Raw genomic sequence first — 273,015 nt, 5'->3', positions numbered from 1 at the left:
AAGTTATAACTCTTCTCTTCAGATGTTAATGTCCACAAATCATGGACAGAAAGAATATTTTGGTACAAATATTGATGTTTAAAAATGAATTGTATGGGACCTGCCAAAGACCAGCCAACATTAAAGAAAGTGGGGATATTTTGAGTGGCTGTTACTGTGTGTCTTGGCATGTGTGTTTAAGAATGGAATATAAATTCAACAAATGTCAATGCCAAGACAAAACCAAGACACTTTCTGAAAAAAATCCACAAACTTGCTTAAAATCAAAACCCAGGATTTGTCCAGGAGTTCTATCCAGGACCACTCACAACAAGGCCGTGAAACACAACTATCAAAACAAGCCCCAGGAAGCAACAAAAGTTTGAATTGCCTAAAAGTAGCAGTCATTGCTTGAAGGCTGTAGGCAAGATCAGTTTCTATTAAAGCTGTTGGGCTAGAGAGCGCCACTTAGCTTAGTGTTGACCGAGGGCTTGTTGGTCTAGGCGTATGATTCTCGCTTCGGGTGCGATAGGTCCCGGGTTTAAATCCCGGACAAGCCCCTCCTTTCTCTTTGACCATGCAGACAGGACAGAATAACTCATAAACAGAAGAACTATAGTTGGTTTTACAAATTTCAGCAACTTAATAAAGTTTTATCTAAGTCACTTCAAGAAGCAATCTCAAACCTTGGTGTTAATATAACAGATCTCAGTCACTTTGCTTTTACAGCCTTTACAGTAGCAGCAATTCATAATGGCCCTTCCCAGTCAAATGCTGGCTGAATAGCAGCCCACTTCTCTCCAACTTCAAGACAATGGAGACACCCCCTCCTGCATATTTTTTTACTCTGACTCCACTCTTTCACTGAATTACAGGGTATGACCAGGTGTTGATTCTTCAGATGTTAATGTCTACAAATCATGGACAGAAAGAATATATTGGTACAAATATTAATGTTTAAAAATGAATTGTAGGGGACCATCGAAGGACCAGCCAAGCGTCCATTAAGAGCCCAAATGCATACGGCCACCATACTTTTCAGACTTTGCATATAGAATTGGTTTTTAAAAGTTGGTTTATTTCACCCATCAATAACAGAAGTAATCACAACTGAAATTCTTTGCTTAAGTCTTTGCAGATTGTATGCATGGATGGATGGATGATGTGCCATTATGTAACTGAAAGCAACTAATCTGCAGGGAATTGGTTCACCAACAATACGCTTTTTACATTGTTTATTGATCTTAATTGCTTGAACACAACCTTCTTCAAAACTGAGTCAAACTACACAGTAAAAAAATAGTTTTACTTCAGATCTTATTATAGTTAAAATGGCTCTGTTTCAGATTACATTTGGTCCCACTCCATATTAGTGCAAAATTTACTCTATAGCCTTTCAGTTTTTCAGAGTTAATTTTATTCATATTAGTGTCAAAATCAAGAATACCTCTCAGAGACTTTCGGGTAATCTTCATCGTATAGAGTAAAAGTTACACTGCACTCTAAATTGTCTTTAGTTAACTACTACTTAATTTTTTTCTGATTGAAAAAATAACAAATTTTGAATTTAATTGTCGTGATAAACTATGGAAAAACATGCAGTGACATAATACATATATTGTTTAAAGCAAAAAACAACAAATCAATCTGATAGAGTAGACGGGGCATGATGTGGTGGCACGGGACTAATACAAATAAAATGCTCCACTGTCAATTACAGCTAAATTGAAGGAAATGTTCAATCAAAGAGCAATAAAAAGGAAAGGAAACTACTGTTCTAAGTTTCTGCAGCACGTTTCCTTCTAGCCCAAAGGTTTGACAGTTTTCTTCATTGTTGGGGAGCTCAGGGTTGGCACAGAAGTCAATTGTCCTGCATGAAACAGCTCCCTATTTTCCTGCTGATTCCCTGTTTTGCTGACACAAAGTAAGATCCTGTCGTGTAAATTGTTTTCTGTCCATCTGGGCTCTGGTGTTCACAGCCCAACATTTCCAATCCCAATGTGCACCGACCGCCAAGATGTTCTTTTATTCAAAGAGTGTTCGGCTTTTTCCCCCACCACAGATTTACGTACTGCAGCCAAACTGTTCAATTTTATTGTCATCCGTCCACATCACTCATTCCCTGAACTAATCCCTCTCATCCAGCTGCTCTGCTCACTTCAAACAGCGACTGCTGTGAAGAAGTTTCAAATGAGGTTTTTGTTGTGAAGACTGCCATCAGGACCATATGCATTCTCACTGCATCACAAGTCTTGCGTTACCGTCTTCCAGCAGCTTCTTTGTATTTTCTAAATTTTTTCCTTAAACATGCAGAAGGGAACCTCATAAGAAAATTCATTCATTGATACATTTCCATACACTTTCTATTTAGTTATTTTTTCTTTATGTCAGTTACTTTTAATTAGCTTTACTGTATCAAAGATCCATCACCCCTCTGAGGACACTTACCAGCCAAACATCTGCTTCAGCTACATAATGTGCGTTATTAATGGCCTGACTTGCATTATTTGCTAAAGTGGTAACAGACTTCTGCACATAACATGAAATACAGCGTAATTATTAATTATACTAAAAGCGCAATATCAGCAGATAGATAGATAGATAGATAGATAGATAGATAGATAGATAGATAGATAGATAGATAGATAGATAGATAGATAGATAGATAGATAGATAGATAGATAGATAGATAGATAGATAGATAGATAGATAGATAGATAGATAGATAGATAGATGGAGGTTCTGATTTTTATATAAAATTTATTTTAACAACCTCAAAAAAAAATTGAAAGTGACATTAGGACAGTAGTATTTTTAAAACTGCTTACAGGTAAATATACAGGTTTAATAACAGGGATGAAAGTAATTTGATACATCTCCATATAAGAATAAAGTTAAGTAAAGTTGTGTTAAATCTCTTAGACTTTAAACTTCTCATGGAGCCCAGACCAATCCATCATCTGATAATAGAAAAAGAGCGAAAGACACGACCAACCTTGTAAGTGACAGAAAAGTAAGAAGAGAAACCAATTAGAGATGCAGCCACGAAGTTTCTAGTACCTCTGAAGGAGGTGAAAAAACAATATGTAACCCCATTCCAGTAGAACACAAACTCTTTAATCTTTTTGACTGGTTTCATGTAGTATTAAAACTCTAAGGTATCAGGATTTGGGTTTTCTAATACTGTTAAAGATAGGGCTCTGTGTCGGCACCTTGAGTCTCTACCTCTTCGGTTATTTTTCCTGAAAAGAGATCAATCGGGACAAACTCTTTAAATAACACTTCAAAACTTATATGTATTAAATAACCAGGAGACATGACAATAAACTCTGATAGAAATTGTAATCTTACTCAGATCAGAGAAGTTGCTTAGAGTTTACAGAAGGCAGCTGCATACCAACCGGGCTAACTAACTAACCATTAAAAAGGCATTTTATACAGCCACATCATCATACACGGTAGCAGATGAGTAGACATGAGTAGACACAATATTATACTTTGTTCTTAGCTAAAGGACACCGCTCTCATTTCATTCCCAAATATTTGCCACGTACAGAATGAAGATTACAACTGTATATCTGGACAGAGTAACTGTCTTAATTAGATAAATAATTGTAGAAAACATCAGTTTTGACACACAACAGTCAGCTAATATTAAGATGTAACAAACTCCCACATCAATGAAAATTATCCTAACAATACCTGTACTCTATAGCAAACATTTAATCACTGTAGTTTGATGCACGCATGGTACAGTATGTACCTCCTTCTTACTGTAGGATATCTGTTCACACATTTCTCTGTTAAGAGCAAATAAGTTACATTCACAGTGTGAAAATGGTATGCTGAATATTTTATTTGTGCTACCTTGTTGTCCTATGTTACCTTTGTATTTGTGAGTTATCAGCATTGTTAAACTACATTTTTTTTATATATTTCCTAAAGCGATATAATCAGTATTTGCATCCCATAGACATATTAAAAAAGTGAGGCAGACTTCTTAACTACTAACCAAATACAACCTTAAGAATCAATCATTTTTATCACATCCTCTTAACTATGTAACCTTTGGATTTTCTCTCTTTGCAGAAAAGGCAATTTAGTGAAGATGATTTCCGTCATTCATCTTCCCCTAACCAATATGTTGAATTATGGATTGGGGGAAAAATGAACTCCTTTAGACTGAATAAACTGGTATATCTGCTCATCCTTTCTTTCACTGTCAGCATCGCATATTCGGTGCTCTTCTTTTCCACAAATGTATACAACATGGAAAACAGTATTTGTGTGCTTGCAAACTGTTATGTAAGGGTGCAATTGATTTGTTTTTGGTAGATTGGGATAATGTACAAAGAGGTGCATTTTATCCAACCAGCGAGATAAAAACCTACTGTAAGCAAGACTTGAAATACTTTAGAAACAAACCAACATGTTTAATTTCTGACTCTCATCAGGAGATTACAAACCACCAGAGGCTGGAAAGAGTGACCAAAGGTTTTACTCAAGTAAGAGTGACAGTAGTTCAACACTTTTCACTCAAGTGGAAAGTAGTCATCTAAGAATTAAATCTAGTTAGAGTAAACAACGTACGTTATCTGAAAGCAATCATGTGCAATTTCTTGTTTATTTTAAATGTATACTATAAATATTATGTTAAAAAGATAAATTAGAGCAGAATAAAGTTTCTAATTCATACTCTCCTACATAAACTTAGACAATCAATCTTTCCAGGTAATAATGTGTATATGAAGGGAAAGAATAATAAAGACTTTTAGCTACAGTTTCTAATGTGTTCTTTATTTTTAGCTGATCTTTACCTCAAATTATTCATGCTGGGTAAAGTAGCCAAATATGTTACTCAAGAAATAGTAGTTATACTCTAACAAGAATATTACTTTAGTAAAAGGAATATTTAGTAGAAGTTTGGTAAAGTAAAACTGCTCCTAAAAGTAATTTTCTTTTCATAAAGTTACTACAGTAAATCTAACTAGTTACTACCAACCTATGTGATGTTAACACAAGTTGTGTTAACAAAAAAATTATAATACTGACAAATTGAAATGACACATATACCAACTGAGCAATCGGCACACAGTACGATGGCTGACTGCTTAAGGCAAAAAGCCAAAAATATGTGTTCAAAATGTGTTGCTGAAGTTTTCACCAATTCCATCAGCTTCTTCATGCAGCTTAGAAGTCAGAAAAGTTGAGCCAGAAACTTCTACATCTTTGTTTTATCTAACCAGGCATACATTGTGAGCAGTGCAATCATAGCATCACTTGGGATGAGGTCAATCTCCAATAGTTTGTTGTTTTTTTCAAATCACTCTCTATATCTTGTTTACTGGCACTTACATAGTTTTTTTTTCCTCTTTAAGGACTAATGCAGTCAAATGAAGAAAAATGAACATCCTGATGCTTATTGAGTGAATATATCAAAGGCAAAGCCTTTTTCACTTGAGTTCCATTTATATATTGTTGGCTCTTCATGTGAAGTCAAACAAAGTTAATAAATAAAATGAGTGAGGATGCCATTGGTGTATGTCAGTGGCTGAGATCAACTCAAAAACACATTGTTCTTTTTTGATTTGAACATTTTAAAGTATAAATCCTTAAAAGATTCTGCTTTAAACAGCGACTGTTGTTACACCCTGTGTGTCAGAGCAACTGTTTATTGACAGAGGAAAGTATTTATTCCTTCTTTGAAGTAGCTGTCTCCCCAGTAATGCAATGCTGCCCTGAGATGTCACAGGAGTTTAGTCTGCAGTCTGACCGCTAAATGTCGCTAAAAGTTACACACTGTAGCTTTAATAAAATGCTGAATTTTGTTATAGGGAAACATGCAATTCAGACATAAAGTATTTAGAGGGAGAAACACTGTTAATGCTATTTCCAAAACTGAAAAAGGAGTCTCAGAAAATATAAAAAAAAAAACAGAAGAAAGCCTGCTGAAAACCTCATGAGATGCTGAACACAGCAGTTACAAATTCATTTGTACAAAACCAAAAAACAAACCTTCAATTTATTTTCAAAGTTAAAATGTTTTCTTATGCTTGGTTAGGAAAATGCATGCATTGCTTATTTAGTTAGAAACCCTTGTGTTAATGAATTGTATGCAAGGCAATGTGGTGCAAAAACTACTGAGAAATAAGTAAAAGCTTCCTAAATCCCCTAAAATAAGATAATTAGAATATATGCACTTGAAATAAAACAATGCCATTTTTTTTCTTATTTTAAATGTAAATTGCCTTGTTCCATTGGCTCACTCACAGTATCTCCTCATTTCAAGACACATTTATTTTAACAAAAAATAACCTATTTAGATTTCAATTTTTTGCAGAGCATAAGCTACAAATATTCAAACACAACCTGATTATATGTGTCATAAAAACAATCATCAGGTTTTCACCTTCTTGCTCATGTTCTCTATTCTCTCACCTGCCCTTGTAACTGTAAAAGTCCTCTGACAAAACTTCACTCACAGCCAACTCACAGCTTATTATTCCTCCTCTGTCTGTGAACAGCAGGGGCTTTAACATTGATTTGTCTATTACTGACTTGATGTGGTAAAAACATTCCCTGATGTCTTTGCCTTAATGTTTGCTGATCAGGCAAAATGCCTCATTAATTGCTTCAGATAACGTTATGCTTCACTGCGTCAACGTTGTCTGAGCTTTGAACACTGGCTTGCATTTCTACGTAGGTGAAGCGGTTTGGATCTTCCAGTTGGCGTCATATCAATTGTTTCTATGAACTCACCCCTCACACCGAGTAGCATCAAACTCACTTTGCCAACAATTCCCCTAAAGGTTACGTCGATACCACAACAAATATACATAAAAAAAGGAGCAACTTCTGTGATCCGTGCAGAGAATTTGTCCACTCATTTGCATGTGTGGTCTTTCATTTGTCAATGCCACTGCATTTTAATCAGTGTGTTTGTCCCAAGCTGCCAATGTTGATTCAGGACATGTTTGATCAGTCTGCCTCTTGTAGCATCCAATATGTCAGCGGATGATAACACTCTCCCACTGTGTGAAGCCTCTGAAGGGCAGCTCTCCCTGCAAGACAATCAATTTCTGTCCCAGTCTAAGATATTATTAAGATAGGAGATGAGAGATTCAGAGCTGGTGTAGCTCAGCACCGACATGCTGATCGACTGGTTAAACCTCTGCATCTCACAGTGTGAACATTTCCTGTCTGGAAAAGACTGATCTGTCTTTGAATGTGTTTCACATAGTTCCTTCGACCATTTGCAGCACCAGCAGCATTTACATTTACAGCTTTTTCCTAACTTTTAAGGTTAATCTTACTTTAGTTGTAATAACTGGTTTCATTTGCACTTTTTGAAAATTGATGTAGATACAACACATCTTTCTGCATTCATTTGGTTTGAACTGATTTTTATATACAGCTACTCTACCCAGATCTGTATATATGTCCTTAATTATACACAATGTTTGCATGTATTCATTTAGTTTGTCCTGGTTTGTCAAAAAAAAAAGTTATTCATTTATTAATTTACATTCATTATTGCACGATTGTGCTGATCTGCTATTGTATGTTTGTTTTCACTAAACATGATGCTCTACATAATTCCTGATCGGCTCTGTTTGCTCTTTCTTTTTCTTTTCAATAATCACAAAAACACACATCAGCACATTCCTTTGCAATTAAGCTCTCACACGGCAACTCTTCAAAAGCAACTTAACTTTTTTTTTTTTTTTTTTTTTTTACTAATTTTAGCGCTTGAATCCTAGACTTACCAACAATTTTAGGTCTTTCGTCTCTTTGATCTTTCTTTTTATAAGATAATAAACTATAACAATAATAAAATTATTCATTTTCTAAGGTCACTTCTTATTTTAGAAGAAGCAAATGGGTAGTTTTTGAAATAAAAGGTTATTTGTTGTTATCCATTATATATTATTTAAAATAATATCTGAGCAAGCATTTTTGTACAAGAGGTATTTTGTTCATGTTTAGACTAGTTTTCTATGAGTTAGGGCATATTACTAAGTTATCAACAGAGTACTGTAAGAAATGCTTTTAATAAAAGTCCCTTTGTATTTGCTATCAAATCAATTTGTTAAATTTTTCCAGATTGTTACCATGTTTATAGTCTTTTTTTTTATAGCAATTGCACTAAGTGTACTGGGTCTCATTTTGAAATCATATTAGAAATGTTACTTGGTGTTTGTGCATTTAGCAACAATCATTATGTAAAACTTGTCGAACCTCGGCTGCAGGAGGAGCAGTGTGGTTTTCGTCCTGGCCGTGGAACAGTGGACCAGCTCTACACCCTCTGCAGGGTGCTTGAGGGTTCTTGGGAGTTTGCCCAACCAGTCCACATGTGTTTTGTGGACTTGGAGAAGGCATTCGACCGTGTCCCTCGTGCTGCCCTGTGGGGGGTGCTCCAGGAGTATGGAGTCGGGGGCCCTTTATTAGGGGCCATCCGTTCTCTGTACAATCGGAGCAGGAGTCTGGTTCGCATTGCCGGCATTAAGTCGGACCTGTTCCCGGTGCATGTTGGACTCCGACAGGGCTGCCCTCTGTCACCGGTCCTGTTCATAACTTTTATGGACAGGATTTCTAGGCGCAGCCAAAGACCGGAGGGGGTCTGGTTCGGGGACCAGCGGATCTCATCCCTGCTTTTTGCGGATGATGTAGTTCTGCTGGCTCCCTCCTGCCAAGACCTACAGCGTGCGCTGGGGCGGTTCGCAGCCGAGTGTGAAGCGGCCGGGATGAGAATCAGCTCCTCCAAGTCCGAGGCCATGGTTCTCGACCGGAAAAAGGTGGCTTGTCCCCTTCAGGTTGGAGGAGAGTCCCTGCCTCAAGTGGAGGAGTTCAAGTATCTTGGGGTCCTGTTCACGAGTGAGGGAAGAATGGAGCGGGAGATCGATAGATGGATCGGTGCGGCTGCTGCAATAATGCGGACGCTGCACCGGTCTGTCGTGGTGAAGAGAGAGCTGAGCGAAAAGGCAAAGCTCTCAATTTACCGTTCGGTCTACGTTCCTACCCTCACCTATGGTCATGAAATTTGGATCATGACCGAAAGAACGAGATCCCGGATATAAGCGGCTGAAATGAGCTTCCTCCGCAGGGTGGCTGGGCTCTCCCTTAGAGATAGGGTGAGGAGCTCGGTCATTCGGGAGAGGCTCAGTGTAGAGCCGGTTCTCCTCCACATCGAGAGGAGTCAGTTGAGGTGGCTCGGACATCTTCTTCGGATGCCCCCTGGACGCCTCCCTCGGGAGGTGTTCCAGGCACGTCCCACTGGGAGTTGGCCCAGGGGACGACCCAGGACACGCTGGAGAGACTACGTCTCTCGGCTGGCCTGGGAGCGCCTAGGGCTTCCCCCAGCAGAGCTGGAGGAGGTGTCTGCGGAGTGGGAAGTCTGGGAGTCTCTGCTTAGTCTGCTGCCCCCGCGACCCGGTTCCGGATAAAGCGGGAGACGACGAGTACGAGTACATTATGTAAAACTTTTACATTTGTGGTACTTTTTAATGTTCCATGCTTTCATAACTTTGCACTGTTTATTTATAAGAACAAACAAACAACTAATAAGTCAAAGCCACAGTTGAGAGTTTTAATGCCCATTTTGGTCAGCGTTTCATGGAGAGTGCAGATATTAGTCATTTGCATTAAGAACTAAAACATATTCTGATATATTTAATGTTTAACACTTAACTAAATGCATTAAATGTTCAATATGTGGAGCAGGGAAGATTTTCGATTTAGGGAAATCCTTTGTGGGACCAACCTTAAAAATGGCTTCTGAATTTATTCTCAGTATTATCTTTGAGGTATTCATTTTTCATTTTATATAAAGTAGTGTTATTAGAAAGAAATGTGTGTTTCTTCACTCTCTCGCTTTAAAAAAGTTGAATCCATTCTGCAGTTTTCCTTGGAGCATTTAAAGTGGAGTTTGGAGGCTCAAAGACTGTAATTGCTGACGTGAGAAGTATTATTTTTTTCCACATCAAAACACTCAATGAGCTTTTGTGGATGAGATTAGAAAAACGATTACTTACATGGATTTATATTACATTCACACAACGAGTTGCTTATTTCTACACAATCAATTACTGTGCACAAAGAAACATCCACAAGGCCATAATGAAAATGAATTGTAGACTTTCTCCAGCTCTGTGCTGAAAAAAAAAACACTTAAAATAAATTAAAGCTTTAGAAACCCAGGTGCATTGAAACTAGAAGACAAATAGTTTAACAAATTATTTTAAAAAAACAACTTTTCTAACACCGGAGAAAACATGTCGTTGGTGAAAAGGAGGTATCCACATTGCCATAGGAGAGGTGGCCTGAACATGCTACTAAATAAATCATGCTAGCACACACTGCAATTCTCTGAGAGGATAGCTATAAACCTGCAGTGGACGCCTGAATTTATCTCTCCGCTGTCATCTATATTCTCCACACACCTCCTTACTTCACTGTTTTAGGAGTTTCTCAACACAGTTGCCTCTCAATCTTTGCAGATGCAGCCTATTTTTTTTTTTCTAATACCACATAGCTATTAGTTGGACATACTCCCAACATTTCCCAGAAGTTCATAAGCTAGATCTTTCACGTCATTTCAGTTAACACGCTTAATTCAATTAAGACTTGCATGCAAAATAGTCAAATGATAATGGGCTGGAGATAATATTTCTCACAAAATAAAACAAAAAACAAAAATGAAATCTCTTTTGTTTTACAATTGAGAAAGTATTTCCAATTGCCCATGTGGTTTTATGGGCAAAACTTATATGAGGTAATTTTTTTTTCCATTATTATAGCAAGCAAAGAACACCTTTTATAAACAGAAATAAAAAAAAAACCCAACATATTTTCGTAATTGATATTTGAATAGAAAAATATAGTCCAGATAGGAAACTTTAAAAAAAACACACATTTGAATCATTTTTTTCACACATTTATTTTTTATTTATATATTTTATATTTATGTAATTTTTAAATATTTTTTATTATATATATATATATATATCTTTTTCAAATTGAGTTTTACAAATTGCTTTACACTCTTTCATAACATTTTAAAGTCACAAAATGCAGAAAAAAGCAAAACAAACTGTAGGAAAGGCAGTAGAAAGCATCCAAAGAAAGCCCTGGCAGAGATACATGCAGGCAGAAAAACATCACTTTTGTTTCTGCAACTATGAATTTTCCAAATTTTCTAAGCCTTTACTGACTAATTCCACGGTAAAACTAACTACTGTACATCATCACTTTACCAATGCATTCAATTTCTTTTATTCTTTTTACAAAGTTGTCTCTGCTAAGGTGCAAAAAGTGGATGTTCCATGTGTGCTATCTAACACAATCCTAGGATTAGTTGTAGAGGAGTATGACTTATGTTATTATCTTAGATGCAGTTCATGATACATAAAGAGATATACGTTTTCCAATCTCAAATATACAATATGTTCATCATTTGATAAACTTTCTCCCTGGGCTGTAACATAAAGATAAAACTCCCTATTATTAAGTGTGGCAAGTGCAGGAAGGAAGAAAAACATCTTGAAAAGACAAATGAGAAAGAGCTGACATTTTATCACTATCACTTTTCTTATTTGGACATCAGAATTATTGTGTCTGATGCTATCATCCAGAAAGTGTTCATAACCAAGTTTCTATAACAGAAAGCAGTCAAAAAGGGGTCAGACAGAGGCAGAAGTAATAAAAGTTTGGACCAGAAGAGGATGCAATAAAAATAATCTGTCAATCAAGAGTTTGTGCTGGAAGATAAAGGGAAGGAGGAGAAGCTGTAGCTGAGGAACTTCTTCAGGAAGTATGAAGACCTGTTGCTTTTCTCCGTAGGATTTGCTCACTCAGACTGTCAAACGCTGCATGTGTCACACATTGAAATGATATTAGATGTTGTTTGTTCTATTTTAACAAATTTCCACCAAAAGTATAGGTATATTGTAAAAACTGAATGGATAGATACTCTAAAAAAGACTGCAATATTTAACATTTTGACATTTAAAATAGTGTTTCTTTCACTCACCTGTCTAATTCTTCCCAGTTTCCAATTATCACTAATCTCATCCACCTGCTCTTGCCACTTTAGATTGTTTGTGTCCTGTCTGTTTGTTAGATTTATTTCCAAGCTTTATCTCCATATTCCAGTAGGAGATTAGTTTTATTCCCTTGGAAGTGGTGAGAGCATTTTAGCGATTCCTAGTTTTTCTGATTTCCTGATTCTGTTCCTTCTCAACCACTGGTCCGGTCTGTCCCCCTCCGATCTGTTCCCCTGAACCTTCTTTGGAATTCTGCTGGATTCTGCCTGTCTTCATTGTTGCGTTTCTGTTTCAGCTGGTTGCTCAAAGCACAAGACTCTGAACCTGCCTTCATGCTCTGAGGATTCCTAGAAGCCTGGATCCCTCTGTTCCTGTTTGGATCGGAACCTCTGATCGAGCCGAGAACCCCTGGATCCCTGAACTGTTCCTGCCTGATCTGTTTTCCCCTGACCTGGATCGGCTTCCTGCATGTTCTCCGGGGCTACAGCATCAGGGACACTCTGGGTGGCTCAGGGCTGCATCTTGTTGGCAGTGCATCGGCTGATCCTGCCTATAATTGAGAGGATCGACTGAATTGTTAAACTAGAATGTCAGTGATTGGGCAGTGCCCCGCCCCCCCTTCTTCAGCCACTGCGGTCAACGGCTCTGGGCTTCTGTTCTGCTTCTGTCTATTTGTTTTAATAAACGTTTTGAACTATCCAACTGACTGTCTCACTTTGAATACTGGGTCCATCTGTCCCGTTTCTGACAATAGGGTACCTTTATTTTGATTTTTGAAGCTATTAGGATGCAGTTGTTTTGGTGAAAATCCCACACCTGCTCCTAATCCTTCAAAATGTTTTTGTTGATTGCAAAACTCCGGCTTTCATTACTGCAAGTCATGTCCTCTACTAGCAAAACAGAAAGCTCCACTGCCACCAATGCAGGCATCTTAGAGTCTGGTTTGTGCATGATCAAGTTGATCTTATAGCTCACAGCATGCTCTGTCCTGGTTCAGATCTGGCATGAGCAAGTCTAAGAAATGTGGGGTTTATGTTAGGATTGGGATCCTACTTCTGCATTGTGCCTAAAATGGATATAGATTTCACACATTTTATTATACCTACAGTAAATGGACTGCATTCTTGGTTCACACTGATACTCATGTCTAAGCATATACATGCATTTTGGATGAGAAATTACTCTAGAAATTACACTTTAAAACTTAATTTTTCAGTCTTCCATCTTGAAATCACAGAAAGATCTAAAAAATACATGAACAATAAAAACTTGGTGATCTTTACCTCATTGTGACAAACTGATTAACTGCTTTTCAGATCTTGCTACTGTAGATGTAAAAACAATATCAATAGAGAATACGTATCTGCCTCTCAAAGCAGGTGCATGTGTACCAAATGCAGGGAAAACATGGCTTGGTTTATTAGAGCTTTCCAGTAGGTTAAAAAAAATAATAAATTATCTTTAAATCTATATATTGGGCACAGCTGTATTTAAAATTCAAGCATTAGAGAAAGACAGGCAATGCATTTTAATTCTGAATTCTCCAGCAAGAAATTGCTTCATTTGTGTTTTTTAAGACTTCTTTAGGACGGCTAGCTTCCAACCTGAAGTAGTTTTAATCATTTCCAGAAAATGTATTGAGGACATATGTAAATGACACATATTTTGCTACATGTTATTATATAATTCAGTTTCTTGCATCTGCCCAAGCTTTGTAAATAAAAATGTTGTCTGTAAAAAATCTCCAGGATATATATGCTGTGCCTTCTGAAAACATATCACAAGGTTGAAACACACAAAGAAAGAGGTACCTTCAACAATTCTTTTTTTTCACCGTTTCTGTAGATTGTCAAGATCCATGGCCCCTTTATAAGCTCTCTTCTCTTCATTTCACCTTAAAGGTTTCAGATACCTGAGGGGGACTGAATGACAATGGGAGTAGATTGCTTTTTTTTCTGGCAAACCAATCATGCATGGCTCTGAACATGCATATTTGATCATTGCCCTCTTAAGAACAAGGTGATTAGCCTGTTTCAGTTATTTAACAGGGGCCAACATTCAGCTTTTCCTTTTTCAGTCACTACATTTGATCACAAAATATCCTTTTTCTTCTTAATTTATTCTCACTTGCTTGTGACTTTTACCAAGTTGTCATTTTTTTATGTTCTCTCTACTGTACCAACAAAAGGAGGAAATGAAGGAATATAACAATTTTCTGTGTCTAGAAATATAGTTTTTACATTTTCTTGTATTATTTAATAAAAACACTTTGTTTTAGTTTTTTGCTGCAGTACAATGTTGAACCTGCCCCCTTTCCCTTCTACTTAAGCAAATGGCACCAGTAGGTACCTTTACTTTGACTAGAGTCAAAGACTAAAATTGGGTTTTATACTATTATATAAACAACCCAAATCAACACAGCTCAATTTAAAACACCAACTAATCAGTCATTTTATCAGTTTTCTGACCAAAGTACTAAACCCATGATAATTTCTTGCTTAATGTGCAGCAATTTGCCAGGTATATCAGGCTTTTAATACCAGCAGCAGGTTTTCTTTATGTTTGAATGGACGTTATTCCTGTGATGCAGTTTTCTTTGAATGCATCTTCTGAGGATCTAAGACAGTTTCGCTATTTAACACCATATCTGTGTGGTGGTGAGGAACGGGTCTAATGGCTTTTAGCTACTGCATTGATGGGCTGGATCAAAACCCCAGTGCAATCAGTTTTTAATTTCCCTGAAATCAAATTACATGGAAGGGCAATAACTGGAGCACTGGATTGTGGGAGAGTCATCTTGAAGATTATAAATCGACCCTAGGGCCCATGAGTGTGAGTTCTCCAAGTCGGTGTGTGTTTCAGCTTGCAAGTCTTTATGCCTATATCATAGATCCAGCAATTTACCATTATGGAGCAGTTCCTTAGCGACACACAGTGAATGTTGGTTTGTGAAAACAGATTTTATTTTTGATTATGTAAAATTCTTTAAGGCATTGTATGCAACAGATCCTTAATATCCAGTCTATGATTTTTATTGATGGCATTAAAAACATGGAAGAAAATGACATGGTTTATTATATCTCTATTAATACTTTCTCTGCTATTTTATTGCTTTCGTTGTCATGTAGATCATTTGTGGTCCTACAAACAATTCAGAGTAATTTCAAAGTAGTGATAACCACTTACATTTCACTTTATGTTATGTGTCAAACACAAACTGTGTCATTCGGATTTTATGAGAGACCAACAAAAAAAACCAAACATCATAACTGTACAGTGGAGCCAAAGGGAGACAAGTGAGAAGTTTGTTGAAAGTTTTTCTGGAAAAGATATGTGCAAAATACAATATATTTAATAAAAAAAAAAAAGTTACCTTTCTCAGAAGAATATTGCATCCAAGGAAGAGAGGAACAAACGTCATCAGCTGAATCAGTGTATCTACTGCGGAAGAGGGGGACAGACTCTCTGCCTCCCCAGGTCTCCTATTACCCAGACCTCAAGTAATTAATGCCAGACCTAATGACCCTCCACTATGGCCCCAGCACCCATGGAATCAGATCCGGTCTGTGTTTTTAGAATAGAATACCATAGAATAGAATTTAACCTGATGCTGATGGCTGGCTTAAATGCTCATTTCATTCACCTGTCTAGCTCTGCCCTGTTTCTCATTACTGCTCATCTTAGCCATCTGCTTCTACTTCTATTTAAACTCCTTGTTCCCAGCCTTCAGTGCCAGATTGTTCTCTTGCCTGACCTGTCTTTGGACTCCTGTTGGATTCTTCTGTGGACTAAACCTGGATCTGCCTCTTGACTTCACTCTGTGGATTATCCTGCCTTCCGTTGTCTGCTTGGATCTGAACTCCTGCCAGTTCTGCAGCCTTCCTGGCTTCAGCATCTGGAACTCTCTGGCAGCGTCCATTTAATCTTGTTTTGTCTGTTCTGAGTCATTTCAAAAATAAACATTAAGAACAAGGCATTACAAAATGAAGCTGTGCAATAGTTTGTCATGACTACCTGAAACACAAAAATGTAATGATATAGAACAAGTAAACAAGAAAAACCCTAACACAACTTTTGTTTGCCAAATATTTAAAGGCCAAAATACTTTTTTTTATTGTATATAGGTACTTGCAGGGACATGCAAAGATAGCACTAGGTGGTGCTAGAGCACCTTTCCTTTTTCTTTTCTGGACAAAAAAGTGTCCCCCTGAATTATTATTTTTTTTCTTAATTTAGTCTTTGGTCAAAAATAAAATCTATGAATATAAAAGCCTGCCAAACCAAAAGTCTAAATTTTTTTTTGATTTTGCTGGTTTAGCACCAACTCACCAACTGAAGGGCCAACTAACCGTCCAGGTAACTAAGCAAGCATATTTACTTCCTTCCCTAACCAGTTATTTCATAGCATGACATATTTAATGACCTCTACAAGGCTACAACGGTTTAAAATGCAACTCTTTGATTAAATTAGAAAAAATGTAACGGTAAGACTTTCTTTAAGAATAACATCAATAACCATGGTGTTGGGATATATTGCCAAAATGGAGCTAAACCAGTGGGGTGAGCCATCTGAAACCATCCCCCTTTTCCTCTCCACAAACAAGAACAATGGATTCCCGCCACAAAGAAGACCACCGTACCTGCCCACTGTGGGAGGCGGCCACCTCAAACAGACCAATCAGCCGATACTCCAACAGGAAGTGCCCCCCCGTCACTCATGGTTTAAAACTCTGCGCGGACATTTTTCTTCCTCTTTCCGTGGGCTTTTCAAAGCCCGTAAGGAGAGGCTCGTTTCACGTGGAATACCAGAAGAAAGCTGACTGGAAGTAGCTTTCGTTTTCCTGCATCAAAAGTCACGGATTGCAGTGTTCCATCATGCATAGCGGCTGCGCCAACTGGGGAGAAGTAAGCCTTTGAAGCTGACCGCAGAGTGCGTGCATTTTTCCCCCCTTTTGGACGGATCGGCCGGGAGGACGCTCCTCGCTGATCACTTCCGCAAAATTCATCCTCCTCGACTCGGGAGCACATCGAGCCCTCTGTTGTAGCACCGAACTGACTGAACTTTCCTGAGGGCGGACCCGGTGCCGGGAAAAACATCTGCATGGCCGAAACCAGGCCACCGTTGCCTCAGAAACACCAATCCTTCACGGACCGAAAGCAGCTCACAGTAAATCAATTTCCTTTCCTTTTAGATGCATTAATGAGGTGCTGCGCTCGGTGAGAGAGACAGGTAGATTCAGGAATTTGAATTAATGCTGATTTTTAATCTGTGCTGGTTATAAGAGTTGGTTCATTTGGTTGAAGTAAGTGTGCTGTGAGACTGCAAGTGAGATTTCTTTCCCCTTTTTCTTTCCTTTTCTACCTTATTTTGTTTCTAACTTAAGACCATTATAGAATTGCCACATTCAATAGATAATGAAATCTATTTGACTCTTTTGTAACAAATACGTAACACATGTTACCTTTTGTCTGTTAAACCATTCATAAAACAGCAAAGATAAGGCCAAACATTAGGCCATAATTCGAAAAAATACCTTTAATAAAGAGTGTTTAACCTTAAAATGTGAATATTAGATAATATACACTGGAAATAAGATAATAGAGTTGTGTTTTTTTTTCATATTTTAAATGTGAATTTTAGTCATCTGCAAATTGTCATATATACCAGCTCAATTCAAGAGGAAATAAACTAAGGGATATTCTGGAATCCTGGGCTTCGCATTAGAATTCTCCTCTATTTCTATGTACGTTGGAAAACTGCCTGACAAACTTTGAGCGAGTGACACACATTTATGGAAGATATTTATGACTACAAGCAATAATGCAATTATGACAAAGGCCACCCACGCTTAGTTAATCACATAAACTTCATCCAGGGGATTGAGACATCGACATTTCACTGAATCTCCAGAAGAAGAAAGACTGCTGAAGAAATGGGATCATCATACATTTAAAGACTAATGATGGCAATTACATGCAAACTAGAAGCAAATGTGTTGTACAGCATAATCTGTTGCCTGCACCTGATAACTCTGAGCAATAAGTTAAAGTAAATCATGTTTCTTTTTATCTTTTTTTGTGCTCTAGCTTTCGATTGTGTTCTTTTTTTTCATGTGAATGAAAAATAAAGTGAAGCAAATATCTAGTCTAGTTTTTTAGGTTTGTTTATATATTAGTGGATCTGTAATTGTTATTTATTTATTTGACACAAATGAGGCTTTTCTACCAATGGACTGTGGAAGATCGTTAAACGTCAGCATCAGGTGGTGTTTTGGCTGTTGGCGGCTCCATGCCACGTATAAGGTGCCCTTTTTCCTAGCTGAGTACCTGCCCCCAAAAATGTCTGTGCACACTAGTGTTAATTTTAGCAGCCATTTTTAAATTTAGTTTTAGTCTTAGTCCAGTTTCAGCATCGTTTGTTAGTTTTTAATCACATTTAGTCGACATCATCGCATTTTTATTTAGTCTAGTTTTAGTCGACTTAAGTCAGAGCATTTTAGTCTTTATTTTAGTCCAAGAAAACATAATTTTATTAGTTTAGTTTTAGTCAACAAAAACTGTCAACATTTTAGTCTAGTTTTAGTCAGGACATAATTTTAACCTTTTACTTTTTTGTCAGCAGATAACGTTTAAGATTTCCTAAAATTATTTCAACATTTTCTCTCATCTTTTTGATAAAAAACACAATTTTAAGGAACACATGCAGACATGGAAGATGTTCTGACAATATTTGCATATTTATTTTGAACATTGTTAAGGTTTAAAGACACAAACACAAATGCTTGCATTAAAACAAATAAAACACACCTGGCAAAGGAAACAAATAAAATAAAGTGTCTTATGAACCTTACACAAGTGCTGGCTGTTTAAAGCTAGTTCATATAGAATAATAAAATAAATAGATTTGAGGTCAATGTTGTTAAAAAAAAAAAAAAAAAAACTCCACCTGATACAACAAAAGTGCTTTCCTTCCAGCTTTAGCTGGCCTGTCATTGTTTCTGGGTGGCTGGTAGGTTGTTGTTGTTGGTGGTGGTGGTGTATCTTTAATCTGGAACAGAAATTAATACAATGTCAGGATAGATGCACAGCATAACAGGAATTCCAAGTGTATAAGTAGCATATATGTCTCTTTTTTTCCTTAACAAAAACTAAGTCTCTATAAAAACTACATTTGACCATCCATTTCAAACTCATACAAACAACCTAACTATCATTTTATGCAGGAATAAATTGCAGACATTTTTAGGTGTGCATGCATTTTGGTTGTATTAATATTGATGCCAATTCAAATCAAATGTCCTTGTAATAGTATTATGCAGATAAACAGAGCAGCATTTTATGTCACCAAATAAAGACATCCCTGCAGTGGTTCCCCTAGCAATGGGTATTTTGTGTATGAAAATCTAGGTTAAAGTTGCTCTGAATTATGTGTGGCATATTATTTTAATTTTGTCTTATCCTTATAAATAGTTTCAGTTCTTTTTAGCATTTAGCATACATGTGTAGCTGCCGAGTTGTTCTGTGTTAGCTATAGTTCACTTGCAGCTCCTAGATTAACTAAAGCGTCTGTCTGCTTTAATCAAACTTGCAATTTAACAGAAACTATAGTTGCCAGTATAACATATCTAAGTTAGCATAAATTTAACTTTACATACAATTCTATCAACAAGTGGCTACGGTCGCTACGTGCTAACAAGCTAACGTAACATAGCCAGCCTGGATACTAAATGCTATGAAAGTAAGCCAACATTAGTTAGTTTATCATTGGGACATTATAGCCGTTGATTTAATGTTACATTATAAACAACCACCACCAATCTTTCTGTTAACTTACCGTAATGTCTTTTTGGTGAACTGCGACGTGTCTCTTCAGGTTTGTTGTGTTTTTTCCAGCTATCATGTGGCCATATTCCTTCCCTTCCACTAAAATCAAGCATTTGGGTTTGTTCTCCACTTAAATGAAGCGAAAATGTGTCCATATAGCACGTCTCCTCTTTCTCCCGAGCCCCTGAGTAGGCTACTCTGTGCCGCCCGCTCCAGGTTTGAAAGTGGGTGTGTGGAGCTGACGAGGAGGAGGCGGAGGAGGAGACGAGACAGGATTTGAAAAAACCATAAAATAATAATATGTAATTTTCGTCTCGTCTTTGTTCGTGAACTAAAATGTCCATAGATTTTAGTCCAGTCTTTATTTACCGAACTGCATTTTCGTCTCGTCTTTATTAGTCCACGAAAATTATTTCTGATTTAGTCCCAGTTATTGTTTATTAGTGGGGATTTTCGTCTCGTCTCGTCTAGTTTTCGTTCGGTGAAAAATGTGCGTTGACGAAAATATTTTCGTTTAGTTTTCGTTAACGAAATTAACACTAGTGCACACCACTGTATACTCTCATATTCTGGCTTCAAGGGGTTGAATTAACTATCTTTAGAAACGTGTGTATACGTTTACAGAACTACATCATTAGAGATCTTTTTTTTCTCTTTTCATTTGGTTGAACAGGGATTTTGATGGGCTTTTGAAACGCCAGCGACTCAGCTGTAGAAAGAGGCAGCCGGAGGCAACCAAAGAGGACTCAAATGCAGGGAAATTAAGTTAAAAAAAATAGCTAATGCACTTGTGCACAATGATTTGTAGCAACTTGCAAGTGGTTGTTAGCCTCAAACTTAAGGTTGTTGTGCACTCTCTCCAGGTGTTTCCTGAGGTTACTTCCCTCACCTGCCTGCCAGCACACAATGTGCATCTCACTGTGATGTTCTGGGAGTATAGCCACTTGGAAACATTGAAGCGGTTGTAGCCATATTGCCGCCACCTTTGCTTCTTTGCTAGTGAACTGTCTTGTTCTTCTGTTTTAAAACCATCTTCTGATATAAAAAACACCCCTCCAAAAACAGTCTTTTTCTCCTTTTTAAAGCTGGTGGATGTGGGGTGTTCATCTCAAATTGTAACATGTTACCCACCATAATAGCTGTAATAATACTACAGAAATTTTGTTTGTAATGCGTTATATTACTCTGTTGCTGCTTAATGTAATGTATTATGTAATATATAATACTCATTACCAGTTTGTTGTTTTCTGAAGACATACAGTATAATGTAATCATGTTGGGATCCTGAGGCTTGCCCACCAGAGGGCGCCGAGGATCCCTTCCTGGGGGTTGGTGTTACTGTTGGGATCTGGGGTTCTGTCTACGCCCTCCACCAGAGGGCGTATTGGATCTCCTGAAGCTGGAGCTGACTTCACCGAAGTGTGGTCCTCAGCCCACTTAAAGGAATAGTACACCCAAAACATGATTAGCCTTCATTTTCTACTCACCCCCATGCTGAACAACACTCTGGAGTACTTTTTTGATATCTCAAATGCATCTGGAGATCTGGGAGGCTTCTTGCTGTCTGCTGACATTCAAATAATGGAGGTCTGTGGCGCCCGAAGCAGAAAGGTCCATAAAAGTCCACAAAAAACGTGTCAATATTCCTCCACTCGAAACGAAGTCATTTAGAATGTTTTTAGAGCATAAACAGTAGTGTATAGGATTTCCTGAAAGCGCGCACCTGCGAGTTCACGACGCTACGGAAACCGCGGCAGACCAAACCAGATGAAAGTGCGCATTCAGCTCGGCAAAGAACTCATGCTCTTCCTCAACACTGAAGTCCTCAGACATTTTTCTTTAGTTGTTTCTTTCTTTGCACAGGTAAACAGCACATTTCTTCTTCTACGCTTGCATTATCGGCAGAGCAGACGCTGAATGCGCACTTTAGTCTGGTTTGGTCTGCCGCGGTTTCGGTAGGCTCGTGAACTCGCAGGCGCGCGCTTTTAGGAAATCCTATACACTACTGTTTATGCTCTAAAAACATTCTAAATGACTTTGTTTCGAGTAAATTCTGGACGCTACCCACTCAGGACACTTGGAATACATTGGACGAGCAGTATGGAGGAATATTGACACGTTTTTTGTGGACTTTTATGGACCTTTCTGCCTCGGGCGCCATAGACCTCCATTATTTGAATGTCAGCAGACAGCAAGAAGCCTCCCAGATCTCCAGATGCATTTGAGATATCAAAAAAGTACTCCAGAGTGTTGTTCAGCATGGGGGTGAGTAGAAAATGAAGGCTAATCATGTTTTGGGTGTACTATTCCTTTAAGTACTGGTCTCCTGATGAGCAGATGAGGAACAGCTGGTGAAGTCAGCTCCAGCTTCAGGAGATCCAATACGCCTTCTGGTGGAGAAAAGGTAGACAGAACCCCAGATCCCAACAGTAACACCAACCCCCAGGAAGGGATCCTCGGCGCCCTCTGGTGGGCAAGCCTCAGGATCCCAACAAATCAGTGGTATTAGGGTTAAGGGGCAGAGGATAAACACGTCATATTTTAAGATCAGGTTAATTCCCAGGTAAGTATTGAAAAGTGCAAGTTGTCTTTCTACTCTACATTGGTGAACTAGATATATCAGATGATATCGCCCCAAAATACATTAATGGTTACAGCGGTGACATGATGAGAAGCAAAATAAATAAATCTAAGGTGTATAAATAGTTTTGCTGGTTAGTGTGTATAACTCAATTTAACAGCTGAGATTAGTTTTATTTTTGATTAAACTATGCTTCTGCAGGAATATTTGTGACTTTCTCCTAATTGTTGGACAAAACTTTATCACTGTGGAAACCAATTTGTTCTAAATTACTTTAACCTCATGGGGGAGACGATCAATTGCTAATGGAAACTGTCTTTTTAGGCTGCTGCTTTCTGCAACTCTAATTAATGTGAAGTGGTTTTAAAGTGCAACCGGTAGAGCATTGTTAGGAGCTAAAACGATATGATAAAATGAAGAAACACATACAAAGGATGGAGGATAAATGGGCGAGTGCGATAAGAAAGCAGAAACAAAGATATCAAGTAATTCATTTTAAAAAACATCTGTGAAGCGAAATACAGTATTTTGAACCGTGAGATTAACCGATATGTAAAATGAGACAGGTATAAGTGTTCAGTCAAGTGGTCTATAATCTGGAGAGGTGGATCTACTTAATGTGTCAAAGAGAAGAGAAATGTCAGTCAGATGACATGACGTCGGAGAGTAGAAGGGAAGGAGAAGATTGGGGAGCGAAATGTACTGCATCTGAAAAATGAAACTTTAAAAGGTGGTAGTTTTAGGACCCCTTCTTGGTTGATAAGTGTGATGATTAACGGCCAGTATATTCTCAATTGTTCAAAGTGAAGCATTTATCATTGTTATAATTTATTTAGTAATGCTTACATGGTAGAACTCCATCTTTTCCTTACATCCACTCCCAAACTGCCTGCAATTTACCAAATTTAAAGGAAATTTCTGGTCAGCAAGGAATAACCAATGGGGTATTATTTATACCTTAAACTAATATGTTTGTGGTGATTTAATGGAATTAGCATTAATCAGTAAAAAAATAAAAACTATTTTTTTCGTTGCGATCACTGAGTCCAAGACCATCCATTCTCCCCGCTATACAACAAAAAAAATCAATGGGAACTACTAGACACATCTGCAATCAACAACAATTATTTAAGATTTCCAGAGGACTTCACCATTGAAATTCGCAAGAGCTACAGTTAAACTGACAATGCCCACGTGCATGGCAGTTGAATGTTGAAATACTTTGGGTAAAGGTGGAAAAAAAATAAATTAGTTATTTCACCTTTCCGATTCATGATCCTCCACAGGTTCGTCGTTGGATTGCCAACTTAAAGAGGGAGGATTTGCCATTGAACTTCTAGCCAGAGAAAAAAACGTCATTAAACTGTTACTCTCTGCTTCGCATAGTGCACTAGTCATTGCTATCTTGGATAATAGCGCGTTTTGACAAACACCAGATACAGCACTGGGACTTGCTCAACAGCCGATATCGCACTATGACGTCACAAACCAGTAGGTGGCAATAGTGTTCTTTGACAAATATGGAGGCCTCCAGTAAAGCACATTCAAATGAAAATTACTCTTAATTAAAAGCACTTATCATTTATTGAAAATTGTGTAATGATATAATACTTAAAGTACCTTTAGAAGATTGTATTCTGAATGTAACCAGACTTTTCCTTTAAAGGACGGTGTGTAAGAATCCATCTAGTGGTGCACAAGATGAATTATAAATGACAGACATCGCATATCTCAAGCATATAAGGTCAATATAAGGTCATAGGTCAAGCATATAAGGACTTCTATGGCAGCTGTGGATGGACTTGCTGCTGTCTGAATGGAGGGCACACATCAACCTCCATCACTTTTGTGAAATCTGCTCAAATAAATTATGAAACACAAGGAACATTTCTCTGAAAACAAGACTGCTTAGAAGCTAGTATGACTTCTGTGAGAAATAAGCAGCTGATAACTATTGAATCCGATATCATACAGTGTACAATGACAGGCAAACTAGTCGTCTTTACCAAGAGGGCGAAGCCAACTTAATCTGCTAAAGTGAAACACATGAAAAATCTCTCTGAAAAATGAGCTAAAAGAAGCTTACGCCAGGCTCACACTAAATACATTGCAGCTGAAGGCGTGCTCCAGAAAGTCTTGCAGACCGAATGCTGCAACCAGGCTGTCCAGCTGCAGAAACGGTGCTCAAGAGGAAAGAGGATTACATGCAGTTCAGTCGCTTTCAGTCCAAACTCAAAAAGATGCACAAATACAGACTCATTTTCCACCGGTTATTATTTCTTTTTCTCTTTTTGAATTGTTTTCCTTTCCTCTCACTAAATAAGGAGTACAGATGGCCCTCAAATGAAACAGAAAGTGGAAGGTACAATGTTCTGTGGTTGTTTTTGCTTGTTTTAAACTACAAGTCAAAAATGGCGATGCAACATGGCGCTTCCCACTGGGTGCACCACCCTAATATATTTATAATCTACTGATTCTAAGCCATGGGAAAGCTGTCATTTTGTTGTGTTGTTATTAGACTCTCACTGAATATGTATCTATAAAAGTGATACCTGATTTTTGCTAATAAAAACCAGAATTTCTTACATACAGTCCCCTTAAACACATGTATTTTTGCATAGCCGTTTCCCAACACAATTTAGCATTAATAGTTTGAAAGGCGCCATGGTTATGCTTATAGACTTAGACTTGGACAGCTTTTATTGTCATTTTGTATACACAGAGTGTATCCAAAACAAAATTTCATTTGTGCAGCTTTCAGAGAGTGAATGAGCAGCAGCTTAGCAGCAAAATGAACATTTTCATTTCATAAAGATATTAATATTAAAAAGATATAAAGATCTTTCAGGTTACTAAATTTTTAATTTTATTTTTCCAAGGCAATGTATAATCCTCCTTAATAAAATAGGAGATTTTACATATTGAAATATACCGTAACACAGGAGAATAGATGAAACTGTCAGAGAGAAGGAAAACAGGAAGAGGTCAAATTCTCGCAAAGACTAATGAGCCTTGACATTTTCATCCTAAGATAACTTTCCAGTATTTTTAGAAATCATTTATAGTCATATAAACTGTCATGAAAAATGTCACGTGGGGAAAAAAATGACTATAGCCTGAAATCTCAAACAGATGAGGTCTTAACATTAAACTTTAACATTTAGGAGTAATTTACTTAAGCAAAAGTTACAGTAGGTAAAATAATGATCTGTGAGAAAAGAAATCCAATAATAATCTTTCCTGAGGGGTATATGGCTAAAAGGAGTAAACTATGAAAACATAATCAGGACTTAAACTCTTCCATTGTCTCTCATTTGTAAGGTTGAATAGAATTCAGAATTAAGGTACATCAAATAAAATGCTTGGGTTAGAGAAAAAGGAGCTCTCTTTTTTTTACCAGTGATCAAATTGTGGCATAACAGTAATATGTAAATACTATGCTTTGATTTCTGTGATTTTGGTGAGAGGATCAACAATACTTATAATAAAGCAGTGCAAATGTGAGGTTTGGCAGCTGAGGGGCTTCAGATTTAAATAAAACAAGATGTCCTCTGCCAAAAAAAGTCCAAACCAGAGCCAACTGATGAGCTTTAAAAAACACAAACATCTTCTACCTGTGATATACTGAGACAATCACACTGGAATGTTTTTTACATTCAGTCTCCTTTTTTTGAGAATCCCACATAGAACTGTGTTTTTTCTCTTATCCTCCATCTTGCATGCAGCCAAAAAGAATTGGATTAACCATTAAGACTTTGAGCTGTTTTGAATTGAAAGAATTTTCCTGCTATTGATCCTCGGCTTAGAGAAAAGCTCTAAAACAACAAAACAAAAAAGAAAACATCTCATGGAGGCTTTTGTGTGACTCTGAGGAAGTTAGTTTAGTGCTTGTTTTCCTCAAATTCAAACTTTTCAAGAAGCTTTGTTACTTTACAGATATAAACTTACCACCTGCCTTTAAGATGTTTAATAACTGTAATTAATCATGTTTTAATTGATTGTTTTTAATCTGTTGTCTCACAACCATCAATCCATATTCTACCACAGCGGTGTGAGAGAGGAAGAAAAAACTGTCACTTTCAATTTATTGCATGCAATCGATCAAGAGTAGAGTTATTGTTCACAGAGCATGACAAACATATTGCATGTCCATCTGTGCTGCATTCTGAATCTTTGTAAATCAATGGCTAATTGTTTGTGCACATTTGTTTAACGTTGTAAACCTGCCACCCTGATGAAAGGCTGCTTGTGATGAATCAGCTGTTAATTTGAATGTAAAGATAAAACTGATGGTGCATGAGGCCGGTGGCAGCTGGTCGCTTTAATTAGGCCGCTGAGAGTAAGATAACTAGGGAATGACAGGGACATAAACCAGCCCTGAAGCTTGGTCCACTCCAAGCAACAAAACCAGCTTGTGGACAAAAATGATCTCATGATAGTAAAGCAGAGATGACTTTACTTCTGAATTTGTTCTTTATAGACCCATTGCGATGTGAATCAATGAACCCCTGGAATAGACTCAGTTTTGCTTTGGTTATAATTGTTCTGCTAGCATACAGATACACTGTGTTTTATTAAAAGTGGTGGTGGTAGCTTTGTGAGTTTTACAAAGGATAGCTGCCATATTTGCACTAGCAAAGTATTCTCTGATATCAAAAGGTGGGTTACCACTGAGCTATAAAAAAGAAAAAAGGTGTCACTTGCCTAACGTTGGCAGAAATACGTTTGCTGGCAACAACAGTTCACACAGCAGGTTCCATTCGTCAACTAATCTGTGCTTCGTGGTTTCACCAGGATGAGCAACATGGAGTTTAGAGAAGGACGGCATTGTTATATACTTTTGGCACATCATTATTTTGTTAATTTTTCTTGCTGGGTGGTTAATTAGTGGCTGTTGGACCGCCTATAAATAGGCTGGGTTTTTGATCTGGGTGTTGCTCCGCCCTTATGCTCGCTCATTCATCTCCACCACTGAGGAGGCGTACCTGTCTCCAGATGCTGTAGGCCGCAGCCGACACCTCCGACCTGCCATGTGGTATTTTTGTTAGCCGTTGTTTGGATGCTATTTTTCATAGTGATTTTGTCCTGGTGGGACCGGTTCTGCTGTTTTTTTTATTCTTTATTTCTTTTAGATTATTTTTGCTGTAGTCCGGTACCAGTAGGGCCTTCGATGGCCCTGTATAGGGTTGACCCCCTGCTGTACCGTGTTGTTATTTTTGATCGGCTCACCAGGTCCAACTTTCTGTTAATACTTTGTGTTTTTTTCTTTTTTTTTCCTTCTTGGACATGGAAGCTGAGGATATTTCATTCTGTTTTTTTTTTTCTCTACAAAACATCCCCACACTTGTCCTGAGAAAATTTTTTTTTTTTTAAGAGATAAATAAAAATAAATTATTTTGTACCCTCAGTTTTGTCTGAGTCCTCAAATATATTGTGCCCTTGTGGAAATAACAGGCATAGATCAGAGCGATGACCCAGTCAGAGAGCAGTAGAGCTGGGAGGGTCTGCACTGGAGCTTTAGCAGCAGAATGATTTAACAGTCCTTCTAGGGCTACAGTAAAAAGGTCTTTCCTAAAAGCCTCTTAAAGGAATAGTACACCCAAAACATGATTAGCCTTCATTTTCTACTCACCCCCATGCTGAACAACACTCTGGAGTACTGCGGCAGACCAAACCAGATGAAAGTGCGCATTCAGCTCGGCAAAGAACTCATGCTCTTCACAACACTGAAGTCCTCAGACATTTTTCTTTCGTTGTTTCTATCTTTGCACAGGTAAACAGCACATTTCTTCTTCTACGCTTGCATTATCGGCAGAGCAGACGCTGAATGCGCGCTTTCATCTGGTTTGGTCTGCCGCAGTTTCCGTAGACTCATGAACTTGCAGGCGCGCGCTTTTAGGAAATCCTATACACTACTGTTTATGCTCTAAAAACATTCTAAATGACTTCGTTTCGAGTAAATTATGGACGCTACCCACTCAGGACACTTGGAATACATTGGACGAGCAGTATGGAGGAATATTGACACGTTTTTTGTGGACTTTTATGGACCTTTCTGTCTCGGTCACCATAGACCTCCATTATTTGAATGTCAGCAGACAGCAAGAAGCCTCCCGGATCTCCAGATGCATTTGAGATATCAAAAAAGTACTCCAGAGTGTTGTTCAGCATGGGGGTGAGTAGAAAATGAAGGCTAATCATGTTTTGGGTGTACTATTCCTTTAAGAGAATTTCTCACTTCATCTTGTTAACATTATTTTCTCTATTTTCCATTTTGATTGAACAAGACCCTTGTCTCTGTTGCTCTTTATTTTACATCACAGCCACATCTAGTCCTTGACCTGCTGTTGCAACACAATATTTCACAAAGGTTCAGATTTTTCAACTCCTGTGATTTTCACTTGACGTCCTTCACAGGTGTGGCCTCGCTGTGCTTGCCAATAATGTGTTTTTTGCCTCATCACAATCACATCTTTCACCACTCTTCGTATCCCACTGCTCCTGAGTCACCCTTGTGGTCGGATGCCCTCTGGGCTCAGTGAAGGAGGCGGGAAACAAAAGGACCCTAACTAAGATAACATCTCTGGATAATGTTTTCCCACCCCATGCATGAAGCTCTTGCTGACCTGGAGAGCTCCTTCAGTGACAGACTGCTGCACCCTAAATGCACCAAGGAGCCTTATCACAGATCCTTCCTCCCAGCAGATGTTATATAAGATTTTATAACCATCACTGTTCCCAACAACCTTAATAACTTGTTACATTCATGTCAATATTTGCAAAGTTTCTCTCTTAGTCACTTAAATAACACGGTGCTGTCATTTTTGCACACATCTGGTGTTGCAGCAATTTTTTTTTATCATATCCAGTACTGTAAAAATGTCCACAGCTGTATAATTATTCTACAGATGCAACATATTTATATTGTAAAAAAAATATTGTAAATTACAATATTTTCTTAGTTCATTTTTTATATTTTTTTAAACTATGTCACTTATTCTCTTATTTTCATGCTTTTTACGGTCCACATTTGTGTGACCACACAAATGTTTGGAACAATAAAGGGATTTTCTATTCATTTCTATTCTATTCATTTCTATTCTATTCTATTCTATTCTATAACGCACCATAACAGTTTGGAAATGAGAGGAGGCCTAATGACCACACATGAAGGGAGGGTAATGTCTTGCATCTTCATCCTAAATACTCTTTTGATTACGTAGGTGCACATGTGCTGCCAAACCTGCTGGGCTCCACCCTGAGAAGAAATGAGAGACAACACAGGCAGGCATCTGCATCAACGGTAACAGTCATAAACATTTGTGCTTAACATTTGATAAATAAAAAATAATTGTTCTTGTGGCCCCCCTAGTTTGACCTGACCTGAGCAGTCACTTGGTTTACTTGTATTCTTTCCGCCATGACTTGGAGTGATTTTAACAGGAGCTGTTTGCTTCAGTTGGGATGTGAGGATCTGTATATTGATGTGTTATGCTGTGGGACAATTTCTGTATTCGATCCCAACAAAAACTACAACCTTCTGATTTTTTAAATTCAACAGAAAAATCTTTCAGCTGAGAAGAGTGCACCAGAAATAAAACAGGGTTTTTAGGGAGGAATCCCTGAAGCTGCCTCTCTCTGTATGATGTGATCAAATGAAATCTTTATTTGCTCTAACAAACATTTTGAACTTTTTAGCATATCCAAACACTATGCTATCCTTTACAGTGTTGGAGGAATACTCTTTTATCTCCCTGCTGCTGTTTTTGTTTTTTACTCATTAATGTGCTGTTTACCTCTTCAGCAGCTTGTACACCAAGGATGCCAGAGCCTCAAAAGAAAGGTCCTGATCATTCCAGGCACAAAAACACACTTTTGCTGCATCAGCTCTCTGGGATACTATAAAAATGATTTTGAACAAAGTGGAGCACAGAGATACTCATTCATAATGGATAATGAACCCACCCATTTATCTCTCTTTCACTGTCCTTGCATCTGCTGCCTTTCTTTCTCTATTTTTCTCTAATGGATAAGATATGATAGTAGATGAATGTTTGCATTGTTATTCTTGTTTTATTGAGCAGAAAAAGCCAGCTGAGCAGGAATTGTGCTGCCTCAGCATTTGTACGTATGGCGGGTAAATCAGTGCTTACAACAGAAGGAGCCTGTTAATGGGGACGAAGCAGGACAGCCTCACAACATGAGGCCTGTGTGTGTCTGGAGGCAAAAGCAAAGCAGCGTAACTGAAGCTGTAAGTTTTGATGAAAAGGCAAAGATGTGACCTGAGAGACGATATAAAACTGTTTGTAGGAGCCATATATAGTTTTAAAAGTGACAAGAAACTCAAAATTGCTCAGCTAAAAGTTTACTGGCTACCAGGGTGGAGCTAAAGGGGCAGAAATTACTTTTCTATCTAAAGAAAACCACCTGATTGCATTGACTCACTGACCCGAACACAATCCCTCACACAAAGCATCCTTGTAGCAACAGTGGAGAGAAAAACTCCCTTTTAACAGGAAGAAACCTCCAGCAGAACCAGACTCAATGTGAGCGGCCATCTGCTGAGGCCCACTGGGGTTCAAGGAGACAGAAGCAGAGACACAAAAGGTAACTGTCAATCTGCTCCACAGGCGGCCCCATCCAGTAAGGAAACAACCAGGCACATGAGCTCTGAGCCAGCTCCCATGTCAGAGGATGAAAGAGAGCACGTACAGTTAGTCACAGTCAGAGAAACAGGACTACACTGAAAAACAGGCCAAACTCCAAGGCTTGATGCAAATAGTAAAAAAAGCTACAAACTTGCTGGCTTCAAGTCCGCTGGACCACTAGGGGGAGTTGAACGAAGAACAAACTATATCGGATCAGAATGCTACTTATAGGGTGACCATATTTTCCTTTCGGAAAACCAGTACACCTTGGAGCGTGGTGGGGGGTTCTATCTACAGTTTATTTATTAAAAATGCTTTTCTGTAAAAGTCAACAGCAATAACAGCAACAACAATAACTCCAATAACAAAAGATAATTTTATTCAAAATGTATATATTAAAAATGCTTAACAATCCTGTAATGAATGAATAGCACAATGAAAGAAATAATGTCTCATCTAAACATCCCTCACTTAACAATAAAAGTTAACAATAACTCTCAACTCCCAATAACACATGATACTCAGCCTCAGCAATGAACGAAATAATGTCTGTTCTGTAGGCTATTGGAAAAAATAAATATAATAAACAAATGAGCTAATTAACAAAAAATACCTCTTGTGTAGCAAAAATAATTCAAAATGTACCAAAAACGAACAAACATATCAATAGACTATCTTCACTTTCGGTGTCCAGGTGGCTTTTCAGATCCCTTGCACCTCCATTGGACACCGAAACATATGTGCCTGCTTTGCACGCTGTGCACAAGGCATCCAATGTGTCTCGACCCGGTCTGAAAGCGGGGAAACTCTTTTGTATATCGTCGGTAAACATACATTTGCGCTTTTGCATGTTGTTGGCGTACTGACAGCCACGCAATGTATATTCTGATTTAGAACAGGGCTGCCCGCACTGACGCGGCTCAGGGATTACGTCACACGCAGCGTCGTGCGCAGTGCCCTAGCGCCTGTAAATTTAATGGTCCAATTAAGGTTATTTAAAAAATCAGGACATTTCCTCACTTTCTGAAAAAAACCCGGGACGCCCGGGACAGGACGTGAAATACGGATATGTCCCGGGAAATACGGACGTTTGGTCACCCTAACTTATACTATACATAACTATGCTGTATTCTGTAATACTTTAAGACTATGTGTTTAACAATGAATTAAGAACATCAAACCTCTCCTTTCTTCTTTCAAATTTTTCTTCCTTTCTGTACTGAAGGTCTGGTCCAATATGAGCCAGATTGGCTCTCTTCATAGCAAAAGCTATGGGCAAAAAGATCCTAGGGTGAGGCTTGAATCTATGGTCAGTGAACAGAAGTGGGGTTAGAGCCATGGAGGCTGATTCAGACGAACAGGTCGGGGCAGAGAATTAAGGATATACCCAGTGATCAGTATGGGCAAGGGAGGTGTGGAAAGATTGTTAGATATTCTACTCACATACCTGTAAGGTTTTCAAAAAAATCTGGCAATGACTGGATATCCAGTAGAGGCTAACAAAGCCAGGAGACAAGGTCAGCTAAGTTGCACTGATCGGAAATGAGCGTGGTTGGCACAGGTGGAAAGATTGAGTACTAAGCTTGGCAGTGAAGAACAGGGCAGAATGAAAACACTGGTGTTCTACAACTATTGTTTATTTTCTGCTTCAACACACCTGAGTTAAATAACTGGGTCGTTTGCAGGCTCTAAAGAAGAAGTTGGCTGTATACCAAGAGATAACAGGGCCATTTGATTCATAGTTGTCAGACCAAGGACACTTCTGAGGCTTCGGATTTGAGGGATTTAAGGTAAATTATAGTCTCCCCCCTTTTACTTAAAATATCTTTTTGTTTATCCCTTTAGGCGTTTTCCTACATTATCAGCCCTGGCCACAGATCTGTCGGATATTATATATATATATATATATATACAGTGGGGCAAAAAAGTATTTAGTCAGCCACCAATAGTGCAAGTTCTCCCACTCAAAAAGATGAGAGAGGCCAGTAATTTTCATCATAGATATACCTTAACTATGAGATACAAAATGAGAAAAATAAATCCAGAAAATCACATTGTCTGATTTTTAAAGAATTTATTTGCAAAATATGGTGGAAAATAAGTATTTGGTCAGTTACAAACAAGCAAGATTTCTGGCTCTCATAGACCTGTAACTTCTTCTGTAAGAGGCTCCTCTGTCCTCCACTCGTTACCTTCATTAATGGCTCCTGTTTGAACCCGTTATCAGTATAAAAGACACCTGTCCACAACCTCAAAGAGTCACACTCTAAACTCCACCATGGCCAAAACTAGAGAGCTGTCAAAGGACACCCGAAACAAAATGATAGACCTGCACCAGGCTGGGAAGTCTGAATCTGCAATAGGTAAACAGGTTGGTGTGAAGAAATCAACTGTGGGATCAATTATTAGAAAATGGAAAACATACAAGACCACTGATAATCTTCCTCGATCTGGGGCTCCACGCAAGATCTCACCCCGTGGGGTCAAAATGATCACAAGAACGGTGAGTAAAAATCCCAGAACCACACGGGGGGACCTAGTGAATGACCTGCAGAGAGCTGGGACCAAAGTAACAAAGGCTATCATCAGTAACACACTACGCCGCCAGGGACTCAAATCCTGCAGTGCCAGACGTGTCCCCCTGCTTGAGCCAGTACATGTCAAGGCCCGTCTCAAGTTTGCTAGAGAGCATTTGGATGATCCAGACGATGACTGGGAGAATATCATATTGTCAGATGAAACCAAAATATAACTTTTTGGTAAAAACTCTACTTGTCGTGTTTGGAGGAGAAAGAATGCTGAGTTGCATCCAAAGAACACCATATCTACAGTGAAGCATGGGGGTGGAAACATCATGCTTTGGGGCTGTTTTTCTGCTAAGGGACCAGGACGACTGATCCGTGTGAAGGAAAGAATGAATGGGGCCATGTATCGTCAAATTCTGAGTGAAAACCTCCTTCCATCAGCAAGGGCATTGAAGATGAAACGTGGCTGGGTCTTTCAGCATGACAATGATCCCAAACACACTGCCCGGGTAACGAAGGAGTGGCTTCGTAAGAAGCATTTCAAGGTCCTGGAGTGGCCTAGCCAGTCTCCAGATCTCAACCCCATAGAAAATCTTTGGAGGGAGTTGAAAGTCCGTGTTGCCCAGCGACAGCCCCAGAACATCACTGCTCTAGAGGAGATCTGCATGAAGGAATGGGCCAAAATACCAGCAACAGTGTGTGAAAACCTTGTGAAGACTTACAGAAAACGTTTGATCTCTGTCATTGCCAACAAAGGGTATATAACAGGGTAATAACAAAGTATTGAGATGAACTTTTGTTATTGACCAAATACTTATTTTCCACCATATTTTGCAAATAAATTCTTTAAAAATCAGACAATGTGATTTTCTGGATTTATTTTTCTCATTTTGTCTCCTATAGTTGAGGTATATCTATGATGAAAATTACCGGCCTCTCTCATCTTTTTAAGTGGGAAAACTTGCACTATTGGTGGCTGACTAAATACTTTTTTGCCCCACTGTATATATATATATATATATATATATATATATATATATATATATATATATATATATATATATATATATATATATATATCTCAGTGGCGGATGGTGAAAAATATTTTTGGTGGGGCTGATATAGCCTATTGTATGTCTCCAACTAATCCGGAATAAGAATTCAAATAAACAATTGGACAATACATACAATTTAACAGTAATGATTTACTTTACTATATAATAACAGTAACAGTGATGATTTGGGTCACTGTGACGGGGTTCTTTGGCCTCCAAGAATCCAGGCTCAGTCGGGTTACCGGTGTTGGTGATTTATTGAGCTCAAAAACTCAAAACAGGGTGCAAAAGAAACTAAACATATACAAGATACTCTGGGCCTCAGCCTCCCTCCAGTTACCAGCAATGTAACAAAGAAACAGAAAACAAAAATTGCCGCTTTTCTTCCCACAGCCCTCATTAAATAGTTTAAGCCCCTACCCTCAGGCTCTCTTATTTCTGATTTCTTCTCATTAATCAGTTTTCTCCATATATTACCTCCACAAACAATTGATGTACAAAAACAAATAATTTTCACAACTTAATTCTTTTACACAGATTCATTGACTTATTCAATTACACCAAACTGGGTTTGAACCCAGCAAAGACGCAGCCAGACTGAAGATGACAAGTCCCCGTAGCATACACACGTACACACACACGCACACACACACACCCACACACACACACACACACACACACGGCTAACCCCACTGAAATATTAAGTGTGCACCCTCAATATGCTAGCAGGTAACCAGGACAGCTTGTGTGTTTTAAGTTCATGGAGCTACTGGGCTCAGCGCGAGTGTATTGGTCCTCACAAACACAGTATAACAGGAATGTGTGTGTGGCGCGCAAAGTTAGAGAGGTTGTTTTAAGCGACGAGGTGGATTCGTCACAGTCACAATAACCATGACATGAAATGTTCATATCCTACAACAGGGATGTTCTTCTGGCAAACGGGTAGATAAATAAGGATCTCACCGAATTTGGTGGAAGCTGCATCTCGGTCGTTACATTCGCCATCTTCCCTTTAATCGTCTGCACCTGCGCTTGGGTTCAGAAGCCTGTTAAAGCGCAGTATTTTCAGCGCCCCAAGACCATAAAGTTCCGAGACGCTGATTGGCCATTAAATTATTAAATTCACCTAGCAATAGTACATGATTGACAGATTCTCTGCAAATGTGGGTCTGTCTGATCAGCGCCCCCAGAACAGAGACGGTAGGAGTCTGTCTGTGGAAATCCACAAATTAATGACAGTAGGTAGGGAAATGTAGTTTATATAATTTGTTTTGCTTATAGGTACACAGTCTAGAGAGTAAAACTGACATTTATGAGTTAATTTCTAAAAATATATTTTACGTTTCTCTCTTCTCATCAGGGAGGGCGGTGCCCCAGCGCCCCCTATGGGCCGGCCGCCACTGATATATATATATATATACATACACACACATAGTATTATTGTTGGGAGCTGGAGAAGTACCACTTTCCTCCAGCAGAGTCCGCCGTGGATCCTCCTGAGCTGAGCCTCCTGCACAGCTGAGGCTCATTCCATCATCAGAGGATCCACAGTATTTAAGCTGTCTTCAGACCTTGCCTCAACGCCGCAGTGTTTAATCCAGTTGGTTAGCACCTAAGCCTAGTTTCTCTGAGAACCTTTGTTGACTTTTGAATCCAGACTGGATTCTAACCTTTGTCTCGGTTTTCCAGAAAACCTGTCTTTCTCCTGTGAAGCTCAGGAGGAGCTTAACCTGCCGAGCCTGCCCTCTGAGCCAAACCTGAAGTCTCTCTCTGGATCTCCATGCAGCTCTGGACCAAGAGCTGGAAACTCAAAGCCAAGGTCAGCTCACTCTCAAGAAGTAAGACGCTGAAGCAGTTAACGGACTCAGCTGAACAATCTATCTCCGGACCCAACAGTTCCCCTCTCAAGGCTTTAACCAAGAACCCTCAAGGTACAAATCTGAAACGGTCCGAACCAAACTTCTCTGAGCAAACGCTAACTGAACTGTCTCCCACGCAGACTCCAGTGAACCAGTTCCCCAGGCCTGAACCAGAACCAGTGGTTTATTCTGTGCTTGTGACAATAAACATTGTTAAACCTTTTATTTCTGTTCCCGTCTCCGTGGTGTTCTGCATAACTGGGTCTCACTAGTGAACCCATCATGACAATTATATATATAAAGGAAAACTGAAACAAAGTGCTAAGATTTAAGGTGCTAAGCAGTTCTTTTAGGGCAGATGTTAATTTACTTATGCACTTTAACGCACATTTACCACATGCAAATGGCATCAGTAACTTGCCTTAGTCTCCCCAGCAGCTTGGGTTTATACTAAAAACTGTCTGCTTGAGACGTTTGCATTTTTCTCCTGCTTCTGGTCCAGCTGTGAATGGACTTCCCTCATTTTTATTAACGAATATCATTAACATGTACATTTTAGTGATAGTAGAAGACAGGATCTATTTTTAAATTGTACACTCCTGGCTTTTTACAACAGTTTTCTCTATTTAAACATTGGACATTTTGCAGGGATATTGTAATTGCAGTTGAATGTATTTGCTGCATATGGTTCCTGAATAGACTGAAACGTAAAAACCTTGTCAGGTTGTCAGAGTAAGTGATTTTGGAGCTGGACAGAGGCAGAGATCTTGAGGGTGGCATAGTTGATTAAAAGACTTAATAATATCATCAAAAGACAAAATTTGAAACAAAACACAGGCAGAACGAACAGGAACAGACACCAAGATGAGAACTAACAGAGATGCTAAATGAATGCAGAGCAAAACAAAAGGGGTATCCAGCAGGGAGCAAAGGATCATATAAAAGAACATACTGAGGGACCAGTGGAAATGTGTAATTGAAAACAGGTCATTAAGGTAAACTGTGTCAGAAATTTTCTAATTTTTAGAGCACTTTTTAGAGGAAACAAATGTATGTCAGTGTTCGCTATGATAAGTTTGTTCTGAGTAGTGCTGACAGTAAGAAACCAGGTAGTAAAAAGAGCCTGTATGTTTCCTATCCTAGCTCATTTAGCATAGGAAGTTTGCGACGTCACTCAATGGCACTAAGAGAGGAATCCCACAATCCTTTGTTCAAACCTCATTGAAATGAACAAAAACAAGTACTAGATTAATTTACACTGACTTCATTACATGGGAAGTAGTTAAAATGTGCACACCATTATATGTTTTGGTGGGTTTTAAAATGGAAACCTTCAGCCATTCAAAAAATATAAATAACTTCGTAAACATATCTGTCAGGTAGTGACGTCTGGAAAGCTAAAGACTACCATGGACTGGCACAGAAGTGCTGAACTGTGTTTCTACCAACGGTGGAGTTTTTACTGTTGACCTCATATAAAGTGAAAGAACAGAAGCTAGGGGCTATAATTAGACAATGTCAGATGCAGACTAAATCAGCACATAATGTGAAGCAGCTTGGGCTGGAGCGCACGGAGACTGAGGAATGGAAACTATTTAACATAGTTAAAGAGTTGGGCTAGAAAACACAGAAAATATCAAACTGAAAAAAAAAACAGAAATGAAGTAGAAATTATATCCAAAGAACTGAACGCAAGAAACTAAACACTAAATTATAAAAAGACTAAGATTACCATAAATGAGCAAGGAAACAGTAAAAAAAATAAACACATGCAAATGAACATATAATCATAAGATTATGACATGGATCTGAAAACTGTGCCATGATGGAGTACTCAGGGGATTATAGAGGCCTCTAAAAATGCTCTACTCATTCGTCTATTTGAATATTTAGACATCCCATTCCTGTATATATACTCCTGTCCATAACACTTCTTAACAACAAACATGTCAAAAGATTACAAATGAGAGGTCTAGATGTTCATTTCCAGCACTGTGTAGGGTCGGGTCAGCCACAAAGACATGCTCACTCATTCCTCCCCTGCATGTTACTCCCACTCTCTGCATTGGTTTCAGATTATGGACAATGTCTGTTTTGTTGCAGATTGAGATAGGAGGAGCAAAGCAAAAAAAAAACAAAAAAACATGTGTTTTGCTGAGACAGCAGTTCTTTTCAGAACAGACAGCCGGACAGGTAGGAAACTCTGCTCTCTGACCCCTTTTGATCAAACGTGTTCAGTGGCCTTCTTCCAGTTCCAGTCCATGCCTCTCAATGTAATGTCACGTACAAGTGAAGATTGCTACCAAGAGTGAGAATGTCTTCAGGGATGACCACGTGCAAACACGTTAGTGTCTGTGAGAACTGTGGCTTCATATTTTGGGATTCATAAATTGCATATGTTACCTTTGGGGCAACTGTGGCTCAGTCTTTGAGAAATGGTTCACCTGTAGTTGAAAGGTTATAGATAGCTACAGTCTTCCTCTGTCATGATGCTGTGTCTATGATGCTTGCCTATTGTGATATGCCTCTAGGCAAGGCCTTAAACCTATTCCTGTGTATGCTACTGAGTATGACTGGGGAAATATATAGTGGTGGAGCAAGAACATTTTCATAGAGGTGGCTAGGCTGGGACCAATGCGCACAGAGGGGTGGCCAAAAAGTGTTATGCACCAAAATCGGTTTAGTGTCAGTCTACACTCTACAAGCAGGAAATCAACAGGATAATGAACCAGCAAAACATCTTTATTTTCCAAATAAATCAGTTTAGAGTGACTAGAGTTTTAATGAAGCCATTGTAAAAAAATCTACACACATTTTTTTTCCAAATCTGTTATGTATTTGCATAAGATATACATTGAATGAATTGAGGAGTAGGTCCATTACTATAAGTTAACACCAGACTTCCTGATGATGGCAAAGACTTACAGTCATTTTTTTTGTAATGTATGGTTAACCCTTGAATACCAACAGAAGTGCTGGTGCTCTTATTGGTATTTAAGGTGATGATGATGTATGTATCTTTAAGAGCAACAAATCACCTTGTAGGTGTGATCAAAGGGGGCACAATGATTGGCTTTGCATGGTCATGACCACTCTTGAAGCTCCGTCCCTGGACATGTGTTTACAGTTTAAAGTGCTTTGAGTGGTCAGCATGATTAAAAAAAAATTATATACATTTATTCAATTTACCTTTCCCATTTCAAAGTACACAGCGAGTGCTGAGTCAGGGTCCAGGTTATTAATAGCGATAACTGACTCAAAAGCTTGCTGGACAAGATTTTGCCAAAATAACTCTTGGTAATGATTACCTTATGCATCGTTTTTAAACCTGTATAGATTTGTCCTACTGTTCTTTGAAATATTTTTGCTTTATTTTACCAAATTTGCAAACATTTAATGCTGCCCCCTAAAAAGATTTGTCAGTTTAAAGGTCTGGCATCAGACTGTACCTCTGCAACATGTTGCTTCTGATGTTTGAACATTAACCTAGCTAAAAGTGCCTAGTAAATCCTGATTGTTGCTTATTCTATGAAGAACTCTTAGTAAAGTTATGTTACTGTTAAGATTACAACATTCATTTACATATATTTCTCCCAGTTTTGGTTCTGTCATCATTTAGTGTTAATAAATATCACTCATGTTTTTTTATATACAGGTGCTGGTCATAAAATTAGAATATCATGAAAAAGTAGATTGATTTCAGTAATTCCATTTAAAAAGTGAAACTTGTATATTATATTCATACATTACATACAAACTCATATATTTCAGATGTTTATTTTGTTTAATTTTGATGATTACAAATGACAACAAATGAAAATCTCAAATTCATCATATCAGAAAATTAGAATATTACTGAAGACCAATAAAAACAAAGGATTTATAGAAATGTTGGCCAACTGAAAAGTATGAACATGAAAAGTATGAGCATGTACAGCACTCAGTATTTAGTTGGGCCTCCTTTGGCCTGTATTACTGCAGCAATGCGGCGTGGCATGGAGTCGATCAGTCTGTGGCACTGCTCAGGTGTTATGATAGCCCAGGTTGCTCTAATAGTGGCTTTTAGCTCTTCTGAATTGTTGGGTCTGGTGTATTGCATCTTCTTCTTCACAATACCCCATAGATTTTCTATGGGGTTAAGGTCAGGAGAGTTTGCTGGCCAATTAAGAACAGGGATACCATGGTCCTTCAACCAGGTACTGGTAGCTTTGGCACTGTGTGCAGGTGCCAAGTCCTGTTGGAAAATGAAATCTGCATCTCCAAAAAGTTGGTCAGCTGCAGGAAGCATGAAGTGCTCTAAAACTTCCTGGTATGTGGCTGCGTTGACCCTGGACCTCAGAAAACACAATGGACCAACACCAGCAGATGACATGGCACCCCAAACCATCACTGACTGTGGAAACTTTACACTGGACTTCAAGCAACGTGGATGAAGTGCCTCTCTTCTTTTCCTCCAGACTCTGGGACCTTGATTTCCAAAGGAAATGCAAAATTTACTTTCATCAGAGAACATGACATTGGACCACTCACCAGCAGTCCAGTCCTGTTTCTCTTTAGCCCAGGCAAGACGCTTCTGACGCTGTCTGTGGTTCAAGAGTGGCTTGACACAAGGAATGCGACAGCAGAAACCCATGTCTTTCATACGTCTGTGTGTGGTGGTTCTTGAAGCACTCACTCCAGCTGCAGTCCACTCTTTGTGAATCTCCCCAACATTTTTGAATGGGTTTTGTTTCACAATCCTCTCCAGGGTGCGGTTATCTCTCTTGCTTGTACACTTTTTTCGACCACATCTTTTCCTTCCCTTCGCCTCTCTATTAATGTGCTTGGACACTGAGCTCTGTGAACAGCCAGCCTCTTTAGCGATGACCTTTTGTGTCTTGCCCTCCTTGTGCAAGGTGTCGATGGTCGTCTTTTGGACAACTGTCAAGTCAGCAGTCTTCCCCATGATTGTGTAGCCTATAGAACTAGACTGAAAGACCATTTAAAGGCTTTTGCAGGTGGTTTGAGTTAATTAGCTGATTAGAGTGTGGCACCAGGGGCCATCAATTTTGAACCTTTTCACAATATTCTAATTTTCTGATATGATGAATTTGAGATTTTCATTTGTTGTCATTTGTAATCATCAAAATTAAACAAAATAAACATCTGAAATATATGAGTTTGTATGTAATGTATGAATATAATATACAAGTTTCACTTTTTAAATGGAATTACTGAAATTAATCTACTTTTTCATGATATTCTAATTTTATGACCAGCACCTGTATATATATATATTTAAGAGGTTTGTGTTTCATAGACCCTATTAATTATGCCTGTCAACATTGAGATAAAGTAAACAAATTTCACCATCTGCTCTAACTATTAGCTCATCACCTTTTTAAAATGTGTCCTTAATAAGCCATCTATTCAGAATGAAGGACGCCTAATCAATGGCTTCATTAGACAAGTTCCACTCACAAGAGGTGACAGCTGCTGTAACACGTAAATGTTGCCCTTCTCTGCTTACATATTTTTTATTGAAATTAAAAGAAAAAGAGAATTAATATCCTCTGTTTATTTATATTATGTACTGATGAAAATTTAAGAAAAATATTTGGAGAATAACTACCTGAATTAATAAAATTGATAAAGACCAAAGCTATCATGAATGAATTACACTTTGGTTTTCAGAAATCAGACACCATGGAAACAGCTATATCAATGTCTTGAGATCTGTTGTTTGTAGAGCGAAAGAAATATTTTTCTCATGTTTTGTTTTAAAATGTTTGTATTGTATCTTGTTAAGATACTTTTGAATTGTTTCTATAAATTAGCTGTTTACAGACACAGCTGTTCTGTCTTGTTGCCTACCTCGGGGATATGTTATTGGCCCCTTCCTTCTTAAAGAAACCTTTAAATGCTTTAAACACGTGTCTAAATAAATGAATGCTGACTACATTCGGTTGTGCTGCCCCTGTATATAGCCTGAACAGTAAAAATTACATGGACTTGTTTGTATGTTTGTAGTAAATTGAAATGTGACTTTAAGAGAACCATCTACCCGTATTTTCACGACCATAAGGCGCACCGGACTAAAAGGCGCACTCTCAGTTATGTGTCTCATTTCTGTATTTAACACACACATAAGGCGCACCGGACTATAGGGCGCGTTTTTTATATACAGGTACATGTCCTCTACTACCTTTAAATACCTCTACTGCGTATTTAAAAATACAGCGGGGGCAAAACTGAGTATGACTGTGCTTTATTCATGTATTTATTACAAAGTATTAATCAAACCTGGCAGCTGGCCGTGAGACAGACACATCGCAGATGACACAGCGCTGTGATCACTCCTAAATTAACTTAAAATCCTGAAACCTGCTGACGGAATATGTTCGCTTTTATTGCCGGTATCCTGGTGCCTGCAGCTAAAATTATTTAGATGAAAAACACCTGCCAGCAGCCGCGGTGAACCCCAGGCTGCCCAGCCTACAGGCTGCTGATGAAGAGATTTCTGCTGTCAGCGCACCGCTGGTATGTGGGGGTCTGAGCGCCTCCGACAGAAATAGATAATCTGGATGAACTGACTGCAATTATTAAGTTTTCAGGTGGACTTTCTCACTTAAAAACATATTAAAACTACTTTATTCCCACTGATCACAGCAAATATAGCTGCAAGATTTAGATTATTTAGATGAAAAAACACCTGCCAGCCACCGCGATGAAGAGGAGGAGACGCGCCGGGGATGCTGTTGAATTAAGTTTTCAGGGAGAAAAATACAGCGGGAGCAAAACTGAGTATGATTGTGCTTTATTCATGTATTTATTACAGAGTATTAATCAAACCCATCAAAGTCATCATCCTCTGTTTCTGAATAAAACAGCTGCGCTAAATCAGACATGCCAGTTTCCCCTTCTTCGCTGTCAGTCACTTTCCGTGCAGCGCGGCTCCTCAGAAATAATGCCGGCTTTTGCGAAAGCTTGAACAACAGAGCCAGCAGACACGTTAGTCCAAGCATCTACAATCCATCCTCAAACGGTGGCGTAATCTGCCCGGCGCTGCCTTCTTATCCTGAAACTGTGGTCTCCGTCGGTCATCCATCGCTCCCACGCCGCTTGCAGCCTTACTTTGAACGGCCGCTTCACACTGAGTGTCGAGCGGTTGAAGCTCCTTTGTCAGACCCCCGGGATAACGGCGAGCACAGCGTTCATTTGATTCACCTTTTTTTCACATCGGCTGTGAGATGGGCACGCAGCGATGGTGATGCGTGGAAAAAACCACCTAGTCTTCTCACATACACCTGCCTCAGCCACGCATCCATCCAGCCTTTTCCATTTGCGTTAATATCATATGTCATCAGAGCGCTGTCTGTCTCGCTGGCAGCTCCCAGATCAGCTTCTCTGATTGGTTGATGCGGCGCGTCCAGCAGCAAAACTTCCATTTTTCCATCTCGAGCAGCAGCAGCGCGGCGCTTCAGATGCTTAAACGCTCCCGACCTGCTGCACCAAAATGCGCTGCGGGACCTTTTGCTGCACCTATATGCGCGTCAACCATTGACTTTGCATGTAAACTCGCTGCTTCTGCTGCACCTGCTGGGTCCGGTTCACACCGATGTTGAGCAGCGTTAATTTGTTTCCCCATGTTTTTCACATCAGCTGTGAGATGGGCACGCATGGAGTTACATATTAACAGCGATGGTGAGGGGTGGAAAAAAAACACCTGGTCTCCTTACATTCAGCCACTCTTTCATCATCTCCTCAATGAGGTGGTCTCAAAAGTCGCAGTTACAACACACATAAGGCGCACCGCACCATAGGGCGCACCGCACATTTTGAGGAGAAAAAAAAGACGTTTAAGTGCGCCTTATAGTCGTGAAAATACGGTACATATTAATATAAAAAGGTAGAAACACTGATCGTTGCTCCCAATGATAAATCCCAGTTATCAGGCAGCATGTGACAATTTTATCTACTACTGTAATAGATTATGTCAAAAAGCAGTACTTTCTTTGACAATATTCATTTTATGAAACTCCATATAGGCATGTTGCTAGAAACTGGTTCTAGCACAAACAATTTAAATCCTGTTGATCAAACACAGATTTAGAAGGATTATCCATGTTTTTATTCCATCTAAATTAGACTACTGTAACAGTCTTTTTACTCTAACTCTTTAAACAAGGCATACCTGAACAAAGATTTCAAAAGCTCTTTAGAAAAACATCAGAATTTCACATTGTTGCCTGGCTGTATCCCCTTTTGTCTGTGATAAGCACTTGCACTCCTCATGTTTTCAGTGGCTAATGCAACATTTTAAGGTCTTTAAGATCTGCAACTCTACTTTTTGATCACATTTTCAGCCAGGGTGAATAATATTTTCATAATTTCCATTCTTGTAACATAAACTATATTTCAATCATTAATTTCACCTATGATTAAATTTATTTTTAGCAGAATTTATGAAATTCATGTGGCTGAACTGTTATATAAGTATATAATCTTACAGCTCGCCTTACTTTTCAAGAATCTGTCTGAAATTTTTTTGTCTTCCAAAACTCAGAGCTATTCTTTTACTCACCTTTCTGCAGCTTCTCCACTTTTACCCATCAATTACCCCACTGAGACTGTGTTTTGCCCATTTTTAAAATCAATAATTCACAAAATAATCTAAAAGGAGTAAATAATTTGCATTATTATGACACAAATTGAGGAGAAAAAAATTTCAAACAGGAGTTACATGGTGTATATTGAACATATGATATATCTCCTAAATAGTTTTTATTCAAAGACTTGATTTGAGATTATCAGGGTGATTTAGTTTGTCTTACAGAAACCTGGTTCCAGCAAGAGAATTATGTTAGTATAAATGAGTTAGCAATATTTCAGCCTGATGTTTTGAATTGTCGAACGCCAATTTATAGTTATAGTTCTTTTGATTGAATCCTTACTTTGCCATATTCAATTGTAAAGCAGTAAAATCATCCATTAGGCCCTTAATCTTATTTTCTAGCTTGGTTTAAAGACTTATCTGACTAATTCTTATCTGACTTATCTGACTACAGACATGGTCACTATAGAATTAACTGTCTTGTTAAAATTACCTATCTTACTGTGGACCTGATGCTGACATGTAGCATTAATTGTAAAGATATAATAGTACTCTCTCAAAATCCTGTCTTATCAAGCCACTTTGTGACCTGTAAATTCAATTCAGCTGAGTCCCCCCAAAATGCTCTTCAATTTAGAAGAGCATTGTAGAATAATTCCATAACACATTTTTAAGAACATATTCCTTTTTAAATGTCCAATATATCAGAGAAAAATACTTCAAGAGGCAGCCATTTCATTTACAGGTGCTGGTCATAAAATTAGAATATCATGAAAAAGTAGATTGATTTCAGTAATTCCATTTAAAAAGTGAAACTTGTATATTATATTCATACATTACATACAAACTCATATATTTCAGATGTTTATTTTGTTTAATTTTGATGATTACAAATGACAACAAATGAAAATCTCAAATTCATCATATCAGAAAATTAGAATATTGTGAAAAGGTTCAAAATTGATGGCCCCTGGTGCCACACTCTAATCAGCTAATTAACTCAAACCACCTGCAAAAGCCTTTAAATGGTCTTTCAGTCTAGTTCTATAGGCTACACAATCATGGGGAAGACTGCTGACTTGACAGTTGTCCAAAAGACGACCATCGACACCTTGCACAAGGAGGGCAAGACACAAAAGGTCATCGCTAAAGAGGCTGGCTGTTCACAGAGCTCAGTGTCCAAGCACATTAATAGAGAGGCGAAGGGAAGGAAAAGATGTGGTCGAAAAAAGTGTACAAGCAAGAGAGATAACCGCACCCTGGAGAGGATTGTGAAACAAAACCCATTCAAAAATGTGGGGGAGATTCACAAAGAGTGGACTGCAGCTGGAGTGAGTGCTTCAAGAACCACCACACACAGACGTATGAAAGACATGGGTTTCTGCTGTCGCATTCCTTGTGTCAAGCCACTCTTGAACCACAGACAGCGTCAGAAGCGTCTTGCCTGGGCTAAAGAGAAACAGGACTGGACTGCTGGTGAGTGGTCCAAAGTCATGTTCTCTGATGAAAGTAAATTTTGCATTTCCTTTGGAAATCAAGGTCCCAGAGTCTGGAGGAAAAGAAGAGAGGCACTTCATCCACGTTGCTTGAAGTCCAGTGTAAAGTTTCCACAGTCAGTGATGGTTTGGGGTGCCATGTCATCTGCTGGTGTTGGTCCATTGTGTTTTCTGAGGTCCAGGGTCAACGCAGCCACATACCAGGAAGTTTTAGAGCACTTCATGCTTCCTGCAGCTGACCAACTTTTTGGAGATGCAGATTTCATTTTCCAACAGGACTTGGCACCTGCACACAGTGCCAAAGCTACCAGTACCTGGTTGAAGGACCATGGTATCCCTGTTCTTAATTGGCCAGCAAACTCTCCTGACCTTAACCCCATAGAAAATCTATGGGGTATTGTGAAGAAGAAGATGCAATACACCAGACCCACAATTCAGAAGAGCTAAAAGCCACTATTAGAGCAACCTGGGCTATCATAACACCTGAGCAGTGCCACAGACTGATCGACTCCATGCCACGCCGCATTGCTGCAGTAATACAGGCCAAAGGAGGCCCAACTAAATACTGAGTGCTGTACATGCTCATACTTTTCATGTTCATACTTTTCAGTTGGCCAACATTTCTATAAATCCTTTGTTTTTATTGGTCTTCAGTAATATTCTAATTTTCTGATATGATGAATTTGAGATTTTCATTTGTTGTCATTTGTAATCATCAAAATTAAACAAAATAAACATCTGAAATATATGAGTTTGTATGTAATGTATGAATATAATATACAAGTTTCACTTTTTAAATGGAATTACTGAAATCAATCTACTTTTTCATGATATTCTAATTTTATGACCAGCACCTGTATTCCTCTTGACAAACTGTTATGATTTTGTTGAATCAATTTGACTGTATGATCTGGTGGAATTGTACAGTACTTTGACAACATGACATCTCATGTTTGAGATTACATGTGTTGTGAATTGGCTCTATATAAATAAACTAAATATAACCCCCCTGAAAAAGAAGGACTTTCTTAATAGGAAGCTTTCTCCCTGGTTTAACTTAGAGCAGCATACTTTTAAGCACAAAGCCCAGAAAACAGTGAAAAAAAATGACACTATACGATATGGGGGAATGGCAGTGTTTGGGGTATGGTGTTTGGAATCCAGAGGTTCTAAGTTCAAGCCCCACTCCCACAGACTGCTACTCTGGCTCCCTGAGCAAAGACCCTTAACCCCACACTGTTCCCTGGGCACCGCACAACAGCAGCCCGCTGCTCCCTAAGGGATGGTTAAATGCAGAGAGATATCCTGTTTAATCTGGAAAAAAGTCTGCTCTAATTTTGGTGTTCATGTAGTCACAGTAACATCTTTTTACCATTACCTTCAACATTCTGGTTTAATAATTGGGCTGAACCAGAAGTTAATAACAGATGAGCCAATCCACCAAGGCTGGAGACTGAACAATACTGGAAATGTATATCAGAGAAAGAAGCATCAAATAACAATTATGCACAGTGACTAAAAGAAACTATACATCTGAATTAACGCTTATAGAAACTGTGATATTGGCTGTCATTTCTTATCTGTGTAAATGTTTACCACTACTTTTGGGAAGATGATGTTTTTACTGTGTTTTGGATACATCCTGGAGGAGCAGGTCAGCTGAGCGAGGTGCTTTGGATTGGGCATGGACAGGCGGTATGGACAATTTGCAGCCTGTTTATACACTCACAACCCACTTTATTAGGTACACCTGTCCAACTGCTCGTTAATACTTAATTTCTAAGCAGCCAATCACATGGCGGCAACTCAGTGCATTTAGGCATGTAGACATGGTCAAGACAATCTCCTGCAGTTCAAAGCGAGCATCAGTATGGGGAAGAAAGGTGTTGAGTGACTTTCAATGTAGCATGATTGTTGGTGCCAGAAAGGCTGGTCTGAGTATTTCAGAAACTGCTGATCTACTGGGATTTTCACGCACAACCAACTCTAGGGTTTACAGAGAATGGTCCGAAAAAGAAAAAACATCAAGTGAGCGGCAGTTCTGTGGGCGGAAATGCCTTGTTGATGCCAGAGGTCAGAGGAGAATGGCCAGACTGGTTCGAGCTGATAGAAGGGCAACAGTGACTCAAATAACCACCCGTTACAACCAAGGTGGGCAGAAGAGCATCTCTGAACATACAGTATGTGGAACTTTGAGGCAGATGGGCTACAGCAGCAGAAGACCACACCGGGTGCCACTCCTTACAGCTAAGAACAGGAAACTGAGGCTACAATTTGCATAAGCTCATCGAAATTGGACAATAGAAGATTGGAAAAACGTTGCCTGCTCTGATGAGTCTCGATTTCTGCTGCGACATTCGGATGGTAGGGTCAGAACTTGGCGTCTACAACATGAAAGCATGGATCCATCCTGTCTTGTATCAACGGTTCAGGCTGGTGGGGGTGGTGTCATGGTGTGGGGAATATTTTCTTGGCACTCTTTGGGCCCCTTGGTACCAATTGAGCATCGTTGCAACGCCACAGCCTACCTGAGTATTGTTGCTGACCATGTCCATTCCTTTATGACCACAATGTACCCAACTTCTGATGGCTACTTTCAGCAGGATAATGCACCATTTCATAAAGCTGGAATCATCTCAGACTGGTTTCTTGAACATGACAATGAGTTCACTGTACTAAAATGGCCTCCACAGTCACCAGATCTCAATCCAATAGAGCATCTTTGGGATGTGGTGGAACGGGAGATTCGTATCATAGATGTGCAGCCGACAAATCTGCGGCAACTGTGTGATGCCATCATGTCAATATGGACCAAACTCCCTGAGGAATGCTTCCAGCACCTTGTTGAATCTATGCCACGAAGAATTGAGGCAGTTCTGAAGGCAAAAGGGGGTCAAGCCCGTTACTAGCATGGGGTACCTAATAAAGTGGCCGGTGAGTGTAGATGCTTGGTCCAAACCACAGAATAAGGCATTACAGTTATCTAAACGAGTGGCGATGAGGGCAGGTACTGCTTTTACCAGTTTGTTTGAGGAAATGTAAGGTGATATAGGACCAAGCATAGCAATATCTTCAGCGTTAAAATTTCCAAATAATACAACTTCGGTTTTCTTTCCATTTAGTTTTAAGAAATGTTGTGCCATCCAATATTTTTATGTCTTGCAGACAATTTGACAAGATTTGCAAACAAGGTTGCTTTTAATGGCAGATAGACTAAAAATATCAACTGTGAAGCAATGAAAAGAAAGCTTGTGCTTTTAAATAAAATCTAACCAAGTGGAAACATATACAGAGAAAGAGGGTCAGAGGATTGAGCCTTGTGGAATCCCACTAGAAAGTGGTTCTGAGCTCGAGGAGTGGGACCCAAGGTAAACGGAGAATGTTCTATTGCTAAGATATGTGTCATGATCTGCCCTGATAGCTGACTTTAAATGTTTACATTACTCACCTGCCTAAATTTGCCCGGTCTCTTATTATCACTCATCCGATCCACCTGCTCCCGCTGCTTCATTCTGTATACGGCTAAGCCCAGTTATCGGGACTAGATCATTGTTTGATGGCTCCTAGCTGGAGTACAGTTTAAAGTCCTGTAATCTTGGCTCTAGGTGAGACAAGTTTAGAGTTCTGCAGTTACCCTGGTACCATGTCTTGTCTCTGTCCCTCAACCACTGGGCCTGCCTGCATCTGTGCACGTCTGTCTGAGCTTGCTGTTGGACTCATGGAACTCTGAGCCTGCTTTCACCATCTGTGGATTCCTGGAACCCTGGATCTTTCTGTTCCTGTGTGGATCGGAACCCCCGAACGGGCTGCTGACTCCTGGATCCAGAACTGCCCTGTCTGATCTTTCCCCTTACCTGGATTGGATTCCTGCCAGCTCACTGGGGTTGCTGCATTTGGCACACTCTGGGAGCCCCCGCGCCACAGCTCGTTTGGCAGTCCATTGGCTGGATCCTGCCTTCCTCGGAGAGGATGGACTGCACTATTAAACCAGAGTGTCAGTGATTGGGTTGTGCCCCACCTCTCCCCTGCCGCTGCAGTGGCCTGCAGATTCCCAGCTCTGCGCTTCTGTTTGTCTTGTGTTGATAAATGTTTTGAAGTTTCCCACTGTCTGTCGCGCCATGAAAACTGGGTCCTTCTGTACCGCTTTATGACAGATAGTGTGTATATATTCTTGTTTGTTTGATCTATGTACTATGGTTTGAAGTCATGTTAGACCCATTCCAGCTGTGGCTGCTTTAAAGTGCTTTATACTACATATAAAGTTGGTAAGTGAGGTACAATTAGGTATCTTGAGTAGAATCTGTTCCTTACTCTTTCTACTGTGGATAACTGAACATCCTCATTGATCTCACAATGGAGAAATTCACTTCTGCATCTTAACCCATCCCCTTAGGGAGCAGTGGGCTGCCATTGTGTGGTGCCTAGGGAGCAATCAGGGGAAAAGGGTCTTGCTCAGGGACCTCAGTGCAGGCTCTTGGGATTGAACCGGGTATTTGCAACACTGAGCCTGGTTCTGCTGGAGTTTTCATCCTGTTAAAAAGGTGTTTTCCTCTCCACTGTACGCTTGGTGTCAGGGATTTCCTTCAAGGAAATGACTCGATGCAATCAGCTGGTTTTCCTTATATAGAAAAGTATGAACTCTAATTGTCTGCATTTGATCACCTTATGTGACTGGGGCTATCTATGGCAACAGATGATGAATGCTGTGCTCAACACTTCTGCAGACAGTTATTGAAATATGGACTAAGTTCCGTCATATATTGTGTTAAAGCTACAGTGTGTAACTTTTAGCGACATCTAGCGGTCAGACTGCAGCAACATGAACATCTCCCCCCCACCGCTTCTCCCCCCCAACAGTACGGCGAGCGTTACGGGACAAAATGTCTTCCACGACGTCCGCATCACCTACCTTCTCAAGTGATGAGGTTTGTTTACAAAGATAATTTTACAGATAGTATTTCATTAGTCTGTGTAGGGTATAGATTTCATGTAGACTTAAGATAATAAATATACCCGTTATTTTTTCTACATCGTTGTGACGTTTTGGCGATCTCGCAATCGCTAGTTTGTTGGCTCTGCGCTGCCGTAGCGCAAAGATGTCTGCCTCCATGGCTGCGAGACCCGCTCCTATGTAATTATAAATAACGAATTCTAAGGCAACGCAAATATTAAGGTTAAGAGGCTGAGCTCGTAGATAATGATAAATAACATAGTTATGTATAATATATTACATTTCTGACTGTATATCCCTGTAATTATTACACACTGTAGCTTTAAATTAACAATATTACTGTATTGTGTTTTACTTATGTGGCCCTAAACTGTAGGTTTTTTCGCCCTTTTTGGGCAAATTTTTCAGGTTCTTGGGATCGGGCAAAGTTTCAGCATCACTTTTTGTTTTACAGTGTGAGCAGTTAGATCACATCAGAGCATAGAGCCACACAGTGTAAGAATAGCTGCTAAAATTGAGAGTTTCATTGTACAGTTTGAGCTGTCGCTGAGAGCAACGATTGAAAATATTGTACAGTGTATGCCTGTATCATTATGTCACGTTTTCTCCCATGACCTTTGTTAGAGTCCTTTGGGTCATTTATGTGTAATGGCAAAACTCTCCCACCAAGGACTGCATGGGGTATGGTAGACTGGTGGTAAGCAAATATCCTTGGCCACACTGAAAAATCTAAGGGCTCTAAGGTGCTTCACTTAAATTGCCCAACTTGCACCATTTGCATCGTTCAAAAGGTGACTTTCGCAACACTGAATGTACAGCAATGCGCTCCTGAGCAAACCTTTACATAAGAATAACATGAAAATAGTCCACTCTAGTCACCACATTCACATCCAATGAATGTGGTGCCCCACAATAAGAACTGACTCTTCAGAAAAAAATTACAATAAACACCTCAATTTTAGACAGACCTTTTCTTTGCTATTTGTTTTGACTGTTTTTTTTTTCCTTGTAAAGTACTTTGTTATTTTTATGTGTAAAAAGGTGCTGTATAAATAATAATAAAAAAAAAACATTTACTCACAAGTACGTGTTTATTGTCAGAAGGACTCACTCATGTTTTTAAATTATCAAACAAAACTCAAGCCTCCTGATGTGATACATTTTTTTTTCTTTTTTTAAAGTCATAATTGTTTTTGCAAAAGATTTTAATATATGGTTTGTTTCATGTTGCCATTGTAATTCTGTCTTTAACTGTACAGCAGTGGGGAAAAAAAGCTTGGAGACAAGTTTCTACCTCTTGGAAAGTGCTGACCCTGTGGTTTCAGAGATTACATCTGAGCTTAGGGTTCAGATGCTGCCCTGCCAGGATGATGTTGGAGCATTTATTTATCTGATAGAAAGAACCAGCCTGAGTTAACTAATCAATGATATATTTTTTTAAGGAAGGCTTTGTAAATCTAAATCACGATCAAGGTTTATTTTACTACTACACATTATGACTCAGGAGGATTAAGCTGAGGAACAGAATCTCATTTCATTTTTACAGATTGCTCACTATTCAGCACAAAGAAACAGCTGCAGCCTGTACTTGCAGTATGTTTCTCTGAAATGCCAACAGCAAGTTTTCCTTTTGTTTTGACCCATGTGTTTTGGTAATTTTCTTGCTTTTTCAAAAACTAATTTTCCCCTCCATTCATCATGAATTGATTCCATCCTGACATACAGAAAAGAAAATATGTTCTTCCTGCAGCTATGAATTGTGAAGCCTCACACCAAACTATAATTATGTAATCATGAATTCCATAAACCAATTAGGTGCACTCAGAAGCAATATGAGTAAATACATTCTTGAAGGGAAAATGCTTTAGAAAATCCTAATGTAGCAGAAAAAATGATTCTAGCATTCAATTCTTACACAAAACCTAGAACAGCAGCTGTTATTCTAATATCTTTTTGTATTCATATGAGGAAAAAAAGCTACTGTAGTTGTCAGTGCTTTGAACATATGTTCCACCCTTTGTTACGTTACAACCACAAACTGTATTGGAGTTTCGGAGGTTTTTATGACCAAAGCAGAACATAATTGATGAGGAGAAAGTAAAAATATATATGTTTTAAACACCTTTTACGATTAAAAATCTAAAAAATGTGGAAGGCACATGTTTTTCTTCTTTGCTTTAGTACCCCTAAACAAAATCTAGCATATATCATCATACTCTATCTCCTCTACGAATGCAAACAAAATAAAAAGCAAGAAACAGAGGACTATGTTGATAGGAAGAAAGATGGCTTGGGGACAGGGGGAAGGGGCCTGGGGTAAAGCCTTGCAGAAAAATAAGCCTAAATGGAAAGGTCCACAAAAAATCCAGTGTGAAATTGAATATTTTTAATAATAAAGATTTAAAATTATACACACTATTGAAGCTGTCAAATTGAACTAGTTATCTTGCTTTAAACAAAGAATAGCAGTATTAGTTTTTGTTCAACAATAGGTAGTTTTACAAAGGATTGGCTCTCAGAGGGATGAAAACAAGTGTACACCGTACTTTTTAGATGCCTGTTTGTTTATTAAACAGTTGTTCAAGTCTCAGTGAGGTTAGCTACATTTAAGTCGGGGGCTGTGACGTGGCAAAACATGAACACCCTGTTAATGGTAATGCAAGAAGTAGGAGTAGAACAAAAGATGAGATATAATTGAGAGATTTAAATTACAATAACAAGAAATATAACACAGTGCAGAAGGGAATTTATCAAGCGAAATTCACCAGAACCAGTGAGAGAAGACCAGCTCATTGTTCCATCTTTGACCCTGCTGTACTCAGGTAATTGTTAAGCAGAAGTCAGTGCATTAATCCTAAAGAAACTTAAAAAGAAAAACAGGGGTGACATTTACCAATGAGATGATGTAACATTTGCAAGGAGATGGCACATGTGTGCTGCGGGTCGTCTTGAAGACCTAATATAAAAATGTTCTTTGAATTACGCAATGAGAGTGTGGGAGCGGAATAAAAAAAAGGAAAATATATATATATGTGTTAACATACTTGGCAGATAGTGTTGACAATAGATCTTTTTTCTTAGCTTTGAACTATGATTTAAAAAGTTAATTATTAGAAATGTTTCTACTGCTTTCATTTCCCCAAAATCTCTCTTCAACGTCTTCAAAGTTTTCCAGGCCAAGGACCCCCAAACTGATGGCGAGATGGAGCGGGGACCACCTAATTATATATATTGTATGAAATTGTGTAATATCAAACTGGTCCATTAGTCACTATATTACATATGGAGTAATGTAAAGAAAGTAATTCCTCTCTGGGATTATTAAAGTATTTCTGATTCTGATTCCTGGTTGATGGGACAGGTGTTGTGAATGAAACGGTGCCCAGCTTGAAAGAGCTCCTGTGTGTCAATGTATGTGTGCATTGATGACTGAAAGACATCTTCTGCCTCCATTTATCTGTTTGCTACAGTGTTTTGAATTCATGTTAATGTGGATTTAAAGAAATGTAAACATCTAGAGACATCCTGTGATTTAGCCCTTAAATATAACCACCATCAACAGATTGAGGAAAAACTCCTGCAAATAAATTATACTGCAGATGCTGTGATGATGAGCCCTTTAGTGTGGCGTGGCATGGCATAGCATGGCATGGCATGGTTTTTAATGGAATATCATGGTGTTGGGCATATTAACTTGCCATACATTTTGCCTTGTTACAATCAGCATTATATTAAACACCATAGTCTACCTAATAATTGATGCTAAATATCTCACTTGTCTATTTCTAACCCTTCTTGGCCCTTTGCAGTCAATATTTGAAAACAATGTTCTGGTTTCTTGAACATAACTATGAGATCACTGTACTCCTTTAGGCTCCAGATTCACCAGGTGTCAATTCAGTAGAGCAGTATTAGGATGATTGGAACATGAATAGGCAGATAATATTTCATTACAAAAACCTCTGAACAATGTTTTGCTTAGTTTAATCTAGATTTTGCATTAAAGCATACATGAAAAAGGGGTCTAATACCGCGTTGACAAGGTGGACCTAATACAGTAAGTTTCGATTCAGTCCATTTACTTTGTAACTTATTACAATGCATCAACCAGAACTAAGATTATATGGACCCTGAAAGGAAATCTAATAAATCCTTTTTAACAGAAGCTAGAGGTATGGAAAAAATTGAATTACACATTGGGTTGGTTTGATGGAGAAATAAATTAGTTTTACGTCTAGGCACAGATTAGAAAGCTATTCCCTCCCTCTCTAAATGTCAGCTCCATTTTTCCATCTTCATACAGAACATGAGCCAGTTCAAGATTTGATGAAGTCAGATCATTTCTATTTTTTCTGTCCTCATTAGAGCCAAAGAAAAAAAAATCATTAACCTCTGTTCCTATACATAGACTCAGTATTACAGCATCCCTCACCAAGCTGCCTTTGATTAACAATGCAAAGCTTAGAAACATAAAATAAAACCCTTTGTCTGCAGAAACCCAGAATGGGCGTACTATTGCAGCATTACAAGCTGCCCTGCCTGTAGTTATTCTAATTCAGCTTTCAGTTTCTACTCAGAATCCAAAGCTGTTGACTTTTTTTTTCCCTTGGAGGGCAACCACTTATATAGCTCTCTGTGTTCACCCCCATCGCACTCCTCCCTGTCCATAGCTTGTTAAATTTGAGTGACAGACCCATAAATCTGTGGCGAGTATCAGGGCAGTGAAGGTTTGGAAATTGAACAGAAATGTCTGTGCATGTAGACTTCATGAAATTAAAATCCATATACAATCTGTCTCAATCTTAAATCTTAAAAAGTTTGCCAGGAATTATATATTCAGCTCCAGGAGGTAAAATAAAAGCAAACGGTTTAAACATCAAAATGATTAAGAAAATGTTTATTGTTACATTAAAATTAAACTCAGTTCCTTTGCCATAATATGTCTCAGAGGAAATCATTTATTTTGGACCCACATTGGTACAGTCTGTGTTTCCTTGGAATAGACCAGTTAGTCATTGGAATGTCATCATAATGCATGACACACATGAATCTGATGAATCCAAAGTAATTAGTTTACAGAGAGGCAGTAATATCAAACAAGTCTAATTTTTTTCAGACTTTTTTGTAATTGATTAATAAGGATCAGACTCATGGATACACAATGGTGACACAAGTTTCCTGTTGGTTGGGTCAGCCCTAAATCCCACTAACACCTGAAACTAAGCTTTGACCTGATCTTCCAGGAATTAACTTACCCAAGACAAACTGTGGAAAGTTTTTCTCCTGCCTGCACTCAGTGTAAGCTTAGAAAACTTACACCTGTTTTAATTTGACAGTCTGTCCTGCGAGACACTGAGAGACTACCTACTTATATGACATAATGACTTCCCTCAGGCAAAAGCATTTAAAAAAACTAAAGCTATCTGGTATACTTAAAATTTTATCTTTTTTACTTGGTAAGGTGAAACTTCTATCAAAGTCAGACAAAGAGGAGGTGATATTAATCTCACCAGGAAAAAGCGAGAAGCGTTCTGGATACTGAACCTTATGGTTGAGATCCTACAGAGACACAACTTTGAGTTTACCTGTCAAATGGTCATGAAAAATCTGATTACTCAAGATAGATTTTGATCTCAGGTTTGATCAGTTATTGCCATACAAGATTTGTATTTGAGACAGGTCTGAAGAACAAGCAGAAAGGGTGAGGAGCTCAGCCTAAGGTCCTACTCCTCCACATTGGAAGGTGGTTTGGGCATCTGTTCATGTTTGTCTACTTTGTATATTTTCCGGGTATGTAATACTGCAGAGACCCCTCCTTTGCTGAATGGATGTACATCCTTTTTAGGTAACACTGCCTTGAGATCCTCCAATACAAGATGTAGATAATTTTGTTACCATTTACGTTATTGTTTAGGCTATGTTGTGAAAGTAGTAAATTAATGGATGGATGATAAAGAACACTGATTGCCAAAAAGGTTACAAAAAGCTCCTGAGATCTAGAGTAATGTGTTAAGTATTTTGTTTCAGTGTGGGTTTACTGTTATGACTAAGTTTTGGATACGCTCTCTATGTTAACGCAGATTAACAGCAAGCCAAACTCAATTTTCATGAGCCAGGAGGCCGAGCATCTTGCTCCTTTATTACAGTCCTCTAACAATTTTATACAATTGTGTGGGAAGCTTACTGAAAGCTTTGAGTGAAACTACAAACAGAAACAGAAAATAAACTATGCATCAGCTTCAAATGCACAGAATAAACTTCTGTCAGAAAAAACGTAAAATACAATTAGCCTTGCTGTTTTTAAAAAACAGTCATGATCATTACTATGCAGAAAAAAATTATTATTGGGACATGGAATTACTGGAATAAACACATTTGAAAAATGATCTCTAAATGAATTTCTACTAAAATATATAATGCCAAACAGATCAGGGATTGAACTTATAGCCATTGCGTTTGGAGGAGTAAGAAAAGATTGATGACACAAAATTGACGCAAAGTTTGTACATTAATAATAACCTGTTCCGAACTGCCACTGCCTCTGCTACCCACAGTGCACTGCTACCTCAAAGTTAATAGAAGTTTCTTTTTAAACTAAATTATTAAGACATATTTCTAACTAACCTTGGGCAGAACAGTGAGAAAAATAAATAAAGCATCACATAAATGATTTTGAACAAATAAAATTCCTGATGGCATAGTAACCTCTCCATGCATCTCTCTCTCCAGGCCTTTCAAGAGCACGCTAAAAGAAATCTAATCAACAGCCTTTTAAAGAAACCAAAATCAGATATGAATAAGAGGGTTAGTTCTCATTCAAGACCATGATGTGAAAAGGAGTAGGTCTAGGTATTAATTGGTGCCTTCATCTGGTATCGTAATTATGGTAAATACCACAAGCCGACATAAAAATGGCACATGGACACCTGTTTATTTTGTAATTTCCACCAAAAAAGTGGGAAAATTCTATGAAACCCGAGTTGCCCATGAGGTAAACTTTGACCTTTCAACATGGCGAAGAGCAGATAAACGATTCTGTATGATGCATACTGCATCGTTAACTGTTCTCTCCTGTTGTGACAGTAGCTTACACAATGCTGTGGCATATCTTTTTTCAAAATATATATCACCCTTAAAGGGATAGTTCGGGATTTTTGACATGAATCTGTATGGCATCCCCATCACCAGTGTCATGCAATCACACTGACTTACCCCTGGCAGCATCCTGTGAGCAGAGTTCTCGTCCAGCTTTGGTCAAGCCGAAAGTAGTCCGGCAGGTTTGCTAGACCCAGTGAAATAAAACGTTTCTCTTCCCAAAACATTATGTGTTCAAAAGAGCGATATTTTTGCATCCCAAAAACATTGTAGTGGAAAAAGTCACACGTCGTTATCACTTGGTCCTATTTTCTCTCTGTTCGTATCAGTGCGCGCGACACCATGACCTGACAGCTAGGGCCTACTAACCTGACAACAGCCAGAGGCATGTCTCGCTCCGCCTAGCTCCTGGCTAGGCGGAGCGAGACATGCCTCTGGCTGTTGTCAGGTTAGTAGGTCAGAATGACGGCGCGCACTGATAAGAAAGACAGCCAAAATAGGAAATAAAGAGTTTGCAGAAGAAATTGTGAAAAATAGAGAAAATATACTTGTCATGATGGGTTTAAGGTGCCTAACCCACATGCAGAGATCACACAAGAGGCAGAGAAATAGTTCAAAGGTTCATTAACAAAGAAGCACAATATATCATGAACTGGTCCTTGGTAGGTTGACTGGTCACGCAGGGGTTCACCACTGAGGGGGGACAGAGAGGTTAGTATTGATCCAACTATTGCTGGTTTTTCTGATGTACAAGGGAGTACCTGTTCTGAAGTTGAGCGGAGCTGCAGAGGGGGGGAACCTTGAGGGTCCAGATGTTAGTCGGCAGGCAGAGGGCTGAGGCGGAGGCTTACTGAGTGCAGGCAGACGGATTCCAGACTGAGTTCCCTCTCAGTTTTCTCTGAGAGCGGGCAGGCAGATTCCAGGCAGAAACAACCCTCCAGGGTTTCACTGAGAGCAGACAGGCAGACTCCAGAAAGAGTCTTCTCTACAGGTTTTCGGATTGTCAGGCGGGAATATCTGTGAGACAGAAAAAGACTGGATCAAGCAGGTTCACAAATTCTTGGATTCAGAAAAGCAGGGTGGCTCAGGCTTTGCTAACCATTACTGGCAAACACTCTGGCACTGGAGTTTCCGTCTCCGCCTCCTTAAAAAGGAGCCTCCTGATGAGCAGATTGAAGACAGGTGTAGCAGTCAGCTCCTGCCCCCAGGAGATCTCGTGCGCCCTCTGGTGGAGAAAGTGGACAAAACCTCCAGATCCCAACAATACTAAATCACATAGCTGATACTTTACAGAAAGAAGAATCTGGAGAACCAGAAGAAGGTTAATTCATTGTTTTTTGTTTGTTTATTTTTGTTTTTTTGCTTACATTACAGGTGAAAAAGTCCCTGTTGTAAACCATGTTAACCAGTAATATATTTTTATTACACAGTTTTTAGTTCTATGATATATCTATGATATAAAACAGCAGGATTTAAGGGTGAAAAATTGTAAAGGTTTATTTTGTTGGTACACTTTTATTCACTTTTAGAGCCTCTATGTTTTGACAGATTTTGCTAAAAAAATCCTCAGTTCATCTGTGCAAGATGTGTAGATAAATATATATAATTCAAAACATGCAAATGCTGCAGAACGTCTACTCAGTGCATTTACAAGTTATTACCAAAATTCCACTTTTGTACAAAATAAACGAGGTAGCGCTACACTTCATGCAGCAGTTAAAGTACTACTATAGATAGATTAGCATTATCAGGCAAGTTTGCTTTATTTCAGTTAAGAAAAAAAACAAGAACAAGCACATGAGTGTAAAAATAGGCCCCTCATTTTGACTGTCTAAACAAGTTAGGACTGAATTTATTTCTATTATTGGTGAAAGCAAAAAACAAATTTTGTAAATAAAAAAATCAATCCAGAAATGAAACCTTGAAAAATGTCACAATCAAAAAACTTTGAGTAATATTCTGCTCTTCTGAAATCTTTTATTTAACTTTTTTTCATATCTTATTTCTTTAAATTTCTCTTTTTCTGATAGTTTTATGAATTGCTGCCTTTTTTTTAGACTGTGTTTTAAAGATTACTCTTCGTTCCCTTCAAGCTCAATAAAAATGTTTTTGCTAACTTCCGTGCAGAACAGCAGAAATAATTTTTCTCCTCCTCAATTAAGATGAAAGCCAATCCTCAGAAGAGAATGGGATCTCTAAAATGCAGTTTAAAAAAAATCAATTCATAAAAGTCAATATGAAGAAGAAAAAGATGAGAAATAACATCTGTAACATGTAAAAAAAAAAAAGAAAAAAATGTTTTAAAAATTAAATCTGCAAAACAGCAATTTATTTCAAAATCTTTGTTACTTTTTTTTTATTAAGAAGTAATTTAAAGTATAATGTCTGTGTTGCATTTGTCCTTCTAACATCCACTTACAAAACCTATTGCTTGTTTGCAGCAGTAGTGGAACCAGATTTACTCCACAAAAAAAGGAACCTCATGCATTGCTGAATGCATTTCAGCTTACATTTTTAAAGATACACTACTTGCAAATGGGAGAGTTACTGCTGCTAGTGGATAAGTTCAAATATGTTGAGGTCCAGATCACGCGTAAGGGGAGAATGGAGCGGGAGATTGATAGACAGATCGGTGTGGCTGCTGCTACAGTATAATGCAGACGCTCCACCAGTATGTCGTGTTGAAGAGAGAACTGAGCAAAAAGGTTGGTCTACAATCTGTTGGAGATTAATTATTTTTATTTTATATATGTTAATTTCTGCATCTGTTCATCCTCTGTGTACGTTAGCCAAATGGAGGACTATCAGAGAGGCTCCAGCATAACCTTTTATGGTAATGATCTGGTGCTGTGTGAGAAGGATGGATGCTGACTGGGGGCTTTTGAGGAGGCACCTCTTGGATGACTTTTAAACAATAAAGCATGTAGAAACTCGCTGCCCTTTTGCTGGTTCCTCACTTGAATGGCCTGAGATAGAAGGTGAGATTTTCCTCTGCAAATTTATTATTATTTATTTTTTTAAACATGACTGTTAATGCTTAAACATCTTTCCTTTTTTTGTAAACTATCTGAGAAACATCCCTCCACAAATTAGGACTGTGTAATCAAAATTATGATCAAACAGTTCCTATCCTAATCTATGTTCATAAAATCTGGAACATGACCAAACTCAAGTGGAGACATCAACAATTCCCCTGACTTAAAGACCACCTCACAAACAGACCCCAGTTGGTGAGGCTGAAGGGTCAACTATTTAAGTAGTCCTCAGCAGAGCAGCACCACAGGGGACAGTTTCACCATTTCTTTTTACTCTGCAACTTCCTATACAAGAAAGAGTCCTGCAATATGCAGAAATACGCAGATTACTCTGTAGTCATTGGGTGCATCAAATATTATTTATCTTTTCCCTGCGTTTTTATTGTCATTACACTGTCACGAGTATACCGCAACGAAATTCACTTACTACATTTAACAGGCAGTGGGCTGCCATTGTGCGGCACCCGGGGAGCAGTGTGGCTTTAAGGGTGTTTTGCTCAGGGACACATAGTGGCGTTCTGTGGGAGTGGGTTTTGAATTCACAACCTCAGGATTCCAGGCCGTATGCCCTAACCACTAGGCCACCACTCCCCAAGAAGGACAAGAAGCTGAGTACAAGGAGATGTTTTGTGGCATGGTGTGGAAACAATCATGTGATGATTTTAGATTTCAGAAGAAAGTTAAATCCTATTAATATAATCACAGAAGAAGTGGAGGTGGTGCAGGAGTATAAATGCTTTTGTGTTCACCTAGATAACAAACTTGACTGGTGATGTAAGAGTCAAGCTGTCTAAGAGAAAGGATAGAATAGACTGTACTTCTTAGTACAAGTACAGTAGCTTAGGTACTTCAGTGTTTTTCATAGCAACATGCTACAAAGCTTAATCTGTTATGCTGGGCATACACTGTACAATTTTTTGCCATTCTGGCCGATTTTCCAGTCGTGCAAGACTTTTTTTCACTCGGGCCGAGTTTCAGCCTCATCATGCTCCTTGTGTCGTGTAGTACACAGTGGGTAACAAGGGGCAATCCAAAACATGTTTGAAATTCAGTCGGCCCTCGTAAAGTGCTCGTGAGCAAATCCTGTCCTGTATGTGGAAACAAGGGAATTCTTCTTCTTCTTGTAGGTTGACGAGTCTGACCAGCGCCATCTCGCTCCTCTGTGTCTGACATGTTTTTGGACATACAGTGTGAGCAGTAAGATTGCATCAGAGCGTCAGGCCGCACAGTGTGATAACATACAGTACATCATGAGCTGTGAACTTTTAAACCCTGCGGTTTTGTCGTACACTTTGTACAACCATTAAAACTATAAAACAGTATATGCCTGGCTTAAAGGAATAGTACACCCAAAACATGATTAGCCTTCATTTTCTGCTCACCCCCATGCTGAACAACACTCTGGAGTACTTTTTTGATATCTCAAATGCATCTGGAGATCTGGGAGGCTTCTTGCTGTCTGCTGACATTCAAATAATGGAGGTCTATGGCGCCCGAGGCAGAAAGGTCCATAAAAGTCCACAAAAAACGTGTCAATATTCCTCCATACTGCTCGTCCAATGTATTCCAAGTGTCCTGAGTGGGTAGCATCCAGAATTTACTCGAAACAAAGTCATTTAGAATGTTTTTAGAGCATAAACAGTAGTGTATAGGATTTCCTGAAAGCGCATTCACCATGCTACGGAAACCGCGGCAGACCAAACCAGATGAAAGTGCGCATTCAGCTCGGCAAAGAACTCCTGCTCTTCCTCAACACTGAAGTCTTCAGACATTTTTCTTTCGTTGTTTCTTTCTTTGCACAGGTAAACAGCACATTTCTTTTTCTACGCTTGCATTATCGGCAGAGCAGACGCTGAATGCGCACTTTCATCTTGTTTGGTCTGCCGCGGTTTCCGTAGACTCGTGAACTCGCTAGACTCACTTAATATTAACAGTGATATTAAGTGATTATTATACGTTAATGCTTAACTCAGATTTAACTAGAAAACCACTAAGAGAGAGCAGATCCCTGCCAAGTATCTTATTTCCCCCCGACGTATTTAGATTTCCACCTGAAATTAATACCTTTAATTAGAGAATCTTTAAAAAAATTCCTGGGTCCAGATGCTGATCTGGATCATCACCAAAATGTAATCATTTGTTGCCAGTCACAAAATGCATCTTCTCTGAATATTTTGTCAAAATCTGTCCATAGCTTTGTTAGTTATTTTAAAAACAGATAAACCAACTCCAATTAAAACATAGATTCCTTGGTAGACGTAATCAGATCCTGAATTTATTCACCCAATTGTTATCATCCATTCTGAAACAGAAAGCACAGAGAAAAAGAGTATCAGCTTTCTACTTAGGGTAAGATAATAATTTTTTTCTGAAGCAGGATCCTGGTGATTCAACTAAACTAGTTTTCTTAATGATTGTCAGGTTTTTCTCAGATTCTCCAGCTCTTGCCGAAACTTAAAAAAGGCCTAGCCACAACCAAAAGGATGCTGGGACACTTCAACTTAGTTTGGTTTCTTTTATTTGTCTTTTACCTTGATTCAGACACATCTCTCAAACATGTGAGAAGGTTGATATCCTACAAAGAAAAAATGCACACCAGAAATATCTTGAATGTTTTTACATTTCAAAATAAAACCTGTTAAAACTTAACAGTAAAGGTACCAAACTTTACCAACCAACAATAAATTGCATATTGCAAGCACTGCATATCTTGATGTCCAGAATCTCAAGCATTTAAGACATACTGTCAAAAAAACAAAATTTCTTTCGGTTTTACTGCACAAAATATGAATCACGTAAAATACTTTTTATTTTCCATTTGATCAAACATATGTTCTCATTATCTCCTACCAGTAGTGTCTTTTGTTGCAGGGTTATTTCTAAATTAGGTGAATGCCTTGAGGACGGAAAGCGCTTGATTTTATATTAAAAGCACTGCAGACGGGTGGACACTAGAAACCGTGACTTGCCAGCTCCTGGTTTAACTTGACAATGATGTTTTTGCTTCTTTGTCACTTGTTTTATGACCATGTCTTTTTTGACTGTAAATGTATTTTTATTTGTATTGTAATTTTTTGAAGCACATTGTTACCTCTTATCTGTAAAAGGTGCTATTTAAATAAACATTACTTTCTTACTTCTTGCCCCACACACTGACAAATGCTATAAACTATACCACATATTTTACTCTTGCGCTTGCTGAGGAACAATAGACCTAGAATTAGGGTCAGCCTCCTCAAGAATAGATCCATGATTTTTTTTGGCAACCTTCCTCTGGATAGGGATAGAAGATACAGTGAAGAAAATAAGTATTTGAACACCCTGCTATTTTGCAGCTGCAAATAACTGTAACTGCGTAGATAGAAAAATATCACAGGGTGGTTGTTCAGTGGTTGTTTTTAAATCTAACATCATGATGTTAGATTTAAAAAGCCTAGGATTGTTTTTGAAAGGCTAACATTAACTGCTCATAAATGTGCATCAGTAGGTGTTGAAAATCATTGAGAAAAGCTATATATTTCGCAAATTAAACTTTAAAAAAATTAAGGTTATATTTAAAAAAGTTAAGGTTATATTAAAAAAAAAATAAAGGTTATAATTTAGCCAAGATGTGTTTTTCCATTTCTCTGAAAATCAAAAGCAGCTGGATTTGCTGCACATGTATTAGAGGCACTGAATTTGATGTGTTTAAATTCTAATGTCCTTCGTTTTGGCAGCCTTTTCTATAAAGACATCAAACATTTTCAAAGCTCTTTTTGAACAGAAAGCTCTCACTCAAGGCTTCCTCTCACAACCCAAAACATGAATGTTTGGTAAATTATTCTTTATATAGCATCCCGAAGTGACCCTGTGTTGTCCAGCTGGACTAGTTACATACAGGATGTACCCTGCCCCTCCAATAATCACTGGACAGTAGATAGACCAAATATTAACAATAACAAAGTACATCAAAGTTATGAGAACTTAAATTAGACTGAAGACATACTGGTATTTTTGCCATGTCCAGTGATTTGACCCTAGATATAATTAAATGTTTATATTGTTGCAGAGCTCTTGTCTGACCATCAAACTTTCAGCTCCCAGTTGTTTTATAATGTTCCTTTATAGGTCTTTGTTTTCAACTCATCACTAGATGCAGCCTTTTAAGCAGCTCATCCTTGCTGCTGAATAAGACCTATAAATCTTTTAACACTGTTTTTCTCTGACATTAGAGAACAGTCTTTGAGTTCATTATATTTTACTACAAGATTGTCCCTTAGACATTATTATTATATTAAAATGTGTTAAATGTAGTTTAACAATTGCTATCAAAGCAAAACTAAAAAATAAAACAGTTATTTAATATTTATAGTTTAATAAAAGCAGAAATGTTTTTAGTTGGAGCAACACTGTGTAGCTGTTGATCCAAGTTTTATGTTAAATTGATATGTAATTTTATTAGGTTAATACACAGCATTTGGGGCATGTCAATGCTCTGTTCTGACTGCTCTTCTTTATGGCAGTCTGACCTCCCCTCAAACACTAGAGCTAACGAAGCTAAAAAATGTGGTTAAGCAGCAAAGTAGATATGAAATTGTTCTGATCAGAGATACTTTTGGTCCTTTCATGAAGGATTTATTCTGAAGGTATCATTATGGCCTCGTCTTTACCAGGAATCTGCTGATCCAAAGTGTTCTGATATCAGATCCCAAAACACAAAGGGAGACTGTTTAACTTTGCAACAGTGCAGTGTGTCTTCTTTTGTCTTGTGCTGCTTTTCACCAGTTTGTCTGACCATGCTCTGTTTAGTTATTGTTTCCTTGTGGTGTTTATTAAGCCTGGAATACAAGGTGCGATTTATTCAATCGTTGCTTGCAGACCCAACTCAAATTGTGTGAATTAATCACAGAGTTCAAAAGTTTACAGGTTTTAATGTACTGTATGTCTTCACATTGTACAAACCAATGCTCAGATGTAATCTAACTACTCAGACTGTATGTCCTCAAAGACAAGTGAAGGTCTTGAACAATCTCAATATGTAATGCAATAAAAAGGGGTAGTTTGTAATAGAAGAAGATGAAACTTCGGTCTTTGAGTATAAGGTATGCAATTTCCTGCATGTGTAATGGGAAAATCTCCAGCAATGATTAACTGAACAGGAGGTATATATATATATATATATATATATATATATATATATATATATATATATATATATATATATATATATATATATATATATATAGGAGACAGAAACATTTGGAGGACTACTTAGCAGATTGGGTGCAGGTATACAGAAGTAACTAGGAGAAAAGGGGAATGGAAAGGACACCAGGTGGCAAAGAAGAATAACCAAGGGAAATAACAGGATATAAAGATAACTAGAAAAGGACTTAAATAAGTCTAAAAGAATAAAATTAAAGACTAAATAAGGTATGGCCAAGGGTAAAACTAGAGAATATGAGAAGGGGCTAGAGATAACTGAAGCAATGGAATACATAACCTAAATGTAAGACAAAGAATAACTATAACTACATCTAGACCACGGAATAAATAATACCAAAAATGTTGGGGGAAAAAGATGACCAGGAAGAGCAAAACTAAGAATACTTATCGCATACAAATCAGGGCATTAAAAAACTTTCATCTTTAGTAGAATTGATCCCTGCAGCGGTGTCTTGAAAGGTCTGCCTAAAAAGGGGATCAGACCGCTGCAGCTGATCCAGAATGCTGCTGGCTATGTGCTCACTAGAACCAGTGGCGACTGACAAAAACCAATCAAATGTATACTAAGCTATCACACCAGTATCTTTATATGAATGCCCATTAAAGAAATATATAAAAACACTTTATAAAAACAAAACATAATTTTATATATAGGTTTACATTTTGTACATAAATCTTGCCCCTCTGTGGCTTTGTGATGGCAAATCTGTGTTTTGCTTGGTCCAATATTTTGTCACAAACCTAAAAAAATAATGTACCAGTTTAACAATGGAAAAGCTATTAGTCAGCTTTATATTTTTTAAATACATAAAAAATATTTTCTGAGAAGGGTTTTATTTAAGAGCAACTACGCAAATTAACAGAAATCTAGAAAATATAGACTATATTATATTATTTTCCATGTGAATCCCAGCTTGTTCAAGCTTCTTTGCCTTTTCTAAAACGTGCTTTAAATCAGTCCTAGCTGTATTTATCCATGCTAGATCAGATCCTGATGTTTGAAAAAGGAGGCACGCAGTCAAGGCAGTAGAATAAAGAATGAACCTTTCTCCATGCGGTTAGCCAAGCCTTGTACAGTAGCTAAACCAGGTCCTGGAAAAAGACCGAGTGTACCGTCTCCATCTGTCTTTTGGCCGCTGATTAATTTTGATGTTTGCTTCCCTCCCGCATCTCAGCCTGTTAATCACCCGCACAACAACTGCGATGATGGTTCGTGTCACCTCAGTGTGTACCATTGGTGGACCCAGAGTTCTCCTATACTTCTGTATTGCTGAGAAGCTACTGCAAATATACAATTTTTACCATGAGTCAATGGGTGTTACAGTCTTAGTTCTATTACGTTTTCTTTGAGTTTTCAGTTTCATGTTGATTCATGTTTTTCTTTGTTTTCTAGTTTTATTAGTTTAATTCCTATTTTTGTTGTGTTTTTAAATGTATTTGATTTCTTAGGCTTTTCTTTGTTGCCATCTGTTGCCCTCTTGTGTTGGTTTCCTTTTCCCTATCTCTTTTTTAGAATCCTCTGTTCTCACCTGCTCTCAATCAGCTCGTTAGTCCTGCCTTTGTTCAGTCACCCATAAATACTCTCTCTGTGCAGTTCCTCTGTGTTCTTGTCTCTCCTCATCTTTCCCTGACTCCTAGTGCTTGTTTTCCCCCTGATATCTCCATGGTTCTGGTTAGTGTTACATTTTAAGTTGGATTTTGGATTCCTCCCTCTGTTAACTGTCATCATTCATTAAAACTGCAAGAACTCACCTCTACCTTCCTGCCTCTGCATTTGGATCCTCAAACCTCAACCAAACATTGACAATGGGTAAATATTATTGCACCCCCGGGGGAAAATATAACCAATCTGACGAAAATTGAAATGACGCTTTACTTGTCATTAAAGATTAAATATGTATTGTGCACATCTAAAAAATATAAATCAATATTTTTCTAAATATTTTTTTATAAATATAAATTCTAAGATTTTTATGTCCCAATCAAGGTCATTGGGCTGGTGGGGCAGTGCCCTAGCGCCCTCTATTGGCCAGTCGCCACTGACTAGAATTAAGAAAGTGGAGAACATCAGTCTAGTTCAAAAGTCCTTCCACTGGTTCTAAGAGAATTGTCTTAAAAAATATAACAACAAAAACATTTTAATATATAAAGCTCCAAAATACATTACAGACTTCTCAGTGGAGCAACAGCCAGACCTCTCCAGTCTTCTGGCTTTAATCTATTCTATGAACAAACATGGTCACAAACTTGTTTGGCAACTACTTTCACAAGAGTTTTAGATAAGGAAGAGAGATTGGATATACAGTAAAGTGGTCCCCACTTCCCTTGATGGGCCCTTGGCGGGTCCCCTAAAATTCCTTTTGAAGCATCAATCTTTGAACTTAAATATTCTTTCTGTCATCATTCGTGGACATTAGGATCTAAAGATAAGCACCTTCTTCTGGTCAGACCATGTAATTCAGTGGAAGGGTGGAGTCAAAGTAAAGAAATATGCATGCCCACGAGATGGTTTTTTTTTTCCAGTGGCTGGAAGGTAGAGGGGATATTGCTGGGAGTTGCGGGCAAGTGGGCTGCCATTTGACTGCCAAGGGCCATTTTGAATGGCTGCTACTGTAGGTCCATAAAATGTACCATGTCATCTGGATCAAGAGACTGTTTCTTAAGTAAAGGTTTGATTACAGCAACCTTAAAAGCCTTTGGTACATCTACCTGTCACAGGGATAGATTAATCACATCTAAAATGAAGGTGGATATCAGAGGGAATACTTCCTTAAATAACCTGGTTGGAATTGGATATAACATAAAAGTTGAAGGCTTTACATGAAGACAATTTGCTAACTCTGAAAGTTCAACTGGATCAAATCAGTCTTAACCTGGCTCAGATTCTATGGCTACCTCAGATGCTGCCTGACCTTCCAAAAATAAATTAATCATAGTAACAGCTGTGCCAGTGATCATATTTTTAATAGAATCAATCTTATTTATAAAGTATTCCTATAAAATAATTATTGCTTGTTTTCTGTCCCACGTGTCAGTACTGAGCTGGGTAAAAAGGCCTTTGCTTACTCTGCTCCCTTTACATGGAACTTGCTGCAAAATAACTTGAAACTTAGTAAATTGGTTCCTTTAAATACTTTTAAGCTGAGAATGAGATGTTTCGAGTTGAACTTCCTCACATGTCAATGTTTTAATTGAAATTTTATTGTAAGGGCATATTTGGCTTTTATGTGTGTGTCTTTGTACGTATGTAATGATGTGATGTAATTTTGATGCCTATCTCCCTTGCAAAAGAGATTTTTAATATCAATGGGTAGTACCTGGTTAAATAATGGATAAATAAAAATAAAAAAATAAAAATTGCTCAGAGCAGGAGGAATTGACAGTTCAACAGAGCCATGGCTCTGGGTGAGTTTAACTGTATCAAAAATATATCTCTTTCCTATCAAATCTCTTCACAATATTTTCATAGGAGTGCTCACACCTGCAATGTAACAAGCAGGACCAAGAATTACAGCCAAAAACAGGATTTTTTTTTTTTCAAGCCAAGAGAGCAGAGACACCGATCACAGACCAGGAAAATCTTTTTGGGGTTTGAGGGCAAACTATGAGAGTTTCTGAAGAAGCTGGTTGGCATGTGATGTCACTATCGAACCTACCTGGTGAATTCCTGAATCCGTCCAGGTATGTTTGAAGGAATCTTTCTTTGACAATTATTAATTGGTCCAGGGAAATGCACAGGGTCTGATCCATGGGAGCAGAGACAGGCAGAATGATCAAGGGGAAAAACCAGATTTCAGGATCGACAGCAGGTCGAAAATCAAAGCTAGGTGATCAGTGATCCAGAGACAATCCAGGGGAACATCCGAGAGCGAGGTCAGGGCAGAGCAAACAGGTCAGGGATAAAAAAAACCACACTATGTCAGGTCTGATAGGGTCCAGGCAGGTTCGGGGAATTAGGTTAGAATCAGGCAGAGAGGCAGGTAACTGGAATGCAGGATTAAACTCACCAGTGGCTTTTAATAATCTGGCACTGACTGCCAACCAGAGGGCTGAATATGAACACAGGACAGGTGAGTGGTATGATGCTGACTGAGTAGCAGTAAACTGGTGGAGCACATAAGCTTGATTGCTGACAAGGGTCATAGGGGTCAAATAGCAGGGAGACAGGCCAGAATGATAACATGCAAGGCAACACATTGTTTGGCTGAGAGGGGTTATTCTCAACAGTACAGAAGATACTAGAATGGAAGATATTTGTTTTTTCCATCATAGTTCAGACTCCTTCCTCTCAAGGTTCTTTCAACATTTTACTGTTCTCCTCCCACTGTATGTAATTTGTTTTTAAATATGTACAGGAAAAACCTATGAAGCTGCCTGCAGTCTTCTTACAGTAAGTAGTTAAGGAAAACCTGTGTGATTTAGAACAGGCAGAGATAATGGAAACAGTATTTCTGTCCTCCCTGTGAAGGTATTTGACAAATTGCTGCCTTGAATGAAAAATACCGGACCTTATTTTTCCGTCAACAAGCATCATCTTTATTACTGTAGGCAAAGAAACCAAAGTGAAGCACATGCTTCAAGAAAAGAGTAAACGTCTATATAAAGTGATTAGAAATTCTATTACACACCTGAGTGTAATACAGAGTTTTTTAGGAGCCTTTATAGTCCATTAGAGAAAATTACTTCCACAGTCAGAAAATTGTGCAATTTACATATTTAATACACCCTTTTGACCCATGCTGTCTGCATCAGAACTTTATCACCCTCATGAAAGGCTCATTTGAGCAGGCAGGTTGAGTAAAGACAAATTTATTTTGTCATAAGAGGGCCTGCAGGACATTCCTGCATAAAGACTCAGTACATTTCTACTGGAATAAAGCATATCAGAATTTAAAAAGATAATGTTCTAAGGTGAATGCTTTTCTTTTTTTAAAATACATCAGTGACAGTGAAGAAACTTCTCCTGATTCTTTCACTTCATCTTCCAGACAATCAAAGTAGAATAAAGTCCTTCTTATTTTCATTCTAAAAAGTTTTAAGTTGGGTATGGGAAAGTTTCTGGCAGGCATTGAAACACTTTTATGTTTTTAAAGTAAAAGGTCAGCGGGTTCTTCCTGAGTCCAGCTCATGGTCCAGAGTGTACTCTGGATGTCGGTCGTCGGTCATTCAGCGGGCAAAGCAGAGACACTCCAGATGGAATCCATCACCCTGAGGGATTCAGGCTGATGTTTAGTTAGTTGTTCCAAATCCAAAAGCAGCTTTCCTTTCGGGGACGCTTTTACTGTAATTATAGACAAAGTCCAATACTTGATACATACAGAAGTCAATAAGCTGCAAGTTTATTTAAATGGAAAAGTATTCATTACTCTGAGGACTCATAGCTAGTTGCCCTTACGGAGAAATTCAGTAAATTTTATGTGTTTTGCACATGTGAAATTCATTTGCATGTGGCACACTTTTCAGTCACATGTATGTATTATATGTTAAAGTATATTTATATATGTAGATTTGAGCACATTAAGAGCACATGTAATCTACATGTTTTTGCATATGATTGCCGTGTTTTTCAATTGTGATACATGACTCAAATTTGAATCCTGTGCATTAAATGGCAATGAAATGTAAAAAACAACATGACTCATACATGCTTTTAACACAAAGTTCCAAATCCACACATATACATGTGACTCACGTATGTTTTCACTTTAACTTTTTAACAAATGTAAAAAGGATACTACCGTACGCAGAGCACTATCTAATGATACTCACATGGAAACCAAACCTTAATGTCGTACACATGCGATCACAACTTTCACATGTGATCATCGTAATTGAAAGGTATTGATCTAACATATAAGAAATTTACCTCTGCATTTAACCCATGCCCTTGGGGAGCAGTGGGCTGCCACCGTGGGGTGCCCAGGGAGCAGCGTGAGACGAAGGGTCTTGGCCCGAATCACTTTTGAAAGTCATGGGATTTGTCTAAAGGGAGAGACCAGCTTGGATACATTTGAACTCTTCTCACTGCTGTATTTAAATGAAGCGAAAAATGCAAGTATAACAAAATCTTAGGGTCTCTTGGCTTATTCCAATTTTAAAATAAATGCACTGTGAGCATTTTGACATTTTCCTCACATCACTCTTAAACGGGATGGTTGCCTGAAAATCAGGAAGCAATCAATGCCTTAGTAAGGACATGATCTTCAAATAACATTGGGATGTAGGAAGAATGTGGCGACTTGTAACATAAGAATAGGAGGCATGCAGGAGAGTTAAGCAACACAGGAAGGAGATAAAATGAAGGAGTGCAGGGTGTCTTTACATGCACTGGATAGAAAAAAGAAATCTTAATCACAGACAAACATTAATCACAGTTGGCTTCAAATGGCTATTAATTAATTTTGCAATATTTTATTTTGAAATAGCTCTTTTTATCTTCCAAAATAAAGAGAGGAGGAAATGTGGTTGTGTGTTGCTTCTTCTTACTTGCTCTTCATATAACAAGAATTATGCAGGGTATTGCATAGTGATAGAAACATAAGAAAATGAATTAGTGTTAATTGTGAGTTACCTATGAAGAAACATATGAAGTGCCACGACTAGATAGTGACATATATTGTATAAAAAGAAATGTATATCAGTCAAAGGCTGAAACTTATCACTGGTGGGACGAGATACAGTTCTTTATTGAGTTAATTATAGAGTTTTGTAGAGCTTTTTGATACTAAGCTATAATAATCTAAGCTTGTTAAATGGAGATAAAATGATCTATTTTAATTAACTTTATAAGAAACTTTCTCTGTTCTTCTGTGTGTGTGAAGAAACCAAAATAAGAGGTTGGAATAAAGCAGCATCAGATTTGAGATGAAAAAGGGGAAGTTAAATACCTGCAGAAATCAATACCATCCACAAAGTATACATCAGCATCACATTATGCAGAAAGGATTGTAACTTAAAAAAGACTGCCAAAGGAAAGTGTCTACTGAATGCATATTTAATTTAACCATACTGAAATTAGTAAGGATTAAACTAATTTGGTTGAGTGAGTACGTCTGAAATAAGAAGTAGAATTTCACACATGAAAGCATCTGTTAATATATCTGGATATATGAATCATAAGGAAACTTAATGAATTAAATTAGATATCTGAAGCTCCAACTATTTGCTTTTGCTCATTAAGAACAATGCAATTTACTTCACAAAAAATCAATGTAAGGTTAGCAACATAAACGTTATAAAAAATATAAATAATTTAGTATTATTTAAATTTTTTTGGAAGGTTTAAAAGTTAGCCTATTCTCATTAAAAAACTGCAAAATATTCGTTCTTTCATCCTTGTACAATTAAATCTAATTGTTCAAAATGTGTTCCCCTAAAGAAAAGTAGAAAAAAAACAATATTAGTCATAATTATTATTATCAGTCTAGTTTGCTTTATTGGCATGCAGAAAATATCTTAACACAAAACATGGTGAAAGAAAATTATGATACTGATGTTTATAACACCTTTTTTTCCCCCTTTTTTTTTTTGCAATTTGCTCACATAGGGGGTAGAAAGTTCCACTGACTTGGAGAAATCTGCTCTAACAATAATATAACAATTCTTGTGATGTCATCATTGCTTCTGGGTCATAAATGAACATAAATGTGCTGCTAATTCCCCTAGTTAAGGTTGTGGATGTGTGCAGTTTCAGGGCATCTGCCAACTCTTTCTGTCAGGAAAGAAGGGGGAGAAAATTTATGGGATTCAGTTTGAACTTTTCCTGGTTTCGGGTCAGAGAGATAATCACCCGTATCGGCACTTTTTTTTTTCTTTTTTACGCAGAGCCCTCCTATCTTTCCTCCACCGCTTCAGCACCTCAGCCTGCCGGATCCAGCTGCTCCTCTCTTATTATAAGCTGCGCTCCAGTCGCGCGTCTCCACTCCAGGATGGACTCCTCTCGGTCTCCTTCTGCGCATCTTTGTCCCCGACTGTAGTTTTGTGGGAGTTCCTTCAGGAGGAATCGAGTCTTGGTCTTTTTCTGCTCTTCGCTCAGTATTTGACTGAACAGCGACAGCGCAATCCTATCAGAGCTGCAGTCCAGAAATGGGAATATATCTGCATCTGCTGCTCTTGCAGAGCTATTTTGTCTCGAATTTTGTGTGCAATGCCGTGGCTTTCGTGGAGGAGCCCGCCGGAGGCAGGTCGGACGGGTACTGCGGGCGGATCCTTCGGGCGCAAACGCAGGGGACCCGGAGAGAAGGGCACCATGAGTTCAGGCTTAGGGTAGAGGGAGACCCGGAGACCTACCTGCCGGGCAGCACATACAGAGGTACATATCCACTTTTCCTCTTCTGTTAATATTTACCCAACTGAAAACAAAAGTACTTCTTCAACATATATTTTTATTTACACACCAATTTTCAGTCTTGTTATCTTTCACAACATTCCATAAGTGTAAACAGCAGCCTCAGGGGAGCCAATTTCCAAAGAAAGTCTTCCTCAGTCTCCTGCTGGGAGTATACTGGTTTGATAAGGCTATTAAGTGTTATAATCTGTGGCCTATATTCACTTCCTCCTCTCTTCCTGTCAGAAAGTGGGCGCTCTCATATAACAGCAGGCAGATACAGGCTCTGAGACAGACAGATCTGGATCCAATTAAGTTGACAAAACAAAGTTCCCATCCGGCCAGATGTGTTTGGCCATAATGAAACAGGGCAACTTTCTCAGAGTGATTACAGATGAGGTCAGAAGAAAGTCTGAAAAGGTTTTCAACTGAAACTTTACTATTTCAACCGTGCAGCCAAAAAGAAAGACACAAAAGATAGAAATTAATAGTCTATATTCAGTTTTCTTTTGTTTCTTTAACCCAATTTTGGAGCTTAAATCTCATATATGCCTTTCAAGTGATTTAAACTGAGATTATGTTTATGCAAAGCAAAAAAAAATTATGAAGGAGAGGAATGAACATTTAGCACTTAAAGAGTCATCTGAATTTGCCATCCTTCACTGTATCCTGCGCAATATCCCTACAGTGAATTCGTACAGTATCATTTTTTATTACAAGTTTCTTCCATAAACCTTTCCATTATTTCAAACATTACGAAGCCAAACTCAGTTTACTTTATTAGAATTGTATATATATATATATATATATATATATATATATATATATATATATATATATATATATATATATATATATATATTAAAAAATGCAAAGACAATGACAAGTTCACTTATTTAACCAGAATCTGACGTTTGAGTTGTGTTTGTATTTATCTTTCTTTGGTCAATAACTTTGTCAAACTTTTGCTCCTTTTTTCTGTAGCCCTCATCCAGTATTCCATATTTGAAACGGATAATTAACCATCTTTCTCTTAAAAAAATCCTTAAGCTTATTCAGTTGTAAGGAGAGCATCTGTCAAAAGCATTTTCGAGTGTTTAATAAACTAATATATTGAGGTTAAACTATTTAATAGAAACTATATGTTGTAAGGTTGCCTAGCTAAAATGTGAATTAGTCTTTTCCAAGATTTTCCACGACTGTGCTATATTTTGCTTAAAAGCACTTAGTCACATTATCTATCTATACCAAAAACACCAAAATTCAATTGATTATGATAAAATAAAGCTATATACCTCAAATGTCTGTGCTACTAGTGTTTTGATAGTCCTATTTGAGCCTAAATAGAATCCCAACACTGGGCAAAGTGAGCTTACATAAACAGATGTGGCGCCATCTACCTGCAGTACTGCTGAAGTACGACAAAGCCAGATGGTGGCAATTACAGCAGCAATTAAATAAGTTCTGACTGTGCTGTAATGAAAAGTGAAAGCCTGGAGGAAAGGGCTGAAAGGCAGACACCAGGAGCACTGTTAGTGACGACATGTACTCATGTATCTATTTAGTTTTTTTTAAACTACGCTGGAAGTCACAGTCTCTTTCCAAAACAAGTTAAAAAATAATCCATTGGACTTGGTTTCCAAGTTTGAAGACGGTTCGCTTCCCATCCAGGAAGCTTTTCAATTCAAAATGTCAGAATTAGCATTGAGTTTGAAGCTTTATATAGTAGCCCAAAAACTTGTTTTTGCTTAGAAAGCATGCAAATTGAACCAGAAGAACAGGTACACTTTTAGGAATGGTGAGTCGTTTCATTTCTTTGTTCTTTGGGCCCTAACGATCCCCCTTCCAGAGGCATAGACTGGTATCATATATCGCAGGCTAACAATTAAACCAAAATGACTCCCTGGAACTGTTCTTCTGGTTTAATTTGCATGATTTCTAGGCCAAAACAAATTTTTGGGCTACTATATATAGCTTCGAATTCAATGCTAATTCTGACATTTTGAACTGAAAAAGCTTCCTAGATGGTAAGCGAAATGTCTTCAAACTTGGAAACCAAGTTGAGTTGATTGTTTTTTTTTGTGTACTTTTTTGGAACGAATATGACCTGGATGACTGAGAATCTTGACCAGAAAGTCTCCGTCTTTCTTCGTCTTGTTGACCAGTTGTAAGCATGTGCAGTGATGTAACTCAGTCAAATGATGTTATGGGAAATATGCTCAGAAAGCTTATATTTACTGACAAATCGTGCAAAAACAAAATTTAAAAGATAAAAATATCAAAGATTACAGTGTAAGCAGCCAGTTAATGGAGAATAAATAATAATAAAAAAATTTTTTTATAATTTGTCTGTGTGCCTTTAAGCTTTTCCCATCAACTCTGACCAGCTATGCTGCTTCAGCAGAAGACATGCATCATCACAATGTGATACTGCCACCACCATGTTTTCAGTGAAAGCAGCTTTTATACCGAATAAATGCTTTAAATATATCTATCTATCTTTACCACTTTTCTATAAAGACCGTGTTTGTGGACACATGTCCTATGAACACACACTCTAACAAATGCAACCCCTCCAGGGTGACAACAGGCATCTTGTCTGATTCCCTGATTAATGCTCTTCTCGTCTGGCTGTCAGTTTGGGTCGATGGCCATGTCTTGACTTTTTCTAGCTGTGTTATCCTCTTTGCATTCTTGGTAATGGATGTAAAAGTGCTCAGTGAGATGATAAAAGCTTTGGTGTGTACCCCTGGTCTTAGTGGTGCAGTTTGTTCGTTGTCTAACAAATCACAGAGGCCCTCAAAGAACAGCTGTATTTATACTGAGACTGACACACACAGATGGACTTTAATGACTAATTAGGTGAGTTCAGATGGCAGGATTTATGAAGTGGCATCAGAGCAAAGGCAGCTGAATACAAATGCATGCAACTTTTTTTTTAGATTTCCCTTTGATAGTTTTTCCTTTAAAACAATATAAATCATGATAAAATCTAATCTAATTGTTGTGCTCTGTGACAAAATGTAGAGAAGTGGAAGGGGTAAAAAGATTTATGTAAAGGATCAAGGCTAGAGGGGCTGTACTTCAATAGATTTAGGATATTTTCCTATGATTAGCAAAACATTTACACAATAAACACGAATTAACTAAACTAATTTTCCGGTAATTTGTTACCTCAACATTTTTAATTTGATCAAATTAAAAGCAAGTTTTTAGAAATTTCATTTCATATTTCAGTTGCTTCTCCATTCAGATTTCAGTTTGATTAAATGAGTTTATCACACCTACTCAAAACTTATGCTTCTATTTAAGGCTCTCAAATACTTTCATTTTCTTTATTATTGATGCTCATTTGTTTCATTATCCTTCACCCTTAACACAAACACGTCACATATAGATTTAAGAAAATCCATTGCCTCCAACTATTTAAGTCAAACTATTAAATAGAAAATCTAATTAATAACATTTAACATTTTTGCCCCAATAATTAGGTATTAATATTTTAACGTACAGTCTTATTCCATAAAATGTACTTAAGACCAGTAAATTTCATACATTGACATGTATTTTCTTTTTTATAAGCATTTACATTAATTTTATTCCTTTATTTAAGAGGAACATGTATACTTAATTGTAAGTTAAGAAAAAAATTAACATTTAAGAAATATTATACTGTAACATAAAGCCACATTCAATGAACAGGATTAGATCTGTGGTTAAATTTTTTTCTGCAGCTATATTAACCTTTTTTTTCTTCAAATAATTACACTCAGACAGAGTGAAGATTTTATAGCTTTTTATTTCAGTTCATTTTAATTTAGCACTCACAGCTTATAACAAAGAGGAAATTTAAGATTAGAATATCACTGTAGAATGATTCAAATAATAATTTTAAATATCGAAATGTGGCCTTGATAAAATAGATGCATATAAAATATCTGATTTCGGTATATTTTGAGAGTTTATATTAACCGTATCGGCATACACGTTCGTTTCAACATGATAATTCTAAAATATCCTTGAAGTCATTCTAGCAGTCCATTAAACAGTTAAAGTCTGCTACACTAGAGTAACTATATATAGCATAAACAATGTTTTTGTAATTGGTATTGGATCTTTTATACTTTGAATAAAAGGAAATCTGCTTCATATATGATGTACTTTATGCTTGAAAAATGGTAACTGTTTAAATGACTTATGACTATAATGAGTTTTGTATCTCTATGTAGAAGAAAATGCTAAGAAGTAGGTTTGCAACTTATTGATTCATTAATTTATCTGAAGTTGATCTTATTGAGCCACTTCCCATTAATTCATAAGAGCCCATTTTATCAAAACCTGAACTTTATCGTCTATTAAAATGATCTCTCCATAACAAAGGCAGAACATTTTTATTTATACAATATACTGAATAAAAAAAATAAGCTGTGCATCATTATTTGCACCTGTATATTGTTCCACCTGTGTTAAATACTGAGTGAAAAAATAGCTTTCTTTTTAATGTAATCAGCATTTTGTGGGAGAGACGTTGTTCTGTTAGCAGCCCATTGAAACGGGACGTTCTGGTTGCTCTCAGAGGAATGTAAAACTTGGCTCCATGAAGAGCGTTAATACATAGAGAAGCCTTCCAAGCTTACTGACAGCATCTCTTTTTCTTTCATGTTAGAAGCGTTTAGTGTAACGCCCTCCATTTCTCTACCATCACAATGTCGCCTTCTGAGCAGAGAAGCTCCAAAGTTTAGGATGGACAAATGGCCGTTATTTATTTAAGAATGAACAGCTGGGCTTTCTAGTGGACTTAAATGGTATTACAACTTGGATTGCAACTAACAATTATTTTGCAAATCGATTAATCTGTCAATTATTTTTTTGTTGAATCGATTACTAATCAGTTAGCAAAATATTCCTAAAAGAAGACTGAAAAAAAAAAAAGGTGAAACTAAAACTTTCACATGCATAGAGCAAAACAAATATTTTTGCTCTATCCAGTTCTGAGCATAGAGCATATTAACAAAATACATTTTTTTTTATTTTAAATGCAAAATGTTTAGATATGTTTTATACAATTATATTAAAATAACTAGGGATGCACGATATTGGGATTTTGGCCGATATCCGATATGCCGATATTTTAAAACTCATGTAGCCGATAACCGATATCGATACTGATGTTAAAGCTGGACAAAAATAAGTAGTCATTGAAAATAGCAGTTTTGTTATCCATTTCTGACACTTTGAAAAATAATATACTCAAATATATTTTCATATGCTGATATCAAATTGATTTTTAAAAACGCGGTATCGATCTATTTTACTTTCAAAATCTCATGAAATTTCATCGTTCTGTTACAAACTCGTGATATTTTGCAAATTCTTGTGAGATTTTGTTAGTAAAATAGATCGATGCCGCGTCAATATATCAACATATAAAAATATGGCAACATTTTGTGAATTTTCGGGGGATTTCGTAGCATAACGATGACATATAGCAATATTTCATTAGTAAAAGAGATTGATATGGTGTTTTTAAATGGCAATATATCAGCATATGAAGATATTGGGATATTTTAATGTATCAATATTTTTTCCCTCAGCTTTAGAAGTTTTTAAGTCTGTAAAAAAGAAGTTTTTGAGGAAAAGGAAGAAGTAGTATTTTTATTCTTTTTTAGACTTTAGAAACTCAGAAGCTGATCAAATATAGGGTTAAATATCGGTGGGGTTGCCGATGTCCGATATTCAGTTTTAAGGCCGATACCGATAGGGGGCCGATTATATCGTGCATCCCTAAAAATAACTGCTATAAGTGGGTTGCTCTGACAGTTAAACGCATGTTTTAGAGTTTACTCCATTTAGCTGTTAATCGATTACTGAATTAGTTGACAATTATTTCAATAATTGATTGAACACGATTGATCTGATTAATTGTTTCAGCTCCAATTACAACACTGATAGAAATTTCTTCAAAGGGCTTTATCAATTAAGTTAATGTAAGAAATTTCAATCTTATAAACTAATTTATTGTAAGTCAATTATTTGTTTACATACCTACTGAAAGTGTTTCATATTCTTTAAGGAGTATCACATTTCTTGCAGGCCTGCTCTAAATAATACTTGATGAATTAAAATAAGAGTCAATAAACAGGGATGAAGGAGAGGTAAGGACATTTTAATCTAATAAACCATTAGTAGACAATTAATATAGTTGATTATTTGTTTAAATCTCTACTAAGAACTGAAGGTGTTTCATGTTCTTTAGGGAGTATCACATTTCTTGGAGGACAGCTTTAAATAATACTTGATGAACTAAATAAGAGTAAATAAACAAGGATGAAGGAGAGGTAAGGAAGTGCGACTCGGCTGTAATCTTCTTTGTTACTCCAGATGTTAAGCTGCTGTTTACAGCCGTCATTCTTCTACATCATGCTCACAGTCATGGTAAACCTTCTGTCACAATTATCTGCAGTGACCCTGGGTATAAAGCCTGGTTAATACTCTGGTTGTCTGTGCAGCTGCTATGTTCTCACTCACACTCTTTCCTCTCTTCATAGTGGTGCTTCTGGCGAGCAGCCCTGCTTATTTCAGAGGCTTCACCCTCATCGCACTGAAGGAGGGCAGAGAGGGCACCACAGACGACGACTACGCCGGCCAATTCCAGGTAAGCCTAAGAAGGTGTGGAGAAGAATCTCTGCATATGGATGAGCTTTGTGTTCAATGGGAACACTGGCAAAAAGGAGCTCATTTGCAAGCTTTGCTGCGCCGCGCTGTCGACGAGGCGGCGCCCTGCTGTTCTCTGATGTGGAGGGTAGAGGAGGTGTTTCTGACAGAGACTGGGAGGGAGCTGAGATACAAAAGAAAAGGGGATCTCTCCTTGTCTTTGGTGCTACCCTTCCAAGGTGCAGGTAACCTGGCACCAAGTTCCAACTAAATACCAGATATTCTCTTCTTCTTCGTGTGGAAAAATAAGGTGATAAAAACTGAGTGTGAAAAAATGCAGGTGGAAACAGAGAGAAGTGATAAACATTAAGGAAGAGATGTGAAATGTTTGTTTCAGTAGTAACACGGCTCCCACTGAGCAGCAGAGAGCTCCTAAGGAGAGAGGCAGGCTTTCTCAATTACCTTCCTCTCAATATAAACAGGAACAAACATCTGTGTTTCCACACGCTGATTCCTACCAGACTTACAGCAAACAGCGATAAATGATTTTCCTGTTAAAAGCACTTCAGAACAGCCGGTTCCAAACTTTTCAGCCTTTTAAACCCACAAACAACATGAGAACTGTTTGATTCTGATTAACAGCTGAATACGCTGAGTCAATTATAAACACAACACATGCAGCCTCAACAACTATATGCTACTTTTTAAAAGTCTTTTCTCTGACCCTTGCAGCACAGATGTGTTTTATATTCACCATTAAACCGGATTTCTGAAGAAAATCAGTGAGCCTCAAACTCTTTGATTTTTTGACCCCATTCTGACCCTAAACCCAACATCAGGAACAGCTGGTTTAACAGGAGGACTGAATCTGCTGCCCCACGTCAGTCCTCTAACACTAAGGTTTCATGTTGCAGCATCTAGATTTGTTTAATTTCATGCACGCATGCTTAACAGTAGCAGGTTTCTGGGACTGAAAGCATGAATTGTTGCTGAACTTTAACATTTTTTCCAGCAATATTTTCTCACACTGTTACAAATATTAGTCATGTTTGTTTACTTTGTTCTTGCTCAAACTTGAAGCAGTTAAACTAAATCTTATCTATTCATTTTTTTATTTTTTTGTTAGCTTTCATTTCCAACCCCAAAGTTAATCAGTTCCTGGAAACCTTATGGAGTATAAGATCACTCCTTAACAGAGGTAAACGACTGCAACTACCCCCTTTACTATGAGGTTTTCAGAGTTTTAACTAAAGACAATGACTTCATTACTTTACTCAAATGTTTGTATAGGATAATCTTTACTTTTTTCAGTATATGTTTTTTTATTAAGAGTATTATTTTGTTTTGTTAGGTAAGAGACATAAAAATGTTACATTTACTTATTTAGTAAAGTCACTCACTACAAGTTGAAATATTTATTTTGTCATGAAATTCAGTTTAGGTCTGGATTGCCATGGTATTACAAGGAAATTATGTATGTTATCTCTGTTTTTTTTATATCAAAGCCCTGTAAATTTAAATCTACTTTGACCTCTTAGCAGCTTTAACAAAGGGGGGAATTTAAGAAATATTGGCAAAATCGCGAAAGTAGAAAGAATATTTTTGTTCTTTTTTGAACATTTGTGTGCTTTTTTTGAAGAAATTAAGATTTTATTGATCTGTGTGTAATGCAAAATTCATAGTAGATAAGGAAGTGTTTGCTTTTGGTTTTATTTTTTACGACTAATTTATATATATATATATATATATATATATATATATATATATATATATATATATATATATATATATATATATATATATATATATATATATATATATATATATATATATATATATATATATATCTCAGTACAAGATCGATAGATCAATAGAGGCCAGGGTCTACCACACCAGGCAGGACCCCCGGTGCAGACTGTGCAAAGATGCCTCTGAAACAATACAGCACATAACAGCAGGGTGTAAAATGCAGGCAGGAAGTGCATACATGGAACGCCACAACCAGGTAGCTGTCATAGTGTACAGGAACATCTGCCATGAGTATGGGCTGGAAGTCCAAAGGTCAAAATGGAAGACACCTCCTAAGGTAGTTGAGAATGACCGAGCTAAGATCCTATGGGACTTCAAGATCCAGACTGACCAACAGGTGATGGCTAACCAACCAGACATCGTGTTGATCGACAAACAGCAGAAGAAGGCAGTAGTGATAGATGTGGCAATCCCAAGCGACAGCAACATCAAGAAGAAAGAACACGAGAAGCTTGAGAAATACCAAGGACTGAAGGAGGAGCTAGAAAAGATGTGGAAAGTGAGAGCAGCAGTGGTGCCAGTGGTAATTGGAGCACTGGGGCTGTGACCCCCAAACTGGGAGAGTGGCTACAGCAGATTCCAGGTAAAACATCAGAGGTCTCTGTCCAGAAGAGCGCAGTCCTAGGAACAGCTAAGATACTGCGCAGAACCCTCAAACTCCCAGGTCTCTGGTAGAGGACCCCAGCTTGAGGATGACACATACCACCCCACCAGGGGTGAGAAAACAGTTTGTTTTATATATATATATATATATATATATATATATATATATATATATATATATATATATATATATATATATATATATATATATATATATATATATATATATATATATATATATATATAACAGAGAGGAAGATTAGGAAGATTAGCATGAGGGTGAATACAGAGATCAGTTAAGCAAGAAGCCCAGTTAAGACAACCTCAATCCTCGACTCTTTAACCACAGCTCTGCCACATTGTTCCTCTCTAGCCATTCAGTTTCTATGTGCATCTATTTACCAGATGAAATAGTGCATAAAGCATCCATCAGCTGCTGATGACATTAAGGGTAACACAGGATTGTTTTTTTTTTTATCAGAAGATTTTCATAATTTATTTAACAAGTGTTGTAGCTTTTAGAAGTAAGGGTTAGTTTATTAACAATGATTCTGTAGGTGTTTTTTTACAAATTAAAATGTCTGCGAATTGTTAAGGCTATTAAAAATCTAACCTATATATGGAGTAAATATATACATAAAATTTTGCATAGCCTATTAACTATATCACGTCTTAATGTACTGTATAAAGGCCTTAAAAGACCTATTAATGCTGACATTTGTAATTCGCCTAATTGTAGTGATTACAGAACACATTGTTCAGCACAGATTATTAACAGTAAATCATTGCTGTGCTGATCATTGCTGTAATTTAACATTTTCCAACCATGGTCCTTAAGCCGCAATTCTCTGCATTTCTACTGTTTTTCCAAAGTTCTGAGCACCTCATTTCAATTGATGGCCAATTAACCGGCTTTGCTAACCTACTACCATCTGAATCAGGTGTATGTTTTATTAATTTCAGTCCTGAGGGACAGTTGTCCTGCACCTTTTAGATACATCTCTGCTTTCACACACCTGAGTCAAAGAATCAGTTATTAACAAGCAGGAAAGTTTTTCTCTGAAGAAACTAACCTCCTACAGAGAAGGTAATTAACCATACATTTCAAATTTGGGAAGAAGAAACATCTTAAAAAGGTGCAAGACACCTTTTTTTATTCCTACTGATATCCTAAACCAGGCAACGTTCCTTTTAGAGCATATTAAAACAATTATTTCCTTCAGAAAAGATGCACTTCATGGAGCCCTTTAAAACTTTTCCTGCGGGCCTGAGAAGAGAGGGGACAGGATTCTGAAGCACTGAGATCAGCCATCATTAACCCATGCAGAGCCAAATGGGAAGGCTGGTTACTGCTATGGAAGAAAAGCGGCCCAAAGACAATGAATTGGAGTCACTTTGTGGATTTTGTATTTTATTAAAAACACCAGAGTTAAACATTTAGCTCATTTATCGTGTCTATAAGCAGACGTGTCCAAATTCAGATGTTGTTGTTACTAATGTGAACATCCAAATGACAAACATGTGCAAATGACTCGCTCTACAGTATGAAACCCTGTTAAAATCCATCAGAAAAAAACAGAGAAAGTTTGAAGAAAAATCTTTACATTTTGATGGCTTCACTTTTTAAAAAATGTAAAAAAAAAAAAACAGTTTCTACTGAAAATCAAAGCGTACTTCAATTTTGCACTGAAATTTATTTTAATGAAATTCAGTGGGAGTCAGATCCATCAGCTCTCAGCTTTGCCTGGTTCTTCTAAAGCTATTGGAGATGGGGTGTCAAACTGCTTCCAGAAAGGGCCGTGTGGCTGCAGGTTTTCTTTCCAACCAAGCAATAGCACACCAGACTCCATTCATCTAGTCAAGGGAGTCCAATCTGAACATGATGACTGGATGAGATGAATGGAGTCTGGTGTGCTATTGTTTGGTTGGAAAGAAAACCTGCAGCCACACGGCCCTTTCTGGAACCAGTTTGACACCTGTGTAAGGCTCAGGAGATAAATAAAGACAGAAAAAGTAACTTTTAGTTAATATCAGCGTTGCATGTGCGCCAATACCATTTTGGCCCCGATACCGATACCTGATACCTGGCTGTGCAGTATTGGCCGATACCGATACCATCTGTTTGAAATTAATTTGTATGTGTATATATGAAGAAATGCATACTACTTGGATGGAAAATCATATTTTTGTCAAGCTGCTGCCTACCTTTATGAAGCAGGAAAAAGACTAATACAAAGTGAATCCAGTAGAACTTTTTATTGCCTACCTGGAATGGGTGACAATAGTTGAATAAACTTTTGGCTCTCAAAATGGTATCGGTGCCTTATTTGTTGGTACTCGCCCATACCGATACCACCATTTTAGTGCTGTATCGGAGCCTAGCCCGATACTGGTATCGGTGCACACTAGTTAATATCATATTAGGCTTCAAACAGCTACAAAAAGAGGCTTTTAGTCCTAGGGCCTGGTCTTCAGAAGTGTGGACAATTAAACCACATGGAAACCTCTTCGCTCACTCAGAGTAGATTGCCATAGATTTATGTTTTTGCAATTTAGCAGGGAGCAGACATGGGCAATGTGGAGTCAACAAGTCATCTCCATGTCATGTATTTAATCTACCCAGCCCCAATTAACCAGGTGAGTCCAATCTGCACAGGTTAATTCACGGTGAAGATTGGACTCACCTGCTTCAGTGGCTGGGGAGAACAAATACATGACATGTAGATGACTTGTTGACTCCACATTGCCCATGTCTGGCAGAGAGTGTGTCCACACTTTTTGTGTTTTGTAAATATATAGATCATATTGTAATTACCAAACATCTACTGTATGTTTATTATGTTTGAAAATTAGTTGGAAACTGGTGCGGCAGTGGTGCCCACAAACGAGGGACAGATAGGATTTCAGACCAGAGTTTATCTGCAGCTTACCATGTTTGGACGATCAAAATTTAAAAAGAAAAATACCTCCAGGCGGCCCGGCACAAATTAACAGAGTGAGAAACAATTCTTAATCAAAATGAGAAACGATTTGAATGAAATGAAATATTGTCTCAGGTTTATTACAATTGAATATCAACAGCCACCAGAAAACAACCATCACAGAGCTGCACCTGGCAGTTTGCATCTCTATCTAATGGCAACAGGGATTGTATTTTTGTTATATTCTAACAGGCTCCACATGGATCACAGATTTGTTTTCTTAAATCAATACTGACCTACCTTTTTTTGCAATATATTTCGTCATGTGGTTTTTGAGAAGAGTTTGTTGCTGTAAATGGAGTTGTGTAGAATCTGCTGTAATTGACTTCTTTTCTGGGATGGATTTTGGATTTTAGGAGCAAAGAAAGATGTTTCCAATGTTTTAGATTTTAGTTTTATTTTAATCTTTCTTTTTAAGTTTTAGTAGTACATTGAGATACTTAGGTTAAGTGCACAATATTATAAATTATTTTTTTCTAATTATAATGATAATTATGCCCACCTAAATACCTTTCAAATTATCTTTTTTTTTTTACAGCCACTGCCAGTAGCAGACACAATCTGCTCATTTTATTCGCAGAACCGAATTGGTTTGCATGTTGAATTTGTTGCATGGGTAGTCTTTTAAAATCACCTGCAACGTGCCCATTTACTGCATGCACCAAAAAGTTTCTCCAACACAATTTATTGCTCCTTAATTGAAATCTTTGAAGATCAGGCCAGTTTGCCTCAAATTGTATTATACACGAGAAGAAATTTTTTATTTACATAGGTATTTCCATGAAGTTGCTTCCAAATAAAAACACAGTGGGATAATAAACAGGAAATAACAGTTTTTAAATTTATTTTATCTGAAGTCTTCAATAAATGCATTTCCTCTACCCTGTCCTGTCTATTTGTTGTAATTTTTGATGCAAAAAAATGTTGATTGTGTGTAGTGAATATTTGTACAACTACTCACAATACCCCGAAAAATCTGCCTCAGAATTCCTTTGCTGACAATCAGAAGGATTTTGTAGAATTATAGATTATACCAAAGAACATATTTACTCACATCTACTCTGATCTGGTGAACTGTGGTAATTAGCCCTTTCATCTGAAGATTGGATCTTATCCATGGTAGGTATTTTCCAGACCTACCATGGATAAGGATAAAGAAAGGCAAACATTATCTATAAGAGGGAATGCACTGTTTGATTTTTAAGTAATTATGTCAGCTGTGATTTGATGTGGTTTGCTGCCTATAATCAAGAGACAGAGAGAGCCCAACTAGGTTCAAATATACATATGAAAACAAGCGAGGATTTATGAGCTTCATGCACGAAAATAAAGATACAAATTCCAGCTTACCTCTCTGTGTAAGGGTTACCCACCTTAACTCTTTTATAATATAGTTTAATCTGAAAAACTCACACGAAGAGAAAAGACAATTAGAAGAAATTTATTGATACAATTACTTGGTCTTTGACGCTCAGACCTCGGCAGGAAACATAGCACTGAATTTTGATAGATATGAATGAACAGGAGTAACGAACAGGGCTGTTTCCCCCGAGGCCTGAAACTGGTGGTGGAGTGGAGATAGAGGAAGTTGGTCAGTCTGTAGACTGCTGGTTAGAGAGACGGTCTGCTGAGCTTTATGGGAGATCCAGTGGACTGCGTGAGCTGATACTACAGCTTCACTCAGGGACCTGGAAGATGGAAGTCCAGTTTGATAACACAGGTTGAGAGAACCTGTCCATGATGAGCAAGCATGAAGCGACAGTGGAGAGGAAAAACTCCCCGTTGGGAAGAAACCGCTGGCAGAACCAGGCTCAACATGGCGGTCTTCTGCCTGACCGGTTGAAATGAGACGCGGAATGCAGTAAGAGTCCGGGAGTAATGAAACCCTGGAGAAGTTTAGCTACAATGGTGGAGGAGGGGCTGGAGGTGGGTTGAAACAGGGTCATCTAAAAGAAGTCACAGCGCAACCACCGCCTGCGCACTAGGTAGCAGACAAGTTGTGGGTCGGAGGCCTTTTAAGATGAACTTTGGATGCCAACTGGCTTTCGTGCTGGTGTGGTTCAAAGCTGATTGGCTGTGTCGCAGGTGGATGTAAGACAGCTATCAGTTGAACTTCCTCCCAGGCTCCATTTCGCGCCCCCAGTGATGATGGTGAGACGATGATCCCAGCTACAGCTCAGCAATGTAGAGCTATCCCAAGCACAGCTGAGTAAATTGTTCCTGTAAGTGAACAGTTTTTTGTCTTGCTTCAACTTCCCTGCCCTTCACTTTTTCACAAACGAGTGTGTTGAGTGAAAATTGAAACAAGAGAAAAATATGTTGAGCTGCAACTGGAGACCATTGCTGCTCGAGGACCTCGCTGTAATTATGAAGGTCATTGGGACAGAAGTTTAATGGAAATAGCTAGCTTTGGAGTTCAATTTGTTCAAAACTCAACTTCTTTGTGGAAAAATAAACAGTCTAAGTGGAAGTCCCTGAAGAGTCTGCAGTGGGACCAGAAAGAAGGCAGTGGGTTGAGGCTGTGTCATTAACCGAATAGAGGATGAAAATCTTGCTTTGCAATCTCTTTTATGCATTTTAAGTCTTTTGTGTTTTTTTATTGACAGATATCAAGTAATATATGTGTTATCACTAAGGAAACAAGATACTTTAGTGAAAAAACTTTTAGATTTTAAGAATATATAAAAAACAGTTACTTGATTTTAAATTTGACTTATATTCAAATAGAGGCAATAAGTAGAATTTAGCTTTAGAATGTCTTTTATACTTATACTTTTATTGCATTAGTGCACAAATGACAAATAATGCAGCACAGCCATGAATCTCAAAGTCTATCCACTTCATTCAAAGTATATTCTTCAAAGGTTAGTTATGACTACTTCTGCACTTTTGTGATTTCTTGATTCACTGAAAAAAAGACAGTTAAAGGAAGTTGAGTTTCCCTGTATAGTTGCTCTGTCTCCTCACTCTCTGGTCTTTTTTGGCAGTTGTCCTGGAATGTGTCTGCATGCTGTGTCTGTAAAACACTACAACCAGGAGCTTTTGCTCCCTGTCAATAATATTCACCTTTAACACATTGCAGCCACTGAATGATTTGCGTTTGAATATGAGAAACAGAGTGCTGCTCTGTCTGAGTGTTTCCCTCATTCTGCTCATTCCCTGCTTGGAGACGTGCATCTTTATGCTTAACTGGTCTCTGACAGGATATACATGTAAGGATCTGCTTGTGTATGTTTTTCCCAGCCCTCTGTGTGTCACTGTGGGACACGGGTCATATTTATCTAGGTCAGTGGAGTGTTATTGCTCTGGGAGACAAATGGAGCTTGTTTGTTAAGGGACTGAGAAGCAATAAGAAGAGGTTAGATAATGTCTTTTAGAAAGGGTCTTGACTTTTTTTGCGTATCACTCTGTTTGTTTGGGGGGGGGGGGACAAAAACTTAATCAGTTTACCCCAAGTCATAAGCTATATGTGCAATACAGACACAGTCCAGCAGCAATAAAACATGAAGAAGGGAAGGACGATTTTAGCACAAGCTCTGAGATAATCCTTGAATAATTGTTTCCCTTGTAAGCACAGCTCAAACCTGAATCATCTGCTCTCGTCCTGTTTTCTTATCAACAACCTCATATAAGAGAAACTGTAAGCTCATTAGTTTTACCCAAAAGTCTTCGTATTGTTTACAAATTTATGTTTTCAGCCTGTTTTTAATTTGAATTTTTTCATATTTTGAAGCTTTTTGTCACTTAAATGTAAACAACTATATGGAACAGTTGTTAGAATGACTAACAAAAAGAGTAATTCTTTAAATTAATTTGCAATCTTGTTTAGTGAGTAGGTTCCTAACGGTAGCTGGGTGTTTTGTTCCATAGTTTTGCATCCAGAAGCCCAGCAGAGTCTCCTGGGAAGTAAAATGAAGACACAACATAAGTATCTAGGCAACATCAAAGAGATCACAAGAGGAGAAATTGATTACTGCTACTTTGATGGACAAGAAGGCAGAGCAGACTGTCCTGCAGCTCCAGACTGATGAGCCTGATGGATGTTGTGTGAGTCTGCTGCAGCATGAGCTGCTCTGCCATCACAAGCAGGACCAGCAGTACAGCAGGAAAAGGGAGAGAGAAAAAATAATTGCTTATTTTAAAAACGTAGAGAATGTTTTTTTTCTTCCTGTTTTTGTTAATTTGGGAAACTTAGCTCAAAGCTGTAGCCTGATAAAGTCACATATCCTATTAGTCTCCCAGTAACCTAACTACCTACATCCTAGAGGTGTGTGCATTTTAATCCCTGGTGTGGAGGCAATTAGCCCAAATACAGGCATAACCTTTTATTAAGGAGTCCAAAAAATAAGTCATGAAATAAACTTTTGAAGGAACAATTATTACAGGAAATAATATTGGACAAGATGAAAGAAATGAAAACATGTCACCTTAGAAACTAGGAATCAGGGAAAAACTAGGGCAACAGTTAAAATCATTATTTGAAAAAGGAAACGTAATACAAAAGATTAATCTTTAATGTACAGAAGGTTAAAAACCTAAAATATCACAATGATGACAGACCACCATGAAATCCCTTTAGATGCTCAACAATTTGACGTCTCCAAGATGTTAAAGACGTCCGTGTTCTGACAGACTTTCCTTGCTTTGGCAAAGTCTTAATCTGATGTGAAAGGATGTTTGAAGCCTGATGTCTGTAACAGCAGTTATCTACAAACTGTCACATTTTAGTAACTGTAGTCCTCCCTTTTATTTTTTTGCAGTTTAACTTTGCTTCATTTTCCTTTACTGCAGCCCCACCTGATCAAAATAATTATAATTTAAAGGCAAATGAAGGGGTCATTTGAAGTCAGCTTTATTTATATATCCCATTTCATATGAATACTATATCCTCAATGGACTGGAAAAATAAAGTATAAAGTAATCACTACATATTAAAAACAAAATATCATTTTAAACAACAAAAAAAACATACATAAATAGAAAGGAGCAATCTTTCATTGGCAGATCGTCATTTATATCATAGATTCACTTAATAATACACACATCATAAATCTTGAACGATTTGTGTTTACTCCCCTGTGGGAAGCTCCCGCTGTCTGAGACCCCTTTGTTGAAAAGTAAACACAAATGCAATATCTAGAGCTTAATCCATCACTGGTTTTCAACAAACAGCTTGGTGAAACTCTAAATATGAACTTCACTTGGAATAGGATGTTCTCATCAGCTTGGACGTTTCTGACTCTTAATGACGGGAGGCTGTAAACATAAAAAACCCCAACAAAGAACATTTGATTTAGAAAAGATACCACATGATGATTCGAATATCTCATATCTCACCACTTAAAAGCTTTATTAAGCTATATTATTAAGAATAATGCTATAATCTACAAAAATTATTGGTCAGAGAAAATTTCTTGTGAAAGAAAATTAATTACCACTCCATGATGTGATTAAGAACATCTCAATTTAAGTATTTAGTGGTTTGAAAAAAAAAAATAGAAAGTCATTATACAGCTGTAGTCTCCACAGCCTCATGACTCTGTGCTTGCTGTAGTTTATTCATGCTGTTCCTTATTGATAACAGCTTAAGCAAACAAAATAGGCATGAAAGACAGAAACACACAAACACGACCAGACTAACACATGTTTTTCTGTTGAGAAAAGTGGCAGCACTGATATTTGGAAAGGATCGACCCAAATCAGGATAAATGGAGCCTAGAAGAGAAGCAAACAAAGACTGTTATTAATGAAAAGAACGAATAATGTTTCAATACAATCACAGTTTTAAAAAGTCCTGTCAGAAAAAGCCTCAAAATTATTTCTTTTTTCTAAGACTTGATAAACAGAAGCAGAACACAAGGACAATACATAGTTTGACAAAGAGAGGCTGTATAACAGGCAGATGGAGTAAAAAGGATTAATAGTGTGACATATATGATGGTAGACAGAATTGAAACATTTTACCCAGAGGAAGGTAACACTGACTATGGTGCAAGTCGATTACCTTTACAGTTAAATACTATATATAATCTTCAGCTGAAAGGCTTGAGCTGACTAATGTGAAACACTAATGACACTTATTTTGCAAAAATGGAAAAACTGCGTTTAACATGAATGTTTTCCTTATTATATGCCCACATTATATACATCATTATTGTACTAACATTAAATACATCGTTGTTATAGTTATACAGCCTGAAAGTTGGCTTTGTGATATTTCTAAAGCAAAGAAGGAGGATTTGCTTAAATCAGCGGTAAGTAGGCCTATTTGGCTTTTCCCGTTTGATTAACTGACCCTCTACAGCAGGCCGGTTGTAAAAACAAAAGACAAATTTATGGATTATCTACACAAATATTTTTACAAATTAACATAAATCAAAATATTTTAAAAGAGCGGTTCTTATTTTTCAGCCAACAGGGAGCATTTATAAAGCATGTTTTCTAAGGTGAGCAGATTTCTGTAATCAAATCTGGAGACATTTCCAGCTCATAGATAAAAAAAAAAAGTACATTTCATCAAAATGAAATGAGGAAACAGGGATAGTAATGGTTTTATTTATTTTTTACAAGTGTATTAATATTTAAACCAAAAATCAAGTGTAAAGCCAGCAATATGTCTCCTAGCACTGGTAGTATTTTCTTACGATTAATAAAATGAATAAATCAATTGTGTTTTTTATAGAAAACTAGAACTGTGGGTTGGGAGTGAGAGGGGTCAACAAGTGTCCCCCCCCAGGGGAGAGTGACATGAGGAAAAGAAAAACAAAAAAGTTATTTTATTTCTTTCCTTTTCATTACACTGTCAAAAGTACAGAGTAACGAAATGAACTCCCTGCATTTAACTCATCCCCTTGGGGCACAGTGGGCTGCCATTGTGTGGCGCCGGGGGAGCAGTATGTGGTTAGGTGTCTTGCTCAGGGACACAGAGTGGCAGTCCATAGGGATGGTGCTTGAACTCAGAACCTCTGGATTCCATGCACAATGCCCTAACCACTGGGCCACCACTCCCTTCTGATCTCTGTCTGCTCTGTGTTTTACTTTTCTATATAGATTTTTCTTCCTTCCCTTTTGTTCTTCCAATCTCCACTCTCATTCAGTCTTCTTTCTTTCTCCTCTTCTATTAGTCTTACACTATTCTAAAATGGAGACATTAATCAAAATCACTTCCAAAAACATTAGAATTTACAACAGGAAAACATATTATTATTATAATCTAATCTGAATAAATACTAGAAATGCTAATTAATATTTATTTTAGATAATATTTGGAGCTTGAAGCAAAAACAGCATAATAAATGAATATTAGTTAGGTAGTTGTCTCCTACTCCATCATTTTCTGATCATGCAGATCGTGTCTGAGTTTTCCTGTTACTGACTCCTGTTTTTCATGAGAAATGTTCATCTATCCAAACCGAGTGATAGAAAAACACACCTAAGCCTGGGAGTCTGCGCTCAAAAATTACAACCATAAATCAGAAAAACAACTTATTGTCATGGTGTTAAGGTTATTGGCCCAAATGCAGACACAGAGAACAAGGGGCAGTTAAAGATGTTTATTAGACTACAAACTGGCAGGGAAGGCTCACTACATGAGCTTCAGGCGGGAAATGGAAAGTCCAATGAAGAGCACGCCAGGTATGCCTTATCTGTCCAGAGAGGGAGAGTAGTGGAAGGGATACTGCGACTCACTGCCTTCCGATGGGAGGAGGTGGCTGAGCGACAGGTGGGCTAGCGGATGGAGCTTGGGCGGGAGCCTGAGCACCAACACAGCGGAGGCAGGTTCAAGGAGCAGCTGAAGGAACCGGCGTGAATCCAGAAAGGGGATTCTCTTGTCCGGCTCGGTAGCAGCGAGGGGGCTTGAGCGGAACGCCAGAGCAGAATCTGAGCATCAGGGATTCAGGAACCAGTCCTCAGAGCATGGAGACTGACGGAAGAGTAATCCAGAGCACAACGAACTGAGGGAGACAGGAGACAAGTTAGAATCAGGAATCCAAGATATCTAACAAACAGGAATGAAGATCTGTCGACAGGACAGAGGGGTACCACAACGGTTCAACACTCTGGTGTCCTTCAGCTGACTGAAAGCTCCTCTTAAGCTCAGCAGAGCAGCCCCAACGAGCCGCAGGTGCAGGGCCAAGCCCACCTATCAACAACAACCACCTGTGGAAGAGAGTGAGCAGAGCACGGATTCTGACACTTAATAATAACTAGTTTTTTTTTAAATAACCTAAATGTCATCAATCAGTTCTAAAACATCTTTAAATGGACTCTTGATCATTCCTTCAAAACCACCGAACCAGATTAACACATTACAAGGAGTTTTCAATCCGAGTCTATTTAACTCAAACCAGCAGTAAACTGTGGTCTTGTCATACTTCTTTTTATTGATTATACTTTAAACTGGACATGAACCAAACATTTATCAAAGGATCAGCTCAATCCAAATAAAACGAATCGATTAACAGGCTCACCATAACACAGGGCGGCTCCCCATCCGTTGTGTCGGGTAGTGATAATGAACTTACGCTTTTTACTTCTTTGTCTGTTTAAAAAGTGGTACGATCTTTTTCTTCCACAACATCCTCATGCACAGTTCTACCCTAATAACATTCTACACGCAACATTTTCCCCCTCATTCATAAAACGGTAAAAGAGCGGGGACGTCTGGTGTTTTTACTCCTCTAGGAAAAAAACTCCTAAATCAGCTGTAAAATTAAACTGTATTTTGAAATATTTATTTTTAATCTAAATGTAATACAGGAAAACAACTGGAAGTTGTCAAGTTTTAATAAGTGAAATAAAAGTCACAAAAACCATGTTGCATATGCTGCACTGCATTCTGGGTACACAACGTATGTTAGGTCCTGTAGCGCTCGCCTGTCCAGCCAAAACAGCAGTGCAAAGCTACCAAGTTTCAGAAAATGACAAGAATGAGACTTAAGTGTCAGGATCCGTTCAGCGAAAATGTCCTTTTTTAACCTAGATTAATACCTTAGGACTGATCTCCTCACCTCCATGGCAGCTGCTTTTCCTGCACTCTGGCCTCCCAATGCTAGTGTTAATTAACCAAAAATGAGAAATAAAACAAGTACTTTGGAAAAATTAATTTATGTGACAATATTTCGTTTCAAATAACAATACATAAACATATTTTAGCTGGGGACATGTCCAATACTGTGTCTCTTGCACATCTTGATGCCTAGATAACAAAGACAGCAGACTAATATACATTAGAATACTCTAAAAAATGATATTTGACTTAAAAAAAGAAAAACAACAACAAAACACATCACTGCTGGTTTTGGATTATTTTGGTGGGTTTAAGTAGCCGAAATACAGAACCTTCAGATTCTTCTTCATTGTACTCTTCTTCATTCTACTCAATGCAATGGGTGTAAAAGAGGCAAGCTATTAAAGCCAACAGGTCCGTCAACTAGTCGTGAATCCCTTTAAGGTTCGGTCTTTTACACCAGGGGTTGGGAGATATCTTGCCCAAGATGCCATATAAACAAGTAACTGTTGCTGAATTAAAAGTATTGACTAAAATGATTTTCGAAATACAACGCTTTGAAAGAAAATTTTATTTTTCTGAAAACACCCTTTCTACTTGTATTACAGCGATTACATTGCAAAGCTAAATAAACTGCAGCCGACTCACATCTTTAAACTCAGTAAGATTTTCATTTGGTGATCTTCTGAACCAAACAACAATGTGAAAGACGGGTGGAAAGCATGCCTCAGATGAATGCATGAAAAGGTTTCTACCAAATATTGATCCCCTAACATTTTTTTCTTTCAGCTGTTAAAAATGAATTTGAAGTTGTTTTTGTATTACCTGAGGTTGAAGAAGACAAAGTGTGGTATTTTAATGATTTTTTTTCTCCCTGAATAAATGTGAATAAATCTGCAGAGTAAAAATATTTTACATTTGAACTTGGTCAGAATGTTTTTGAAGTAAACCTGCCTATTAAACATATCTACAAAAAAAACTAAAATGGGGCAATTATAAGTTGAAAAAATGTCTTTTAAGGCAAAAGATTGCTAGAAAACTTTAAATGTTATTTTTATTGCCTCGTTTGGAAACAGCAGTAGTTCCAACTGAAAAATAAAATGTCACACACAAAGGTTCAGTGTTTATTTAGTGCCTTGAAACATAAAGTGAAGTTTTTTGAAAACTAAATAGAAACTGAATAAAACGATTAACAAGAAATTTAATCTCCAAAATACTCTGATAAACTTTTTAGCTTTTTGCATCTAAATATATGAATTCTGTTTTCTAGGTCTTAAACTCTTCAGCACATGGTTAAACATTCCTCTTCCAAGTTCTGTGGCCCTGCGCTGTGCATAACAATGATATAGCAGTGTGATGCAACACTGGGACTTTGCTGAGCTTGTTTGGTTGTGAAAATTAATTGGATTCCCTGTGGTGGTCCTGTGTCTGACATCATATTTGACTCTGGATTGTGAAGATGCACATCATCAGAAGCAAAATATATGAGTAATTTTAGACAGAGCTCAACTTCTAACTAATTATCTTGCATCTTCTGGTGGAAACAAAAGCGTAACTTGCACTTCTTGCACAACAATTACCCGTAGAGGATTGAATAATTTTTTCAGAGGAGGAGCCAACCATCCCATCACTGTATTCAGGAAACTAAGCGATAAAGCTCCTGATTTGATATTCAGATTACACCTAGTTTTCACATACAATGTAGTTTAAAAGCATGAGTTTTATCTCAGGTTTGAGATGCATTTATTTGGAAAAAGTATTTTAAAAAAAATAGAAAATCCATGTTCTCTGAAAGTTAAAAACACCTGCAGTTTAATGCAACTGCTTTATGTGTAACTATCTTCTAAAAATCCGTCCGTCGGTCCGTCCATCCATCCATCCATCTTCTTCCGCTTATCTGGGGTCGGGTCATGGGGGAAGCAGCTTTAGTAGGGAGGCCCAGACATCCCTCTCCCCATTCACTTGGGCCAGATCCTCCGGGTGAACCCCAAAGCTCTTCGAGGCCAGCCGAGAAACTTAGTCCCTCCAGCGTGTCCTGGGTCTCCGCCCAGTGGGAGGTGCCCGGAACACCCCACCAGGGAGACGTCCAGGAGGCATCCTAACCAGATGCCAGAGCCACCTCAACTGGCTCTTCTTGATGATGAGGAGCAGCAGCTCTACTCTGAGTCCTCCCCAGATGACTGAGCTCCTCACCCTATTTCTAAGGGAGGGCCCAGACACACTGGGGAGAAAATAATAGGAACATAAATCGACTGGTAAATCGAGAGCCTTTTGGCTCCGCTCTCTCTTTACCACAACAGACCGGTACAGCGCCCACTTCACAGCAGGCGCCGCACCAATACGCCTGTCTATTTCCCGCTCCCTCTGTCCCTCATTTGTGAAGGAGACTCCGAGATACTTAAACTCCTCCACTAGGGGCAGTACATCCTACCCAACCCGAAGAAGGCACTCTACCCCTTTCTGGCTCTAAACCATGGTCTCGGATTTGGAGGAACCGATCCTCGTCCCAGCCGCTTCACACTCAGCTGCGAACCGCTCCAGTGAGAGCTGTACATGAGCTGATGAAGCCAATAGAACCTTAAGGTTTTTTTCTTTAACAATTGGCTTGAGGTTATTATTAAAACATCTACCAACTGTTAGTAGTCAAGTGCTGTCTTATCTGTAATTTGAAGAAAAAGGTTCTTACGTGAAATGAATTTAAAGTTCGCTTGCAACAGAAAGTAATAAATGGATTATTCAACTTAAGGAAGACAAAGTAGGGCACATTTCACATTTCGATCTCTCACCAGTTATGTGACAGTTCATTAGTGAGATTATTTGTTTAAGAGTCGCATTAAACAACAACATCTCAGTTCTGGACATATTAGGTTATCAGGAAACCTAAGAACATGAATAGTGCTTCTACTTGTCAAGAAAATACATTTGTCTTTTGTATAAATAATAACAAAGTCTAACACTTTGACCTGTATTTTGCTTCTGCGTGTTATTCACTGGGATCCATTCATATAATGTGCAGCTAACTGACTTGCCTGATGTTTTCAGAGCTTTTCTCACCACACATAATTGGCGCTAAAGCATTCACAAGAGAAAACAAAAGAGAAGAAAAGGTTAGACAGAGTATAAAGAAAAAAACAGAGAAAACAAGCCTTTAGTTTTCTTGTTTCGTCTTGTTACTTTAATCGTTGAGAACATGAAAAAAACAGGAGTTTCTCTTAGTCTGATTAGTATGATTCAGCTAATATTATTATTTTGTTAGACTAGCTCACATATTGGAAATATTATAACTATAATACTGACATTTCAATACCCAGAGAACAGCACAGAACCTTTGTAGACAGAAAAAGAACCCTCATGCACTGGAAAGTAAAGAGATTTTAAAGAGTGTCTGTTTTCACATGTGACTCTGCTTCCATGGTAGGGTGGCTGAGACATATAATGTAATATGATGCAATATTGTTGATAGCCTGAAGATCTCAGAGGTGTTCTGCTGTAATAGAACTGCTTTGATTGATGGAAAGCTCAGGGCAAAACGTAGCTGCCTCCAAGGTCTTCATCAAGGCAAGAAAATGTTGTTATTCTCTGAAATGAGCTCGTCTTCAAGTGGGGATGTGACATTTCAATCTATCATTCTGTCTTCCTGTAATTCTTCTCTTCATGCTCATATTTGCTTTAAAGTCCCAATGGTTTCAAAGTTGTGGTTTCATCCACAACTTTGCAACAGCATGGTGTGTTTCTGACCAACAATCACATGCATGTAACTGCTGATATCAGGCTTTTCTGGCAAATTTCTCCAGAGGGCCACAGGTTTGACTTGCCTGTCAACCAGGCTTTGTTAATGTGTGTGTGTGTTTTTGTGCGTGTGCATATTTGAACAGAGCTCTTCGTTTGCTTGTGCAGGCACTCTGAGGCATCTGTGTTTACTAACTGAAGCGGCAGCAAGAGATTGAGAGAGATTGAGACAGACAAACTGTGGATTCTCACTGACATGCCAGGCTCTGCAGAGAAAACAAACGCCTCTTTTGACAGTCTTCCCACACTAGCCCTTCTTCTCTTCTCTGTTTTTCACTAACTCCATATTTTGTATGTGTGCTAGTATCATTCATCAATGCTTGAATATTCCATGTTAGAGATGCTGAATGTTTCATGCTTTCTAATGTCAGAAATGTCATTATTTCATGTATTCCAGTCACATAAAGACTCTTTCAATCATACTTTTTTGATAAACTCCTGGTTTAATCTTGATTTTTCACGCATGCCAGATTAGAAAATTTGAAAGCTATTCATTAGCTATATCACAATTACTATATTAATTTTTTTCATATTTTATCTCTTTTTTCCCTAATTTTTCTCTTTAAGATTCAGTTTTAAGAGTTGCAATTCTTTTTAAATTATGTTTTATAGATCATATTATCTACACTTCTGGGCTTATGAATTATTGGTCTGCACATTAATATTGGGCAAGAGGTAGCCTTTGTTCTGGGCTGGAGGTGAAGAGGAAAAATTGAATTTCAAAAGAATGCAATTAGGAAAACTAATTAGATAAAAATTAGATTAGATATTAAAATATAAAATCTGTAAATGAAAATGTTAAGTATTAAATCTTAACAAATAAAAGATAAAAAAGGGGAAAAATAAAAAAACAGAAAAGAGCATAGTTGCTCTCAGGACCTTTTTTTGATTAAAACACTTTTTAAAATTTCTTCCCTGGACTGCAGCTTTTTCAAATTACCATGTGCAAAATGTATTCTTTGCTTTTACTAATATTTGGAACAAAATTCACTCTATAGTCCTCCAGTCAGATTCAGCAGAATTGAAAGAATGCTTAAATATGCTTTTCAAATGAAATGATGATTCAGAAGCAAGAGATTCCCAAATACAGATGTACCCTCTAAAACCCCTTTGTGTTGGTTTAGACAACTAAAATCATTGTAATTATATTGAAAGTGAGTCATAACAGGACACATTATCAGTGGTTTTTAAAACTAAAATAGAAATGTTGACCTCTAAACTGTAATGCTAAGAAAATTATTAGATTTTTACACTAGTTTTTATACCAGGTTTTGTTGCACAGGAATAAACTTTTGTTTTAAGAGGAGACCCTGTCCTTTCAAAAACAATTGTTCTTACAGGTGATCACACAAGCAGAAGAAAAAAAAAATCCCATGTAATTTCTTAGACTCCATATTGTTTAGCAGTTCATGCATGTTAACGTAGCTCTGTTTTTATTTTACCACTCTGTGTAAGAGCCACACATTTTCTACAGGGTTATGGTGTAATGGCTCAGAACATGGGACCCAGTATTTAAGGCAGACATACAATAATTACAAAACTCTCATTAAAAAACTTTGGATCTGCAGTAGCTGAAATTAGGGCATGTAGGACAGGAACCTGTGGAGAAGGGAAACACAGGTCAGTGACCACATAAATCTAGCGGAGGAAGATTATGATCATGAGTCACTAACCTGATTTAAAAGTTTAATCTATGCCTGAAGAATGTGGTTGATTCCAGCCGGTGGGCTATGAGCGGCGAGTGCCACCACTGGCTCGAGAATAATCTGGCCCTGATCACTGGTAGAAGGCAGCTTTAATAGAGGCAGGAGCAGGTGGATCAGATGAGCAGTAATGAGAAACTGGGCGGAGTTAGACAGTTGAATGAAATGAGTCATTAAGCCAATAATCAGCACCAAGATCATAACATATGGGTTGGGAGAAAATCAGCTTCAAGCATATTGGGTATGAACATCTAAGGCAGTCAGCCCATTAATAGTTGTCTTTTTTGCATCTTTATTCAGCTGAAATATAACATTTTGTTTAAGTTTGAAAATTTAGAAGTAGTTTTGTTTCTTTTTTGCACCAATTCCCTGTGCAATTCATCAGTAACAGCAACTTAAAATATCCCCTAAGCTTAATGTAGCTTTGCAATGCTGTGATGTGATTCATCTACCCCCGTGAAGAAAGTAAAGTGAAATTCTTAGTAGTTGAAATAGATTTTTACTTTTGTGCATTTTCATGTCCCGAAAACCAATCAGGGACAACATGTGGCCATGACCTACTGTATGGTGAAGGAGCGCAGAGGAAGCACACTTCCTTTGATCAAAATGAAACACAGAGAAAAAAGAGGCAGTTTCCCTACAAGGACTCTTCATCAATCCGCTTCCACCTTCTCTTCCCACTGTGGCCCTCTCTCTGCCCGGTGGACTTCTCAGATGTACATCTGTCCTCCTCGATTTCTCTGTTGTGGTTCCTTAGCTCTAGGGGAGTGCACTGCCGGCCACCTTCTCCCTGTGCGATCTCTGCCACTGTTCCTGCACTGATTGCCATCTCACCCTTCCTCTGTGGTCCTAATGCAGGTCCTTGAACTGGGTCAGAAGTAATTAGAAGTACAGCTGAAATCGACTGTAATCCAGGCATAGCTCCTGGAGGAGGAGTTGGTGTTCTTCATACTGGTTCCATCTAAAAAAAAAAATCAGGTGAACCCAGGCATATCAGCGCACTGCAACGTGCTCCATAAAATCCACATCCTCACGTTGAGTGAAACCAACTGCCACCAGACTTGATGATATAGTGGAGCTTTCCGAAGGCAGAGTGAATTGCTTTTACTGGCCAGGCCAATTTCTGGCAATGTAGTAAAAGCACAGAAAACAGGCGACTTCTTCACAGGTTTTCAGGTCAATGTGAATAATAATAATGTGTAATGTGCATCAGCTCCAAAATGTATACTTACAAAATACATTTGTTAGCCAGTTTATTCCAAATGGAGTTAACCTCTTACACCCTAAGGGGGTATAAATAAATTTCTGCCTGACAAAAACACACAAAAGTAAATAACTTATAGCCTCACAGCTATTAGATTTAAGAAGAAACTTTTGGTACGTCTGTAAAGGTAAGATGTCATAGAATGGTTTTCTGGTGTCAGCACCATTGTAGCTTTCACCCTGCCTGAAATATTAGGGACAAAATACAAAATATTTTGCATTTTTTGAACCTCGCCAAAATTTTCTTTGAAATAAACATTACAAAACACTACCAAAATATTATTTATAGCACAAAAAAGTAGTACAGACTTTCAAATCTAAATGTTGTGTAAAAATATACCAAATTTGGACTCAATCAGATGAATCATATTTATTTTAGAATGGTATTAGTGAGAAATTTCTTAGGCGGAGAGGCCATTTTGGCACATTTTTCCAAAAATTTCACCAAACTGTGCCAAATGTGTTTTTTACATCAATACTGGGGGTTTGTTAAAATTACGAGGTCACGTAGCAGCTGGACCCGCCGGTGGGTCCGTAGGGTTCAAGGGGTTAAGGAATTTTATGCCAGTGATGTATTCGTTTGGATGACATCTTACTGCAGCAGATACAGAGAGCTGGAAACATTGACAGATGAGAAAACAAAGAGGGATTGAAACATGCTTTATATCTTATATTTGATTGCACTGTGATATCAATATCTGCATAACTTGCTTATAATATACAGACTCTTTTTTGTAAACCCATACATTTAAAAGTTAGAGATCCAAATATGTATGCTTGACTTCACATTCAGTGCATTCACATCACATTAAAAAAGGTTAAATCAAGCATATCATGAACTTTACTTTCAAACTGTTTCCATAGGGATAAAACCTGACAAAATCCGCCTGATTAACGTTGCTGGTATTTCTGTTTCCACAAATATGTAAATTACTTTAGATCTTGTCAGATGGCTCTTCTCTTGTGACGTATCTTTGTATCTGAAGTTTATTTTTTTTTTTCTTGTTTTTTTTTTTATATCCTTTTTTTAATCCTAAGCCATTCATTATCAATGTCAGTTTGTGCGTCTCAAATCTGTCTTTGCATTTTCTCTAATTCTCACACAAAGCAAAGTCTCGTTTTAATTGATTTTTTTTTTTTTGTTTACTTCCTTCTCAACTCTTTTGCTGCATTTGCCTTTAATTGGGTTGTTTGATTCGACTTTTGATTGACATAATTTCAGAAAAAATAAAGAAAAACTCAAAATCAAAGGCAGCTTAGTGAGAAAAACTTAATACTGAAATTGTTTCTAAAAAAAAAAAAAAAAAAGGGCCTCAAAAATAAAACTGTTGGTGAATTTTTGTCAGGCAGATATTCTCTGACAAGTTAGTCTGTAAGATTTGTGACAAGGTCTAAGTGTTGAGACAACTTGGCAGGACGTGCTTGAAGGCTAAATACGAGTCTATTATCCAAAGCATCGTCTTCTTGTTAAGGTTTGAGAAAATATCTTAGCAACGCTCCCTTCGATTCTTCCATTCATTTTTTGATTTAACAGTCAAATCTTCTTAGATATTAATAGCATAAAATGTAAAGAAAGGGCATTGTCGGGTTAGTTGAGATTTATAGAAAGTAAATTATTTTCTTCAGAGCTGCTACTTTGAGCTCAATTGATTATACATATTCTTTTTTGTATTAAAGATTCTGTGCATCTAATTAAAAATGTGTGAAGGCAGGTTAAATACTTTTTTGTGAAGATTATTACACTCTAAATTTAGTTTAATAGGGATATTGTTCCCAGAAAACGTGTCTGGCATCACAGAATAAATAATCATTGAGCCCTGACAAACACTCACTTACTTCCTGTCCTTCAAAAGAGACAAGATGTTCTGGCTCCCTGATGTCGAAAATAATTACAGGGAAAGATCATGGTGTTTGACAGCAATCTAATATTCCTTCCATCTTTCATAATTACTTTGAAAATAATGTCAAATAAAATGCATTTTTTGATGAAAACATGTCATGAGATGAGGTGACAGTAATGGTGAAACTTTCTTCAATACATTTATGATTGAACATGGTTTTTGAAGAGCGAGGCATTCTAGTTTCTCAGCTTGGTACAATAGTTTGATTTCTCTTTAATGTATATATATATATATATATATATATATATATATATATATATATATATATATATATATATATATATATATATATATATATATATATATATATATATATATATATATATATATATATATATATAGTATGTACATAATAATTTAAACTTTATTGATCTCATATTGGAGAAGTTTACCTTGTGGGGTGCCCAGGGAACGATCGGGGGTAACAGTCTTGCTCAGAGAGCCAGGGTGGCAGTCTGAGGAAGTGGTCTTCAAATGCACAACCTCAGGATTCCAAGCTTTATGCACTAACCACTAGGCCACCCCTCCCCTAAGAACCCCACCCGTAAGAATGGGCCAAAATCACCCCTGAACAGTGCATGCGACTAATTTCTTCATACAGGGGGTTACTTTAAGCTGTAATTGCTAACAAAGGCTTTTTTAACAAAGCAAAAAATACATTTCAGTTAGTGTTTTCAATACTTTTTCCCTGTGCCATTTCATAACATTATACATAACTTAATTTCTGGGCATCTATGGTTTGATTTCTTTGTATGTGTGGATTTCATGGATTGTTACAGGCATCTGGTGAGACTGTCATGCCAATAGCACCTCTAGATATATTTCAATCTGAAAAACTCACACGAAGAGAAAAGACAATTAGAAGAAATTTATTGATACAATTACTTGGTCTTTGGCGCTCAGACCTCAGCAGGAAACAGCGATGAATTTTGATAGACATGCATGAACAGGAGCAAAGAACAGGGCTGTTTCCCCCCCAGGCCTGAAACTGGTGGTGGAGTGGAGATAGATGAAGTTGGTCAGTCTGTAGACAGCTGGTTAGAGAGACGGTCTGCTGAGCTTTATGTGGAGATCTAGTGGACTGCGTGAGCTGATACTAGAGCTTCACCTGGAAGTAGGGTTGTCAAAACTATCGATACTCAAAAAAGTATCGATACTGAAACGTTGTATCCGGATACAATACTCGTTTTTAAAAGTATCGATACAGTGCCACCACCAGTGGCACCTAAACAGTCATTCATCTAAAGTGCAGAATAGTGGAAAATGGACTCTCTGAACACTGTGATTGAATAATTCTACGCACTTTTAAGTTTCAGACTTTTTTTTTGTAACAGGTGCAGCTGCTGAGAATTATTTTTGTTTCTTAACCGGTTTGGCTAGTGTCATTGTTATGTGTGCAAAGCATAGCCAAGGAAGGAACACTTTATTTTAATTTTATAAGTTTTTTATCAAGCTTGCTTAATATTGTGCACAGCATACAACCTTTATTGTATTTATTTATTGTATTTTATTTATTAATGAAAATATTTCTGTAGAATTTTGGAGTCTTTGTTTTTATCCTTGTGGTATCGAAAATGGTATCGAGTATCGAATATTTTCGTTAGTATCGGTATCGAGTTGAAAAGTTTAGTATCGTGACAACCCTACCTGGAAGATGGAAGTCAAGTTGAATAACACAGGTTGAAAGAACCTGTCCATGATGATCAAGCATAAAGTGACAGTGGAGAAGAAAAACTCCCTGTTGGGAAGAAACCTCTGGTAGAACCAGGCTCAACATGACGGTCTTCTGCCGGACCGGTTGAAATGAGACAGGGAACGTAGTAAGAGCCCCGGAGAAATGAGAGGGGTGGGGGGGTGTTGGTGGTTTGAAACGGAGTCATCTGAATGATGTCACACAGCGCAACCACCGCCTGCGCACAGGAGCAGATAAGTTGCAGATCGGAGGCCTTTTAAGATGAACTTTGGATGCCGATTGGCTTTCATGGAGGTGTGGATCAAAGCTGATTGGCTGTGTCGCAGGTGGATGTAGGAGAGCAATCAGTTTCTTCAGCTGAACTTAGCGGCTCCATACTGTAGTTACTCAGAAAAACGTTAGCATGTTCCATACTTATTTTACCCACTGTAGGTGACCAAAAACCCAGTGTTGTGTCAGGCCTGTTTCTATTTCACACTTGACAGAGGGTGCAAATGTCAATTAAATACTTTTTAAAATAATGTTTTTATTTATTTATAGTTCTTTAAAAGGCATTTGTGTTTCTGCTCTTGTGCTGCATTTTGGTCCTGTTGCTTTTTTTTAATGATTCTATTGGATAAATACATGATTTCACAGCTAATTTAAAAGGTCCTTAAATATCTTACCTTAAATCCTAGCTGCTGCTGCTAAACCGTTACCGACAATCCTAACATTTTCTGTGTATGGCTGCACATATTGATCTGTTCAGGTGGTGATGTCTGTTTTAGATCATAAGTTGACTGTCCTCTGAAAGTCAGTGATTTGATATTCATATGAAAACCCTTCACTTTTTTCCCAGATTATCGATTATGATGAGACTCAGTTCATGACCAACTGTCCTCCAGCAGTGACAGAGAGCACGCCACGCAGAAGAACCAGAATACAGGTGTTTTGGACCGCACCGCCCAGTGGTACTGGTTGCGTTATTCTCAAGTGAGTTTTATTCTCATCTAGTTATGTTATTAACTTTATATTCCGAGATGCACAACATATTGAATCCCAGTTGTCCATTAAATATTAGTGTGAGCGGTACTGCATTATAATAATATTTCTTGAATGTAGGAGAAATATCAGTTATTAGAAATCTGTATGTATATTGCACAGTAACCGCCAGCCACTCTGTCTGGCTCTGTTGCTCGCTCTAAACCTCTAGTTCTGCTGCTCTTGTCTGAACTTCAAAGCTTTCCCTTCCTTTGCCCATGTTGTCCAAGTGTTTATCACCTGAAGCATGATAACAGTTTCAGGTCCTGGTCAGACTGAAGCACCATAATCCAGTCATAGCTCCTGGACTCCCTGAACTGGGAGCATCCTTGGTGGATCAGGCGGACCAAGGGACACCAGTTGTTTGGCTCTTCCCATTAAATCTAGCTGTGTGACTCACTCAGGAAGATCCAGGTCTCACATGCTGAGTTAAAGCTGGCAAGCAGATAGAAGCTCTCTGTATTTGATGACACACTGCAACAGCATTGGAATGATGCGGAAAAATCACCGGTATCATCTTCAGTGTGAGCACACCATTAGGCCTATTTCACTCTTTTACAAAGGAGAATGAAGCTCCGACCGGAAAAAAGGAAACTCTCTTAAGGTTACAAGGCTTTTTTTTGTTTTTAACTTTGCAAAAAAAAAAGCTGAACGTACTATGTAAGAATATCCTATGTAAGAATAAGCTTTTTTTTCTGTCCATCCTCTGCAGTAAATTCCTAGGACCAGTTAGCCTTGCTCCCTAACAAACAGCTGTTACTGTCTTAAGGCAAGAAGATGAAAAAGCCTATTCCAGATGTTCAGTCGGAAACAAAGTTCACCTCAGCTTTTTGTAAAGGGACCATCTCCTCATTGCAGAAAGTTAAAGATCACTGGGTGGTAATTAGTGGTTCAAAGGAGTAGAAGTTTTGTTCATTCTTTATTACATCGTTAAAAATAAACTCTGAGGGAAAGACTCTAAAAATCCATTTTTTTTTTCAGAATAGCATGGTGGCATTTCTTTAAGAGTTTTTTTAGAGTCAATTTTGAATTCCATAAAAAGCAATGTGGGACTCATTTTTCTTTAGGGGAAATTTTCACTTATGCTGATGGTATTCTTGAAATAATCAAACTGACAAATTCGAGAGGCGAACTGCTAACGTCTATGTTGGAATATTGTGTTCTATCCATCCATCCATCCATCCATCATCCATCCATCCATCCATTCATCCATCCATCCATCCATCCATCCATTCATCCATCCATCCATCCATCATCCATCCATCCATCCATCCATCCATCCATCCATCCATCCATCTGTTCATCCATCCAATCATTCATTCATTCATTCATTCATTCATTCATTCATTCATTCATTCATTCATCCATCCATCCATCCATCCATCCATCCATCCATCCATCCATTCATCCATCCATCCATCCATCATCCATCCATCCATCCATCCATCCATCCATCCATCCATCTGTTCATCCATCCAATCATTCATTCATTCATTCATTCATTCATTCATTCATCCATCCATCCATCCATCTATCTGTTCATCCATCCAATCATTCATTCATTCATTCATTCATTCATTCATTCATTCATTCATTCATTCATTCATCTGTTTATCTATCCATTCATCCATCAATCCATCCATCCATTCATCCATCAATCCATCTGTTCATCCATCCAATCATTCATTCATTCATCCATCTGTCTATCCATCCATCCATTCATCCATCCATCCATCTGTTCATCCATCCAATCATTCATTCATTCATCCATCTGTCTATCCATCCATCCATCCATCCATCCATAGTTCATCCAGCAAATGTTGACTTCAGACTCCAAAGTAGGCTCCTTAGGATCGTATTAGAACATTAATCATTTATCCACAGCAGCCCATTTGTGCTTTCAGAGCTTATTGTTGAGATTTTTGAATTAAGCAGACAAAGCTTGGCTGATAAATATGCTTTAAAAATCTACTTTCATATTCTTTCCTACCAAATTTGGGCCAATTTTTTTCTTCCCTTTAGGGTTATTCACAAAAATGACAAATTAAGTACATTACTTCAAAGTACATATTTTATCTCCCACTCTTTGGAGTAATCTTAATTCAAAATCTGCTATCCCATGGTGTCACAGTGCTAGCCATTATGAGTTTTTAATTATAAGTATAAATAAAAAAAAGAGATTAACTTATGCAACTGTGAACTATGGACCTTAAAAAATCCAGATTTTCCCAAAATGAAATATTCATAAAACTGGATAATCGATACATTCGGTTATTTGCTCTACCACAGCTGCAACTGGTGGTTTTTCTCCTCAGTAAGGAGTAATATATCAGGGAGGCTGCTGCTTGACTGATCTGTATTTTTCCAAACATTTTCAGGTTTTTCAGATCCACCCAGAGCAAAGTTGTTGTGCACCATCTTTAACTTTTCATCAGCAAACCAAACTTATGCTGGTGTTTATTAGTTATCTCTGCTCTCTTTGAGCTGCAGACTCCTGCTATTTCTGCAGTTGTGTTTGATTTATTTGATACCAGCTTCTATCATTTTTTTTAGCTTAAAAATCTACGCTGGTTACATTTTGTGACCATCTCCTGAGATTGATCCGGTGTGTTATACTATTGGAGTAAATTCATTTACCTAATCTGTGTCAGCATCCTACAGTAAAATGTGATTAATGAAGAATGAAAGTAAATTGGTTAAAAAAGGATCTTGAGGTAGCAGTTCTAAAAAAATTATATTCAAACTTATATATAATAGTTACTTTTGGAAACATATTATGTGATTTTAGCGAATAATCCTTTCATTTTTTCAGATCAATTAAATTTCCTTTTCTCTTAGTTTTAATTAAAATCTGATTTAACTTAAACCTATTTGAATGTAAAGAAATTTTTGCCTTAAAGTCATTTGTGGCATCACAAAAACGTATAAATAAGTTAAATAATGAAATGATTAACACAGCAGACTTCTGACGTCAGTGTTCAGCCTTCCGACTGTCGTGATAAACACATTTATTTTCAACAGGTTAAAAAAAAAAGGAGAAAAAAGCAGCAGCGGGCTGTTTTTTTTGAGTAAAAATGGTTGGTTAGGAAAACAGAGCAGAGTCAGAAGAGTGAAGCCTAAGGGCCCTGAGGGGCTGATTTTCATGCACATCAACTACAATTTGTGCTTCTATAAATGCACTGTTCTCTAAAACAGGAAGCACTCTCTATTAATATATGAGATGAGATGTTATTTAAGTGATGTGCCAACAAAAACAAAATAAATGTACATTGCATGAAATGATGGCAACGCATACCTTTAAGGCACTGTTTGACTAATAAGAAATATAAATGGTAAACAAGTCAAAACTTAGAGAGAAAAATTATTTTTTTCCGACTCGTTTGTGTTCATTTCTTTCTCCTCATCGGACTTCCCAAAGGGAATAAACCTCCTGACATGGACTTCTTCCTTCCCTGAGCGCGGAGCTTTATCTTACCCTCACCTCCACAACCCATATAGCTGCTGCTTTTAATTTACTGCTGTTGTATGGCAGATGGCATGTAGCCATTTCGGTAATTGCTGGTTCTGCTATTCTATCACATTTGTGTCAGACAGAGATGTAGATTATCAAACCTGGTTAAACATTTTCTAACCCCATTTAGCTTTAAAGGCTCTTTATATTTGCAACATTTAGGTGAATAAATGTGCTACACTGGGGTGAAAAGTATTTGACCCGCTAAATACTTATTTTTCCACTTTATTGTCACACCTAAATCTTTCAAAGAGAACTGAAGCTTACCCAAAATGAAGACCTAACTGTGTGATTTTTCAAAGAAAACAAGATATGTAAACCAAACTGACTTGTTATATTAAGAAATTTGTGAATTACAACCAAAAAAAAAAAAAAAAACATATTACATTGTTAATGTAAAGAAAATTAGAAAAAGAGAGAAAATGTCTGATATTTGCATCCATAGTAAAGTTTTAGGCAAAAGCAGCCAGATCTTTAAGATATAACCTAAAACGCACAACTCCTGCTTACAAACCTTTCTGTTTGAGCTAATTAAAATGTCCTCTGTATAATCTGAAAAAAATGTTATTGCTGAGAATGGTGCAACCATTCGTTAGGTTTTGAGCAATGATTTTTAATTTTTTTCCCCATTAGGCCTGGTTATTTTTGATAGCTTAATTTAATTTATAAATGAAATTAAACTGGGTGTTTTATTTATTTAGTCTTAAATGCTTGATAATCTGAAACATGCAATATAAATCTTTATGTTGAATACTTCTTTAAAATACCTTAGGACTTTGTTGACACCAGTTCTGTTTGATGAAGTCCAGTTTTGCTTGTAAAAACTAGTTTCCTATTCAAGATTATGTCAAGGAAAGAAAGCTCTCACTCAATCCATGAAGCCAAACATTTTGTCCTTGTCTGTTTACCTTACGGTTTTATCCCTACGTCCCAGCTCTATTATGTGTTTTTCTCGAGGATGTGAAATACTTATCTCTGCGTTCACTGGAACTGGATCCAAGTCAGAATTGGGAGTTTTCCAATATAATCTTTGTTCCCTGTTGGACTCCTATTAGCTTTCTTTTTTCTCCCTCCTGGGTTTAAGATCTAATAACTTGACACATCTGCTATCTCTAGCTGCCAGTTGAAGCTGGATTGCTGGAAATCAAGGAGTTTTTTTTAAACTTTTATTATAAGATCATAATTATACTCAAACAACTACAGATTATACAATAAATTACATGTTTTAGAGAATCTTCTGTAAAAATATACAGTATGTTGATTTGACAAACATAACACAAGATGATTGGTCTCTCACTGGTTTGCAGCTGGCAGTTTGTTTGTTTATTCTAAGATAATGACAGGAATAGGAAAGATCAGTCAGTCTGTGATATAAGCTTCATAGCTTTGAAATTATAGCTACTATAAAGTAAGGAAAAACTTTTGAACAACAGGAAAGGTTCAGAGAAAGTCAATTTTAAAATGTTATAGAATCCCTTTTTTTATTTTAAAACTATATAACTTATCCATCCATGTTCCATCGCTCTTATCCAATCTCAGGGCAACACAGAGACAAACAGCAATTCACACTGACACCTAAGGAGAATTTAGAGAAACCAATTAACCTAAAAGTCATGTTTTTGGACTGTGGGAGGAAGTCAGAGTACCCAGAGAGAACCCATGCATGCTCAGGGAGAACATGCAAACTCCATGCAGAAAGATTCCAGGCCAGGAATCAAACCATGACCCTTCTTGCTGCAGGGCAGCAGTGCTACTCACTGTGCCACTGAGCAGATATAACTAAACATTTGTTCTATTATTGATATCAAAACCAAATGGCATATTATGAGTGGATCATAATGCCAGTGTTATATTCTTGAAGTTATAGACCCTTTTTCTGTTGATGTCGTGGTTCTGAGAGAGTGTTAGCTGGAGGCAAAAAAAACAACATGTTGAGGCAGCCATATTAAATCAGCTAATACATAGAGCTTAAAATAGCATGCTGTTTTGTTGTTGGTTTCCAGAATGAATGCAGTCCAGACGTTTTTTTTTATACTGACCTTAAAGGTTAGACTACCTTATACGTCCCGGAAGCAAGATTCGTTCTGCACATGCTCAAACAAATATATGTGCGGGTTTCCAGAAATAATGTAATTATGGTACTAACATCACTTATTTCTATTCTTAACTCACTAAAGAATGCTAATACACATCTTAAAAAAAAAGCTTTCTTATTTTTCTGATACACTTTTGATGCTTTTTACATTTTGTTCGTTAAACTGCTTCTCTGACGTCGTAATCAGACATGCTCAGAGCAGTCCGGCAATATGATGGAACCATCTTTATCTGCATTTTAGTTGTTTCGTTCTTTAGATTACAAACCATATACCATAATGTTAATACGAAAAGAAAACATAAAACTCAAAAAGACTAGATTAATGTTTAAATCCAAAGCTGAAAATGTTTGCTCCCGGAAGTAGACTGGGATCCCATTTCTGGTGGAGATCGGGCAGAAACGAGTGATAAAACAGAAAGGATTAAGGCTAGGGATGCACGATATTGTGATTTTGGCCGATATCCGATATTTTAAAACTCATGTAGCCGATAACCGATATCGACACCGATGTTAAAGCTGGACAAAAATAAGTAGTCATTGAAAATAGCAGTTTTGTTATCCATTTCTGACACTTTGAAAAATAATATACTCAAATATATTTTCATATGCTGATATCAAATAGATTTTTAAAAACGTGGTATCGATCCATTTTACTTTCAAAATCTCGTGAAATTTCATCGTTCTGTTACAAACTCTCGTGATATTTTGCAAATTCTTGTGAGATTTTGTTAGTAAAATGGATCGATACCGCGTCAATATATCAACATATAAAAATATGGCAAAATTTTGTGAATTCTCGGGGGATTTCGTAGCATAACGATGACATATAGCAATATTTCATTAGTAAAAGAGATTGATATGGTGTTTTTAAATGGCAATATATCAGCATATGAAGATATTGTGATATTTTAATGGATCAATATTTTTTCCCTCGTCTTTAGAAGTTTTTAAGTCTGTAAAAAATAAGTTTTTGAGGAAGAAGAAGATGTAGTATTTATTTATTTTTTTTTTTTTAAGACTTTGGAAACTCAGAAGCTGATCAAATATCGGGTTAAATATCGGTGGGGTGGCCGATGTCCGATATTTAGTTTTAAGGCCGATACAGGCCGATACCGATAGGGGGCCGATTATATCGTGCATCCCTAATTAAGGCATTTATTTTCTCAGGAAATACATGACCCTTTAACACATATTTTAGTACATTTACTATTTTTGGGGAGAGAAAAACATACTTTAGGTCAGGGGCGTCTCTAGGTTTAAGAGACAAGGGTGGCTCAGCCCCTAGAAGATAATGCGCGCGCGCAGTGCGCGCCGAATTTTTTCAGTGCACCTGCTAAGGCGTTGTCTAAGACAAGGGTGTAACTTTGTGTTAAAAGTTGGTGGGGACGGCTCATAAGGAAAGGGAGCTACCTGCGCGACACCTTTTTTTTTTTTGTTGGAAAGGATAAAGCCAAAAAAATGCGAATAACATTTATCAATTTAATGCTTACAGTTGAAAACATAACTGTTACAATATTCACTTATATATTTTGTGCAAAAAATATCACATAAATCTAAACAGACAGTACAAATCAAAGAAATCAAATAAATATATCAATTTTGTAGAACATTTATTGACAGTCAATTTTGGGTCACTTTTTAAAATTAATTTACTTTTAAGCCAGGACTCGGACAAGATCTTATGGGACCTTAAGCAGAATATGATTAAGCAACTCCGTCTTTCTGTCAAGAACATCCACTAGCAGGGTATCCAGGGGGGGATTTACCATTAGGCAATACTAGGCAGTTGCCCAGGGCCCCAAGTTCTGGGGGCCCCATAAAACTCTGTTTCCATGTATGGTTAATACAACTAATCCTTATTTGTGCACATTAATTATGTTTTTGATAAAAATCCTTTGTCTAAAATGCCATCAGAACGCTGATAAATAGAGAGAAAAAAGGGACAAGAAGAGAGGGACAAAACCTAGAACAGATAATGGATGTCTATTCTATTAACATTTCTCTATCTGTAGAATGGGTCTGTTTTATGGGTTTTCTTCTCAGGGGGCCCCCTGCCTGTCTTTGCCTAGGGCCCCAAATTTCCTAAATCCGCCCCTGAGGGTATCACTACTGATTTGATAGAATCTGGGAGAGCGGACTATGTTCAACCATCCATTTTCTTTAACCTTATCCCTCAGTGGGATCAGGAGGTGCTGGTGCATATCTCCAGCCACGTTCTGGGTGAGAGGTTGGATCACCCTGGACAGGTCACCAGTCTGTCGCAGTATGTTCAACCAGCTTAAAAGTAATCGGTAATCAGATTTATTATTTGCACTTTTACTAAGTGAACTTTCTAACTCCCTTAAATCTGAAATTCCAATGCCAAAATTGTTTAAATCTTTTATCTTTGGACCCCCTGCAGAGTGACGTCACACCTGCAAGATCCTATCCTTACCTTCCTGCTAGATTGCAAAAAGCAGCTTGCTCATGAGTTGTCAACATAACACGCTAAATCTTAAATGTACGTGTACATATAAAAGAAAAAGGGGCGCAGTGCTTGCTACTGAATGGCAACACTATCAAAGTCAGGAAAAAGTTTTAAGTAAAGCCGGGATTAAAACAGTAGCTACAAGAAGCTTGAAATAAAAGGTGTTCTTTATGTTCAACCTAAACACCAACTCCAATAGACCATCAGCAGAGCAGGTGTTTAAATTAATCAATCACTGCTGCGAAAGCTTATAGCAGTGAAAGCTAATATACCACAGCCATCACTTAATAAACGCAAAATAAACAACCCTCTAAAAACGGAAAACTGTAATGGACTGAAAGTCCTGTTTTTTATGTGGGAAATTATTTGCGTGTGTTTTAGTATAATTCTGATATATTGGCGCTGTTGTCTGTTTCTATGGCAACGATACTGAATGTAGTGTAGCTAAGAGACCTGCATGGGTCGAGTTTTACCAACCCGCACCCGCCCGAACCCGTTAGGATGACTACCGAACCCGACCCGTCACCCGCGGATATCTTCAATTCAAATGTTATGGGGAGAGGTTGGAGGGGGGTGATGGGGAGAAAGCGAGAGGCAACAGATTCTTTTTTCTGAGTTTTTTTGTCGGGGTTTGTGGACGGTGAGCAGCGGGGAGAACTTTTTTTATTTTCTTTCTGAGGAGCGGCATGAATGGGGTTTAAATCAGATATACACAGCACCGAAAGCAAAATACGTGTACAAAATATTGGTGGGGACATGTCCACACCAGTCCTTAAGGAAGTTACGCCTATGATTGTTCAGATTAACTTGTCTTCTTTATGGCTTTTATTCGGTGCTTTACTGCATTTGTTTTGGGAAAATATGAGGAAAAAATAAATACAGAAAAAAAAAAACATTTTTTTTTTTAAATCGCAAAATAATTATAGGGTGGCTAATGCCAAAGAAAGGATGACTGAAGCCACCCTTAAATAGGTCTAACGACGCTTATGCTTTAGGTCTTTTTAACAAAATAAAATTGATGGCGACCCGGATGTATAGCTGGACCATGGATGTATATCTGGATTCGCATGCGTAGAACGGATCGTGCTTCCGGGACGGATCGGGTACTGACTGATGGCAAAAATGATCAAATTCTGAGAAAAAAAACAATGAAACTCTTTGGAAAGCTTGGCAGAAATTCTTCTGCTTGAAATTGAATTTAAAAGATTTTCTTTACTTTACAAAAGAATAAGCTAATTTTTCAACAAATATAATTTACGAGTTACTCTCTTGACATTTTTCTTTTGTATTTAACACAGGCTGTGTTGATGAGCTCTGTTTTATTTTATTTCTTTGCTTGGTAACGCTCCTTCTGAAACATTTTCCTCCTAATTTATACATTATGAGCTGAACCTCAGAGAGAAGTCACCTGTTAAACACATTCTACCACTATCTTGGCAAGGAAAACATGTCAGCTGCTTTTAAATAGCGCACTCTATCACACACTATCTTTATTTGTCTCTCTTGCTTCTGGAACTTCACAGCAACTTGAAGATGCAGTATCAAACTTGTCTTGTTGAGGTTGATGGTGTACTGTCGGGGCTGCCCTCCTCCTCTGCTGGTTAAATTCTTGTCATTCATCTTGCTGAACTGCCTGGGAAGGAGATGGAGCCTGAGGCAGAGGGGAACAGTGGCTGTAAAAAATCTATGTAGCACTGATGCCTTTTTTCTTTATGAAACATATTCATCTTTCTGACTAAGGTTTTCTTTGCATTTCCCTTTGTCGCTTCCATAATTGCAAGAAAATTATTCTTTGACAGTATTTAGACGTCTTATGAGGAAGAAGGTAGAAATACTAATAAAACTAATCACTTTTTGACCAAACATGAGATTAGCTGTAAATATATTGTTTTTAAATTGCAGGTTTATTTTTAGTAGAGCAAAACCAATGGAGTTTATGAATATAACAATGGTCACCATGACCTTAGAGAGGGAATGACTGCTTTACATCAATCTGGGAAAGGATAAAACGCCATCTCCATATGTTTCATAAGAAAAATAAAAAAAAATGTAAACAGTTTCAATTAAACCCCTTAAGTTAGAACATTAGATTTAAATACTAGGCTCTATCAGCTATAGAAAGACTTAACATGTCCAGTATGGCATGTTGGATGGCCAGCAAGCAGAAAATACTCTCCTATGAATAAGCTAGGACTTAGGTTTTCTGAAAAATCTTAAAAATAAAGCTGAGGTCTTCTGATTTTTAAATCAGAGTAAGTTCAACCAGAATGTAACTTTGCTGATTTGAATCACTGACTTATCATCTCTGTAATTAACCTCATTATACAAACAAAAACATCAAGATGGAGATTTAAAAGTTCTTGAGATTAAAACAGGTTAAGTGTTTATATTTCTAAAATATATAGCATAGAAATTCTGATTGTATTTCTGTTTTATGTGGAAAATAAAAATCTGATGGCTGCAAGAATTATGACTGATCAACCTGATTCTCCTTCCTTTTAAGTGTTGAAGTCTTCATTCTTTTATAAGTGACATTTGCTATGATGGGTCATTTCAGCTATAAGTTCTTGTTTTGACTTTTACCTTTTGGAAATGTGAGGTCCCTATAAAGCATTTCCCAGGGCTGAGTGCGTAGTAACGTTAAATACTTTTAGTGTGTCGGCGTATATGGCTGTGTGTCTGTTTCCCTCCCCAGGTCATGAAGGTCTTTCTTTGAGTTCTGATGAGTTTAGCTCAAATCTGGGCTTTAATCTCGAGAAACTCCTAAATAGTCTTTCAGGGTCAAAAAAGTGTTTCCCACCCAGAGCTAGAATAGACAGGAAGGGTGAGAGATTGTGAGTGAAAATAGGGTGAGGCAGACAGTTTTTCCAATCTTTGCTGTCCTGGTGATCATTATCAAGTTTGTACTTAAGATTCTCCATCTCCAACCTACGGCCATCTGTTCATCACATTTTCACCTCACAACGACCTCTGGTTTATTTTCCCCATCAGCATTCGGATGCTGTTCCTGGGAGGAAGCCAGAGGGGGGGAGCAGGACCCCCTCGGTCTGCTTGCTTGGTGACAACACAGGTTAAACTGTGAAGCTCTGAAGTAGTTTGACAGCATGACCTGAACTTCTCTGTCTTCTCAGAAAGAGAAACGTTTTTTTTTTTATTGATTATAAGACAGGATCATTCTGAGCATGTATAATCCCTGTTTTATCCTTAAAGTTTCCTGATTGTAAACTAGATCAAATGAATTCTGGCTGATACAAAGGTATTTGTTCTATCTTGCTTCATGCTTTCATCTGCTTAAAAGACTAAGCAGCAAATTCACTTTAACCTTTTAACAGTTAATCTTGAGATTAATTTTAACTTTAAACATGGCTATGATTTTTAATGCCAGGTATAAGTTAAAATAATTTCTGAATTATCCACCCCTTCCATCCCTAGCTCATCTTCTAATATCTCTTTGGAAGATGAATCTGGTTGGAAAACTTTGTGTTCTTGCGCACCTATTCTAATCATAATCAGTGTTTTAAATTAATTTAAATATTATCAATTTGTTGAAATGTATTTTATTTTGAACAACCAACACCATCGGCTCCTGTCTGTCTGGATGCAAAGCTGACTGTTGTATGTGTTGCTCCCAGTAGTGAAGGAAAACTGGAGACAGCAGTCCAGTGTTACCAACTCAGTGACTACATTGCTATATTTGCTTTATTAGCAATTAATAATATTAGCTAGGTTAGCGTTTTTTGGATGGATCCTAACCTTAACTCTGCAGTTTCTTGAAGTAATTCTGTCAACATTTCATTATCGAGCATGTATCATGACAGAGAACGGTCTAAGACTCCAAAGGATAAAATAAAGCAACTTTAATATGGCTTAAGTTTAAAGTACTGGTCTCCCTTGCATGAAAAGGTGTATTGATGTTTGTACTTTTCTTCGAAGTAGCCTCTTAAATGTCCGTGCTTCCTGTGAATTCATTAAAACACACCACTGATGCTGAAAATAGCCAACTTTTAATCCTCTCTATAACACGCTCCACTTCAAAAGGTGTTTCGTAGCTCTGAAAGTGCTCATTTATGGTGTGTTAACTAAATGAAAAATATTGGATTTTTGAGTGTCTGTGTGGCTAATCGCCTGTCGGAGTTCATCAAGCAGTAAATGATCAAATACTGTTTGACAGCTAATTTACTGGTGCATCCACTGGTGTCTGATCAGATGATACAACAGGGGAGGAAATATAGAGAAAATATAGGAATGCTATGTCCACCAAACAGCCCACCCAGAATTTCTGCACAACCAATCATTGTGTCTAGCACGGAGGAAGAGGAGTGGTGATTTGGATCTTAGTGAGTTTACTCCTTTTCATAAAAGTATTAGAGAAAACTAGAAAACAAACATCTACATGTCTGACAGTGAAAACTTGTCCCAAGGGCTGTCATCAACACAAAAATTTAAATGTTTTCTATCTCTTAATGCATAGTTCAGGGGCAATTTCCCAGTCTAGAACCTCAAACTCAATGCTATTCCTGACATTTAGAATTGAAAAAGCTTCCTGGATGGGAAGAAAAATGTCTTCAAAGTCCAGTGGATTGTTTGTAATTTCCTTTTTTTATTTTTTTTATTTCTCAGTCTATTTCAATATCTTACAAGAGGTACCAGTGTCACAGGGCCATTTTGTCAGGAGTCCCACACAACAAAATAAGACTCATTAAGATTAACAGAAACCTATAGAGATGATCTTATTAGATAAAGCCAAGGATGTGGAACACCAACATTAAAACCTCCACTATACCTTTAAATAATACTTTAGTAAAAGTATTTCTACTCTTACTTGATTAAATTTCTGGTTACTCTATTCACCACAGGTAACTTGAGCCATTGAAAAAGCGGCGCAAATAGAATAAATATTAGATTTTCTAGCTAAATATTTATTATTCTATCCTGAAATATGTATATTGACTACTGCGAGGATTGGTACTAACTTTATGTAAACAGTCTTTTACCCGAATCTAATTTGAATTTGGTTTTTAAGATAATTTTTATAATTCCTAGTTGGTAATGGAGGACCAGCTCTATCATATTTGGTAGACCCTCTAAGACACAGCCCTTCCTCATTTGCAAAATGAGGCAGAAATGTAAAAAAGACAGGCAGAAATAAATAGCGTTGAAGAAATGAGAAGGGTAAAAAAAATACAAAGGATGAATAAAACTGAAAAAATATTATAACATGCACATAAATAAATTAGGGCTGCAACTAACGATTATTTTAAAAAAGATGAATCGGCCCATTACTTTTTCGATTAATCGATGAATCGGACAAAAATTTTTTTTTATATTAACCTCTTTATTCCAAAATAAACATTTTAGACAGAACAAACAAGCACACAAGTACAGGTTGCTCATTAACTGTACTGGTGCAATATGAAAAATAAATGATTGTGTTAAAACTACGCAAACTTACATGAGAAATGTAGCTGTACATCCACAAAATATAGGCTACTTTGTTTCATAAAGTGCAAAAAAAGACAGGAATTTTTGTTTTTAAAGCCCCTAAGGGGTTCAAACAATAGGCCCCCCCCATTTCAACAAATGAGTTTTTTTTTAGACTAGAAGAGTTCTGCCTTTTAAGACAGGAAAGTATAGCAGTTAAAGTTGCTACTTGAGAAAATACTGAACCATAGAGATAAAAATAGCCCTGTGATTCAAATTATAAATTGTATTTGGAATAAAAATGAGAGAACTAGGGGTGCTAAAAAACACATCCTCCAAAGACAGATATTTACATGGGAATGTGGCAGATAATTAACTGACATATTACTGATCTTGCTGGATTTTATTCTGCTTTACTTCCATAAATTGCAGGATCTTCTTTACTTTATCTTTGCCAGAAGATTTAAAGATTTAAACTTTAAAAGCCTTGCCCTCATAATTTGCAAGTTAATTTATTTATAAAGAAAATATAAACGCTGCTTAAGCTAATTCAAATGAAATTAAAAGTAAAATAAGTAGCCAACCTTATCACTGTATGTAACCTACTAACAAGCTAAGGAAAGCATCAGATGAGCTACCTGAGAAACTAACTTACGTTTCCCCACTTTAAAACCAAACAAACATGGTGGTTCCGTGCCATGTTCATTTGTTTTTACAAAAGTTGCATGTTACGACTTTTTTCACTTTACAAAGCGCAGGCTATTTTAATTATTGTGATCAATTTGCGCCGTCAATCCTGGCGCATGCGCGCTTCATTTGCAGTCTGGACGCTGAGGGTAAACATCCTGCGGCTCTGACTGCAGCGCTGAGAGGGACTCCTGCGGGAGGAGGGAGAACGGGGTTGGGGTGGGGGAGGCGCCCCACGGCAGAGTAGGAACGATACATGCTTTCACGTAAGAGTCTCCAAAAGCCGCCAGTGACACCGTAAAAAGTCGCCAGATTTGTCGCTAGTCGCTTTTTTGAAAAATGGTCGCTGGAGGGGTCTGAAAAGTCGCTGAGTTGGCAACACTGCACCTGCAGCGCTGGCTCGCTCTGCCGTATTTTTTCTTCTTCCCCCGCTTCAGTCAGATGGATGTGATGACGACGGCGGCAGATGACGCATTAATCGCGCAACACAACTAATCGATGATGAAATTCGTTGCCAACGCTTTTAAAAGTCGATTTTTTTCGATTTTATCGATTCGTTGTTGCAGCCCTAAAATAAATACTTGATTGATAATAAGGTTGAAGATTATAACCGTATAAAAAAAAAAGGTAATTATTACAAAGGCGAATAAATAAAGAAGCTAATTAAAAGACATATATAAATTTATGTCTCACTGTATAATTTAATTTCTACCTTCATTAATTTGTTTATTGAATTTTTTGGGCAATTAATTGTATGCTTATTTATTTATTAAGCATTTATTTATTTCTGTTTTTATTTTTAAATGTGGTAGAGCTGGTCCTCCACAGTTGGTCACATTAAGATCTGTTTTATAATTACTGGTTGTTGCAGGAAAAATGTACAACTACCAAAAAATCCTATAGCTTTTTAATTGTGTCACAACAAAGCTAAACAGTTGATATGGAAATAACCTTATGCTGTAGATAAAATCAAACTTGTTTGGATCCAGAAGGAGATGCAGTAACTTTAAACTGTGTTATTACTCCACATCATTAATGCTGCCCTGCATTATGTTCAGTGATTGCTCAGTGATAAAAGCAGCAAAGAAGAGTAAACTATTTAAAAAGCTCAAACAAAATGGACATACCATCAATGTTTAGTCAAAAAGACTGCAGGAGTCATACAGATGATAGTTCACTGCACTTATTGACTAAAAACAAACCACCAGCATGTTTTAAGCTATTAAAAAATAAGCTTAAAAAATAATCAGGCAGAGCTCAATGGTAGCTGCTATATCTCACTTTTGTTTTCCAATTTCATGCCTAAGCAGTCATCCCATGTTGCAGAGTATACTGCACCATTCTGCTCACGTAAGATTTATAGAAAACATAAAACCGATAACTCCCACCTAAAATCGGCGTTCCCTCCTACGTCTTCATTGCTGAGGTTGTTCATCTCATTTACAGGCAGTTTTATTTCTCTTTACTGTACATGGGACAGACTACTTTTATAAAAGAAAAAGGAGGATGTCTTTTTTGTGTTAGACAAGTGTAATATACAGTTCTATTAAAACTGATACTCTAAGACGCAAATAAAGTTTGTTTTAGATAAATCATATTCTTAAAGCTGATATGAACAAATATTTACCTTTTGTTGAAGTGGTTTTCATGTAGCACCAACAAAAGTTGGATACAGATGTTTCTTCTCATGATTTTTATCTAAGGTCTGACCCCAAGATGCAGAAGACCAAACAGAGAGACCAGGGAAAAGTTTAAACAGGTTTATTTAGTAATGATGTAATGAATCCAGTGCTGCTCTGAGCACTGCTCAACAGGCACTGAAAGGCGAGGGGAAGACACGGTTAGTTCAGGCTCAGTGGGAAATGTGAATCTTTGGTTTGCATAGGCGGAAAAGGTTGCAGACTCACTTCTCCAGGGAAATGTGTTCTTTATGGAATCCAGACTGTTAGGGTGTACCAGAGATTGTCTTGTTTGGTGATGGGTGGACTGGGTTACTCAGACTGCGGTTGTTCCCTGGTGAATGGAGAAGCTGACTGCCACTCTGATTTCCTGCGGTACTTGAACGGGCTGCGGTGCCGATGAAACCTTTGCTTGGTGTGAAAATCAAACGCCCTCTTGGGGAAAGTGGGTCCAAACTTCCTGTTAGGAACCGCAGCTCAGTTACAAGCTCAGTTGAATCTTCCAGAGAGAGAAGGACCGAACAATTCCAGTTTGCAGGATGACTTCCTGGCGAGAGGCAAAGACAAAAACAAAGTTAAGACTCAGGTTGACAAAAAACTCAGTTTGACTCAGAAAGACTAAGCTTGACTAGAGAATCCAAAACTGGCAAACAAAAACTCAGGTTAGGCTCTGCTAAACTAAGCATGACTAGAGTGCCCAGTATTGGCAAAACAAAGACTTAGGTTAGGTTAGACTCTGCTAAACTAAGCATGGCTAGAGTACTCTGTATTGGCAAACACTCTGGCGCAGAGGTAGTGGCAGTCATCAGCTTAAGAACACTCCACAGGCAATGAGGCAATGAACTGCAGGTGTGCAGGGAGACCCAATGAGGACGGTGCACCACCTGGTGGAGGAGGAAAGGAAACACAAAAACAGACCACACAAACTGGATTCCTGACATTTCTGATAATTTAGGGGTTTCAATTATTCACAAATGTTAGAAGTTGTAAAATCAGGTGCAAATATGAATACTTTAACCCACACACAGTTTAACAGTTTGAACATAGAACACACATGCTTTGTGTAGCCATCTACCAGCTTCTGGAATGAATATAGATTAGTTGGTTTCAGGGAACCGAGGGGTGGGATTGAGAAATTTGGGCCACATTAATTAAAAGTAAGTTCATACATAAGCAAACTTATGAAGACGGGCAGGCTGAGGTAGAATAATTATGAAAGTTTAATGGAAAAATAAGATTAAATCCCAAAGATGTCATGAAACGAGGACAGATGGACCCAGTATTCAAGGAGAGACAGTCAGTAGGAAAGTTCAAAAAGGTTTATTAAATTAACAAAAACCAAAGTGGAGCTGTGGCTCACGGACACTGCAGGATGGGGAGCGGGGCACCGCCCAATCACAGAACTCTGGTTTAACAGTCCAGTCCTAGAATGTCCCTAAGTGCTGCAGTCTCAGAGGACATGCTGGAAGCCGATCCTGGTCAGGGATCCAGAACAGACAGGAACAGACAGGGACAGGATCCAGATCAGGCAGGAACAGAAACAGGAGGCAGGATCCAGACTTCCAGGCATCCACAAGCTCCCAGGAAGGTTCAGAGTCTGACAAGGTCCAAAAGCGTGACCAGGTGGTCACACACAGGAACAGACAGGATCAGGTGCAGATGAGCAGACTCAGTGAAAGAGGGTAGCCGAGACAGGATGTGGAAACAGAACTTGTTGCAGGACCTTTAAACTGGTCTCCACCTTGGAGCCAGGCTTACTAGGATAAAAACTGAACCTCCCCGCATACAGAGCCAAAAACCCAGAGGACTCAGCAGGGGAGGAACAGTGGACGATCAGGACACGAGACAGACACAAAACCCTCTTTCCACTGGCCCCCAGGATCCAGGACATGAACCAAGAAAATAAACTGAACAGACAGGCTAACAGAAAAACAGTTAATGATCTGGCACTGAATGCTCAGGCTGAACTGAATATAAACCAGAGGAAACAGGTGAGAGGAATAAATTATAATTGAGGCAGGGAGGGAAAACGACAGGTGAAAGGAATGACTAATTAAGGGAGAGCAAACAGGCTAGATCATGACAAAAGATGGTTATAAACAGGATTGGTGTGGAAAAAAGGCATGATAAGAGTTGCTCAGGGAAACACGGTGTGGGACCAGTATTTAGCCGTGAAGGGAGAAAACTAACTGAAACAAATATGTTTTAAAGGACATCAGCAAAAAAGGCTGATAAGCAGGTGAAATGATTCTGTAGCAAAGAAAAGCAAGGATGGTGGAAGCTGGGTGTGATTGGAACTGCCACATTTGTATAACTTTTGTTCTTTGTAGGTATGTTATTGGAGGCTGTATTCCTAATTTGACCAGCAGTATTTATGTGTATAGCCATAAATACTACTTTATGTGTATTGTAGGGAGGGAGCAATCTTAAGCTGCCTCCCTACCCTGGATAGTGTTCTTACTGTTGGCCCTGTGAAAGGTGAAAGATAGGAGCTACAGTAAGGGCTAGAGGCTGTTTCTCAATTACTTGTGCATTTTCATGTGCATTTGTGCTTGTGAAACATCATCAGCCTCAGCCCTAGTACTGTTCCAATTCACAAGAACACAAAAGCGAGAACTCCCCAGATGTTGTTCTCGCCCCTAACTGTATGCATCAGAGCAGACCTATGCATTCTCAAGTTCTCGAGTGTACTGTACAGCTGTCCCAGCATGCACCGCGGCGGCAGCCTCTTGCAGTAGAGCGCTCACGGAGCTCAGAGAAAAAAGTTAAACGTTCTTTTTCTGTTACTGTTGTTCTATAAAAGTACATTTTAAGATAATTTGAGGTGAGAGCATTATCCTTTTAAGCTCCACTATATGGCCCATTTACTGATTTAATGCCTAATTTGAAAAATGTTCCGATGTTTAGAGCAGTGTTTTTCAAACCTGGTCCACAAGGCACACTGCTCTGCATGTTTTGAATGTTTCTGAGCTTCAGCACACCTGATTCAGATGATTGCAGTTCAGCAAAGCATGATAATCTGCTATCAATTGATAACAGGTGTGTGAAAGCTGGGAAAAAAACTAAAACATGCAGGGCAGTGTGCCTTGAGGACCAGGGTTGAAAAACACTGGTTTAGAGAACCGCGGCAACCAGCGGACCTCCGAGGGTAAGGGCAGGCAGGTCTAATTCTAGCCCATCTACAGCAGCCCTCTCTCGGTATAGCCTCCTGTAAAGGACTGCTGGCTCTGATGGTGATTTTTTTGTTTTATTTGGCAAACTCTTCATTTGATTTGTGTTTATCCAACTGTGTTAATTATTATTCCCCCACTAAATGAAAAAAGTAAGAATTTATTATTATGTAGAGACTATTAATAACAGGTGAAATGCAGCTCCAGACGAGCCGATTATGTGGTGACGTCATGAGTACGCTTCTGTTCCAATAGGCCCAGATTTATGCTGTGCTCTCCCGTTCTCCCCAAGTTCTTACTTTTGTGTGTTCTTGTCAAGGACGTACTTGTCAAGAACACAAGTCCGTATTTGCGTTCTTGTGAATTGAAAAGCAGCCACAATTTTAGGTACTCTGAAGAAAGATCTGCCACTTTATGAAACATAATGGAAAACTCAAAAATCTGGTTCATCCTTGGGTGCAATTTCTAAATGCCTGAAGATGCCTTCATCTTTTTAAACAATGCATCATTACATACTAGAACCTATGGTAATGACCATGTTCATGATGTAAAGGTGGTAACTTTTAACTGGACTCTTCTGCTTTTAGATCTTGTTGGTGTTTTAGTATTGCTTTTAGCCATATAAATTGATTTAACTTGAATATTAGAATTGAGTTTGTATAATTTGTTATGAATTCAAATACATTTTTTTTTTTTTTTTTAGCTTTTTGGCCATTTTTTTTTTTTTTTATTTAGCAAGGCTAGAAAACCATTGTGTTTCTCTCATTATTTGTTCCTTTCTTTGTCTTTGAAATATAATTATAGCTTTCATGGAAGAAGAAGGTCAAACATTTTGCAAAGTAATCCTTTCCAATAATGGGAGTTGAATATTCACCCACAGTTAGCTTCTAAGTTACAGTTTGGTTTTATCTAACACAACTTTCTTATGAATATTATTCCAGCTTTTTCATTTTCTACTTCCAATCCGTTGATATGATTGCTTCTCTTGCTGCAGAATGATTATTCAGTCAGATTTGGAGAATATGTTTTTCCTGTACTATGTGTCCATTATACAACCTCAGGGAAGTTATTACCTTCACTCCTTACAGGGAATTATGTGGTTAGATTTGAAAAAGAAACAAAAAAAGTCAGTTTCATACAGTTTATGCTCTTCTATGCTGTCTAACTTTGCTCTGTTTCATTTACATCTTTATCCTCGCTACATTTCCCCCAATCTGTTCTCTTTGTCTGCAGGGCCAGTATTGTTCAGAAAAGAGTCATCTATTTCCAGGATCAAGGTTCACTCACCATTCGACTTTGTGAGAAAGGTAATGACAGCTGCCTAACTTATCCTAGACTGTCTTTTGCTGTCCGTTTTTCCTACATTCCCTACATCATGGAATTAAAATAGCATTCTCCAAACCTAAAGATATAATGGAGGATGTTAATTTTCCGAGTGGATCATCAAAATAAGTGGTCCTCCTAATTGTCAATCATTCTGGTGATATGTTAATGTAAGGCCTTCTTGCATGCACCTCCCCATTTTCACTTATCAGTCTGACATAGTAGAAGATGTGCAAATTTTCTTTTGGAAAGTAAGCTTGTATGAGCGACGCAAACAGCAACTTTTAAACCAAGTGTGCACGAGAGAAATGAGCTTGTGCACACTCTCACGCATGTTTAACAGGCGGTCGGGGTTGTGCATGTGCATATTTTTTTAAAGGGGAGAGGGCAGTTTTTTTCAAAAAATTGCGGAAATCCTCCACTAGACCTTTACCAGTCATTGGTAGATTTGTATGTTGAAATCAGTTTTTTCTTCAGAAACATCTTTTTGCTGATTACATATTGATCTTAATTGTCTTTATTTTATTGTATTTCCTTTAAATTTTGCATGAAGTAGCCTGTTTTTCCCTGAGTTACAATGATTTTTATAAAGTTACTTGCCCAGTCTTGTCTTTAAAGGAAAGAGCAGGCCTGATAGGTTTTGGCCCTTCTCTTTGTTGTGTGTCTTATTTCAAATTTTTGTAAATTGTAAATTTAATCAATTTGTTTTTTGTTTTTTTTCTCTAGAAAGTCTACTTTTGTTTGTCAAATATCAGGTGTGACCACAGGGTGTTTTTTAACCAATGCATTTTATTCACCTTTGTCCACATTTTAAACTCAAACATCAGATTAGGTTCATTTCTGTTTAAAATCTAAATTGCAAAAGATTTATGGTTTTTTTGTTGTTGTTTTTTTTGCCCATGTTTACAACAAACTACATTAAACCATCTAACCAGCTTTTGTTGAATGCAACACTGATAATTGTCTCCTGTGGGGAACATATTGTTGTGGTTGTTTATTATTAAAGGATTTTCTTTCCATTTATGGATTAAATCTCACAGGTTTTGAAAGATATCTTTAACATTTGTAATCCCTGTTTATTGTAAAGATGCTCTTACTTTCACCATTCAAGAGATGCTTTTTAAACTTTAACTTTTGTGATTGAATATGTTTTTATGGGTCAGCCCTAGGACTAAATCAGCAACATGGGTGGTTCTATACAGGGTCCAGAAGGGGCCCCTGTTATGGCCCCTGTACTAAAGATTTAACGCATAATAAACTCATGATAGATAAATGATAATATGCACTGGAACAGGAAGACACAAATGATATGTCTCTTGGACTAGTGTAGTTGTTTTTTTGTTGTTGTGTTTTTTACAGTTTTATGTTAACATAGAAATTAAGCTGTTGCACTTCTAGCTTTAGTAATTTTAAGATTTAATCACCATTTTCACCTGCTTTATCTAAGGTTTGCGAAGCAGCAGATAGCTTTCTGGCTCACCCTTTGTTTACGTTTTTTTGTTCAGTACCCCCATGAAAAAACACTGGCCCTACTATGGATCCCAAGTAAATCTGGTCTAAAGCATCGCTAATCAGCAGATATTGATTTTCTCTGATACAAACAGGACTGGTTTGGACACTGTAAAAGAGTTCAGTTATTTTGTTATCCATAATTTCATACAAACCTTTCTTCATGTCTGTTTTTGAGTTGTTTGCCTGCATCATTCAATTTAATTGCCTATAATTTATGAGCTTCTTTGTTTTGATTCATTGAATGTGTGAAATAGTGGGTTTGTTTGCAATAACATGTCAAAATGTCACTTCAGTAGGACCATCATGCATATATTTCCTTACAGTAAGAATTTATTATCTGCATTTAGTCAATAGATCTGGCTGAATAGCTGAAATCTAACAGACAAAATGAATATATCACAAGGGAATATATGTGAGATTTCAGTTTGCCAGCACAAAGCAAAGAGAGAGGTTTTATATTGGCTATATATTGTCACAAAGAGGAGTGCTCAATCATTCTTTAAGCTCTTAAAAGAAACCAAACAGTCTGGTTAGGTAATAAACTAGCAGGATTTTCTCAGCTCGCTTGCAAACATTTATTGTACAATAAAAACTGTCTGTGGTTGAATTGTTTTCTCATAGGAATCCTGTCTTTATATACATTTTCATTTCACACTGAATTCAGATTTTTCATGCTATTATCCAAGTCAGTCAAGGCATCGTATCAGTTTAGGTTCCTTAAAGTTTGACTCTTTCTGCTGCTACTGAGATATCAGGAGAAAATATCCATTCATTAATTGGGCCATATATAAATACTTACATTATTTCCTTGACCTCGCTTTCAGAATCTTTTGTCCAGGTCAAAATTGGAATATTTATGAATAAGTTATGGCTAGAATGTCATTGTAATAACTTATTTCTCCCAATTATTACTCTGTGGCTGTGATGGAGGGTGAAGGAGCACAGCGAAGATGTTTTTTTTTAAATCACAATGAAAGGATCAAATACAGAAAACACTTAAGATATTTTTAGGCACCTTTAAAAAAAAAAAGGGGGGGTTTATTCATCTGTTCATCCATTGTTGTCCTAATTCCAGCACAGACCGGATCCAGTCAGCACCTCTTCCCTGGACTGGTGCTTCAATTACCCGCTGTTAGCTTTCAGAGCTAGTCGCAGACAGCCGGCCGAAAGCACCAGAAAGTCACTGGTTTCATGTTTGGTCTGAACACACCAGTAGGAAATTCATGTAAAATGGAACTTGTAATATTCCGGTACTTATGAGATCAATACACGACCTTAGTTTCACAAACAATATCCTTAGTTAAAAAGTGTAAAATCAAACTTATATGACTGGCTAATCATCAATGAATATAAACTATAAATAAATACTTGTGGTGTCACAAAGTTAAGAGGTTATAAGCTACAAGCTAATCTGATGATAAAACATAAAAGCACAAATTTACAAAAAGCAGGTGACAGTTCACTGCTAAATTATTGCTAAATACTTTTGAAGCTTTTTCCATTATTTCATTAAAGGGTATTGATTCAATGTTGTCGTAGAAGTACTTTTTAATTTTGAGTATCGCATTTCAGAATAATTGTTAATGTTTTTCAACTGATCTGAATTAATTATAGTGATGCCTGTACCACTAATCATCTTTTCCTTTGTAGTTTGACCAAACAAACACTTGTGTTTGAAAAGACTGTATTTACATATATTTGTAAAACCTTTCTTATGTAGTATTTTTTCCCCCTGAGGTTTAATTCCAGGTATATATTATCCTGTTTGTCGAACACCTGCATACATTACCTAAAAGTTAGCCAAGGGAAGTGATGAAAAATAAGAGGCATCCAAAAAATGGTGGTTATTTGTAAATATGGAAAGAAGGCAAATGTCAAATATATAACAACATCAGGAATTTTCTACTAAAACTGTTGGTTTTACCTTTAAGACAATCAATAGAAAGTTCCCATCGTGTAGTGGTTGAAGTCTTCGACCCAATGGCGTAATGACAGATACAATTATGCAATTCTCAGTAGTATATGATCACACATCACACACGGAAAAATAGTGACTGCGCATCTTGAAACATGCCCCATACATACACATTTGATCATTCTCCACCTTCACTGGACATTGATATACGTTAGTACATTCTGATGTAAAATGAGTCTTATCGGGCTCATCGGGCTACCACGCTCTCTCCATTCATCTCCTGGTCACAATCTTTACTCACTGTAGCAGCAACGTCCACCTCTCGCTTTTTGGTTCTTTAAAAGAACGTGTTTATTTTGGGAATTTTTTTCAGTTTTTCCAGCAGCTCTTCTTTCCTTTTTCTTTTCTGGAATTTGCTTAAGTACCTCTCTTTGGTATCCATCGTCACTAACACATTGTACATAACGGTTATGGTTTTAATCTACGCTCTGGGGTACCCATAATTCCAAGTCTTAACTGAAAAAATAAAATACTCAAATACATCATTCTTTTAAGATCTTTATTGCGGTTTGAAACATTTGAATGTATTTTTTACCAACCGTCTAATGAACTATACACATTTATTAACATAGTATTTAAAAGTCCCACTGCCTGCTTTGCTACTGGTGTCATGTATAAACGGCTCACCATCATGTTGAAATCTGGCATGTGTTGCGGTAAAAATACAGTCCGGTGCGGTCAGTCTCCTCAGTATCAGGTGGGTTTAAGTGGAACTTTTCACACCACTACATCTGCAAAGAGACCTCCTAGTCTACAATTCCATAGGGGGCCTCCCAGGTGTCAGTGATGGGGCCCCGAAGAGGTTGTTGGCCCGTGAGCAACTGCTCTCTCTGCTGACCGATAATTACCCCATAGCTTTGACCTTGATGACTTCTAATCCTGGTTACTTTAAAAAGGAAGTTTGATGTAAACATTTTACCAACTCTGCCATATTGAGTTGCTGTGGTGATCAATGAACACCGGGGCCCCTGAAAGGGCCCACTTTCATACAGAAGTGTTTGAAATAGACTTGGTAAGGGAATATACAGGTGCTGGTCATAAAATTAGAATATCATGAAAAAGTTGATTGATTTCAGTAATTCCATTTAAAAAGTGAAACTTGTATATTATATTCATACATTACATACAAACTCATATATTTCAGATGTTTATTTTGTTTAATTTTGATGATTACAAATGACAACAAATGAAAATCTCAAATTCATCATATCAGAAAATTAGAATATTGTGAAAAGGTTCAAAATTGATGGCCCCTGGTGCCACACTCTAATCAGCTAATTAACTCAAACCACCTGCAAAAGCCTTTAAATGGTCTTTCAGTCTAGTTCTATAGGCTACACAATCATGGGGAAGACTGCTGACTTGACAGTTGTCCAAAAGACGACCATCGACACCTTGCACAAGGAGGGCAAGACACAAAAGGTCATCGCTAAAGAGGCTGGCTGTTCACAGAGCTCAGTGTCCAAGCACATTAATAGAGAGGCGAAGGGAAGGAAAAGATGTGGTCGAAAAAAGTGTACAAGCAAGAGAGATAACCGCACCCTGGAGAGGATTGTGAAACAAAACCCCTTCAAAAATGTGTGGGAGATTCTCAAAGAGTGGACTGCAGCTGGAGTGAGTGCTTCAAGAACCACCACACACAGACGTATGAAAGACATGGGTTTCTGCTGTCCCATTCCTTGTGTCAAGCCACTCTTGAACCACAGACAGCGTCAGAAGCGTCTAAAGAGAAACAGGACTGGACTGCTGGTGAGTGGTCCAAAGTCATGTTCTCTGATGAAAGTAAATTTTGCATTTCCTTTGGAAATCAAGGTCCCAGAGTCTGGAGGAAAAGAAGAGAGGCACTTCATCCACGTTGCTTGAAGTCCAGTGTAAAGTTTCCACAGTCAGTGATGGTTTGGGGTGCCATGTCATCTGCTGGTGTTGGTCCATTGTGTTTTCTGAGGTCCAGGGTCAACGCAGCCACATACCAGGAAGTTTTAGAGCACTTCATGCTTCCTGCTGCTGACCAACTTTTTGGAGATGCAGATTTCATTTTCCAACAGGACTTGGCACCTGCACACAGTGCCAAAGCTACCAGTACCTGGTTGAAGGACCATGGTATCCCTGTTCTTAATTGGCCAGCAAACTCTCCTGACCTTAACCCCATAGAAAATCTATGGGGTATTGTGAAGAAGAAGATGCAATACACCAGACCCAACAATTCAGAAGAGCTAAAAGCCACTATTAGAGCAACCTGGGCTATCATAACACCTGAGCAGTGCCACAGACTGATCGACTCCATGCCACGCCGCATTGCTGCAGTAATACAGGCCAAAGGAGGCCCAACTAAATACTGAGTGCTGTACATGCTCATACTTTTCATGTTCATACTTTTCAGTTGGCCAACATTTCTATAAATCCTTTGTTTTTATTGGTCTTCAGTAATATTCTAATTTTCTGATATGATGAATTTGAGATTTTCATTTGTTGTCATTTGTAATCATCAAAATTAAACAAAATAAACATCTGAAATATATGAGTTTGTATGTAATGTATGAATATAATATACAAGTTTCACTTTTTAAATGGAATTACTGAAATCAATCAACTTTTTCATGATATTCTAATTTTATGACCAGCACCTGTATACACAACATTTTTGATAAACTTTTTCTCTATACACTCATTACACGTATATACCTTCCAAATGATTCTTTTGAAATTAATTTCATATCAAATGAATGTAAAACTGACCACTTTCAAAGGGTAAATCATCTAAACCATATGAGAGAAGCAATAGATAAAGTGCTGACAATATGTGAAGGCTCGAATTTATCGCGTTTTTTCTTTTTATTTTCCTATTGGGAGCATTATAGGTGATTAAATGCTGTTCAACATGGTCATACTTTAATTGTAATCAAAAATGCTTGAAGTTACAACCTTTAAAAACTCATTGTTGGTCTCATCTGGTCAAAGCACACAGCTGCAGTTCAGTCAAAACTGAGGAAAAACTAGGGATAAAAAAATTTTTTTTTTTCTCCAAAAATGTGTCTGAAACAGATAGTTTAATGAATGAGGTAAGTATATGATGCATGTTTAGCTGCAGAGCTGTGCTTAAAAGGTTTCTTTAACCAAATTTACCATTCAGGTTTTGGGTGTGGTGTCAGTATACACTAAAGCTTGTCCAGTCTTGTTTATCAGAATTTAGATGATGTTAAACTTAATAATTATTCACCTAACTGTATATGGGCCTAATAATGAAGGCACTATTTTGCTACAGTATACCCTTTTCCTACCTTCTATGGAGCAGTATATATCTGCGTTATTAACTAACATGTTCGTTTGTCTTTCCCCTTTTTAGAAGTAGTTCAGTGAAAATGAGCCATGTTTAGGCTGTTTTTTAGGGAATTAGTATTAATATTGTTATTTTTTAGGGAATGCAGTGATAACCTGCATTTTGACTAAAAACTTCTCAGCAAAATGTATTTTAGATAACTTGTGTTATGGGAGAAGAGAAAGTGTTGTCCTGATGCAAAAGATTTGTCCAAGCTCAACAGCTATTTCCTGCTTAAATAGTTGATAAAATAATATGCTTTGAGAATAAAAGTCTAATAAATATGTTGTAGAGATTAATTTTGTGTGAAGTCAAGTCATTGTATGCCTGTTTACTGTTTGGCTTTAAGCAACAGGTTAACAGTATAAATATCTCCATATTTATATTAGTTGTGATCCAGTCTGGTCTGTCAAAGCTTTAATATTTGACTCCTTGTGTTTATTATCTTTCACATGGTGTCCCCCTGCAGAGCGTGTTCTTGGTGAAGTGACTGAAGTACCTGCCATTGAATGCTGCGCCTGTGGAACGGCCAAATACAGACTCACCTTCTATGGCAACTGGTCAGAAAAAATACATCCAAAAGACTATCCAAGTGAGTCATTGCAACAGGCTTAGGCAGGCACCTACAGCTACTCTGTGGCTCATCAGAATGATTCAGGTTTTTTGGGGATTTTTTTCAATCACATTTGCTGTACTCCAAAAAAAATAAAAAATTAAAGCAGTAATGAGGAATTACTCTGATATTAACTACTAATCAGGGATACCGTTTGCTTTAAACTTTTACACATGAACTGATATCCTTACAGAGAAAAAAGAACCTTAGATTTTATATGGAGTGAATTTATTACTAAAATTGGTCCAAAGAGCAAATTTTGTGAATGGAAATTTGAAACTCTAAAAATGCTCCTTTTTCAGATTTTACCTTGCTTTTTTTATGTTTAATTTTTTTTTCATACATCTTTTTTTTAGACATTTTTCAGACAGAAAAAGTTTACCAATTGCATTTTTTTTTTTTTATTGTTTTAGAGATCACATTCTCTCCACTTCAAGCTCTATAAAAATGCTCCATCTTGACCTATAAAACTCAATCTGAAAAAAAAAAAGAGATTTTGAAATTATTTTAGAATCATTTTAGAATATAAAAAAAAGTCAGCTAAATAAGAAAAATCTAAGAACATTTTATTTCTGGAGTGCATTTTTTTAATTTCCATATACGATACGTGTCCTTTGCTTGCAACAATAATGGAACAAAATTTACTCCATACATTTTCCCCTGATAGGTTATCACTGGGCATGTGAGAAAAATGTAAAAATCGGTAATCACAGTTGCAATTTTGTAACATTCATTTGTTACGAATAGAATGAAACAATCATTGTTTTTTTCATGAATTTTTCATGTAACTTTCATCATTTCAGCTTATGAATAATGAACAATTTTTCTACAATTTTAGATAAGAGGTGATCCAAAAAGATAGAAAAAAAGTCCGGATTCTTTTGTCAAGCATCACATTAGTTGTTGATTATGAATAATTTATTGGATGAGTATTTAAACTTTGTGTAGTTTTCTCTAAAATGTTACAAATTTACTACCAATGCTTTTACACAAAAGACACAGATCTTAATGTTTGATCAATTGTGAGTTTTATCCAATGATTTAAATGTGGTCCTCCATTAAGAAAAAAACAAATCTTGGTTATCAACCATTTTCATCTTTGTGTTACTGACAGGGAGCCATGCTACGGTTCACCCGCTTTTACAGTTACACTGCAAAAAATATAAAGTCACTTTTTTCTAAAAATAAGTGCATTTTTTCTTGAATTGAGGAGGAAAGGCTGATAGTTTGCCAAAAGCATTGTTTTATTTCAAGTGCATATTATCTAATAATTTTATTTTAGGAGTAAAAATACTCATTCCATAGGCAGATCCTCTTGTTTACCCGCTCACATTAAGGGTAACTACACTTGATTGAAGACATTTTTACTCATTACTAGATCGTTTTTGCAGTGTAGGTAAACAACTCGGTGCTAATGTTCCTGTCTCCTTCAGGACGTGCCAACCACTGGTCTGCCCTGATTGGTGCATCACACACCAGGAGTTATGTGCTGTGGGAATACGGTGGCTATGCTAGCGAGGGAGTTCGACAGGTAGCTGAGCTTGGCTCCCCCATCAAGATGGAAGAAGAGATTCGACAGAAGGTAGGGCTAAACTCACCTGATACCTGTAAGGCACCAGCCATATAAATACTGTCCGGTTGTGTCGTTTTGGTTTTGTCAGATATGTTTGTTTAATCGTTGTGTTTTAATGTTTCTTCTGCTTTAATTCCTTGGTAGTGCTTTGAGTTTTCTTCAATAACACTCTTATATACTGTCCACAAAATCATCGGTACTTGTAAACTAACCAATGTTTTCTTACAGAACCTCTATGTATGTTTAAGTGTAGCTCTGATTGGCAGGTTTACTGAAAACCTTTAAAGAAAGAAATGCTTTTAACAGCTTTTATGATGTTTATCAAAACAGGAACAGTGAAAAATGGTGGAAATGATTGTTGATGGCAAATGGCAACAGTAATGGACTGCATTTAAAAACCTTTTACTGAATACAAAAGCACATTCTATAATGTTCTTTTCACTCAAACACAAAACAGCAACAAACAGACCCCGAAACTGTCAGTACAGCTGTTGCCTCGCACTCTTGTCTACATGTTAAATAAAAAGAATTGTCAACGGTTTTACTCCATGAAGGAAAACTTTATGATTGAGACAAAATGATGGTAATAAATGAACGATGAACTTGTTTTGTCAAAAGATGTTCTCCCCATGAACCAGTACTAATGAACGTGTTGCATGCATGCTGCAGATGTGTCCCGGTTCGACATAGATGTGCAGCCGCTCGCGTTCTTTCTTCTGCTGGCCCTCAGAGGTGTGGGCTGGACATTTCAGAGAGAACAATAGGAAGTTGTTAGAGGACTGTTGGTGTGGTGTGTGCCTGTCAGGTCAGGTTAGAGCCGATGTGTGGAGACATTATATCCTGACAGGCAGCCCTAACACCTCTCTTGGCGGGTTCTGTCTGTCTCAAGAGTAAAAAAATAAAAAAAACTACCAGAGGACAATAAAAACTTCAGGCTGTTTTATTGAAAAATAAGATGGCTTCATTCTGTATTACAGGCTGGAAAAGTACCTGCTGGAAGGAGAAGTTCACTCCCACAGTGGAATTTTAGCAAACCTCGTGGATAATCTGTTTTGTTCAATTTGGACTCCTAAACTAAAAAACTTAGATGGTAAAATTAAGTACTTAAGAATCTGTCAGGTTCAGTCGATGGTAACGATGTAGAAATAGAAAGCAGGCAAAGGTACAGTAGCAGCCATTCAATATGGCCCCTCCCAGTCAAAAGCCAGCAGAATGGCAGCAAAATCCCCTCAGACTTCCAGCCACTGAAGTGACCCCCTCTTGCATATTCTTTTACTCTGACTCCACCCTTTCACTGAATTACAGGGTCTGACCAGGAGAAGACGCTTCTCTTTAAATCTTAATATCCACAATTCATGACAGAATATTTTAGATTGTTTAAAATGAATTGTAGAGGACAAGCCAAGGATCCATCAAGGAAAGTGGGGAATTGTGAATGGCCACTACTGCAAGTGGAGAAAGACATTGTATACTGTAGAGGAGTAAGGAAGAGCAGGGTTTAGGTGTTTTCTTTAAGATTTGAAAACATGGCAAACACACAAGGGCTCAAATACAGAAAATACCACTTTTTTTTTTCAATTCACAGAGATGTCGGAGTTCAAACTGGGTGAACATTGAAAGGTCTGCAGTAAAGGTGGGAAGCCGACATGGGTCAGTAATCCCAGTCTTAGCTGAAAATCCCAACCATCCAGAGGAGCAATCAGCTGTGGTGAAATGTGGACAAAGCCTTAAGACCCGCATCTCCAGCCAAGTGCTGTTGGCACTCCTATAACTAACAGAGCTAAGCCTTCAACAACAACAGCAGGGCTGCAGACAGAGACACGGGTAGACAGAAGAATGACAAGACCTGAGAGCTTTCCCTGTAATGACGTAAATACAAAGCCCGGCGATGTCTTCCACAAAAGCACTTCCTTAGACAGCTCTGCACTTTGCAGCACAACCTTATGCATGAAAACATCTGCTAACAAAACGAAATTACCTGTGAGAAATTACACTCAGGTGTTTTCTGGAAGCAAATATTTAGCAGCTGCATATGATGTTGACATCATTCTAATGTAAACTTTGAAAGAACTGATGGGAAAGTTTGTATTTGCTTCATAACTCATCAAGGTCATGACTTGAACAAGTTTTCTTTGGTTTAAAGTCTTAAGTTTAGCTTGAATAATAAAACTCTCCATCAAACACTCCCTACAGGGTATCCTAACACTAATTTCCAATGAACATAACATATCATGTACAGACCCGTGTAAAAGGTGTGTGATTTTTGAAAGGCTCCAGGCATCACGTTGTACTGCAGTGTGTGCAACATTACACACAAGTCAGACTGGATGGCAAGCAGTAACCAGTCAAATGTGCAAGAATCCGTCAGCTTATTGATGTCTTAGGGCGGACATTCTGTACTGCACTTCTGCATGGATGGCAAATGCACTCTTATAAAAGTAGGAGCTGGCACTCAAAGAGGTACAGGAATACAGGCATCTCAATGAAAATATAATTAACTCACTTTCCTTTTTACCTCATAATATATAAAGTAATTAAACTGAGTATTTTTTCAAGCAATTATCATTCTGTTTTATGACAGAAATGGTGGATGACTGGATGAAGTATGAACAATCAGACAAAGGAACTTTAAAAAACAGTGCAGCGATAAGGTGACAGATCAACGGTGAGTATAGCAGAAGAAACAGTCAATGAACCATGAGGCTTTTCAGTTTGAATGCTCAAGAGGAGTATTATAAGAATCAGGCAAAACTAATCAGACTTATTCAGAAATGCTGGGAGAGAATCATGGGAGGAATTTGGGAAGGTGACTAATTATCCTATTAAACACAAAGGCAGTACTTCTGGCAGACAATCTAATGCAATCCTCACAGAAAACACTAAGAATTTAAGTCATACTAGGGTCACACAGGGCTTCATCCAATCTTATTAATGGAAGGTTCAAAGGTTCAAATGTAGAACCTTCTATTGTAGTTATAACACTTTCACTATGGTGTTTATTTGAGTCTGACTTAAACCTAATAGAGAATCTGTGGGTTGTTGTCAAGAGGGAGATGAAGTTCACCAAAACTCACTCTTGTGAAGCAGCTATTAAAAAGCAACCTTTCTTTCATTAACACCGTAAGCCGGGCTTTTACTGTACGATTTTTGCCTTTTTCGGGACGCCTTTTCAGTCATTCGAGAATTTTTAGATCAGGTCGACTTTCAGCTTGATTGTGAAGTGTAAAGGGGGTAACGAGCAATCAGCCTCTCACGACCACGATCAGGAATCGTGGGGTCTGGAGAAAATCACACGTTTGAAATTCAGTCGGCCGTTTTGGGCAAATTGCTCGGTGCGCAAACACCGTCGCCTTTTGTTCTTAGGGCTTTCAGCACAAAATTGCACAAATTGCCAAAGCAGCATGTTTCTCTCTATTGAGCTTAATTTTTCTCTTCTACTCGTTTGGCTTCTGGATAGAGTCTAAATAGCGCCATCTCACTGCGGCTCTTGAGTCCCACGTGGTTTTTAGACGTCTAGTGTAGGCATATAGATCGCATCAGAGCGTCGGGCCGCACAGTGTGAGAACATGCATCGTGAGCTGTGAACTCACACTGTACGACAAAACCTTGCAGTTTCACTGTGCGATTGCTTTAGCAGTGTCGTAGACTGGGACACAGTGCATTAATGCAGTTTATAAAAGCAAAATGCGTAATTTTCTAAAAACTCGATGAGCGAGAATGGAAGGTTAGACGTGGGAAAAGTAATGCAGATCTGGTATATTTCAAAATAAAAGGGTCCTGCAAGCATAGAGAAAAGACTGCAGCACGGCAACATTTTGACGTAGATGACTAAACAAACGTGAAAGAAATTATGGCCCCGTCCACACGAAGTCAAAACGAACACGAAACGCTAATATATTCCAGAACATTTGTCGTAAAGACGGAGACGTAAAATAAATGTGATCGACCACATGAATGCATGAAAACGCTGCAAAATGTATGCCAGGCCTGTTAGTGGCGCTGTGGTGCCAAAGCAAAAATAGGCGACGAAATGTTGGGCATGCGCACTAATATTTATACATGGTTGCCCTGCGGGTCCATTTTCGTGGTTCAGTCAAATTCAGGTGCTGAACTATGTGGTCGATATTGCTCTGTTCTTCCTGGAGATATTCCAGAAGAAGAAGATTCTGTTGTAAGCCCGACAGCAGGGTGAGTAGCATGAGCAGCAACCATTCAACACAGTACGGCGCCATTGTTGTTGTGATACTGTGTCGCGCATGCGTGTTTAGAGGCGACGCTATGACGCATGCGTGTAAGAAAAAAATGCAGTTAGAGCTTAAAGATGGAAACGCGAAAACGGCGTTTCAAAATCTTCCCACTCTGAAGGCTTAATAAAAAAAAGATCGTTTACAGACCCCCGAAACGCCGGCTTCGTATGGATGAGAGGCTGGTTTGGTGAAAAATTTGTGCGTTTAGGCCAGGGTTTGACTTCATGTGGACAGGGCCTATATGTGAAGCCTGCTTGCACACACATGCAAAAGTCTTTATACTTGCAGAGCTCATCTTCAAAGAAGGCGCAAAGAGATTTGCTTTTGTAATTCTCAGACAGAGTAAACCTTTTTTACTGCGCGTCTTCATCACTAAGCGGATCATATTCTACTTACCAAGCCGGGAAAATTTTTGATGGAGGATATGCAAATGTAAACATCGACTTTCAAGCTGAACTCAACTGCAACAACTGCATCTTGTTTAATATTCATTATAGTAGGGTGTAAAATCCCATATAAAATGTCATCAGTCAATAGACGACAAAAGGAGAAACTGGTACAGTGCCACAGGAATGGATAGAGATCAAGCGATTATATAAACGTTATGGGTACATTTTTCATGTTTCATCATATTTATTTATACAATAAAGAAACAACAGAAAAAAACTAGTTGCATGTGAAATTTAGTGCTTTTTATTTGAAGAATCGTTGAAGATCGAAGATTGAATATACTACAGCACAGTATGGTCTTAATGAAAATGTAATTTTTTTAGAAACAAAAATTAAAGATTTAAATATATATTTATTTTCTTTAAAATCAATAGAGATGGAAGTTAAAATGTATCACCCTGTGTGTATTGAATTAATACGAGTTAAAGCTTTGGGGCTGAATTATTTAGATTTGAATTTCATAAGCTAATTTGTGAGGACTTACACATTTCAAGTCTTCAATGTGACCCATGTTTTCTAAAATTTGCTCTGTTTTTGCTCGCAATAGATCAGTTAATTAGAAGCCATTGCTTGAACTGAAAATAATGTTTTCTGTCACATTCACAATTCTTCTTTCACTATCTTGACTCTCTTAATAAAATCAGGGACTCATGTTCTACCTATTGTTTGAGAAATGTTTGTAAATAAACCATGGTTAACTGCTAACATTTCTAACTCTAGATACACATGAACATGCATCCACGCCATAAATTCTTGTGTGTATAAAACGAAAGAAAATGGATATGAAATGAGCTCTTCCGTTTTTTTTTCTCCAAAAATTTGAATTTAAAGACAATTTCAGAAGTATTGAATATCTAATAGTCTTTAAACTTACTGAGCTGTATATCTCCAGGCAGAAATGAGTTATTTAGGAAGGTTTTAACTACTACAGACTGGGATAGAATACCTGCTACCGGCGGCCATTATGTCAAGATGATCAGTGTTAGTCTCGTCAACCGCCAGCGGTCATAATGTTATGCTTGACTGCTGCATGCAGAGGCTAATTACTTCATGGTGCAGCAGACAACATTTTAATCATATGTACTAATGCCAACAGGTTAAGAACAGACTAATAAGTTGGATTTCAATCTATCTTTTTAATATCACCTCCCAAGCAGCAGAATTCGCTGCACATCTCATTATCGATTGCCTGAAAATGTCACATTGCTGTGGAGGGTTCATAGCTATCACATAAGTGGAAGTTGCAAAATGTGAAGTGCTGTCGGCCAAGGAATACATCTTCAACCTTTTTAATGCCACAGCACACTAGCAGAGCCCCAAAAAAAGAATCTGTAACCACCTTATTATTGCCTTCTGTGAAATGCCACATGCTCTGCAGCAAAGGTGTGTTTGCATCAAGATTGGACAGCAAAATGTCAAGAGCCTCTGTGCAACAATTATTCGTGTTACCATTAAAGAGTAGAACTGTGATTATGGCCCCGGTAAATTACACTTTAATGAAGGTAACGGAGTTCTCTACCTCTAGGAATTTTCAACCTCGCAAATCCTAAGGTCTGTCTTTGCCTGCAAGCTCCATAATACACTTTGGGTCACCTCTGAATGGATTTACCAACTGCATTCTTCCACCTCTCTGGAAGCTGCATTCAGAAGGTGCTTCAGGGCTGCCTGTCATGGCTACAGCTGTTAGGAGGTTACACTTGATGTGCAGTTCTTTTTTTGGGGGCTCAACAGTTTTTTTTTTTTAACTGGCTGCTTTTTTAGCAGTGTGTGGAGGGATCTTTTGAAATGAGACAAATGGGGGGTAGGAGCGTAAAGACAGTTGGACACTGTTTCTCTCCAAACTTAGCTCTAAGACATAGAGCTGATCATTTTTTTATGCCCTCAACAGGCATCTGTCACTGTCCTCTGGGGAAAACCATTGCTGATATTTCCTCTGCAGAGAAAGAAAACCTTTTTTTTTTTCAAAGATACAAAGAGTTAACCTGTCAGAAATGTGTCACAGTGACCTTCTCCAAAATTAGAGAGGCAGTCAAGACAAGGTGCTTTCATTTGACTTTTTTTTATTTTATACAATGTGTTTATTTTAAATTTGTGGCTGTTGAAACCCATCCCAGGAAGCTCCCTGTCCCAATTCTTTAGCTAATCTCAAGACCACAAGAGATTTGGGGGTCTGCAGCCAGTGGCGGATCTAGGGGGCGGCTACTTGGGCTGCAGCCCCGGATGTTTCCCCTAGAGCCCCGGATCTCGCTTCTGAGCTGATCTAAGTAAAATGTGTAGTACTGGAATTCACCAGATGGTGGCAGCAAAGGCAGGAAAGCAGCCCGTAGCATTCGCGTGCAGAAGAAGAGGTTCTCACCAATGGCTGTTGCTAAACAGACTGATGTTCCAGGGATGTGAAGCTCTGACTGACTTCAAGACATTGTTTGTCCCGTTGGTGTATGAAATTCTGTTCCCCTCGGGAATCGCATTGAAGCCAGAGAGGCGGACATGGCGGATGGGACCATTTTCACGACGCGTCTGATCGATTTATCGCTAAAATCAGCTATAATCATGTCACGGTTGCAACATCCAGTTTAATCAGCAGCTGTTGTTTACAAAAGTGTAAAATAAATAAATAGACGAGGTGCTTTAAAGCTATTTTGTGTTATTTTAAACGCCAAGAAAATCGTCTTTTTCCAACTTCTGTTAGTTAAACCTGACAGAAATAAAAGTCAGTCACCAAACACAGTTTTCCAACAAGTAGTGAGTATTTATCATTTTTCATTGCTGATATCAGAGGATGGAAACTGGCTGATAGCAGGACACAAATATTCCTGAAAAGATGAGAGTGTAGACTTTCTGATTTATCCCGTTCTAGTGTAAAATATGACAGATTACTGGATTAAGGACATTCCTAGTTTACTACATGATATCACACAAACAACTTTTGAGAATCTGGAAACAGATGCTTTTTACTTCCCAAAGATATGGGAGGAGGAGAGACTTGATGTTTCAGCTGCCTGAAATAATCTGTTCCTCCTCCATAACATGGGAAGAAATTAATTTACCTGCACATTTTTAACTGTGTTTATTCCTCTTCATCAACAACAAATCCTCTGGATTTAGTGACATTTGATCATTATTTGCCAAAGTTATGAGATGGGAATTGTATATTTTAGCCACCTGATATAATCAGTCCCCCCTTTGATGATCTTTATGAAATGTATTTTCTGTTTAAATGTTTATCTAACAATTCACATATATTCAAAAAAAAAAAAGTTCAAACCAAAACCACTGGACATTGTTTTCCAAGTTTGAAGATGTTTCTTAATTCCAAATGTCTGGAGCAATGCTACTGCAGACATTTGGAATTGAGAATTAAAATACATTAAATAAAGATAATCCAACAACTATTTTGGATTTAAAAATATAAAATAATAAATGTTTTAAACATAATATATGAAAAATAATGACAGTTTCACTGGATTTGTTTATTTTTTTTCCCATGTTATGGGGAAACGGATTCTATCAGGCGGCTAAAATATATGATTTTCCTCTGATAACTTTGGCAAATAATGATCAGATTTGACCAAATCCACAGAGTTTGCTGTTGATGAAGAGAGGGATAAACACAGTTAAAGACTTGCAGGTGAATTCATTTCTTCCCATGTAATCGAGGGGGAATTGTTATGTGTGATAGCATGTAGTATAGTAGAAATTTCTTTAATCCAGTAATCTGTCATATTTTACATTAGAACGGAATTTAGAAGAAAGTCTACTCTCTCATCTTCACCCTTGGGGCTAAGCCCCTGATCTCCTAGAATCCTAGATCCTCCTCTGTCTGCAGCAGTTGACTCTATAGAAAAAGTGTCAAGTTGTAACAGTTCCCATCTGCTATTTTTTACGAGCTGAATAAAATTACACAGCAAAATTTGGAAAGGTGTTCTGGTGAGATAATACCAGAATATACCTTTTTGGCCTACATACCAAATGCTATTTTGAATGCACATTTTTTCTGATTTTTATCTCTCAAAACATCAGAAAACAATGTATTCTCTTGATCATTTTGCACTAATAAACTACTTTGTTTCTCCTTTTTCTTCTTAAAGAATCTGTCTTCGTTTATTATTTTGAACAAATCACTTTTTTTCAATGACAGGGATAAAACAAATAGACCAGACTTTTTTTTTAGTTCTGTCTGAATCTACATTTTTTCTTTAATTTCTCAATAAACCGCTTTACCGTCCGTCATGCTCTTTAACATTTCACTCAGTGTTTTATAACTTCTGTAACTTTTTTAAAGGCCTTATTGCTGAGAGGCTATCAGATAAAAAGGTGAAGCAGGAGAAAAAGAAGATGAAGCCATGTGGGAGTTGAAGATTGAAGAAAAGTTCTATTTTCTCTTTACTCCAAATGCGTTACAGAAACTTGCTGCAGATGAGCTATAAATAAATAGAAAAACTGAAAAATATTGTGTATAGCCTCACAAAAGTGCAGACCATTCTCCACATTTCTATTGATTCCCACAGAAGTCTGGATTGCACCCTGGTAAAAGTAAAACAATAGGAGTTTCTCTTAAAGCGCTGAGAACTCTTCCAAACATTCTCCTGTTCCCATTGCTGACATCTAACAGATTGAGAGCTGGGGAAGCAACGATGTGGGATGCACTATATCATTGTCAGCGTGAATGCTCACAAACTACTACTGCTTTCTGGGGGGTTTTGTCAAACTGTCACAGTGTCCAGACTCACTGTGGGGGTGGGGGATCTTTGTGGGTCTTAAAAAAACAGAGAAGGGAAATTCTTTTTGCTCAACAGTTCAAACAGTTGCTTCCTTTAATCATTTATCATATGAATCCTCAAAGAGCAAGAAGCAAGACTTAATCAAATCCTTCACATTTTTTAGAAAGCAAGAAATTTTATTAAAGGTATAGTGGAGGATGTTCTTTTTCTGGGTGGTGGTTCTCCTAATTGTCAATCATTCTGGTGATTTACATAAGACCGTCCTACTTTTTACCTAACCCTATTCTGAGAAATACCTACAAACAGATTGAAATATCAATTAAAAGAGAACTCTTAGACATATTCTTAATGCTTTCATATTTCTTATGCATGGATGCCCTAAAATTTAGAGTTTTGGAGGACAGATAAATTTGAATAAATGTGATTTTTACTTGTATGGAGACACATTTTAATCGCTCTGCTACAGTTAGTGTCCCATGAATATATTTCTGCTCAGTGGATAGCATTTCCAGCTTTTGCTATCAACACCATTCTATGTAATTTCTGAAAAAACATTAAGAATATTTTTCAGTTCCCTTTTTCATTCATATTTCACTCCGATTTCTTGTCAATGTGCAAGAGTTTAGGGCGATGCACGCTCCTGAGACAGGGGAGGTCATTTTCGGCAGGCAGGAATTTCTCGGCATTTATCTGTCCACCAAAACTCTTCGTTTTAGGGCATCCATGCATAAGAAATATGAAAATATTAAGAATATTTTTAAAAGTTCCCTCTTCGAAATATTTCAATATGTTTTCTCATAAGTGTTTGAGAGGGGAGGCAATTCTTGGCAGGCAGGTATTTCTTGGCATAACAAGATGGAGGTGGAGTGTCTAATGTTTGGGCAAAATTGCAAATCTTCTTTTGAGCGATGCCAAAAGCAACTTTTAAACAGAGCGTGCAAAAAGAGGAATGGGCTCGTGCATACTCTCACACAAGTTTAATAGGTGTTCCCTCTTGGGAGCGGCTACAGGGTTGTGCAAGTGCATATTTTTTTTTAAAGTGGAGAGGGAAGATCTTTACAAACATTTGTTAAAATCCTAAACTATATCTTTAAACTAGCTGTTTAATTAACAGCTGTGTCATAATCATGTATTTTTTACTTGTTTGGCATCTCGTTAAAAGAGCACAGTGTCCAGAGCTTTGGCAGAAGTTTTCCCCATCTACGCTCTAGTGGGTAGATATGTGTGTGTCTCTATCTATTTTTAATCTATGTGCTTGAGGTAAACTATTCTAAATCAATTCTAAACTAGACTTTAATACAACATTTCTTTCCCTGTCTTTAAAGCCACAGTGTGTAATAATTACAGGCATATAAAGTCAGAAATTTTATTATACATAACTATGTTATTTATCATCACCTATGAGCTCAGCCTTTTAACCATAATATTTGCGTTGCCTTAGAATTCGTTATTTATAATTACATAGGAGCGGGTCTCGCAGCCATGGAGGCAGACATCTTTGCGCTACGGCAAGCGCAGAGGCAACAAACTAGCGATTGCGAGATCGCCCATTACGCTCGAAAATAACTACGGCAAGTTGAGAGAGATGAACTGAGACGGTACTGAACAATAGATGGCAGTATTATGCCTGAGAAGCGTTTAGTCTGCCTGAAACCAAAGAAGAAGAAGCAGGTATACTGCGCCTCAGTAACAAGAAAGGTGAACAAGACGGCAGGCGTGAGTGACTTTGCAAACTGTTTGGCACTGTGTGGCCAAACATCAGACGAATGGAGGATCATGCCTACTCTGTATCACAACGAAAAGCGGCGGACACCGAACCCCCGTCATCTAAGAAGCGGAAACACGACGAGAATAAACGCAAGCGTGACAAGAAACGACAAAAAACACGGATCAACATTGGCACGGCATTTACACGATGGAAGTCACTGATGGAGGAAAAAGGTTTTCAAAGTGACGCTCAAGTTGCCAGTTTTCTCTTGGACAGGTAATTAATCCTACACACACAATTGTCTAATATCACTGCAGTTTTTGGAGTACAGGATGCTCAGACCTGTCTAAAACAATAACATGCTGCGTGATGATGCTGTTACTCTCCAGTATACTTATTCAGCAACGTCCCTGACGTTTCACAGGTAATGATTCAGTAATTTTCTGTAAAATAATTTTCTGGATATATACCTCGGTTACTTCTCTCCGGCTCCTTTGGAGATCTTCAAGCCTTTCCTCCTCTGCTCTAGTCACCCTGCTGGCACCCCTCCCTCGCCTGGCCCTAGCTGCACGCCCACCCCGGCCTCTCTGCCCTCTTTCTCTCCCTCTTCCTCGCCTTGTAACCCCCGTGCCACAAACATGACTTGGACTCTGTAAATGGGGAATATATATTCTTCCAGCTAACACAATCTCGCTGTTAAACTAATGACTACAATTACTTCGTCTGTTTATATCACCATGCAAAGCAGCTCGCCAAAACGTCACAACGATGTAGAAAAAATAACGGGTATATTTATTATCTTAAGTCTACATGAAATCTATACCCTACACAGACTAATGAAATACTATCTGTAAAATTATCTATGTAAACAAACCTCATCACTTGAGAAGGTAGGTGATGCAGACGTCGTGGAAGACATTTTGTCCTGTAACGCTCGCCGTACTGTTGGGGGGGAGAAGCGGTGGGGGGGAGACGTTCATGTTGCTGCAGTCTGCAGTCTGACCGCTAGATGTCGCTGAAAATTACACACCGTAGCTTTAAATAAAACTGTAACTAGGAAAAACCTGCGATTTAAACCACAATTCTGATGCATCTAAGCACTTCAGTAGTATTGAAACGCTCAGATGATTCAAAATGACTGTGAAGGTCGATATGAAGTGTGAGCTATCGAGGCCTCGCTCGCAGCGGTCACGTGACTGGGGTGCGCTCGAAACATTTCTCTGCAACACTTCTGCTTCAAAAAGGTTGAAGCTGTATCGAGCAGACTGACTCCATATATTCAAATATATTCTAATATAAAAAATTTTCTAGATGTTTTTGTTTTGATTTGTTTTTTTTCTTTGTCCCTGTAATACGTTGGGGGTTTAGTTGATTACGTATGTTTTGTGATTTGGTGTTAATTGATTTCAGCTGTGGCACTGTTTCCCATCTCCCTCTAAATAGGTTGACATCCAGAACAGAGGAATTCTTTTTTTTATAAGTATAGAATATGGCTTTGATTTCTCTGGAAAGGGCTGTTCTCTGCCGTACATTTTTTTTCTGTTTAACTGGCACACCAGGTTTGATAGAGGATTTCTAAATGACTCTTTATTCTTCTCAGGAAGCAGAAAGCTTCTGATCAAATGAAAATCAAAGTATTTCATTAAAGCAGAAGTCTGAACCCTTATATTTGAATCTTTGTTCTCAAATATGTTGTTTGCCAGATGAAGCGCAGCACAGGACTCAGAGAATACAGCCTGAATCACTCTAATGAACTGACTAATTGAGCCTTTAGAGGTAACTGTGATAAATGGAGCAAAGCTCATTTTCGTGTCTGGCAAATGTTAAGACATGTATAGGAGATTAAAAAATACTAATAATTAACCTTTTAACTTGTAAAGTGGTCCTTTAAAGAGCTTTAAATTTAGTAAGGGATCTGAATTTGTGTTATATACCATTACAGCACTTTAATTATTCCTGAGATCAGGACACTGTAAATTGCTTTCTCTCATGAGAGACAGAAAGTAATAACCTGTCGGAGCTCCAGAAACATTAACAAAGCTGAAGCCACCTGGGTTTCATTGTGAAATAGGCATTTAATTGATGTTGTTGTCCGCTTACTATTCTTCACCAACATTTCAATAGCATCTTGATGCTGTTGCCTTATTTTTCCCAGCATTTTATTTTGTCATTACACACTGTCACAGGTACAGAGTAACGAAAAGAACTCTCTGTGTTTAACCCTTCCCCTTGGGGAGCAGTGAGCTGCCATTGTGCAGCACCCGGGGCGCAGTGTGGGGGTTAAAGGTCTTTCTCAGGGACCCAGGAGGCAGTCCGTATTCAGAACCTCTGCATTCTAAGCTCTATGCTCTAACCCCTAGGCTGCCAGTCCCCTATACAACATCTGTGCAGCTCTAGTTTATCATTCCCTCCAGCTGGAATACGAACCCAGGCTTCCTGTTTGCAAGATGGGTGGCTTACCACTTCAGCTAGCCAGATTACCGATGTATGTTTTCTGGCTTCATATATCAGATTCATTAAATTTTATTTTGCATACAGAAACATCATTTATAGACTTACACAATTATGCAGCTCTGAGGAAAATACATACTTTTTTTCTGTCTATATGCCTTTCTATTGAGTGCTTTACCTATACATCACTGGTCTTAAGGGGGTTTTGACTGTTTGTCAAGCTGGTCATGTAGCAGGTTGCTATGAAGGGTGTGTTGTCATCCACACTATATCTGGACTCCACTTCACTTGTCTCTGATAGTGAGAGGTGGGTGGAAATGAAAAGACAGCTTGTTAGACATCACAACCTTTTATGATGCACACTTTCTTTTGTAGCAAAGGGTTATAGCAAAGGTTAGGGTTTCTAGAGGTTAGCATGCATTTAAAAATAAGTATGTGTAACAATGCAGTCATAAAGCAACTGAATCATTGGGAATGGATGTTGGATCTGTGTTCATCTCTGCTTTTACAAAGTTATGAAATCAAAATGCTTCAACAATTGTGTGCGACAGTTATTTAACTTGACTGATACCAATTTGTTTTTTTAATTCTGTATATTTTAATTATTATTTTTTACTTTAACAAGAAAAGTCATCTTGAATGCATAATCCTTTTGCTAAAGGGTTTTTATCATATCATACCTTATACCAGACCAGCTGCCAGACCAGATTATATTTCTCTCTAAAACACCTTAAATAAAACATAACAGCTGACTGGTGCTGCACAGATAGAAAAAAAATTAGTAATAATAATAAAACAGTAAATACAGACAAATCTAAACATTGAAACACAATACAAGGCAAGGTGCAACATTAAGACAGATGCTAGATCACCCTTGGTCAAAAGCCAAATGGATGGGTGCCTTTATGACCTATACTGTAGATACAGATCATTTTACATTCAGCGAGCCAGAGCTGCAAAGCTCAGTCCCCTCTGGACTGATAAGATGACTAGTTGATGGCAAATAAAGATGCAAAATTAGAAGGTCTAACACCATTCAAAGAAAAAACAAACAGAAGAACTTTAAAATGGATTCAAAACTGAATATGAAGCCATTGAAGAGATGGCAAATAGTTATAATTGGTTGTTTTTCTGTTCAATGATCAGCTCTGTTCTAAAAAATAAGCTCCGGTTTAAAGGGATAGTTCGGGATTTTTGACATGAATCTGTATGGCATCCCCATCACCAGTGTCATGCAATCACACTGACTTACCCCTGGCAGCATCCTGTGAGCAGAGTTCTCGTCCAGCTTTGGTCAAGCCGAAAGTAGTCCGGCAGGTTTGCTAGACCCAGCGAAATAAAACGTTTCTCTTCCCAAAACATTATGTGTTCAAAAGAGTGATATTTTTGCATCCCAAAAACATTGTAGTGGAAAAAAGTCACACGTCGTTATCACTTGGTCCTATTTTCTCTCTGTTCGTATCAGTGCGCGCGACACCATGACCTGACAGCTAGGGCCTACTAACCTGACAACAGCCAGATGCATGTCTCGCTCCGCCTAGCTCCTAGCTAGGCGGAGCGAGACATGCATCTGGCTGTTGTTGAGCTCGCTGTCAGAATGACGGCGCGCACTGATCCAATTTTTTTCTGCTGCTTTTTTATAATAGTTGGCAAATTTGCCACATTAACCGCTGCTGAAAGACTGTTTAAAGTTTAAACTCTGCAATAATTGTGTCCCTATTTTAGAATATTGGCTAACCCTTCTTTCACTAAAATAAAAAAAAATAAAAACATGTGACAGAAAGGCAACCAATAAAGTTTTGAAAAGCTGATTATCTATTATTTTATGGTTCTTAGAAGGAAATTTTAATGATCTAAAATTGGTCTCTGCAGGTCAAAGATTAACAAAATTATAAAAGCTTTCAAAAAAATCTCCATATCTTACTGCTGGTCAGTTTAAGAAGATATTTGATTGCATCTTTTCTTTTAACTTCTTCAGACAGAAGGACTGCAAAAACGTTGCCCATGCATGAACCTGCTGCTGAGCTGCAGAGCTCCCACAGAGAGGGGTAGCTGCATCCTAACTAGGGATGGGTATTGGACTTATTGTTTATCATTATATTAAAACATTTATTGTCATAAGAATTTTGATTTATCATCACAAATATAAAATAAATTAAGGTTAGTAATGTATGTAATGTAATGTAATTTGACTGTATGATCTGGTGAACTGCAAAGTGCCTTGAGATGACATGTTGTGAATTGGCGCTATATAAATAAACTGAATTGAATTGAATTAACGTTTAAGTGAAAAAGTGGCAGTTGTCCAAAATGAACCCTTTTTGTCCTTTTTTTAGTTTATGAAATTAAGGAAAATTATGAAATGCGATTGCTAGGTATTGAAAATCACAAATCTTTACGTAACTGGCGTCCTGAAAGGGACTATCTTTAATAGTTGCTTTGTTTTACATCTTTTGTGCTTAGATAAAAAGAAATAAAAACTGAATGTGCTTCCCAAAAAAAAATAAGAGGCTGAAATATTCCTGTTTGTTCAAACTTTATTAAATCATGTTCTGGCTGCTTGATTTAAGTTTTGGGCTTTGGAAAAGTTGCCTCTGTTCTCGGCTGAATAGACTGATCCAAACCAAAAGGTAAATTCAGACTCTGTACCAGGAGTCAGACAGACTCTCAGACATTGGATATCTCTCTCCTTCCAAACCTTTTGATATAAAGAAGCAAATATCGCCTTAGTGGGTGACCATGAATGTGCAGTTTAAAGATACCAACGCCTCAGAAATTCTCTTTCCTCTTTCTGTCATATGGTGATTTCAACATAAAAGTCAAGTTTCCAGAGCTTTTATGAATTCTGCAGCAAACTTCTTCAAACACATGAACCTTACACAAATGATTTAATCCAAATAAGTTTGCATTATGGCTATTTGTGGTGATAGACTTAGAGGGTTTACAGCTCAATTACACTCTGGTGTTGAACAGGATGACGACATCCCTGGTAGCACATCCCATGCCTCTGTCTCACTTTCATCTCCTGTCAAAAGGCTTTAGAGCTTCACTTTGTAGTGGGACTTCAATTCAACTCAGTGCTCAAAAGGACTGAGGGAAATTCTGTTTCACAAGTCACTGGTGTATCATATCCACTTTATAGTGAAGATAACCACAGCTCCAAAGTGCTTTTATCCCACAATTTGCCCACATTTGAACGTATAATTTTTTACTGTGACACAGCAGCCCTTTGTGTGGACATGGTATACCCACCACTGCATGTCCTGCTGTCGAATCTGTGCCGTCTTGCTGATTTATAAAATATTTCTTTCACAGGCCGAACCAAGTCTGACTGTGCACTGTTATCTGTGACTGGTTAAAGTGGTTAAAGCTTTTTTTTAATGCTGAGCGATACATTACATTAATAAAACTGTAAAATCAGCAATTTTTGGTCAGTTAACGTCAGAGGTTACTTAGAAAGTAGGGTTGTCACGATACTAACATTTTCAACTCGATACCGATACTAAGGAAAATATTCGATACTCGATACCATTTTCGATAGCCTGACGTAGTCCGACTCAATTCTAGTCAGAATGAGTCTGATGCTGCTCCATAGAGCTGTGATTATGGGGCGTGTTTCGAACGAACCAGGAAAAAAAATGCCTCTGCACTCAATTGGATAGACCTACAACCAATAAGAGCAACGGAGTGCGTGACGTATGTTAAGCGAGGCATAGTTGTTGTCCACAAAAATCAATGCGTGCAGTTGCACGCCTAGAATAAGAAGATGAGACTTGATCGCGTTTCTCTGTTCCTCTTTTAAAATTAATTTGCTGTCGATATCTTCTAGAACAGACCTAATAGCAGAATCTACACACCTCAACTCTCCAGCGGCAGCCATTGTTGTTGTCACCCAAGCGCGCTTTGGTCACGTGGTTGATTACGTTACTGTTGATCATCTGTCCATCATCGTATAAATCCCGCCCTGACAATTTGATTGGATCGCCTGACAGTGGGCAATAATACTCGCGCTACTATGGAGCAGAGCCAGACCGAACTTCCCGACCTCAAACTTTGTGGGCGGGACTAAGTTCGGAATGGCACCCAGGCTACATTTTCGATACCACAAGGATAAAAACAAAGACTCCAAAATTCAACAGAAATATTTTCATTAATAAATAAAATACAATAAATAAATACAATAAAGGTTGTATGCTGTGCACAATATTAAGCAAGCTTGATAAAAAACTTATAAAATTAAAATTAAGTGTTCCTTCCTTGGCTATGCTTTGCACACATAACAATGACACTAGCCAAACCGGTTAAGAAACAAAAATAATTCTCAGCAGCTGCACCTCTTACAAAAAAAAAGTCTGAAACTGAAAAGTGCGTAGAATTATTCAATCACACAGTGTTCTAAAAGTGCATTTTCCTCTATTCTGCACTTTAGATGAATGACTGCTTAGGTGCCACTGGTGGTGGCACTGTATCGATACTTTTAAAAACGAGTATTGTATCCGGATACAACGTTTCTGTCATGATGGGTTCACTAAAAGCGACCCAAGAATGCAGAACACCACTGACGGACACAGGGATGAAAGTTTAACAAGTTTATTTAAGCACAAGCACACAGAATGTACTGGTTCAGGTTCGGGGCCTGGATACTGGTTCACCGGAGTCTGCGTGAGAGACAGTTCAGTTAGCGTTGCCAACAGAGGTTTGATTTCCAGAAGATTACTGATTGTACCTTGAGGGTTCTTGAGATTAGCTTTGGGAGAGTCACTGTTGGATCTGGAGAGGAGTTCATCAGCAGAGTCCATTTGCCGCTTCAGCGTCTCACGTCTAGAATGAACAGACCTTGGTTTTGGGTTTCCCAGCTCTAGTCCAGAGCTGCTTGGAGGTTCCTTGAGATTCTTCAGGTTTGGCTCTGAGGGTCGGCTCGGCAGGTTAGCTCTTCCTGAGCTTTCACAGAGGAGACACAGGTTACCTGGAAGACAGAGACTATAGTTAGAATCCAGGCTGGATTCAAAGTCATAGAGTTTCACTGAGGATCTAGGCTTAAGCGCTGACCAACTGGAACAACACTGCGGCGTTGAGGCAAGGTCTGAAGACAGCTTAAGTAGTGGATCCATCTGATGATCTTGATGAGCTGCAGCTGTGCAGGAGGCTCCCTCAGAGGATCCACGGCGGACTCTGCTGGAGAAAGGTGGAATTTCTCCAGCTCCCAACAGTTTCAGTATCGATAGTTTTTTGAGTATCGATACTTTTGACAACCCTATTAGGTATCTATACTTTACTCCATTACTTATTTTTCTTCCCACCTCTGACTTCTACTTATTACATTTTCACACAAGTATCTGTACTTTCTATTCCTCACATTTAAAAAAAAATGTTACTCATTACTCTTGGCTTCAGTTTAATGTTTATACATTTTTATTTAACATAATGTGCTCCATCTAATGCAGACCATTGGTTCCATCCACATATTGTGAAACTTAGTGTAATTGGATGAGTCATATAACGCAAGCATTCATTGGTTAGCTACTTGTCAAATAATCATCAAATCAAAGCATCAGAAGCAAGCAAAAGTTAAAACTCATACAAGCTTACCTTGTCTAACCACCCTAACCCCTGAAACCCTCAATCACTATGTAGAACTGACACTATATAGTGGACTTTATTAGGAATCCAGTTAACTGATCGTTCAGACAGATGATCACTACTTCTTAACCCCCATTGGTCAAGTTACTCCTACTCTACAGCGCGGTACCTTCGCCATCTTTGTTATTATATATATTCACCGCTGAAGGGTAGCAGCAGCCTATGGCGACAGTGGGCTGCTGTGACAGAAAATCCCAAAATGCTTTGCGAGGAGAGCTCTCGGCACACAGCATTCCAGGATGTATCTGCCTCTTCTGAGGTCTTTCTTTTCTTCTCATTCGCTTCGTAGAAACTTTTTCTTTTACAACCCTCGGCCATTATTTAAAGAACCATGGTGAGAAAGGTGAGCTTCAATGACTGTCTGAAACCATAGCTCACCAGACATAAAAACTTGAAAGTGCGCATGCACAGAAAAAGAGAGCTTACGGGGAAAGCACATAGGACGGCCTTAGGTAAACATATAACCAGAATGATTGACAATTAGGAGGACCACTTATTTAGATTATCCACTCAGAAATAATAGATCATCCTCTATACCTTTAATTAAATGTAAAGGGTGATAATGTTTAATCAAAGACACTTCATTTATAAGATAACATTTGGAAACCATGACTAGTTTGAGTGGCTGACCTATGAAAGGCAAAGGCAACATAAAGAGGGACTCTTCTTAGTAGATTTATCTTAAAGCAATGGTATTTAGAACCTTGCAATTTCTTTACAAATCCTAAAGTTGAATTCACATCTCCATGGAAAATGAACTTTACTACAAGTTTTCAAATTATATTTCATTGTTTTCTAATTGAATGATTTGCAGCACTTGAATGTCAGAAAGATGTCTACACTCACACAAGCTGTGATCAACTTCAGCGTCACTGAGCAACAGTTTTCTTTCCACTGTAGCTCCAGAAATTGAAGGATGCAAGCAGGCTTGTTCCCACACTTAGTGCATTTATTTGAAATCATTTATGTTTTAACCATAAACACTTTCATTTATTGATTAGGGTAAAGCTCATAACCTCAGCACCACTTAAACTGAAGTGTTTTTAATTACTCTGGACCCTGAGTAAGACACACATTTTTATCGAAATGGCACAGTTTGTTTTTCCACGGAGAGTAAGGCCACCTCGCTGATGCAACCAAGATTATTTGCTGAAATTATCATGCCTTTCTGACAGATTCAGCTAATAATTATTTCACTGTCAGAAATAAAAACTTATTGGTATGTGAGTGACATGAATCTTTTCATTAAAAGACTTCAAATGTTGTATATTTCGGCTCCAAGCAGACCAAGAAACAGGGTAGCTTTGTTGTTTATTCATCCTGCATGCCTTTTAATATTGTCTTTAAGTTTAAATGTTAAAAATTGGACAAATAAATTTTCTCGTTAGCATAGCATAAAAGCAGGAAATGAATCTATTTCTATATCCAGTTAACAGAAAACAAAAAATAATGATAATAATAACTCATTTAATTTAAACCTTTCACCTTTCAGAGCAGGTGAGGACACTGAACAACAACTGAAAACAGTAGCAAAATCAGCATTATCAAGAATAATAAGAAAATAACATAATTAAAGAGCAAAAGTTCACTAAGATGACATCAGTCATCATAGTGAGAAGGCAATCCTAAAGCTATGGGTTTTGAGTTTGGACTTAAATAAGGAGTCTTTGTGTTGCAGATATCTGATGGGTGGAATTTCCAAAGTGAGGGAGCAAAGCGAGAGAATACTTTACACCATTAAGAGAATATGCTTTTTAATCAGTGGTGTGAAGGTCTGGAATAAACTCCAAAAAGAGCTGAAGCACTTTCCAAGCATGATTCTGTTCAAACAAGGCTCAAACTGATGTTTTTCAACATGTACTGTGATGAGGAGGGGAGGGGAATTTCACCGTGGGGTGCTTGCTGGGACCACTGGGGGGAGCGGGTGGAGGGACTGTGGTATTGGGATGTGGCACTGATAATTGGGGGTTTTGGGAGTTCAAATTAGTCAGAGTGCCGATGTACAAAGGTCCTATTGTGAATATGTATATATATGTGTGTGTGTGTGTGTGTGTGTGTGTGTGTGTGTGTGTGTGTGTGTGTGTGTGTGTGTGTGTGTGTGTGTGTGTGTGTCTGTGTGTGTGTGTGTATTGCACAAAAACAAGTTTAACAGTACAATTACTCTACTTTCAATTAAATTAAGTGCAATTACAGGGACAGGGGTGTGAAAGATAACTTCAACTTCTTCATACTCCTTTTAAGACAATTTCCATTAATCAGTGTAATTTGTCTGGCTGTGTATACTGATAGGTGTATTTGATGGAGACTTTTGTGTTGTTTTTTTGTGTTCAGGTGAAGTTATTTAGTTTGAAAATTGGTGTTTGGTTGGATTGATGTTAACTAGTCTCTTTTGTTTGTATTTGGTTGATGTATTTATATTTGTTTATTGTTGTTTGTCAAAATTGCATTAAAAAAATTTCCTATTCCTATTTCCTGTTTTACTGTTCCTGACGTCATGATGTCAGGTTAAATATTGATTGATTTTTAATTGGGCTTCACTGTTTTGAAACCATCTTCAATCTTACATCTTTACTTTTTCCGGTCAATATAGTTCCTGTAGGGAATACCAAATTAATGACTGCATCCCCCATAGTCTTTCATTGTTACTGCTTTGTTTCTGTTCCTCAGTGAGTGAGAGGATGTTTACAATCTGCCACTCGTTATGTTTGCTTAATAAATTGCTGTTTGTGTGCGCGCATGTGTTTGTCTCTCCATGCTTTGCCAATAAATAGAATTTTTATTCATTAAAAGCAATTATTGAGCAGTCAAATGCTTGCTCACACCTGTTGTTTATGTCTGCAGCAGCTCTGTTTGAAGCAGGTCAGGATAGATTGCGTTCAGCCATCCTCTCCACTTCGCTCATCAATAATCACAATCACTTCATGAATCTCCAATTATCTTCCAAGCTGCTAGCCCCAGGCAAAATCTGAGCCTGTCTTCCTGTTTTCATATGATGAAGACACTTTTAAGCTAATAACCTGCTACACATCATAGTTTCTATCCTAATTATTCTTTTTCATTGTATCTCATTAGTGTTGAATTGGATTACGTTTTGATGAGAAGGGGTGCACTTGGGCATGCAGGGTTTTTGCATGCGTGAAGGAAAACTGAAATGGCAGGATCAGGTGGATAGTAACAGATGCACTGACTGGAAATGCACGCTTATTTATAAGGATTAATTGCCTTTGAAAAAGCAAACCAATTTAACTTATACTTCTAGAATAATTAACTCCACCTTTTCTCCCTTCCTTTCTTCTGTGCTTGAATCACCTCTACTTTCCCACCCTGTAACTTCTGACTTAACCTTCTTGTCAATATTGTGAGTGGCTTAACCTATAATTTTTTTCAGAAAGGAAATTATGCCAAATGTAAACTGGAGGGTGTTTAGATTTTGCTTGCCTTTACAGTATATCCTTGGCAGGATCGTACAGATTTAGCTCTAATAACCTAACTTAACTATCTAATAATCTAATTTGGACATCTGTATTAATTCTAAACTGAATATAATTTAGATACAAAGTAGGAAGCAGATATAAGGGTGGTGAAAGAGATTTGGTTAAACCGACCTCCACCCTTCGCATATGGAGGTACAACAATAGTGTTTTCTAGAAGACAGGATCTTGTTAATTGTCTGCTTTGTGTTTATCATTCTGTTAGGCCATTATAACCTTTATCTATAATTATCTTCCCTTTTTCCACTTGCTTTAAATTTTACTAAATAACTCAATAAAAGCTGAAAAGTTTTCACCAAGTTTTAAAGAAATCCATTAGAGTTTATTCCTGCTACTGACTGAGTCTGGCCCTCAGCTTTGTACTAATAATCTCTCAGTAATCGTTATAAATCTGTAGTTCTATTGAAAAAAAAAAAGTGTCGCACAGAAATATCATAGCTGGGAATCTGATCACCTCTGAGCAGAGTTTTATTAATAAGTCCATTATTTTTTATCTTAATAATGCATCATGTTACAATGAAAAATACTGTTTGCTCACTTGTTATGCTCAATCAAATTGGGTAATCGAGCTTGACTTACAATTTCTTTGTTTAGGATTTTTTTTTTTTACTAAAAACAATGTCCATAGAGGGGCATTTTTGGGACGTTCACTTTGCCGTTTAATTGTCTATTTAAATTTAAAAAAAAAGACAGAATAACTAAAAATCAATAAAACATTGGTTGATTTGATCATCTACTGTGAGATTTGATATTTGATTTTTAATTGTATCTTTTCCTTGGTTTTAAAGTGCTTTCACATTTTTTCTGTTTGGTTGTTATGACAGAGTGGCCAGGACTGCCCTCCACTCAGCAGCCTGATAGAAAGCTGCAAAGTTGGTTGTTTGCTATTATTTCCTGTCGGTTCATAGAGGACCCTTTAATGTCTATTATTCAGGTAATTCTGGCTTAGAGCTACATTTGGCAAAATGCAAGCAAAATGTCTGCCAGGTGGGCAACGGGCTGAATATCTGACCAAAATTTACATCCTCCATCTCAGCATTTATGGTGTAAAAACAGTCTTTCCAGCAATGCAAACACATGAACCTGAAATGACTGGGTGGCATAAATGACAGAGTGACTTTGTTTTTCTCATTCTCTAAATTCAATTGATATTGCAAAGCCAAGTATGTCCCCACTTGTAGACCATGCCTAGAGCAACTGCAGAATCAGTTATTCTGTAGTTAAGAGGCATACTTCAACCATGACAGCATTTTAGCATTCCAGTCAGATACGTTATTCTCTGGACAACAATCACTTTGCAACCAGTACACCTCTCTGAACATGAATAGAGAATGGCGACACATCTCTTCAAATGACTATCTTTCTTCTATTCCTATTAGTAATTTCATAACAACAACATTTGAAATTTAAGTTCAACATTTAAAATGTATTATTTCGTTATTTCTCTATATAACATAATCCTAAATATCTGAGGTTTTTAACCCAAAGGATTTGACGAAGAAAGAACAAAACAAAGTTGTTGTTGTTGTTTTTTTTTTGTTCTTTTGAGGTTTTAAATATACAGGCAAAAAAAAAAACAAGCATTTGTTGGAAGGTTTTTAATCTGTTTTTATTATATTCTATACATTTACATTTGTTAAAGGTACACTATGCAACCGGTGTTGATTTTCCAGCGAGGCTCCCCCCAGAGGGCGAAAGTAAAAGTGCACTGTCGTAAATATGCTCAGCTGTTCTCCTGGTTTCTCCGTCAAGCCAGGCGCGGTTGTTTTGAGCTTAGCAGACAGGCGAACGCAACGAATGACTAACACAGTGAAAGTATGAACATGCACACAGAGAGAGAGAAACCATTCCAATGTTACTTACAATCGCATCAGCAAAAACGCGAGGTCCGCGTCAGCCTTGCAGCCTTCTTTTTATTTTAGCTCTCGCCATTCGGAAAAAGCTTGCCCGATGTTCACCGGTGTACGACTCCTCTCTCTGTCCGGAGCCCTTTTCCTCTTTCTTGCCTGCTCCGACATGGGCTTTCACTGTTTTCTCTCTGGTTCCGCCATGATAACTGCACAAATATCGCCACTGTGCTAGCAACGAGCATGCTTTTAACTGGGGGGTGTAGCAGTTCTCGCCGTAAAGCAAGACCGACTCTTGCGAGACTTCTGAGCCTGTGGGTGCGGGCCGAGGGCTCCTGCAATTGCAAGTGCGATATTTCCCCCACAGACCACCAGGGCGGCCGAGAATACCTTTGTTCAACCTGAAATGACTCATTTAATCATCCAAAACGTTATGGAACACATTAATTAACTGAAAAATGTTGCATAGTGTGCCTTTAAAGGGGATTTATAACCTTAATAGAGCTCTGACTGTGTCAGGGTTCTGCCCTCTGTTTCTTTGTGTTCTGTGGCTTTGTAGTTTATTTCTGCTAGTGCTGAGTTCTTTAGGCTACGTTCACACTGCAGGCCTTGATGCTCAATTCCGATTTTTTGTGAAATCCGATTTTTTTTTCGTTGCCGTTCACATTTCTAAATGCGACTTTTATGTGATTTTATGTGATCACCCTTGTGAACTGCAGTCATACAATGCAAGTGTCCCGCATGCGCAGTAGAGGAAGCAAAGACGTCACAGGCCAGCGCGCTCTATGTTTACGGAAGTAAACATGGATGGTAGGGCCGGCACACATCTAGCGATCTTTTCCAACCATAAAAACTCAATCTTTTCAATATGGTTCAACATAAATACTGCTCTCCGCATCTTGCTACTTCTGCGTAGCAGTACGCAGAAGAGTAACATTTGTCGGATATTAATGACGTATAGGTCGGATGAATCCGACCTGGCCGTGCACGCACAGGTCACATTTGAAAAGACCAGATTCGTATCGGATTCAGGACCACATAGCCAAGTGGCCTGGGTCGGATTGGAAAAAATCGGATCTGTGTTGTTCAGACTGCCATAAAAAGATCAGATCCAGGTCGCATATGGGCTAAAAAATCTGATATGGCTCACTTCAGGCTGCAGTGTGAACGTAGCCTTAGTTACCCTCTGTTGCCCCTTTGTGCTTGTTTTGCTTTCCCTTTGGCTTCCTCCTAGTTGGTGCTGCCCACACCTGCTCCCAATCTGCTGATTAGCTTGTCTTGGTTTAGTCTCCCATATTTACAACACCTCTGCCGTCGCTCAGTACTTTTTTTTTTTTGCTTCCTCATCTCTGGTCTCCCTGACACTTTGGTTATTTGTATTTTTGTTCTCAGTATTCTTGTATTTCTGCCTCAGTTGCCTATTACATCTACAGGACTTAATTTTGCCTCCTGATCTCTGCCTTTGGGTCCTCAAAAACCTCCACCCAACCGTGACAGACTTGATGTTTGATAGTACCTGAAGCTAAATGTAAACACTGGTAAATATTACGACCAAACACTTCTACATTACATTGCCATCAATAAAAGTCAGAGTAATTAAATTAGCTCATTAAGAATCATAAACAGCTACTATATTTAGTTCCAATCATTCCTCTATAAATCCACCTTTATGTTTGTAAGGCACACATGTATTTTTAAAATCAGTGAGTGAACTGGGAGAACATCTGGCTGTGGAATGAAATGTCAGGCAAATACAAGTCCATCATTGCCCGATGACATACTGCCCTAAGGCAAAACTCTGAAGCCTAACCTGTCATTATAACACATCCCCCAACTCCAACACTGTTGGACTGTGAGTGACGATGGAAGCAAGGTGATGTTAACAAAGCAGGCAAATGCAAACATCATCTAATCTTTTTGCCCATATTTGACTCATATCTGACTTTTGTGGACTTCAGTCTGAACATTCTGACCTTTTACCTTAAATAATGCAATTTGAAACACTGCTATATTTAGTACTAAACTGGATATGTATCCAACAGTTTTTAAAGCCACTGCAGTTTAAATGGTCATGCCTCCTTTTATTCAATCTTTACATCAAAGCCATGTCACTCATTACACAAGGCATCCCCAAAGTCGGTCCTAGAGGGCCGCTGTCCTGCAGATTTAAGAGATTTCCCTACTCTAGCACAGCTGATTTACATTGATAGTTGATTAACAGGGTTTTGCTGAACTGCAATCATCAGAATTAGCTGTGCTAAAGCAGAGAAACCTCTAAAACCTGCAGGACAGTGGCCCTCGAGGACCGACTTTGGGGATGCCTGCATTACACAGACCTCATACAGCAGAAGCTGATTGCTAAAGGCTGTTGTTAATAGCTGTTTTCTTCCGTCAACCTTTTATGATGTGGTCATGATACCATTAACTTACAGTAGCCCAACCTTTTTTGTGCCTTAGTCAAAAGGTCCCCTCAATCTTTGTGATATTTGTCCTCAAACAGCACAAGAGGATGCATAGACTCTGCACTCATATGCACAAAGCTGAATTTGTTATAATTTCATTGACAAATTGTGGTGTCTCACTACACTGCTTGGTGGAAATGTACGTCTCAGCAGAAATGAGTATTTATAGTGAACTATTTTAAATGTAACTCATAATGGACAAAGTTCCCTAGGTGATACGCTGCAGAAACAATCTTAAAATAAGTGCTTTTACCCTTAATTTGAATGTGTAAATAGGATGGTCTGCCAATGTGATGCACTGCATGAAAAGTGAGATTTTCGTCCCCGTAAACCCCCGTAAACTCCCGCAGATCTGCCTGATTTTCGTCAGTTTCCGACAATTTGCAACCCGTGCTTGTCCGCGTTTGTCGTGCCACAAATTGTCGGAAACGGACTCTGACGTATGTGGAGAGCGATCAGCTGTACTAATGGCCCTAATTAGCATATGAATGCAGCAAACCCGCGCGGCTGGCCAGGTCTGGCTTGAATAACCTTCTCAGTATTGGCTGAAACCACTATTCTCAAACAAGTGAAATCGCTCGTGATTGGCAGCAAAACCACACGTGGCCACGCCAGGCTTTAATTTTCTTACTGAGTATTGGACGGAACCGCTTCCTTTTAAACAAGTAAAGTCGCTCGTGATTGGTTGGCATATATATATATATTTACATATATATTTATTCATATATATATTTATTCATTCATATATATATATATATATATATATATATATATATATATATATTCATATATTTATTCATTCATATGCTGTGTATTTATGTTATCCTACACTACTACACAATTATTATGCTACCATCAAGGACATGAATGAATTTATACAGGAAATGAAGATTTGCCAGGAAGCTGTTTATGCAAAGAAAGAGCTTTATTAAAACACACCCAACTATATACAACGCGTATCCAAACACATGCGTATCTAAAAATTACAACTCCGTGAACGGTCCGTTTGCTTCCTCGGGGTTGGAGGTAACAGGCAGCATTCCCTCCGAGGCAGGTCCGATGTGCAGATGCCTACTGTGCGTGGCTCTGTACTTCGGCATCGCTTCTAACCGGGACTGCAGCTTAACACAGAGTTCAGAGAGATCCGGCCTACGAAATGGCGGCGACCGTACAATCCATCCAGAGACACCGCCGACGACGCCATCTTCTTCGTCGGACATGAGGTCGACGGTGGCGGACTTACAGAGTTCCACTTCCTCATCTGATAGCACACTCTGCCTCGCCTTCAGCAGCTGAAAAAAAAACAATGAATCAGCGCACTGCATATGGACACAACACATCTATTAATGCACCTGAAAAATAGTCACCAAATAAAGTCTTACTCTCTTTCTTCTGGCCCGACTCCGAGCAGATAGCCTGGCGGCCTCCGCACGCAGCGTGCTGGCTAGCAGCGTGTATCTGAAGCTCCTGCATACCGTCTCATAATACGTCTTACAGGCAGCTGGAAAACAATTAAATGAGAGTGGTATGAATAAAAAAAAAAATCAAACGCAAGTCACAGTAACAAGGAAGGAGAAAACATTAAAACAAGTCACTTACACACAATGTCGTCTTTATCAACATCGTGCAAATCCGAGCAAATAGGAGGTCACCGCCTCATTGTGAGGCGACTGTAGTCTGTGAAAAAAAAAAAAAAAAGTACAGCTATGGTCGGTATCCATCCGTATCCATGTCCTTTTACCGCTGAATGAAAGCATATTCTTTAAACCTTACCCCTGCTCCGGTTCATAGCGCCTGCAATTAGTTTCCGAGTTGTTAAGACGGCATATTGCTTCCTGTGAATCACAAAAAATACACTTTAATAAAGCTTTAGGCTAGGCTGCTTTTAGCTTACCTAGCTAGGCTAGGTTGTCTTTAGCTTGCCTAGCTAAGCTAGGCTGCTTTTAGCATAGCTACCAGTAATCGAACATATATTTACCGCTAGCGTGGCGTTGTGCACCCGTCTTCTCTTCCTCGAGTTCGTATATCCTGCAAAGTTGCTCGACTGCAGAGCCGCCATCTTGTCCTCTATGGACTACAACCTGGAGCGCATCGAATTCTCCAGCTGAGTGAGGCGTTCATTCATGTCGGCAGTATGTTGGGCAAGCTGACGAGACAGTCCGCTGATAGCAATCAGCAGTTTCTTCTCGTCAGTCTGCGGGCTGGCCGAAAATTGTGGACTAAGAGCAGTTGGAGGCGAGTTGAACGCGAGACGTCGTGCAGCCATTGTTCACGTAACAACAAAATACAAACACGGTAAATGGAGATGAAGTTCTTCTAAGTGTAGTAACACAAACATGTCTGCTAATATGCTGGTCTCGCGAGAAGTCGTAGTGCACAAAAGCTCACACGTGATTGGACGATGGGGCCGAAGGCTCATCAGGCTCCTCCAATCACATACGACGTCATTGTTATACGGAAGGACTCGCGAGAAGAGCTCGCGTCGCTCCATTCTGGAAGGTGGCGGTAATGCACCTATAAATTGTTTGCAATTGCAATTGTTTGTCTCCATAAGATTGAATTTGAGCAGGTGGACATTAGAGATAATAAATGCAACAACAAGTTTTTGAATCAATATTCTATAAATAATATGTACCCAGGAAGAACAAAAAGCACAGCTCTCTAACAAAATTTTAAGAAATCTATGATAGTCAAAATTAGGACAAATTATTTGAAATTCCCAATTCCTCCTAAATATAAAGAATTACAATTTAAAATAATAAATAACATATATCCTTCAAATGAGTTTTTAAGAGAGAGATTTAAGTTTAATGTTGAGAATTGTGGCTTTTGTACAACTCAATTGGAAACAACTAAACATCTTTTTTATGAATGTAAAGAAGTATTAAACTTATGGGATCAACTTCGAACCTTTCTGTCTTCTAAAACAATAAATTTAGATTTTATTTCCTGGCAAAACATTCAATTCGGTTTATCCATTAAAGAAAAAAAATTTGGAATTTTTAATCAATATTCTAATAATTGTAACAAAGTATTATATCCATAAATGTCGCTATGCAAAATGCTCCCTCTCAATCTCTGCTCTCAAAAATGAACTTTCCCTTTTCAAAAGATGTCTGAGAAAGATGCAGAATTTAAATGCAATTAAATTGTTTGAGTTAATTGAAGAATTTCAGTTGGTAGTCCCCACTGATTAATTTACTTTAAACCCTATTATTATTTTATTTATTTTTATTTATTTTGTTTTATACTTTGTTCCAGCCTGTGCATTTAATTTTATTTTTCAAAAGCAGGAGTTGTGATATTTCTTCTTGTATTGAAATATTTGTTATTGACTTGTTGTTTGAGATTGTTATTGTTTTCTTATATATTCAATAACAAAAAAAAAAAAAGTGGAAATCTAAAAAAAAAAATTAACCATTACAGCCAACTGATTCTGATTAAAACTAATTTTTGAAGTAAATTATTTTGTGTATTTTCTTTTACATAACATTTGCATACACAGTAATCTAGCGTACTTTAATTAAATAAATCAATTCAAGCTAAAATGTAAGAGTCTATAATTAGGCTATACCGAGCCTGATCTATTTCTACCATCTATTTGGGGGATATTTATTGCCATACTTTGGGCCACTTAATACCAATTTAGCATGCTGACCTATGTCCTTATGACCACAGTGTACCAATCTTCTGATGGCTACTTCCAACAGGATAATGCGCCATGTTATAAAGTGAATCATCTCAGAATCATTTCTTGAAACTTTTCCACTTAAGTAATTGTGAATTGAGCATATTGACAGACAACATTTTATTTTTTATCTTAAATGCAAATTTAAAAAAAAATAATTACTGCTCTAAATGTATTGCTCTGTCAGCTAAAGATCTGTTTTGGTCTCTATACTTTAATTAAATAAATCAATTCAAGCTAAAATGTAAGAGGCTATACCTGATCTCTTTGTATCAGAGATTTTCTTACCCAGGGTTGCAGGGGGGGTAAAACCCCCCCTGCAACCCTGGTTTGCATTTGTATAGCTCACAGCATGTTCATTTACATGTTAAAGCCTCCCCTAGAATTCCATGGGGGGGAGGCATGGGGGGAACACTGCCTAAGAAATTCCACGTCAATTTCTGACAATTTACGGGAGTTTACGGCAAGGCCTGCAAATTGCCGTAAACTGCAGCTAACCTGAAGTTCCACGACAATCTACAGTGCCGTATATTGACGAAAATCCCACTTTTCATGCAGTGATGAGTATGTTTAGGCTTAAAATAAGATAATCAGATAATATACCCTTTAAATAAGAGACTCCAGTTGCTTGTTCTTATTTTAAATGTAAATTGTCTTATCACACTGACAGTGTCCTTACCTGCTCAATTCAAGAAAAAAAGGAACGTAATTTAAGAATTTCTTTTCAGTGTACCTGGCAGAAACATACACTGCTTAAAGCAGCGAGGTCTAAGGACCTCCAGCATCTAAGCACCTCCCTGATAGGTGTTCACTGCGAGAAGATATGGTACAAGGCACTCATCTAGACTTTGCTGCTTTTGTGTTTCTCAAGCTAGAAGGAAAACCTGCCGATGAAGCTATGGAGGCATTAGAAGAGAGGGCATTTCATGAGAGGTATGCGAGAAACTTTAGTGTTAAGTCACTGTCCTTTATGACCTGAAACAGCCTAAAAGCTTTAGTTAGCAAATGTAATTGTTTTTGCCTTAATGAACACCTGTCCCTTTTTAGTATCAGAACTTCTTTCCACCTTCTGTATTGCCCATTTTTCTATCCTTTCTGCCCCGTTTCCTTTGTCCCTGCTGTCTCTCCCCCCCTCCCCTGCAATGAGTTATTCTTGTACGTCCATTGTTGTTTAACACTCATCATCCGCCTATTGGGTGATAAGGCATAATCAGGACCCTTATCTCCACCTCAGCGCACCGTGTCAGGGCTGACATGAGGGTTGGCATTTAATGTGTGAAAGCATCTCGACACCAGTTCACATCCCTCTTCATTAGGGACGCTGGAGCCAGTTATATTTTGCGCCAATCAGCCTCAGTGTAATCACTTGTGTTCAACAAACCAATCTCGCCCATGACAAGATAATTACCGTGGTTTCTCGAGGGAGACGTGTTCTGCAGAGGACCGGAGAACTCAAATAGAAGTTGGAGCGGCAGTTTCTCCTTTTAGACTTTTGTGTAATTCTTTTTTCCAACAGTTTAATGACGGACTCTCTGTGCCTGCTTTTATAAATGAGGAGTTGGAGATGCTTTCAATAGGGATCATTGCAAAGGCTAAGCAGTGCTTAATTACCTGTGAGGATGTTTATGAAATTCCTTGGAGTGTTAGATGATTACTCTGAGGTTTATTTTGATTGAGTGCAACTATTTTGGTTGCCTCTCTCCTTTCATGGTCCATTACCTTTCAAATGATTTTCAAACTTTGGGAGTTAAGAAAAAGTCACAGACTGTAGCTCAGACAGGTGCATTTCTGAGTAAGTTTTCCTTTGAAATGGTTCACTTTATTGTGACTGAGGATGGCTTATAACAATCTGTTCTGTTTGCTTCATTATAAGGCCCGCTTGAAAATCTCTCTTGCTAAACATTGCACTAAATAACTTTGGGTCATTTCAGAACTAGATTTACAACCTACCTCAATTATTTTCTCTAGCTGGAAAGACACATTATTGCAGCTGTTCTCTTTATATCAAGCTAATCCCATTTACATCCTTTAATTAATTAATAAAGGAGTTTTTTTTGTCCAAACTGCTTCATCTAACTAGTTGTTTTTTCAGACTAATTAATTTGTTTCTCCATGCTAATAATGCTCAATCTAAACTTTGAAAAAGTAATCTTGACTACAACTAGATAATTCAGTTGTTTGCTATTATGTCTTTGACTAATTCTTTGTTTTTGTTAAAAGACTAAAAAGGGGAGCATAATAAAGTTGGGGAGTGTAAGCAACTCAACTAAAGATTTATTCATACAGAACAATGGCATCAGGTGATTGACATGCTGCCTCTCTCTTTTTGTCCCAATCGACAACGTGGACACTGCCCTGAAAATCCAGCCAACTTCAATCCTGATTCTTTCACTTTAAATTTACAGCTGGAATTATCTGATACAATATCTTAATTGGTTCTATCTGAAGTTTTTGTATAACCAATCCCTGTTTTTCAAATGCACTTGTAGCACATTATGCATGTTTTACAGTTTTTGTTTAAAGCCAAGTTCAATATGTTGACAGCAGTGTTGTTTTATACTAAAAACAAGGAAATTAAAGAGAAGGTTTAAAAACATTACTATAAATGTCTAAAATAGCATAAAAAAAACCATAATGGTGTAGAAAGAATCTTTATTCACTCAGTGGTCAACTTTTGAATAAAAGGTCCAAGAGGACATATTTTCCTAAATGGCTTGTGTGTACCTCGTAAAATTTGAATCAGCAGAAATATATGATTATGTGCCAGAAAACTCTCATGCTCCAGTTACTCCCATTGAGAGGACAGAAAAAAATCTGAAAACGGATTTACTGTAGCTTTCTGCTGTTCGCTCTCCGTAGTCAGTCAAACTCATAAACTTCCACCTGATAGGTCACACAGTCACAACCCACCTTCCCAAGACTTGATATAGTTTCCCCAACTGTTCTCTGTCTTTTCTCTATCCCTTTAAGTATCCCCTTTAGTCTATCTATCCCATTTAACAGTTTCCTCTGGCTGCAGTGAAAGCTCACCCGCCCAGAACCTCTTACTGCCAGTCTTCTGTCTTCCACCATGTTTGGCCCGAAGTGGTCATAAACAAAAAATCCATCAAGTGGTGGCTGTATTCCCACCCCAGGGTCTGGGGTATTGAATTCATCACTCTCTTTGACTGAGTTATACCCCGTTTCAACTCAAGGTCAAAGCAATTACTGGACTTTTCCCTCCCTGACCCCCTTCTTCTCCTTTTGCCTCAATCTGCACTCCAACAAAACTCTACTTTCTTGGTCCCCTTTGTTCTCTGCTTTCGTCATTTGCACAGTCCTTCTGTATGACCTCAATGCTTTTTGGACTTTTTTTCTGTGCTGCTCTTTTATTCCCTTACTTCAAAATACTTTTCGTGTTATTTATTGTCCAAGGCCAGTTTACCAACAGGTAAACCTCGGCCCATATTCATTATGCATCCTAATAAAAACTCCTAATATTGTAGTGGGAACAAAAGACAACTACCTTGTAACTGTGGCCCTTCCCTCTGACATTACATCTCGAGATAGTGGATATTGAAACCTGACTTCAGGAAGTATATACTCTCTTCCCATGGACCATCAGTCTGGAAAGGAGTGTTGCACATGGTGGAAATTCCATAACTTTGCTGGTGAAGTGTTTGCTTTAAACTCTTATTTTTTTGGTCTAAAAAAAACCCAGCATCACCTGTTGCTGGTACAGACTGTTTAAATGAATGAGGAGATCAAAATTCATCAAACTGAGTTGTAATTTATATATTACTGCATGTTGTTTATATTATCTGTGCTGCTGATCAAATGGACATTTTTCAGTGCATCACAATAGCCAAAGTAATTACCTAATTTTGTCAAAGACTACAGTAGCTTAAGGACTCGTTGATTGTGACTTAAGAGAGTGCCTCTGGTGACAAAATAGTAGTGAACGGGACTTTTAGTGCCCCTTAAAGGAATAGTACACCCAAAACATGATTAGCCTTCATTTTCTACTCACCCCCATGCTGAACAACACTCTGGAGTAGTTTTTTGATATCTCAAAGGCATCTGGAGATCTGGGAGACTTCTTGCTGTCTACTGACATTCAAATAATGGAGGTCTACTGTGCACGAGACAGAAAGGTCCATAAAAGTCCACAAAAAACGTGTCAATATCCCTCCATACTGCTCGTCCAATGTATTCCAAGTGTCCTGAGTGGGTAGCATCCAGAATTTACTCGAAACAAAGTCATTTAGAATGTTTTTAGAGCATAAACAGTAGTGTATAGGATTTCCTGAAAGCGCGCGCATGCAAGTTCACGACGCTACGGAAACCGCGGCAGACCAAACCGGATGAAAGTGCGCATTCAGCTCGGCAAAGAACTCATGCTCTTCCTCAACACTGAAGTCCTCAGACATTTTTCTTTCGTTATTTCTTTCTTTGCACAGGTAAACAGCACATTTCTTCTTCTACGCTTGCATTATCGGCAGAGCAGACGCTGAATGCGCACTTTCATCTGGTTTGGTCTGCCGGCTTCCATAGCGTCGTGAACGTGCGGGCGCGCGCTTTCATGAAATCCTATACACTACTGTTTATGCTCTAAAAACATTCTAAATGACTTCGTTTCGAGTAAATTATGGACGCTACCCACTCAGGACACTTGCAATACATTGGACGAACAGTATGGAGGAATATTGTTTTTTGTGGACTTTTATGGACCTTTCTGCCTCGGGCGCCATAGACCTCCATTATTTGAATGTCAGCAGACAGCAAGAAGCCTCCCAGATCTCCAGATGCATTTGAGATATCAAAAAAGTACTCCAGAGTGTTGTTCAGCATGGGGGTTAGTAGAAAATGAAGGCTAATCATGTTTTGGGTGTACTATTCCTTTAAGGTGTGTTTATGTTGAACAAGGTTTTTGCTCCCAGTCCAAACTTTGTAGAGGGCAACTGACATGTCCTGTAAGGCCAAACAAGACAAAGGATCTGCTGGTGAAGACTCTCAGTCATCCAGGTCATAGTCATTCCAAAACAGTTAGAAATGGTAAGATGGGAAGCGAAATGTCTATAAACTTGTAAACAAAGTACAGAGGCAAAAGATGTGACTCTTTACATCAATGTTGAAAAAACAGACTGAACTTTTGTTTATATTCCAGTTTGAATTTTTGGCAAAATGTCTTGCATGAAAAAGCACACAAATTTATTTATTTTTTTCTGGATTCATGTTTGGTGTTAATGCACCCTAAGGCTGCGTCTTTGACCATCCAATTGCTAAGGACTTTTTAGCCAAAAGATGTGCTTTTGCATGCCTTATGATTAGTGCTGTCCAAATAACAGGGTGCAAACTCCCTCAATAGCACTAAAGAACTAGAAGGAATCTTTCAATCCTTTGTGTGACCTTAGTTATAAGCACAACCCATATATTAGATCAAGTTTTTGACCAGGATAGTTTAAGTTGAATCCAACTTAAAGCTACAGTGTGTAATAATTACAGGGATATAAAGTCAGAAATGTAATATATTATACCTAACTATGTTATTTATCATAATCTACGAGCTCAGCTTCTTAACCTTAATATTTGCGTTGCCTTAGAATTCGTTATTTATAATTACATAGGAGCGGGTCTCGCAGCCGTGGAGGCAGACATCTTTGCGCTACGGCAGCGCAGAGCCAACAAACTAGCGATTGCGAGATCGCCCATTACAATAACATGCTGCGTGATGATGCTGTTACTCTCCAGTATACTTATTCAGCAACGTCCCTGACGTTTCACAGGTAATGATTCAGTAATTTTCTGTAAAATAATTTTCTGGATATATACCTCGGTTACTTCTCTCCGGCTCCTTTGGAGATCTTCAAGCCTTTCCTCCTCTGCTCTAGTCACCCTGCTGGCACCTCTCCCTCGCCTGGCCCTGGCTGCATGCCCACCCCGGCCTCTCTGCCCTCTTCCTCGCCCTCTTCCTCTCCCTCTTCCTCGCCTTGTAACCCCCGTGCCACAAACAAGACTGCGACTCTGTAAACGGGGAATATATATTCTTCCAGCGAACACAATCTCGCTGTTAAACTAATGACTACAATTACTTCGTCTGTTTATATCACCATGCAAAGCAGCTCACCAAAACGTCACAACGATGTAGAAAAAATAACGGGTATATTTATTATCTTAAGTCTACATGAAATCTATACCCTACACAGACTAATGAAATACTATCTGTAAAATTATCTATGTAAACAAACCTCATCACTTGAGAAGGTAGGTGATGCGGACGTCGTGGAAGACATTTTGTCCCGTAAAGCTCGCCGTACTGTTGGGGGGGAGAAGCGGTGGTGGGGAGATGTTCGTGTTGCTGCGGTCTGCAGTCTGGACGTTAGATGTCGCTGAAAATTACACACTGTAGCTTTAATAAATTAAGATAAACCAATCTATGGACTTTACATTAGATAGCAGATTTTTTTTAGCTGAAATAAAACAACCTTATCATGTAGAAACTTCAAATATTTTTTTATTCTTTAACAGAGACATTGCTTTAGTGCAAAACTTTGGAACAAAAAGAAAGTCATAAACAATAATCAAGTAATAAAACTGGTTTATTAGTAATGTATCCTGAATGGAAGTCAGTGGAAATAAGTATGCTTGACCTGACTGCTGATTCACACTTGAAACTGCTTTATGTATAGTACTGTATATGAATAGTAGTGAAATGGTTTGACAGACTGAAAAAGATTGCACCTCTTCAAGAACACACAGTCTTAATATATTTACAGAGCATTTTTAATGCTTTATTTTTTTTAGTGTGTCAAACATAAACCTTTTTGTTAAGGCAAAGGGATACTCACTGTCTAGGAATAGGGTTTACCCAGGGACATGGGAAGGAGAGAAAATGTGACAAAGTTTCTGAAGGATGGGAAACAAAAACATGAGGTAGAGTACTTGAAACTTCAAAGAATAAAATCTTGATTAAAAGTAAAATTTTTTATTTGTATTTCAATCAGGGAACCTTAGATTTCATATGCTTTCAGAAGTTAAGTTGTTTTTGTTATTTGATTATAATCAGTTACACAGAAAACTACAAGAATTGATTTTGAGCTGTTTTCTCAGGTTAGAAAAAAATTATCTTCATGGGTTTTAATCAATGTAATTGTCTGATCCCTATAACTGTTTGAAAGGGAGAGTCCAAATCTGCAGTCAGCTAAGGCAGTGTAGACAGTTTAAAAATTAAATCACGGGTTCTTTTTATCAAAGAAAAGAACGTGAAGAATACAAGAGGGAGCAAGGGGCATCAGAAATGATATCCTCATTAAACATGACATTGTATTAAACTATGCAGGTTAATAAGACTATCTTTATAACTTCCACCTTTCTTTATTTCCCTCTCTTCTAATGTCTTTAAGTGGATTGTTGTAAAGATGATGATGTTTAAGATTTAAAAGCCTCCAAGGTATTCTTAGATGAGCAGCTGAGTTTCACTGGTCTTTAGAACGTCATCTTCATTTTCCTCATCCACTTCAGATGCAAATTCAATTCACTTTCTGCAGCAGATGCCTCATTTTCTCTCTTTTTTTTTTATAACCAGGCCCTCATTACCAAGGCACCTTGGAGCTGTCAGTGTGTTTTTATGATAATGTCAGTGCCTAATTTCTTGTTTTTCCTGGAGACGGTTCCTTCTGTGCTTCCTTTGATTTGTGATTATGTGTTTTATATTGTTTGCTCTCTTTTTTATGTACATTGCATTTCTGATTAAAAGATACCACATCGTTTGGTCTTAAAAGCAATTTATTTCCCCAAAAGGGCCTTGTAAGGACAAAGGCTTAAGAAACATAATCATTTGTGTGTAAGCTTTTATTCAAACCTTTTAAAACAAAGGAGATAGTTTTTCTTTTTTTCTTTTCTTTTTTTATCTCTGAGCAGTATTAAAGCCCTCATTCGTCAGACATTATTAATCGGAGGTTGTTTGTAACAGAGCGATTTGCAGATATAGAGCTTGACAATGATCTATGCTGATTGATGTTAGCTCCCTCAGGTGAGATCACGCACTGGGTATGACAACGGTGTATGATGGATTAACAGGACCCCAGGTTATTGGTGATGTGAAGACAGATAGACAAATGCAAACAGCAAATCATTCTGCCTCTAACACCAACTCAGCTGAGTGCTAAGAAGGAAAATGGCAGCTTTATGTTTACTTAAACCTGATGTTAAAGATCTATTCAGGCTTAAAAACAACATATTTTTACAGTAATACAAGCATGGAATTGGTCTGACTAATGGTCCGACTGTAGGTACCAAAAACACAAAGGTTAGATGAAACAGGGTAAATAGATTCCAATCTTTTTGATTAACATCTAGGAAACAGTTCACAACTTTAAGTCATAGGGAAGTCACATTTAAATGTGAAATCATTCTGGCTTAAACATGCATATAAATGTACTCTTTATAAGTGTTGCGCCAATGCCATTTTTTGGCCCCGATACCAATACCCGATAACGATAACATACCGATACCATTTGTTTGATTTGATGTGTGTGTGTATAGACAGGTGCTGGTCATAAAATTAGAATATCATGAAAAAGTAGATTGATTTCAGTAATTCCATTTAAAAAGTGAAACTTGTATATTATATTCATACATTACATACAAACTCATATATTTCAGATGTTTATTTTGTTTAATTTTGATGATTACAAATGACAACAAATGAAAATCTCAAATTCATCATATCAGAAAATTAGAATATTGTGAAAAGGTTCAAAATTGATGGCCCCTGGTGCCACACTCTAATCAGCTAATTAACTCAAACCACCTGCAAAAGCCTTTAAATGGTCTTTCAGTCTAGTTCTATAGGCTACACAATCATGGGGAAGACTGCTGACTTGACAGTTGTCCAAAAGACGACCATCGACACCTTGCACAAGGAGGGCAAGACACAAAAGGTCATCGCTAAAGAGGCTGGCTGTTCACAGAGCTCAGTGTCCAAGCACATTAATAGAGAGGCGAAGGGAAGGCAAAGATGTGGTCGAAAAAAGTGTACAAGCAAGAGAGATAACCGCACCCTGGAGAGGATTGTGAAACAAAACCCCTTCAAAAATGTGGGGGAGATTCACAAAGAGTGGACTGCAGCTGGAGTGAGTGCTTCAAGAACCACCACACACAGACGTATGAAAGACATGGGTTTCTGCTTTCGCATTCCTTGTGTCAAGCCACTCTTGAACCACAGACAGCGTCAGAAGCGTCTTGCCTGGGCTAAAGAGAAACAGGACTGGACTGCTGGTGAGTGGTCCAAAGTCATGTTCTCTGATGAAAGTAAATTTGCATTTCCTTTGGAAATCAAGGTCCCAGAGTCTGGAGGAAAAGAAGAGAGGCACTTCATCCACGTTGCTTGAAGTCCAGTGTAAAGTTTCCACAGTCAGTGATGGTTTGGGGTGCCATGTCATCTGCTGGTGTTGGTCCATTGTGTTTTCTGAGGTCCAGGGTCAACGCAGCCACATACCAGGAAGTTTTAGAGCACTTCATGCTTCCTGCAGCTGACCAACTTTTTGGAGATGCAGATTTCATTTTCCAACAGGACTTGGCACCTGCACACAGTGCCAAAGCTACCAGTACCTGGTTGAAGGACCATGGTATCCCTGTTCTTAATTGGCCAGCAAACTCTCCTGACCTTAACCCCATAGAAAATCTATGGGGTATTGTGAAGAAGAAGATGCAATACACCAGACCCAACAATTCAGAAGAGCTAAAAGCCACTATTAGAGCAACCTGGGCTATCATAACACCTGAGCAGTGCCACAGACTGATCGACTCCATGCCACGCCGCATTGCTGCAGTAATACAGGCCAAAGGAGGCCCAACTAAATACTGAGTGCTGTACATGCTCATACTTTTCATGTTCATACTTTTCAGTTGGCCAACATTTCTATAAATCCTTTGTTTTTATTGGTCTTCAGTAATATTCTAATTTTCTGATATGATGAATTTGAGATTTTCATTTGTTGTCATTTGTAATCATCAAAATTAAACAAAATAAACATCTGAAATATATGAGTTTGTATGTAATGTATGAATATAATATACAAGTTTCACTTTTTAAATGGAATTACTGAAATCAATCTACTTTTTCATGATATTCTAATTTTATGACCAGCACCTGTATATGAATAACTGCGTACTACTTGGATGTAAAATAATGGCTTTGTCAAGCTTTGTGAAGCAGGAAAACGACTAATACAAAGTGAATCCAATAGAACTTTTTATTGCCTACCTGGAATGGGTGACAATACTTGAATAAACTTTTGGCTCTCAAAATGGTATTGGTAACCTATTTGTCGGGACTCACCGACACCACCATTTTAATGCTGTATCGGGTACTGGTATCGGTATCGATGCAACACTACTCTTTATAAGACTATATTGTCCCAAAAGTTAGAAAATATATACTTTTTTTAAAAATACGGTCTTAAAATCTTTTTTTTTTTTTTTTATCTTATTAAGGCCTGTTACTGTAAATCCTCTAATATAGGACGGGGCCTTTATTTGACTCAGGTACATCTTGGTCCAGGCCATTGTTGGAAGGAGGCCAGATTTAGAGGCAGGCCTCTATTTCTATTTGATCAAAACAGACTACCACTGGAATGAAAAAAAACGAGATTTTGTGTCTCTTTGAACCGGACCATGGTCCTCTTAACCTCAGCTCTAAACTAACCCTAAATCTGAGTGTCTTTTTGTTTGAATGGTTGTTTGTTCTGTGTATTGATCTGCAAAGGACTGACAACCTATCTATGCTGTCCTCCTCCTGTCCAAGGACTGCAAGAATTACATACCAGCTACCTTCTGACTCTGAATCACGTTGGTAAATAAAATGAATAAATATATATTGATGTATTCAGTGTGTGAGTCTTCATTTATATCTTAAATTGTTGCAGTAGTAATCCTTGCTGGTGGTTTAAGAACCGCAATTTCAATCGTTTGGTATATTTTTTAAATTTTTACTAATATAAAAAATCTGCAAGAAATACATAAAATAGTTGAAAATAGTTAATTTTCAGTAGAATTTAGACCATATTTGATTGCTTGAGATTAATAACACAAATCACATCTGACTTGCCGTTTCATTAGTCATTGTATTATTGTCAAAACGTGGGACTTTTGAGTTTTTCCATGTTGTCACAAAACTCTAAGCTTCATTTGCACTTAGGAATGTTCCGATACAACATTTGTTTTCCAATACGATACATATGTATAATCCTTAAGTATCGACTGATATTGACCAATATGATATAAGCACGTATCTTACATACCTTTATTAGAAAAGGCTTGACAAAGTGATATTACTCAGATAACAAGACATCATCAACAGGTATTATACAAGGGAGTTATTTATTATTAAAGGTATAGAGGACGATCTTTTATTTCCATGTGGATCATCTATATAAGTGATCATTCTGGTGATATGTTTACATAAGTCCGTTCTAAATGCTTGCCCTCTGAGGTATTTTTTTGTCTGCACATGCGCACTTTCAGCTGCATATCTGTGGTGAGCTACGGTTTCAGACATTCATTTAAGCTACCGTAGTACTTTGAAAACGGCAGTGGGTCGTAAGAGAAAGAGTGACTAGGAAGTGTATGAGAAGAAGAGAAAGGCCTCAGAAGAAGCAGATATATTTCAGAATACTTTGCGGGGAGATCGCTCCTCACAAAGCATTGTGGGATTTGTTGTCACAGCGGCCCGGTGTCACCATAGGCTGCCGCCACGCGACAGCGGTGTCTAATATCAAAGATGGCGAAGGTACCGCACTGTGTAGGAGGATTTACGTGACCAACAGGGAGCAAAAAGCAGTGATTATCTTTCTGAACGGTCAGTTAAGTGAGTTCGCTATAAAGTCCACTATATAGTCCCGGTTCTGTATACTGCTTTAGGGATTTAGGGTTTAAGGCTGACTTTCAGACAAGGTAAGCTTGTATGAGCTTACAGTGATCATCTGCCAGTTTGCTATAAAGTCCACTCTTGAGAGTCCATGAAAGGATATACATACATCATATCGTCGATTAGGGGTGTGAGGGGCTGATTCCCCTGTCTTTTCTGATCAAAGTTCACATCTCCTACTTCTTTGGACTGAGCCAAACTGATTTATCCCATAATGCTCTTTGATAAAACAAGACTTAGACAGACTTTATTGTCATTTTGTACAGAGTGTATACAAAAAGAAATTTCGTTCAGTACAGCTCTGAAGATATTGTATTGCAGACAAAAGACTGGTATATGATTTACAGTTCCAACATTCAGCGCTTTTTTTTAACCGCTAACTCTGACTAGCTGCAACCTAGTTGCAGAGACCAGTAGAGACTAGATTTTTTTAGTCAAAATGGAAGATAGAAAAACTAATTTTGACAATGGCATAAGCAGTAAATGATCTTAAGAGGTTTCTTGGTGGCTGAAAAATTTTAATTAAGCCCGAGAAGGACTGTTAAATCATTCTTCACTGTATCTTAGTTCCATAGCTGACACCGGCCACCCTGATGGACCATGAGCTTTCCAAAGTAAAAGTACTCCAACTGACCTTGGAAGTTAACGTCCTCTATGTTGAGCTGAAACCAACAACCACCAGATTCGATAATGTAGTGGAACCTTTTTGCAGCAACTTTTTTTCATCTTTTGGTTTCAGTGTCAATGCCCCTTCACAGCAAATAACTCCTACAGTCAGCATTTGGAATGATCTGATTATGACTCAACTTACTATATTTCAAAACAAATGATTTCACGGCCAGGATTTATCAAATGTCTTGAAAGCATAAACACATTCAGTCATTGCAACTGGTGGTCCCTGAGGGAAAATAAGATGTGAGCCTCTTTTGCTTTGAGGGAAAATAATATATTAGTTTGCACAGTACAATTACAGCTATTTGCTTGAAGTACAAGGAAACTACAATGTAATTGGACAGATGATATTGCTTCTTGTCACAAGCGGTTGATAAATAACATTCTTAGGTAATGGAGTTGTGTTTGCAAAATAAGATTCTGCAAATGATTGAAGATATCTTGTGAGTTAAGTGGAATGGCAATCTATTTCCCTCTGGTTCAAATCTTTGATCCTGCACTTGCCTAAAGATACAACATGGTTTTTCTCAGCTATGTCTAATTGTGAGTGTAAGTTTCAGCATTATGACGTGACATTTCTCTTTCAGAGTGAGTTACAAAATTCTGGCCCAGTCGTTCATCCGTTCCACAGCCTCTATGCGGTTGTAATTGCATTAATGCAGTGTGTGATTTTTTTTTATTAGACACCTTTTCCCAAAGTCTCCAGGCTCATTTTCCTTTATTAGACGAGTCTAAAAGGACAATACAGAACCTCTTGCACATAATATCTCCAGAGACAGGATGATAACTGGGCAGAGCTGTGCTAGTTGGAGTGATTTGCCATGAAAATGCTGCAGGTTGCTTTTTGTTTGTGTCGCTGAAGATATTGCTACATCTGTTTTTAAAATTGTCCATCGCTTTACTTTCTTTGGCCTTTTTTATATTTTCAAAACTTTATCCATCCATCAGCTTGACAGACCAGATAAAGACGTTTGCTTTGCTGCACAGATGCAACACTGAGCCCCAGTAATCGCTCTACTGAGGCTTTCACCTGAGCTCTGCGTACTCTCGTGTTTGCCGGCAGTGTCACTCACTAATCTTTGTAATTTCTTTGAAAGATGTGTCTGGAGCCTCAGCTGTTTCCATTTTTATTTTTATTGCTGTCATACCTGGTGCCATGAAGGCTGGAAAATATTTGATGACTACAGATCTCTTACAGATACAAATTTTGACAGTTTGAGAAGCCAAACATTGCCTCAGAATAACTGTCATTGTCAGTCTTTTATAAAAGACTTTAAAGTCTCAGTGTGACATTATACAAGGAACAGTCCAGCTGAAGTCAATATGAGAGGTGGGAAGTAATTAGTTACATTTACTCACATTTACTTACGTAACTTTTTGACAAAAAAAAAACTTTTACGATAAGTCACACTGCACTGTACCTTAAGCTGTGTCACTCATTGAAACTCACTCTGCTCTGGCTGACGTTTCCCTAAACTCACAAGAGACACCTGCAGCTCACGATATTAGATAGACCTGATATTACTGGACTGGACACAAATACAAAATGAGACTAACGTTAGAGTTTCAAGTGTTTTCAAGTTTGAATTGGGCAAGAGAAAATGTTGCATAAAATGTCCACAGCTTTGCAAAAAATTCAGGAAATAAAAGACATTTAAGTAGGACATATTAACCAGAAAACTCATAATAATTTGTAAGTTACCTACAAGCATGCTGGAGAACTTGTGGTGGATTTTATATGTCAGCACTGCTGTGGGTTAGAGACATCAAAACTCAACTTACATTGCTTCTGATTGGTTTATGTTGCATCACACATAAATGTCATGTGTGGCGTGAAAATGGGTCAAATTGCGTGACTGTCACACTCAATGCATGAAGCTTGGCAGCCATGTTGTAAAAATAATGAAATTGTAATCTGACTTAGAGGGGGTTTATGTGATTCAGAATCTGATCAGTATGTTTGTAAAGGCTTGGCAGGAGGAAGTTATTTTACCAGCTGACCTGAGTATGCATGTTCACCAGGCGCAAAGCTGATGCATTTCTGATGCTTTGATTGGCTAGATGCTACATCAGAATATTCCAAGTAGCATGTTACATAATTGGCCATTTTTGCCAATTAGGTTTGCACTTACAAGGAATTTCACTTGTTGTCGATTGTGCAGAAAAATGATATGACTATGATATATATATATATATATATATATATATATATACATAATATAATATATAATATATATATACATATATATTAGGGATGGAACGGTTTATTAAAAACCGTCCGAACCTTTGGGTTTGACTGTCTCGGGTCGATTCGCATGTGTTGCGTTCGGTTCGTGCTGCGCTCCTTTTTCTCATAGGCGAGCGTTTACACTCCAGAGCAGAAGGTGGCGGTACTGCGACCAAAGCCAACCACCAGTAGTAAACAAGAAGATGAAGAAGCGAAGCAGCGTAGCCGGGAGTAGCAGGGAAAAATCAGTTGTTGTGGAGAATTGTGTTGGTATGGCGAGTGGGAAAGAACAGGAGTTGGAAGACGCGCCAGCAGCACTTTATAGGTCTGCTGTATGGGGCCACTTTGCATTTAGAGTGACCTACTATGACGGCGAAAAGAAAGTGGTGGATAAAAGTGCAACAGTGTGCAAGCATTGTGCAACACGTTTTGTTTATGCTAACAGCAACATAACCAACATAATTATAATAATAATACATTTTATTTGAAAGCGCCTTATCACAACACCCAAGGACACTGTACAGGCAGATAAAAACATTAAAAACAGGAAGCTAAAAAATACAAGCATAAAGATGCCACAGAAAACAAAGCAGCAGGAAGTAAAATAAAACCAAAGGAAGAAAAGGAAGAGACTAATATTGGAATGATGCGTAAGAACTAGGTGGGATAGGACTGTCTGAACAGGAAAGTTTTGAGTCTGGATTTGAAAAGAGGGAAGGAGTCCAGAGTACGGAGATCCGGAGGGAGGGAGTTCCAGAGGTGGGGAGCAGAGCGACTAAATGCCCGGTTCCCCATTGTGACCAACATGTCAGGCTAACCCCGAAATCCCACATACTCCGTCAGCGTTCCGCCCCGCTGCGCTCCAGACCGCCTGCACAAAGCAAAGCCTACAGCCTCTGCTGTGGCTCCCGTCCGCTCCGCTCTGAGTTCCTTGGAGATCGTAGAGAGCATGCGCCAGATGATTACATTCAGTGCTGCAAAACATGCAGAAATGATCCAGGGTTTCCGCGGATCATTAAAAATAATTACAATTCATTAACTTTTTTTGGATTTTTTTTCATTAATTTTCATTGGATTTCGGGGTGACAATCAACATATACCGAACCGAAAACCATGAACCAAACCGAACTGTGGATTTTGTAAACCGTTCCAGCCCTAATAGGAACCCTGTAAATGTTTTAATCGAGAGCAAAGTGAAACTGGTGCAAATGAAGACGAATTGTATCAACACATTCTGTAAAAATGGCAGAAAGGAATTTGCAGAAGGAAACATAGTGAGTTGATGAAAACACTGTAAACTCAATGAAATGTGATCTGTTTTACCTCTCCTTCCTTTCTTGGGCTTTAGTCTGTCTCTACACTTATTTTCTCCATTATCTGCTCTAAGATGTGTTTTTTGTTACACCCCAACCCTCATCCATTCCTATTCCACTTACCCATTTCAGTCCTTATATTTCACTCATCTGTCTTGCTGTAGTTATTAAGTTCAGCCATGCAGTTTTCTGGCTCTTTTATCACATCTTGTGCTCCTGCGGGGTGAAAATTCTTCTCATTTTTCTCTATAATTTCTTCCTTCCCCAACAACTTCTTTAAGTCCGCCCTCCTCAGTTCCTTTCTGTCTTTTCATCTTAAAATATTAAGAAAAAACATAATGTGCTTTGAAATATTGGAAAATCACAGTTATTGTGTGCCATCACTATAATTACTGTAAACAGGCAGGATTATTACAGAGACATTTTTGCCCAAACAGTCTCCACAAAGCCTTTTTTTTTTACCACATGTTGCTAGTTAAAATGTGCAGGACAGCTAAATGTGAGATTATGCTTGCCTTTTATATTAAACTGAGGTAAACATCGTGTGTCTGGTAATTATTGCTGGAACAGCAAAAGAAAAAGTAAAAACCAAACTTAAGGCAATACATTGTCTTGAACCTCTTCACTGTTATTCTAAATTTGCTTACATGTTATTGGCTACTGTTATGTTTTTACAAGGGCATAATGGAAGACAGTCTTCCTGCTTATTCTAATATTAGAAAATAACCCTTTTCCTCTGTATTCCACAAACATTAAAATAAGGGAAACTTTTTAGCACTAAGAAGCTGTTTCTCTCAAAGTAATGTGTTATTGAGATTTTATCAGCCATGCGTTCAAATTGTACAAAAACAACCCAGTTATTGACCATTTGGACTTGCAATAAAATTTGGTTTTAAGTTAAAGTATTTGCAATTTACTTGATACACTGCTAATTTGTATCATAATTCAATGTTTAACTTAAATACATATTAAATATATAAAGAAAGAACTAAGCATGAAATGAATAGAGAGTAATATCAAAGAAAATCATGATTATTCATAAATAACAAATTCAGGAAGAAGAAATATTTTTCCAAAACACATTTTTCTACATCAAACTTAATCATGAAACTTATCCTTACAGAATAGACTGTATTACTTTGCTATAAAGTCCCGCCGGTGGCAGTACTTGCTGTTTACTGTATTTAGCAGGTGCAGTACCCACAAAAACCAGCAAGATCCATGTAATACGTGGAATTGCCAAAAAAAAACAGTAGAAACTGCTGACCTCTCACTTCCAAAATGGCCAAGTGAAAGATTTTTTTATAAAAGAATTTATGATTGAATAATATTAGGTGTGTTTATGTGCTTAACACAGAATTAGGTTTAGCTGCTGCACCCAAAGAGACGTGGCGATGTGGAAACCAGCCTGCCTGTGAAGCCATTACAGATCTTCAGTTTAAATAAGAGATATAAAAAACATTGTTTTAACCAATAAAAGCTGAATCCATTTGCTTTTTTTTGTTGGAACAGTGACTGCTGTTTGATTTGTTCATAAATTGTAATTTATTTTTGTTAAATTGCTTAAAAAGGATTAGTTCTTAGTTTTTTTTTTTTTATTTTAAACTCAGGTAAATCCTGAAATATGCATAAATATTAAGTTCCAGGTCTTATTTTATTATAAATATTAACCATAATAATCATTTTACATTTTATTGTCTTGGCTCACTTGTCCCATCACACACATCAGAAAAGGCGATGATTAGTAGATGATGTCATCAGATATATAGTCATTTTCATTAATTTTATATTTGATTATAATAAAATTTAACATCCAGTATATTTGATAAATGAACTCCCAGTTATAAATGCTGTGATAACAGTAAATTCATTCAAATTTGTTTATATTTTTGATCATAGAAAAGTAACTGCATACATTAATTTTCTTTGTAACTACCTTGATTAAGCAGTGATAGATTTACGCCGTTAGTCTTTAGAAAAATTAACTGTGACTAGTGTCATGATGGGTTCACTAAAAGCGACCCAAGAATGCAGAACACCACTGACGGACACAAGGATGAAAGTTTAACAGTTTATTTATGCACAAGCACACAGAATGTACTGGTTCAGGTTCGGGGCCTGGATTCTGGTTCACCGGAGTCTGCGTGAGAGACAGTTCAGTTAGCGTTGCCAACAGAGGTTTGATTTCCTGAAGTTTACTGGTTGTACCTTGAGGGTTCTTGAGGTTAGCTTTGGGAGAGTCTCTGTTGGTTCTGGAGATGAATTCATCAGCAGAGTCCGTTTGCTGCTTCAGCGTCTCACGTCTTATTTGAACAGACCTTGGCTTTGGGTTTCCCAGCTCTAGTCCAGAGCTGCTTGGAGGTTCACTGTGAATCTTCAGGTTTGGCTCTGAGGGTCGGCTCGGCAGGTTAGCTCTTCCTGAGCTTACACAGAGGAGGCACAGGTTTCCTGGAAAACAGAAACAAGGATTAGAATCCAAGCTGGATTTAAAAGTCATCGATTTACTCTGAGGATCTAGGCTTAAGCGCTGACCAACTGGAACAACACTGCGGCGTTGAGGCAAGGTCTGAAGACAGCTTAAGTAGTGGATCCTCTGATGATCTTGACGAGCTGCAGCTGTGCAGGAGGCTTCCTCAGAGGATCCACGGCAGACTCTGCTGGAGAAAGGTGGAATATCTCCAGCTCCCAACAACTAGTTGCATTTTTAAAGTAGCATGATCAACACTGCTTGTCACTAAGGCCAAATAGATCAATATTTATCTCTTCTAGCTACAGACATATAATCTGGAAATCCTAATTGATCTTTACATTGTTGATTCTGGAGCTTACTCCTTGCTGTGTCTTTTTTCTGTCAATACTTATGTAAAATAATTTCGCTTGTACCCTAAATTTCTCCAGCTTTCATGCCGGTTATATATTTTATTGCAGACATTTCATTGCAGATAGATGATGCATTAAGTCAAAAGTGATTTTTATTGTTTGTATTATGGGAAATAATCACTATCCTTTTACATAAAGACTTTGTTTCCAGAAAGAGTTCTTACTCAGAAAGGAAATTAATATCTTTTTGTCCTTCACATAAAATATTATTTCTGCTAAAGGACATATAGGATTATGATTTCTGTTATTGCCATGCCTGCAGCCAATCCTGTCTGGATTTCTGTCCACCGCATATTGATTGATGCATTTATGATGTTCCCTCTGGACATTTTTTTTTCAGTTTGCAGGAACTGATCTTTGATTCAGCCTATCAGGGTGTTTTCTATTTGTCTCTCCATATCTAACCATCCGTGTGCCTCTGCCTGTATGTGACTATTTGTTGCTTCACCATGGTGTGTGTGGAAGAGCGGGATGATCTCTGAAGCCACTGTAGCCCCAGGCTGCTTGAAAGAGACAGTGAACATTTACTTGTTAAATTTATTTCTAGCCACACAAACTCATATGGAAGAACAATCAACCTATTTCTTTATTCAGACTCAAAAAGAGGGCAGTTTAACCCTCAGTCAACCCAAACAAATATTTACAGCAAACCGTATATGAGAAAGTCTAAAAGATTGAGAAGTTAGTAGTATTGACCTTACCTAAAATGTATGTTTTGACCGTTTCCATTTCATTTTTTATTCATAATTTTTGTTCATAATTACCTTTTGCATTATTTTTCTTTCAACTGAATAATGAAATGGGATATATAATGATGTAACATGTTTTTTACAGTCTCATAAGTGTCTGAAATACTGCAAAGTAATGAGGAGAGTGGTGGGTGCTAAGTGACGTTACCATGTACAATAAAGACATCTATAATAGAAAACCTAAGAGACATTATGTCATGATGACACATAATTTGCCCATGCTCTTAAGCCTAAGAAAAGTGGAATACACTTTGCTGTCCTTGAATGAGATTACTCCCCCTCAGTCATGTCAATTTGTCAATTCAGGCCTTTTCTCTATCAATGTTTCTTTTCTTTCCCTTTACTGTCCTCCATTTAGGGGCAAATTACACTTCATAACACTTGCTTCTCGCTCCATGTGTCTCTTTGCAGGGTGATGAAGTGCTGACCGTCATTAAAACCAAGGCTCAGTGGCCGGCATGGCAGCCACTCAACCTGTAAGTACCACACAATGTCAAAAGAAAGCTTGTTACTTCTGTAAGAAATGCGATGAAATAAAATTTAAGTGACAATTGTTTGAAACAGCAGTGATGATTTACATAAACCTGGCTTAAAAGAGTTTTGTGTCTAAATTAGTGCGCATTTAGTTGCTGGTTTTACATGTGATTTGTTGAATACGGACCTATAAAAAAGTCTTAAGCAAACCTCTCGATCAGTGTTTACATAGATAGAATAACATTTGAGGAAGAGTAATCAACCTCAATAAATCAAAAGGAATTAGAGACAGACCAATAAATCGGCCAGCCGATATTTTGGCCTGATATTTGCAAGTTGGGGGGGGTGTGTTGGTATCTGAGCATGTGCTGAGCATGTGCTGAGTGATTCAGCAATACGTTCAGCAGCCATGGTGAATAATTATTTCTTTTTGTTAAACGACACTTCTCGAATATTGGTTATCATTGTTATCATTCTGTTAACATTTGTTATCATTTGCATTGACCTTAAAAAAAACCTGTATTAGTCGATCACTAAATAGGATGATATTCTTTTACATATTCTGCCTTTTCACTGCACTGCATGCTGTGTTCAGCTCTGTGGCTTTTTAGATGCCTGCTGATCTCACCTTAAGGCAAAGTTATATAGGCAGATGTAAAAGAAAATACTATTTATGGATTTATTCTTTTGTACAATCAAGAGTCCTGACCGAAAAAAAAAAAAAAAACATTAAAATGCAAAATAGAAAATCTGTCATTTAAAGGAAGGCTTAAAGTTATGATAACAATACAAATCCACATAAAGGCAAGAGAGTCTTTAAAGGTGGAACCAGCATGGAAGGCCCCTATGCATGCAGAGGGGTTCGTTCTGGGTGCTCTGCCCATCTCCAAAAGTAAAATAAAGGTTACAAAAAAAGAATACTTCATACTAAATAGTAACTTCTAATCATGGTATGAAAGCTTGTGTGAGCTTGGCTGTTTATTGTCTGTGGTACCCTGTGATGCACTGGAATATGTCCAGAAAACTGCTCATATTAGCACCCACCCACCCCAGCCACCGACCCACCCATACACACACACACACACAGACCCAAAAAGCACATGGTGTGGTTAGGACCATCAGTTTACTTCTATTGACTTTCTATTGATTTCTTTCTATGCCCAATACTTGAAAATAACCCTAATCCTTAACATAACCAGTACATAAACCAAGACTTAGCTGAATTTAAATTCACACCTTATTCCTAAACCTAACTGTTAGAACAAAGGCACTGATACAAACAGTCCTTGATTTGAACGACACCACCAAGATCAACAGGATGCTTACCAGAATGCCATCCGAGCTGGAGAAGTGTGGCCAGATGGTGACACAGACAGGGAAGGTAACCCATACAGATGGGATTCCACTCCCAGAAGAAGGAAAATCAGATGTAGAAGAGAGCTTTAAATGCCTTGTTATACCGATGTAAATCGAAAAACCATGATAGGGCCATAAGAAAAATAACAAAACATCTGACAAGTAAGGCAAGTTTTGAGAAGTCAACTCAATGCAAGAAGGAGGTCCAGTCAATCAACAGCTATAACTTGCCAGTAATCAGACACCCTGCTGGGACAATAAGTTGGCCTAACGAGGAAATTCAGGCCAGTGATGTTAAAACGGGGAACCTACTCACCTTGAATGCTAGATTCAACCCCGAATCCAGTATATACAGATACTACACACAAAGGAGGCAGAAGCCTAGTGAGCATCAGAGCCAACACTGAAGATGAAACATATATGCTTCAAGAATACATCAGGAAGATAGCCCCAAGGGATGGATCACTCAGTGAATGTCTCAGACAATGGAGGACTGGAAGAGAAGGAAATGGAGGAACCATCATGTGAGGAAAAACTCCTGAATGGAATGTACCACCAGCTGATAGCTGAAGTGGCTGATATGACCAAATCTTACCATTGGCTAGAGATGGGTAGACTGAATAACAGCACAGAAGCACTTACCATGGCAGCACAGGAGCAGACCTTTGAGCACCACAGCAATAGAGACCCGGATCTACCATACCAGGTAAGTTCCCAGGTTCAGGCTATGCAAAGAGGCTTCAGTAACAATCCAGCATCTCTTAGCAGATTTTGAGATGCCAGCAGGAAAGGAATACATGGAACGCCATAACCAAGGGGCTGGTATAGTGTATAGTGTACAGACAGATCTGTGTAGAATACAAACTGGACACCCTAAGTTCAAAATGGAACCTGCACCCCAAGGTGGTGGAGAATGACAGAACTAAGATCCCGGGGGACTTCCAGATGCAGAGACAATGGTTCTATCCAACTAATCAAATATTGTGATCATTAATAAGCAGCAGAGGATGTAACGATTGGCGTCCCCCAAGGCTGCAGCAGCAGAGATGGCGTCCCGTAAGGTTGCAGCAGCAGAGACGGCATCCTCCAAGGTTGCAGAAGCAGAGACGACATCCTCCAAGGCTGCAGCAGCAGAGACGGCGTCCTCCAAGGCTGCAGCGGCAGAAACGGCGTCCCGCAAGGTTGCAGCAGCAGAGACGCTGCAGCAGCAGAGACGGCACCCTCCAAGGCTGCAGCAGCAGAGACGGCGTCCTCTAAGGCTGCAGCAGCAGAGACGGCGTCCTCCAAGGCTGCAGCGGCAGAAACGGCGTCCCGCAAGGTTGCAGCAGCAGAGACGCTGCAGCAGCAGAGACGGCACCCTCCAAGGCTGCAGCAGCAGAGACGGCGTCCTCTAAGGCTGCAGCAGCAGAGACGGCGTCCTCTAAGGCTGCAGCAGCAGAGACGGCATCCTCCAAGGCTGCAGCAGCAGAGAAAGTGTCCCGCAAGGTTGTAGCAACACAGACGCTGCAGCAGCAGAGACGGCACCCTCCAAGGCTGCAGCAGCAGAGACAGCATCCACTCGGCCACCCTCCTGGGAAAACTCCTGTTTTTTGTTTTTGGATATAAGAGGGCATCGGAAATCTGCCCTTAAGTGGGGGGCTCTGTAACGATTGTGGTTCTGTTGGTTTTCTCTAAGTTTTCAGTTCCACGTTTATCCATGTTTTTCTTTGTTTTGTAGCTTTATTGGTGTGTTCTGGATTTATTTAAGTTTCTTATTTTTTTTTCCTCCTGTCCTCTGTTGCCCCCTTGTGTTTTCTTTTCCCTTGGCTTCCTCGTCAGCTCTGCTCACACCTGCTCCTTATACGCTTGTTAGTCCTGCCTTTGTTCAGTCAGCCATAAATACACTCCCTGTGCAAAAACACATTTGGCACAGTTTAGTGACATTTATGGATAAATGTGCCAAAATGGCCTCTCCGCCTAAGAAATTTCTCACTAATACCATTCTAAAATAAATATGATTCATCTGATTGAGTCCATATTTGGTATATTTTTACACAACATTTAGATTTAAAAGTCTGTACTACATTTTTGTGCTATAAATAATATTTTGGTAGTGTTTTGCAATGTTTATTTCAAAGAAAATTTTGGTGAGGTTCAAAAAATGCAAAATATTTTGTATTTTGTCCCTAATATTTCAGGCAGGGTCAAAGCTACAATGGTGCTGACACCAGAAAACCATTCTATGACATCTTACCTTTACAGACGTACCAAAAGTTTCTTCTTAAATCTAATAGCTGTGAGGCTATAAGTTATTTACTTTTGTGTGTTTTTGTCAGGCAGAAATTTATTTATACCCCCTTAGGGTGTAAGAGGATAATAAGGGCTCAGGGAAGGAACAGAAAGAGCCTGGAAGGTGAAGGCAATGGTCTTGCCCATGGTCATCTGAGCAGTCCGAGCTATAGCCCCCTCAATGGACATGACTAGAATCTGCTTAGTTTATCATCTGTAGCTGATAAAAAAAAGTTAGACACTTTTTCCTAGTTACTAAATACATATTTAGATAATGTGGTTTATAAATGAATGACAGAATAAATCTGCATCATAAGTAGCAATTAGCAAAATTAATCAGCATAACACGGAAGTTTGTTTGAGTAAAGTTTTAGCTCCATCATGATCAATGAACTATTGTAGTGCATGAATATTAATAAACCTTATTGTTTTTCGCTGGCATCCTTTATATGCTTGGAGAGCGGCACATTTACTTGTTTGAATATTAAAAGACTGTGACACCTCTGGAATGAGTTCAAGAGCAATTAGGATCTTTTAACAACTGTTGCCCTGAAGACTTTAGGTGCACAGACACTCACTCACATGCTGACACTTGTGTATCTTCCACTAAACATCTGTTTAATAACCCCTTCTAGCATTGTCTACTGTTTGCCATATGTTGTGCAACTATTACTTTTATGAATAACAGCAGTCAAAAGCTTGTGCACACCTGCAAAATCAGTGAATCTGAAGCAGCATATCGTGTCCTGCAACATTGTATGCTGATCTGCCATGGTTTTGTATATTAGTGGTTTCCAATTTGCCTAATGTTCCTCAGATATTTGAATCTTGACTTTAAATTGTTACTGAACTGGTTATAGCATAACCAGGAGTTTTCTTCAGCTGATTAGATATTTTGTGTCTGCATATATTTGGGCCATTCTAGCTGTCAGATTTGCATGTAATTTATGGAAAATCTCAATGTTTCCTGATCTTGCTAAGGGTTTAGTTGAGCAAATTGTAGATTTTTGCAAAAAGCTATAAGACTGACATACATTTGTTTCATAATAATCATGTTTTATTTATAAATTTCAATCTCTTAGACACTTTATGCTGAAAATAAGGTATTTCTTTACTTAACCGGCTCCTTACTATTTTTTAAATTTGCAGAACTTAAGAGTGTTTTTTTTCTGCTTTTATTCATCACAATTTTGTTGGGTTGAGATGGCAACATTACGAGGTAACCCACTCCCTTGGATGTGATACATTACCACCCATGAATGAATGGTTGTAGGATGCCATACTGTATTATGACACAGAACTTTTCGTAATATTCAACTTTTCTTTTCCTAACTACCTTCTCCTCTCCTAACAGCTTAAACGGCCAATCATTTGAGAAAACTCTTGCCTTCAGTGTTTGAGTGACTGCCAGTTTCTGGGGTATAAACTACTATAGTTCCTTGACTTAAAACTGCTCTATAGTCAAGGGCTGGTTACTCAGACCCAAGCAGGAAATTTAAATGACAGCAACAATTACAACACTCCCCCATGTCAAAAGTGGAAACCGCAGGTAAATGCGGCTCTGAGACACTAGGTTGCCAACTATCTTCTATAGAATGTGGATGAAACACATGCAAAGGTGTCACAGATCCAGTTGCAAGAGCAAAAAACGTGATGTGCAACAAGTGCAAAGCTGTTCTTATATATTTACAAGAGGGAGAATTGCTTTTGAAGTACCAAACCACACAAGCTAATTATGATATTATATGTTTTAAGTTTTTCTTTCTAAGTTACTCATTTACATAAGGGATAAGTTTCAAATGTGCTACATCCTACGTCCACTGCAGTGGTCATACAGAATATCTTATTTTCTGCTATCTAATTATCTTACAGGGATTGGGGAACCAAAGTGGGAACAATATTTTTTTACCTGGTAGCCAGAAGGATATATATACAGAAAAACTGTGCCTGCAATAATTGTCACCTTTGATTAATCCTGTTGCGGGTTTTCCAGATGTTGCATTTCCTCCACCCTGTATTTTGCACTGTTTGCTCTTAAGGATAAGATGTAAATATACAGGAAGACAATAAAATGCAAAACAATGTTCTTGGTTTTTTGGCTAAAGTAACAAATCAAATACGAATTGCACTTGCTTTGAACATCAGAAGTTTTAATGCAAACTTGTTTGAAAACCTTTTTAATATCAGGATTTAACACATTTTAAGTTGATTCCAGATATTTTTTAGCTTAAATGCATTATAAATGTTTTTTTTTCTTTAAATTATTTCAATTCATTGTTTTTATATAGCGCCAATTTACACGTCATCTAGGGTTGGAAATTAATACGATTTTCATGATTCCGATTCTCTTATCGATTCTGTGAAACATGGTGAGTGCATGGTGAGGTTCGTTCTATTTCTGCCTACCTCGGCGAAAACAGAAGTCCGTGAACAGGAGCTGCCAGCCTCTGAGCAGCCAGGCTACCCATCTCGTCACACTCATCTAAATCGAATGAAGATGGCATCCGTTTAATGAAAAAGAATTACTGTACAATTTCGGTAAATAAACTCATCTCCCCTGATTTAAATAAACGAGCGTCACCTTTCTCTCGCTCCCTGAACTGCGGAGCAACTCAGTAGCATGTTTCGTTACATCCATTGCAACAGCTAGAATCATGTAAGAATTTTAGCTTCCAGTAGTTCTAATTAAACATGCTAGTAATTAAGTGCTGAAAGGCACTCTCGCTTAATAACCTCAAACAGAGGTAGGAAACTGGTTTATTTCAAGAAATGACATATGATTTACTTGGAACCACTTTAAGCACAGCTAGTGATATAAAACTAGCTACTTACCACCAGAGTTGCCTTCCATGCTGGTCGTAACTTTAGCTTCTGTCCGGAAGCATCAAAAGCACGGCATTTGTTAAGATGTATGCCATGTTGTGTGCACAGGTGTTTCTGCATGTTGGAAGTATTTCCTTCCGCAGATTTAATTGCTACCTTGCAATCATTGCAAAGCGCCTTGTTGCCATCTTTCTCTTCCTTAAAATTAAACCAAACTTTCAATCGCTTTGAGCGCTTTTGTTTTGCTTTTCTAGATTTACGCCTGGTGATGTTGTACTTGCTTACTGAATGCCGTGTGCATAACTTGCGCAAAAAAAACATGACGTAAGTCGTGCTGCCTAGAGCTAGGTTCTGGTGTTGCCTGGAATCGTTAAGAGAATCGTTAAGCGAGCTGCCAAATGGTGCCATGGAATTAGAACATACGGAATCCGTTCTGCACAGGAACCGGTTTTCAAAAACCTCAATCAAAGAAGCCAGACAAATTGGTTTAACGTTTTCCGTCTAAGGAAACCAAGGTGACCTCATCCAGTCATTGACTTTACATTTTACTCTTCATGTTCCTATATTTAATAAGGGTGTTCTCTAAAACTATCTACATTTATTTTTTTTTTTTCAAAACCTTTGCCATGGAAAATAGGTTTGTAACCTAAGTTGGATCTTTCTGGTTAAATGAACACACAGAAACAGAAGATACTATTAAGTGGTAAATACTTTTTCTTGTCACTTTATTGATTTTGCTTTATGTTCCCTCCACTTAAACCAGGCGAGCAGCTCCCTCAGCAGAGTTTTCTGTGGATCGGACCCGGCATCTTATGTCCTTCCTCACTATGCTTGGGCCAAGCCCAGACTGGAATGTGGGGCTGTCAGGAGAGGATCTCTGCACCAAGGACTGTGGCTGGGTCCAGAAACTTGTGGCAGACCTCATCCCATGGGACGCAGGCACAGACAGCGGTGTCACATATGAGGTACTAAATCTTACTTTATTTATTATTACATGTTTGTTTGTTTTTTTGTTTGTTTTTACAAAGTTTGATACCTAAAAGATGAACCATACTCCTGTAGTCCCAAACCAGCATCTCAGCTAGATAAATGTGGAGAACTCACAAGATCTATCATCATGACGGTCATTAAAAAATAACAGCAACATAAATCAGAAAAAGAGGCCATTAAGTCAAAAGATGAGGCATGTAGGTACATTAGCGACAGATTACTGGAAATGTTTCCATGCCGCACTGCCATCACAGAAATACATGAATTATAAGAAATGTTAGGATCTTTTCATCCAGTTCAGGGTTGTTTTGGGGTCAGCAAAAAAAAAAAAAATCAGAGCTTTCACCTGACATATTGTTTGTGTATAATTGACTTAAAGAGACCCCTTAAATAACTTTTCTTCAGCAGTTTAGTTCATTATCTTGTGAAGACATTTGTTCTTGCACATCTTTCTGGAGAGATCACAGCTTTACAGTGATGTACAGCTTTAGAATGGACCATTGCAACACTTTCTTCTTCTTTTCTTTTTCCTAACCAGTGTGTTGCAGATTGACTGTTGTTTTTGAGATCATGATGCTGTTTATAACCCAATTAGAAACAAGCATTGGCTCTTAGACAATTGGCCTTCATTTTAACTTCACAGTGCTTTGGCTTTTGGAGAGTTTATGTTAAAGATAATGACTGCAGAGCAAGCCAATATCATCACCACTTCATTGTTGTGCTTGGTAGTTTGTAAAAAGGTGTTTATGAAGATTTGCTCTAGTTTATTTTAAATGTGGTACTGTTACTCAAAGCCAGATGGGCTCAAAACAAACTATAACTTTTCTTTAGTTTGACTGAGATCAAGCTCAACAATTGATGTTTTTTAAAGTTTCAGATAAAACTCCTTTTTTTTTTTTTTTACATAATTTCTTAGAAGATAGGGGCAAAGTTACTGATACTCCTCCTCCTAGAAAGACCGGCAGGTATCCTAAATGTTTTCCTGTTGTAAAAAGATCTTTATCACTTATATACTATATTTATATACTCTCTTATATACTACAAATAATTTAGATTTCTGAGGCACAAGACTGCTTCTCTAAAGTCAGTTATGTTTTCTGTCTGTCCTGACATTGTGCTAACAGACAGCTGAGTACTGTATTAATAGGTTCAATTAATATTCTTCCATAGTATGCCAACATTTATGGAGCGAGGGGTAACAACTCCTCTGGTGGAAGCCCAGGGCACCATCCCAGTCTGCCAGTTCAGGGGCACTCCTGCCAGGCCTGAGTGTTTGTCAGCAGCCTGCTTGGCCTCACAGAACCTGTATGGAGCTTTAGAAGCCCCACAAGTCAACCAAGCTCTGTAGGACTCCTTCAGTTTGAAGGCAGCCTGATTGAAACAATGGGATTTAGAGTTAGGGTCTGTCTGGTTAATCAACATTTACACATACTAATCTCCACAGTCTCATATGTGTTGATTGTCTCCCCCTAGTGGTTTGGAGCACGTCTGTGATGCACAGCTAGTTTGCAGCTTTTCTTAACATTGTTTCTACACTAGAAACAATGAGCTTCATTGCACTTCATTGCACATGCTTTGTGTTTGTGTGGTACCACACATATTTGCAGTGCATATTTGCATATTTGCAGTCCGTTTTTCATCAAGCTTTTCCCTGCTTGGGTCTTGCGGGGTGCTTGATCCTATCTTCAGCTGTCTATGGGCAAGAGGTGGGGTACACCCTGGACAGGTCACCAGTCTGTCGTAGAGTAACACAGAGACATACAGGACAAACAACCTTTCATGCACACACTCACGTCTAAAGAGAATTTAGAGAGGCCAATTAACCTAAGTCATGTTTTCGGAGTACCTGGAGAGAACCTGTGCATGCTCGGGGAGAACATACAAACTCCATGCAGAAAGACCTCCGGCCAGGAATTTAACCTGGAACCTTCTTGCTGCAAGGCAGCAGTGCTACCCACTGCCCCGCTGTGCAATCAAGCAACAACAAGCAGTATATCTAAATCAGCCTTTATGTTTATAAAATGCAGCATCAGAGTGTTTTTCAGTTTCACTTTCTGTGAAAAACTTTACAGCCCTGAAATAAAAGGGGCTCATCCATATTCACCAACTGTTTTGAGACTAGAGCAATTTATTTATAGTTTGCACTCATGAATACGCATAGCGCCTATCCTGCAGAGGGGAGATGGTAAATACTTTTCAAAAACTTCCCTCACATAAAACCAGGTGTTGTTGTTATTAAAGACAGAGTGTTTCTTGAGTGTTGGGGGCTTCATGAGCAAATTCATTCTTCTTTTATGCAAGCATTAACGCTCACATCATGGTTGCATTTTTGTGAATATCATTATTTAAAAGTAAAAACAAAAAAGTGGGGCTTTATTTACGCTCTTGTTTAAGATGAATGTGATTTGAGGGACTTTTCCAAGTAACTCTCTTGTCTGTTGTAGTTTTCATCTTTTTTGACAGTGTTCTAAGTTTGACTGCCTTCCTAAATCTAGTTTTTTACAAGGCAAAAAAGTGACTAATTATCCTTGATAATGATACACTATTTTGCTAGTCTTATTACTATATAGTGCATGTGTCATAGAACAGAACAGATGGACTGAGTATTCAAGATCCAGTCAGTAGGAAAGTAAACGTTTATTCAAATAAACAGACAGAAAAGGCACATAGGTGGGTTGCTGTTGAACTACAGACTGAAGCGGATGTGGGAGGGGGGCGGGTCAATCACTGACACTCTTGTTTAACAGTTCAGTCCATCATCTCAATTATAGGCTGGATCAGCCAATGCACTACTAACGAGATGCGGCCCTTAGCTGCCCAGAGTTTCCCCGATGCTGCAGCCCTGGAGAACAGGCAGTAGGCCGATCCAGGTCAGGGGAAAACAGATCCGTTACTATCCAAACAGGAACGGAGGGATCCAGGCTTCCAGGAATCCTCAGAGCATGAAGGCAGGTTCAGAGTTCCACGAGTCCAGAAGCGTGCTCAGAGAGACAGGCACAGATGCAGACAGGCAGGATCACGTGCAGACAGGCAGGCTCAGGGTCATGATCGGTTTTACGAATCTGACCCATATGCAGAGAAACCACTCAGAGGGCACGGTAAAAGTTTAACAGGTTTATTGTGGAAGTCAACAGGAGTAGGATCTGGTACTCAGTGAGCTGGTGAAACGGAACTGGAAGTGAGAAGGGAAGTTCAGAAGTCAGTTCAGGGTCTGTGGGAATCTTGGATGGTCTTAGATAATGCAGGAATGGGACTCAGGTTTGAGGGAGGCCTGGTTAGTCCTTGAATCCAGTCTCTGTGAGGTATCCAGTGAAAAGAGCACACGTTGGAGGGCGCACAGGTAGACAGGCGTTGGACCCGGAAGAGTAATGGAGCGGACTGTCACTCAGATTTCCGATGGGAACTTAAACGGAACATGTGGAGGTTTTCCCCTGCTCAGTGTAAACTCGGTATTTCCTTCCAGAGGGGAGAAGGTCCAGGTATCCAGTAACACAGGAAAGCTTCCTGCCGGAGAGCAAAGACAAGAACTGGTTAGACTCAGAGAAACAAAGCTAGGTTATACTAAACTAATCTCAGCTTGACTAGAGAACCCAAAACTGGCAAACAGTCGAGGTAGTGACAGCCCACTGCTAAAATACTCCTCCAGATAATGGTCCAATGAGCCGCAGGTGTGCAGCAAGGGATGGCGAGGACAGGGCACCTCCTGGTGGTGGAAAAAGGAAACACACAAACTGGATTTCTAACACTCAGTGGTTGAGGGAACAGAGACAATAGGTGGTACCAGGATTTCTGCAGGACTTTAAACTGGTTTTTATCCTAGGAGCCAGGCTTACGGGAATAAAACCGACCTTCCCCGCATTCTGAGCCAAATCCCTGATTCCCCGTAGAGAAGGGCCAGTACAGGACCAGAAGACAAGACAAACACTAAACCTCTCAATCCACTGGCAGTCGGGAATGAAGACATGAACCTTAGAAATAAACCAAACAACAAACAGGAAGCAAAATATGATCTGGACCCAATAGCTGAACTGAGCTCAATATAAAGCAGAATGTCCAGGTGGATGGGATCAGAGATGATTAGAGACCAGGCAGAATTAATTAAGCAGGTGGTCAAAGACATGAATAATTAAGGTCAGCTATCAGGGCAGATCATGACAGCATGAAGTGCATACTGTCAAAAATCTATCTTCTCTAAATTTCTGTGAAGGAACTACTCCACAATTTTAACCTTAGTACATATTACACACCACCATTGTCATTATGTTAACACTTGTTTTAGCAAAAAAATACACTTCAAGGATCATGATTACCTGACCCAGTATTAAACTGATGAAACATATACCACTGCTAACTCCCTCAGTGTTTACCTAGAAAACAGGCAACTGGAGACAGCACTGTTAAGCTGTCTACAATAGCAGTTACAGCAGACTATACCGCTTAGGGAAGATCCTTTAGCTGCATCACCACGCAACATATCTTCAATAAGTCTGCTGTACCATCTGCTGGGGTAACAACATCAGAGCAAAAACTTAAAAAAGCTCAACAAGATAGTAAAGTTTTGGGAGCTCTTCTAGAACTGGAGATGGTTTCCCAAAGAACCCTTTTATAAAAAGAAGAACACCATGGAAAACCCCGCTAGTCTTTACTAGACTGAAATATGTGTTTAATGTAATTTTTCTTCTTTGCAATAAGTAGTATTGTCAAACTGGCATTATTTAATAGGTTTGAATATATTACAATCTTGCTAATGTTTTCAATATAACAAATATTGATGGCTGTTCATAAACTTCAATTTAGTGTTAGACCAACCTGTTGCATTTCCCTGTTTATCACTCTTCTTCCCCTCTTTCTCTCCATCTCCATACTTGCAACGGATGATATGAACCTTGATAAATATGGCAGGCTTAATACATTCTGGTCAGTATCAGAATGATGGCATACCTTATGAAATGCAGTATGGTTATAAATATATAAAAGCCATACCGCATACAAAATCAAATGAAATCTGGTTTCAAAACTAAAGCAGTAAAACCACATATAAAAAAAATATGAATTTTTTATTAAAATTATACCTACACCAGAGATGACCAACTTTCTGTTTAATATATATATATGATTAAATCCTCCTTAACTTTATAAAATTAAGTTAAATAACAAAATAAAATATCTCTCTGTAGACCTCTCAGGAGTAATTAGAAAGACTTTATTGTTATAATGTCTTCAACAAGTGTGAATAGTTCAAAAATAAGATAATGAAAAAGTAGGAATTTAGAATGAAATAGATATTTTAATTACATAAATGCTATTTCTGTATCAGAAATAGCCACATACACTCACTCCATGGGCCTCCTCACTTTTTGCACCATAGAATTTTATAATGCATTAATAAATGAAATTTATAAATGATAATAAATGAAAGTGGGGAAATTTTGAATGGCTACTACTGTTCCAGCTCCAATCAAAACTAGTAGGGCCAGCAGAGAAATCTGAAAAACGGTAAATTATGCAGAAGAAGAAGATAAAGACGAACCAGCAACAGAACAAATTTAACGAAAAACAAAACAGTAGAGATGATGACAGATGAACCTATCTGTAGACGTTTACAGGCCGAAAATATAGAACAATGAGGAAAACTGTAAATATAAACTAACAGATAAATAAATTGCTACCTACACTGGAAGAGGAACAATGAAATCCAATGTTTGTTAACTATAACAAAGAAATATGATCTCTTATGCAGGAGTTGTTTTAGATTACTGTACCTAAGCTTGATGTAAACATAATCAGTTATTCCTGAACCGTCCACTCAGTCGACAAAAGGATCAGGTGATGGTCTTGTTTGTCATGATTTGAGGTGATGGGTTCTTCCATTTGTGTTCATTTGTTTGTGTGTTTATTATCTTCTAACATTCCTTTCCATCTTTTTCTGTGGCTTTTGCTAATTGAGTTTTTCCTTCCAGTTCACTTTTTTTCCAATGATAGTTTTTAGGGATTTTTTTTCATGTTTGGGCTTTTATTTGCATTTAGCCTTCTAGTTTATTCTTAGGGTCCTTTAACTTATTATTAACTTGTTATTATTATTATTATTCCCCGTGGAATAATCCTCTTTCCATGTCTCTCTTTCTGCTCATGCTTTATATCCTGATCTCCTTAAGACAAGCTGTAAATTTTTTTTTTTTTTTTTTAATTACCCTGCTGCTCCATTCCTTCCTGCCTGCATTGTGGGTCCCATTTTATCCTTTTTTGTGCAGAAGTGGATTTTAATTCTTTTATTTAAGATTATTACACTGTATTTAACAGATCATTGACATTTTTCCTTTGGGCTCTTTCAGTCACCAAACAAGCCCACCGTTCCTCAGGAGAAAATTCGACCTTTGACCAGCCTGGATCATTCTCAAAGCCCGTTCTATGACCCAGAAGGTGGGGCCATTACTCCTGTTGCTCGGGTAGTTGTGGAACGTATTGCAAGGAAGGTAAAGTATTCACTGTTTTTATTGTGTCACCATATTGATGACATAGAAATTATTGACAATAATGATTTTAATGTGTGTATACATTTCTACACACACTACTGGCATTTATCTGGTACAATTATGAACGATACAATATAAAATGTAGCTAATTGGCTTCCCCCCAGAAAACTGGCTACACTTGAAGGTAGGCTTCACCAGGGTAAGCCACTGGCAGCCCATCATGTTTTAGTTTAAAACATGTTTAAAATCTTTAAAGTCGTAGGGAAGCGGCTGTTCCAACCGTTGCATTTCCAAATTCTCCCGAATGGTAAACAACTTTACACGAGTGAATAAAATGAATGTGATTGGTCGATTATCAAGGGGGCGGGATTGATGTGGCGGCAGGTTCGCAAGCAAGTTTGGTGGTGTCTGGTTTTTCGGAAGAATCTTGCTAGCAACTTAGTGCTAGTAGGTTCCCAATGGGAAATTACATTGGGACCGAGTAGCACTTAGCAACAACACTGTCAAGGAATGCTATGGACAGCAGAAACATGCAAGAGGAGGAGAGTTTGATGTCAGAGGTCGTGGATGAGTCTCCTCCATCATACATTTTTTATTTAGAGGAGGAAAGCTGGGACAAAGTTGTTGTGGAAGAGGACGCCAGGGCGGCAGAAGCTTGGTTTGGTGTAGAAGGCTTACAGCCATACATGTTTTTCGCAACGCTGCCAGTTCTGTTAGCTCTACGCCTGCTGAAGACACAGACGTCTATCCCAGTGAACACTGGGACGCAACTCAATGGGAAAGAAACTATTCTTATTTCAACTGTTGCGTATATTGGCTGCTTCATACGAATCACAGTGCTATGACCGAAAAAATTAGATTGACAGATGACCGTTGATTTATGATTGGCCGAATTTAGGTGTACAGGCTGACACATAACTAACCGGCCTGCATTAAAATAACAAAACAAAAAAACACCACAGATTTTAAGACAGAAATTTTCTAACTTTTGGGACAATTTTGTCTGATAAAGAGTACATTTATATACATGCTTAAGTCAGAATGATTTGACATTTAAATATGATTTCCCTACGACTTTAAAAAACAAGTACTCAATTCTGTGTTTTTGTATTATATAATATTAGAAATAAGATATATTAGATATTATTGATAACACAACACCAACACTTTTTTGTTGGATCTAATTTTTTTTGTTCTGGTCTTCACATGAATGTCTCAAATTGTGGCCCTGAAAATGTCCTGCATGCACAGAGAAACAACAAGTCATGTCAAACCACGCTGGGAGCAGAAGTGAATCGCATGTGAAGATGATCAATAACAAGACATGTCAGAAGTCAGTGTTTACGGATGGATTTAAAGCTATTAAGCAGTGGAAGCAGCCAGATGATACAGCAGACAATGTGGAAAAGGAGAGTGAGGAGAAGGAGAGCTCAAATGCAAACTAAAAAATATTTGGTTAAAAATAACCCAATTTGAGTAGTTCATAACCCTGCCAATGTAATTGACCCCAACAATTTGGTTTAGTTTTCTTAAAATAACAAATGGATTGTTTGTATAATCTAAAAATAATTATATCTTACTGTAATTACGATAATGATTTCAATATATAACAACTGTTATTAATATTGCAATTTTAATTAGACATTATTTTGTTGATGAAATATACTCTCAACCCAATAAAGTTGCAATACATATTTATTAGAATACAAAATTATCAGAACCAACAAATATTTAACAATAAATAAACATACAAAATTTCCATGAAATTGTCATGTAGGCTTACTGTTATTCAAAAACATTTTGAAGCACAGATCAACAGCAGCAAGAACCGTCTCATCTTCACTAGCCTTGCTCGAGATTACAACGTGGCTTGAGAGCAAAGAAATCTATTTTCAAGCAGCACCATAAATGGACGACACCTGGAGGACTCTCCTTTCTTCAACTACTCCACCATATTAGTTCCAACCTATTAGGAGAAAAAAGAAAAAAAAAAAAAAGCAGCAAGTTAAAAAGGCCAACCAAGCTGCGACTTGTTGCTTTGGCAACAGTAGTCCACTCAGCAGTTTCTAGTAAAAACCCATGGATAGCAAACAAGTTGGCGAGGTATGCAGAATTCATCATAAAGTCAAATTGTAAAGCTTTGTGTTGTAATTATTACTTTCATTTCTAAATTGGTGCAAGAAACACACATAGCCCAAATGTCAGGTTGGTATTATTTTCTGTCTTTGTCCATTTCAAAGGTTTTTCTAAAGGTAAAAAAAAAAAACAAAGACTAAATGATATCTTTGTCTCAGGTTTCCAGCATGTAAGCACATTGTCCCTTTGTGCACAGGGGGAGCAGTGTAATGTGGTTCCAGACACCATTGATGACATAGTGGCGGACATTGGACAGGAGGAGAAGGTGGAAGGTAAAATAAAACACACAAACAGAAACTCTCTTTATTACAGCTAATTAGAAAAGAAGCCTAACAACATTTAAAACGCTGAAGCTCACATATCCAGGAGGCTCTGTTGGAATAAGGCAAACTGTGCTCATTACAGACACAGCTTGTTTCAGATGAAGCTTGGGCAGCTGGGATGAAACAATGACTTATGGATCCAGCAGATCTTTAGCTTTAACCTGCAGTAAAGCTAAAGCTCCTACGTTTGCGGAGCCTCACCTTTGGGTTCAACATCCTCTCCGTTTCAAATACAGCTGCTTGTTACATTTGGTCCAACCCAAATGCTCTGACTCTCTAAAATGATCCACCAGAAAACCTGAATAGAAGACCATGAAATTTGTCTCTTGAACTTTTCTAACCTTTGTCAGATTTTATGACAAACCAACAGAATGGAATGTGTTATTTTTCAAAGCAGGAAAAAGGATAATGTTTTTATTGACATTTCTAGAGTAATGACTGTACTTCTTAGACAACAAAAGTTAACAAAAGAGATTTTTCAGATCAGGTCATACACTACAGATTATAAAAGAACATCCAACGACATCTTAGCAGCAATTTTTACTTCATCATCCGACCTTATAAACAGTGTTGAAAAACCAGAAACCTATCAAGCCATTCCAACTCAATTGACCAAGTGTGGAGAGCAGTATTGTTCTTGTAGCACACAAAGAATCCATGGTAACTCTAGAAAGGCTAGAGAAAGCTATGAATGCTAAGAGAGATAATTCCAACTATGATATTCCACAAATTTCACATTAATGGATAAGTGGGAAAAGAAAGATTTTTTACATGGTGGCCAAGGGATGCAACTTCTATAGGTCCTGCAAACCCAAAAATAGACTAGCAAACAATAAAACGAGTCCCACTCACAGACTCCAAAGGAAAAATGGACGAAAGCCACTGAAAGTCCAGAAAAGCTGCATACCGGGGGGGGATCATAATCTCATCTGGTGTCTAACCCCTTAGTAAGGGCATAAAGCTGAGGTCACAGATTGACTCCCGCTGAGATTAACAAGTAGAAGCAGCTGATGAGGTGGATCTGATTGTTTGTTTGAAGGAGTGAGGAGTGCAACAGTTTTTTCACACACATCACTTAACTTTATATTTGAATTTTTGTAAGTCAACTCTGAGAATATTTCTGTTATTTTTTATTAGTAAAGAAAGCACCCTTATTTTGAAACAAGAAAATTCTCCACGAGTGTCGAAAAACCTCCTCCTAAGACTACTCTGGCAATTTTTGATTTTTTTGGAAACTTTTTTGATGCAAGAGTAGCCGCAACAAGTGAAAAAACTTCACTGATGACTTGAAGAAGAGCCTAAAGTCTGGAGCTGCCAGCCGATCACGCTCTGATTGCGCAAAGAAAGCAGCCAGCGGGCCGTGAGTACAATCAGCTGACTGAGTTTATGAATGAAGGCGCCGCTGCGCTACAAAGAATGATCAATAACTACAGAAAGCAAAGCTGTTGATTTCAAAGAAGGATGCTTATTGATGAACTTATTTGAAAGTGAAAAGATCGGTGTGGTCATTAACAATGTTGGACCCTAAATCCACGCCTGCGTCTGAGAACATGTTAAAAGAGCGCGTCCTTTCGCGCAGAGGCAGATTGGGAGCCTGCACTAGAAAGATTAATGAAATAAAGGCTTTGATGACGGATGCAGGAAATATTGATGAAGTCAATGATTTAGTACAAGCATTTAAGGAAGCCGTGGATGAGTTTAAAAATGCTCATAGGTTGGTTCAAGAGCTCTTATCAGAGGACGAAAGGGAAAATGATTATAATGACTGGTTTGAGCCTCGAATAACTAACTTAAACTATTTATTGAAAGATGTCGAAACATGGAAAAAAGACATTGTACAATCAACAATCAAACCATCAGACAGCATATCTAATGTTTCAAAGAAATCAAAGTCATCTTCTTCCACATCAAGATCTTCCTCAGTCTCTTCAGAGTTAAAAAAGGCCAAAGCAGAACAGGCTGCTGCACTGGCACGAGTAGATGCCTTAAAACAAAAACATGCTTTACAAATGGAGGAAGCAAAATTAAAGTTAAAGATGGAGCAAATTGAGCTAGAAGCTGATCTTGCAGCATCAAATGCTAAAATAAAGACCTTGCAAAGTGATGAGGTGGACCAGGAACCGTCTTTAGGTGACGGCATGAATGAATATTATAGCTCTCATCAAGAACCACATTCGATAGAGGGTAATGTGGAATTTATGCATTTAGGTGCTATACCAAAGACTCCACTTCAACGGACCATTTTGGAGAGATGTAAATCGTCTCCCAGTAGATTAAGGACAGCAGAGAATAAACCCCAAAATAAGAATCCCACTGAAAGTGAAACTGAAGCTGCAATTTATGATCATAACACATCTGAAACTGCACAAGATTACCCAGAGGTACCCAGAACCGGCTAAATTTGAAAGGACGCAAAACAGAGATACTTCTGCGAACAATGGGACAGGAAAAGTCTGCAGGAACCTACGAAGTTAGAGGAATAGAGGTGGGAGATTTGGATGGCTGCACATACTTGGACCTGCCGAAAGTTTACACACAGGATAAAATACCTGTCTCAAAAGAAAACATCATCACACAAGCTGACCTGGAGATGTGGCCTCATCTCAGGAGTGTCCCTTTAAAGAAAATCGAGGCAGACATTGAACTCCTCATTGGAACTGATGTTCCTCGAGCATTAGAGCCATGGAAAATAATAAACAGCCATGATAATGGACCCTATGCAGTGGAAACGGTACTTGGATGGGTGGTAACTGGACCACTTGGTGTTGATAGTACCACAGAATATGATGGGCCTATTGCAGTGTCCAGTAACAGAATTTCTGTTACTGAATTGAAGGATAGGCTCATCAGACAATATAACCAGGATTTCTCTGAGAACCTGTATGAAGAGAAAAATGAGATGTCTGTTGAGGATAAGCGTTTTATGGAGATTGCTTCTGGCTCATTGTATATGAAAGATGGACACTACCACCTACCACTTCCTTTTAGAAATAAAGATAAAGTTATGCCTGATACCTATAAAATGGTTAAGGAACGCACACTGCACCTTATGAAAAAATTTAAGAAGGATAAGTTGTACACAGAAGAATACACATCCTTCATGGAGGACATTTTGAAAAAGGGCTATGCAGAAAAGGTTCCATTTGAGCAGCTTTGCAGGAAGGATGGACATGTCTGGTACATTCCACATCATGGTGTTTACCATAAGCGAAAGCACAAACTGAGGGTGGTGTTTGACTGTACATCCTCATTTCAAGAAACCTCTCTGAACAAGGAGCTCCTCCAAGGCCCTGATTTAACAAACACCCTTATTGGGGTATTGTTAAGGGTTTCGCCAAGAACCCATTGCAGTAATGGCAGACATTGAAGCAATGTTTTATCAAGTCTTTGTTGATGAAAATGACAGAGATTTGCTGAGGTTTCTGTGGTGGCCAGAAGGTAACATTAACAAACCTCTTGAGGTTTACAGGATGAAAGTTCACCTCTTTGGCTCTGTATCATCCCCAAGCATTGCTAATTTTGCTCTGCGTCAAACTGCTGCTGACAACCAGAAAGATTATTCTGATGAAATTATCAAAACCATTAAAAGTAACTTTTATGTAGATGATTGCCTCCGATCAGTGGCAACAGTGAACCAGGCAATGAAGCTTGTCACAGATCTCACCAAAATCTGCAGTGAGGGAGGTTTTACATTAACAAAATGGGTCAGCAACAGCAATGAAGTGCTGGCAAGCATCCCTGAACATCACAGAGCTGGAGCATTCAAGGAACTAGATCTGGATAAAGAAAAGCTGAAAGAACAAATAACAGTTGAGTCTGCACTTGGACTCCACTGGAATACTCTCAGTGATACCTTCAGCTTTAAAGTCACCATCAGGAGTCAACCTGCTACCAGAAGAGGTATACTCTCCACAGTCAGTTCAGTATACGACCCATTAGGATTTCTTTCTCCTTTCATCTTGAAAGCCAAACAGTTACTTCAGGAACTCTGCAAATCCAAGTATGGGTGGGATCATGTCATTCCCCAGGAATTTGCAAAGCCTTGGCAAAGATGGCTCAAGGAGTTAAATCTGCTACATGACTTTCAAGTTGCAAGGTGCATGAAGCCTGAAAACTTTGATCCCGTGGAAACTGCTGAACTGCATCACTTTTGTGATGCAAGTGAGTCAGGCTATGGTACAGTAAGCTACCTCAGATTAACAAATCACCAAGGTCAAATCCATATCTGCTTTATATTTGGAAAAGCTAGAGTGGCACCTCTAAAGCAGATGACCATACCCAGACTGGAACTAACAGCAGCAACATTGGCTGTTAAGGTGGATCGAATGCAATAGAAGGAGCTGCATTTACCACTTTCTGATTCAACTTTCTGGACAGATAGTACCTCTGTCTTGAAATATACCGTATTTTCACGACCATAAGGCGCACCGGACTAAAAGGCGCACTCTCAGTTATGTGTCCCATTTCTGTATTTAACACACACATAAGGCGCACCGGACTATAGGGCGCGTTTTTTATATACAGGTACATGTCCTCTACTACCTTTAAATACCTCTACTGCGTATTTAAAAATACAGCGGGGGCAAAACTGAGTATGACTGAGCTTTATTCATGTATTTATTACAAAGTATTAATCAAACCTGGCAGCTGGCCGTGAGACAGAGACATTGCAGATGACACAGCGCTGTGATCACTCCTAAATTAACTTAAAATCCTGAAACCTGCCGACAGAATATGTTCGCTTTTATTACCGGTATCCTGGTGCCTGCAGTTTAAATTATTTAGATGAAAAACACCTGCCAGCAGCCGCGGTGAACCCCAGGCTGCCCAGCCTACAGGCTGCTGATGAAGAGATTTCTGCTGTCAGCGCACCGCTGGTATGTGGGGGTCTGAGCGCCTCCGACAGAAATAGATAATCTGGATGAACTGACTGCAATTATTAAGTTTTCAGGTGGACTTTCTCACTTAAAAACATATTAAAACTACTTTATTCCCACTGATCACAGCAAATATAGCTGCAAGATTTAGATTATTTAGATGAAAAAACACCTGCCAGCCACCGCGATGAAGAGGAGGAGACGCGCCGGGGATGCTGTTGAATTAAGTTTTCAGGGAGAAAAATACAGCGGGAGCAAAACTGAGTATGATTGTGCTTTATTCATGTATTTATTACAAAGTATTAATCAAACCCATCAAAGTCATCATCCTCTGTTTCTGAATTAAACAGCTGCGCTAAATCAGACATGCCAGTTTCCCCATCTGCGCTGTCAGAGTCACTTTCCGTGCAGCGCAGCTCCTCAGAAATAATGCCGGCTTTTGCGAAAGCTTGAACAACAGAGCCAGCAGACACGTTAGTCCAAGCATCTACAATCCATCCGCAAACTGTGGCGTAATCTGCCCGGCGCTGCCTTCTTATCCTGAAACTGTGGTCTCCGTCGGTCATCCATCGCTCCCACGCCGCTTGCAGCCTTACTGTGAACGGCTGCTTCACACCGATGTCGAGCGGTTGAAGTTCCTTTGTCAGACCCCCCGGGATAACGGCGAGCACAGCGTTCATTTCATTCACCTTTTTTTCACATCGGCTGTGAGATGGGCACGCAGCGATGGTGATGCGTGGAAAAAACCACCTAGTCTTCTCACATACACCTGCCTCAGCCACACATCCACCCAGCCTTTTCATTTGCGTTAATATCATATGTCATCAGAGCGCTGTCTGTCTCGCTGGCAGCTCCCAGATCAGCTTCTCTGATTGGTTGATGCGGCGCGTCCAGCAGCAAAACCTCCATTTTTCCATCTCGAGCAGCAGAAGCGCGGCGCTTCAGATGCTTAAACGCTCCCGACGTGCTGCACCAAAACGCGCTGCGGGACCTTTTGCTGCACCTATATGCGCGTCAACCATTGACTTTGCATGTAAACTCGCTGCTTCTGCTGCACCTGCTGGGTCCGGTTCACACCGATGTTGAGCAGCGTTAATTTGTTTCCCCATGTTTTTCACATCAGCTGTGAGATGGGCACGCATGGAGTTACATATTAACAGCGATGGTGAGGGGTGGAAAAAAAACACCTGGTCTCCTTACATTCAGCCACTCTTTCATCATCTCCTCAATGAGGTGGTCTCAAAAGTCGCAGTTACAACACACATAAGGCGCACCGCACCATAGGGCGCACCGCACATTTTGAGGGGAAAAAAAGACGTTTAAGTGCGCCTTATAGTCGTGAAAATACGGTATTCACAATCAAACTAAAAGATTTCACACTTCTGTATCCAACAGGATTGCTGTAATCCATGACTTCTCCCACATATATGTGTTATAGGATTTCCTAAAAGCGCGTTCACGAGTCTACGGAAACCGCAGCAGACCAAACCAGATGAAAGTGCGCATTCAGCGTCTGCTCTGCCGATAATGCAAGCGTAGAAGAAGAAATGTGCTGTTTACCTGTGCAAAGAAAGAAACAACGAAAGAAAAATGTCTGAGGACTTCAGTGTTGAGGAAGAGCATGAGTTCTTTGCCGAGCTGAATGCGCACTTTCATCTGGTTTGGTCTGCCGCGGTTTCCGTAGACTCGTGAACGCGCTTTCAGGAAATCCTATACACTACTGTTTATGCTCTAAAAACATTCTAAATGACTTCGTTTCGAGTAAATTATGGACGCTACCCACTCAGGACACTTGGAATACATTGGACGAGCAGTATGGAGGAATATTGACACGTTTTTTGTGGACTTTTATGGACCTTTCTGCCTCGGGCGACATAGACCTCCATTATTTGAATGTCAGCAGACAGCAAGAAGCCTCCCAGATCTCCAGATGCATTTGAGATATCAAAAAAGTACTCCAGAGTGTTGTTCAGCATGGGGGTGAGTAGAAAATGAAGGCTAATCATGTTTTGGGTGTACTATTCCTTTAACTTACGTTTTGTTGTTGTTTTTTTGTGTAATAAAATTCTGTGCAATATGTTAATCTCATGAGCAAAAGTAGAACTGCATTTGCCTCTAACATTTCTATGAAACATGGTAATGGCAGCATCATGCTGCGGGGATACTTTTAAAGAAAGGGATTTCATTTGCAGGACACTGTTTCATAATCAGAAGAACAGTTGTCTCAGAATTGGAAAGTTGTAAGTTTGTTTGAATTTAATAATCTGCCAAAAGTTGATGTCGCACTGACAAGGCACCCCAAAGTTATTCTGATTGGTCTATAATCCTGCCTGACTGTATTCCCTTTCAGTGGTTGGTACAAAAACCTAGCACTGAGTAATACACCGAGCTTGAGTCACCTTAACATTTTACAATGAGTTCTCAGTTATAATAACTTTGTTTGAATTTGTTGCAAAAAGTTAAATTAAATTTAGTTGCATTTTTTTATTTTACAAAAAGGAAAAGGTTCAAATGGTGCACATATTTTGTAAGCCGTGTTATTTATTTTTCAGTCATTTATAAAGTGTGAATTTCTGAGTCATCTTGAGACATTTTCAAAAAGCAAGCTGGTTTCATCTTTTATCAAACTTTATCAAATCAAAACAGTATTTAAGGCAGTTTTATTCATCCCAGTCCTACAGTATGGTCAGAAGCTTGTGAAACACATTTAATGTTGTCCTAGAAATAAGCAAACATTCAACATAGAATGCATCCATCATCATCCTTGTCCATCCATCATCATCCCTTGTAAACAATTTATATTTGTATGCATTCAGTTCTCTTTTAATGTGTAATCTACTCCAATTTAAATAGTAAAATATTTATATTCAACATCAGTTTGGTGGGAGCACCTGAAAGTCAATTTTATAGATTATTTTCACACTAGAGCTGATTCTTAATAGATATTTGCATTTTTATTTTATTTTTTTAGATATCACTTAATTTAATCAAAGTACTATTTTTTTCCTTCCTTGCATCATAACATTAATACCTATTTTTGCATTAAATTACTTTATCTTTGTCTTAAGAAATCTTGACTTTCTGGCTGTCTAATAAATGTCTTCTGTAGTGATTGTCCCCCCGGCCTCCTGCTTCCAGACTCCTTTTTCCTTTCTCTGTCCCTCCACCTGTCCAGCATTGCTTTCTTGTTTCTATGTGAGCTGACACCAAAGAGGAAATGTTCCATTCAAGCTGCTCCCTCTGCTCTGCCCAGACCCTTAATGCTTTCACCTACAGATCCACCCATCTCTCACTTTACCTCTTCAGCTCCTTTCTTCTTTCATTTTCCTCTGTCATTATGTGCTGTCCTGAAGCACTGGGTCCATTTGGGTTTGTCCTCCAGGTTCAGTGCTATAGTCTCTCTCACCTCTTCCTCCCAATTTCCCAGGAGAAAAAAAATAATTGAAGCCCATACCTCTGCTACTTCTCATCCTTCTGCTTCCTCTCATAATTGGATGAGACGTTCACAAATCAGACTCCTTTCTTAGGGTCAGCCTGAATCCCTCTGCAGCTTCTTTTCTTGCTTGGATTTAATTTAGTGGACTCTGGTGGACTGATACGTGCTCTAATCACATTTGGATTCAGCGTTAAGTAATTTTCTCCATCCTCACTGCAGCTAAAAAAATTTAGATGACTCATCCGCAGTGAGGTAGGTTATTAATCTGTTCAAATGCAAATTAAACTGCCTATATTGACCTTTTCACCTCAAATCTCCCCAAATTGTAGGAAATAAATGAAATTAGTCCTCATCCTTTCATGATCTGTCCATCTAACTCTCTTAGACGACACACCAGAGATGTGCATCTACTCCACTTGGTCTCCCTGGTCAGCCTGTAGCAGCTCGACATGCGACAAAGGTCGCAGGATGAGACAAAGGATGCTGAAGGCTCAGCTGGATCTCAGCGTACCTTGTCCACACACCCAGGACTTCCAGCCCTGCATGGCCCCGGGATGCAGTATGGAGGGTAAGAACACACATACAGGAGAGCACACAAAGCTTGAAAGAGAGTAAGCATTCTCAGGAAGTTTATTGTCGATAAATAACATTTAATTGTGTGGAATGGCCTGTGCTTGCAAAGTTGGAATGCAAATCAAGATCATTCTTTATTTTCCCTCATTAAAGGAAACTTTTTTTAAACTTTTAACAGGGTCAGCTTTATATCCCTGAGGTGCTTCAGCACTTTGAGAAGTAAAGATTAAAGGTCCTTTTTAGACCTGGCACCAACATAAGCCCAGCAGTCACAAATCACCAGCTCTAAGTTGTTTATATCTGGCAGAAAAGGGAAAGTCATAACATTAAAAGGTTTATGAATGTGTGGCCCCCCAGTTGGACCTACAAATGTCACAAAAATACTTTCCAACAGATGCCTTGGTTGTTACTGTGGTTTGAGTTTGACATTGTTTTCTATTATTGTTTTTTTTTTTGTCACAGTAGATTGTTTTAGATTAATTTCAATATGAGATACCTTGAGTAAATACAAAAAGCAGCATTCCAAAATCTTAAAAAATCACTTTCTAAGGCTCTGTTAGCTGTTATAAATACACAGAAAAATTATTGAACAGTTAAAAGCCTTGCCAGGAGTGACTCGCCTACCTAAAATTAGGTCACAAAAGAATAGGTCACAAAAGAAGGTATGCCCATATATATATTATATATATATATATATATATATATATATATATATATATATATATATATATATAAACAAACAAACAAAGTCCTGGAATCAAGGTGTTCATGAAAGTTTAATTATTTAAACCCACAACAACTGGAATGTAGTCTGAAATCACCTTGCTTGCATCATATTGCAGCTATAACAGATCTGATATATATGTAGTACAATGATATAGTTTTTTTAATCCAGGAAGAAACACATTTTAGGGGCTGATCAAATCAGTACACATCAAATCCCACGGTACATACAAAGTAATCACTACACTGGAAAAACTGTGTAGAATAGCATTAAACTGAGCACTGTTTTGCTTCCGGGATCTGTAAACAACATTTTGATTGTGTTTATTTTGGGTTCAAAGGAATCAACACCACATGTGTTCATTATTTCTAAGCTAACAGGAACAACTAATGGATTGTGTTTTTTTTTTTTTTTAGGATAATTGGGATTTAGAAACACAGCAGGGAAATTTATGTAGATGTTTATTTACGTTCACAGAACAACATCAGCTTTTCACCAAATTCTTTTGCTGTTTCCTTTCCCTCTGTACACATAAAAATGAATCCGTAATTTCCGACAGGTTTTCTGCTCCTGCTAAGAACGGATGCTGATTCTGCACAAGCACATGTGGTGAAAAATGGCTTTTGAACAACGTTGAGAGTCAGAGTCTGTCTTTGCTGTCTCCCCACTTCCCCTTTTTCACTCCGAGGAAGTCTTTTAGTAATCAGACAAGTGAAACACTCAAGGCTAAAAGAGATTCTCGCAGACACCCATGCTTCCACCCTCCGCTTGCTCTGTTATCGATTATTAGACAGCAACACAGATAGCTTTTTATTCCCAAGCACCTCTCCTTTGTTTTCATTTAGCGCTCCGTTAGCGTGTGCTGGGAGATTGATAATTGTAGGGTCCATGCTGGGGCAGAATGGGAAGCAACACTCAGGATGATTAATATTCCAGGGAAACTCTGTCTGGAGGCCCTACGGGACCTGAGATACCTGTATCTTTTATTAATGATTCACTTAGTTCTGCTTTATTAGGCTGCAGCTGGTAAGCAACATCAGTTTGTTGGAAGTACAGGTGCTGGTCATAAAATTAGAATATCATGAAAAAGTAGATTGATTTCAGTAATTCCATTTAAAAAGTGAAACTTGTATATTATATTCATACATTACATACAAACTCATATATTTCAGATGTTTATTTTGTTTAATTTTGATGATTACAAATGACAACAAATGAAAATCTCAAATTCATCATATCAGAAAATTAGAATATTACTGAAGACCAATAAAAACAAAGGATTTATAGAAATGTTGGCCAACTGAAAAGTATGAACATGAAAAGTATGAGCATGTACAGCACTCAGTATTTAGTTGGGCCTCCTTTGGCCTGTATTACTGCAGCAATGCGGCGTGGCATGGAGTCGATCAGTCTGTGGCACTGCTCAGGTGTTATGATAGCCCAGGTTGCTCTAATAGTGGCTTTTAGCTCTTCTGAATTGTTGGGTCTGGTGTATTGCATCTTCTTCTTCACAATACCCCATAGATTTTCTATGGGGTTAAGGTCAGGAGAGTTTGCTGGCCAATTAAGAACAGGGATACCATGGTCCTTCAACCAGGTACTGGTAGCTTTGGCACTGTGTGCAGGTGCCAAGTCCTGTTGGAAAATGAAATCTGCATCTCCAAAAAGTTGGTCAGCTGCAGGAAGCATGAAGTGCTCTAAAACTTCCTGGTATGTGGCTGCGTTGACCCTGGACCTCAGAAAACACAATGGACCAACACCAGCAGATGACATGGCACCCCAAACCGTCACTGACTGTGGAAACTTTACACTGGACTTCAAGCAACGTGGATGAAGTGCCTCTCTTCTTTTCCTCCAGACTCTGGGACCTTGATTTCCAAAGGAAATGCAAAATTTACTTTCATCAGAGAACATGACTTTGGACCACTCACCAGCAGTCCAGTCCTGTTTCTCTTTAGCCCAGGCAAGACGCTTCTGACGCTGTCTGTGGTTCAAGAGTGGCTTGACACAAGGAATGCGACAGCAGAAACCCATGTCTTTCATACGTCTGTGTGTGGTGGTTCTTGAAGCACTCACTCCAGCTGCAGTCCACTCTTTGTGAATCTCCCCCACATTTTTGAATGGGTTTTGTTTCACAATCCTCTCCAGGGTGCGGTTATCTCTCTTGCTTGTACACTTTTTTCGACCACATCTTTTCCTTCCCTTCGCCTCTCTATTAATGTGCTTGGACACTGAGCTCTGTGAACAGCCAGCCTCTTTAGCGATGACCTTTTGTGTCTTGCCCTCCTTGTGCAAGGTGTCGATGGTCGTCTTTTGGACAACTGTCAAGTCAGCAGTCTTCCCCATGATTGTGTAGCCTATAGAACTAGACTGAAAGACCATTTAAAGGCTTTTGCAGGTGGTTTGAGTTAATTAGCTGATTAGAGTGTGGCACCAGGGGCCATCAATTTTGAACCTTTTCACAATATTCTAATTTTCTGATATGATGAATTTGAGATTTTCATTTGTTGTCATTTGTAATCATCAAAATTAAACAAAATAAACATCTGAAATATATGAGTTTGTATGTAATGTATGAATATAATATACAAGTTTCACTTTTTAAATGGAATTACTGAAATCAATCTACTTTTTCATGATATTCTAATTTTATGACCAGCACCTGTATATGAGAGTTAAACGTTGTTTGTCAAAGAAAAATCCATTAAGGTATGTCAGAGTTCATTGATCATTGCTGAGGAAAACCTCCAATTTACAAGGTCTATTCCCACATAATATTCTGCTTTTGACAGCCTCCCTTTTAACATATTTTATTTGCTATCTGCTCCGTTCGTAGAGGCGTCCCAGTAGAAAGCAGTTAGGTTTGTACTCTGTTTCTAGTAAATAACAGCTAGATCTTAAAGTGAAATGCAGGCTAATAGTGATGAAAAAGGGCAGAGCAGGGGCTTGTTAAGCTTGAGAAGCAGCAGTTTGCGCTTCACCTGATACTAGCCGAGGTCATACATATTGATTCTGTTTCCCTGAGGCTCCTGCTGTGTCCCCAGGGCAGCTGGTGTTATTAAAAAGGGAGCTGAAGCAGTTTTGGAAGGAGAGCCCTTTGAATATATGTCTTTAAACCTTGAGCAGAGTAAAAAGGCTGTTATTCAAGCAACTGTTTGAAATATTCAGTCTCCAGGGTCAGTTGTCCCGTATCCACAGGACAAGGGACAGATATTCCTGTCAGGAATACTTTGAAATTGTTCAGAGTTTGAGAGTTTCACTTAAAATCTAAAATGTTGCTGGTCTGATCCTGGGTTCCAGCAGCATTCATTTGTGCCCTGGTGTTACCTCAGAGTTGAGAGTATGCCTGAGATTTATAATTGCTTATGGTATGTTTTTACTTAAAAACAAAAACACATTGTGAACCAAAAAGATGCACCAGCATTTTACTAGGTGAACAGCTAAAAGCTTTGGGGGTTTTTTCTTGTCTAGGGTTTACTGCATGTTTTCCAAGGCCAAAATATTTTCTGCTGCTTCTCAAATCTTCTTTTTAAGTTTAAGACAGAAACAATCTGTGAATCTATATATTCTGAAAGCTTTCCCTTCTTTTACATCAAGGTATAAAAAGAAAAAATGCGCTTTTAGTTTTACCCCAGTTTAGTTTTATCATTTAATTAAATGATCATGAATTATATGCTTTGATTATTTCCAAAGGTCACTTAATTCTGTAGCAGAACCACCAAAGATGTTAAATGAAATTATTTGTTTGGTAACTGCAGCCCCTTTATTAGGTCAACTAATAGCCAGAGCCCAATAGTGGGAATACAGATGTACTCTAGTAAAAGATTTGTTTTCCAGTTTGCAAAAACGTGATTCAGAGAATGGTTCCCATTTATAGTGCTGCTAAATGAGGATTTAATCCTTTAATGAGGATGATAATTTGAATTCAATGAGCGGCTAACAATATAATTCTTTCTATAAATGAGTAATTTTTTTTACAAAAGCACTTTAACATTATTTTGCCTTTGTTGACATTGGGTTGCAATTCAGGCCACAGAGATTATCAGCTGGGTTTTGTTATTAAGGACACACTCTAAAATCAAATGGAGTTTTTCAAAAAGTCACTAAAGGTTCATAGAAAAACTGGGAAATACAGTTTATTCACTAACTATTTAAGATTGTAATTCACAAGGTTTTATTTGCCTGCTTATATTTGACATGGTGTATTAATGTAAGATTGATTCATGTTTTCTAGAGGGTGAAAAAAATGCAGGTTAACCATATATTGAAATTAGCTAAATGCCAAGTAGATGCCAACCCACTCACTGTTAATATATTGCTTTGTTAAATTAATATTTTTTAGTGTAGGTATGAAGGAACACCATGTTTTTTTATTTGAGGGCAGTCGAAATTATCTCAAGTTGTTCCAAAAATGTTAAAAAACAATATACTAGACTTTGATTTCAGGTTTGAAGACGTTTCAAACCTTTATTGTTTTTTGTCCATTTTACAACTCGAGATCTGCTGGTGAAGATTCTCAGTCATCCAGGTCATTGTCATTCCAAAAAACTTTTCAAACAATCCACTGGAAATGGTTTCCAAGTTTGAAATTTCACTTCCCATCCAGGAAGCTCTTTCAATTCAAGATGTCAGAATTAGCATTGAGTTCGAAGCTTTACATAGTAGCCCAAAAACCTTTTTTGGCTTAGAAAATGTGCAAATTGATCCAGAAGAACGGTTCCGCCCCTTAGGAATGGGGAGTCGTTTGGGTTCTTTGTTAGCCTGCAATACCCGATACTGGGCTATGCCTCTGAAAAGGGGGTCGTTAGGGGCAATCGATGGCTTGCCTGGGGAGGTGAGATGTTTTGTCCCCTGCCTGGGGATGGGGGGTTGAAATGATAGCGGGAAGAAATCAACTCTATTGCTGCATTGTAGGTTTAAGAGACCTGGAACCTGAGTCCAAACCCTCTATTAAGGTTGATTTTTCTTCCTAACATAAATAGCTTTCTTCACACCCCTTTGAAACCACCTGTCTTCTTTGTCCAAATTGTGAACATTCTGTTCCTCAAATGAGACAGCAGAGTCCTGTCCAGAAGAGGTAGCTCTTCTCAACGCCAATTCTGACATTTTCAATTGAAAAAGCTTCCTGGGAGGGAAAACACATTTAAACTTGGAAACCAAGTCCAGTTAATTGTTTTTTTGTTTTTGTTTTTTATCTTTTTGGTATAACTATGACCTGGATAACTAAGAATCTTCACCAGCAGATCTCAAGCTGTAAAATGGACAAAAAACAAAAATGTGTTTTCTTAAAAATAAACGTTCTATCTGATCTTCTGAAAGTGTCTGAAAAATGTAGGTAAATCTTGACTCATTTGCTTTTGACATAAACATGTTAGGATTAAACTGTTTTGGAACAGATTTATAAAAAAAAAACATAATTCTAGTGTCTCAGAGATATGGAGATTCTATGGTTGTTGTTTCTTTTGTTATTCCACCTGACACATAAAAGAAAGTTAGTGAAATGTTCATCTCTTGTTCTTTAAATAGCATTGGTTTCTTTTCCTGGTGAACAGAGCCTTCAACGTGCATGATGTCAGAGTGGATCAGCTGGTCTGCCTGCAGTGTTTCCTGTGGGATGGGGATGAGGTCCAGAGAGCGATACGTCAAACAGTATCCGGAGGACGGCTCGCTCTGTCAGCTTCAGACTGAAGAGACTGAGAAGTGTGTTGTCAACAACGAATGCTGTGAGTCTGCCTTCAGAGATGCATCCCTTTCACTCTTTTCACATAAGTAGAGTTTTCATCTAAATTTTCAAAAGAAGTACAACATTCAAGGCTAGAGAAAAGTGACAATAATGTTCCTGTTAACAACCACTTCCTAGTAGCTCCACATTTGTTTAGAATAACTGGAAGTGGAAATTCACAGAGGTTCTTTATGTCATCTTATTCAATGTATTTTAGCTGGATGTAACGTGGCATACTGCCTTAAAGCAGCCATTGAATGAAAATAATACAGGGTTTTACACATACTAAAAACTCCAAGACTTCCTTGTATGGAAATATTTCTTCTTCCCATCTGAGCAGCCCCCCTGCCTATGCAGAAAAATATTAATAAAATATAAATAAAATAAATAATCTAAAAAATATATATAGTAGCTATTTTAAATCTATTTAATCCTGAAGCAGATTGCAGGCTGATGGTGCCACAGAACATTATGCTTTTTTACCAAATAGTGCAGACTGCAGTCAATAAAATAAAAACTGTGAGTGCCCCTGATACGACCCTGTAGGCTTCTGATAAATAAAGGAAATTAAATAAAGAGGAGGTAGTCATAGTAAAACCTTATAAATTAAAAAGTAAATCCGGTATTAAATGGGGAGAGGAAACCAATCAACACAAAAATATGATCAGTTAGGATAAGTGGAAGTTTTTGAGTACATTGTAATAAATCTTAGTGCTCCATAAAACACAGTGTCCAAAGCATGACGTCACTAAGAACTAGACTGCATATAGAGGACACTGCTAAAACAAATAAAGGGAACATGTAAACAACACAACATAGCTTCAATCAAAGCAAACTTCTGTGAAATGAAACTGTCCACTGAGAAAGAAACAGTATTGACCATCAATTTTACAGGCTGTTGTACGAATGGCCCTGCGATGGACTGGGGACCTGTCCAGGGTGTACCCTGACTCTCGTCCGTAGACAGCTTGAGATAGACAGCAGGGACCCTCGTGACCCCACTTGGAATATGCATGATGGAAAATGGATGGATGGATAGATATTGTACAAATGGAATAAATAATCAGGTGGTTCTGAAGGTGGGAACAGCAGACCATTTCTCAGTACCAAGGCTTTCTGGCTGATGTTTAGGCTACTTTGGAATGTTGGTGGTTCTTTTTAACACTCATGGTAGCATGAGACAGACTCCAAAACCCACACAAGTGGCGCAGGTAGAGCAGCTCATCCACGATGGAACATCAATGTTAGCTGTGGAAAGAAAGTTTGCTGTGTCTGTCAGCGTTGTGTAGAGAGGCTGGAGGGGCTATCAGGAGAGAGGCCTGTGTATAAGGAGATGTAGAGTAGGCTGCCGGAGGGCAACAACTCAGCAGCAGGATTGCTACCTCCGCCTTTGTGCAACGAGGAACTAGATGAGGACTGCCAGAGCCCTGCAAAATGACCTCCAGCAGGCCACAAATGTGCATGTTTCTGCACATATGGTTGGAAACTGAGGCTTGGCATTTGCCAGAGAAAACCGGGATTGACAAATTCGCCACTTGCACCCTGTGCTTTTGACAGATTAAAGCAGGTTTACACTGAGCATATAATAGACATGACAGAGTCTGGAGACACCATGGAGAGCGATCTGCTGCCAGCAATATCCGGCAGCATGACAGGATTGGCAGCGGGTCAGTAATGGTGTGGGGGGGACATTTCTTTGGAGAGTCGCTCAGAGGTAGCATGACCGCCAATAGGTACCAAGATGAGATCCTCAGAGCCCTTGGGACACCATATGCTGGTGCGGTCCGCCCTAGGTTTAATCATTTCAGATCTAGGATGTGTTTTTTGAGTGTTCCCTTTATTTTTCTAAGCGGTGTATGTTGCCATCATCCCAAATGGATAAAAAGGTAACCACCTATGAGTTGTTAGGGTTTTTGTTTCAAAAGACAACACACTTAATTACAAAACAAAGCCTAACTTCACTTTTAACTTTGGTACCAATTTGGAATAGACATCCTAAATTGTTCCTTTTAGCTTTATACCCTGGGGAACATATCTTTAACATAAGTTTAAATCAGAATGTACTTTTATAGATATTAGCTCATTAGTTGCAAAAAAAATGCATTGCTTTACCTTGGAAGAATATCAGGAGACCTAACGCCACTCAGTGGTTAAAACAGATGTTGTCTAGTTTGCCGCTAGAAAGAATAACATATATTAAGAAATCCAAACGGTATCTTTTCGAGAGGATTTGGGGGCCTTTCATTAATTTTATTAAGGACTTAAACTTGACTGAAGGCCTGTTTGAGTTATAATTTACTGGAACCCGTGGTGTGCCATGTTGTATAGATATGTATATCCATAACTGACTAATTAGTACTTTCTTACATACCCCTGTTTTTGAGAAGCTGTGTGGGTTTTTTTTGTTTTTGTTTTTTTTGCTGTCATGTCATAACTGCAAAGAGAACCTGTTCAGATAATGACATGTTTGTGTTTTCAAAATGAAAAATCACAATAAATATATATTGTTAAAAAAATTTGGAATAGGCAGAGTAAAGAGAGCAAATAATCAGTAATTACATCCAAATATTTATAATGTGGCATTATTTAAATTTGCCTTTAAGAGTGTTTACGGTTGGAATTTTATTTTAAGAATGTTCAAGAAGCAAGCCGAGCGAACCATAAGGACTGAGAAGGGGCTTTAAGCTAGCATGTTTGAGTTGCAACCTGTCTCACTGCGCACTCAGATTAGTAACTGATGCTGGTGTAACACATATGGCATTATTGCAGGCAGCAACACCCCTAAATCTTTGACCAGTATGCAGTAACGGCACATTCAGGCTTACTTTTACCACTGGAATGCACACAGATACATTGTATTTACTACGTAGGAGATTTCTGTAACAAACTGGTTTGTTCAGAATTTATAATAAAAACAGAGCAAAGTGTAAAGTTATGCATAAATTGTTGTATTTAAAAGACTAATAAAATAAAAAATAATAATAATGTAGTTAAAAAACAGCAATTCCAGGCGAAGAAAATTGTTTCCAAAACATCTTTGTAATTAAGTTCTGTTTATGCTTTGCATGCCTGTATATATTTAAGACAAATTCAACCAACTTGCCATTTATGGAATGCTATGGAGTTCAAAATCAATCAAATAAATAAGTCACCGTGGAATAAATAGCTACTTTAATAAATAATACACAAATATTAAAGTCGTAGGGAAATCATATTTAAATGTCAAATCATTCTGGCTAAAAAATGTATACAATTTTACTCTATCAGACGATATTGTCCCAAAATTTAGAACATTTCTGTTTAAAAAAAAAAAAAAATCTTGTCTTGGCCAGTTAGTTATTCCTCAGCTTGTACACCTAAGTTCGACCAATCATATATCAACGGTCATCTGTCAATCAATTTTTTTCGGTCATCGCATCTTGATTCATATGTCGCAGCTAATATACGCAACGGTTCAAATGAGAATCGTTTCCTTTCCCATTGAGTTGCGTCCCAGTGTTCACGGGGATGGACGTCTGTGTCTTCTGCAGGCGTAGAGCTAACAGAACTGGCAGCGTTGCGAGGCAAGGGCTCAAACATGTACGGCTGGAAGCCTTCTACACCAAAGCAAGCTTCTGCCGCCCTGGCGTCCTCTTCCACAACATCTTCGTCCCCGCTTTCCTCCTCTAAATAAAAAATATATGACGGAGGAGACTCATCCACGACCTCCAAAACAAAAAAGTGCTACTTGGTTCCAATGCAATTTCCCATTGGGAACCTACTAGCACTAAGTTGCTGACTGGTTAGCAAGATGCTTCCAACCACCGGCCTATAAGCAAACCTGCTTGTGAACCTTCCGCCACAACAATCCCGCCCCCTTGATAAACGACCAATACAACTCGGGAGAATTCAGAAATGCAAGGGTTGGAACATCCGTTTCTCTATGACTTTTAATGTAAAAATGACATTTTGAAATAACTGAATGCAAGTAAAATTCTCAGCTCATTACTATGCAATATATTTTATAAGAATAAAAAGAACCATACAATGATTTAATTTGATAATTTATCACGAAAATATAGATTATTCCTGAGGAGTTTTTATTTTATTCCATCAGTCAGCTTTTATTTCATAATAATGTTTTCTTCTACTGCCTTTTGATTTCATAAAGACATTTTTAACATTAATGACTTAGTTGGCCAATCAGCGTCAGCAGGTTGGATCTGCACCCCCATGGGCTGACACCAAACAGGATCTAGTCTTCATTCTGGCTGCCTGCTAGTTGAGCTAGCAACAACTAGCTTGGTGGAGTTTCATGAACAGAAAACCATCATTGGCTGGATCTATGTCAGAATATGTTTTTTTAAGTCACCATGAACTAATTTTTGAAATGATCAGGCTGATAATTAGTCGTCATGATGTTAACATTGATGATGCTGTGGTAGAAAGCGCTGTAGAGCTGATAGGTATTTTTTAAATTACTTATTGATTTCATTTTGAACTATTTTGCTTTCCATACACTTTAAGTAGCATTATTCATACAGCATTTTTTTACCCTCATTTTGATGCACTTTTTTTTATATTAAAGCCATTTTTTAAAGTCACAATGAGCTCCTTAAATTCCTACTTAGATACAGACGCTGCCATTAATCCTACTGTTATCTCATTAGTAAGTAGGTTTTATTTCGGCACGGTGAAAAACAAATCGAGAAATAAAACAAACATTTAATTCATTCAATAAGTGTTTGATTTGGAGATTCTTGTTTTGCTTCCCACAGCTCCTAGCAGCTGTGTTGTGACAGAGTGGGCGGAGTGGGACCCCTGTAGCGTCACCTGCGGTCTTGGCATGAGGAGACGGGAGCGAATGGTGAAGATGCCTCCTATCGACGGATCGATGTGTAAAACTGAGGTTGCTGAGATGGAGAAGTGTATGATGCCAGAATGCCGTGAGTTTGCAGTTCTTTGTGTATTTCTTTTTTTTTTGGTAATTGTATAATTACCAAATTGCACCCTGTGCGATTTGTTCTTGCGTGTGTCGAAGAAGTTCAGGCTCAGGAATTTTTTTTTGCTTTAATCCCTGTGTACGCCTACAGGAGGAACAATTGCAGATAACAGCACAACCTTTGCTTTTAGAGGGCATTGGTCACGGAGGATTTAACTTTTATATAGATACAACATTAATCTTTGCAAAAATAACATGTTTTAGGTGGCTATTTGTGGATTTATTTTATTTGTATAATGTTTGACGGATGTGATGAAAAACCTCTATTAGAGCATAGAAGATAATAAATATCATTAAATACTCCATCAGGTTTTACATGAAAGCTTTTCAACAGTAGCAACCTTTCTGTAAAACGGCACCACAATCAGAGGAAACTTTTTTATTTAATAATTTCATACTAAAATAAGTTATGGAACTTCACGGTCTGTATTCTCTGCATTTTATTTTACATCAAATTGAAAATATATATTTCAAACTTACAGTATAATGTACTCTTTTTCCTTTTTCATATTAAATTTATTTTTTTTTTTACTTTTTTAACCGGAATCAATTTTAATTCTCCATATTCCCCGTATAGCAGTGTTAGTTCTTAACCCCTAGAACCCTACGGACCCACCGGCGGGTCCAGCTGCTACGTGACCTCGTAATTTTAACAAACCCCCAGTATTGATGTAAAAAACACATTTGGCACAGTTTGGTGACATTTGTGGATAAATGTGCCAAAATGGCCTCTCCGCCTAAGAAATTTCTCACTAATACCATTCTAAAATAAATATGATTCATCTGATTGAGTCCAAATTTGGTATATTTTTACACAACATTTAGATTTAAAAGTCTGTACTACTTTTTTGTGCTCTAAATAATATTTTGGTAGTGTTTTGTAATGTTTATTTCAAAGAAAATTTTGTCGAGGTTCAAAAAATGCAAAATATTTTGTATTTTGTCCCTAATATTTCAGGCAGGGTCAAAGCTACAATGGTGCTGACACCAGAAAACCATTCTATGACATCTTACCTTTACAGACGTACCAAAAGTTTCTTCTTAAATCTAATAGCTGTGAGGCTATAAGTGATTTACTTTTGTGTGTTTTTGTCAGGCAGAAATTTATTTATACCCCCTCAGGGTGTAAGAGGTTAATGGATGAAAATGTTTGAAATGCTATTAAAGTTAATTTACAAGTCCAATAATCTTGCCTTTCTTTAAATAACCTGCTACCTTAGCACCGACTTAAATTTTTTGTTTTGTTTGTCACTCTTTTTTAGATTAAAAGAGGCCAAACAGAACATGTATTATCTTTATTATGTTTGCATTAACAACAAAAGCATTTATTACCAAAGCTTGACCATTACATAAATCAAGTATTCAGCTCTCTCTAACACAAAAGTCAACTGATCTGCAAACTGGAAGCTGTTTTGTGTGTTTGTGTTCAGACACCATCCCCTGTATGCTGTCCCCCTGGTCGGACTGGAGTGAGTGTAGCGTGACGTGCGGCCGGGGAGTTCGAAAGCGTCAGCGGATGCTGAAGTCTGATCCTACTGAGTGCACAGAGGAGCTGGAACAAACAGAGAAGTGCATGCTGCCTGAGTGTCGTGAGTCCTTGAATTTTAAACTCTCTCCTTTAGTTCAGGATATTTTCCTTTTTTCATTTCTCAACTTAACATTGTTTTTTTTTTTTTCCTTTGAGTATTTCTTGACAGTTTTTATTGTATAAAGTCCACTGCACTCTGTATCAAAACCATTTGTTTGGGAGAAATATTGTTGCAAAATTATTTGCATTATCTTTGATATCTTAGGAGTAATTACAGATGGCTGCTGGGCCGCTGACTGAACCGGACCGGGCATTCGAACCGAGCCATCCGCTACGGGGCTGGACTGGTTCCGGAGCCAGCCGAGGACGCAGCGACCAGCCCATCCCGATGCCAGTTGCCACAGCAGCACGGGGCCGCGTACCGTCACTGGGTCAGGTTCGGTCGCTCCGTCCCCTGCTGGCTCCCTCCCCCCCGTCCGGAGTTCCCTGACCAGCCCCGCAGCTGCAGTTGGATGCCCGGTGTGTTTTGACTACGTGCTGCAATTTGAATTGAGAAAGCTTCCTGGAGAGGTGGCGAAACGTCTTCAAATCTTGAAAACCAAGTCCAGTGGATATTTTTTGAATTTTTACGGAATACGTGCTGCACTGTAGCCGACCAAAATCCAGGACAATTTTGAAATTCCCCCCGGACATTTTTTTAGGTATGAAAGGTAGGACATGTCCGGGAAAAAGAGGACGTCTGGTCACCCTATCTCTATGCATGTGCAGATCTCACATGGCAGAAGTGTAGCAAAAATCAGGTGTGTAAAGAGAGCCAACCCAGAAACTGTGTGACTTGTAACCAATTATTTGTCTGTGTTTCTGGGTGTTACATACATCAGACTTAAAGGAATAGTACACCCAAAACATGATTAGCCTTCATTTTCTACTCACCCCCATGCTGAACAACACTCTGGAGTACTTTTTTGATATCTCAAATGCATCTGGAGATCTGGGAGGCTTCTTGCTGTCTGCTGACATTCAAATAATGGAGGTCTGTTGCGCCCGAGGCAGAAAGGTCCATAAAAGTCCACAAAAACGTGTCAATATTCCTCCATACTGCTCGTCCAATGTATTCCAAGTGTCCTGAGTGGGTAGCATCCAGAATTTACTCGAAACAAAGTCATTTAGAGTGTTTTTAGAGCCTAAACAGTAGTGTATAGGATTTTCATAAAAGCGCGTTGATATTTTTTGTTAAGACAAATATACATAAATGGTAAACATATATTTTAGTAGTGGTAGCTATTGTGACACTGGCAGGATTAAGTTTGGAAAACTTTGCCACAGAAGAATTATCGTTGAATACATGAAGCTCAGCCCTTTTCTCTTTTCTTAAAAATGCACAGTGTAGTATGAAATGCTTGCTTCTAGATTTAAATTGTTTCTGGACAGAATCAAAGGTGCAGTGTCAGAGGGAGCTGGGATTCTGCTGCCTGTGCACTGATCTGTGCAATGTGATGATAAAACTTCACAAGCAGAAAGGCTGTAAAAATCAGCAGTGACTGAGCAGGTTTCATAAAACAAAAGGATCTATTCAGTGTGCTGTTTCAAACAGCATCTCATAAATCTTAGAAAGTATTCTCTTTAAGATTAAAATGAAATATTCATCATTGGTGAAGGAGCAGAGTTTGTGCTGAACCAAAGAGTTTTCATGAGCCTGAACTCATCACTTTTCTAACATTACTGCCACACACTTCAATAGTATTTCATTAGACTTTTATGTAATAGATAGGCAAAAAATACATGGTTGGGCATGATTTTAGTAACCTAATGCACCTAATTTGTGCATACAGCTGTGCTTAGAAGGTTTTAAGTAAGGTTTAGGACATACTCAGGTCTTAGGAGTGAAGTTATCACATCTTAGGAAACAACAAATATCTTTTTTTAATTCAGTGGGGGGAAAAAATTAATTTAATAAAGCTTTATTCTCTCCTAAAATCATCTTCAAAGTTTATTTTAGTTCATAGAAAGTCACTTTGTGCCATTGATGACGTTGTCATGGAAACCCAGGGAAGATAACAGACTTGTATAAGATAGACATATAGGACATATATGTATAGGATAAAACACATTGTAGGTTTTAAAATATGTCAAGGAGAACTGCTCAGTGTATTATCTGAAAATGAGAGCGTTATGGAACAGCTGCAAACCCACAGAGACATGACGGTCCATCTAAACTGGAACTTTGGACAAGGACCGGATTAATCAGATACACTCTGGAGGAGCTGCAGAGATCCACAGCTCAGTTTGAAGAATCTTTTTACAAGATAACCAAATTAGTTCTGCTCGACACGATTGTCATTTTAAGGAAGAGTAGTACAAAAAACCCCATGAAGATAAAGTCAGATAAGATTAAAGTTTATACAACTGTCAGAGAACATTGCCCTAAACTGTGAAAACTAGTGATAGCAACTCCATGCTGTAGGACAAGAAAGGAAAGACGAATAACTTAAATAGAAAGATGGTTGGAGATGACTTACACAGTCCTAGATAAAACCTTTTTAAAAGACCTGAGATTTATGCAGAGGTTCACCTTTGGCACAACAAGAACAATATGAATACAACCTAAGCCACAGTCGAGTGTTTGGACTAAATCATGCTTATGAGTTAGAACAGCCAAGTGAAAGACCAGACCTCACTCTGATAGAAAATAGAATAAATTCAAATGTTCTTTATTGTCAGTGTGGGGTGTTCAGGTGTGTCAGCAGCAAAAGGACAAATTTGAGCTCACAGAAATCTAGCGGTGGATCTAGGTGGCAGCTGGAACACTTCATTGAAAAAAAAATCTAAGAGATCTGCATTTAAATGGAATGCAGAAAACTTGAAAAAATTGCTTCAAAAAGACTTATTCTCCTTTCTAAGAAATAAAGACAACTATTAGGTATAGGCTGACTGAAGAAAACGAAATGTTCCAGAATATAGTTTGTTAGATGGAATCCCATATGACAAGGTTAAAAAAAGAAATAACATTCAGTCATTCATCCAATCTGACTTAATGTCATGTTGGGATTTAGGGACCTAACCCACATGCAGAACACACTCAGACAAGGGAGAAAAAGTTCAACAGTTTATTGATCTCACAATGAATAAAAAAGACTGTTCAGAGTAACAGGTCCGGGTTTGGTCACAACAGGATCTTCTGCAGAGAGGGACAGTTCAGTTAGCTGGAGTCTTAGTTCAGTAGTTTGTAGAATCTTGCAGGTTTGTACCTTTTCAGTGGTTCACAGAACGGCAGAGGGAGGGAACCAGGAGGGTCCAGAGGCAGATGGTGAGCAGAGGGTTTGGCAGTGGCAGGGCTTGACTTCAGACCTTTCAGTGTTCAGATCAGAGATTCTCTCCAAATCTCTTCTTGAGAGCGGGCAGGCAGGCTCAGACAGTTAATCATCCAGAGATCAGACAGGTAGTTGCAGGAGAGAAACTCTTCCAGAGTTTCAGGGTTCGGTCAGGTTCTTCCTAGGAAGCAGAGAGGACAAAAACTGGTTAGGTTGAAGTTCAGGTCTTCAGGGGAGTCAGAGAATCAGACTGGCAGGTTGGCTCAGGCTTGCTAACCGTAACTGGCTTAACACTCTGGCACTGGAGTGTTGCGCTGCCACTGCTTATATGCTGGTCTCCTGATGAGTTAACGAGCCGCAGGTGTAGAAGTCAGCTCCGGCTCCAGGAGACCTAGGACGCCCTCTGCTGGAGAAAGGTGGACAGACCTCCAGACCCCAACACTTAAGTCATTTTACATAGGATCAAAAGTACAGATGTGGAGATGCTGAATAAAATTCATTATATCATTTTTGATTTTTATTTTCTTTTTCTTTTTTTCAAATAGTTTTTATAGAAGCAAATGATAAGATAATCACAATAAGGAATACAGTGTTTTTGTGTGGATAAACATATACTTATGCAGGTATAAATTCAAATATATACACACAAGTACAAATGTTGAAATAGTCACACCTACTACATATACAAACAACAAAAACAAAACAAAATAAGAACAATAAAAGGAGAGAACAAAACACCCCATTCCCACCCTGTCTCAGCCCAACAGGTTCAGCAGACAATAAAATAAATAATAATAATAGAAATAAAAAATACTGTATATTTAGTTAGGTAGGAGCTTCAAATTTGAAAAATAAGAAAGAAAACACTGCCATTTTTGGAAAAAATTGTCTGTACATCCTCTCATTGTATATTTAATTTTCTCAAGTTTAAGGAAAAACACCATGTCCTTCAGCCACTGGGCGATGGAGGGAGATCTAGCAGACTTCCAGTGTAATAATAATGACGCCTTACGATTAAGGATGTAAAGGCTATAATATCTTTTTGCATTGAATTTAATACAACTGAGGAATCAGAAATTCCAAATATGGCAGTCAGTGGACAAGGCTGCAGGTTAACTTTGAGAATAGCAGACATAACTGCTAAGTAACCAGACCAAAAAGCAGCCAGGACAGGGCAAAGAAAAAAAACTTATGACTAAGATGACACTTCCTGACACTTATCACATTTGTCTTCAATTTCTGGATACATTTCACTGAGTCTGGACTTAGAGAAACAGACTCTATGAAAAACTTTGAATGGAATAAAACGAAGACAAGCACAAGAGGTAGTAAACCGTATTCTGTCAATTGCATCCACCCAGAGATTCATTTAACTGTATTCCTAACTCTGATTCCCATGCATTCTTGATTTTGGTATCCCACTGACAGTTTAGTTTCAGAATGGAAATACAGGTGCTGGTCATAAAATTAGAATATCATGAAAAAGTAGATTGATTTCAGTAATTCCATTTAAAAAGTGAAACTTGTATATTATATTCATACATTACATACAAACTCATATATTTCAGATGTTTATTTTGTTTAATTTTGATGATTACAAATGACAACAAATGAAAATCTCAAATTCATCATATCAGAAAATTAGAATATTACTGAAGACCAATAAAAACAAAGGATTTATAGAAATGTTGGCCAACTGAAAAGTATGAACATGAAAAGTATGAGCATGTACAGCACTCAGTATTTAGTTGGGCCTCCTTTGGCCTGTATTACTGCAGCAATGCGGCGTGGCATGGAGTCGATCAGTCTGTGGCACTGCTCAGGTGTTATGATAGCCCAGGTTGCTCTAATAGTGGCTTTTAGCTCTTCTGAATTGTTGGGTCTGGTGTATTGCATCTTCTTCTTCACAATACCCCATAGATTTTCTATGGGGTTAAGGTCAGGAGAGTTTGCTGGCCAATTAAGAACAGGGATACCATGGTCCTTCAACCAGGTACTGGTAGCTTTGGCACTGTGTGCAGGTGCCAAGTCCTGTTGGAAAATGAAATCTGCATCTCCAAAAAGTTGGTCAGCTGCAGGAAGCATGAAGTGCTCTAAAACTTCCTGGTATGTGGCTGCGTTGACCCTGGACCTCAGAAAACACAATGGACCAACACCAGCAGATGACATGGCACCCCAAACCATCACTGACTGTGGAAACTTTACACTGGACTTCAAGCAACGTGGATGAAGTGCCTCTCTTCTTTTCCTCCAGACTCTGGGACCTTGATTTCCAAAGGAAATGCAAAATTTACTTTCATCAGAGAACATGACTTTGGACCACTCACCAGCAGTCCAGTCCTGTTTCTCTTTAGCCCAGGCAAGACGCTTCTGACGCTGTCTGTGGTTCAAGAGTGGCTTGACACAAGGAATGCGACAGCAGAAACCCATGTCTTTCATACGTCTGTGTGTGGTGGTTCTTGAAGCACTCACTCCAGCTGCAGTCCACTCTTTGTGAATCTCCCCCACATTTTTGAAGGGGTTTTGTTTCACAATCCTCTCCAGGGTGCGGTTATCTCTCTTGCTTGTACACTTTTTTCGACCACATCTTTTCCTTCCCTTCGCCTCTCTATTAATGTGCTTGGACACTGAGCTCTGTGAACAGCCAGCCTCTTTAGCGATGACCTTTTGTGTCTTGCCCTCCTTGTGCAAGGTGTCGATGGTCGTCTTTTGGACAACTGTCAAGTCAGCAGTCTTCCCCATGATTGTGTAGCCTATAGAACTAGACTGAAAGACCATTTAAAGGCTTTTGCAGGTGGTTTGAGTTAATTAGCTGATTAGAGTGTGGCACCAGGGGCCATCAATTTTGAACCTTTTCACAATATTCTAATTTTCTGATATGATGAATTTGAGATTTTCATTTGTTGTCATTTGTAATCATCAAAATTAAACAAAATAAACATCTGAAATATATGAGTTTGTATGTAATGTATGAATATAATATACAAGTTTCACTTTTTAAATGGAATTACTGAAATCAATCTACTTTTTCATGATATTCTAATTTTATGACCAGCACCTGTATATATCTTTGAAATGAGTCCTCTCTGAGAAGGACTATAGAAAAGCAAGTTTTCCCAAGGCAATTCCCGGGGCATTGAAGGAAAACTGGGAAAGAGTTTTAAAACAAAACTACGTCAGAAAGTAGCGAAATAAATGAGTACCCAGAAGATTATACTTAGAAGACAAATTAGTAAAACTGTCAAACACACCACATACATACAGATTCTTTACATGTCCAACCACTTGATTATCTGTATATAGAGAAGGTTTTGTAGGCAGAGAGGAATACAGCAAAGCAGGTATAGAGGACCCTATGCAAGGTTTTCTTATATAAAATCTGTACCAGCATTTTTGAGTTAGTACGTCCTAATTTTACGTCACTGTGTTGGTTTCTCAAATTAAATCTCCATAAAATGATGTGAGCTTTTTTTTTTGTAACATGAAAAACTGTATTGATCTTCTTTCCTCTTGACCCCCTCCCCCACTTTCCTTTATCTTTGTTCCTATCCTTCCATCCAGCGATTGACTGCATGATGTCAGAGTGGTCAGAGTGGTCAGAGTGCAACAAGTCCTGCGGTAAAGGACACACCATCCGCACCCGCATGATCAAACTGGAGCCGCAGTTTGGGGGCAGTTCTTGTCCCGAGACCATCCAGAGGAAGAAATGCAAGATCAGGAAGTGCCGTACAAAAGGGGGAGGCGGGAGTAAGCCCAAAGGATCAGGTAGGTTCAGCAGGAGAGAAACTGTAAGCCACTCAATCTGGGATCTCAAAAAAGCTATTGTCTCAACACACTCACACGTGATGCAAACAAAAAACCCCAATTGTCAGAGGAGCTTCAAACGTCAAAGAAAAAAGTAAATCATAGAATGTAATAAACAGCTTTTTTGCAGGCTTTTCCCTGAGAGCAAAAGCACCTAAATGTGTCACAGTACATCAAAAACTCCAATATGTGGAAGTCTTGCTTAAGACAAAACAAAGTATTTACTTGAATGCTTATAATATAATTTAATATGATCAATCTAAATTGGGTAGGATTCATATATTAATGTAGAAATTTAAGATTATTTTAACAGAAAAAGCTGAATGCATGCAGCTTTTTCCGTGTCTGTTGCTGTTTGTATTTTGGTTTGTTTCTGACTGAAGCCTCCCTCCTGCTCCTCATCTGTTCAGCTCCAGCTGCGTGCCGCATGCAGCCATGGACCAGCTGGACTGAATGCACTAAACCGTGCGGAGGAGGATTACAGGAGCGGTTCCGGACGGTTAAGAGAAGGGCAAAGAGCAACTGCAAGGACCGGCGGGAGATTCGTGCCTGTAACAACCAACCCTGCTAGGGGGCACTACTGAGCAACGGAGGGAAAAGGAGCACTGCGAATATAAGAAACAATTCATTCATGACAGAAATAAAAAGAAGGGAGAAAATTTGGCAAGTTTGTAACTTTCAAAAGGAAGTAAATTGGAGAGGAGGCAGAACCTAAGGAAGCAGATAGGATGGGAAAGAAGGAGAAGTTTTGATGTTTAGTGAAGCCATTGTAGAAATTAGTTAAAAGGAATGGTTTTAATTTTAGAACAGAAAGAAAGTATTAGACATTAATGTTTGTGTCCTGCAAAAATGCTGCCAGGGAAATAACCAAAAAGCTCTGGTAACCTCAGAAGAACAACAACTCTCCCATTATCTGCAATATTGGTTTTAAACTATGCTGACATCAAAAAACTATATAAAATATATTAACCGTATATAAGAAAGATAATCTGATCTTTAACAAAAGTTATTGACCTGTAAAGATACTTTTCCACACAGACTAAGCTAAATTGTTTTGATGAAAATCACGTGTAAACTAGAAAAATTAGCTAGAAATGTGTAAAAATGTCTTCAATTAAGTGTATTTACCCTTAATCATCTGACTAGGCAAATGAGAGAGTTTGCCAATGGAATTAGTATTTTTACATACTTAGATAATATGCTTTAGGTGCATATTATCTATAAATAAGACAATGCAATTGTGTTTTCTTATTTTAAGTGTAAATTGTCTTGTTCCATTGGCAAAATGTCTCTTTTACCTCCTAATTCCAAGAACAAACGCACTTATTTTAAGAAAAATGACTTATCTAGATTTCGATTTTTTTCCAGTGTAAAATGTGCAGCACATGATGGTCTATTATGTAGCAAACTATTTCTAGATCGCTCCCCAATGTAAGCAATCTAAAAAAAACGCAGTTGGCTGTAATTTGTTTTGTTTCTGAGAGGTGAATAGAACAGCTACGGGCAATCATTTCACATTTAAAACAGGGCATCAATGCCAGTGGTGCAAACCTTTCCATCCAACTCACAGCAGGCGAGCTAATAAAGCTAATTACCAGAAACAAGTGATTCATTTCAAATGGGATTCTCTTGGTTTCAGTTTGTCTTGGTTTGGAAGAGCTTTCTATAAAACTCATCATCTCTAGGGCTTTTTGCAGGACATAAATACATAATTTAGGGCTCCAAAATGTACTGTAAAACTATCTAACCACACTTATAAAAGTTATGTTGCTACTAAAACTGCTTTGCCTAATAAGAGGATACATTTGGTGGTAAAGTTTTATACCGTTCTGATTACCGGTAGTTCTTTATATACTGTACTGCTGTTTATCTGTTGTTTCAGCTGATGTAGCTTTAGAGCTGCCATAGCACCAGAGGACTTTGTATTTGCATGTGCAATTTTTTTTTTGGTTTTAGGTATATTGCTTCATCATGTGTAGTTATTGCCCTAGAAGAGTAACCTTAATGGCTGCGTCTGCTTTAGTTGCAGCCTTAGCGGTGTCTCATTGAGCCGATCTGCTGCTTTGATCTGGAAGCTGTTACACGTTGGACCATCCAGCCAGCCATTGTCTGAGCTTTTGCTAAAATATTTTCACATTTTGATGTTCTCTTTTTGCTTTTGTACCTTTTGAACTCTTAAACAGGTTAGTTTTCTTTTTTAATTCAAACAAAATCATCACCAAAGTCAGAATTCTGCTGCACCTTCCTTGTAACTCTCAGATGTTTTTTTTTTTTTCTTCATTTCGGTGTCACATGACTATTTTGTAAGAATTTGCCTTTACAATAAAAGTGTAAATGTGAAGATTTTTGAAATTATTGCAAAGTCTTTCTTTAAAACAATATTACTTGTATCATTATTTAACTTTTACCAGTATCCCTGAAAAAGAAATAGAGTAAAATAAAATGTCCTCTAATGAGGAGAGTTGAAGTGAAATTTATTTTTAGTTTGTTTGGTTACATTCAGATCCTGTGGATTTGGCAGCAAAGCCAATGTCTGTCTTAATGATGCGGATCACACAGGAAATGTTTTTGATATTTGTGAAATCATTAAAAAAAAATTTCAAAAAAAATATTTCTTCTCTGTTCAGCTGTTAAAACTAGATATTTGCATCCTCTATAATAAAAAGACACTGATATTACGTCAAACTTTTTCCATTTAAAAGCATTTATGTTTAATGAAATTAGTTCTATTTGTCAAAAAACAGAAAATACTTTTGCAAAAAAGCTAAAATAGTAAAAAAAAAAAAACCCACTGGACTTTGTTTTCCAAGTTTGAAGACGTTTTGCCGTTTCAATTTTTGAATTAAAATTAAAAGCTTCCTAACTTCTTCCTAATAAAACATCTTCAAACTTGGAAAATGAAGTCTAGTAGATTGTTTTTTTTCTTCACTTTTTTGGAATAATTATGACCAGATGACTGCTTCATCATGAAAACAGTACAAATGTGCAGTAAAATGACCAAATCATTCAAAGACAACAAAACATCAGAACATTGCCTTATTGTTTGTAACGCAATATCATCAAGATACTCATGATAATCAAAGGGAGATGATCACAAAGAAAAAAAGAAACAGTTTGATACACTAAGATAATTCAATTAATATTTATTTTAATTAATAAAACTAGCATAGAAGCTGTAAAGTGATCTAGTGGAGGTCAGTGTATACTGGCTTCAGGGAAGTGTGATTGATATTTTTAGTTTAAAGATAAAAAGAGATAAAAATGTTGCTTTATTGAATATATATTTTTTTTTGGGGGGGAGGGGGAGTTGTTTTGTTTACAAAATTCAGTTGTAAGACTTATTCAGGTAATTTTAAATCTCTAAACTATAAAGTTGGTCAAATATTTATTTATGTAGTAGGCTTTAGAGATAAATGTGTGATTATAAGCTTTGTCCACTAGATGGAGTCACAGGAATATAGATTTCCACAAGTTTGAGGAATCAGGTTAGGATTAATTTGGAGAAAAAAAAACCTGGCCAAATTTAATTTCACAGAAACCAACTCCTGAAGACATTGGCAATTTAATGGAAGATAAACTTTGGATTATTGCTGCCATCAAAAATATAACAATCTTTTATTCAAATTCAAATTTCCCAAAGATTAGTTGAACCTTATTACATTCTTAAATATTTTTTACTGTTTTTGCATTTGAAGAGGCTTTATTTCTGCACAATATTTCCCTGTAACCATTTCTGAACAACACTCCGAGTCACAGACTTTGCTGGGTAAATAGTTTGACATGTAATCTTTCCAAAAGTACAGCTGTACTGAAAAAAATATGTATTCTTTGAAGTAAAAGTTCTGCTTTGAGCCCGGAAATCCAGTAAAACAAGGCCTGAAACTGGTGGTGGAGTGGAGATATATGAAGTTGGTCAGTCTGTAGACTGCTGGTTAGCGAGACGGTCTGCTGAGCTTTATGGGGAGATCCAGTGGACTGCATGAGCTGATACTAGAGCTTCACTCAGGGACCTGGAAGATGGAAGTCCAGTTGGATAACACAGGTTGAGAGAACCTGTCCATGATGAGCAAGCATGAAGCGACAGTGGAGAGGAAAAACTCCCTGTTGGGAAGAAACTTCTGGCAGAACCAGGCTCTACATGGCGGTCTTCTGCCTGACTGGTTGAAATGAGACACAGAATGCAGTAATGCTACGTTCACACTGGACGCTGCAGGCGCGGCAGAAGCAGCGAGTTTACATGCAAAGTCAATGGTTGACGCGTGTCAAGGCGCAGCAAAAGGTCGCGCAGCGCGTCTACGCAGCTGAAGCAGCGCGTCGGGCGCGTTTAAGCATGTGATGCGCCGCAAACGCGCTGCTGCTAGAGATGGAAAAATTTAACTTTTGCTGCTTGACGCGCCGCTTCAACCAATCAGAGAAGCTGATCTGGGAGCTGGCCGTGAGACAGACACATCGCTGATGACCCAGAGCGCTGTGATCACTCCTCTGAAACAGTTTACTGACGCCTAAATTAACTTAAAATGCAGAAATCTGCCGGCAGAATATGTTCGCTTTTATTATCCTGGTGCCTGCAGTTATGATTATTTTGATGAAAAACACCTTCCAGCCGCCGCGGTGGAGGCGACCCGGCCAGAGGCTGCTGTTGAAGGGATTCCTACTGTCGGCGCACCGCTGGTATATGGGGCTCTGAGTGGCTCTGACAGAAATAATACTGGAAGGCGGGATGTAATCTGGATGAACTGACGGCACTGATTCAGTTTTCAGGTGGATTTTCTCACTTAAAAACATATTAAAACTACTTTATTCCCACTGATCACAGCAAATATAGCTGCAAGGCAGAGAAAGGATAGCGAAGCTCCGCCCAACGCCCGTCAGACACACTTTTGCACCACGCAGCCAGAGCAGCAAAGCTGCTTCAGCCGGCGTCAGAACTAAACTGGTACAAGCAGCAAAAATAAAGCAGGCGATTTTGATTCTGCTCTTGGTGTGAACGTAGCATAAGATTCTGGGAGGAATGAAACTCTGATGAAGCTTTAGCTACGATGGTGGAGGAGGGGATGGAGGTGGGTTGAAACTGGGTCATCAGACCAAACATCAACCACCACTTGCTCACTAGGTAGCAGACGAGCTGCAGATCGGATGCCTTTTAAGATTAACTTTGGATGCCGATTGGTTTCAATGGAGGCGTGGTTCAAAGCTGATTGGCTGTGTCGCAGGTGGATGAAGGCGAGTTATGAGTTTATTCAGTTGAACTTCCGCCTAGGCTCCATTAACCTTACAGTAGTTAATGTATTACATTTTATCATTTGGGTGCAAATATGTATCATTTCCCACTTTTTACAGAGCATTCATTCTCATGTATATCAACATTTTTCACCCTATGAATAGCAGCTTAGAAGTCACTGAATTGTGGCTTATTAAGCTCAAAGACTGAGTTATTCTATTTATGGCTTTATATCTGCAGGAAGTAAATCCAGTCCCCAGAAAACCCCAATGACTGTATGACTTTTAAATGATCTACATACTCTTATGGAACTAACAGACCAAACCAGATGAAAGTGCGCATTCAGCGTCTGCTCTGCCGATAATGCAAGCGTAGAAGAAGAAATGTGCTGTTTACCTGTGCAAAGAAAGAAACAACGAAAGAAAAATGTCTGAGGACTTCAGTGTTGAGGAAGAGCATGAGTTCTTTGCCGAGCTGAATGCGCACTTTCGTCTGGTTTGGTCTGCCGCGGTTTCCGTAGCGTCGTGAACTCGCAGGCGCGCGCTTTCAGGAAATCCTATACACTACTGTTTATGCTCTAAAAACATTCTAAATGACTTCGTTTCGAGTAAATTATGGACGCTATCCACTCAGGACACTTGGAATACATTGGACGAGCAGTATGGAGGAATATTGAAACGTTTTTTGTGGACTTTTATGGACCTTTCTGCCTCGGGCGCCATAGACCTCCATTATTTGAATGTCAGCAGACAGCAAGAAGCCTCCCAGATCTCCATATGCATTTGAGATATCAAAAAAGTACTCCAGGGTGTTGTTCAGCATGGGGGTGAGTAGAAAATGAAGGCTAATCATGTTTTGGGTGTACTATTCCTTTAAGTCCAGCTTTGAGCCGCAAGCAGGATTTCATAATGTTATCATAACAAAATCTCTCTGACTTCCAACCTAACAAACCTTTAGAAGTTTTAGATGCAGCATCTATTCACTTAAAGTGCCAGCTTGATTCAACTTAACAACATAACGAGACCTTAAGAGGCATAAATAATAAAAACTGAGCCAAGAATCCACCAGTCTTCAGTACTGAATGCTGTTCTGCCTGTTTTGTGTTGTGGTTTGTTGTTTCAGCTTAAACAACAAGGGAAACAATTAGAAATGCTTTTAGCTTGCAATGTCACAGATGGACTTTGCAGCTCTGAAGAAAGGCAAACCTCATGGAAATGTTTATTTGTGGATAAGTTGTGAATCAGTGGAAGACATAATAGCACTGCCAAGAAATTCCTGATTTTTTTTCCAAGATTAAAACAATCCAGTTGCTCTAAAGGTTCATTTTACAGAATTGTTTTGTAGTTCGCAGTCATATGATGGATATTAAATGAGGTTATGCTGGAGTAATGTGTGTTAGAAGATGACCAGAATTAAACATCACGTGTTATAGCCTGTTGATCCCACTTGGTGGCAGTCCTGTACAAGTTTGATACAACAAGCTGAATATTGTGGGGTTGACCATGTTAGAAAAAGCTAAAAACATTTTTCTACATGTAAAAATTAAAAAGGAAGACAGAAAAAAACATCAAAAAGATTTTTTGATAGAAGAATGTCACATTTACTAATTTAATGTCATAATGGAACAAAAAGAGAATCCCATTCGTTTCATAAAATACCTTGTTTCTTAAAATGCATCTTTGCATTTAATTAATTGAATGAGTTAAGTTTCCAAAGAATTAAACATTTAAATGCAGTTTATAAGAAATGGAACAAAATGTAATGCAAAAAAAAATGTTTATGTATTGTAAAAGTATTTTTGCCTCAGTGTTTGGTCAGGGAAGTTTTACATGATTATCAGCATGAATTAGCCTCAAACCCAACATTATGCTATCAGAAGATACTAAGATGGAATCCGTTTCAGCATAAAGTTTCTATCTCTTTATTTTCTGGGATTCTGTACTCCCTCTTTCACCCAGTGTCTAAAAAATGAATGACTGGTAAAATGCTCCTGTTTTAGAATAAGAGCGAGGACCAGCATTTTAACCATTGGAGTGAGGACATTTTACTGATCCTCAAAAGCTATTTTACTAACAAGTTTATGGCTAATATGTCAGTTGAGTTAAGGCTAAGGTTATGGTGAGGTGTGCGCTGGTAATGGTTGAAAAATACTTAAATTAAATGGTAGTTAATGGGAAACAACACATGGTCTTCTCTACATACAGCAAGGCAAGGTGTGCATTGGTGTGTTAAATTTGCCCTAAGATTAACATATTGTATTTATTTATCTGTTTTCAAATTTTAGCATCAAAAGATGTCTGGTAATTAAAATTCAGGGCTCTACGGGTGTCATTTGATACAAAAAAGTATAATAAAAAATGTAACTGTTAAAAAAATTAACTCTTGCTTTCAATTTTCACTTTTGAATATTTTAACATCAGGTAAGAAAGGTTGCTGCAGATGATATTATGAGGTAAAATAATTGTTTTATTGTATCTATGCTGCTGGGGTGTACATGCATAGTATGCACAGTTTGTAAAGCTGCAAAAAAATCTGTTAAGCTGGGTTATGTGAATTTGAATTGTGCAGAGTGCAGTTTTAAATATTTGGTAAGCCTACTGCTAAGGCACCTATCACTTACATGGGGGCTATGTAAAAGACAATTATTGTAAAGTTAAGTCAAAACACAGGGCAACAAAAAAAATGCACAATAATATCCACTTGAAAGGGAGTATCTGGAAAAATCACACATATGCATAGAGGAGAATATGCAAACTTCATTAAGAGAGCGACATCCCAGGGGTGAGAGCCAAAAGGATAATAGTGGAACTGATTGCAGCATATTGTAGTCCAGTCCACCGGTCAGGAAAATGCAAAGAAACACAGAATGGGTAACCATGCCGACATACTGTACACCACTAAGAATAGGAGCATCTTAGTGGCATATGCGGTTGTGCTTGAAAGTTTACATATCCTCCAATTAAAGTGAACTCACACTATTCAAATAACACAAATAAAAAAAAATTATAATGAATACAAAATGGATAATTTATAACTAATTGAATTAAAATTTTGATTTTTTGTTTTAAAACTATTTCTATGAGGTGAGAGTGCATGATGCAGAGAAAGAGGCATCTGAGATTTAAGGAGATTTGACTATTTGACCTCTTTATTGGACTTCTGTTTCCATTAAAAAGTTTTCTGCATAATTTGAAATATCCCATTAAAAAAGCTTGAACTTCTTGGCTAAAACTTTAATGAACCCACTAAATTGTACATACCGGAAAGCACGGGAGGATCTAGCATCCTAGGAGATCAGGGGCTTAGCCCCGAGGGTGAAGATGAGAGAGTAGACTTTCTTCTAAATCCCGTTCTAATGTAAAATATGACAGATTACTGGATTAAAGAAATTTCTACTATACTACATGCTATCACACATAACAATTCCCCCTCGATTACATGGGAAGAAATGAATTCACCTGCAAGTCTTTAACTGTGTTTATCCCTCTCTTCATCAACAGCAAACTCTGTGGATTTGGTCAAATCTGATCATTATTTGCCAAAGTTATCAGAGGAAAATCATATATTTTAGCCGCCTGATAGAATCCGTTTCCCCATAACATGGGAAAAAAAATAAACAAATCCAGTGAAACTGTCATTATTTTTCATATATCATGTTTAAAACATTTATTATTTTATATTTTTAAATCCAAAATAGTTGTTGGATTATCTTTATTTAATGTATTTTAATTCTCAATTCCAAATGTCTCCAGTAGCATTGCTCCAGACATTTGGAATTAAGAAACATCTTCAAACTTGGAAAACAAAGTCCAGTGGTTTTGGTTTGAACTTTTTTTTTTGAATATTTATGAATTGTTAGATAAACATTTAAACAGAAAATATATTTCATAAAGATAATCAAAGGGGGAACGGATTCTATCAGGGGGCTAAAATATACGATTCCCATCTCATAACTTTGGCAAATAATGATCAAATGTCACTAAATCCAGAGGATTTGTTGTTGATGAAGAGGAATAAACACAGTTAAAAATGTGCAGGTAAATTAATTTCTTCCCATGTTATGGAGGAGGAACAGATTATTTCAGGCAGCTGAAACATCAAGTCTCTCCTCCTCCCATATCTTTGGGAAGTAAAAAGCATCTGTTTCCAGATTCTCAAAAATTGTTTGTGTGATATCATGTAGTAAACTAGGAATGTCCTTAATCCAGTAATCTGTCATATTTTACACTAGAACGGGATAAATCAGAAAGTCTACACTCTCATCTTTTCAGGAATATTTGTGTCCTGCTATCAGCCAGTTTCCATCCTCTGATATCAGCAATGAAAAATGATAAATACTCACTACTTGTTGGAAAACTGGTGACTAACTTTTATTTCTGTCAGGTTTAAGTGACAGAAGTTGGAAAAAAGACGATTTTCTTGGCGTTTAAAATAACACAAAATAGCTTTAAAGCACCTCGTCTATTTATTTATTTTACAATTTTGTAAACAACAGCTGCTGATTAAACTGGATGTTGCAACCGTGACATGATTATAGCTGATTTTAACGAGAAATCGATCAGACGCGTCGTGAAAATGGTCCCATCCGCAATGTCCGCCTCTCTGGCTTCAATGCGATTCCCGAGGGGAACAGAATTTCATACACCACCGGGACAAACAACGTCTGGAAGTCAGTCAGAGTTTCACATCCCTGGAACATCAGTCTGTTTAGCAACAGCCATTGGTGAGAACTTCTTCTTCTGCACGGGAATGCTACGGGCTGCTTTCCTGCCTTTGCTGCCACCATCTGGTGAAATCCAGTACTGCACATTTTACTCAGATCAGCTCAGAAGCGAGATCCGGGGCTCTAGGGAAAACATCCGGGGCTGCAGCCCAAGTAGCCGCCCCCTAGATCCGCCACTGACGGTAAGTCTTTTCTGCTCACTTGAGTTTTCTTCTAATCTTATTTTTTCAAAAATGCCTAAATGCATTAAAAAGAGGATGAAAACATTTTTTTTTAATAAGTAGTGATGTGCTAAGTATTTACTTCACATGACTGATCGATGGCGTTGGTACAGTTAGTAGCACTGCTGCCTTGAAGCAGGAATACCCTGGGTTTGACTCCAGACCGAGGATATTTGCCTTTTCTCCTTTTGCATGTGTAGGCTCTCTCTGGGTACTCTGACTTTAGAAAGAAAACAAAATGTAAATCCTTTATTGTCACACAATGAGGAAATTCACTCTCTGCTGTTGGGATCCGGAGGCTTGCCCACCAGAGGGCGCCGAGGATCCCTTCCTGATGGCTTGTGCTGCCTGTTGGGATCCGGAGGCTTGCCCACCAGAGGGCGCCGAGGATCCCTTCCTGATGGCTTGTGCTGCCTGTTGGGATCCGGAGGCTTGCCCACCAGAGGGCGCCAAGGATTCCTTCCTGAGGGCTTGTGCTCACCTGCAACACATGTCTTTCATCTCCTCATCAGCCTTGGGCCTACTTAAGGAGGAGGAGACTAACACTCCAGCGCAAGAGTGTTTGCCAGTAACGGTTAGCAAAACCTGAGCCAACCTGCCTGTCTAAGTCTTCTGACTTTTTATGAACCAAGCCTGAACCTGTTTCTCCTTTCTGTCTCACAGATAGATCCTGCCTGACTACCAGTACCCCTGGAGAGTTATCTCTGCTGGTTATCTGCCTGCCTGCTCTCTGTTGAACTCTGGAGAGCTTCCTCTGTGAGTATCTGCCTGCCCGCCCTCAGAAGATTACTTGGAGAGAGACTCAGTCTGTGATCTGCCTGCAAGCTCTCAGTAAGCTCTGCCCCCACCTCAGCCAAGTCCTCAAGAGAGAGAGAGAGCTCAACCTGGATTCTGCCCGCCTGCACTCACACTGCCTCTGCCAAGCTCTCAGTTCTCCTCCTGCCTCACTCAGCTCAATCTCTGCAAGCCCTCAGCCCTCTGTCTGCCTACTCGCCTCTGGACCCTCAAGGTTCCCCCCTCTGCAGCTCTGCTCCACTCCAGAACAGAAATTAACCGGAACATCAAACCACCAGCAATATTCCTGGACCATCTCTACTCCCCCTCAACAGAACTGTTACCCCCCTGGACAGTAATACATCTCTGTCCTCCTGAACCTGCAAGTAATCCAGATCACTCAGACCTCTCTGTCCTCCTCAGTGGTGAACCCACTTGCTACGGTCTGCCAGAACCCAGAACCTGTGATTATAGTACTTTATTGTAAAAAAGCCTTTGAACTTTTTCCCTTCCTCCTGAGTGATTTCTGCATTTGGGTTAGACTACTAGATGCCCTCATGACATCTGCATTTAAGCCATCCCCTTGAGGAGCAGTGGGCTGCCACTGTTGGTGCCCAGGGAGCAGTCTGGGGTTAAGAGTCTTGCTCAGGGGCCCAGAGTGGCGGAACGTGAGACTGTGTGGGGCTTGAACTGAGAACCTCTGGGACCTAAGCACAATACTCTAACCACTAGGCCACCACTCCCCCACAACTACCTGAATTTCCCTTCAATGGGATGGTAAAGCTGAAGAAAAAGCCTGCGAGAATTCTGGGGAGCTAACAGCAACTTTGCACAAGGCATGAACTCAGGCCTGGAGGGAGTTTGGTGGGTCCATGGAGAATGACTATCAGTCAGCTTTATAGTATTTCTGTCAAAGTTCTGGCCCCTCCAGAGAAGAAGCAGTGCTTTGTGAACACTCTCCTTAGTTTGGAGCTGCTGAATTTGACTGAATACATTGTCAGACAATGAAAGAGGTACTTTCAGGATCTCCTTAGCCCTGTCGTAATGTCTTTTCTTGTGCAAATAGAGACGGAGGTCTTAGAGTTCAACTCGCTCATCACCTCAAGGCTGTCAAAAAGCTTCAGGGTGGCAAGGCCTTTGGGTTGCATTATATATGCCTGTCTGACAGAAAATGTACAGAAAATTTAGGATTTGTAACTCAAGTGAAATTTCACTTTGCTGTTTGTGGACCTGCTGCACCTATTTGCTGTTGCGCTTTAATTTTCCTGTCTGACCACCATGCCTATCGCAGTTTTACTTTCCTCTCTTTGCCACAATCTGCTTCATTTGAAACCTAGTTTACATCTGTGACCATTATATGAATAAAATGAAATTCACTTGCTCCATGCTGCTCATTGTTTCTGTTAGGTGTGAATGTGTCATTAGGGATAAGAATCACCCTAGACCATCAAAATTTTGGCTGATCTTTTACAGCTTTTGTGGTTTTTTTGCAGTTTTTGTGAAGCAACTAGGCAAACACAGCTGATTCTGATTCTATCGCCCACCCCCTCTCTGAAATCCATCTAAATCAAACCTTCTCTCTTCTTGCCCAGCTATGAGCTATTTCAGCCCCACCCATTCTCCAAACTCAGTCTAATCTGGACAAAGTTAATGCTCTTAACAATGCTCCCTAATTATGATCAATCTCTATTTAATTTATTTTGTAGCTCAGGCCTTTTCGGTTTCTTTGCATCTGAAGATAGTGATTGTGCAGCACCTAGGATTAATAAAAATGTGCTAAATAGTTAAACTAATACCTCTTTTTATTCTTAAAATGCTGTATGTGAATAAAATTAGATAGTCTTTAATTGATTCCACTAAAACCATAATTAGAACTACCAAATAAAAAAATGTAACACAAATAAGATTGATCCAGCTTTGGACGGCCACAGATCATTCTTTCACAACTGTAAAATATGTCCAAGCAATGACAACGGATCATATTTTAATGACAGTTCATGAATGAAAATGTTTATATTTTAGACTAAGATGCTTCAGTGTACAGGGAGATGAGCTATAGAGCTCCAGGACTTAACATATGAAGAAAAAGGAATATGGTAGTGAAAGTTTTCCAAATTTCATGAAAAAAATCCCATTTACCCCCTTTAATATGTCAAAAAAGTGTTGGCACAATGGTGGAGGAATTTTCATCTAAAGCTTCTCTTTGAGGGCAGATTGCTCCCATTCAATGGCTTTAAGGGTTAAAGCCTTTAAGGGTTTCCAACTTGGAAGCAAAGTCTAGTGGATTGTTTTTCTTTTGGAATGACTAGGACCTAGATGACTGAGAATCTTCAGCAGCACTTTAAGGGTTAAAGATTTAACAAAAAGTTTTTGATTTGACTCATTTTTAGATATACCAAAACTACCTGGACACATGTTCATCATCCAAAAGATGCATATATAACTTTGGTAGTGAGGTTGGTTTTATGGTTTCAACCTCATAAAATGACTCCAAGATGTTTTAGAACTGGATGAACAAGGCTGTTTGATAAGAACCTATGAAAGACCAAAAAATTGATAAATTAATCAAGACCACAGTACTGTATGTAGAAAATTTACCTTCAGTACATTTCTGTAAAAAAAAAAAAAAAAAAAAATATATATATATATATATATATATATATATATATATACATACATGCATACATAAACCCCACCTTTACAGTATTTACTGCATACAAAATGTGGAAGGGCTATGTCCATTATCTTTTTTTTTCATTGCAGGTTTAAAGCTTTTCTGTTTAGTCTCAGTGCATTTTAAACATAAAACAGTGCTTGGCATATTTTCCACAGAGATCACAAACAAGTCAGTAACTCACTGTTCCCTGACAGGAAGAAGAAAATAGATCTCAATAGTGGTACCATTAGCATGCCTGAGCAATTATGGTATGTGAATCAGTGTGTGCGTTGACATGTTTGTGTGCATCGCAGCTGATGCTCAGAGTCCCACTGCGGAATGAAGCAGTTGCACACTAAGTGACCTCATTTGCAGCTCTTTCAACTTACCCCTGCTTTCCATCGACTCACTGGTGGGATCATCCAAGCACCACCTCTAAGACCCTTTTATCCTATTTTTTTCGGAGATCAAAAACATACACATTCAGCAGGATGACAGTTCCCATGTAGATGAGAGTGTAAAACCTGGGCGTAATGTTCCTATCCTCTTGTAATTAGCTTGTTTTCAGAATATGCTATCTTTGCTTATTTATAATCAGTGGCTTCTATCCTGTTTTTTAAAGTCAGGGTTTCAGTTAAGGTTACATTTGCTTGCTGGTTTTCAAAACATGCCAATTTCATACTAAATAGTGTTGCACCGATACCAGTATCGGGCGGTGAATATAAACAAATAGGGCACCGATACCACTTTGAGAGGCAAAAGTTTATTCAACTATTATCACCCATTCCAGGTAGGCAATAAAAAGTTTTACTGGATTCACTGTGCATTAGTCTTTATCTTTTTTCCAAACAGATGGTATTGGTATGGTATCTGTATCGGCCAATACTGCGCAGCCAGGTATCGGGTATCGGGGCCAAAAAATGGCATCAGCGCAACACTAATAATAAATACGCAAATTTTTAGAGATATATATATATATTTATGTATTTTTTTAAATATGATCCTGTTTTACACATGGTTCTTGACAGAGGGCAAACCCGTTTAAGGGTTTGTTTTCACCTTATACTTGTATGATCATGTTCAGCACAATACCAGTTGGATGTGTCAAAATATCTTCAGCTAAATAAGTATAAAGCTGAAGTTTTAGTTTTTGGTTTAAAGCTCTGAGAAAGCCAAAACACTTGGAGTGATCATGGACCCTGATCTGAATCTCAAACACCACATTACAGTTATCATCAGCATGTGATGACCTAAAAAATATTGCCAGAATTGAACTACTGATGAGAGAGAAATAAAAAATTATTTAATGCGTTTACTTTCAGTACACTTGACACTGGTGAAGCTAACTTTAAATGACTTATAAGAAAACACAGCTTGTGCAAAAGAAATGAAAATAAAAACAAACCTTTCACGGCTCCCACAATGCACTTACCTTGGCTTTGAGTGCTACACAGAGCTGCAGATAAGAAGGTCGATTGAAAAACCAGGTCAAACCAGTGGTCTCTCTATGATTGGTTGAATTTTGTTGCCCTAACAACGGACCCACACTCTCCCTCCTGCCAAAACCTGTGTTGTTATACAAAAAACTATTTATTGTGCATATGAGACTCAATTTAACAATCGTATATGCTGATCTTTAGCATTGTGAAGCTCTGTTCACAGATTTGTACTTTTGGTGGCAAATTTGCAGGTTTAACAAAAATACAAAAAAATACTTATTAGTTAGGGTGACCATATTTTCATTTGGGATAACCAGGACACCTTGGATGTCTCATCATCTGGATTTGCTCCGTGATCAGAGGAAATGTTACTTGCCGCAGAACAGTGGTGAAAATTGGAAGTTCAGTTTAATATAATAATACAACTCTGTGAATAGTTCCGTCTGAAATGAATGAAAATAGTTGTTTTAATGGTTATAGAGTCAGATATGTGGCGGTAATGTTTGGTTTATCTAAAGGTTTTTATCTGTTACTGTGTAAATGAGTTTGGCTGTAATTTAAGGACAGATTCTAATAGATCTGCAGGGTGGGGACTATAAACCTGATAGGAGTTTAATTTTTTTATTGTTGTTTTGCACAATATGCTTAACTAAGTATTTTTTGTTGTTGAATATTAGAGATTTTGCAGATATATTTTGTAGATAAATTGTTTAGATTTACTTATATATTTCTAACCCTTTTATAGAATAGAATAGAAAATCCCTTTATTTTCCCACAATGGGCAGATTTACAGCAGCAGAAAGATTATTGAAAATGGTCACACAAATGAGGACCTTAGAAAAATGTATAAGAATAACATAATAGGGAAGAGTTAAAATATAAACAATAAAATTCTGTAAAGTGTTTTAACAATTTAAAACTGAAGAATTAATAACCAATATGCAGCTATGGACATTTTTAAGTAATGGATATTTGAAAATAGCAGCAACATCAGAGATGTGCAGAATGACAGCAGCAGGTTATTTAACTGACTAAGGTTTCTATCATTACATTTGACTTTATTAGTTCCTGCTCCCGGTGGTTGGAACCTTTATTCCACTCTGGATTCTTGTGAGTGTAGTCTTTGTTCACTTTAACTTTTTTTAAAATAAATAAAAAAACAAACAGTTTTGAAAACCTCGGTATTCATTCTTTTCCTGCTTTGTGTGTCAACTTTCACGGTTGCTAAGCAACAGAGCATACGGCGGTAAAACCCGTCGAAGGGTGGACCTGTTCGAATTTACAGCCAAAACTCTTCCGGCCTCCTTATTTTCAAGGACTTCCAAGGATCCAGTCTAGGCAGACTGCGTCCTTGGAGGATGCAGCCCAGGTTTTCGAACAGAGCCTCTGATTAAGAACAGGGCTGCCCGCACTGACGCGGCTCAGGGATTACGTCACACGGAGCGTCGTGCGCAGTGAAATCAGGACATTTCCTCACTTTCTAAAAAAAACCCGGGACGCCTGGGACAGGACGTGAAATACGGATATGTCCCGGGAAATACGGACGTTTGGTCACCCTAGATATACATAACTAAAAGGAAGTTGCACACAGTCCAAATATACAAAATAGGTCTACAATAAAGTTATTTTTTTTTTTTGTTTTTTTGTTTTTTTTTTTGAGTTAGTAAATGCATTGAGAAAAAAAAAATTGTTGTGAATTTCTGCTATATAGAAAAAAACTAAACTGAATTATTAAGTTGAATTATCAATTGGTTAAAAGTTTAGGAAACAAGCCCAGATTTCTTCAATGTGTATCAACTCACGGACTTTAAAGCATTCCCAATAGCCTGCTTTGAGTCAGTTTGCTTCATTATCAGTCGTTTTTTTTTCTTTAAACCAGCTTTCAGAGGAGAGTAAATAATTTAGTCCAACACAAACACATCTTGAAGAATCTGATATCTTTTGACCTAGCTGTGAGTGTAATACATATTTTGAAGAATGCACTGATTTTGAGCAAGACCAAAGAACAGAAAAGATCTCTGGAACAGCACAATGAATAAAATCATTTGATGAAAAAAAGGCAAAAACTCAGAAAATCTTTAGCAGGACAGAATGTGGAACAAGTTTAGAGGAATGGGTAACAGATTGAAGTAACAGGCTTGGAAAGTAATGAATCCTGCGAGGATCAATAAAAACATGCAAACATAAGAATAGAATTCATTACATTTTCATAACAGTCATTACATTGTAAAGTACTATGCAACAAACTTTACTCTCTGCATTTAACCCATCTATGGGGAGGAGTGGGATCCGGCGCCCTGGGAGAAGTGTGGGGTAAAAGGTCTTGCTCATGGACCCAGAGTGTAGGCTGTGGGGATCAAACCGGGAACATGAAACCATCTCAGAGCACAAGTGCAATGCTCTAACTACTAGCCTACCACTCCCCCAACATATCTTTGTTGTACATTGCTGCACATTATCAAGGTGTTTAGAGCTACATGATAGCCAGATAATTGAAATCATTACTTACCTGCTTTATTTACCTCATAATCCTTTACCACTGGCCAAAAAAAACATTTAAACCTGTGAGCAATTAGCTTTTAGGGGCAGTAGGAACAACTCACTGAGACGTGTCTACGTCGGTCAAATTACTAGAAAAGTGACCTGTGTTAAAATCGCCTCGGCTCTGATCGGCATACAATGGGAACATCAGAACATGGTTGACCTCTTTAATTACGCGATACCCTGAGCACAACTTACGGACTTCAACACTCCATCGCAGTCTGATCTAAGAAGCTGAAACAACTCTGTTTACATTCGATAAACATAGTGTAGCACTGGTAAGAGGGATTCGGACAGATAATAGAGCGACACAATAAAGAGCATTTACTACGCCTGGCTTCCCTATAGGTTGCTCTCCAATGTTTAATTTCCGAAATTTTATTGCACCGGTGACATCATCCACTCTAACCCTGTGTGATGGTGTCACCAGACACGCAGCCGTTGGGGGACAGAGGCCACACAGCTTGCCAGCTAGGGGTTAGACCAAGCTTTTTTGAAAAAGGGAAGGAAGCCAAATGCTGATTGTTAGCGGGTCGACCCATGTTTGAAAAACATACGTTAACAAGATATTTTCACTTTTAATAAGGACAACAGGGAAAGGAACAAAGACGGGCTAGACATCAAATGAACAAGAAAGAAAAACAAAACTCATAAAAAAAACCTAAAGACTGTGACATATAAACAGAAATTACCTATTGTACAGCAGAGGAAAATTGAACCTATGGAGATGCTCTATAAACAGCAGCACATTGTGAGGGACTATTGAGACCCTTTTTCTTCTTCTGTTTGCTGCCGTACACTTTTTCTACCTTTACTACTTCTGCATACTTGGTGTTTTTTCAACCATTAAAATTTCACAGCTCATTCAGGACATAACCGCTATTTATTTGGTAATTCTATGTCTTATACTTTTAAGATTATTCATCTTTTTCAGCTTTTTTGCTCCCATAGAAATTAACCAGATTCTGCGAAAGTTCAGCTAAAACTTCTGCCATTTTGTCCTTTAACTTATTCCTCATACTTTCTGCTACAAACTCCATTCGCCTTTAAAACGTTTCTGCAACCTTCTGTTATTATTATTTATTTTTGCTTCTTGATATCTTTTAAAGTTTTGCTTCAGAGATGCTTCAAACTTTTAAAGAATTTTTACCCATTTTCAGTTTTTTAATGGAAGTCAAAGGCAGAATGTTTGTAAATGCTAGTGTTTACAAACATTTTACTCATGGCACAAAAAAATCCTCTCACCCACTCGACTTTTACACAAATAAAAAAGTATTCATCGAAATGTAGGAATTTTTGTCAGGATTCAGAAAATGTAACCCTCATCGGTGTGTAATTTACAGTTTTCTGTCAAATTGGCCCAGACCACCATTAGTCAGCACTCCCCCAATTGAAATCCAATGGGAGAGTTTCCCAAAAGCCAAACTGGAAATCCTAAATTACACATTTTCTAATCGCTGCCCCTCCTAAACCATTTACAGTACAAACATCAGACTTGGCAAAGATCAGTTCCAGACCTTTCTAGCGCTCAAAGAGGGCTGTGTCCTTTCAAAAATATTTTAATCAAAAACAGCTTCAACACACAGATCTCCTTTCCGTTCTGAATTAAACGGTGCAAGAACGAAATTGATAAGGGTTTTTATGCCAGTTTTTTTATGAGCATTTGTTCTGGACAAGGTTCTTGAAGAAATAAACCCAGTGGCTGCAATGGAAGACAGCTAATTTCAGCTTACAGTTTAGCGTGCAGCATTCACACTGCATTTAGCTTGAAATGCAACGTTTTCTAGTCTTCTGCTGTGAGAACTTCCATGTTAAAAAAGTATATATTCTTTTCTCTAAAAAAAATTCTCTTGTTAGAAATTATACATTATTGAAATATTTCAGATTTGAAGCATTCTAAAGTTCTCCTCTTGCTGCTTTATATTAGATATTGCTGACAAAAAGCCCTTTAACAAGAAAATGTTTTGTGAATAATTTTGCTGGGGTGTTTTTTTATTTTATTTTTCTAATTGAAAATGTCTTATTTTTTCATTTCTGTTCTTCAGATTGAGTTAAATGAATTCAATCTTTTCAAACTGCATTTTACAGTTAACATTCACTTAACTCTTGGGGGCCGACTTTCCTTTTGAGTGAGGAGCAATGAAGCATTAAGAAAACCAACATTTTAGTGGTAAAGCATCTGTATTGAGCTTGAAGTGAAGAGAACCTGTAAAATGTAAATTCTAAAGATTGCAATAAGTAAAACTAAAACTGCAAATTCAGAAATTTTACGGGAAAATAAAGAAAGACATACTTGTGAAATCATTTTTGAAACAATACAAATAACTAACCAAAAATCTGTGAGAAAAAAATAAATAAAAAAGATTAAACTGAAATAAATATATGAGAAATAAATTATTAAAACAAAATAAAATAAGAAAATATTAGAAAACTGCAAAGTTATTCATAGAACATTACTTCATTGAAATGATTTTCAAAGTTTAAGATTTGGATTTTGGAATTTAAATATACAATATGGGCGTTTCTCAATTCACGAGAACGCGAGTACGTACTCGCGTTCTCGTGAAGTCCGTTCTTGGCGAGAACGCAGGAAGATCGGACTTGACGAGAACGCGAGCACGCAAGCACGTATGTGTATTGGAACAGAAGCGTACTCGTGACGTCATCACATGCAACGTTCTTTAGCATTTCTTTAACAATCAAAACTATTTATTCCCTACACAAAACATTTTGAAAACAATATTTTTAATTTCTAAAGCTTAAAAAACATTAAAAAAAATTAAGAACTGCAAAAAACCACCATCAGAACGAGCGGTAGTTGACACATAAATAGACCGAGAGAAGTGCACTACAGACGGGGTAACATTAGCCCTGGCTGCGGTTACCCTCGGAGGTCTGCTGGTCACTCTGGTCCGCTCAACGTCGGACTTTTTTTTTTATTTCGCACTAACTCTGTAATCAGACCACACAGGGAGGCTTCAATGTATAATGTTATCACCTCAAACGATTTCAAAACGTACTTTTGAAGAACAACAGCAGCAGAAAAGGGAATGTTTAACTTAACACTGTGAGCGCTGTCTGGAATCAAGCTGCGGCTGCGGGGCATTCTGGGGAAGCGGTCAGTCTGAAGAACGCACAAGTCTGCTCTGATGCATGCTCGATAAAGAGGGCGGGGCAGAACAACATCCGGGGATATGGTGCGTTCTCGATCTTCTCGAGAATTGGAACGGTACTCGGGCTGAGGAATATTGAGAAACGCCCTATGTTTTTTTCATTTACTGTTTACAAAACATTTTCTTTTCTTTCAGCATTGATTGAACAAATTTCACTCAATCTGAAAGTGTTCATATATCCAGTGAAAAATTCAAAGGTTTTCCTCAATTCAGAAAATGGTTGACCAAAAGCAAGTCTGTTAAGAAATAAAAATGTTATTAGTTAAAATGGGAACAGAGAGATAAACAGCTCAAAGCATCCTTGTGTGTGGGAAGATTTAAATGGGGCCCTTGTGGAACACCTACATGTCTGTATTAGCAAAACGAACAACAAATCAAACCACAACTGAAACAATTACCCATAAGGTGTAATAGTCTAAAAACTTTGGGATAAATAATGACCTATTTTGTGTGATAGCACGTTTTAAGATAATTCTACTCAATGAGCTCATGTTTCCACCAAATACTTACACTTTGGTTCATAGGAGGTTTCGACCTTCTACTGGGTGTTTCTCTTGAGATTAGAGACAGCCATAAAATAACAATATATGAGAACATTAATCGAAACCTTGAGTCTTATTTAGTTTTTTTTTTCTACATGGAAAATTTTACAATATTTCCTTTAGTTAATTATTTCTTATTGTAAAGAGATGAGCCATTGGTGTGATTGTACCCACACAACTAACCAAAAATGTATTTCTGGATTTTATTAACCTTTTTTAAGAACCCTTAAAGGCTTTTTCTTTGCTCTAAATTTATCCCTATATTTGCCATGATGAAAAGTAATTAGCTGAGTAGAAATTTTGTCTGACGGCTCAGAACATAGAACCCAAAATTGAGGCAAGACAGTGATATAATTAAAGGTGTTTGTTGAATAAGTGTGCAGCTGCTCATCTGCTGCGGGGGGGCTCAATGGAAATTCTGCAGGAGTCGAGGCTCAGGTCAGTGACTTCAAAACTCAAACGAAGAACAACTATGAGCATGAGAGCCACCATCCGTGCCCAGAAGAAAGAGTGTAGTCCAGAGGAGCAATTCTGTTCTCGGAACAGGCAAACAGAGCAAAACAGGGGCGGCCAAAACTCGGAGTCAGTGGGCAGAAACAGCTCCGGAACAGGCAGAACTAAACACAGGGAATGCTAGAGTTATTCTCACTAGAAGCTCGAATAATCTGGCACCATAGGCTGGGATCTGGAGGCTTAAATGGCAGCAGGAACAGGTGGATCTGATGAGATAATGAGGACAGTGGTCCTATTGGTGCCGAATCATTTAATTTCAATGTTTGCAACGTCTTGAGAACTAAATATTTATATATTCTGGACTTGTCAAAATTAGTAAAACAAATATTTGTACTGTCTAGTTTTGAGTAAAATTATTTTGCACCACCCTCACTGCTCTGTGGATGTATCATTTTTTCTTAAAATGTAGCTGTTTTGATGAAAACATTGTAGCCACGACCTTTATTATTATCCTGAATCTACAGAGCTGGACTTTCTGGACAGAAAGTAAAATTATGTTAGCTCAGTTTCCAATCTTGTAACAATCCAATGTTTTGTGAAGTGGACTAGATTCCTGCAAGTTGTTGGGATCCTCAGGCTTGCCCACCGGAGGGCGCTGAGGATCCTCTTCTGTTTTATGTTGTTTTCTGTTAGGACTGGGGTTACTGTTGGGATCTGGAGAGTTACCATCTGGCTACAGCAGAGAGCGCTGTGGGTCTCCTGGGCTGGAGCCCTCCAGCACACCTGACGCTCATCAGCCCATCAGGAGACCTTCCTATTTAACCAGCAGCCAGACCTTCCTTCAATGCCACAGTGTTGACCAAGTTTGGTTAGCGAACCTGAGCCTCTGTCATTTTTAGAGAATCTTAGTTGGCTCAAGAGAGAAACTAGATTCTAACCTGCCTTTGTCTTCTTGCTCACAGGAAACCTAGAAGCTCTGGATGAGCTCTGCCTGGAAACCTGCCAGCCTGCCCAAGGAAGCCAAACCAGAAGATATCAGTCTGGGTTCCTCCTACAGCTCTCAAGGAAGAGCTAGGAAACCAAGTCAAGGTCAGAAACCCAGAAGCTCTGGATAAGCTTTGCCTGGAAACCTGCCTGCCTGCTCAAGGAAGCCAAACCACAAGATATCAGTCTGGATTCCTCCTACAGCTCTCAAGGAAGAGCTAGGAAACCGAGTCAAGGTCAGTACTCACAAGTCAGAAGCTAGACGCTGCTGCTGCTGAGCTCCCTGCTGAAACCATAGTCTCTGGACCCAACCGGTTCCCCCCTCTCAAAGGATCTGCCAGAACCTCTCCAAGGTACAGACTTAATTAACACACTCGACAAGCCATCAAACTGCCTGGCTAATCAAACTATCCATCTCTGCAGATATCAGTGATTCCAGTCCCGGACCTGTACCAGAACCTGTGTATATTTCTCTGTGTGTGTACCTTTAATAAACTGTTGAACTTTTACCCCTGACTCCGTGGTGTGTTCTGCATGTGGGTTTAATTCCTAAAACCAACCATGACACAAGTAGAGACAAAGTTAACCCTACAGTAGGGTATAAAGCCTTTTATTAGAAAATATTGTTTAGTTTGAATGTTTCAAGACAGAAATATAAAAAATGTATAACCACCATGACTGAAAATTATTAGTGGAGGTTAAATATGAATGAAATGTAAAACTATGTTTTGTGACACTCTCTCTTAATTCCTTACCTCTGCCCAAGAGCTAATGAATATTGTAGTGTTGGTTTATTGGCTGGTAAAGACTGTCTTGTGACCGAGTTTATACAGTTCCCCCATGATAGCCTATCCACACGCCTGTTCTTTAAATACTGATGTAAGCTCAGTTTTTCTCCACAACATTAAAAGAATCTGTAGCTGTTCTTCTTGTGCAACTTCAATACACTGTTCAAATATTCTCATCCATTTTCTTTATTTATTTTGCAGAAACTTTTTTACAGCATTGTATCATACTATGGCCATGTCTTTGATCAAGTTGGAACCCATCAAATTTTGGTGGTGATCTGGATCATCATTTTTTAATGACTTTTGCCCATTAGATGTTTTTCCCTCAACCTTTTCATGCACATTGTCAAGAATTGAATTATATTGAGATCTTTTTGCATTTTATCAAAGACGGAATGTTTCTCAGAAAGTGGGCAAAGAGAAAGGAACATGTTAAAGAATTAATTTATTTCAGTTATGTTTAACAAAATCCTTGATATAAGCACAAATTACAGAGAAAGTCTTCACCTTGTTTGTCTTAGGCCTACCTTCTTGACAATAGCTGTGGAGACAGATACACCTAATGTTTTCCGAGCCAGGAGGTGCCTCTTCCAAAGTCTCAAGCTGCAGTATCCTGCCTCCCTTACCACTCCATTACCAGATAGGATTATGGTAGAACCTCCCAGCTATCATAGGTCAAGCATTGGAAAGTCCCTTTGGTTGACTGGTTATCATATACACCTATGAAGCTTAACAGAAAATAATGAAATAAAAAGAAAATGAATCTTCAGCAATTGGAAGAGCTTGTTGGAAACAGCAACATTCCACCCAACTTACTGAATTTCGCAAAAAAGGCTTTTTCATTTGCCTGAGCTGGTTTTTGAATTTTTCAAAAAAAACCTAAATGGACTAAAAAGGAGATGGAAACACATTTTTCAAATAAGTTCTTATGTAGCGAATATTTACCTCACATTACTTTTCAACTGTTTATGCTGCTGCTGGTGCCTAAATGCAGCAAAAGAGTCACACTTTTCTCTCACTGTCTCCACATGGTACAAACTATGGCTCATACTAGTTGACATAATAAAGTGCTGTTTACCTATTTATGAGAGCTAAGTATAATGTTAACCACATTACACTTTGCATTGCCTTATTCATTTGCTTTAATGCATGGACACACATCTAATTTGCATTTTCTTTTTTCCCCTAATATTTTAAAAGTTCATTCAAAGTTCTCATCACATTTGGATGAAAACAAGGTTAATGTTTCTTGCATTGGATATTCAATAACCAACCTTCATAGATCTCTAGATCTACCGAGTATTAACCTGCTTGGAGTCCCTGTGACATCTATCTGGTTGGGTGAACAAGAATTCCCCGGTCCCTGCACACTACCTACTGTACTTTCTGGAACCACACCCTTTTACAACAAGCAGATCAAACAACCTAGGAGCCTGACATAATTTGTTACCCACCTATCACCCTAGACAGAGTCCTGCACCAGGACGAGTAACCATATAAAATGACATTTATGGGTTAAAAATAAATATATTATTTCATGCACAAGTATAAATGAACAAAATGTGGGCAGGTATCATACAGAGAGTTACAGCATGAATGAAACCTATTTATATTTTCTTATTTATTAAAACTGACTCTTATAGTAATATGTATATATAAGCTTGAAAATGTACTAAGGAATTTTTGGAGGTTCCTGCCACTTGGTGCGTATTCGTATGTGCATAATATTTGGACTGGCACCAACAGCTTAATGGGGTTAGTTAGGTTCCGCTTACATAAATCACAATACCAGGTTGCAAATTGCTTGTTCATGGTTGATGGCAACTGACATCACCATACCGAATGGTGACTTGCATTGCCTCACCTACTGGGGACTGGCCTCACCACACCTATTAGCGACTAGCTGCCACACTTAGTCGGCCATTGATGTCGCAACAGCTTGTGGTGGCTGCCGTTGCCACACCTACTGGTGAATATATATGGTTTTATTTTGTAGAAGACCTGTTGTTGTCATGATTTTCTTAAGGGATCTCACCCACATGCAGTAAACCACTCAGAGAAACCAAGGTAAAAGTTTAACAGGTTTATTGAGGAGATGAATGGGGTTGGATTCAGGAAACTCAGTGTACAGGTGAACCGGAACTGGAAGTGGGAAGGGAAGTGTCAGAGGTTAGTTCAGGGTCCGTGGGAACTTTGAACGATGACTTTGGAAAACCAGAGAAAACAGGACTCACTTTAGTTGAGAAAACTTTCTTCCCAGAATCCAGTCTTGTGTGAGTTAACCAGAGGGTGGAACTCGTTGGAGGGCGGACAGGTTTTTATTTGGTTGGTTCCTGAGGCACTATGGAACAGACTGTCACTTCCAATCCAGGAGGTCTTGAACGGAACTTGAGGAGGTTAATCCCCTGCACAGTGTGAGACTCAAACAATCCTTCCACAGGAAGAAGGCCAAAAACATACAGCTTGCGGGATGGCTACCTGCCGAAAGGCAAAGACAAAAACACAGTTAGAACCCAGAGATACAAAGACTCAGTTAGACTCAGCTAAACTCAGCTTGGCTAGACTACCCAAAAGTGGCAAACACTCTGGCGTCGAGATAGTCACAGTCCATCGCTTAAGTAGTCCTCAGTGATGAACCAACAGGCCACAGAGTGCGAGAGGACCAACGAGAAGAGGGCACCACCTGGTGGTGGAGGAAGAGAAAGACAAAAAAAAAACACAACCCACACAAACTGGATTCCTGACAGTTGTCTTATTTGGTCTAACAGGGCTGTGCCTTTAGCATATGGTCAGCCTCTGGAGAGATATGGAATCCATTTACAATTGTTGAATTTCTCTTTTTCCTTCTTATTAGATTAGTCTATGCTTTATTACAGGAAAAGGTAGAACTTTATCTAGAAATGTGCACTCAGGTGTATCAACATGCAATGTCAACAGGCCTTGGTAGTCTAATTTCAAGAAATGGTTTGAGTTTGGGTTCTGACTATAAGCCATATGTCACAAACAATTACTGTAATGTGTATAAGGAAGAGGCTTTTATTTTGTAGAGTCCCTGATGTCTTATTTTGAAAGTCTATCATGGATGTGTGTCAAGGGAAGGGTCATGTCCAGCAGTGATATAGAATCCATTTCCAAATGTTAAATCACTGCTTTTATTAGGTGAATAGATGCTTTATTAGTGTATAAATGGGATACTTTTATTTTCAAATTTCCAACGGGGTGTAGTTTAAAAGGTCACTAGAGTCTAATATAAACAACTGGTGAAGTTTAGGTCTTCTTTTCCTCCTTCCTAGTCAGCTGGTTCCTGTTTATATTAACTTGTTTGCTGAGTTTGAATTCAAGAACTGCGTCCTCCGAAAGCTGAATTTGTTGGCCGATTAAATCATAGTGTGGCCTGATAGGATTTGAAGACTCCTCATTATTCGACAAACAAATACCCGTTTGGAAGGACGGCTCCTGCATACAACTGGGTATCCTATGATTCATTGCGAGTCCAAGCAAGCCGGCTGCTCCATGCTCTGAGGAAAAAGGTACTTGGTGCCGAAAAGTTGTGAATATTTTAATTGCGGTTTAATATAATACAAGTATGTGAATAGTTCCATCCTAAATTAATGAAAATAGTTTTTTAAACGGTTATTGAGTCAGATAATTTTCGGTTTATTGAAAGGTTTTTATCTTTCTCTAATATCTATACAGTGTGGGGAGTATAAATATGATATTCGCGATGATGGTGCTGGTGCTGAAGCTCCTCAAAAATTTAATTAGCACCCAAAACAGTAGTGAGAAGTTTGCTACCCATTCTTTACCTGCTTTGTGTGTCAGATGTCACGGTTGCTGGGCGTCAGAGCGTACGGGCGGTGAATGCTGAACAAGGCTGGACCTGTTTGAATTCACAACCAAAACTCTTCCGGCCTGCTTATTTTCACTGACCTTGAAGGACCCAAGCCAGACAGACCGGGTCTTTGGAGGATGTAGCCTCTGAAATCAAACAGACCCTTTTTCTGTGATGAACACTAAGCGCTCTAAGGTGGGCTACAAGCCTTTTGTGTTCTGTCAGCATAAGTGTGTTTTGTGTTTGTCTTAATCAACATCAGATCAACTGTGTAACTTCAACTTAATCTGGAAAGTACCCTCCTAATACACACTTTTCTGAGGATAATGAGCACCGTATGTGGAGCGTGCAACAGTCCACCCAAACACTTCTTAATATCTCCTCTAGGCTCAGAATTTACATGAGTCGAGCTTAGAGTCACATGATAAAGACATGTCCTGGCTAGCTTCAAAGTAACAGGATGGACATGTCTGTTTCCCCCTGATTCAACTAAGGGTGTTTTAAAACCTGCAGCCTAAATTTGGTCCGGTTTGAAATAGTATGAAAGCACACTAGGACTCTAATGTATACCAAACTATTGCAGCCTGAAAAGATGGTCTCGGTTCAGCTCCAGCCGAACTCTGGTGTGATATTTTATTATATATTACTGGCATAAATGACCATGTGCCGATACTATCTCCTCTTTAGCCTCATATTATTCTAACTTACTTTATTCTGATAAATACAATGATCACATTTGATTCTTCTTGTATATAACATGAGTGCATGCATTTCTTTATCTTTTTTCTCATTGATGCTCGATGCAGAAGCTTTATTGTTTACTCAGATTTAACATGAAACATGGGTGCATCTCAGAGTTTCATTTCTGGTAACTTGACCATACCTTTGGCAACACTCTGAATCAGAAAAAAATATTTCATTCAAACAACAGAGAGTAAAAGACATCCCAGAAGTGCTTAAAGTTTTATGGTAATTAAACTGTTAAAGTTTTAGATTTGCTAGGAGGCAACTGTTTTGCTTCCATTTCTTTAATGCAGTATATGAAAACAATGAAATACAGCATGGTTTTATGGACCAAAAAATGTGTTTCACCATTTCCATTCGACTATCCCTTGTAATCAGTATATGATCATGGAAACAAAAACTTTTATAGGAGCTTGTTGATAAAAATCTCTTTAAATAATTAAAAGTAAATCTGGCTACTGTTGGGAGCTGGAGAAGTTCCACCTTTCTCCAGCAGAGTCCGCCATGGATCCTTCTGAGTGAGCCTCCTGCACAGCTGCAGCCCATCAGATCATCAGAGGATCCACCATATAAGCTGTCTTCAGACCTTGCCTCAACGCCGCAGTGTTGATCCAGTTGGTCAGCGCCTAAGCCTAGACTCTCAGTGTATCTTTGTGACTTTGAATCCAGCCAGGATTCTAACCGTTGTCTCTATCTTCCAGGAAACCAGTGTCTCCTCTGTGAAGCTCTGGAAGAGCTAACCTGCCGAGCCGACCCTCAGAGCCAAACCCGAAGAACCATAGAGAACTTCCATGCAGCTCAGGACTAAGAGCTGGAAAACCCAAGCCAAGGTCTGTTCATTACTAGACGCGAGACACTGAAGCAGCAAGCGGACTCTGCTGATCAACTTCTCTCCAGATCCAACAGTGACTCTCCCAAAGCTAACCTCAAGAACCCTCAAGGTACAATCAGTTATAGTCAAGAAATCAAACTCCAACGTGCAACGCTAACTGAACTGTCTCTCACGCAGACTCCGGTGAACCAGTGTCCAGGCCCGAGCCAGAACCAGTACATTCTGTGTGCTTGTGTTAAAATAAACTTGTTGAACTTTTATTCCTGTGTCCGTCAGTGGTGTTCTGCATTATTGGGTCACTCTTAGAGTACCCAACATGACAGCTACTGGATGTCAGAACATGAACATCTTATTGTTAAAAGCTTTGCATAGCACTGTTAACAAGTCAGTAAATTGGTATGAATCTTATGCTTAAATAAGTCTTGATGAAATGTGGCAAATGAAAAACAAAAAGCAATCCCAAGTTATGCTGCATCTTCAAATTTGATTTATTTGATATCTGGAGGAGAGAACACAGACAACAGAAGAGACAGAGGTTGAAATAAAAATAAAACCTCTTATCTTTATTTGTTTATCGCTACCAAATAAACACTTAATACAGAAATATGTTAAACCTTCCAAAGGAATTTCATATTCATATATTTCTTTTTCCTATCATGGCTACTTAACAGTCATATTTTCAAAACGTATCAAAGAAAGTCTCAGGTTGTTTGTGTAATATTAGAATTCTGTCTGTGATTATATGATCTAATAAAACTCACTCTGCTCTGAGAACTCTAAGCAGCCATTAAAACATGGGCAGTAAAGGCAGCGAGTACCTGCTGAGCAATGAATTGCTCCCAGACGGAGCTCTGCAGCATGTGTCTCATAATCTATTTTATAAATATATCAGAGGGACAAATTAGGAAGGTACATGGACATCATAGGCAGTCAATGGTTCCTCGGAGTTCAATCATTTCTGATACCCAATGATCACTTATGGGACTTTAAAATGTGAATTTGGTCTTGATTTTTAAATGAAGCAAATAATCAAAATAAGTAACACTCAAAATAGTCTGCATAAAAACTGTAAGCATTTCATTACGTTTATTCAGAATCACTGTGGAAGAAAATTACATTTTCTTTAGAGCTTTGGTATCGAAGGGCAATTAACACAAGATGCCTTCAGTAGTTATTAAATGGTTGTTCATATGGTGTCTGGTCTAGAAATTGGTACTTCTCCGAAGAACAGTATAATAATTTTCTATTAACTTCAGTTGGCTTTTTTATTTCTGTTATTTTGTCAAGCGTGTTTCAAAAAGAACTGCATAACAGACGAAAAAAGCGCTACTGCAGGTCAAACTACAAAGTGTAACCTCAGCACATCTTTGACAAACTCTGGAGAGAAAACTCAGTTCCGTATTTGAGGTCAAATCAATTCTATGGACTTAAAATTGGATTCACATGAATAGAACAAGTAGAAAAATAGCATTTTTGATTTTTTTTGTTCCTATTTTACATTGTTCTGTAGAAGCCTGGTGCTCAAGGGTTCTAGCTCTCACAGTGTGACCTTTTTTTTCTTCAGTGGATTGTCCTGATTATGCAACCTGTGAGTATTCAGACGGTCTCCACAAGTTGGCTCACCTGCTCTGTTTAATACTGTGCTTACTTTTTCTATAGAAATAACTTTCATGTAAAATGATGACACAAGTAACAGACAATTGATTTTTAGCTGATGAAATGTCAAATAAAAATGCAGTTACTGGTCAGGCATTTTATGCCAAAATGTGTATTTCAAAGAGGCCTCAACTTCCACTCTGAAACTTGCACTACAAAGAGAGTTTAGAGATCTATTGAGGTCAGTTTGGGATTTTAAGCATCACAAAGCTGGTTCAATTCTTTAATGGTTATGTCACCAAGGAAACATGCTGAAAACCCAACCTATCTTGGATACAGGTTAAAGATCCTTGCATGGAAGTACCACCTCCCATCCAGTCGAGCCTCATATGTGTCCTTTTGCTCCTCCTCGTCAAGTAACAATGCTATGTCTTAGTTTTTTTTTTCTTACAGATTTCAGAGTAATGGCAGAGGTTTTTATAAAGTTTGGCCTTGGTAGAAGATTAAAATATAAAACATTTTTTTTAGTTATGAGAGAAAGAGAAGAACTAACAGGAGAATACAGAGTACCGGTAAAAAGTATTGGTAGTAAAGAATCCGGAAATAAATAAGGAAGATTCAGGCATTGGGACAGGGGTGTAAAAATGACATAACAACCAATCAGGGTCAAAATAAAAGCATTGAGTTTTGTGAGGAAAACTAATTAACACTAACAATACAACTGAAATACTAAGATACAACTACTAACTAAGGGAAACATCCATCTTCTTCTGCTTATGTGTCAGGGTCACAACTGGTGCCAGATGGATGGTTGAACCCCAGCAGAGTGTGGGTGTAAAGCAGGGTAAACCCAAGTCAGGTCACCAATCTATCACAGGGCAGAGACATACAACCGTGAATACACACCTAAGGGTAATTTAGCCGGCATGTTTTTGGATTTAAAGAGGAAGCTGGGGTGCCTGGAGAGAACTCAGAAGATGCAAACTACTGAGAAAATCCATAGGCTGGGAAAATAAACCAATGTGCCACCATGCAGCCCTACTAACAGAAACATCTAATTTATTTGGTGATTAAGTACGTTAAAGAAAAAAGAGTTAACTTGATGTCACTATTCCATGCCTGAACAACCAATTCTCCTGCCCTAAATCCAATCCATGGCAACTGTTATGTTCTGTACTATATTCAGGCATTTCACTTTCCTGTATTTGTCGTTTTTTCCTTAGTTGGTCCAAAGCTTGTTTTGTGGTCTTCTGCTAGTTTTAAAACCAGATCTAAAAGAGCTATTACTGAGTAAATGACAAACTAAATTCCCTATTAGTTACATAACTGAAAAGCATGGCAACAACAACACTGAAATGTAAACACCAAATAATTTAATCACTGATAACCACTGTTTTCATTCCGCCCTCCCTTCTTGCACATTTTGCATGAGATTGAAAAAGAGATTAATTTTAAAAAACTGACTTGGAAGTAATTGGCTTGGGGAAAAAAAAAGAAAGAGCTAATTATGTGAGTTAACATAACTACGAAGTGGTATAATCCCATATGGAAAAGATATAGATAAATCTTGTAAGATTTCTATCTGTGTTGTCTGAAACTTGTATGTAATGCATATGAGAGTGAAACCAGATATAAAATCTATAGAAAAATTGTATAAAAGGGAAAATATATGATTTGGGTACTTCTAAGAACAATATATGACAGTAACTCCGCATACAATATCCTTATAAGAAAAATTGAGTATCAAACTTATATAAGTCAGACAAACATAAGTGATGCTAAGCTATTGTAAGTAACATAGAAAACACAGAATTTACTTTTGTTGACACAACTATAAGAGATTAAACTAAGAATCAATATAATACAACAATAAAATTAAGGAAAGATCACAAATTCACTAAAAGATGAAAAAATTAATAACAATGGACAGTTGTTTAAGTTTAGCATTTTTGCATATAGCCAGGCATCATATTCCTATTATTATTCTATGAACATAACTTCTTCTTCTCTAACACTTGTACTTTCTGCAATATTTACTCAGAGTCTGTCTCTAATTTGTTTTGGTCCTGTGAACACACCAGGCGTTTTTGGCAAGGTATCTGTCGCTTCATTCCTGACAATATTCATGATAAATTTGAACTTTATTTTAAATATGTTTTATTTGGAATCACAAAATATAAAAAATAACTTTCTGAACATTTCTTCTTGTTACTGTTGGCCAAGTTTTATATCAACAAATGTAAAATCATTGTGACTTAACCCTCCTGTATTTCTTTTTTAAAGGAAGCAACTGCTTATTTTTCTACATTGTCCTCCTCCAATAATAAAAAAGGCTGCTAAAACGTAAAGTATTTATATAATCCCTTTATATGCTTCTATTTATTATTACTATTTTTACTTTTATTTAATTACTTTTTTTTTCTTTTGCTCAAACCCCTGGTGATTGTTCACTGTAAATTGTTCCTTTTTCTGTATTATAAAACTTTTTCTAATAAAGTTTATTACCGTAAAAAAAAAAAAAGGAAAAAAAAGAAAAAAACTGCGCATACTTTTTTTTCCATCTGGTCAAGGTACGAGTAGGAACATTTTTCCGCAACCAGTCTCTTTCAGTTGTGTCTGATGTAACGAGTTTTCTTTTCGGCATTGCTGTAGTCAGTTTACTCTATTTTCCGTGGAAAACCGCTAAAACTATAGAAGCTATTTTGCTTTGCTTTGAGCTCTGAGGGCCGTAATTTGTTATGAGTATGGTCAAACATCAGGAAACACCAATCACAGGTAAGGTAGGGCGGGCAATCCCACAACGCACTGGCAGCTCAACGCGAGACCTTGAACGTTGTCACGCGAGATTGTGTGATCTAAGGAAGAGCGGTAAGGTGCTTTGGTCTGTTAATGTAGCATCTTCGTCTTGTGTGCGTCTTGTAAAAGATGGAAACTACGCGGAGGAATGCACCTAATGTTAAAGGTATGTACTTTTCAGTTTACTTGTTATATACAGTCTGTGCATTACACATATAAGGCTTGCTAAAAGTGGTTAGCTGAGTGCTAACCACATCAAAACAGATGATGACCGTTAAGAAAATTTTCAAACTTGATATGCGTAAGCCAGACACCGTACAAATATTTTACATTGTGGTATAATAATTTTTTTTCTCCAGGAGAAAGCAATGACTGACGTCAATAAATATCAGTCATTTCTTTCTTCTTTTGTTCTCTTAATTACTTCAGAACACAAGGAGAGGAAGTTTGCAGTTGTGCGGTGGAGTGAGGGCGCCATGGGAAGAAACAGCGAGGAGGGTGGCCTCACTACAGGGGCACTGTTGTTTTTGTCTGTGGTAAGTCTGTGTTTTGACAATGATATTGTCCTCTTTCTATCTAATGACATTTCTCTAAAAATGTGATTAATTTGGCCTGTTGGTGTTTTACGTGCTTACTTTTTTTGCTCAGTAGCTGAGACTTTGCAATATGTTGTACTGTAAACATGATGATTATTTAATTTGAAATGTTAAGCCAGTTTGTTACCATTTTAGTTAATGCTCTTCAAAATGTTATAAAATTGTAATGTCAAAGTAAACTAAAGCACACAAATGTTAAGATGATTGCTCTTAGATGTTGAATGGTTTTATATTTAGTTAATTTTATATGAATGGAAATTAAGTAAAATATGAATTAGTAGTACTTTGATAACTGCACAATGTGTACTATACACAAAACTACATTGCAATATGACAGTATGATAGCATAATACATAAAATGGGAAATGTTATCACATAGCATTTAAACAAATATCTGTCTCTTTCTCTATCTGATTTACATTAATTTGTTATCTCTCTCTTTCACACATCAGAAGAACCATTCCAATGTACAATTGCATTTTTAGTCAGAGTTAGAAATGATAGTCATGACTGCAGTTGCTTGAAAACATGGCATGGTCTGGTAATTAGGGCTGGGCGATATAGAAAAAAAGCTTATTGATAAAAAAAAAATGCATATTGATCGATATCGATAATTATTGAAAAGATTTGAAACCATATTTTATGTGCAGCTCTGCCTGGACTTTTTAATGATATTGCTAAATGATTTAATTTTAATAAAGAGCACAAACACAGACTTCCAATAAAATATTTATTTAACCAACTTTTTTAACCATAACAGAATTGTTTTAAAGAAAAATAACTTAAGAGACCTGAGTTATGTTATGAAATACTGACAAAGAATAAACTAAAGTGACCAGAAAAGTGACCAAAATAAATATAACAAATACATAAATAGAATACCCTATTTGGGTGGGAATAGTACACCACCAGCTTGTGGTAATTAAAAGATTGTAGGACTAGGCTACCATGTAAACTAACTCCACTCAACAAGAACAAAAACCCAAATCAACTCACCCTTTAGCCTAGCTTTTCTATGGGGTATTTTTTCTCACCCCTATTCTTCTAGAGGTGCTGCTGGCACCACGTTATGGTTCAGCTTAGTTTCCTGCTTTAACCTGAGCGCCGGGGCCTGCACAGCTCGTACTCCTGCAGGTGTGAGCGGCTGAGATGATAAAAAAAAGTTGGTTTGTTTAACTTCGTTTTCACGGGTTCCTACACTTTTTTACGATGACTTGGTTTGTTTTTTGTCCGACTTGCCAAAACCAAAAAACGCCAAACTGGGAACACAAAACCCTTCTTTGGAAAAATTTCCTCCGCCTCTCCTTCTGGACATCTTCAGGGCGGCGCTTGGTGACTGCGTGCCGGGGTCCGCGATTGCGATTGGTTGGGGGGAAGTAGTGACTACTAAACATACATGCTAGGTACAATGAGTAGGGGGGAAAAACTGCTTTTCTTTATCAATTTTATCGACACTTTTTTTTTTTTTTGCCCCACACGTCATCGTCATATATATCGTTTTTGAATTATCGCCGCCCTAGGTAATACAAAAAGTTTTCGGGGAGTAAAAAGAGATTATTATTTGAAATTTTTGTTTTTTTTTTCCCTTTTTGTTCTCTAGCTACTCGTTTTGAGGCAGCTCGAAAATTTAAATGCATTCTGAGGAAAATAAACCCAGCGCCCTGCCCCAAGAGGGCACCATCCCCCCAAAAAACATGGAGATTCTGTGACTCAGCCCAGATGACACTAAAATTTCTGGCGCCTTTGCAAGAAAAGGAAACATCAATTTACTTTGCCCTTTTAAGTGGTGAGACACTTTTGTATTATATCTTCTACTTTTTTTAGCTTTAAAAAAAAACCCATGAAGATTATTGATACTAACTCTACAGAGTTTTGAAATGGACTTCAAAGAACCCACCCAACGAAGTCTCCCCAGTCTGTTGCCATTGGGGGGGTTATGCGGCTAAGCCACTTTCAACTGGGCTGACCTAGCCCCAAAGGGCATTTACGTTTATAACCCGTCTGTACATTGCACCTTGCCCCCCTCCCAAAGGACTGTAGTGCCTAAGGTTCCTTTTACGGGAAAAAAGTTATTGTACACAAAATTTTTTCAGACCATGATACATTTGAGAGCCGAAACTCGTTTTACCTTTGCAAACCCTACTCAAATGGCCCTGTACTTGCCCAGTTGTCATTGCATGAGTGAATTATGTTTATGTTAAAGGTAAAGTTAATCAGATTAGACTCAAATTGTAAAAAAAGTTAATTTGAAATTTTGAACTGCCTTCCAAGTAGTCTGAACTTTGGAACAACCGTGAGTTTGTGCTTGTCAAATCAGCTTTTTAAGTATCTGACTTGGGGGACGATATTGTATCGTTGTCTCTAACTAGATTCTAAACTCCACTATAGCTTTTTCTTTGTCTTATATTCTTTTTTCTTTCTCTTTTTCTTTGTATGTCCAAAATAAAGGCTTAAAAGGGAAAGACCCTGAGGGGAATTCCCTTTGAAATGTACAGTCATGCACCGCTTTCAGTCATGACTGTGCCCCAAAGCCAAAAAAGACGTGGTTGAATTTTAAGCGAGGATCCAAAGACCTGAAAAAAAGGAATCCCAAAAACCGGGGGGTTGTTGTAGAAGGTATCATCTTAAAAAATTACAAAATAATATACTTTAAGAGGTCACTTGTTTAAAAAAAATGAGTGAAAACACCTTTCATCTCTTTTTTTACTGTGTACAGATGGGCCCGAACTCATGAAGACTATAAAAAATGTGATTGATTTACTAAACCCTCTTAAGAGATCAAGTTTTGACTCCCCCGGGAGTTTACACAGCCCGGGCCCCGGGGTTCATCATCTGTGATTCAAGATGCCCCTTTCCCCAAATCTGCCCCATCCGTTCATCAGAGTCTGTCACCCCAACCAAGAGAGTCCCGTCGTAAAAAGGGTATTTTTAAAGGAAAAATAAGTGCATAAATTGGATTACGTCTATCAGGGAACATTTTAATTGTGCAGGACCAGTCAATGCTTGGGCACACTTTTCATTAATTTTAAAGGGGGAAAAAATGTCCCTACTTACTGGGAATGACGTACATGTGACAGATTTAATTGTTTTTTCTGCTTACAGCCTTTTAGAGATCTTTCCCCCCCCCCAAAAATTTTCTAAACCCCAAAATTTGCATCCTGTCTCTTTGAGACTCTTCTAGTCAGTAAAATTTAGTTTTAAATTTTACTTTGTTCATTCACTGTATTTTATCTCTTTATCGATTCCTTTTGGTTTCTTTGCTGAATTAGCTATGCTGTGAGTCAACACCAGACAGGTCCAAGTATGCACCACAAAAAAAAAAAAAAGTAGTGAAATGGTTTCTGTTGCCTTAGGAATTGCAAAAGTATTTTAAAAGTCACGCGCCATCAAATGAGTATTTAAAAAGAGTTTTAAGCTGAAAGTTATGTAGTGTTGCGAACCTAAAATTTTCCTATATTCCTTTGTTTGATCGGTGGAGTCCTCCCGGGACGGGGTCATGATCGAGGGAAAATGGCGTGGGCCAGCTTTAAGCAAAATTTTTGTACAGTCTTTGTGAGGCATCGCTCACCGGGAGTATTCCAACAGAGACACTGCTGGTGAGCAACCTTCGAGGGGGAAATCGAGGCAGAGGGGATGCACGTTTACCTCTGGACAAAAATAAATTGGAGGCAATCTACAGTAAGTTTTTTAGCTTGATGTATAGATGTATTTTGAGCCATAATTTTTTTATTTACAGATTACAGACAAGTGTTTTTGTGGGTTTGTTTTTAATATTTCTCATGAATCACAATTCAACATAAATTTCATGATTTTTACAGAATTTTTTTAAATTACTTTTGTCAGTTTCATTTTATTTTGCTCACAGCTTTTTTTTTCCTTTCTTCAATTGGAGGGTATGAATAATTTTGGGGACAACTGTATCTACTTAACATTTCCACATTGTATTATTATTAGGGCTGTCAACAAATTAATCCTTTTGTCAAACAAGAGATTGTTCTATTAATTAGTACTTCTATATGCAAAGAAACATTAATTTTTGTTTCACAATTTGAAGGCTAATACCAAGCCATAAATCTGAGAGTAGTCCAGGACTCAGAGCTGAATTTCAGCTTCACGCTAATACAGTTGTGAAGTCAGCCTATGTGGACGGTAGCAGCAGCATTCTGGACAAAACTGCCTCCACCTGGAGGACTTTAGGGAGACATGGAAGGACAGGGTTTCAGTAGTGTAGTCTACTAAAGAGAAATGCAGAATTCCTACTGAGACACCTTTAATCCTATATGTGTTCTAAAAGTGATAAAAGCAATGTGATTAATCGGGATTCATTTTTTGACAGCCATAATTATTATTAATGAAGAAATGCCTCTTCCAAATTGATGAGCCTGATTTACAGAGGTTTGTCTGTTCTTCAGTTTATAATATGCTGTATTATATTCAGGTACAGTTGTCTTCAAAATTATTCATACCCTAATATTTACAGAAAATGTTAAATTCACAGTAGTAATTAAAATAACTAAAAAGTAATAGAAAAAAATATAGTGTAGTAAAATTAAACATTGATTTCGAATTGTGGTTTTTAAAAAACAGACAAACAAAGCTGTTCCAGACCAATTAGAGCACCTTGCAGTTGTAAAGAGGGTCAAAATACCTGTCAGCAGGTGCAGGCGCCTGATTGGACGATACAGAAACACCTGATTGCAGTGATTGTCTCGAAGAGTTGCTCAACAAAATTTTACTTCAGGTGCCCCATGATGCTTGTTTACTTCTTTTTCCTTTTTAGTTTTTTAATATTTAATTTGAACCACAATTAAAAATAAATGTCATGATTTTTATGATTTTTTTAAATGTATTATGACTTAAAATTATTTCACTGACAACTGATTTTTTTTTCCTCCTTTAATTGGAGGGTATGAATAATTTTGATGATTACTGTATATTATTGGTCTTCTCATGGCATGCTGTTATAGGCTACAAATTTCTCTGCTGGCTTTGAGATATATATATATATATATATATGTGTGTGTGTATTTTTTGGAGAGTTTTTAACATCAGAGATTAGCTCAAATCCCATATTATGTCTTTTAACCAAATGACTTCCAAATCATCCGTCTAATCATATTTTTTAACAAGCTGAGCTGTATTTGACCCGTTTTTACCCCTGCCAAAGCTTTAATAAATATAACCTGCAAGAAGAATTATTTAGTCATATTTATATTGTTCTCAGCTTGTGGTCACATTGAACAAACATCTTTCAGTAGCCTCATAAGTTGATTCTGGCCTAATAAACATGCCCCAATACTCAATTGTCCTGAGTATTAAAGCTACCTGGATTGAAACAAGTGCATAAGACGTTTAGGGAGACAGCTGCCGACGATACAGGTGGCTAGAACGTTAGGCCCAGGGCTGGTTGTTTCCCTGAGGTCACGCTAGCTGAAGAGGGGAGGGCCTCTTTAAGGATGGCAGTGAGATGTCCAGGCGAGTGTCTCCCGCCACCAGCTTAGCACCCCGTTACTGGAGAGCTGGTTCCCGGTTTTTTAACTGATAAAAAATCGAGGGTCTTAGTTAAAATATATATATATATATATATATATATATATAGCAATTTATTGATTTCTTTCAGATTATTAAATTGTACTTTAACCCCCCCGCTCCTTCTTATTTTTTCACATGTTTAGGTGCAACTCTTGAGAAGTGGCCTGGGCCCAAACCCTCCAGCATTGGTGTCGCAATCAATGCCAAGATAACAGAACTCCGAGCCAAAAGTAAAAATGTCTGTCCCAGAATCCCCTTAGATGGCTTGTTTGTCACACTTTGTGTGAGGATATAGATTGTCATACTGTAAGTGGGCAGGTTTTTATCAATCCTTTGTT

General features: G+C 38.2%; 1 protein-coding gene across 1 annotated transcript; it reads left to right on the top strand.

Moving 5' to 3' along the window:
- Positions 1-74,719: 74,719 nt before the first annotated feature.
- On the top strand, positions 74,720-234,178 carry spon1b (spondin 1b). Its single transcript, XM_038308714.1, has 16 exons — positions 74,720-75,198; positions 81,762-81,868; positions 107,458-107,591; positions 127,903-127,976; positions 135,265-135,387; positions 136,842-136,990; positions 187,847-187,911; positions 195,120-195,321; positions 201,679-201,819; positions 204,152-204,227; positions 212,977-213,159; positions 219,441-219,611; positions 224,368-224,535; positions 226,022-226,180; positions 232,992-233,195; positions 233,645-234,178. The coding sequence occupies exons 1-16, from the start codon at positions 74,973-74,975 to the stop codon at positions 233,803-233,805; spliced, it is 2,343 nt and encodes a 780-aa protein (XP_038164642.1). The 5' UTR covers positions 74,720-74,972; the 3' UTR covers positions 233,806-234,178.
- The last annotated feature ends 38,837 nt before the right edge of the window (positions 234,179-273,015 follow it).

Source organism: Cyprinodon tularosa, unplaced genomic scaffold, assembly GCF_016077235.1.
Source record: "Cyprinodon tularosa strain WSP-4 unplaced genomic scaffold, ASM1607723v1 ctg644, whole genome shotgun sequence".
Taxonomy (NCBI): domain Eukaryota; kingdom Metazoa; phylum Chordata; class Actinopteri; order Cyprinodontiformes; family Cyprinodontidae; genus Cyprinodon; species Cyprinodon tularosa.
The sequence above is the reverse complement of the archived record's forward strand: the minus strand, read 5'-3'. Positions and strand labels throughout refer to the sequence as shown.

Coding starts and splice junctions, on each gene's coding strand:
- spon1b (XM_038308714.1), top strand. CDS start 74,973: ATGGGAATATATCTGCATCTGCTGCTCTTGCAGAGCTATTTTGTCTCG. Junction 107,592..127,902: donor ACTGGTTGCGTTATTCTCAA/GTGAGTTTTATT, acceptor CTTTGTCTGCAG/GGCCAGTATTGTTCAGAAAA. Junction 213,160..219,440: donor CCCGGGATGCAGTATGGAGG/GTAAGAACACAC, acceptor CCTGGTGAACAG/AGCCTTCAACGTGCATGATG.